The following is a 247,500-nucleotide window of genomic DNA, read 5'->3' as shown; positions in this document are numbered from 1 at the left end:
CCATTGATCTTTGGTTTTGTGGATACACATTGAATTGAAGCTTCTTCTCTGTTGCAGGCGATGATGTTGCAGCTCAGCACGGCACTGGGTGCTCTGGCAGGCACTGCCTGCTCGCTCTTGGCGGAAGGAATCGGTGAAGCGGCCACTCTGTGGATTCTGCCATTTACTGCTGGTGGATTTATCTACATCGCAACAGTCTCCGTCATCCCTGAACTGCTCCAAGACTCTCGCCCCTCTCAGTCCATTAAGGAAACCATTGGGCTGCTCCTTGGGGTTGCCATGATGGTCCTCATTGCACAGTTTGAGTAGAATCTTGGCGGTGTCATCTAGCTGGGACCTGCGCCACAGTGAATAGTGACGTAATAGAGCGCTAAGGGGTCATTGTCAGATGTTGGCGTGTCCTTGCGCTCTTGCAACACTATAGAACAAGAGTGATGTCACTTCCTTATCTCACCCCAGTGGCGTTACGTGATATCATGGTATGCCCACTTCGTTTTTATTTTTAGGCTGGATTTCCTTTTTTCTGGACCAAATTGTCTAAACATGAATTTCTAGGATATCCCCAACACTAATCGCCTTCCATTTGTGGCTCTACAGTCCACATAGAAGTCTTTTTTTTTTTGTTTGTTTTTTGTTTCTATCCGTTTTTTGTTTTTTACTTTTTATAATTTTGCTCACTCTATTCCTTTTTTTTTTATAGAATTAAATACTGTACAGGAGAGCAGACTGTATTAGAGTAATCGCCTAGTCCATAAAATGATAGAATTGACAATGGTTAAAAGGGGTTGTAAAGGCTCAGGTGTGTTAAAGGACACCACATGTAGATTGCATCATCAATGGCCATTAAAACCCTTTTCTTTGTAAAAGAGACCTAAAGTATAACTAAAGGCAAAACTATTTTTTTTTTTTTTTTTAGTTTTGGATAGTGTGCTGAGGAATTAAAATCCCTGTCAGTTTGTATTGCTGTCTGTGCCCCGTTTAAGGAGATTCCCCCTCTCTATATGTCATATTTACCTTTACCAGTGAAGGAAAACCCCACTTTTTGGGTTGTCCCCAGAAAGGTAGTAGAGGGAACACTAGTTCTGGTGAGCTGGGGGTCCCCAAGGAATTCCCTTAATTTGCAGGGATTTCCTTTCACTTCCTGTTTGGCTTTAGGACAGGAAGTGAAGAAGTTTCCACAATGGGACACAGATGGCGGAAAAAAAAAAAATCTGACAGGTTATAAGCCTCCCTAACGCTATCCAAGATGAAATACAAGTTTTTAACCTATACTTTTAAGAAACCACATGATGGTAGATTGCTCTTGACTGATCATTTGGGTGAAAGGCCATGTGGTTATACCAATCTAACTGCCTGAAAATTAAGAGGACACAGGGGGCCATGAGCACAGAATGGTAAATATATGGTGCTGTGGATATCTTTGTATCCTTAAAGTGGACCTTGCACCATGTGCAAAGTCTGCTGTTTACTTTTGCTGCCACCCCACCTTGCTGTAGCACTGTAAAAAAAACAATATAAAAGGTACCTGTAATAGGAAATAAAATACATTATACGCATCTTTCCTCTATTCTCTTTGGTGCAGAGGGTGACATCACCGTCCTCCCAGGGTTTGCTACTCCCCGGTCCGATGAGGTCCCGGGGAATGCTACTCCCCGGTCCGATGAGGTCCCGGGGAATGCTACTCCCCGGTCCGATGAGGTCCCGGGGAATGCTACTCCCCGGTCCGATGAGGTCCCGGGGAATGTTGCTCTAAGGCCTCGGGGAATGCTATTCCATGATTCGAGGGGGTCCCAAGAAATGCTACTCCAAAGTTCTAGGGAATATTACTCCAGAATTCGACAAGGTCCTAGGGAGTGCTACTACAAAGTCAGAGGAGATCCTAGGCATGCTACTATAAGGTCCTAGGGAATGCTTCTTCAAGGTCTAGTGAGGTCTCAGGGAATGCTGCTGTCTGGTCCCGAGAGGTACCAAGAGAATGCTATTACAAAGTCCAACGAGGTCCTGAGGAATGCTATTCCATGGTCCGAGGGGGTCACAGGAAATGCTCCAAGATTTGAGGGGGACCCGGGAAGCCAAGGGCTGACAAAGTTCTAGGGAATGTTACTCCAAAGTCTGACAAGGTCCTAAGGAATTCTCCAAACCTGAGCAGATCCTAGCTATGCTACTATAAGGTCCTAAGTAATGCTTCTCCATGGTCCGATGAGGTCCAAGGGAATGCTACTGCATGGTCTGAAAGGGTCCAAGGGAATACTACGTCAAGTTCAGGTAAGGTTGTAGAGAAAGCTACTCCATGGTTCAACAACCCCAGTGAATGCAACCCCATATCTACACAGTGTTGAGAGGGTCTTCTCTGCCAGATTTGGGGAGCCCTACATTCCCAAATCTCATGCCAGAAGGAAGAGATGTCATCCTTACTAGATACTGCAGGTGGAACCTGGGGAAAGGTAAGTATAATATTTTATTTTTTTTGCTGTGGTCATGCAAGGTAGAGGGGGGCAAATGTACAAAGTGGATCTTGCTTTAATGGTGGAAGGTCTGCTTTAAGTGACACACACACATTTCTTTTTTGTTTTACTGTTAAACAATATACCAGTGATTTTTACCAAAGAAGAAAATGTTATTAAAATCTGTAAGAAAAAAGAAAAATGGACAATTTTAATAATTGTTGCCTTTAACAATCTCCTGAGCCCTTTCATCTGGTAAAAGCAACAAAAGTTGAATCCAAAGACAGCCAGGGAAATAGTACTTTTAAGTAGTCAGCAATGCAACCCATTACTCAATGCAGGATTCCTTTAAAGATCAATTGAGCTTTCAGTTTAAAATGTAAGAGTTTGAGTTTGTTTTCTGGGGGGAAAGCAGCCACAGCAGGAGCAGAAAAGCCTGTCCTCTACCAGCATGCTGTGGAGAAGATTCCCTTGCTGTCTGTGTGGTCTCTCTCCAGAAGTCTGACACCTCCTCTGCTGAGTCAGTCCTATAGCTCTGCAATCAGAAAAGCTCACACTCCCTGCTGATCAGAGAGCTCTGACTGGGCAGGGGATGCATCCTCTGCAGAGAGACCGCTGCTTCCCCACAGAGAATGGGTCCCTCTCTGCAGCATGCTCAGAGAGCTCTGACTTGGCAGGGGATGCATCCTCTGCAGAGAGACCACTGCTTCCCCACAGACTTTGGGTCCTTCTCTGCAGCATGCTCAGAGAGCTCTGACTGGGCAGGGGATGCATCCTCTGCAGAGAGACCACTGCTTCTCCATAGAGAATGGGTCCTTCTCTGCAGCATGCTCAGAGAGCTCCGACTCGGCAGGGGATGCTTCCTCTTCAGAGATGCCGCTGCTTCCCCACAGAGAATGGGTCCTTCTCTGCAGCATGCTGACACAGGGACAGACTTTTCTACTCAGGCTGTGGCTGCTTTCTACATCGGACAAAGTGGAAGACTTTGTACACCTTTTGCTTTGTTGCACTTATAATGTATTAGGTCATTTAAACTGAAAGTTCAGTTGGGCTTTAATAAAATATGTCATCCGTGTGTCTTCCTTTCTTTCCTAGTTTAAAAAGTGATAAGAGTGAGCAGGAAATGTTCATTGTGTTAGAGGGTCAGGCAGCCTCTAGACACCAAACTGAGTAATTGTTACACAGAGGCTCTGCTCTGTATGGGGTTAGAGGTGATGGGATGAAATAATGTACATATGTAATGAGTGTCTCTACCAGACATGGACACCTTACGCCCGCCCAGCTGTAGAGGAACTATTAAGTCACTTGAAGGCTTGCTGAGACTTGTAGTTAAGCAACAGCTGAAGAGAAACGGGCTACTGTTTTTAAACAGTAAAGGGATGCACTAGAAGCTAGTGTCTGAACACCTGTTACAGTGTAACCTGATTTCTTTGGTTTTTTAATTTTTTTTATTTTTTATTAATGTCCTTTGTTATGAAACGTGACGGAACTCACATGTCATATGAAGAGGCGGCGCCTCCTGGCTCACAGGCAGTGACATTGCAGCTTCATATTCCAGACTGCTGTATGCACAAGCTATCTCTTTGTATCCAAGTGCTTTCCATGGGCTGCTGGAAGCTTTTCAATGTTGGTTCTGTGGAGGATTTTCTCCTTTATTTTTTTTAAGTAACTAGGACAGAAAATTGAATAAAAAGAATGAAAATTGCTTCAGTCCTTTTTGTGTATCTTTTCTACTCCAGGTACTGTTGGTAAATCCATATGGTGTTACAGTGATGGAGGGGTGTTTAAAGTTGGCTTGCGTTTAACCATTTCCTGCCCAGTCTATTTTAATAGTATGGCGGGGCAAGTTGTCTAATGTTTCGGATGGACGCCACGACATTCTCCCGCTTGCACACCTCATGCATACCCTGTGGGCCGGACATAGTGGAACACAGATCATTGTACAAGCCACTGTGCTTGGCCCTGGTACCATGTGATTGTTGTAAACAATGGCTGTCATTCATGGCCATTGTTTACTATTCTGATCTCTGTGATTGGTCACCGTGATCACGTGGTACAGGGTCAGTGAGTGATCACATCAGCCCTGTACCATGTGATAGTTGTGGTCAATCGTAGCTATCACAGTGGTAAACAATGGCACGTGAATGGATGCCAATCACAGTGCAAAAGTGTTTGCTTATGCCGCGATCAGCACTGTAGTAAGCAGTCGGTGTAAAAAAAAAAAAAAATCCTGATTAGCTGCCCTGTGACAGTATGTAGTAAAAAAAAAAAAGGGAGATGGTTAAACAAAACAAAAACATAAAAAAAAATTATTTTTTATTTTTTACTGTCACCAGATTCCCTGATCACTGCCATGCCAGTCATATGGTGACATGTAAAAGGGAAATATATATATATATATATATATATATATATATATGTGTATGTGTGTATACACGTATATGTGTGTCCCTGATCACTGCCACACCAGTTACATTGTCCCTAATTACTGCCACATCAGTCACAGCATTCCTCATCACCGCCCACTCTTTTGTTCTCCCTTTCTTTGGCCTCTTGCACTTCCTAGCCAGTGAACATGTCATTCCTGAGGGAAACGCTTACCAGCAGGCTAGGCTTGCTTGGCTTATAGCAGGGGCGGACTGACAACTCATGGGGCCCCCGGGAAATAGGGGCTCATGGGGCCCCTGTGTCCTTGCCCAAACTCAAAAAAGCCTATGAAAAAGGTACCAGAGGCATCTCATGGGACCCCCTACTGACCCCGGGCCCTCGGGCACTGCCCGAGTTTCCAAATGGTCAGTCTGCCCCTGGCTTATAGTAATGGGGACTGCTGTAGGTGATGCTGCACTAAGCTACATTCCCTGACCACTTGTATAGAGATGCCCATTACAGTACATTGTTTCTGATACAATTGGTTGATTTGTGTGATGCACAAGACATGACATCTCACACATGTGGTATCGCCATACTTGGGAGGAGTAGCAGAATGTGTTTTGGGGTGTAATTCTAATTATTCCCATGCTGTGTGTGACAACTTCATGTAAAGAAGAAAATTAATTCTGAATTTTCCAAAAACTTGTGGCAAAAAATGAAATCTTCAAAAGACTCCTTATGCCTCTTAGGAAATACCTTGAGACGTTTTCTCTCCAAAATGGGGTAATTTTTTTGTGTGTTTTCACTGTCCTGGTTCTCCAGTGTTTCCACAAATGTGATAGGTAGTCATGAAATTAGATGTGTAATTTGTCACTAGAACAGCTGAAGGTGCTTCTTGGATTTTGGCCCCCTCTATGTGGCTACGCTGTGAAAAAGGCACTCGTGGTATCCCCATACTCAGGAGGTATGTGATTTGGGGTGTAATTATAAGTGTATGCCATGTGTTTAGAAATAACTTGTTAGAATGATGACTTTGTGAAAAAAATTAAAATTTCATTTCTTAATTTTCCCAAAAATTGCGACAAGATTGTAACTTCAAAAAAACTCACCATTCCTCTTAAATATTTTGGACTGTCTGCTTTCCAAAAATGGGTCATTTAGGGGGTATTTGTATTGTCCTGGCATTTTAGGGCCTCAAGAAATGAGATAGGATGTCGTTATATCAGGATTGATCGATTTTCAGTGTTCAAATATACAGTATATACCATAGTTTGTAGACTATAAATTCCACTTAGACTAATATACACCAATTTGGGTTATTGTTACCGAAGAAATGTAGCAGAATACATTTTAGCCTAAATTGATGAAGAAAGATGATTTGCAAAATTTTATAACAAACCAATTTTTTTTTTAAGTTAGGTTTTTTTTCATTTATAGAGCAAAAAAATAAAAAAAACCCAGTTGTGATCAAATACCACCCAAAAGAAAGCTCTGTCTAAAAAAAAAAAAGTACCAAAATTGCAGGTCCCCATTGAAGTGAATAGAAAGTATGGCAAAAACGCAAATATGCTGTATTTTTGGTGCGTTTTTTGAGACAAGTCTAAATTTCACAGGCGCATGGCACTGCACAGGTCATCAGATTGGATTTTGGCTAGAGAGGAGTTCAGAGACGGCCCATATTCTTCTCTGCTAAGCAGTTCCAAGTGGTGTACGGATCACCATACACATTACATTCTGACCTTACAACCTTTGTACAATCAAATGTAGATTTACCAAACTTTGCAATACGTGGACGGACCTAACGAATCTGTCCAATCAATGTATATCCAGTCACACAAGCCACTTGCACTACATTACTGTTGGTAGATCCAAATGAGATTGTACAATCAGATTGTAGTGTGTGGGGTTAGCTTTGGGGGCCATGTTAATGGACGTTGTTTTCCAGCATTTGGAAAGTGGAACGCACATCAAATGCTGGGTAGCAAATTCTGATTCAAGTGGAGCACTACAAATGACAGCTCAGAGGATCCATTTGACTTGCTTTACATTTCTTTGGATGCAACGTTATTTATATACAGTACACACACATACTGTATATACACTATATTGCCAAAAGTATTGGGCCAGCCCTCCAAATCATTGGATTCAGGTGTTCTAATCACCTTCATGGCCACAGGACATGCAGACTGCTTCTACAAACATTTGTGAAAGAATGGGTCGCTCTCAGGAGCTCAGTGACTCCAAGCGTGGTCCCGTTATAGGTTGCCACCTGTGCAATAAGTCCATCCGTGACATTTCCTGGCTACTAAATATTCCACGCTCAACAGTTAGTGGGATTATAACAAAGTGGAAGCAACTGGGAACAACAGCAACTCAGCCACCAAGTGGTAGGCCACGTCACATGACAGAGCGGGGTCAGCGCATGCTGAAGCGCACAGTGCGCAGAAGTCACCAACTGTCTGCAGAGTCAATAGCTAAAGACCTCCAAACTTGGTGTGTCCTTCAGATTAGCACAACAACAGTGTGTAGAGAGCTTCATGGAATGGGTTTCCATGGCCGAGCAGCTGCATCCAAGCCTTACATCACTAAGTGAAATGCAAAGTGGCAGATGCAGTAGTGTAAAGCATGCCGCCACTGGACTCTACAGCAGTGGAGACGTGTTCTCTGGAGTGACCAATCACGCTTCTCTGGCAATCCGATGGACGTGTCTGGGTTTGGCGGTTTCCTGAAGCACGGTACTTGGTAAAGTTTGATGGAGGGGGATTATGGTGTGGGGTTGTTTTTCAGGGGTTGGGCTTGGCCCCCTAGTTCCAGTGAAGAGAACTATTAAGGTATCAGCATACCAAGACATTTTGGACAATTTCATGCTCCCAACTTTGTGGGAAGAGTTTGGGGATGGCCCCTTCCTGTTCCAACATGACTGCACACCAGTGCACAAAGCAAGGTCAATAAAGACATGGAGGAGCCAGTTTGGGGTGGAGGAACTTGACTGACCTGCACAGAGTCCTGACTTCAACCCCATAGAACACCTTTGGGATGAATTAGAGCGGAGACTGCAAGCCAGGCCTCCTCCCCCGACATCAGTGCCTGACCTGACAAATGTGCTTCTGGAAGAATGGTCCAACCTTCCCATAGACACCCTCCTAAACCTTGTGGACGGCCTTCCCAGAAGAGTTGAAGCTGTTATAGCTACAAAGGGCGGGGCCAACTCAATATTGAACCCTACGGACTAATGCAGGCCATAGACGGGGAGAAAAACGGCCGATTTTTCTTTTAAAAAACGAAAAATCGGTCGTTCAAGCGACCGACGTTACCAGCAATGGTAAAAAAAAATGGCTGATTTTCATCCAGTCTACAGCCGGCAAAAAGTGTCCCTGCAGAGAGCTCCGCTATTTCTTTGACAGTTCCTTGACATTTACAGCAGTTGCAACATTGTATCTATTTGTATCCATTTAGGATACAGATGATTTTATTTGGAAACAAATAGATACATTGTTGCAACTGCTGTAAATGTCAAGGAACTGTCAAAGAAATAGCGGAGCTCTCTGCAGGGACACTTTTTGCCGTACTGGAATTCCTCCTCCTCCTCCATCGGCCGATTTGCCCATCATTGCCGTGAAAATCGACCGATTTTTTTTCCTACTTTACCGATAAAAAAAATCTGCCAAAATACCGAAAAACGGCCGCACAAATAGTCCACTAACGATCCGAAAATCGGCCGATTTTATTTTCGGCCGAAAAATTGGCCGATTTTCGACCCATCTATGGCCTGCATAAGACTGGGATGCCATTAAAGTTCATGTGCGTGGAAAGGCAGGCAGGCCGGCCGACCAATACTGCGGGCAATATAGTGTATATACAAACAGGTCAGGTTCTCTATGTGAAGAGAGGGGGAAGTAGGGAATTAAAACAGAAAGAAGTGGGTGGATTTCACAACTAAATACAATTTATTCTAAGGGGTTAAATAAGGATTATGATTCACATCTGTTTTTATAAATATCAAATAAAACTAGTGTGCTGCCTACAATCTTATTAAGGTTCAAAAACTAGCAATCACCGTTATGCAGGCCATAGACGGGTCGTAAACCAGCCGTTTTTTAAAAAAAAAAACGAAAAATTGGTCTTTCAATAGGCCGACGTTACCACCAACGGTAAAAAAAAATCGGGCGATTTTCGTCCCGTCTACGGCCGGCATTTAATTACTTCTGTCCCTGCAGAGATCTCCGCTATTATATTTGACATGAAAAAGTCTTGCAGTTGCAACAATGTATCCATTTGTATCCATTTCAGATACAGATGTTTTTATTTGGATACAAATAGATACATTGTTGCAACTGCAATACTTTTCATATAAAATATAGTAGTGGACTGGAATTCTTCCTCTTCTTTTTCTTCTTCTTTTAGGTCACGGCTCATGCGCAGATTTTTTATCAGTAAAACGATCAGCTGATTTGCCCATCATTGCCGGGAAAATCAGCCAATCGGCAAAATCGGCCGATTGTTTTCCAATTTTATTGATAAAAAAAATGTGCCAAAACTCCAAAAAATGGCTGACCAATTAACCCATTAACAGTGCGAAAATCAGCCGATTTTTTTTTCGGCGGAAAAATCGGCCGATTTTTGACCCGTCTATGGCCTGCATTAGGCTGGCCATACACTATACAATTTTCTGTCCAATTTCATTTAGATTTACCTTCAACTATGTAGTGCAAGAGCCTGCCTGATTGGATACAATTGAAAGTGTTGTTATGTTTGACCTCCTATTATATGGCTTTTGGTAAATCTAAACCAAAAATCTCAAGAAAATTGTATAATGTATGGCCAGCCTAAAGGTGGGAATACATTAGAAAATCGACCGATCGGTCATCCGACAACTGAGAGGCGTTCGTTGGTTGGTTGAAATCGTGGCCCACATTAACCAATCTAAAAAAATCCTTCGTCTGGCAATACGTAGTGTTGAAGTCTTCCGTACAAATGGAAGTGATGCAGTGTGCGTGTGACCTTGTAGCCACGCCCTGCCGGCCAGAACGAGCGATATACACAACAATGACCAGCAATGAGTATATTATCGTCTATTACATTCCCTATATACATAAATAGTGATACATAAAATATAATCTGCAGAATTCTGGTTTTGTGATCTCATTCGGCCAATCGACTTTTAACATTTGGATTTTTCGTTCGTGTTTACGAAGATTCCTTGGACATAAACATCCGGGTCATCTTCTGTTTCCACTCATGCGTGATAGCGCTTGATAGATTTTTTTCGTACGACCGTCATACCACCGCATAGAAAATCGGTCGTTCGTATGCGAAACTAGAACATTTTTCACTGTTGTTCAACCGGATTTTTTCATTCACAATATCATTATTGGTTAAAACATCCTGCTCATCAACAAAGAGAAAATCATTCGATCGGTGGTTCCGGGAAATTTTTCATACAATTTTCTTATCGTGTGTATGGGGCATTAGGCTGGCCATACATTATACAATTTTCTTACAATTTTCTGTTCAATTTCTGCCCAATTTTCTTTAGATTTACCATCAACTATGTAGTGCAAGGGCCCGCTTAATTGGATACAATTGAAAGTGTTGTTTAGGTTTGACCTCCTATTATATGGTTTTGGTAAATCTAAAGCAATTTTCTGAGGCTGGCCATACACTATACATTTTTCTGTTCAATTTCTGCCCAATTTCCTTTAGATTTACCTTCAACTATGTAGCGCAAGGGCCTGTCTAATTGGATACAATTGAAAGTGTTGTTTAGGTTTGACCTCCTATTATATGGTTTTTGGTAAATCTAAACCAAAAATCTCAAGAAAATTGTATAATGTATGGCCAGCCTCCAAAAATTGCTTTAGATTTACCAAAAACCATATAATAGGAGGTCAAAGCTAAACAACACTTTCAATTGTATCCAATTAGACAGGCCCTTGCGCTACATAGTTGAAGGTAAATCTAAAGGAAATTGGGCAGAAATTGGACAGAAAATTGTATAGTGTGTGGCTAACCTTAGACCAAATAAATTCCATAAATCAAGAGGCTGCTACCAACACAAACAGGTGTCTTATTGATCATATTATTATCTCTGATGATCTGGGATAGGATCATTTTTATTTGTTTGGTTTTTGAACATTATGTTTTGTTCACATGCTTGTGTTGTTGATTTGCTGAGGATTTATTACACAGGTGCAGGGGCGGACTGACAACTCATGGGGCCCCCGGGCAATTGGGAATCATGGGGCCCCTGTGTCCTCACCCACACTCAAAACACACCCAAAAAAGCCTATAAAAGGTACCAGGGGCATCTCATGGGGCCCACTACTGACCCCGGGCCCTCGGGCAGTGCCCGAGTTTCCAAATGGTCAGTCCGCCTCAGCTTGGAACCGACGTTCCTGTGCGGGCTGCGGTTTCAGAAGTAGTGCAGGGACTTCTTCTTTGTGTGTCACGGGCACGGGAGTCCATTCAAATGAATAGGCTCCCATGGCTGAGCAAAACGTGGCCCCATAGCTGTGAACTGGGGGTTAAACCATATTACGTTTTGAGTTGAGATGATTCAGGTGTTGCTAATTTCCAGTCAATGAAAGAAACTGCTACATAATGAATGTAATTGGATTTTCAAATTTTGAATGCCTGATGAAGGATCAGGGGTCGACTGACAACTCATGCGGCCCCCGGGCAATAGGGGATCATGAGGCCCCCGGGCAATAGGGGATCATGAGGCCCCCGGGCTATAGGGGATCATGAGGCCCCTGTGTCCTTGCCCAAACTCAAAAAAGCCTATGAAAAAGGTACCAGGGGCATCTCATGGGGCCCCCTGCTGACCCCAGGCCCTTGGGCAGTGCCGGAGTTTCCAAATGGTCAGTCCGCCCCTGTGAAGGCTCTTAACAGGTCTGAAGCTTTATAGTGATATTTATGACTTTTTAACTCTCTTAATAATTTTACAAGGTGCTGCAGATTGGACTTTCTTTCTTTCTATATATATATGTGTGTGTGTATGTATGTATGTATGTATGTATGTATATATGTGTGTGTGTATATATGTGTGTGTATGTATGTATGTATGTATATATGTGTGTGTGTATGTATATATGTGTGTATGTATATGTGTGTGTATGTATATATGTGTGTGTGTGTGTATATATATATATATATATATATATATATATATATATATAATAAACTACCCATATTTTATTCTCCAGGGTCTCTACGTTCATAAATTATATACATTTTGGAGGGGGTTTACAATAATTTCTGGCAAAAATGCAGATTTTACTTTGTGTGCAAATATTGAAAAAATTGCCCTGGTACACAAGTGGTTAAAGAGAGCTGTGCTGGAATGAATGCAGGAGGGGACATGTTTCCCTGTCTGTAATGCTGTATAATGATCGCACCCTGTTCATCTCAGAGCTGCAGCCAGCTTGTGACACATTGTAAGACAATCTATATTTCTTTCCTTTCTATGGTGTCAGACGGTCTATCCTCTCTCCTCTATGGTGTCAGACAGTCTAGCCTATCTTTTCTATGGTGTGAGACGGTCTATCCTCTCTCCTCTATGGTGTCAGACGGTCTATCCTCTCTCCTCTATGGTGGAGGTCATTGGCAGGGTATCATGGCTGCCTCCAGCAGGCTGAAGTCCACATTGGCTCTGGTGACAGGTCATTGAATGACATTCTCATTGCTACTCTGTGATACATTGTTACTAATTATACTGTGTACAATCTATCTGTATCTGATCCTGCCTCTCTCCTGCACTCTTAACCCTTCCTGCCTTTCTATCTGATGCCTCTTTCAGAAGCAGGGGCAGACTGACAACTCATGGGGCCCCCGGGGCAATAGGGAATCATGGGGCCCCTGTGTCCTTGCCCACACTGAAAAAAGCCTATAAAAAGGTACCAGGGGCATCTCATGGGGCCCCCTACTGACCCCGGGCCCTCAGGCAGTGCCCGAGTGCTCGAATGGTCAGTCCGCCCCTGGTCAGAAGCCCTTGCACACAGGGCTGTTCAGCTGCAGCGCCCCCGGGAGGGATGAGTCCAGTGTCCAGCCCTGTCAAAGGTTGCAGCTGCAGAGGAATGAACGCTGTACCAAGTGGTAGTGGCATTTAGGATCCTGCCTGTTCAGGGATGAGGCTCCAAAACAGGTCTCCTGCTTTCTTTTCCATGTTTTGGGCAGACTTTATAACTCCTTTTTAAAAGAAATCTTTACTTATAAAACTGCGGAGGTCTTTGCTGGCCTCTTTCTGAAAATGCGCTTTGCCTGGCTCTACTTTCTCAGCTGCAAATCTCAAACAAGCATGCATCTAGTGAAGTCATAACTGATCTGCCTGCTCGTTCTTGGCCAATGACCCAGAAAGCTTTAAAGCCTTTGGATCAGCATGAAAAGCCAGGCAACTAGCATTTTCAGAAGGAGATTGCCTACACTTGTTTTTGTTTTCTTACAGGTTTCCCATAAACTTGGCTTCTAGCTAAGCACCCCTTTGATGTTGTTGAGGGATAGGCATGCTTCATATTTTTTATTTGTCATAACCCTGGTGATCCTGCCATGAAAGTCCTTGTTCAAGCACTTCCTGTTACAGGGTGACAACACTCTTTCCATGTCTCCAGATTGCTCTTTTGCCTTGTCACCCCCTCACCTGCTGCCTTGGTGAAGATTATAAGTGGCCATGACAATGCACATCGCGCACCTTTAACCACCTCCCGCCCGCCATATAGTCCAACGACGGACGCAAGGTGGTTCTCTCGTTCTGGGAGGACGTCACATGACGTCCTCCCATTCTAACCGCACATGCGCAGCTCAGGGAGCTTATCACCGATCTACGGAAAGAGCCGAAGATGTCGGCTCGGTCATGTGATCAGCTGTGTCCAATCACAGCTGATCGCATGTAAAGAGGGAAATGCCGGTTATCGACATTTCTCTCCTCACGAGATGTCACTCTGACAGAGGAGAGGAGAGCCTGTAGTCGGCATTCCAAAGAGGGGACATGCACACTGATCATCAGAGCACTGATGATCAGTGTGGCCCCAGAAGTGCCACCTGTCAGTGTCCATCAGTGGCAGCTGCCAGTGCTGAACAGTGTCACGTGCCAGTGCCACATCAATGCCACATATCAGTGCCTACCAATGCACATCAATGCCACATATCAGTGCCTATCTGAGCTGCCTTTCAGTGTCACCCATCAGTGCCAGTCAGTGCCACCTATCAATGCCAATCAGTGCCACCTATCAGTGCCGCCTATCAGTGCCAGACAGTGCCAGTCAGTGCCGCCTATCAGTTTCTCCTATCAGTGCCACCTAACAGTGCCGCCTATCAGTGCCATATATCAGTGCTGCCTTTCAGTGCCACCTACCAGTGCCTCCTCATCAGTGCCCATCAGTGCCACCTATCAGTGCCCATCACTGCAGCCTCATTAGCGCACATCAGTGAAGGAAAAAAAATCACTTATTTACAAAATTTTACAACAAAAACTAAGAAAAAACTTTTTTTTTCAGCGGTTTTTGGTTTAAGAAAAAATAAAAATCCCAGTGGTGATTAAATAACACCAAAAAAAAGCTCTATCTGTCACAAAAAAATGAAAAAAATTTCATATGGGTACAATGTTGCATGACCGCCCAATTGTCATTCAAAGTGCAACAGCACTGAGAGCTGGAAATTGGCCAGGACAGGAAGGGGGTATAAGTGCCCTGTAGGCGAGGGGTTAAGAAACCTTTAATAAACCACCAGTGGAAATCGATCCAACCATAGCAGTAGTACATGCAGCAGGAAGTGGCTGCAAAGAGGCTAGAGAGGATTGGCAGCACCGAGATGGAGCAAAGAATGAAAAAAAGTGAAAAGAATGTAGTTTTGGTAAAAAAAAGTCAACTGTTTAGGATACACAGTGCTTTAGTAAGTCTTAGGTGTTAGGGTTTACATCTACTTTGGGCCTGGAATCACACTCGTGCAGTGCGGTACATCGGATGTGATTTGCACAGGATCCGCACCGCATTCCTATGCAAATCACATGCGATTTGTGTGCGGTGCCATTGGAGACATATATTATGTATGGCTCTAAATCGCACCGCACCCGCACCAAAGAGGTGCAGGACCCTTTTTTGGGTCCGCACTAGAATTGGATCACATGGGTATTCACACCAATGCGATCCAATTCTGCACATCGCACCGCATTTTGTGGACCGATTTCAGGATGTTGTTAACATACACACCCGCAGTGGTTCGCATGAACGGGAGGCAATTCTGATGTGGTGCGGAATTCACACAGAAAACGCTGTGAATTCCATGAACCTGGGCTCAAGGGTAGGTTTGCTTTTACAGAAGAGGATCCGTACACTGTACTAGCATCATCATGCTCACAATGGCGCGTGGTCATGTGTCCACGCTGACCAATGAGAATATTCATATGAATCTCTTCCTTTTTCTGGGAAGCTAGTCTGGAAGAAGGCTCAGAAGAAATTTTCGTTGGTCAGTGCGGTCATGTGGCTGCGCTAATCAATCAGAATCTTTCCTTTCTTCTGAAAGCCATTCCATAGGAAGAAGGGTCAGAAGAGATTCTCATTGGTCAGCCCGGTCAGATGGACAAACTGACCATTGAGAATCTCTTCCTTCGCATTAAAAGCCATCCAGGAGAAAAAGCCTCAGAACAGATTCTCATTGGTCAACGCAGTCACGTGGCCACGCTGACCAATGAGAATATCCATATGAATCTCTTCATTTTTCTGGGAAGCTAATCTGGAAGAAGGCTCAGAAGAAATTTTCTTGCGAATTCACAGCCGGGTGCCCACTGCACATGCATGAGAAGTGCTGCGCTTTGTGAATGGCCCTGTAGTCTTCTAGGACCTGTCACATGTCCCAGAAGACTACGGGGAGGGGGGAGAGGACAACTTCCGTTTCCGATTTCCTAGGCGATAGCGGCGGAAGTGGGAGTGGGTACCTGTCACATTCTGGAAACTGGTAGATTATTGTTCGCATTATATTTTGTGTCCAGGGATACCAAGCACAGAGTATTTTGGATGGGCCTTCTACCCAGGAGCTATTTGACTACTATCTAACCTTCTGTATACTATAGCTTAGCCATGTATGATCTCGATTTGTTCGGTATGATATTCCCCATTCAAATATATACTTATAGTGTTACTAAACCCACAACAGTACAATCAGTCTGTATATGCAGTAAAGCATGCTTGTTGTACTCACTGTGGAACCTAAGGGGTTAATCCTCTGCCTTGTGTAAAAAGGCTGTTTGATACTTTCTTCTCTGTTCCTCCCCTTTTTCAAGCAACCGGCACTAATCTCCAGACTGAACCGTAGGCGTGCACATGCTCAGTTTAGTGTGTATTGCTAGAGAGGTTTTTTTTTTTTCTTGGGAGAGTGCACGTGATCAGCACAGGGCCAGTCAGCACTGTTCAGACAGAAGTCAGGGGATTTGTATCCTCCTACAGCAGAAAGAAAACTCCTCCTCCAAGCTTTAGCTAGTGCTGGGGTGGATACTGATAGAAGCCACAAGACTGCTCTAACTGCGGATGAGAAAAGGTATTTCGCAGTTTATATTTACTAAAATAATTGCATTTCCATGTTCTGTGTACTGTGGGAGACCGGATATAGTGAATGAAGGGTCCGGGGAGACTGGATATAGTGAATGCAGGGCACGGGGAGATTGGATATAGTGAATGCAGGGTCCGGGGAGACAAGATATAGTGAATGCAGGGTCCGGGGAGAGCGGATATAGTGAATGCAGGGTCCGGGGAGAGTGGATCTAGTGAATGTGGGGTCCGTGGAGACCGGATATAGTGAATGCAGGGTCCGGGGAGACCAGATATAGTGAATGCAGGGTCCGGGGAGAGTGGATATAGTGAATGTGGGGTCCGGGGAGACCGGATATAGGGAATGCGGGGTCCGGGGAGACCGGATATAGGGAATGCGGGGTCCGGGGAGACCAGATATAGTGAATGCAGGGTCCGGGGAGACCAGATATAGTGAATGCAGGGTCCGGGGAGACCAGATATAGTGAATGCAGGGTCCGGGGAGACCGGATATAGTGAATGCAGGGTCCGGGGAGAGTGGATATAGTGAATGCAGGGTCCGGGGAGACCGGATATAGGGAATGCGGGGTCCGGGGAGACCAGATATAGTGAATGCAGGGTCTGGGGAGAGTGGATATAGTGAATGCGGGGTCCGGGGAGACCGGATATAGTGAATGCAGGGTCCGGGGAGACCGGATATAGTGAATGCAGGGTCCGGGGAGAGTGGATATAGTGAATGTGGGGTTCGGGGAGACCAGATATAGTGAATGCAGGGTCCAGGGAGAGTGGATATGGTGAATGCAGGGTCCAGGGAGATCAGAAATATTGAATGCAGGGTCTGGGGAGACCAGATATAGTGAATGCAGGGTCCGAGGATAACGGCTATAGTGAATGCAGGGTCTAGGGAGAGCAGATATAGTGAATGCGGGGTCCAGGGAGAGCAGATATAGTGAATGAAGGGTCCTGGGAGAGCAGATATAGTGAATGAAGGGTCCTGGGAGACCAGATATAGTGAATGAAAGGTCCTGGGAGACCAGATATAGTGAATGAAGGGTCCTGGTAGACCGGATATAGTGAATGCAGGGTATGGGGAGATTGGATATAGTGAATGCAGGGTCTGGGGAGACCAGATAAAGTGAATTCAGGGTCCGGGGAGACCGGATATAGTGAATGAAGGGTCCGGGGAGACCGGATATAGTGAATGAAGGGTCCTGGGAGACCGGATATAGTGAATGCAGGGTCTTGGGAGACCGGATATAGTGAATGCAGGGTCTGGGGAGACCGGCTATAGTAAATGAAGGGTCCTGGGAGACCGGATATAGTGAATGAAGGGTCCTGGGAGACCGGATATAGTGAATGAAGGGTCCTGGGAGACCGGATATAGTCTGGTTGGCTGAAGGCTTTTCTACTGTTTTTCTATTTTTGTTTTTGTATTGTATGTAAAACTTCAATAAACATTACTGAAACAGAGATAGCGGGCGGGAGGGAGGGGGTAAGATCCCTGGGCTATGCCTCTAAAATAAAATGGATGAGACCCAAATAAAATGGATGTCGCCTACAGCGTTCATGTGCCTAATGCGCACAACCATGACACCGTTCTCTCCTGTATCACAGGTGGCGGCAGCGGCATTGGACGAGCGGTGTGTCAGAGACTTTCCCGGGAGGGGGCTTCAGTTGCTGTGGTTGACGTGAACATCAACTCTGCCAATGACACGCTACAGACATTATCATCCAACCTCCCTGAACAAGAGCATGCGGCATTCACGGCCGACGTCTCCCAAGCCGGCAGCGTCAGTGCGCTAATGGAACAGATACAGGTAGACGGCGAGCCGCGTCGTGTGATTGCGATGAGCCGGGCAATTCTCCAGATAACCTCTCCGTCTTGTCTCCTCAGTCTCGCTTCTCTGCCCCTCCTCGTGTTGCTGTCAGCAGCGCCGGAATCACCCGGGACGAGTTTCTGCTTCGCTTGTCAGAGGAAGCCTTCGATTCCGTGCTGAGCGTCAACCTCAAGGTAATCTGACAGGCTCCATTACACTGCTGGCGGCCTCATTGATCAAAGTGTCAGACAATGAGAATTGTGTGCAGAGAGCCCAAATCATGTTCAAGTATTATTATTATTATACAGGATTTATGGCGCCAACAGTTTGCTCAGCGCTTTACAATATAAAGGGAGACAATACATCAACAATACAGTTCAATACAAGAGGGTTAGGAGGGCCCTGATCCTGGGAGCTTACAATCTAGGAGGGAGGGGCTAGTGGTATAAAAGATAATAACTGTGGAGGACGAACTGATAAGAGGAATAGAAGATTCTGTTATTAGCTGAAGGCAGGATAGGCTTCCCTGAAGAGAGAGGTTTCCAGAGATTGCTTAAAAATGGGCAGAGTAGGCAATAGTCGGATAGATTGGGGTAGAGAGTTCCAAAGGATGGGGGAGGCTCTGGAGAAGTCCTGGAGACAAGCATGGAAGGAGGAAACAAGGGAGCTAGAGAGCAGGAGGTCGTGGGAGGAGCGGAGAGGACGGTTTGGGTGATATTTGGAGACCAGATTGGTGATGTAATTGGGGGCGGAGTTATAAATGGCTTTATATGTTATTATTAATGTTTTGAATTGTATCCGTTGGGCAATGGGAAGTCAGTGGATGGATTGGCAGAGAGGGGTGGAGGACACTGAGTGAAGGCCAGTGGAGGGATTGGCAGAGAGGGGTGGAGGACACTGAGTGGAGGCCAGTGGAGGGATTGGCAGAGAGGGATGGAGGACACTGAGTGGAGGCTAGTGGAGGGATTGGCAGAGAGGGGTGGAGGACACTGAATGGAGGTTAGTGGAGGGATTGGCAGAGAGGGGTGGAGGACACTGAGTGGAGGCCAGTGGAGGGATTGGCAGAGAGGGGTGGAGGACACTGAATGGAGGCCAGTAGAGGGATTGGCAGAGAGGGGTGGAGGACACTGAATGGAGGCCAGTGGAGGGATTGGCAGAGAGGGATGGAGGACACTGAATGGAGGCCAGTGGAGGGATTGGCAGAGAGGGGTGGAGGACACGGAATGGAGGCCAGTGGAGGGATTGGCAGAGAGGGGTGGAGGACACTGAGTGGAGGCCAGTGGAGGGATTGGCAGAGAAGGATGGCAGAGAGGGGTGGCAGATACAGAACGGTTAGTAAGGTGGATGAGTCTGGCAGCAGCATTCATGATAGACTGAAGAGGGGATAGCCTGCGATGAGGTTGGCCAATGAGGAGGGAGTTACAATAGTCAAGGCGAGATATAACAAGGGAGTGAATAAGTTGCTTAGTGGTTTCCGAGGCGTGTCTAATTTTCCAATGCAGCTTTGGTGGCTTTGAAGCAACGCAGACAGTCCTTCTTGCAGGCACTGGCAAACTACGAGTATTTTTGGTGTACAGAATCCTGCTTTTGTAGATGCACCAAATAATAGCTCAATTGAAAGGTTTGAAATGAAAGATTTGACTGGTGTGACAATTGTAAAAAAAGATATCAAGTGTGATTTGTTTTTGCACAAAAACCCTCACAATCAGTGCCAAACAAATGACAGCGCAGAAAATGAATTTGTATATCTGGCCCAATAGTGGTGTGCAGTAGTGCGCCAAGAGGATGATGTCACAAGACAGGCATTATACTATGTGCCAAATGTATATTAATTCCACTGCAACAAAATCATTTATTTGACAAGCGCACTAAGGTAAGATGTTATATGTGACAAAACGCATTTCTCAACATGGGCAGCACAGTGGCTGAATGGTTAGCACTTCCGTCTGGCAGTACTCAGGTCGCTGGTTTGAATCCCAACCGCGGCACCACCTGCCTGGAGTTTGCATGTTCTCCCTGTGCCTGCGTGGGTTTCCTCCCACACTCCAAAGACATGCTGGAAGTTTAATTGGCTCCTGTCTAAATTGGCCCTAGTATATGAATGTAAGTTAGGGACCTTAGATTGTACGCCCCTTGAGGGTTAGGGACTGATGTGAATGTACAATATATATGTAAAGCACTGCGTAAATTGACAGCATTATACAAGTACCTGAAATAAACATCCGACTTAGTTTACCTGGCTCCCCATGCTTTAGATATACTGTAAGGTGACATTCATAATTTGTCTGCCATATGATTTTTTTTTTTGAGGGATAGTGACATAAACATGCACAGTGGTATCAGCCTAGCGTGTATGTTTATACACTGAGCACAAACCCTGGGAGTTCTGTTGTCTTGGAAGGACATCCCTTTGGGACCAGTCAGGCAGAGGGTGTCTACAGAGGCTGAACGCTGTAATAAAATTTTACGAAAGCCAAAGCAAGTTCCCAGGCTTTTGTGATGATGTCACTCTCATAGGCCCCACCCTACACGTTTCGTCACAGATGGTGTCGTCAGGGGGGCAGGCCCCCTGATGATGTCATCTGTGACGAAATGCATAGGGTGGGGCCTACGAGAGCGACATCATCATGCACTCCACGTGGACAGACTTCCGCGATTGCAGAGTTTGCCCATAGGAACAACACTAAATGAGATATGCTCTGATGCTTTTTTTTTGTAAGTGCACACTTTGCTTTTTGTAACATAAAGTAGTCTATATGTTTTGCACTATGGGGTCATCTTGTATCTTCTTTCTGTGAGAGTTACTTTGGTCATATATCCTGGCATTTGGTCTGTGGAGGTGACAAGTAAACCACTGGGAGACAGTAACCCCTCATGCGCCGATTGACCATTCATATATTCACTATATTGCCAAAAGTATTGGTCAGCCGGCCTTTACACGCACATGAACTTTAATGGCCCCCCAGTCTTAGTCCGTAGGGTTCAATATTGAGTTGGCCCCGCCCTTTGCAGCTATAACAGCTTCAACTCTTCTGGGAAGGCCGCCCACAAGGTTTAGGAGGGTGTCTATGGGAAGGTTGGACCATTCTTCCAGAAGCACATTTGTGAGGTCAGGCACTGATGTCGGGGGAGAAGGCCTGGCTCACAGTCTCCGCTCTAATTCATCCCAAAGGTGTTCTATGGGGTTGAAGTCAGGACTCTGTGCAGGTCAGTCCAGTTCCTCCACCCCAAACTGGCTCCTCCATGTCTTTATGGACCTTGCTTTGTGCACTGGTGTGCAGTCATGTTGGAACAGGAAGGGGCCATCCCCAAACTCGACTGGTTTCATTTATTCATTTTCAAATTCGATTTGACTTTTCCGAATCTGGTCGAATTGAACTCCATTCGATTGAATTTAAAAGTATTGAATTAGAATGTATTCTTTTGGAATTGTATAAGATGGTTATATTCCTTCTATTTTGTTCTATTGTTTTTTTTCTATTCTATTCCTTCATTTTCTATTCTTTTCTATTCTCTTCTAATCTATTCTACTGAGAATCAAATTTATTCTACTTGCATTTCAGAAGTCAGTTATATTCATTCTATTCTTTTCTATTATTTTTTATATTCTATTTTTTTTATTTTTACAAATTTAAGTTTATTAACCTCTTCCGCGCCACCCTATAGCAGAAATACTGCTACAGGGCAGCACGGGTGTGCAGAATCACGTATATATACGTGATTTTGCAGTTCTGGGTAGGGGCGTGCGCACGCCCTACCTGCGCCGCCATCCGCGGCCTCGGCTGTCAATAACCGGGTCTCAGCCGGTGATTTCCCCGCCGGCACCCAGCGATCTCTGAGTATCACTGATGGGGGAGGGACCTGTTTGTACAGAGCCTTAAAGTGGTTGTGTGTGTTGGGGGGGGGGGGGTCCCTTTTCTCCAAGCTTTATAAATTCTGGAAAAGAAGACTGCAGATAAACTTGTACAACTTACATAGAAGGATTTGTGTAATCTCTGGGCATCACCTGAGGCCAGTCACTTCACTGGATATATATAAGGATTTACAACCACTTTAAAGAGAAAATGAATGCAGCCATCACATCTAAGGACTGGCAAGCTGCAATGTATAAAATTTAGGTTTTGGGTTTACAAACGCTTTAGGGTAACCTAACATCAACAGTTTGTAGGGAACTCAGTAGGGCACCACGATCATTTCATGTTTTTTGCAGTAGAAAGTTTGTTAATAGTAATGTAAAGAGTTAATTCTCTGTTTCCTGTAGGGTACATTTCTGATTACACAAGCCGTGGCCCGAGCTATCATAGCCACAGGGCAAAATGGAGGTTCCATCGTCAACATTGGCAGTATTGTGGGAAAGGTGAGCCCTCGAAGTATCATGTTATTTTCCACTGATGGAAAGTTATAGGAGAAAAACTAGCGATGCACCAATACCAAGTATTTTCACAAGTACTCATGAAAATACTCCCGATAGCAAAAACAGATACTTTACGATGCAATTTGCATCAGTACACATTGCACCGAAAAGATTAGCATGCGATTTTAACAGGAATGTGATTCCTGTCCAAATCGCATGTGGTTTCCCCATGCTGAGCAGAGAGTGGGCGTATGGAGATGTATACTATGGTAGCAGATGCTCCATATTCTCAGCAGTAGGAAAGGAGAGAAAGTGGTAGGGATTTGAAATCTTGCCGCTTTCTCTCCTTTCCTTGCAGGGATGACAGTTCGGGCTAAAGGGCTTTTGATTGGTCAGCACTGTCACATGGATGATGCTGACCAATCAGATGCTGTCTAGCCCGTACTGTCATCCCTGCAAGGAGAGGAGAGAAAGCGGCAGGGATTTCAAATCCCCAGACCTGTGAAGCACCTTTCTTACCTCTTCTTGCAGGGATGACAGTACGGGCTAGACAGCATCTGATTGGTCAGCACCATCCATGTGACAGTGCTGACCGATCAAAAGCCTTCTAGCCCGAACTGTCATCCCTGCAAGGAGAGCAGAGAAAGCATTAGGGATTTCAAATCCCCAGACCTGTGAAGCAGCTTTTTCTCCTCTCCTTGCAGGGATGACAGTATGGGCTAGACTAGGGGTGGGCAAACTTTTTGACTTGAGGGCCGCAATGGGTTCATATATTGGACCCGGGGCCGGACCAAGAATAGATGAATGATGTGTATGTGTCAGGAATGCACTGGCCAGCAATAGTGGGACTTGCCTGCCTTATGAGCTGCAGTACCAGGGCTGGCCAGCGGGTGCTCCCAGCAATCAGAGACTCAACCTTGCAGCCAGTCAAACACCTGGAACTAATTATACTGGTGTATTTAAGGGACATTCAGACCTGCAGACTCTGCCTTGGTGTTGTGTTTCTCCTGGGCCCTGTTTCCTGTTCCTGTCTGATTCTCTGCTGACCCTGCTCTGATCCCTGGCTTGTCTGACCATTCTCCTGCTCTGATCCCTGGCTTTGTCTGACCGTTCTCCTGCTCCTGATCCCTGGCTTGTCTGACCATTCTCCTCTGCCTGACCCTCTGTACCACGCTGCCCGCTACCTGCTGAACCTGGCCTGTGACCCCGACCATTCTCCGCTTGCTCCCCCTGTACCTACCTGCCCGATTGATATTGACCCGGCCTGCCTGACGACGCTTGCATTGTATGTACTGTTATCTGTGAGTGGTTTGGTTTGGTTTGTTTGCACTGTATTATGTTTTAGTATTGCACTGCGTTTATGTTTGTATTGTTAGTGTTAATAAATTACATTGTTTATAACATATTTGAAGTCTGAGTTTCCCTGCGTCAGTCACACACCTCTTGTCATACCTGGGAGCCCTGACATTACACCAAGGCCAATCCTGACCAGAAGTGGCTGCACAGGGAAGCCATCTTGGCTTGTTGATGGGAAGGATGGATCTTGATGAGGTTGTGTATTTATATCTGCTAGTGTTTGATGACAGGGAGTATGCTTATCAAACTCTGAAGGAGTATCCCCGGGATGAACTGCTAGAATGTATACGGCTCGCTCATGTTCTAGTAGATCAGGGCACAGAGTTCTCTGAGGTGCAGCCATTGATTGAGGTTTGTGCTGAGTTGGTTTCATCTGGTACCCCCGAATGCAGGGATGAATTTTTGCCACCATTTAGTGCAGACCAGGTAGAGTCCCTGGTGTGGTTATTAGAGGATGATGTGGGTTACTTTCTGGAGCGTTATTCCACATGTTCACCACAGACACTAAGAGATTGTATAAACGCAGTGCAGTCTTTGGTCAGACAGGCTTTGTGTAAGCTCAGCTTTGTTCAACCCATACTGCAGACATGGACAGACTTGTTGCACCCAGCCTCAGTCAGCTTACAAAAACCCAGTCCTGCTTCTAATCTATTTCCTCAAAACTCTACTCCTGTATTCCCAACAGCTCCTCCAGTTACAGCCCAGTATACTTGGCTATCTACCGCATGTCAGTCCCCTGCTCCCACTCGCTGCACCTATCCTGCCTTTAACCCTGTAAAAAAGCCCTCTGTAGCAACTGCTCCCTCTCCTGTTCCATCCTCCAGCTCTTCTCTGTCTCCAGCTGCTCCATTCGTTTGCAGACCTGCGTTTACTTGCAGTGCTCCAGTAGTTAAAACCAGAAAAAAGCAAAAATTCTTTCCAACCAATACCATCCTGCCAGTATCCAAACCGGTGAACCTGCCTTCCGTGGTTCAGCCTGAAGCCTCTACTCAGCCTGAAGCCTCTACTCAGCCTGAAGCCTCTACTCAGCCTGATGCCTGTACTCAGCCGGATGCCTCTACCCAGCATGATGAACTGATCCAGCCTGACGATCCTATTAGGCCTGGTGACCCGATGCCCGCTGTCGAGCCAGACAATCCGGTACCTGATGACCCAGTGCCCGCTGTCATGCCAGTTGACTCAGAGCCCGCTGTCGTGCCTGGTGACTCGGTGCCCACTGCCTTGCCAGATGACGCGGTGCCCGCTGGCAAGCCAAATGACCTGATGCCTGGTGACCCAGTGCCCGCTGTCATACCTGGTGACCCGATGCCCGCTGTCGAGCCAGACAATCTGGTACCTGATAACCCGGTGCCCGCAGTCTTGCCAGACGACTCGGTGCCCGCAGTCTTGCCAGACGACTCGGTGCCCGCAGTCTTGCCAGACGACTCGGTGCCCGCAGTCTTGCCAGACGACTCGGTGCCCGCAGTCTTGCCAGACGACTCGGTGCCCGCAGTCTTGCCAGACGACTCGGTGCCCGCAGTCTTGCCAGACGACTCGGTGCCCGCAGTCTTGCCAGACGACTCGGTGCCCGCAGTCTTGCCAGACGACTCGGTGCCCGCAGTCTTGCCAGACGACTCGGTGCCCGCTGTTCCGCCAGTTGGCTCGGAGCCCACTGTCGTGCCTGGTGACTCGGTGCCCACTGTCGTGCCTGGTGACTCGGTGCCCGCCGCTCCGCCTGGGGGCCCGAGACCAGTCGCTCCGCCTGGGGGTCCGGCGCCCGCCGCTCCGCCTGGGGGCCCGAGGCCCGTCGCCCCGCCTGGGGGCCCGATGCCTGTCGCCCCGCCTGGGGGCCCGGTGCCTGTCGCCCCGCCGGGGGGCCCGGTGCCTGTCGCCCCGCCGGGGGGCCCGGTGCCTGTCGCCCCGCCGGGGGGCCCGGTGCCTGTTGCTCCGCCCGGTGGCCCGCTGCCTGCTGCTTCGCCTGGTAATCTGATGTGCCTCTGCCCGGAGTCCAGCCCGATGTGCCTCTGCCCGGAGTCCAGCCCGATGTGCCTCTGCCCGGAGTCCTGCCCGATGTGCCTCTGCCCGGTGTGCCGCTGCCCGGAGTCCTGCCCGGTGTGCCAGTCTTTGATATCCCGCCAGTTACCAGACCCGGGCGGTGGAACATTTTGCCCAGCTAGGACTGTTTGGAGCGTCCTGAGGCCGCTCCTTGAGGGGGGGGGGTACTGTCAGGAATGGACTGGCCAGCAATAGTGGGACTCGCCTGCCTTATGAGCTGCAGTACCAGGGCTGGCCAGCGGGTGCTCCCAGCAATCAGAGACTCAACCTTGCAGCCAGTCAAACACCTGGAACTAATTATACTGGTGTATTTAAGGGACATTCAGACCTGCAGACTCTGCCTTGGTGTTGTGTTTCTCCTGGGCCCTGTTTCCTGTTCCTGTCTGATTCTCTGCTGACCCTGCTCTGATCCCTGGCTTGTCTGACCATTCTCCTGCTCTGATCCCTGGCTTGTCTGACCATTCTCCTGCTCCTGATCCCTGGCTTGTCTGACCATTCTCCTCTGCCTGACCCTCTACCACGCTGCCCGCTACCTGCTGAACCTGGCTTGTGACCCTGACCATTCTCCGCTTGCTCCCCCTGTACCTACCTGCCCGATTGATATTGACCCGGCCTGCCTGACGACGCTTGCATTGTATGTACTGTTATCTTAGGGTGGTTGGTTTGGTTTGTTTGCACTGTGTTATGTTTTAGTATTGCACTGCGTTTATGTTTGTATTGTTAGTGTTAATAAATTACATCGTTTATAACATATCTGAAGTCTGCGTTTCCCTGCGTCAGTCACACACCTCTTGTCATACCCGGGAGCCCTGACAGTATGTGTCATCCATAGTAAGTATAGTAATATTCCCCCATAGTAAGCATAGTAATTCATCCCCCATAGTAATTCATCCCCCATATAGTAATTCATCCCCCCTATAGTAATCCATGCCCCCATATAGTAATTCATGCCCCCATATAGTAATTCATCCCCCATAGTATTTCATCCCCCCTATAGTAATTCATTCCCCATATTAATTCATCCCCCATATTAAGTCCCCAAGTCCCCTCTGTGTCAATTTACTTACCTTTGCTCTGCGCGTTCCTCTCGCCGTGTTCCCGCGCCGTTCCGGTCTTCAGGGCGGACTGTGAGAGGAGCCTAGCTCCCCTCATGTTCGTCACGCTGCCCCGCCTACACACATCCTGACAACCATCCTGACAGTATCACGCTCCGCGGGCCGGATTAAAAGGTCCGCCGGGCCGTAGTTTGCCCATTGCTGGGCTAGACGGCTTCTGATTGGTCAGCACCATCCATGTGACAGTGCTGACCGATCAAAAGCCCTCTAGCCTGAACAGTCATCCCTGCAAGGAGAGGAGAGAAAGCATTGGAGATTTCAAATCCCTGCCACTTTCTCTCCTCTCCTACCACTGAGAATATGGAGCATCTGCCACCATAGTATACATCCCCGCATGCCCACTCTCCGCTGAGGGAAATGTGAACTCAGGCTGTGACAAGCCTGCGTTCACACAGGAGCAGTGGGGAAACCACATGCGATTTGGACAGGAATCACATTCCTGTTGAAATCGCATGCTATTCTTTGAGGTGCTATTTGCATCCATACATTTTGTTCTGATGCAAATCACACCACAAAGGATCAGTAATCGGTGTCAGCAAGTACTTGGCTGAACGTATCGGTACTCTTACCCCATAAAAAAATGTAAAAAAGGATATCGGTGCATCCCTAGAGAAAACAAATTTGGTTGTTATAACTCTGGTGAGGCCATTCCTTGATTAAGCAGATGTAAACTCTAATGAATAATATTAAAGAGTCCATTTAAAAACCAGCGGTATGGCCTATCGCGGCCTCATCACCGATGTAAAGCGGAACCCCAGCCAAAAACAGCAGAATAAAAATGAATATCTGATTCAAAGATAAAATAGCAAAACCAGCTTTTGCTGCAATGTTCAGCTTCAATCCAGAGATTTCCTCCGCATTACTTTTCCTCTGCCACAAGATGTCCTCAGTCTGATGGCCAGCATCATTTACCCACTTCTTCTGAGCCCAGGTTGTCTTGGACCCGCCCCAGCCTATCTCATGACTAGTCCATTATCAGTGGACATGTGTATCATAAACAAATGTCATTTTTTGAATGTTTTTGGATTTTTCCTTCCTTTGTTGTTTATCATCTTTCTCATGCAGTCTCTTTGCAGCCACTTCTTGTCTACATCTAGCAATGGCCGCATATCATCATGGTGGGAAAGTCATTCGTTATCATAACATATCAAACAATTATTTTGGTCTCTCACAGGTCGGCAATCTTGGTCAGGCCAACTATGCTGCATCCAAGGCCGGAGTAGAAGGTTTCACCAGGACTGCCGCCAAAGAACTGGCTAAGTGAGAAAACTCTTTTTATCTGTTAAGCAATGTGTACAATGCAATGTTCCTTCCCATCTCAAAGGCCTACAAGAACTTTAAAGCGGAGTTCCTCTCACTCTGTAAAAAAATAAAAGTCAGCAGCTACAAAAACTGTAGTTGCTGACTTTTAAAAAACAACCACTCACCTGTCCCTCGGTCCCGCGTTGCCCCCGCTGCAGCCCGTTTCAGCGGCCGTCCTGAATTCTAGGCGCCGGCATCTTCAGTGTGGGCACCCGGCTGTGACAGCTTGCGGCTTCACAGCCGGGTGCCCACTGCGCATGCGCGACTAGCGCTTTCTGAATGGCCCCGTCCTCTTCTGGGACCTGTCATGTGTCCCACAAGACTTCAGGGAGGGAGGGGGGTAGGACAATTTCCGATCGCCTAGGGATTGATCTTGTGTCCCTGCAGAGCTGGGAACATGATCCATCACTTCCTCTTGTGCCAGCGCCATCTAGTGTTACACGAGCACATAGCTAGGCACACATTTAACCCTTTGATCACCCTAGATTTTAACCCCTTCCCAACCAGTGTCAGTGCAGTAAACACTAATATATATTTTTAGCACTGATCGCTGTATTAGTGTCGCTGGTTCCCACAAAGTGTCAGTTAGTGTAAAAATGTCCACTGCAGTATCACAGTCCCGCTATAAGTCACTGATCGCCGCCATTACTAGTTTAAAAAAAAATTCTGTATATATACCATAGTTTGTAGACACTATAAGTTTTGCACAAATCAGTATACGCTTATTGGGATTTTTTGTTACCAAAAATATGTGGCAGAATACATTTTTGCCTAAATTTATGAAGAAATTTGATTAAAAAAATTTTTTTTAGTGGATACGTTTTATAGTAGAAAATTAAAAATATTGTTTTTTTTTTTTTCAAAATGGTCGGTCTTTTTTCGTTTATAAGTCCTCATGCACAAGGGATGTTGTTACAGCGGCTGTTTTTTGGCTTTTGGCGTTTTTTTCTACAGCCAGTAAACCCCCCAGCATGTTATCCTATGTGTCCATCCCCGGCATGTCATCCTATGTGTCCATCCCCGGCATGTTATCCTATGTGTCCATCCCCGGCATGTTATCCTATGTGTCCATCCCCGGCGTGTTATCCTATGTGTCCATCCCCGGCTTGTCATCCTATGTGTCCATCCCCGGCTTGTCATCCTATGTGTCCATCCCCGGCATGTCATCCTATGTGTCCATCCCCGGCATGTTCTCCTATGTGTCCATCCCCGGCTTGTCATCCTATGTGTCCATCCCCGGCTTGTCATCCTATGTGTCCATCCCCGGCATGTCATCCTATGTGTCCATCCCCGGCATGTTCTCCTATGTGTCCATCCTCGGCATGTTATCCTGTGTGTCCATCCCCGGCATATTATCCTATGTGTCCATCCCCGGCATGTCATCCTATGTGTCCATCCCCGGCATATCATCCTATGTGTCCATCCCCGGCGTGTTATCCTATGTGTCCATCCCCGGCGTGTTATCCTATGTGTCCATCCCCGGCATGTTATCCTATGTGTCCATCCCCGGCATGTCATCCTATGTGTCCATCCCCGGCATGTCATCCTATGTGTCCATCCCCGGCATGTTCTCCTATGTGTCCATCCTCGGCATGTTCTCCTATGTGTCCATCCCCGGCATGTTATCCTATGTGTCCATCCCCGGCATGTTATCCTATGTGTCCATCCCCGGCGTGTTATCCTATGTGTCCATCCCCGGCATGTTATCCTATGTGTCCATCCCCGGCATGTCATCCTATGTGTCCATCCCCGGCATGTTCTCCTATGTGTCCATCCCCGGCTTGTCATCCTATGTGTCCATCCCCGGCTTGTCATCCTATGTGTCCATCCCCGGCATGTCATCCTATGTGTCCATCCCCGGCATGTTCTCCTATGTGTCCATCCTCGGCATGTTATCCTGTGTGTCCATCCCCGGCATATTATCCTATGTGTCCATCCCCGGCATGTCATCCTATGTGTCCATCCCCGGCATATCATCCTATGTGTCCATCCCCGGCGTGTTATCCTATGTGTCCATCCCCGGCGTGTTATCCTATGTGTCCATCCCCGGCATGTTATCCTATGTGTCCATCCCCGGCATGTCATCCTATGTGTCCATCCCCGGCATGTCATCCTATGTGTCCATCCCCGGCATGTTCTCCTATGTGTCCATCCTCGGCATGTTCTCCTATGTGTCCATCCCCGGCATGTTATCCTATGTGTCCATCCCCGGCATGTTATCCTATGTGTCCATCCCCGGCGTGTTATCCTATGTGTCCATCCCCGGCGTGTTATCCTATGTGTCCATCCCCGGCATGTTATCCTATGTGTCCATACACACATAGACTGGAATCAATGATTTTTGGCTGGAAAAAACCCCAGAACTAGTGAGTTTCTAGAGGAGTTTTTTATCTGTAAAAGCGCTCTGAGACTGAAAAACGTGGCAAAATGAGGTAAAATGCTTCAAACCGGTGTTTTGGACTTTTTTTTTTACCAAAAAACTTTTTAAAAAATGCGAGAAAACGCAGCTAAATGCTAATGCAAAAACACTAAAAAAAAAAAAAAAAGCTAAAAAACTCAAGTTTTTAACGTGACTTTACACAGCTAATGTTACCAGCGTTATTAAAACATCCCGTGTGCATGAGGACTAACACAATTGTAAAAACCACAGAGGTGATCAAATAAAACCAAAAGAAAGTTCTATTTGTAGGGGGTAAAAAAACACATATTTCAATTAATTTGGGTGCAGCGTTGCATGACCGCACAATTGCCAGTTAAAATACCACAGCATCGTATCATAAAAATGATCTGGTCAGGAAGGGAAGTAAATTGTCTGGAGCTGAAGTGGTTAAAGTAAATTTGGGCTTGACTATGCATGGCAATTTTTCTTTCTGATCCTACAATTCTGAATTCTTAATGTTTGATTGGTTGCTGTGGATTATTGCACTGTTCGTATTTCCTGTCTTATCTTCTTTTCTGTTGTCACCTCACCAGGTTTGATATCCGATGTAACACCGTATTACCTGGATTTATTGCCACACCGATGACTGACAAAGTCCCACAGAAAGTCCTGGACAAAGTGAGATGATGGGAAATTTATCTGTATCTGTTTGTATTTTTCTCTGGTTTCTGACTTTGTTTTGGATCTTTGCCCGCAGTTCGCTGATCTGATTCCATTGGGAAGACTTGGTCAGCCAGAAGGTAAATGACAAACCTTCATCCTAAGTTTCTTTTTATATCCATTTTTCCTCGTTTGCTTTCATTTTTCAGTTTCAGCTCATTTTTAATAAAGTGCAAAAAGTGCAGTGCTAAAACATTAGTAGTAAAGTAAAGAGAAAGTGAGAGCTCTGTAAGTAGCAGCTGTAACACTAAAAGGTAACCAATAATACAACCTCAATAATAGTCAAATAAGAAAGTGCAGCACTTAAAATTATATATATATGTATTAGAAATAGTCCACATAAAATAAAAAGTAAATAATAAATATATTAAATGAATGCCGGCTAAACTGTATTAGTCCATAAGTGACAATCTGTGCAAGTATATGGTGAATAGCAGCAATGCTTCAGTACTGGTGCTCCAGAATAGTGGGGTAAGAATACGCACTCACCAGATGCGTAATGATAATACGCATTAAATCAATCAGTGGAGGTCCCCTTTAGAAATCGGATATGAGCCAGGCCAAGGGTAATCTTCCCTCTGGACAGTGGTGGTGCATCAGAAACTGGGTGGTAAAGGATCCAGTCAGCCAGACGTCCCCTTTAAGGGATGGGTGGGTGTAGAAGCCTGTGAAACAAGAACCCCCTCCTCTGGATACTGCGGTGGATCAGGTGGGCTCTATAAATCAATTGCTCCACATAGGGAGACATAAAAAGTGCCCATAGTGTAGTAGGTAATATAAAAAGAATTTATTCCAGAATTTGCAAATTCCATATAGAACCAATATAAAGTGACACAGTGTTTAAAAATGGACTGATCGTCCATAAGCAAGATGGCCGCCGGACCTCCACATGGCTGCGTGACGTCACGGCGTATTGGCTCCTCCATACGCATTTTGTGCGCACGCACGTCTTCATAGGGGATGCTAATGTTGGCATGTTGGCACTTTTTATCTCTCCCTATGTGGAGCAATTGATTTATAGAGCCCACCCGATCCACCGCAGTATCCAGAGGAGGGAGTTCCTGTCTCACAGGCTTCTACACCCACCCATCCCTTAAAGGGGACCTCTGGCTGACTGGATCCTTTACCACCCGGGAGTTTCTAATGCACCACCACTGTCCAGAGGGAGGATTATCCTTGGCCTGGCTCATATCCGATTCCTAAAGGGGACCTCCACTGATTGATTTAATGCGTATTATCATTACGCATCTGGTGAGTGCGTATTCTTACCCCACTATTCTGGAGCACCAGTACTGAAGCATTATATAAATAATATGCTCAGTGATAATAATGAACCTTTCCTCCCAATCTGTGAGTATAATAAAGTCCCAAAGATGAATCAAAAATACCAAAAATTTTAAAAAATCAAATGTCCCTTCAAAATATGTGTTCAGTGATTGTATGTGTCACCATCCACGGATAGTATTCTTTTTTTCCCAACATGGGATCAATAAAAATATGTGATTTTACATATGAGCTACATTGCTTGGGTGTTTATTACCTACTTTGGCAGTCTGCATTCTGCAACTACTACTCTTTTTGCTATTACCTGTGGTCACTCTGCAGCTGAACTTTTCCCCATTATTGACTTATTTTGTCTTGTTTCACACGGGAAGATTTACTAAAACTGGTGCACTCAGAATCTGGTGTGTGATAGTCAATCAGCTTCTAACTCCCTGGTCTCCTCCTCCCATGCCCGACTCCAGGACTTCTCCAGGTCTTCCCCCATCCTTTGGAACTCACTACCCCAATCCATCAGACTGTCACCTACCCTCCTCACCTTTAGGCGCTCCCTGAAAACCCATCTCTTCAGGGAAGCCTACCCCGCCCTCACCTAACAGCCGATCTCCTCCACTCCTCCTACCACTCCATCCCCCACAGCCAATTCCTCCTGTACCACTATCCCCTCCCTCCTAGATTGTAAGCTCCAAGGATCAGGGCCCTCGAACCCCTCGTGTATTGTATTGTTACTGTACTGTCTCATGTATTGTCTCCCACTATAATGTACAGCGCTGAGCAAACTTTTTGGCGCTATATAAATACTGTCTAATAATAATTTTAGCTTTCTCACTTAACATTTAAACTTTGGCAATAAAACCTGGAAGCTGATTGGTTTCTACAAAGCTACACCAGTTTTTGAACTCTTCAGTGTTAATAAATTCCCCCCCCCCTTCCCCATACTTCAGTATGGAGACGAACATCCTGGTTGGAGCAGGGCTTTGTTTCTCCATATTGAGCCTCCAGCAAGGAGAACAGTGAGCAGCACAGGAGTGACTTCACCAGATCTCCTGAGACTAGCTGTCAGAGGCAGAAGTGCCTGAGATCTTGCAGTGCAGACATACAGCTATGAGGCTGTAGGCACAGGAGTGCCTAGGCACACTCATATACCAGGAAGTGCCCTGCTATTTTTTAGGAGGTATGGTACATTTTCAGCATGCAGCTTAAGCATGATTAGCAATTCTAAATGTATGTTCAGGTCCATTTTAAAGATGGTACAATTGGGCTTTAGGACTGACGGGTTCATGTTTACAGGCATGTCACGTGTCAGTTTACATCATGTGCTCAGGGGTTTGTTCACTGCATGTGGAGTTGACTCCCATGAGGAATAATGGGGTTGTGATGAAAATGCCCCCATTTCTCTGAATTCAGCTGTTCCTGTCACTGCTTATAATACAGTGTTAAAGTTGTCCACTGCTTTTCTAGATATCGCAGATGTCTGTGCGTTCCTGGCTTCGAATGACAGTAGATATATTACGGGAACAAGTATTGAAGTGACAGGTAATAACCAATCAGAGTTTGTGATTCAAGTAATTGTTTAGCCATTTTAAACTGTTAAAACTAGTCACACCAAAGCATGGATGCCTGTCATTACCTTTAATACATAGAAAACCTTTTCCTTGTGCCCCTCTCTGAAACCAGTTTGACTATGTCAGTAGAGACTTGACTTTCCCAACATCTAGGTCAATCCATGCTCAATTTCCTGCAGCCTGTCCAATTAGAGCATGTAGATCGCACCTTACTACTTTTTTTAAATGTACTGCAACCGGATCGCATGGTACTTTTGTACCATGCAATTCAGTGCAGGTAAATGCACTGCGTTTGCGACCCGAATTTGTTGTTGTGTTGTTAACTTTTCACTGACGCCTACTGCAGATCGCAAGGGCACTGCAATTGGAATGCGGTGTGGGAAACCATATGGGAACTTAGGTTTCCCCACACAGCAATCTAGTGTGAACAGGCCCCCTAAAGTGGTTCTAAAGTTATTTATTTACTGGGCATGCCCCGTTCTACAGAGCCATATCTACAGAAATACCTAAATACCTACATGTCAGTCAATAGGTGCTCTGTCTGGGTCTTGCTGGGTTTACCCTCTTGTGCTCAGCTTTTTATCACAGCCGTGAGTGAGAGGATCATTGGATGGCTGGAGGTGTTGGCTCCTTGAACCTAGAAAACTGTCCAAGCCATCCAGCAACATACCCAATGTCCTATGCTGGGATGCTTGACTTACAGTTGCAAGAAAAAGTATGTGAACCCCTTGGGATTACGTGGAGTTTTGGAGGATGGGTGATGCAACAGGACAATGACCCAAAGCATACAAGTAATTCAACAAAACAATGGCTGCAACAGCACAGAATACGCCTTCTGGAGTGGCCCAGTCAGAGTCCTGACCTCAACCCGATTGAAATGCTGTGGCATGACCTTAAGAGAGCGATTCACACCAGACATCCCAAGAATATTGCTACACTGAAACAGTTTTGTGAAGAGGAGTGGTCCAAAATGACTCCAGATCGTTGTGCAGGTCTGATCTGCAACTACAGGAAACGTTTGGTTGAGGTTATTGCTGCCAAAGGAGGGTCAACCAGTTATTAAGTCCAAAGGTTCACATACTTTTTCCTCCCTGCACTGTGAATGTTTACATGTTCTGTGCAATTAAACCATGGCAACATCTAATGTTTGTGTAGTATTATGTTCAGCAGACTGTGTTCTTCTATTGTTGTGACTTAGATGACGTTCAGAGCACATTTTATGCCCAATTCATGCAAAACTCCACGTAATCCCAAGGGGTTCACATACTTTTTCTTACAACTGTACAATGACAATGTATTATAGCTCAATTACATGGAATAGCCAGCACACTGCCCATGTAACTATAAAATGCACTGCAGTCAAGGACAAGGCACATAGCATCCATCAATGTTTCATGGCCATGGAGGACCTCTTCCTCAAGTTGATAGCAAGCTGAGAGATAGGAGCTAGATGTCTGTGGACTTGATATCACCTTGAGAAAGGGGCCCATCATTGTCAAGAAGAGGGTCCCTTGTGGCTCCTGAAACATGCCTCAAGGCTATCGCCTTAAAGGATAAGTCCACCTTTGGAACCATGTTACGTGTTCCATTTGTTTTTAGGGTGGAACATGTAACATGTTCCCATAGCTGCAGCTGTGCCTGCCGCCCCCCCTCCCTTGATAGACAGTACGGGGAGAAGTCTCCCCGTACTATCTGTCAAATTTGAAAACAGCGCGGACGTGCGGGGCTCCGCCCACACGGCCACGTCATATGAACTTCCGTGAATGAAGGAACTGCAAGTCCCGACAGCCTTAGTGGCTGGGGGTTTGTAATTTTCAATGAATTACCACTTTAGGGGGTCTGTTCACACTAGATTGCTGTGCGGGGAAACCTGAGTTCCCATATGGTTTCCCACACCCCATTCCAATTGCAGTGCCCCTGCGATCTGCAGTAGGCGTCAGTGAAAAGTTAACAACACCCCAAATTCAGCTCGCAAACGCAGCGCAGTTCATTGGTAGTTCAGTGAAGCCTCCTGTCAGAATATCTGCTTGCTCGTACATCCCATACACACTGTACATCCTGTACGGCCAAGCAGATATTCTGACAGGTCTGCAGGAGATCTGCATGGCATCAGAGATCTACTGATCACTGGTGCAATGCTTTCCAGTCTCCTGTAGACAAAAATAAAAAATGCACATTTTTTTACCTGCCAAAAATGTGCATCTATTATTTTTGTCTAAAAGGTGCACTTATCCTTTAAGGGATGCTGTCACCCCATAAGGTGATCGCAATGTAACCGATACCTAGCTCCTGTCTGTTGCCTTGCTATCACCCTCAGAATAAGGGGTCCCCTGTGGCCCCTAAATGTCATCGGATACTTTGTGCCTTTCTATCTTTTTAATGTGAACACTTCTGCATTCAGAACTAAGTTTTATGGTATGTGGGTAGCACGCTGACTATTTCTTGTAATTGATCTTTAAACCTCAGGCCACCTTAGGTGATTGGACTGGTTCACTTTAAAGGACCACAGCCCCTTTGGTACAACTGTCATTAAATTATTTCCCCTTCCCAACCCCTCTAAATGCAAGCTACCAGCTCACAAACGTACCTTACTCCTCCATCCAGCATTCTTTGTATTGTAACCCTTACGGGCACCACACAGGCCTCCATCAAAAAATGTTCACTTGTTAGTGCACATGCACATTGTGGTCCCATTTGGCCTATGGATGAGCTGTACTTTGTTGGACCCTGAAGGCTCCCTTGAGTTTGGCTTACACGCAGGGCTTGTTTTCAGTAGGAATTTCGGGGAACACAGTTCTGGCACCTCCAGCACTGAATGTATGTAATGGCAAGGGGTGCTGGGGTGTGATGGAGTATCTATTGTTGCTGGCTACAGGGAATCTATTGTCACTGGAGGGGATCTATTTTTTGCAGGGAACTATTGTTGCTGGTGGGGGATCTGTTGTTGCTGTGGGGGAGTCTTATGTTGCTGGGGGATAGTTGTTGCTGAGAGGGATCTGTTGCTGAGGGAGAGGTCTTCTGTTGCTTGCTGCTGGAGGGTCTATTGATGCTGGCTGCTGGGGGATCTATTGTCACTGGAGGGGATCTATTTTTACAGGGAACTATTGTTGCTGATGGGGGATATAGTGTTGCTGGGGGAGTCTTATGTTGCTGGGGAGCAGTTTTTGCTGAGAGGGATCTACTGCTGAGGGAGAGGTCTTCTGTTGCTGGCTGCTGGGGGATCTATTGTCACTGAGGGAATCTATTTTCGAAGGTAACTTTTGTTGCTGGTGGGGGATCTATTGTTGCTGGGGGGTCTTATGTTGCTGGGGGTCAGTTGTTGCTGGGAGGGATCTATTGCTGAGGGAGAGGTCTTCTGTTGCTGGCTTCTGGGGGATCTATTGTCACTGAGGGAATCTATTTTTGAAGATAACTATTGTGGTGGTGGTGGATCTATTGTTGCTGGGGGAGTCTTATGTTGTTGGGGGTCAGTTGTTGCTGGGAGGGATCTATTGCTGAGGGAGAGGTCTTCTGTTGCTGGCTGCTGGAGGATCTATTGATGCTGGCTGCTGGGGTATCTATTGTCACTGAGGGAATCTACTTTTGCGGGGAACTATTGTTCCTGGTGGGGGGCCTATTCTTGCTGTGGGGAAGTCTTATGTTGCTGGGGGTCATTTGTTGCTGAGAGGGATCTACTGCTGAGGGAGAGGTCTTCTGTTGCTGGCTGCTGGGGGATCTATTGTCACTGGGGGAATCTATTTTTGAAGGTAACTATTGTTGCTGATGGGGGATCTATTGTTGCTGGGGGAGTCTTATGTTGCTGGGGGTCAGTTGTTGCTGAGAGGGATCTATTGCTGAGGGAGAGGTCTTCTGTTGCTGGCTGCTGGAGGATCTATTGATGCTTGGGTATCTATTGTCACGAAGGGAATCTATTTTTGAAGGAAACTATTGTTGCTGGTGGGGGATATATTGTTGCTGGGGGAGTCTTATGTTGCTGGGGTTCAGTTGTTGCTGAGAGGGATCTATTGCTGAGGGAGAGGTCTTCTCTTGCTGGCTGCTGGAGGGTCTATTGATGCTGGCTTCTGGGAGATCTGTTGCTGCTGCAGGGTGTCTAATGTTGCTGGGGTGGTATATTGTTGTGAATTTCAATTGTAGGGGTGAAGCCAAGGGATGGTGCTCATAAGTGCATAGGGGGCGGAGACAAGAGGTGATGTAGAACGGGGGAGTTCCTGCACCTATTCCCAGAAAAAAAAGCCCTGCTTACAAATAGGAATAAATGAAAGACCCAATAGGGGCATGTTCACTGGAAAGGTTCTACAGATTTCGACAGGACCAAACCGCTGGTCTGACGAGGAAGGAAAATATTTATGCAGCTGGAGAACAGATTAAAGGGCAATTGTGTGAATGGTAGAGTTGTCCTTTAGTTCCATTTCTCTATGTATTATTTTATTACTTCTAGAACACTTTACATTGTATACAGTATTGGTCCAGACGGATGTAGTGATGATTGTTCTTTTATTCCTGTTTTCTCCAGGCGGACTGTATTTATGATCGTCCTTGGATCGTCCTTGGTTCCTTCAGTACCCATGGAGCAGCAGTTAGACCTCTGTGTCTACCCTACAGTTCTGAAATCCTGCTCTGTGGCCTGGAGAAGCTTCTTGTAAGAAGAGAGGAACTACCGCCTATATGAAGAGAGCCTTGAAATCTTTTATGTATACTATTCAGAGAGAAGACCACATGCAAATTATATTTTTTTAGCTCTAATTTCATAACCTACAATATAAATGATGTAATTATTATGAAAATAATTGTTGCAGCACTGGAAACGGTTGACATTTGTTTTCTTTTGCCTACTTCTTGGATAGCGATACTCTGGTGTCCTTAGAAAATGCCTGCAGCGCAGATGAAAGCATGCAGGGGATGTGAAATGAATCACTGATGGACAGAGGTCTCAAAGGGTTAAAAAAAAAATCAAGATTTCCATTGAGTTTAAACAAAGATCAGAACTACGTTCCATCCCCAGAACTCTAAACCTGCATGTAAGTTTGTGACGAACTGCCTGACACCCCGGCTGGGTATCTCCTCCAAAGTACAGCTCCCTGCACTCTGGAACCAGAATATAGCACATTTATCCCAAGCATCAGACAGAACCTATGTTGGAGTAAATGAGGACTGACTTTATTAAACATAAATACGGATTTTTATACACTTCAAAAATAGGGGCAGTCCTCACATGAACAATAAAAGCAATTATTACACATTAAGGTAAACTTCCCACAATGGTTAAGTAATGAGGTAAAGTTGACACAAGACTGATCACATCCTGTAGGAACTGTCACGACCCGCGGTCGCCACCACCAACAGGCGACAATCACACAACCGCGACTAACAGTAATACGTCACGCCCACGGCGTCAGACCCCAGACCTTCTCACCAAACTCGTGACCGAAGGGCCGGCCGATCCAAAACCGCGGTGTGACGCGCATAACAAGGCCCCACCCAGCTGCACCCTACACAGCGATTGCCCAGCTAATGGTCTACAATCTGTGCCTGCAGCCTGAATGCGCTTGTTACTGGGTTGGGTTAATTACGCAACTAACCCTTCTACTGCCACCACCACTTTTGTTGGAGACTGGGAAACTCCCGTTATCAAATATACACTATAATGATTGAAATATTGATCTATATAGCACGGCCCGCGGACCTACTATACAGAGATATAACAAACAGTAGCGTCTCTTCAATGGCAGGGATTCGTGAATTGCAAGTAAGCGCTTAGAAACAGTTTAACACTTTCAGAAAGAAATATTTATTTCTAACAGGGTCAAAACAGGTGCGATAAAATATTTACAAAGAGATGTCACAAAAATATATATATATGTATATAAAGACACAGCAAAGAGATAATTAGGAAGGAAATTACAGGGTTGAGTTACTTGCCCATATGCCTGGGTTTGCAAATCCAAGATGCATAGCAGAAAGGTTCTTTGATCTCCTCTGTTACGATGTTGAAAGTCCCTCTTAAGGGGAAGGGGGGGGGGGGGCTCTGACTACACGTTTTGGGAGTGGTCATTGGGGAACTCTAAACTACCAGCTTCATATCCCATGATATGAACCATACAGTTGACCTGAGGAATGGGCATTTACTCTGGTCAGTTTGATAATGTGTGGGCTTACGCCATTTTGGGTGACAAAAGTTACACTTTTTAGTAGATGGCCTGTCTCCACTCTCATGTCTTCCTGGTTGTTCCACGCCATCTGCCAGGAGATAACGTTTGCCTCTCAGGAAGGGAGGAGGGTAGGAATGAGGCTGAGGAATGCCTCAAATAAACAGACAGAGCACGAAAAAGAAGAACTCCGCTTCCAGCTCTGATGAGCTAGTTTGTTACAGGAACCTCCAAGAGAATTAGCAAACAGACAGAAACAATAGATCACTCAAATAACAATGAGAATTCACGCCTAGGAGGCACACAGTGGGGAAGTTACACCATAGGAGAAAGACACAGTAAACACATAACACCTTAAAGAGGAGTTCCAGCTGAAAAAAAAATAAACTCAGCAGCTACAAAAACTGTAGCTGCTGACACTTAAAATACAAAAACTTACCTGTCCCTCGGTCCAGTGGTGTCCTCACCATGGCTGGTTTCACTGGCCGTCTTCTCTCCCTGGTGCTGGCATCTTCAGTCTGGGCACCTGGCTGTGACAGCTTGCAGCTTCACAGCCGGGTGCCCACTGCGCATGCTCGAGAAGCACTGTGCTTTGTGAATGGCCCCGTAGTTTTCAGAAGGCTACGGGGAGAGGAGGGGACAACTTCCACTTCCGATGGCCTAGGCGATCACAGTAGAAGTGGGAGCGGGTACCTGTCAAATTTGGGTACCCCAAAGATGCCAATCCTTAATGGGGAGTGGGGGACAAAGGCTTAAAGTGGAACTTCCCCTTTTGGGTGGAGCTCCGCTTTAAAGTGTGACTGAACCCACAACAGTACAATCAGTCTGTATATGCAGTAAAGCATGCTTGTTATACTCACTGTGGATCCTAAGGGGTTAATCCTCTGCATTGTGTAAAAAGGCTGTTTGATTTTATCTTCTCTGATCCTCCCCTGCTACTTTCCTCAATCAATCTCCTGATAGAACAGAGCCTTGGAGGCAAGCTGCACATGCTTAGTTTGGTGTGTATGGCTAGAGAGGTTTTCTTTGGGAGGATACATATGATCAGCACAGGGCAAATCAGCACTGCCTAGACAGAGGGTCAGGGGTCATGCAGCCTCATAGTACAATCAGGGGGGAAACTCCTCCTACAAGCTATAACCAGTGCTCTGTGGACACTGATGGAAGTCACAAGACTGCTATATACTGCTGATGAGAAAAGGCATTTTGCAGTTTATATTTACTAACATATTTGCATTTCCATGTTCTGTGTACTGTGGGATACCAGATATAGTGGATGCAGGGTCCAGGGAAGACTAGAAATAGTGAATGCAGGGTCCGGGGAGAGTGGATATAGTGAATGCAGGGTCCGGGGAGAGTGGATGTAGTGAATGCAGGGTCCGGGGAGAGTGGATGTAGTGAATGCAGGGTCCGGGGAGAGCGGATGTAGTGAATGCAGGGGCCGGGGAGAGCGGATGTAGTGAATGCAGGGGCCGGGGAGACCGGATATAGTGAATGCAGGGTCCGGGGGGACCAGATGTAGTGAATGCAGGGTCCGGGGAGACCGGATACAGTGAATGCAGGGTATGGGGAGACCGGATATAGTGAATGCAGGGTCCGGGGAGAGTGGATATAGTGAATGCAGGGTCCGGGGAGAGTGGATGTAGTGAATGCAGGGTCCGGGGAGAGCGGATGTAGTGAATGCAGGGTCCGGGGAGAGCGGATGTAGTGAATGCAGGGGCCGGGGAGACCGGATGTAGTGAATGCAGGGTCCGGGGGGACCAGATGTAGTGAATGCAGGGTCCGGGGAGACCGGATACAGTGAATGCAGGGTATGGGGAGACCGGATATAGTGAATGCAGGGTCCGGGGAGACCGGATATAGTGAATGCAGGGTCCGGGGAGACCGGATATAGTGAATGCAGGGTCCGGGGAGACCGGATATAGTGAATGCAGGGTCTGGGGAGACCGGATATAGTGGATGCAGGGTCCGGGGAGACCGGATATAGTGAATGCAGGGTCCGGGGAGACCGGATATAGTGAATGCCGGGTCCGGGGAGAGCAGATATAGTGAATGCAGGGTCCGGGGAGAGCAGATATAGTGAATGCAGGGTTCTGGGTTTAGTAACACTTTAATCAACAGATTACACATAACAAGAGACCACATCATCAGGTTGTTTTGAGCCAATTATAATATTGTGATTTGAGTCTCTGAGTCCAGGAGAGTGTAGGGGTCCTCCAGTTCTCAGAGTTTGTGTGTTTCGGGGGAGCATGGACTTGAACCCGAAATAAAATTACTCCAAAGGTCCCCCAGGCACACACCTCCAATAGGATAGACCCCTCAAACACCAGGGCCCATAGTCAGTAGGCTCCAGCAGCTCCTGTCTCGATTGGGTCCATCACAAAGGTAAAATTCACCCCCTTGCAATCGATCAGCATTCCCCGTGAGCTCTAGTTACATGGCCAGGCCACTCTCTGCTGAATGGAGCTCACAATAAAGTGCACTGGGCATATCTGCTTTGTATTTGTGCCAGTTGAGGGCAGGTTAATCCTTGCTGAGTCGAGAGACATGATACGTGTGTGTGCTAACTTACCGATAGCAGTCATACTTATCCTTGTGCAGGTTGGACATGTGACCAGATTCTACCAGCTCCATGTTTACAGTACCTGGATCCAGTGGCAAATGAAGAAAGGTCCATGAAGACAGACAACCTCATCCACCTTTGGGACAGTCATTGACTATGTTCTCTTCTTACAGTGCAGTTTAAACAGGTACACCACCAGGCAGACTGAAGGTTGTTCATCTACAGATGTTGGCAAATACATTCAACATGCAAAGTGTGGTAGAAGACCCGAAAACTTTGAGGCTCTTTTGTGCCATCAATAAGTTGCCAGTTTTGCTTGGTCCAGCTCCTTCTCAGTACTATTGGTCCCACTGACCAGTAGAAAGGTCCATCAGGAGAAAGGCCCAACCGTGACTTCAGGAACTGCTGTCCCTATGTGCATAATGTAAGGGAGGGTCCTGGATTTTGGGGTGTTCCACAAACTGAGTGTACATGCATGGGCCTCTAGGTTCTTGCTTTAAAGGTTTCAGGGCAAGCGTATGGATTGCAGCTCAGGTTGCTGCTGATTAGAGGGTACATTGAACCTTATGAGCAGTAGTTATACTACTTGAGCCTGTGCTTGCAAACTTCGCTGGAAGACTCAGAGACCGTAGGGATCTACTGTGCCATCAACAAGTTGCTTTTGGTTCTGCTGCTATTGGTGCAGGGGCGGACTGACCATTCGAGCACTCGGGCACTGCCTGAGGGCCCGGGGTCAGTAGGGGGCCCCATGAAATGTCCCTGGTACCTTTTTATAGGCATTTTTGGGTGTGCTTTGAGTGTGGGCAAGGACACAGGGGCCCCATGATCCCCTATTTCCCGGGGGCCCCATGAGTTGTCAGTCCGCCCCTGTATTAGTGTCACTGACCAGTAATAGGTTCCATCAGTAGACAGGCCCAGGGGCAGACTGACAACTCATGGGGCCCCCGGGCAATAGGGGATCATGGGGCCCCTGTGTCCTTGCCCAAACTCAAAAAAGCCTATGAAAAAGGTACTAGGGGCATCTCATGGGGCCCCCTACTGACCCGGGCCCTCGGGCAGTGCCCAAGTTTCCAAATGGTCAGTCCGCCCCTGGACAGGCCCAAGCTTGACTTTAGAATCTGAAGTCCCAATGTGTAGAAAAGGGTGCCCTGGTTTGTTTCCCAACTAATGCAGGCCATAGATGGTTCGAAAATCAGACGATTTTTCATCCGAAAGAAAAATCGTCCGATTTTCGGACCGTTAGTGGGTTAATTCGTCGGCAGTAAGGAATGTATACCCTTACCAATATTCCAAAAAACAGAAGCTTTTATATCTTTCAAAAAAAGTTTTTGGGAATATTGGTAAGGGTATGCATTCCTTACTGTATTTAGAAGTGTCACAGTGTTTGTTTGAGTATGAGCACTGAAGAGTGATTCACATTCACAGTTGTATTTTACTGTTTGGATTCACAGTTTTTTTTACTTTGTTCACTTTTTCACTGATTATTAATGTGATTGGGTATTCACTGGAATGAAGTCACTATAATTTATAATTGTTTAATTTAAAAAGATAATACACTATGTGATATTTTTCTTTTTTTTTTTGAGGAATATTACCGGGGATAGTTTCTGAAAGATTTTTTTGAACACATTATCACTCGAGAAGGATTTGATCTAATTTTGGACTTATAGGGTTTGGACTGCACGCAGGGGCGGACTGACAACTCCTGGGGCCCCCGGGCAATAGGGGATCATGGAGCCCCTGTGTCCTTGCCCAAACTCAAAAAAGCCTATGAAAAAGGTACCAGGGGCATCTCATGGGGCCCCCTACTGACCCCGGGCCCTCGGGCAGTGCCTGAGTTTCCAAATGGTCAGTCCGCCCCTGACTGCACGTACTTATTTATTATTGAGGACTTATAGCATCTTCTGTTTATTAATTTTTGTACATCTTTTGGGGTAAAAGTGTTGATGGTGCTGTGGGGAATTGTGTTTATATAATTTTATTTAGTGGTTTTTGATTTTATTTTTATTCATTATTTAAAATAGTTTATATATATATAAAAAAAAAAATAGTAACAGTCATATTCTTTTAAAGCAGCACTGCTTTATTGATCCATTTTGTCATTATCCAAAATAGTATACTTTTGCATTTATTTATTTATTTTTTAAGCATAGTCTCTTTTGTTTATAAAAATATTATGTTTGTTTACAATATAAAATGTGAACTTTACATTGTGTACATATATTTACAAAAAAATATTGTTAGAAAATGGTACAGACCTTCCATATAGAAGACATAATTGACCACAACATCCACAATATGTACAATCACATTGTATAATGTATGTCAAGACTATACAATTTCCTTAAGTGTTATGAGCAAGATTGACTAAAAACCATATAATAGGAGGTCACATCTTAACAGCAATTTCACTTGTATAAGTATGCTTGTCAAAGCACCCCATAGCTGATAAAATGACTTCATATTATAGTTATTTTAGTAAATGAAAATCAAAAATCCTAAAGGAAATTGTATAATGTATGGACAGCCATTAATGCAACGTTTGTTTCAGACCAGCACAAAACAGATGTTAGCATACCAAAAAAGTTAGAACAGTATGTTCTACATAACATTTTTAAAACACAAACTGTCCAGGATAATAAATGACTTGACTGAAATCAGTTTGCAAAATATTCAGAGAAAAGGTTGTGGACATGTAATGTACAAGACATCCTTTGCCCAAACCTAGAAATATATAAAAATGCAGCGCTTAAATAAATGTAATAAATATAATAAAGTGTGAGTGTGACTGAGCGCAAATTGATGTGACAGTGATAGTGTCTTAATAAAGATAAAAATTATATATTGACGTCACAGTATTAAGCACAATATATCACATAAATGCAAATGACATGAGTCCATTTAATGGATTGCAATTGCGTCAGTGATTCAGATAGGAAGATATCGATCGATCCTATTCAACTTCCATCACATAATCCGATGCTCGTGACTTCCGTGAAAAGCAATATAGGGTGTGCTTGCACTCACCAGACGTAAATCCTAAATACGCGTGTAGTAAAAGGGAACTGGTGGCCATATGGAACCCGGTGGAGATGTGGTATTCAAACACCACTCCTAACATCCAGGGATATTCTCCAGACCCTCTTGGTTAATAGGAACCAGAGGCGGACTGACCATTTGGAAACTCGGGCACTGCCCGAGGGCCCCGGGGTCAGTAGGGGGCCCCATGAGATGCCCCTGGTACCTTTTTCATAGGCTTTTTTGAGTTTGAGCAAGGACACAGGGGCCCCATGATCCCCTATTGCCCAGGGGCCCCATGAGTTGTCAGTCCGCCCCTGATAGGAACCGCTCACACGTGAAGCTAACGCTCAGCATCAGGTAAGTACAGCATCCAAATGAAATCCACCTGTTTCTTCTGCTTGCTTGTGGATCCGGAAGAGAGAAGTTCTTGCGGTTAGTGAGGTGGCTTTGTTTAAGGATTTCATTTGGATGTTGTACTTACCTGATGCTGAGCGTTAGCTTCACGTGTGAGCGGTTCCTATTAACTAAGAGGGTCCAATAAAAGGTCTGGAGAATATCCCTGGATGTTAGGAGTGTAGTTTGAATACCACATCTCCACCAGGTTCCAGATGGCCACTAGTACCAGGGGCGGACTGACCATTTGGAAACTCGGGCACTGCCCGAGGGCCCGGGGTCAGTAGGGGGCCCCATGAGATGCCCCTGGTACCTTTTTCATAGGCTTTTTTTATTTTGGGCAAGGACACAGGGGCCCCATGATCCCCTATAGCCCAGGGGCCCCATGAGTTGTCAGTCCGCACCTGACCAGTACCCTTATACTACATGCGTACAGGGGCGGACTGACCATTCGAGAACTCGGGCACTGCCCGAGCGCCCGGGGTCAGTAGGGGGCCCCATGAGATGCCCCTGGTACCTTTTTCATAGGCTTTTTTGATTTTGGGCAAGGACACAGGGGCCCCATGATCCCCTATTGCCCAGGGGCCCCATGAGTTGTCAGTCCGCCCTGACCAGTACCCTTATACTACACGCGTATTTAGGATTTATGTCTGGTGAGTGCAAGCACACCCTATATTGCTTTTCACAGAAGTCACGAGCACCGGATTATGTGATGGAAGTTGAATCGGATCGATCGATATCTTCCTATCTGAATCACTGACGCAATTGCAATCCATTAAATGGACTCATGTCATTTGCATTTATGTGATATATTGCGCTTAATACTGTGACGTCAATATATAATTTTTGTCTTTATTAAGACACTATCACTGTCACATATTAGCGCATCAACTTGCGCTCAGTCACACTCACACTTTATTATATTTATTACATTTATTTAAGTACTGCATTTTTATATATTTCTAGGTTTAAGGGTTTTAGAGGTTTCCTTATGCTAGCTGCTTATACCCAGGACTGAAAAGCGCTCGCTTTAGGTTTACATTTAGATCATTTGCCCACAGGGGCGGACTGACCATTTGGAAACTCGGGCGCTGCCCGAGGGCCCGGGGTCAGTAGGGGGCCCCATGAGATGCCCCTGGTACCTTTTTCATAGGCTTTTTTGAGTTTGGGCAAGGACACAGGGGCCCCATGATCCCCTATTGCCCGGGGGCCCCATGAGTTGTCAGTCCGCCCCTGGACTGAACGGATACATAAATGGGGACCAGGGGCGGACTGACCATTTGGAAACTCGGGCGCTGCCCGAGGGCCCGGGGTCAGTAGGGGGCCCCATGAGATGCCCCTGGTACCTTTTTCATAGGCTTTTTTTTGAGTTTGGGCAAGGACACAGGGGCCCCATGATCCCCTATAGCCCAGGGGCCCCATGAGTCAGTCCGCCCCTGTTTGCCCAAACCTAATTGCTGACATAACTGTAATCAATTTGTGACATATTCAGAGAAAAGGTTTTAGACAATCAATGTACAAGACATCCTTTGCCAAAACCTAATTGCTGACATAACTGTAATCAGTTTGTAAAAAAAAACAGAAAAGTTTGTAGATAGGCAATGCACAAAACATCATTGACCAAAACCTCAGTGCTGACCAGGGGCGGACTGACAACTCATGGAGCCCCCCGGGCAATAGGGGATCATGGGGCCCCTGTGTCCTTGCCCACACTCAAAGCACACCCAAAAAAGCCTATAAAAAGGTACCAGGGGCATCTCATGGGGCCCCTTACTGACCCTGGGCCCTCGAGCAGTGCTCGAGTTGTCAAATGGTCAGTCCGCCCCTGGTGCTGACATGAATGAAAGTTTAAAAACAATTGTCAGAGAAAAAGGTTTCAATGTACAAGACATCCTTTGCCAAAACCTAATTGCTGACATGACGTGAATCAGTTAGTGAAATATTCAGAGAAAAAGGTTAGACATTCAATGTACAAGACCTTATTAGCAAAAATAACAATGTGCACAATCGCATTGTATCTACTGGCCATACATCATGCAATTTCCTTATCGATTTAGTTTAAGATTTACTATAAACCATATAATGTGATCACTCCATTACACCATTTTTATTTATAAAATGGAAATCAGATTATAATTTATTAAATCTTAATCATAAATCCTAAGCAAAATTGTATAATGTATGGCCAGTCTGTAATGGAAAGTCCTCTTCAGATAAGCACATAGCATATCAAAAAACGTAGAACAGTAGGTTATAATTTTTACAAACCTGTTCAGGCAAATACAAGACATGATTCAAATCCGTTTGCAAAGTGTATCCAATACTGTATTGATCCTGAATTGCAAGGTGGTCAAAGCATCTCTCATGTCCCCAATCTGGGTGTTAAAAGCCATTAATTCTGCTGTAAGTTTTTGTGTGGTACACCTGTTAAGTCCTGTAGAATCCGGATTTCCTGTTAATACAATTGTGAATTATTAAAAATGTATGTATTCACACAGATGAATGTAAGTATAGATGAATGTATACAGTTGCAAGAAAAAGTATGTGAACCCCTTGGGATTACGTGGAGTTTTGCATGAATTGGGCATAGAATGTGCTCTGAACATCATCTAAGTCACAACAATAGAAGAACACAGTCTGCTGAACATAATACTACACAAACATTAGATGTTGCCATGGTTTAATTGCACATAACATGTAAACATTCACAGTGCAGGGAGGAAAAAGTATGTGAGGCCCTAGCTTAATGACTTCTCCCAGAGCTAATTGGAGCCAGGAGTGAGCCAACCTTGACTCCAATCAGTGTGATGATATTGGATGTGTTGCTGACAGCTGTCCTGCCCTTAAAAAACACACACCTGTTTTGGGTTTACTGGTTTCAAGAAGCACTGTCTGATGTGAACCATGCCTCGCAGAAAAGAGATCTCAGAAGACCTACAATCAAGAATTGTTGACTTGCATGAAGCTGGAAAGGGTTACAAAAGTATCTCCAAAAACCTTGATGTTCATGTGTCCATGGTAAGACAGACTGTCTACAAATGGAGAAAGTTTAGCACTGTTGCTACTCTCCCTAGGCGTGGTCGTCCTGTAAAAATGACTGCAAGAGCACAGCGCAGAATGCTGCATGAGGTAAAGAAGAATCCCAGAGAGTCAGCTAAAGACCTATGTCTATTATGTTCAGCAGACTGTGTTCTTCTATTGTTGTGACTTAGATGACGTTCAGAGCACATTTTATGCCCAATTCATGCAAAACTCCACGTAATCCCAAGGGGTTCACATACTTTTTCTTGCAACTGTATATATGAATACTTACCAGAACTTGTGCTATTGACTGGATCCTCCTCAGCAACAGGTATAATCAGTATTACTTCCTCTGAATCTTCAGCTGGGTCATCCATAACCTGTTTTTCTATATCCTCACAGACAGATTCCTCTTTATCAGCGTTCTTCTTGCGTTCCCCTGTGTTAAAGTATTTTAAATGAATCAATACAGCAATGAAGTTCTATTGTCTGCTTACTTTAATACTAATTAACATAATTAAATATATCATGTTTGAGGTCTCCCAGGTAAAATAATCACATCACACTTAATTTGATTACCACACCTTTTACCCACTACCTTCCTAATTAGCACCAGAAAAGCAGCACATTTCATGAAGAGGCATAGCACATGACAGGTCCCAGAAGGCTCCGGGCCATTCACAAAACGCAGCGTTTCTTGCGCATGCGCAGTGGGCACCCGGCTGTCACAGAAGCCGCCACGGGAAAAAGAAGGAAGGACAACTCCGCAGAAGTGGGAGCGGGTATCTGTCAAATTCAGGTACCCGCTCCCCCTCCCTCCCCAAAGGTCTGCAGTCTCTGGTAATCTCCTTTACTGTCTGCAGTCTCTGGTCATCCCCTGCACTGTCTGCAGTCTCTGGTCATCTGTACTATGTCCGCAGTCTCTGGTCGTTCCCTGTACTATGTCCGCAGTCTCTGGTCATCCCCTGTACTATGTCCGCAGTCTCTGGTCGTTCCCTGTACTATGTCCGCAGTCTCTGGTCATTCCCTGTACTATGTCCGCAGTCTCTGGTCATTCCCTGTACTGTGCCCGCAGTCTCTGGTCATCCCCTGTACTGTGCCCGCAGTCTCTGGTCATCCCCTGTACTGTGCCCGCAGTCTCTGGTCATCCCCTGTACTGTGCCCGCAGTCTCTGGTCATCCCCTGTACTGTGCCCGCAGTCTCTGGTCATCTCCTGTACTGTGCCCGCAGTCTCTGGTCATCTCCTGTACTGTGTCCGCAGTCTCTGGTCATCCCCTGTACTGTGTCTGCAGTCTCTGGTCATCCCCTGTGTCTGCAGTCCATTGGTTCAGAATATTTTTTTTCTTGTTTTTCTCCTCTAAAACCTAGGTGCGTCTTTATAGCGAAAAATACAGTATATATTTTTCCATTGAAGTAAATACTCACTTTTCCTGATAATTTTTCTTATATTCTTGAACTGATCAGCCTCCCTTAACTTCAGATCAGACCATCTTTTTCTCAGTTGGTCCTTTGTGCGTTTAACTCCATATTTCCTCCAAAGGACTTTAAGGATTTTGCTCATTATTGCATCCTTCCTTTGATTGGTGTTATTGTAAACTTGGAGCTTGCAGTCATAATCCTTCCTGAGCAGGATTCTCACCATCTCCACCATCTCATCCAAAGACATGTTGCTGGCCTTTCTTTTTTTGTCTCTTCCACTTTCCTGCTGCTGAGATCCTTCATGCTCACTGGATGTGCTTTTGTCCTGTTGCTCCTCCATCTTGTCCCCACAAAGAGAGGAAGGAAGGAGAGGGGAGGACTTTATAGTGTGAAAGGGCGGAAACAGTGTACTTCATTTCGTTGGTGGGAACGTTCTTTCTTCAGAACGACAGTTGCTTATGAGGGAAGTCTATACGGAATGACAATTCAACGATCTTTCTCCGGAAATACGAGCTTTTTGTAACAACATGACAAAAACAACTCATCGTTTCCTGCAGGCACTGTAGAGTGAGGGAGGGTGTCAAAGGTTACAAAATGACATTGAGAAATGTTTATAGTTATGCAGCATGTTGCAAGTTATTATTATTATTATACAGGATTTATATATTATTATTATTATACAGGATTTATATATTATTATTATTATTATACAGGATTTATATATTATTATACAGGATTTATATATTATTATTATTATTATACAGGATTTATATATTATTATTATTATTATTATACAGGATTTAAATATTATTATTATTATTATACAGGATTTATATATTATTATTATTATTATTATTATACAGGATTTATATAGCGCCAACAGTTTGCTCAGCAAAGTGTTTCCTGTCTCATGTGCTGGGCGCTGTGTATAATTTAAACCAGGGGTCCTCAAACTTTTTAAACAGGGGGCCAGTTCTCTGTCCCTCAGACCGTTGGAGGGCCGGACTATAGTTTTAAAAAACAAAACTATGGTCATCTCCTGTAGTGTGTCCGCATTTGTTCAGAGACTGCGGACATACAACAATGGCGGGAATACTGGGCCGGCCGCTCTATAAGACACACAGACATTTCCCCCCAAGTGTGTCTTATGGAGCGAAAAAGTGTCCCATCATTGGTGTCAGTGGGAGGAATAGTGTCCCTACGTTGGTGTCAGTGGGAGGAATAGTGTCCCATCGTTGGTGTCAGTGGGAGGAATAGTGTCCCATCATTGGTGTCAGTGGGAGCAATAGTGCCCCATCGTTGGTGTCAGTGGGAGGAATAGTGCCCCATCATTGGTGTCAGTGGGAGGAATAGTGCCCCATCTTTGGTGTCAGAGGGAGGAATAGTACCTCATCATTGGTGTCAGTGTGTGGAATAGTGCCCCATCGTTGGTGTCAGTGGGAGGAATAGTGCCCCATCGTTGGTGTCAGTGGGAGGAATAGTGCCCCATCGTTGGTGTCAGTGGGAGGAATAGTGCCCCATCATTGGTGTCAGTGGGAGGAATAGTGCCCCATCGTTGGTGTCAGTGGGAGGAATAGTGCCCCATCGTTGGTGTCAGTAGGAGGAATAGTGCCCCATCGTTGGTGTCAGTGGGAGGAATAGTGCCTCATCGTTGGTGTCAGTGGGAGGAATAGTGCCCCATCATTGGTATCATTGAGAGGAATAGTGCCCCATCATTGGTGTCAGTGGGAGGAATAGTGCTCCATCATTGGTGTCAGTGGGAAGAATCATGCCCCATCATTGGTATCAGTGGGAGAAATAGTGCCCCATCATTGGTGTCAGCATGAGGAATAGTGTCCCATCGTTGGTGTCAGTGGGAGGAATAGTGTCCCATCATTGGTGTCAGTGGGAGCAATAGTGCCCCATCATTGGTGTCAGTGGGAGCAATAGTGCCCCATCGTTGGTGTCAGTGGGAGGAATAGTGCCTCATCATTGGTTTCAGTGGGAGGAATAGTGCCCCATCATTGGTGTCAGTGGGAGGAATAGTGCCCCATCATTGGTGTCAGTGGGAGGAATAGTACGTCATTGGTGCCAGTGGGGGGGGGGGAATAGTGCCTCATCATTGGTGTCAGTGGGAGGAATAGTACGTCATTGGTGCCAGTGGGGGGGGGAGGAATAGTGCCCCATCGTTGGTGTCAGTGGGGGGTGGAATAGTGCCCCATCGTTGGTGTCAGTGGGGGGGGATAGTGCCCCATCGTTGGTGTCAGTGGGGGGGGGGAATAGTGCCCCATCGTTGTTGTCAGTGGGGGGGGTGGAATAGTGCCCCATCGTTGGTGTCAGTGGGGGGGGATAGTGCCCCATCGTTGGTGTCAGTGGGGGGGGGAATAGTGCCCCATCGTTGGTGTCAGTGGGGGGGGGAATAGTGCCCCATCGTTGGTGCCAGTGGGGGGGGAGGAATAGTGCCCCATCTTTGGTGTCAGTGGGGGGTGGAATAGTGCCCCATCGTTGATGTCAGTGGGGGGGGGAATAGTGCCCCATCGTTGGTGCCAGTGGGGGGGGGGAGGAATAGTTCCCCATCGTTGGTGTCAGTGGGGGGTGGAATAGTGCCCCATCGTTGATGTCAGTGGGGGGGGAATAGTGCCCCATCGTTGGTGCCAGTGGGGGGGGGAGGAATAGTTCCCCATCATTGGTGTCAGTGGGGGGTGGAATAGTGCCCCATTGTTGATGTCAGTGGGGGGGGAATAGTGCCCCATCGTTGGTGCCAGTGGGGGGGGGGAGGAATAGTTCCCCATCGTTGGTGTCAGTGGGGGGTGGAATAGTGCCCCATCGTTGATGTCAGTGGGGGGGGAATAGTGCCCCATTGTTGGTGCCAGTGGGGGGGGGGAGGATTAGTTCCCCATCGTTGGTGTCAGTGGGGGGTGGAATAGTGCCCCATCGTTGATGTCAGTGGGGGGGGAATAGTGCCCCATCATTGGTGTCAGTGGGAGGAATAATGCCCCATCATTACTATCAGTGACACCAATGATGGGGCACTATTCCTCCCACTGACAGCAATGACACTTAACTAGCCAACCCCTGTTCCAGCATGGTGCTGCTGCAGCCAGCATACCTGGTTGTAGCAGTACCATCTGCACGGCACACTTACCGGGTAGTCAGCTGTCCTCCTTCCTTCACTCTGGCCTCTCCCTCCCTTGATTTTCGCGGGGCCACTCAGCTCCGCCTCCTCGCCGGTGATTGGCCGTCTGTGTGCCTTTCCTGAGCTACAGTACTGGCGCCCAATCACCGGTGAGGAGGCAGAGCCAAGCGGCAGCGCGGACATGGAGTGAGGGAGCGGCCGGAGTGAAGGAGCAGCGCATCCTGGACTGGATCGTCGTGGGACTGGGACCGGAGCCAGGTAAGAGACAGCAGCCCCCTGCCCACCCCTGTACTTGGTGTCCCCTGCCGGCGTGCCGGATGAGTGTGCTCGGCGGGCCGTAGTTTGAGGACCCCTGATTTAAACTATTGTAACAGCATAAGCATAATGTGTTTTATTTTTTACAACATATATTTGGACATCATTTTAAAAATGTTCTCTTCTTTTTTTTACAGAAATGGCACAGAAATTCACCTCTGTTGTTTTTTTTTGCCTCAGTTTCTAAACATGTTTAGAGAAATGCCATGTGTGTGGAAGGTCAAATCAAAGGATTATTCAGATAGATTGAGGCGTGATGAGGCTATTACAAAATGAATTGAGTTATGCAAAACAGTGTGCCCACAGGCTGATGAGAATGATGTCAAAAACAAAATAGCCAACCTGCGCACAGTGTTTAAAAAAGAGCTTAATAAAATTGATAATTCAAAAAAATCTGGTGCTGGGACAGATTATTATTTATTATTATTATTATTATTATTATTATAGAGGATTTATATATTGCCAACAGCTTGCTCAGGGCTTTACATTATACTGGGAGACAATACAGTAACAAAACAGATCAATACAAGAGGGATAGGAGGGCCCTGATCCTTGGAGCTTACAATCTAGGAGGGAGGGGTTAATGGTACAATAGGTAATAACTGTGGGGGATGGAGTGGTTGGAAGAGTAGAGGATTCCAGAATTAGCAGAGGGCGGGATAGGCTTCCCTGAAGAGATAGGTTTTCAGTGATCACCTAAAAGTCAGTAGAGTAGGCGATAGTCTGATAGATTGAGGTAGGGAGTTCCAGAGGATGGGGGAAGCCCTGGAGAAGTCCTGGAGACAAGCATGGGAGGAGGAGACAAGGGAGCTAGAGAGTACTAGGTCTTGCAAGGAGCGGAGAGTACGGTTTGGGTGATATTTAGAGACAAGATCGATTATGTAATTTGGGGCAGTGTTATGAACGGCTTTATATGTCAGTGTTAGTGTTTTGAATTTTATCTGTTGGGCAATGGGAAGCCAATGGAGGGATTGGCAGAGAGGGTGGAGGACAATGAGTGGAGGCCAGTGGAGGGATTGGCAGAGAGGGGTGGAGGACACTGAGTGGAGGCCAGTGGAGGGATTGGCAGAGAGGGGTGGAGGACACTGAGTGGAGGCCAGTGGAGGGATTGGCAGAGAGGGGTGGAGGACACTGAGTGGAGGCCAGTGGAGGGATTGGCAGAGAGGGGTGGCGGACACTGAGTGGAGGCCAGCGGAGGGATTGGCAGAGAGGGGTGGCGGACACTGAGTGGAGGCCAGCGGAGGGATTGGCAGAGAGGGGTGGCGGACACTGAGTGGAGGCCAGCGGAGGGATTGGCAGAGAGGGGTGGAGGACACTGAGTGGAGGCCAGCGGAGGGATTGGCAGAGAGGGGTGGAGGACACTGAGTGGAGGCCAGCGGAGGGATTGGCAGAGAGGGGTGGAGGACACTGAGTGGAGGCCAGCGGAGGGATTGGCAGAGAAGGGTGGAGGACACTGAGTGGAGGCCAGCGGAGGGATTGGCAGAGAAGGGTGGAGGACACTGAGTGGAGGCCAGCGGAGGGATTGGCAGAGAGGGGTGGAGGACACTGAGTGGAGGCCAGCGGAGGGATTGGCAGAGAGGGGTGGAGGACACTGAGTGGAGGCCAGCGGAGGGATTGGCAGAGAGGGGTGGAGGACACTGAGTGGAGGCCAGCGGAGGGATTGGCAGAGAGGGGTGGAGGACACTGAGTGGAGGCCAGCGGAGGGATTGGCAGAGAGGGATGGAGGACACTGAGTGGAGGTCAGTGGAGGGATTGGCAGAGAGGGATGGCTGATACAGAACGGTTAGTAAGGTGGATGAGTCTGGCAGCAGCATTCAGGATAGACTGAAGAGGGGATAGCCTGCGATGAGGTCAGCCAATGAGGAGGGAGTTACAGTAGTCGAGGCGTGAAATATGAATCACGATCAAAAAGTCTTCAACTACCGGCCGTCAAGGGTAGTAAGAAGTTGGGGGATGGTTTCTAGTCATTTACATGAACTTACATTTTTGATGTCCCCAGGCCAGGAAAGGTTTCAGAATGTGGGGTGATAAAATGGTTACTGTGTTCTGTTTCACATTATATGCTGTTAGTGATTTTCACTGTAAGCACACTGTAAGGTTTTTATGGGTAAGATAAGCAGAGCCATACAAACCAGTGTGCAGGAGCTGAAAGGGGAGAGAACTGTTCCATTTAAAAAAAAGAACCAAAAAAAAAAATCGAATCTTTCAGTCATATATCTCTATTAGAGATGAGCGAATCGAACTTGGCGAAGTGGAATTCGTTTCGAATATTAGGAAAAATTTGATTCGCGCCGAATCCGAAAATTAGCAAACTTCGGATGCACGAATCGAATTTTCCCCGATCGGCCGATTTTCATCCCTTCTACAGCCGGCAAAAAGTGTCCCTGCAGAGAGCTCCGCTATTTCTGACAGTTCTCTGACAGTTCCTTCACATTTACAGAGGTTGAAACATTGTATCTATTTGTTTCCATTTAGGATACAGATGTTTTTATTCGGAAACAAATAGATACAATGTTTCAACCGCTGTAAATGTGAAGGAACTGTCAGAGAACTGTCAGAAATAGTGGAGCTCTCTGCAGGGACACTTTTTGCTGGAATGGAATTCTTCTTATTTTCATCCTACTTCTTCTTCTTCTTCTTCTTCATCCTCATCCTCTTCTTCTTCTTCTTCATCCTCACCCTCTTCTTCTTCTTCTTCTTCTTCATCATCCTCATCCTCTTCCTCTTCTTCTTCTTCATCCTCATCCTCTTCTTCATCCTCATCCTCTTCTTCATCCTCATTCTCTTCTTCTTCATCCTCATCCTCTTCTTCTTCGTCCTCATCCTCTTCTTCTTCTTCATCCTCATCTTCTTCTTCTTCATCATCCTCATCCTCCTCTTCTTCTTCTTCTTCTTCTTCTTCATCATCCTCATCCTCTTCTTCTTCCTCACCCTCATCCTCTTCTTCTTCCTCATCCTCTTCTTCTTCCTCACCCTCATCCTCTTCTTCTTCATCATCCTCTTCTTCATCATCCTCATCCTCTTCTTCTTCTTCTTCATCATCCTCTTCTTCTTCATCATCATCATCCTCTTCTTCTTCTTCCTCATCCTCATCCTCTTCTTCTTCTTCTTCTTCATCCTCATCCTCTTCTTCTTCTTCTTCTTCTTCTTCTTCTTCTTCTTCATCCTCATCTTCTTCTTCTTCATCATCATCCTCATCTTCTTCTTCTTCTTCATCATCATCCTCATCCTCTTTTTCTCTTCTTCATCCTCATCCTCTTCTTCTTCTTCTTCTTCTTCTTCTTCTTCTTCTTCTTCCTCATCCTCTTCTTCTTCTTCTTCTTCATCCTCATCTTCTTCTTCTTCTTCTTCTTCATCCTCATCCTCTTCTTCTTCCTCATCTTCTTCTTCATCCTCATCCTCTTCTTCTTCTTCATCATCCTCATCCTCTTCTTTTTCTTCTTCTTCTTCTTCCTCATCCTCATCCTCTTCTTCTTCATCATCCTCTTCTTCATCATCCTCATTTTCTTCTTCATCATCATCCTCATCCTCTTCTTCTTCTTCTTCTTCATCATCCTCATCCTCTTCTTCTTCTTCTTCTTCCTCATCCTCTTCTTCTTCTTCTTCTTCTTCCTCATCCTCTTCTTCTTCTTCTTCATCCTCTTCTTCTTCTTCATCCTCATCCTCTTCTTCTTCTTCTTCTTCATCCTCTTCTTCTTCATCATCCTCATCCTCTTCTTCTTCCTCATCCTCATCCTCTTCTTCTTCATCATCATCCTCGTCCTCTTCTTCTTCTCCTTCTTCATCCTCATCCTCTTCTTCTTCTTCATCCTCATACTCTTCTTCTTCTTCTTCCTCATCCTCCTCATCCTCTTCTTCTTCATCATCATCATCCTCATCCTCTTCTTCTTCTTCATTCTCATCTTCTTCTTCTTCATCTTCATCCTCATCCTCTTCTTCTTCTTCGTCATCCTCATCCTCTTCTTCTTCTTCATCCTCATCCTCTTCTTCTTCATCCTCTTCTTCTTCTTCATCCTCATCCTCTTCTTCTTCATCCTCATCCTCTTCTTCCTCATCCTCTTCTTCTTCATCATCCTCATCCTCTTCTTCTTCTTCTTCTTCTTCATCCTCATCCTCTTCTTCTTCTTCTTCTTCTTCATCCTCATCTTCTTCTTCTTCTTCTTCTTCTTCATCCTCATCCTCTTCTTCTTCTTCTTCATCCTCATCCTCTTCTTCTTCATCATCCTCATCCTCTTCTTCTTCTTCTTCTTCTTCTTCTTCATCCTCATCTTCTTCTTCTTCTCCTTCTTCATCCTCATCCTCTTCTTCTTCTTCTTCCTCATCCTCTTCTTCTTCATCCTCATCCTCTTCTTCTTCTTCTTCATCCTCATCTTCTTCTTCTTCATCCTCATCCTCTTCTTCTTCTTCATCCTCATGCTCTTCTTCTTCTTCCTCATCCTCACCCTCTTCTTCTTCTTCCTCATCCTCACCCTCTTCTTCTTCTTCATCATCATCATCCTCATCCTCTTCTTCATCCTCATCCTCTTCTTCTCCTTCTTCATCCTCATTCTCTTCTTCTTCTTCTTCTTCTTCTTCATCCTCATCCTCTTCTTCTTCTTCCTCATCCTCATCCTCTTCTTCTTCTTCTTCTTCATCCTCATCCTCTTCTTCTTCTTCTTCATCCTCATCTTCTTCTTCTTCCTCATCCTCTTCTTCTTCTTCTTCTTCTTCTTCTTCATCATCCTCTTCTTCTTCATCATCCTCATCCTCTTCTTCTTCTTCCTCATCCTCTTCTTCTTCTTCTTCTTCATCCTCATCCTCTTCTTCTTCTTCTTCTTCTTCCTCATCCTCTTCTTCTTCATCATCATCCTCATCCTCTTCTTCTTCATCATCCTCATCTTCTTCTTCATCCTCATCCTCTTCTTCTTCTTCATCCTCATCTTCTACTTCATCCTCATCCTCTTCTTCTTCCTCATCTTCTTCTTCCTCATCTTCTTCTTCATCCTCATCCTCTTCTTCTTCTTCTTCTTCTTCATCCTCATCCTCTTCTTCTTCTTCATCCTCATCCTCTTCTTCTTCAATTGAAGCTGCTTCTGCTCCGCCACTCTGCCATTGGACTCTTGATAGTCGTCTCCCCACACTGCTGCTGGGGGGACTTTTTAACATAGGCCTCTGTATGGCCTTCAATTTAAGCTGCTTACGCTTTGCCACTCTGCCATGGGCCCCTGTACAGCCTCCTCATGCTGCTGCCAGGTCCAGAGTCTCTCATGGGTCCCTGTACGGCCTCCCATTGCTGCTGTCTCCATCGCCACACTCTGCCATGTGCCTTCTTCCTCATCCTCATCCTCTTCTTCTTCTTCTTCATCCTCATCCTCTTCTTCTTCATCATCCTCATCTTCTTCTTCTTCTTCATCCTCATCCTCTTCTTCTTCTTCATCCTCATCCTCTTCTTCTTCTTCTTCTTCATCCTCATCCTCTTCTTCTTCCTCCTCATCCTCATCCTCTTCTTCTTCTTCTTCTTCCCCATCCTCATCCTCTTCTTCTTCTTCATCCTCATCCTCTTCTTCTTTTTCTTCTTCATCCTCATCCTCTTCTTCTGCTTCTTCTTCTTCTTCATCCTCATCCTCTTCTTCTTCTTCTTCCTCATCCTCATCTTCTTCTTCTTCTTCTTCTTCATCATCCTCATCCTCTTCTTCTTCTTCTTCTTCTTCTTCTTCTTCTTCCTCATCCTCTTCTTCTTCTTCTTCTTCTTCTTCTTCTTCATCCTCATCTTCTTCTTATTATTATTCTCCATCTTCATCCTCATCCTCTTCTTCTTCTTCTTCCTCATCCTCATCCTCTTCTTCTTCATCATCATCCTCATCCTCTTCTTCTTCTTCTTCCTCATCTTCTTCTTCTTCTTCTTCTTCTTCTTCTTCCTCATCCTCTTCTTCTTCTTCTTCTTCTTCCTCATCCTCTTCTTCTTCTTCTTCTTCTTCTTCTTCATCCTCATCCTCTTCTTCTTCTTCATCTTCTTCCTCTTCTTCTTCTTCTTCTTCTTCTTCTTCATCCTCATCCTCTTCTTCTTCTTCCTCATCCTCTTCTTCTTCTTCTTCTTCTTCATCCTCATCCTCCTCTTCTTCTTCTTCATCCTCATCTTCTTCTTCTTCATCATCCTCATCTTCTTCTTCTTCATCATCCTCATCTTCTTCTTCTTCATCATCCTCATCCTCTTCTTCTTCTTCTTCATCCTCTTCTTCATCCTCATCCTCTTCTTCTCCTTCTTTTTCTTCATCCTCATCCTCTTCTTCTTCAATTGAAGCTGCTTCTGCTCCACCACTCTGCCATTGGACTCTTGATAGTCGTCTCCCCACACTGCTGCTGGGGGGACTTTTTAACATAGGCCTCTGTATGGCCTTCAATTTAAGCTGCTTACGCTTCGCCACTCTGTCATGGGCCCCTGTACCGCCTCCTCATGCTGCTGCCAGGCCCGTAATCTGCCATGGGCCCCCGTACCGACTCCTCATGCTGCTGCCAGGTCCAGAGTGTGTCATGGGCCCCTGTACCGCCTCCTCATGCTGCTGCCAGGTCCAGAGTGTGTCATGGGTCCCTGTACGGCCTCCCATTGCTGCTGTCTCCATCGCCACACTCTGCCATGTGCCACTTTCAGGTCTCCTCACACTGCTGGTGGGTTCCATTTTGTCATAGGGTGCTGTATGGCCTCCCATTGCTGCTGCCTCCACCGCCACACTGTGGCTCCACACTCTGGTTTTGGCCCCGTGACTGCCCAAATGAGTGAGGTGTGCGGTGATTCTAAGATCGACGGCACTCATCTGCATGTCATACTGACTGACAGTATTATTTCTCTTCCCCAGCAGACTCCAAGGGCATTTAAATTAAAGGTACAGTGTTCTGCACTAATATAAAGGCTCTCTGAAGCCTAGAAACACCCTTTTATAAGTTAAATTCGCAGCGAATAAATTTGCATCGAATCGAATTTATTCCGCAAATTCGGCGAATCAGCCGAATCGAATTTTTGAATAATTCGCTCATCTCTAATCTCTATATAATAAATACCTTCAAATAGTCATCTTTCAGCACACTGGATATTGCTGCACACATTTCTGGGATTATCCGACCCAAGGACTGTGCGGATATACCCGTTGAAAACTTGAGGTCTTCATAGGATCTTCCCGTTGCTAGGTAACAGAGGGTTGCTATGAATCTTTCCTCTGCGCTGATGGATTTGCGCATGCAAGAGTCTGTCTTCTTAATGATTGGTCCAACCATGCTTAGGAGGAGCTCAGAAGACTGCTAGACATTCGTGAATAGTTTTTGAAGTCATCAGGTTTATTTTCTCTCAAATTGGAAAGCAGGTTCATGTGTGAAAACACGGCCGTTGAGGCAGCCAGTCTTTGGACCATTCTCTGCTCTTCCTTGGGGTCTTAGTTTTTTTCTCCTCCACTGATAACAAGCCAAGCACCATTATGGCCATTTTTCGTTTGGATATTTTTCTGGGCATTTTCGAAGAAGAAATACCGAATAATCGTACGTACGACACGATGCTGATGTCTCATTCCGTCAGGCTCCATAGCGTGAGGGAGGGTGCCAAAGGTCACAAAATGACATCCTGGGGGGTGATGAAGTCATGATTTTCATGACTTATGCAGGCCATAGATGGGTCAAAAATCGGCCGATATTTCGGCCAAAAATAAAATCGGCCAATTTTCGCACTGTTAGCGGGTTAATTGGGCAGCTGTTTTTCGGGATTTTGGCACTTTTTTTTTAATCGGTGAAGTTGGAAAAAATCGGCCGATTTTGCCGATCGGACGATTTTCCCAGCAATGATGGGCAAATCGGCCGATCTTTTTACTGATAAAAGATCTGCGCATGAGCCGTGACCTGCAAGAAGAAAAAGAAGTAGAAGAAAAAGAAGAATTCCAGTCGGCTAATATATTTAACATGAAAAAAGTATTGCGGTTGCAACAATGTATCTATTTGTATCCGAATAAAAACCTCTGTATCCAAAATGGATACAAATAGATACATTGTTACAACCGCAATACTTTTTCATGTCAAATATAGTAGCGGACTGGAATTCTTGTTTTTCTTCTTCTTTTTCATGTCAAATATAATAGCGGAGCTCTCTGCAGGGACAGACGTAATTAAATGCCGGCCATAGATGGGATGAAAATCAGCCAATTTTTTTTTACTGTTGGTGGTAACATCGGCCTATTGAACGACCGATTTTTCGTTTTTTTTTTAAATACGGATGGTTTTTGACCCGTCTATGGCCTGCATTAGTCGGACGATTTTTGTAATCATTGGTGGTTACGTTGGTTTAAAGACCGACCGATAGTTCATTTATCGAACGAACAATCGGCAGATTTTCGAACCATCTATGGCCTGCATAAGCATATGTACAGTTGCAAGAAAAAGTATGTGAACCCCTTGGGATTACGTGGAGTTTTGCATGAATTGGGTATAAAATGTGCTCTGAACGTCATCTAAGTCACAATAGAAGAACACAGTCTGCTGAACATAATACTACACAAACATTAGATGTTGCCATGGTTTAATTGCACATAACATGTAAACATTCACAGTGCAGGGAGGAAAAAGTATGTGAACCTTTGGACTTAATAACTGGTTGACCCTCCTTTGGCAGCAATAACCTCAACCAAACGTTTCCTGTAGTTGCAGATCAGACCTGCACGACGATCTGGAGTCATTTTGGACCACTCCTCTTCACAAAACTGTTTCAGTGTAGCAATATTCTTGGGATGTCTGGTGTGAATCGCTCTCTTAAGGTCATGCCACAGCATTTCAATCGGGTTGAGGTCAGGACTCTGACTGGGCCACTCCAGAAGGCGTATTCTGTGCTGTTGCAGCCATTGTTTTGTTGAATTACTTGTATGCTTTGGGTCATTGTCCTGTTGCATCACCCATCCTCTGCGGAGCTTCAGTTGGCGGACAGATGGTCGTACATTTTCCTGCAAAATGTCTTGATAAACTCTGGAATTCATTTTCCCATCAATGACAACAATCCGTCCAGGCCCTGAGGCAGAAAAGCAGCCCCAACCCATGATGCTCCCTCCGCCATGTTTTACAGTGGGGATGAGGTTTTGATGTTGGTGTGCTGTGCCTTTTTTTCTCCACACATAGTGTTGTGTGTTCTTCCCAAACAACTCAATCTTGGTTTCATCTGTCCACAGTATATTTTGCCAGTAGTGCTGTGGAACATCCAAGTGCTCTTTTACAAACTTCAAACGTGCTGCAATATTCTTTTTGGACAGCAATGGCTTCCTCCGTGGTGTCCTCCCATGTACTCCATTCTTGTTTAATGTTTTCCTTATTGTAGATGTGTCAACAAAAATGTTAGCTTGTGCCAGAGATTTCTGTAGGTCTTTAGCTGACACTCTGGGATTCTTCTTTACACTGTACACAATTTTGTGAAATTGGTTGTAGTCAATCTTCATAGGACCCGGTTAAAGAACTGGAAGCATAAACTACAAGAAGGCGCACCAGACTAAAACAGTAAGAGAGTCCAAAAAGCACAATGGTTCACCATAGCCAACAGCCAACGTGTTTCGAGGGTCATAACACTCTCCCTTCATCAGGACTACAAAAAAGTATAGATATAAATTAAATCTCCATGTGATTCATCTAATAACTTACAAAAAAAGTATAACTTTTATATAAACACTTGTGGATACTTTTATACAGGGTTGGGTTTTAGAATCATCACATGGAGCAGGGGCGGACTGACCATTCAGGAATTTGGGCATTGCCCGAGGGCCCAGGGTCAGTAGGGGGCCCCATGAGATGCCCCTGGTACCTTTCATAGGCTTTTTTGGGTGTGGTTTGAGTTTGGGCGAGGATACAGGGGCCCCATGATCCCCTATTTCCCGGGGGCCTCATGAGTTGTCAGTCCGCCCCTGACATGGAGATTTTTTATTATATTGTTTATATCTATACTTTTTTGTAGTCCTGATGAAGCGGCCTGTTTATCCCGAAACACACATTGACTGTTTTTATTTTATTAAACAGTTTTTATTAGGACCTTCAGGGTACAAAAATAAAGAGTAGGATGGAAAACGTCAGGATGTGTATGGAGGAATATTATGGGATGTGTATGAACGAATATTATTGGAGGATTATTGGAGAATTATTATGGAATGTGCAGGGAGGATTATTACTGGAGGATTATTAATGAAGAATTATTTATTTGAGGATTATTATTGGAGGATTCAAAAAAGGTTATAACAAAAAGTGCTATGTATCAATAACACAAACACATATTATAATAAATAAATGAAAGTCCCACACCATATAGTGTGCAAACAAGTTCTCCTGGTGCTTCCAAAAAATCTTCATGCAATTTTTCTGTGCGTTTCACCACCTTGTGCCACTAATAATGCTCTCACTGACCATCCATCACCGCTTCATTAAAAGAAGGTCATACACGCTTGTTTATATCAATAAATACCAGCGCAAACCCACATAATAAATTGCATCACCCAACCTATTAAATTAATAATTAATAAATAACAAACTTAAAAAACTGTGACACAAAACCACTTTTGTGCTAATGAAATAATAAAAAAAATATATATAAATAAATAAATAAATAATTTTTGAATTAATAAGTCCAGTGACAAAAAATCCCAAAATAACAGTCCCGTGACAAAATTAATTAAATTGTAATTATATTGTAATTTTCATTGGATTCTTCCGTGCCTTTGATCCCTTCACCATCCACCAGTGCAAAAACCAACATTAACCGCACTCACCAGATAATAGTGAGTAAAACGCCTTTCAGGGATATTAAGGGCTCCTGGACCCCCTTTACTTTATATAAGACCTCCAAATAATGCCTCCTCTCGGATATGGATACCTCTTCTGGTTACTCCTCTCACCGAATCCCCCAAGGAAAATCAGGAAGAAGAAAAAACCATAGTGTGATACCGTAGTGGTTTCTCATCAAAAGAATCTCTCCAGACCACTCACTTTTTAGCAGGATATAACCCGCATTTTATTTGAAACAACGATCTTTCCTTAAAAATGATCCATTTTCCATGTACAGCGACTTTTGCATAAAGACCCCACAGCCTAGTATACAGCAGGATGGCAGACCTCAGATGCAGACTCATCCACTATGCAAAGATGGCCCCTTGGAACGCACCGCTCGGCGTGCGTTCCACTCACCGGAAATGACGTCAGACGCCGGAACAGGCAATCGGAAGTGCATACATGCTTGTTTGCCCAGGGCTTTAAATCCTGGTGGGTTTCTCCTGTGTATTTCCAGATATCATCCCAATATGACCATTTCCCTCAGCAGCGAATCACCGTATACCAAAGGAGATACATCTCATAGTGTGGGAGTTTTATTAAAACAAAACAATATAAAACCAGGTATGTACTCCCATGATGCACTGCCCAATATCTCACTAGTACAGTCAGCCATAATGTGTCCCTGCTGCTCCGCCATGTAGAGCCGACGTGCGTTCCAATCGCCAGAACCAGAAGTGACGGATATGTCTCTACATGGAACTCCTGCCTGAGGACGCCAGTTCAGCCATACATGTAGAGGGATGTGTATGGGAGATTATGATTGGAGGATTATTATTGGAGGATTATTATGGGATGTGTATGGAGTATTATTATGGGATATGTAAGAAGGATTATTATTGGAGGATTATTATGGGATGTGTATGGAGGATTATTATGGGATATGTATGGAGGATTGTTATTGGAGGATTATTATGGGATATGTATGGAGGATTGTTATTGGAGGATTATTATGGGATGTGTATGGAGGATTATTATGGGATATGTATGGAGGATTGTTATTGGAGGATTATTATTGGGCGATTATTATGGGACGTGTATGGAGGATTATTATTGGAGGATTATTATTGGACAATAAGTATGGGATATGTATGGAGGATTATTATTGGAGGATTATTACTGGATGTGTATGAAGTATTATTATGGGATATGTAAGAAGGATTGTTATTGGAGGATTATTATTGGGCGATTATTATGGGACGTGTATGGAGGATTATTATTGGAGGATTATTATAGGATGTTTATGGAGGATTATTATTGGAGGATTAATATTGGATGTGTATGGACGATTAATATTGGAGGATTATTACTGGATATGTATGGAGTATTATTATGGGATATGTATGGAGGATTGTTATTGGAGGATTATTATTGGACAATAAGTATGGGATGTGTATGGAGGATTATTATGGGATGTGTATGGAGGATTATTATGGGATGTGTATGGAGGATTGTTATTGGAGGATTATTATTGGACAATAAGTATGGGATGTGTATGGAGGATTATTATGGGATATGTATGGAGGATTGTTATTGGAGGATTATTATGGGATATGTATGGAGGATTGTTATTGGAGGATTATTATGGGATGTGTATGGAGGATTATTATGGGATATGTATGGAGGATTGTTATTGGAGGATTATTATTGGGCGATTATTATGGGACGTGTATGGAGGATTATTATTGGAGGATTATTATTGGACAATAAGTATGGGATATATATGTAGGATTATTATTGGAGGATTATTAGTGGATGTGTATGAAGTATTATTATGGGATATATATGGAGGATTATTATTGGAGGATTATTACTGGATATGTATGGAGTATTATTATGGGATATGTATGGAGGATTGTTATTGGAGGATTATTATGGGATGTGTATGGAGGATTGTTATTGGAGGATTATTATTGGACAATAAGTATGGGATGTGTATGGAGGATTATTATTGGAGGATTATTACTGGATGTGTATGAAGTATTATTATGGGATATGTATGGAGGATTGTTATTGGAGGATTATTATAGGATGTTTATGGAGGATTGTTATTGGAGGATCATTATTGGCGGAATATTATTGGAGGATTATTACTGGGCGATTATTATGGGATGTGTATGGAGGATTATTATTGGAGGATCATTACTGAATGTGTATGAAGTATTATTATGGAATATGTATGGAGGATTGTTATTGGAGGATTATTAGGATTATTATTGGTGAGTTGTTATAGGATGTGTATGAAGTATTATTATGGGATATGTATGGAAGATTATTATTGGAGGAATATTATTGGAGGAATATTATTGGAGGATTATTATTGGATGTTTATGAAGGATTGTTATTGGAGGATTCATATTGGAGAATTATAATTAGAGGATTATTATAGGATGTGTATAGAGGATTATTATTAGATAATTATTATTAGAGGATTGTTGCTGGAAGATTATTATTATTGGAGGAATATAATTGGTTGTGTATGGAGTATTATTATTGGATGATTATAGGATGTGTCATGTGTGTTGACACATGTGATCTAGAACCTCACAGGCTTCTGTGTAAAGAATTAAGTTGAACAGTTTTGTGCATCATAGGCTCCTGCCATCATAGGAAACAGAGATTCCAAAGTCTGAGGAGTCCAAAAACATTTTTTTAAAGTATAGTCTATAAAAACTCAAAAAGAGTTAGAACAAATAGAATGTAGGGTCTAGAGTGGAGGCAACAGAAAAGAATTAGAACTTGTTGAGTATCCCAAAAAAGAATAAGCACAAAAAACACACACACAAAAAACGGACGGACTCGATACACCACTCCATCCTTTTCTGCCATCACTTTTCTATGTTTCTATAAAAAAGGAGGAAATATCCTTGAGATCAAAGAGGAATCCTTCTAGGTATCCTGGTGAACTGCTCCCTGAATCAGTAGGGTGTATGGAACAAGGTTACTCAGAGGAATTACCTTCTGAACATGTTTGAATGATACAGTATACTGCACTTATCAGTAAGCAAACAACTCAAAATGAGTGAAAAGGCCTAGCAAACCGAACTTTAACCCCTTCCAGTCCGGACACTTCATTTTATTCAGAATCTTCATAGACAGCTTTTTCAGTCTGTATTTGACCGGGTTTCTGAAGACTCAGAAATACAAACTATTGCTTCCAATCTGATTGACAGCGTACACTCTGCTGTGCATCTACAGGGTCAACCAGCAGTACCAGGTACAGAGCCTTTCAGAGCCCAGGCCACCCAAGAAACCTTCCTTATATTTGGGGGATTTGTGCCGGAGGGGAGATTTGGGGGGATTTGTGCTGGGAGACGGGGATTTGTGCTGGAGGGGAGATTTGGGGGGATTTGTGCTGGGAGACGGGGATTTGTGCTGGAGGGGAGATTTGGGGGGATTTGTGCTGGAGGGGAGATTTGGGGGAATTTGTGCTGAAGAGGAGATTTGGGGGGATTTGTGCTGGGAGATGGGGATTTGTGCTGGGAGATGGGGATTTGTGCTAGAAGAGGGGACTTGTTCTAGGAAAGGGAATTTGGAGGGATTTGTGCTGCAAAATGGGATTTGTGCTGGGAGACGAGGATTTTTGGGGGATTTGTGCTGGAAAAGGGGGTTTAGGGCTATTTGAGCTAGGAGAGGTGATTGGGGGGGGGGGGGATTTGTTCTAGGAAAGGGAATTTGGAGGGATTTGTGCTGGGAGAGGGGGATTTTGGGTGGATTTGTGCTGGGAAAGGATGGTTTGAAGTTATTTGTGCTAGGAGAGGGGATTTTTTTGGGGGGGGGGATTATGTGCTAGGAGAGGGGATGGGGGGGGGGATTATGTGCTAGGAGAGGGGATTTGTGCTGGGAGAGGGGATTTAGGCTGGGAAATAGGGATTTGGGATGAGAGGGGGCATTTGTGCTGGGAGGGGTATTTGAGATGGGAGGCGGATTGAGGGGAAGATTCGAGATGGGAGGGGTATTTGAAGGGGTGGATTTGAGATGGGAGGGGGGATTTGTCCTGGGAGGGGTATTTGGGGGGGTGGATTGAGATGGGAGGGGGGATTTGTCCTGGGAGGGGTATTGGGGGGTGGATTTGAGATGGGAGGGGGGATTTGTCCTGGGAGGGGTATTGGGGGGTGGATTTGAGATGGGAAGGGGGATTTGTCCTGGGAGGGGTATTGGGGGGTGGATTTGAGATGGGAGGGGGGATTTGTCCTGGGAGGGGTATTGGGGGGTGGATTTGAGATGGGAGGGGGGATTTGTCCTGGGAGGGGTATTGGGGGGTGGATTTGAGATGGGAGGGGGGATTGTGATGGGAGGGGGGATTTGTCCTGGGAGGGGTATTTGGGGGTGGATTTGAGATGGGAGGGGGGATTTGTGCTGGGAGGGGTATTGGGGGGTGGATTTGGGATGGGAGGGGGGATTTGTCCTGGGAGGGGTATTGGGGGGTGGATTTGGGATGGGAGGGGGGATTTATGCTGGAAGAGGAGGAATGTTTTTAGGAGAAGGTTCCCTTGCAGAGGGGATTTATACTCGGGGGGGTCAGTATGAAGATCAGGGCTGGAGTGTGTTGCTCATCCATGTTGGGATCAGGGCCTCAGCTCATCTTCCCCATGGGCACTGCTGCGGTGGATCTCTTTTCAGAGCGGTGATGGGGGGGAGGGGTAGCTGACAGGCTTTATTAAGGCGATAGTCCCGCCCTCGGAGTGCTGTAGTTTGGCAGCTGATTGGGCCTTTTCAATGGGAACCCCAGGCTGCAATGTTAGGTCATCGTCGGGGCGTGTCTACATGTGTGACAGCCCTTGCTGCTCCTTTGAAAAGTGATCTGTGGTCAACAGCTTTTCAGGTGGTATGTTACCACCTGATTGAGCCTTGTAATTACCACCCAGGTGAATGACCCCCTCAGGCTCGCAGCTGCAGCATGGCGCTACGCACCCAAATAGAGGACATTCAGTGGCGGCACTGCCTGCCAAAGGGAATATTTACATGACGTGTTAATACAATTTGCCCACCTTCACAGCATTTGAATGGCGCTCAGCTATCAATTTTTACTGCCCCCCAACCGGAAGTGTAAACTTGGCCTTGCAGAGCAGTGAATTATCTGACAGGGAAGGAGGAGGGGATCACACTTATGATTCCATATTATTACAGGTCAGTGAATTGACTTTCTATGACTGGAGGGACGGCGGACACCACTCCGCACTATTCATGTCCCTGAGGGAAACATCTCCGCTGAACGCTTCTCCTCACACTTATCCCTTCACTCAGTTCCCGCCTTTTTATGATAGGGCACGCCCTAAAGGCGGGGACGCGACGCTGAGGTAGCGGAGTGGGCGTGTCACACGTGGCTGCCCCCTGCCGACTACCGATTGGATGTTATCACCAGCGGGCGTGGCTGAACGGGCCGCTGTTGCTAACCGTGTTCTTCGCTGTCTGGCGCTGCCCGCCGGAAGTGACGTATTGCCGGAAGACGGCGAGTTTCCTGTTTTTATCGCCGTTCAGCACCGAGCACCGGGGTTCACGTGACGTAAGTGGTCCGGGGAGGGATGGGGGGTGCTGTGGTGGCCGCAGGCCCGGTGTGTGTACGGTGCCGGCGGGAGGGCCAGACCGAGAGATGTGTCTTCTTAGGGGGAGAGGAGCCAGCCGCTCCTCGGTATTACCGGAGACACCGCCGAGGTCTGCCCGTGATCAGGACTGTACAGGAGGGGAGAGCACCGTACTCAGGGGAGGGGGGAGAACCATAGAGGTGACCATATACAGTGCAATCTACACCGACCAATCTGTCTGTACAATCTGCAGAGCATACACCGAGCAATCTGTACAGAACGATCTGATTGTACAATCTGCAGAGCATACACCGAGCAATCTGTACAGAACTATCTGATTGTACAATCTGCAGAGCATACACCGACCAATCTGCAGAACAAACTGCAACTAGTCTGATGGTACAATCTGCTGAGAGTACACCGACCAATATGATGGTACAATCTGGGACTACACAACCAATCTGGTGCAGTTGGGTGCTGGCCCTGCCATCTTGAGTAAGGGAAACCGGCAGTGAAGTCAATCTGTACAATCTGCAGCGCACACACCGACCAATTTGATCATAGTAGTCTCAGCAGATTGTACAATCTGATTGCATGCTCTTCCTGTATGAACATCCACCATTGAAGTGTCGCTTATAAACCGTCCTCCAGACCTCCCCCCATGATGCCTGTCATTGGCTGTGAGGTGGGCGGTCATCCAGCAGTGCACAGACACAATGTACAGAGCGGTTCTTGGTGGCTCTGTACACCAGATGGCCAATCACAGCGTAAACAGTGCAGTGTTTACATTGGAGAGCCCGCCCCTTCCTGTCACAGCAGAGGAAGGAGGAGCCAAGGCCGGAGCCATCAGTACAGAGTGCAGGGAGCTGCAGGTTCCGGGCTGGAGGAGAATTATGATGGTGGTGAGGAGGATGATGCTGGATGCGAGGATGATGATGCTGGTGGTGATGAGGATGATGATGGTGGTGAGGATGCTGGTGGTGATGATGAGGATGATGCTGGTGGTGAGGATGAGGATGAGGATAATGCTTGATGGTGAGGATGATGATGCTGGTGGTGAGGATGATGAGGATAATGCTGGTGGTGAGAATGATGATGCTGCTTGGTGGTGAGGATTTTGGTGGTGGTGATAAGGATGATGCTTGTGGAGATAATGCTGTTGGTGATGATGAGAATGATGATGCTGGTTGGTGAGGATGATGATGCTGGATGGCAAGGATGGTGATGCCGGGGGGCGAGGAGGAGGATGATGATGGTGAGCTTGCTGATGCTGGGTGGTGAGGATGGTGGTGCTGGTGGTGATAAGAATGATGCTTATGGTGGTGATGATGGTGCTGATGATGAGGATGATGGTGGTGATGAGAATGATGCTGCTGGTGAGGATGTTGGTGGTGGCGGTGAGGAGGACGATGCTGGTGGTAATCATGATGGTGAGGAGGATGATGGTGGTGGTGAGGAGGATGATACTGGTGGTAATCATGGTGGTGAGGAGGAGGATGCTGGTGGAGAGGAGGATGATGATAGTGGTGAGGATGATGATGCTGGTGGTGAGGAGGATGAGGATGCTGGTGGTGAGAGTGCTGGTGGTAATGATGATGGTGAGGATCATGATGGTGGTGATGAGGATTGTGATGGTGGGATCGGTATATTAACCCTTCCACCTCCTCTCCTGTATATCTCCGCTCCTTCCTGTCTCCATGGTGACCTGTACATTAACCCCTTCATCTCCCTCATCCTGCCCATCTGTACAATAAGCCCTTCTGTTTCTTTTCTTTTATTCTTTTTCAAAACCCTGTGACAAAAATGATATCTGTAAAATACTCACCATACCTCTTATCAAATTCCTTGGGGTGTCTACTTTCCAAAAAGGAGTTATTTGGGGGGGCATTTTAGGGCCTCTGAAATTGTGATTGATAGTGGGAAAGGGATATGAGGAAATATGCCCTTTGAAAGCCTGGAGGTGGTCATTGGATTTTGGGGGCCTGTATGTAGCTAGGCTGCCGAAACGTTTCACATGTGGTATCCCCATACTCGGGAGAAGTAGCAGAATGTGTTGTTCCACATATAGACATGGCATGTGTGAGCAATATATCATTTAACTGACATCTTTGTGTAAAAAAAGAAAAATTGTCATTTTCAAAAAATCGGTGGCAAAAAATAAAATGTTCCATGGACTCAATATGCCTCTCAGCAAATTCCTTGTGGTTTCTACTTACTAAAAAAGGGTCATTTGGGGGGTGATTGTACTGCCCTGGCATTTTAGCACCTCAAGAAATGTGGCAGGCAATCAGAAAGTAAAAGCTCTGTAAATTCCAATATATACAGTGGGGATCGAAAGTTTGGGCACCCCAGCTAAAAATTTGTATTAATGTGCATAAAGAAGCCAAGGAAAGATGGAAAAATCTCCAAAAGGCATCAAATTACAGATTAGATATTCTTATAATATGTCAACAAAAGTTAGATTTTATTTCCATCATTTACACTTTCAAAATAACAGAAAACAAAAAAATGGCGTCTGCAAAAGTTTGGGCACCCTGCAGAGTTAATATCTTGTACTGCCCCCTTTGGCAAGTATCACAGCTTGTAAACGCTTTTTGTAGCCAGCCAAGAGTCTTTCAATTCTTGTTTGAGGTATCTTTGCCCATTCTTCCTTACAAAAGTCTTCCAGTTCTTTGAGATTTCTGGGCTGTCTGTCACGCACTGCTCTTTTAAGGTCTATCCATAGATTTTCAATTATGTTGAGGTCAGGAGATTGTGAAGGCCATGGCAAAACCTTCAGTTTACGCCTCTTGATGTAATCCCTCATGGATTTCAAGGTGTGTTTAGGATCATTATCCATTTGTAGAAGCCATCCTCTCTTTAACGTCAGCTTTTTCACAGATGGCATCAAGTTACCATCCAAAATTTGCTGAAATTTTATTGAATCCATTTTTCCTTCTATTCGTGAGATGTTTCCTGTGCCACTGGCTGCAACACAACCCCAAAGCATGATTGATCCAACCCCATGCTTAACAGTTGGACAGAGGTTCTTTTCATTAATTTCTGTGCCCCTTCTTCTCCAAACGTACCTTTGCTCATTCCGGCCAAAAAGTTCAATTTTAACCTCATCGCTCCACAGAACATGTTTCCAAAATGCATCAGGCTTGTCTATATGTTAATTTGCAAAGTTCAAACGATGATTTTTGTGGTGAGGACGTAGAAGAGGTTTTTGTTCTGATGACTCTTCCATGAAGACCATATTTGTACAAGTATCTCTTTATAGTGGAATAGTGTACCACAACTCCAGTGTCTGCCAGATCTTTCTGGAGGGATCGTGCAGTCAAACGTGGGTTTTGAATTGTTTTTCTCACAATCCTGCGAGCTGTTCTGTCTGATATTTTTCTTGGTCTTCCAGATCTTGCTTTAACTTCCACTGTTCCTGATGGCTGCCATTTCTTAATTACATTCTGAACAGAGGATATTGACATCTGAAAACTCTTTGCTATCTTCTTATAGCCTGCTCCAGCTTTGTGAGCGTCAACTATTTTCAGTTTCAGTTTTCTAGACAACTGCTTAGAAGAACCCATGGTGCTGATTGTTGGGGCAAGGTCAGATGAGTCTGGGCATTTAAAACCTTTGAGATTGACATCACCTGGTCTTCCCAGACGATGATTGAGAACAATCCATGACACTGGCAGGTCTCAGCTTGGCAAAGGGGGCAGTGCATGCTATGAATTCTGCAGGGTGCCCAAACTTTTGCAGACGCCATTTTTTTGTTTTCTGTTATTTTGAAAGTGTAAATGATGGAAATAAAATCTAAATTTTGTTGACATATTATAAGAATGTCTAATCTGTAATTTGATGCCTTTTGGAGATTTTTCCATCTTTCCTTGGCTTCTTTATGAACATTAATACAAATTTTTAGCTGGGGTGCCCAAACTTTCGATCCCCACTGTATATACCATAGTTTGTAGACGCTGTAACTTTCACACAAAGCAATTAATATACAGTTAGTGGGATTTTATTTACCAAAGACATGTAGCAGAATACATTCTGGCCTAAATGTATGACTAACTTTGAGTTCATTATATATTTTTTATAACCGAAAGTAAAAAAAAATTGTGTTTTTCCCAAAATTTTCATTTTTTTTTTTTTTTCGTTTAGATCACAAAAAATAAAAAACCCAGTGGTGATCAAAGATCGCCACAAGAAAGCTCTATTTATGTGAAAAAAAGGACATAAATTTACTGTGGGTACAGCGTTGCATGACCACACAATTACCAGTTGAAATAGCGCAGTGCCAAATAGCAAAAAAATGGTCTGGTCGTGAAGGGGGGGGGGGGTAAATCCTTCATAAGGGCAAGTGGTTAAATAGCTGTCACCCAGTCACTTGAATGACATGCTTGTGTTTGGTTTTTTTTTTTTAAAACTGTAGCTAACTGCAACCTCTGTGTAATGTGATCTCTTTCCTTTCATAGACTAGCAATGATGGCGACTCCTGTGAGCGCACAGTGCTCCAGTAAAACATGGGAGCTGAGTCTGTACGAGTTGCACCGCACCCCACAGGTATGTCAGTGTGTGCATAATAAAATGTCCAAAGATTCTTTGCTTTCCCACTCACCAGGGTCAATATCAGCACTTATCTTTTTTTTTTTACTCATAATATTTTTATTACATTTTATAAATGTATATTAACATAAAACAAAAATGTATATTTAATCATGTACTGTATATGGTATGAGCAATTGTTAGAATAACATTTTTTTTTTTTCAAAAAAAACTTTTTTATTGAGAATTTGTAGAAGTAAAAAAAGCAATAACATCTACAGTGGGGCAAAAAAGTATTTAGTCAGCCACCAATTGTGCAAGTTCTCCCACTTAAAAAGATGAGAGAGGCCTGTAATTGGCATCATAGGTAGACCTCAACTATGAGAGACAAAATGAGAAAACAAATCCAGACAATCACATTGGCTGATTTGGAAAGAATTTATTTGCAAATTATGGTGGAAAATAAGTATTTGGTCAATATCAAAAGTTCATGTCAATACTTTGTTATATATCCTTTGTTGGCAATGACAGAGGTCAAACGTTTCCTGTAAGTCTTCACAAGGTTGGCACACACTGTTGCTGGTATGTTGGCCCATCCTCCATGCAGATCTCCTCCTCCATGCAGATCTCCTCTAGAGCAGTGATGTTTTGGGGCTGTCGCTGGGCAACACGGACTTTCAACTCCCTCCAAAGGTTTTCTATGGGGTTGAGATCTGGAGACTGGCTGGCCACTCCAGGACCTTCAAATGCTTCTTACGAAGCCACTCCTTCATTGCCCGGGCGGTATGTTTGGGATCATTGTCATGTTGGAAGACCCAGCCACGTTTCATCTTCAATGCCCTTGCTGATGGAAGGAGGTTTGCACTCAAAATCTCACGATACATGGCCCCATTCATTCTGTACTGTACATGGATCAGTCGTCCTGGTCCCTTTGCGGAGAAAAAGCCCCAAAGCATGATGTTGCCACCCCCATGCTTCACAGTAGGTATGGTGTTCTTTGGATGCAACTCAGCATTCTCTCTCCTCCAAACACGACGAGTTGTGTTTCTACCAAACAGTTCTATTTTGGTTTCATCTGACCATATGACATTCTCCCAATCCTCTTCTAGATCATCCAAATGCTCTCTAGCAAACTTCAGACGGGCCCGGACATGTACTGGCTTAAGCAGGGGGACACGTCTGGCACTGCAGGATCTGAGTCCCTGGCGGCGTAGTGTGTTACTGATGGTAGCCTTTGTCACGTTGGTCCCAGCTCTCTGCAGGTCATTCACTAGGTCTCCCCGTGTGGTCCTGGGATTTTTGCTCACCGTTCTTGTGATCATTTTGACCCCACGGGGTGAGATCTTGCGTGGAGCCCCAGATCGAGGGAGATTATCAGTGGTCTTGTATGTCTTCCATTTTCTAATTATTGCTCCCACAGTTGATTTGTTCACACCAAGCTGCTTGCCTATTGCAGATTCAGCCTTCCCAGCCTGGTGCAGGTCTACAATTTTGTTTCTGGTGTCCTTTGACAGCTCTTTGGTCTTCACCATAGTGGAGTTTGGAGTGTGACTGTTTGAGGTTGTGGACAGGTGTCTTTTATACTGATAACAAGTTCAAACAGGTGCCATTGATACAGGTAATGAGTGCAGGACAGAGGAGCCTCTTAAAGAAGAAGGTACAGGTCTGTGAGAGCCAGAAATCTTGCTTGTTTGTAGGTGACCAAATACTTATTTTCCCCCATAATTTGCAAATAAATTCTTTCAAAATCAGCCAATGTGATTGTCTGGATTTGTTTTCTCATTTTGTCTCTCATAGTTGAGGTCTACCTATGATGCCAATTACAGGCCTCTCTCATCTTTTTAAGTGGGAGAACTTGCACAATTGGTGGGGACTAAATACTTTTTTGCCCCACTGTAAATTAACATATAAACAAAACCAAAGGAGAGGCGAGGTTTCCAAGGAAAGGTCAGGGGGATTAATGAGTGTGTAAATGGCCCCGTGCTGCAGATGTTTGGAATCTTGTAGAATGATGGGCAGAGAACTGGTTCTCTGTACCGTTTATCGGGGGAACTTGCGATTGTACAGAGTGTAGTGGCTTGGTCAAAACGTTCCCGTTGGCCAGATGTCTATCGTTGCCACTGCTGGGCAGAGGCTGTCAGGTTGGCATTCCTTGCCTGTAGCTCTTGTGTGTTCCTGAGGGACCTTAAGGTTAGGTTCACATCTGTGCGGGTGGTGCCGCTGCGGATCCGCACGAATATCCGTGCAGCCGCACCACCCGCACAGAGGAATGCGGACCTGCGGGCTGGTGCCATTAGTTGTAATGGCACGCCGCCTGCACTGGAAAGCGCAACCGTACTGGGAAGTGAGGTTCCCGTGCGGACTGTGTTTTCGGAAGAAGTGTAGGGACTTCTTCCCTGCTTGGCACGGGAGTCCATTCAAATGAATGGGCATTCGTGCGAAACGCAGCGCACACGGCCACATAGATGTGAATCGGGGCTAAGTGCAACAGGGGGTTTACCAGCCTCCTTAGACTGATGGTCTGACTAGTAGGAGAAAGAAAATGGAAAAGGTGGGGGGTATAGAATAGCAAGTGGGGAGCAAAGATTAGGAAGCATTGATATGTGGGGGGGGGGGCGCGATCGTTTTAGGACAGAAAAGGAAGGATAGGTCAGCACCTCCCATGTAGGAGCCCATGGTTACCCTCCTCCCTGTACACCTAGCAGGTCTGATCCCCCTTGGGTTTCTGCACCCCATCAATGACTGAGTCATGGGAGTCAGGCTCTGAGCACGTATTTTCTCTCTGTCACCCTAGGAAGCCATCATGGATGGTACGGAGATAGCCGTGTCCCCACGCAGCCTTCACAGTGAGCTCATGTGTCCCATCTGCCTGGACATGTTAAAGAACACAATGACCACCAAAGAGTGCCTCCATCGCTTCTGCTCAGACTGCATCGTCACTGCTCTACGAAGCGGGTCAGTTTCTTCACAACCACTCACGGCTCCTTCATCTCAACTTGCAGTTGAGCTCCCTTATGGCCTTGGATATTGTGTACCTTTGTGATTAAAGTGACGTTTTGGTAACACGGTTTTAGCTGTGTGTATGTTGGAAAATAGCAGAAATCGATGCGACGTCTCTATTAGTGACATGACAGAGTGTCTTTCTTCTTCAGGAACAAGGAATGCCCCACATGCAGAAAGAAGCTCGTCTCTAAACGATCCCTTCGCCCAGACCCCAACTTTGACGCTTTAATCTCCAAGATCTACCCAAGCAGAGACGAGTATGAGGCCCACCAGGATCGAGTTCTGGCAAAGCTGAGTCGGCTGCATAATCAACAGGCCCTGAGCAGCAGCATTGAAGAGGGGCTTAAAATGCAAGCAATGAACAGGTACAGGACGGCAGGAGCATTTTATGGGGAGGGGATATTTTCATTCTTTTAAGACTTTGTCCTGCTGTCAAAAAAACCATCTGAACATCTATACTATTTAATTCTATACTCTAAGCCAGTGTTTCTCAACCGGAGTTCCGCCACAACCTACCCATTCATAACAAGCAGGTGAACAGAAGATCACATCCCCACAGTGCAGAGCAAAACCGCTAAACATCCCAGTATTCTGCCCTCCGGTTCCCTCCTGCCCCCCGCACTGTTGCCTCCTGGCCCCCTACATTGTTCCGTCCACGCTGCCACCCCCCCCCTTCCCCATCACTGTTCCCTCCAAGCTGCTGCCCCCCGCACTGTTGTTCCCTCCTAGCCCCCCTAGAGATCATATCCCCCTTATGTATTATACATGGAGATCATATCCCCCCTTATGTATTATACATGGAGATCATATCCCCCTTATGTATTATACATGGTGATCATATCCCCCCTTATGTATTATACATGGTGATCATATCCCCCCTTATGTATTATACATGGAGATCCTATCCCCCCTTATGTATTATACATGGAGATCCTATCCCCCCTTATGTATTATACATGGAGATCATATCCCCCCTTATGTAATATACATGGAGATCATATCCCCCCTTATGTATTATACATGGAGATCATATCCCCCCTTATGTAATATACATGGAGATCATATCCCCCCTTATGTATTATACATGGAGATCATATCCCCCCTTATGTATTATACATGGAGATCATATCCCCCCTTATGTATTATACATGGAGATCATATCCCCCCCTTATGTATTACACATGGAGATCATATCCCCCCTTATGTATTATACATGGAGATCATATCCCCCCTTATGTATTATACATGGAGATCCTATCCCCCCTTATGTATTATACATGGAGATCATATCCCCCCTTATGTATTATACATGGAGATCATATCCCCCCCTTATGTATTATACATGGAGATCATATCCCCCCCCTTATGTATTATACATGGAGATCATATCCCCCCCCCCCCTTATGTATTATACATGGAGATCATATCCCCCCCCCCCTTATGTATTATACATGGAGATCATATCCCCCCCCCTTATGTATTATACATGGAGATCATACCCCCCCTTATGTACTATACATGGAGATCATATCCCCCCCTTATGTATTATACAGGGAGATCATATCCCCCTTATGTATTATACATGGTGATCATATCCCCCTTATGTATTATACATGGAGATCCCATCCCCCCTTATGTATTATACATGGAGATCCCATCCCCCCTTATGTATTATACATGGAGATCATATCCCCCTTATGTATTATACATGGAGATCATATCCCCCCTTATGTACTATACATGGAGATCATATCCCCCCTTATGTACTATACATGGAGATCATATCCCCCCTTATGTATTATACATGGAGATCATATCCCCCCCCCCCCTATGTATTATACATGGAGATCATATCCCCCCTTATGTATTATACATGGAGATCATATCCCCCCTTATGTATTATACATGGAGATCATATCCCCCCTTATGTATTATACATGGAGATCATATCCCCCCTTATGTATTATACATGGAGATCATATCCCCCCTTATGTATTATACATGGTGATCATATCCCCCCTTATGTATTATACATGGGATCATATCCCCCCTTATGTATTATACATGGAGATCATATCCCCCCTTATGTATTATACATGGAGATCATATCCTCCCTTATGTATTCTACATGGAGATCATATCCCCCCTTATGTATTATACATGGAGATCATATCCCCCCCTTATGTATTATACATGGAGATCATATCCCCCCTTATGTATTATACATGGAGATCATATCCCCCCTTAATCTCCTCTTCTCAAGAGAGAATAAATTCAGTTCCTCTAACGTTTCCTCATAGCTGATCTCCTCCATGCCTCATATCAGTTTGGTTTCCCTTCTCTGGGGCACAGACTCTCCTAGCTAAATGGCCTCTCCTCCGACTGCACTGCAGGTAAACAATCAGGCTTGGTCCAGGGACCACCCCAGCCTGTACACGAATAGTGATCACAGAACTATTATTCATTGCCAATTTATCATTTGCACAATGTATCCAAAACATTTTCAGTTCATATATATTGTATTTGATTCATTTTATCCCCCATTTTCTCCTCCTTTAACTTTTCATCCACTTTCTTCCTATGATCAGGGCACAGAGGGTCAGAAAACACCAACACGAGTCAGACAACACTACTTTCAGTGGTGGAGAGGATAACTGCGACAGTCGCTCTCACGTTAGTAATCCATCGGTACATAGCAACCAGGAAGCCGGGCCATCCCGCAAGAGGTCTCGAGCTTCAGAGGATTCTGGGGCAGAACCAGATCTGTCACATGAAGGTGGAGTACGAAGTCCAGACCCACAGGGAACGGGAGAGGCCGGTAGTGAAATCGAACTGGTGTTCAGGGCCCACCCATTGCTGGTGGAGAAGGACGGTTACAGCCAAACCAGGTGAGAGCTCACAAAAGCCGTCACTGTTTCCTTGCATCATCCTGACATTAACCAGCATAGATCTGAACAAGATGGGTTTTCTCTGCAGGTTTGTAAAGACCACAGCAAACGCCACAGTTGATCATCTCTCCAAGTATCTGGCTCTTCGGATTGCTCTAGAGGAACAGGCGCAGCGGGGAGGAACAGAGGCCGTGTCACTGGGGGAGGTCAGCGAGAAGCAATACACCATTTATATCTGCGCGGGGGCTGCCGGTGGACAATACACGGTAAGAATATGCTGTTGGCAGTTGAGAAATGGATCATTCCTGCAACTTTGGGATATGTACAGTGGGGGGAAATAATGATCTGATCCTCTACAGATTTAGTAAATTTTCCCACTTACAAAGAAATGAAGGGTCTTTAATTTTTATCATAGGTACATTTAGAACGATAGAGACAGAATATCAACCAAAAATCCAGAAAAAACACAATACAAATGTTATAAATATATCTCAGCGCCCCACTTTATATCATAGTGCCCCCACTTTACAATACAATATAGCCCCCTTCTACATTACATCACCCCCTTCACATCATAACACCACTTTGCATACATATTTATATAAATAATGTTTGGGGGTTCGAAGACATTTTCTGGCAAAAAATACTGATTCTAAAATATAAACATGGCTGTTCTTTTTCTTTTGATGCACATGGGGTGTGTTTAACGGATTTAAACTCTTTAACCACCTCCTGTCCGGCCGTTGTATATAAACGGACAGACGGTGGCAGTGCAGGGGAGGGTGGCCGTTTGTAAACAGCCTCCCCGCCCCCTGCTTGTGTGTGCTGTCCGGCCGCTGTATATAAACGGACAGACGGTGGCAGTGCAGGGGAGGGTGGCCGTTTGTAAACGGCCTCCTCCGCCCCCTGCGTGGGAGCGCGCAGCACCGCAATCTGGTGCCCGCTGTGTCCTCCGGAAAACAGTGAAACACCGATCGTCGGACGGAACCTCTGTGCGAGGTCCCGATCATGTGATCACTGATTGGCCAATCAGTGATCACATGCAGAGTAGTAAGCAATGATGTCACTTGTGACATCATTGCTTACTACGTGTGAATTCTGTGAATGTTCACAGAGGTCACATGGTACAAGGCTATTCACAACGGACTTGTACCATGTGACAAGCTGTGACCAATCACAGCTCACTCAGTAGTTCTTAATGGCTGCAAGAATGCAGCTAGAGAGGAGGAGAAATTATTGCCTTTATGGGTGTAACAGCAATCGGGTGTAAAAAAAAAAAAAAAAAAATCTTCATCACCCCGCACAAGTAGTACAGTGTCACCATGGTGACACTCTACTGTTAGGGTGACAGTATGTAAAAAAAAATAAATAGTAATAAAAAAAATTTTTTAAAAAAGTTTAAAAATTATAATTTTTGGTTATAAACTAATTTGGGTTTTTTTTTTTACTAAAAATAAATTTTGGCCAAGATTTTTGATGAAATAATATTTATTTGCAAAATTTTATAACAAAACACTTTTTTTTCAAAATTTTTGGACTTTTTAATTTACATAGCAAAAAAAAAATAAAAATCCCAGCGGTGAATAAATACCACCAAAATAAAGCTTTATCTGTCTCAAAAAAATGCTAAAAAATTCATATGGGTACAGTGTTGCATGACCGCGCAATTGTCATTCAAAGTGTGATAGCGCTGAAAGCTGAAAATTGGCCTGGGCAGGAAGGGGGTGAAAGTGTCCGGACTGGAAGGGGGTGAAAGTGTCCGGACTGGAAAGGGGTGAAAGTGTCCGGACTGGAAGGGGGTGAAAGTGTCCGGACTGGAAGGGGGTGAAAGTGTCCGGACTGGAAGGGGGTGAAAGTGTCCGGACTGGAAGGGGGTGAAAGTGTCCGGACTGGAAGGGGGTGGAAGTGTCCGGACTGGAAGGGGGTGAAAGTGTCCGGACTGGAAGGGGGTGAAAGTGTCCGGACTGGAAGGGGGTGAAAGTGTCCGGACTGGAAGGGGGTGAAAGTGTCCGGACTGGAAGGGGGTGAAAGTGTCCGGACTGGAAGGGGGTGAAAGTGTCCGGACTGGAAGGGGGTGAAAGTGTCCGGACTGGAAGGGGGTGAAAGTGTCCGGACTGGAAGGGGGTGAAAGTGTCCGGACTGGAAGGGGGTGAAAGTGTCCGGACTGGAAGGGGGTGAAAGTGTCCGGACTGGAAGGGGGTGAAAGTGTCCGGACTGGAAGGGGGTGAAAGTGTCCGGACTGGAAGGGGGTGAAAGTGTCCGGACTGGAAGGGGGTGAAAGTGTCCGGACTGGAAGGGGGGGAAAGTGTCCAGTATTGAAGTGGTTAATGATTGTGTATCATATACAGATTTCACAGTTTGGTAAAAGTTTCCGGACTGGAAGTGGTTAAGACTGACTAACATACATGTACGTCACCAGGTTAAAGTGGTTATACTGGGATGCAGCTGCAGGCATCATCCCAGTTATAAATTTTTTTACAGTCAGCGATGTTGTTTATAAAAGCAATCCTAGTATCTAAATAGCCAGTGGATTGCTTTTACAAGTGAAGGAAAGGGTGCCCTCTACTCCTGTCGCTCTCCGATGGTTCCTGGGCTCTCCTGTCCCATTGGGGAGCCTAGGATTGAAGCCGGAATTTTCTGCTGGCTTATCATAGAGCGGAACAGGGGCTGGAATATCCCTGATCATCTCTATGGTATAAGAGACCAGAAGCAAGAGTGTTTTGTCACTTCAGTTTCACCAGATGTAAACAAGCCATTGCATGGCTTGGGAAAGCATTTGATCACCCCTATCTCTGTTTGTTCTGATGCTTTTAAGGGCAGAGGACCCTGATATTCACAAAATACTGAAAATACTGATCTTCACATGTAAACAAAGTGTCAGAATAGGCCTGGTCTGAACCGCTTTCCTTTCAGAGGATTTATCCCCTTTCCTGACCAGGCCGTTTTTTGACATACAGCGCTGCGTTACTTTAACTGACAATTGCGCGGTCATGCAGTACTGTACATAAATTACATTTCTGTCCTTTTTTCCCCAGAAATAAAGCTTTCTTTTGGTGGTATTTGATCACTTCTGCGGTTTTTATTTTTTTGCGCCGTAAACAAAAAAAAAACCCGACTATTTTGAAAAAAAAACCAATATTTTTTAATTTTTGCTATAAAACATATCCAGTAAAAAATAAAAAAAAAAAATCAAATTTCTTCATAAATTTAGGCCAAAATGTATTCTGCTCCATGTCTTTGCTAAGGCATATCAGCGACTTATATAGCGGGACTGCGGCGGACAGTCTGACACTGGGGGGGAAAACTTACTAACTGCCACTGACATCCCAATGACACTAATACAGTGATCAGTGCTAATAAAAAGGGAAGAGGTTAACATCTGGGGTGATCAAAGGGTTAACTGTGTGCTGTATGCTGTTTAACATTATGTGCTGGGTGTGCTTTGTATTTCTCTGCACATCATGCCTCCGTAGTAAACACAGGTCTCTCTCCTGCCAGCAAGGACATGCTGCTTTATATTTCTCTGCACATCATGCCTCCGTGCATGATGTGCAGAGAAATACAAAGCAGCATGTCCTTGCTGGCAGGAGAGAGACCTGTGTTTACTAGGGAGGCATGATGTGCAGAGAAATACAAAGCAGCATGTCCTTGCTGGCAGGAGAGAGACCTGTGTTGTTTACACACAGGTGTCTCCCCTGTCAGTTTGACATGGCGATCGCCGGGTGCCGGTAGGGAATCTCCGGACGGGACCCGGTGATTGACATTCCTAGCTGCCAATGGCGGCACAGGTAGGGTGGTGTGCATGCGTGCCGCCCTACCAGGAAATGCAAATCACGTATATGTACGTGATTTTGCGCAGCCCTGTAGCAGTAGTTCTATAGGGCGGTAGGGAAAGTGGGAAATGGTTACGCTAAAGGTTCAAGTGGCCATCATTCCTTAGTTCATGAATTCTTCTGTTTATTTCTTCCTCAGACTCTGAATGGATCATTAACCCTGGAGCTCGTTAATGAGAAGTACTGGAAGGTGAGCAAGCCTCTGGAGTTGTATTACGCTCCTACGAAGGAACAGAAATAAGGGGGTGACTCCCTTGAGGTGTGAGAAGATAGACTGACTGGAAACCTTAGAGACCATGATCCTCACACAGTCGCACCGTAGAAACATTCTACAGCCAAACTTTTGTGGAGAGGCACCGAAAATGGGACCTACGGGAAAATGGCGCCACCCTTGGAGACGGTTCGCCAGCTCGCCCGTCCTTGTGTGGATTACCATTGTTGGTCAGAAGCAAGTGGTGTCCTCCTCACTCTGCATAGTCCAGGAGCACAATTAGGCAGAAGCCATTCATCGGACCCCCTGCCATAGGCTTCAAGTGCTGCTCCATAAATCATATTTAATGGGGAGTATAGTCCCATGAAGACAAACTTCTCACCTCACCCATACTTCTGTCACCCCGCAGCTCATCCATGTCGCTCCTCGGTTCTTAGTGGGATTATAATAATTTATATACCGTTCACTATATTGCGCTGGTATTTTCCTAAGCTTGTAACAGTCTTTTATACTAGAACATTTAATTTTTAGGTTTTTATTTGCCTTTTCATGCCGAGGTGGAAAAAAAAAACTGTAAACAGCAGCAATATATCTACTTTCTGTACTCAGTCTAAATATCGTGTTTCTCTATTTTTCCTACGCAGGAATGAGTCTTTTCTCGGTAGGAATCAGGGTTTTTGTGTAAGCTGTGCAGGTTACAATGCTTTGGAGTAAATACATATTTTTGTTTGACATGAACTGTTATGTAGGTCTGTGTCCGGTGAGTGTTCAGAGGGAGCAGCTAACAATTGACTCCCTCCAGCTGGGGGGGTCATCTTAAAGTAGAACTATAGGCAAAGTATTTTTTATTTCCATTTTGGATAGATTAAGGGATGGTTAGAACTCCTGTCAGTTTATTTTTTGTCATTTGCGTCCCATTGGGGAGATTTACCTTCACTTCCTGTCCCATAGCCAAAACAGGAAGTGAAAGAGAATCCCTGCAAATTAACTTCCTGTGTGTGTGTGTGTGTGTGTGTGTGTGTGTGTGTGTATATATATATATGTGTGTATATATATATGTGTGTATATATATATGTGTGTATATATATATGTGTGTATATATATATGTGTGTGTATATATATATGTGTGTGTATATATATATGTGTGTGTATATATATATGTGTGTGTATATATATATGTGTGTGTATATATATATGTGTGTGTATATATATATGTGTGTGTATATATATATGTGTGTGTGTATATATATATATATGTGTGTATATATATATATGTGTGTATATATATATGTGTGTATGTATATATATATGTGTGTATGTATATATATATGTGTGTATGTATATATATATGTGTGTATGTATATATATATGTGTGTATGTATATATATATGTGTGTATGTATATATATATGTGTGTATGTATATATATATGTGTGTATGTATATATATGTGTATGTGTATATATGTATGTGTATATATGTGTGTGTATGTATATATATATGTGTGTATGTATATATATATGTGTGTGTGTATATATGTGTATGTGTATATATGTATGTGTATATATGTGTGTGTATATATATATATGTGTGTATGTATATATATATGTGTGTATGTATATATATATATGTGTGTATGTATATATATGTGTGTATGTATATATATGTGTGTATGTATATATATGTGTGTGTGTGTATATATGTGTATGTGTATATATGTGTGTATATATGTGTGTATATATATGTATGTGTGTATATATATGTATGTACGTGTGTATGTGTGTATATATATATGTGTGTGTGTGTATGTGTGTATATATATATGTGTGTGTGTGTATGTGTGTATATATATATACACATAAATCCTACACCCACAGTTGATCCAGAGGAAGGCAAATAAAACTCAGCAAAGCACGATCCAATTTGCTCCTGCAGGGAAAAAAATTCCTTCCTGATCCCCTGAGAGGCAATCGGATATTCCCTGGATCAACTTTACCTATAAATGTTATATCCAGTTATATTCTGTGTATCCAAGAAAGAATCCACGACTTTCCTACAGCAATCCACTGAGCTGGCCAGAACCAACTCTTGAGGGAGTCTATTCCACATCCTTTTTGTTTTTACCACCCCCAACTGCCTACCTACAGATGCACATGATGGATGCTGTTGTCCATTCACATTGCCATGACTGCAATGCTTTCCATCATGGTAAATTTAAAGTGGTTGTAAACCCTTACATCATGGGTGCTCAACCTGTGGCCCTCCAGCTGTTGCGGAACTACAAGTCCCATCATGCCTGCTTTTGGGAGGTATGCTTGTAATTGTCAACCTTGTAATGCCTCATGGGATTTGTAGTTCCGAACAACCTGGAGAGCCACAGGTTGGGCACCCATGCCTTACATTTATCCAGTGATGTGTTTGACCTCAGGTGATACACAGAAATTAAACAAATCTTCCTAACGCCTGCATACGTTGTACCTGTTTATCTGCAGTCGTCCGTCCCCCAAATCTATTCAAAGTGCAGAGTTTACACAGGATCTCTTGACTCTGAAAAGCTGGGGGCAGGGACCTGAAGTCACACTTAGGCTCCATGTAGACAGGATGTTTGGAAAACTCTTCTGAACGATGGAAACTGACTGCTGGAAAACGTAGGTTAAAAAACGTCAGTTTAGCCGTTTTTGCATACCGCATTTATGTGCGTTTGCCTTTTAGAAGCGTTTTTTAAAAATAACCTCAGTTGACCCTCCCAAATGCCCAGAATGCACTGAAAAATAATAAAAAATCAACTATTTCAGACATTTTGTGAGAAATATACAGAGCAGTATGTGTGGAGATGACCTGTCTTTTCTGGTTGTATTCACTATGGATCCCATCATGAGTATAATGCGGAACGTTCTACCATTCTTTCCTTCACGTGAAACCTGGAACTGACTGCGCTGGTGTACCGGGTCCATTTGAATACATGGAAAACGCTTTGCATGCATTTCTGGTGATAAAAAAAGGCTCTGGACAGCATCTGGATATGGAACAGTTAAAAACTCTTCTAAACGCAAACGCTTATAAACGCGGTTATTTGCATTTAGAAGCATTTGGCATTTGAAACGTCGGTAAAATCTACTACTGAACGCAAGTTTGATACGTTCAAAAAAACGACTGTAAACTCAACTGCCTGTAAACAACGATGTGTACATGGACACATAGGAAAACATTAGGGAGAGTTCAGGGGCTGCTGAAAAAACGCAGAACAGCTCCTGAACGTCAGTTTATCAGCTGCAGTGTACATGGAGCCTACGTGAGGAGAACTCTTGAGAGCTGATTGGAGGGAGAGACACATCCCCCTCAACACAGCAGCAGAACTGAGGCTCTCAATCACAGGCTGTGTGCTGGCACTCCCATCACCTTTTTTTCTCTTAATGTCGGGAAAACTTGTTAGAAGTGATTCATGCTGATAGCAGAGATGAAGCAGACAGAAATGATGCTTAGTGCTTTGGATTAAGGAAAGTACACACTATAGAGGGGTATGCTTTGCTCATATTTCATGTCTGAGGTTTACATTCACTTTAACTCAGTGTCACACTGGGCAGGCATTCTGCTTGCCACATGCGCCCATTGAATTCAATGTGACAGCGCCACAAGTGCTTGCCAAATGTGAAATCTTCATCGGGATTGGATAAAGTCCACTATGTGAAAGAGGCCATAAAGTGTATTTAGTGATTGTAAAGGCTCAAGGTTTTTTATCTTCATGTATTCTATGTATGAAGGTAAAGAAAACCTCTGTGCAGCAGCCCCCCAATACTCACCTAAGCCCCCTCTCAACTCAGCGATGTGCACAGGAGTCTCGGTTATCCCGGGACTCCCTCTTCTCATTGGCTGAGACAAAAGCAGGAGCCATTGGCTCCTACTGCTGTCAATCACAGCCAATAAGAAGGGGGGGGGGAGCAAGTTTCTGCTCTGTGTGTGAATGAATACACGGAGCATTGGGTGCCCTCATAGCAAGCTGCTTGCTGTGGGGGCACCTGACAGGAGGGAGGGGCCAAGAGCGCCTGCAGGGAACCTGAGAAGAGGATGCAGGCTGCTCTGTGCAAAACCGCAGGTAAGTATAGACATGTTTGGTATTTTTTCTCCGAAATTTTTTTTTAATGCTACCGATATCCCTGTTTAGGAAATCCCGTCTTGTCCTGGCGATCGTTGTCACTGGGATTGGAAGTTGAGGGGGGAATTATTCTAATGGGAACACTGGTTTCAGTGATCGCTCACCCAGGTTCACACCTAAGCGTTTTGCATTCAGTACAGTCCATTTCACATGATTTCCTATGGGACGGGTTCACATCTTTGCGTTTTCATCTGGTGCATTTTTTCAAAAGGCTCGGGGACTTTTTTTGAATGCAAAAAGTTAAGTTTTTGGTTCTATAGACTTCAATGGAAACACTGCAGAAAAGCACGTAGTGCGTTTTTGATACGTTTTTAAATCTGCCTAGCAACAAGGAAAAAAAAAAAAAAAACTGCATTAAATGCGCAGGGGCAAAAATGCAACGCAATGCAGAAATGGCTCAACCGCAACCTGCATAGGTGTGAACCGAGCCTAAGAGGGGCTTTCCCTCCCTTGAGAGACTCTTCACCTGCCTGCTGTGTCTGCAGAAAAGTAAGTAAAAGGAAACCTCAGTTGGACACAAATGGGGAAAAAATGGGTTCTAACCGTTCATTACTGTATCCAAAAATTGGCATTAGATATTCTTTAACCTCTTGAAGCCAAGCGCACGCAAATATGCGGCCTCTCGGTGTCTGGGCCTTGACGCCAAGCGGCTGCTTATTTGCGTGCAATTAGAAAATACATATGTGCTGAGAGCGCGCGCCGAGTGCGCTCCCAGCACACATGTCCGTGACTCACAGAAAGGTGCCGATCTCCCCTTGCGAGCGCGACCTTTTCCGATCATGTGACCGCTGCAACGTCAAATCACAGTGGTCACCTGACCCTAAAACCCCACCCGCCTCCCGGCTTCGGAAACTCTTAAAGGGCCGGGAGGCGCCAGTACCAAGTGGTTAAATCACATGCTGCCGGCACCGGAGAGATGTTTCCACCGGAATTTCCGGTTCTGCATACAGTGAATGCCAACGCTGTCACATTGCCGGCTCATGGTGTCATGCTTCCTTTTATAGATTCCTGGCATTGTAAATAAGTTAGAAATGTGGGAATCCAAGCTGTGTGTGTGGATTAGTTAGTGTAGTCCAAGGATGTATTCACACAGCGATGGAGAGCTGCCACAGCGATCTATAGCCGGCTGCAGTGGGGGCAGTGTGGTGTGCGATTCAGCACATCACTCAACTCCCTTTTTTTTTTTTTGTACAAACTTTATTTGAAGTATAAAAAAATGTACACTTCATACATGGTAGTGCGATGTTGCTGTGCATGGCAGTGCGGTTCGGCATGGTGTGTTGCAATAAAATGCAGCATAGTACTAGGCTGTGTTGTAGTGTGAATGAGACACTTACCCTAGGCTCACAGCTAAGAGTTTTCTGCAGCGTTTTGCAGAAACGCACAGCAGTCCAATTAACATGATTTCTTATGGGACAGGTTCACATCACAGCGTTTACACCCTGTGCGTTTTTTGGAAAGGGTCAAAACATTGCGTTTTTGGTTCTATAGACTTCAGTGCAAACGCTGCAGAAAAGCATGTAGTGCGTTTTTGATGCATTTTAAATCTGCCTAGCAACAAGAAAAATAAAGAAAAATACGCAGGTGCATAGTAGAGCCATACAAAGCAATGTGCTGCCAATGTAAAACACACACAGCACACAGTTAACCCTTTGATCGCCCCAGATGTTAACCCCTTCCTACCCAGTGTCATTAGTACAGTGTCAGTGCTTTTTATTAGCACTGATCACTGTATTGGTGTCACTGGGGATGTCAGTGGCACCAAGTCAGTTCCCCCCCAGTGATATAATGCCCGCCGCAGTCCCGCTATAAGTTGTTGATCGCCACCATTACTAGTAAAAATAAAAACAAAAAAATCCCAGTATGTATACCGCCATTTGTAAACGCTATAACTTTCATGCAAACCAATTAATTTAGACGTATTGGGATTTTTTTTTTATCAGACATGTAGCAGAATATATTTTGGCCTAAATTTAGGATGAAATTAGATTTTTTACATTTTTCTACTGGACATGCAAAAAGTCAAAAACAGGTTTTTTTCTTAAAAATTGTAGGTCTTTTTTCTGTTTATAAATCCTTAGGAGGGCAAGTGGTTAACTATCTTTATTTTATCTGCAAATTTTTCAGTCAGCCCCTCACGGTTTTCTGATACCAACACAGAAGCAGTGTATCTGAATCTGCGCAGCCTCGGTAAAGCCCATTCTGTTGGGATGGCCTGTAATGTTGCTTCCGGTACTGTTTTCCGCACGGGCACTCACCTTGATACTTGGTGCAACACGCTGAGTCAGCCGCAAAATGCTATACAGTTCAAGGGCTGTGGTCCATGGCTATGGACCCCAGTCCCTGAAGACCCCTTTGAGGGTAGGCACACCCTGAAGGGCAAAGCCTGGACTTTCTATACGTATAAGACAGGTTCACCCTGCCTCTCCGACTTTTACTAGAAAAGGGCTACGCTGCAATTCCATTGCACAGAGCAGGTGAGTATAAACCTGTTTGTTATTTAAAAAAAAAAAAAACTTTGCATTTACAGTCACTTAAATTTTGAAATTATTTTTGGGTTTGCTAACACAGGACAGGTTTGTATCCAGGGATTCCCTGGTGAAAGCACTGGATGCTCCGGTGATTTCATGGGATCAGTGCACCCTGATCTATGGCTTTCCTCTCCAGAAACCACACATCCTAGATGGAGGGTATGCTATTGTTCCCCATTGCTGCTGCGTGGCCCAGGTGAATGTGGTTAGTCGACCTGGCGAGCAGAAGCATTATGTGCCCTGCAAGACTGCCTGATTTCCTGTGCCAAGGCTTTTATTTGCCATCCTGATTCTTGGTCGCTGGTTTTAGCAAGTCTGTTGAAACCCAGCTTCCCAACGAAGACCTCCAGTGGCGCGTTGTCACAGCTGCTAGACGCTTCCATCTTCACTCGGTTCTTCCGGGTTTGCGATCTCCAGCCGTCTGACAGGCCGGGCCACGATGACATCACTCCCGTGCATGCGCATGGGAGTCCCGGGTAGTGGAAGGCTCGGATGGAGGGCAGGGGTGTTGTTGGTCAATGTCAGGCTCTTTCTGCGGGGTGGGGCGCTGATTTTTGTGTTGCGTAGGGCAGCACAAAACCTAAATACACCACTGAAAGAGAGGATATCCTCTTTAATATTTGCGGCTTTGTGAAGTAAGGTGATTGGAGATTTGCGCGGTTTGATCCCATTTACATAATGCCAGGGAGTTCAATGAGTTGATAACCTATGGATAAAATCTCGGTGGTACAGCCCACCTCAGCCTGGGAAATCATCAAAACTGGATAGAAAGCACACAAATGGCGCAAACACATTATCCAAGGTTTATTATAAAAGACAAAAAAACATACAAAATGAATAGAATATGAAAAAGCCTGAACGCCACAATGATGACAGAGTGTCCTCGTGGTGGTACAATCGGCCTGCTGACGTTGTGGCATTCAGGCTTGTACATTCTCTTCATTTTGAATGTTTTTTGTGTTTTTTCTTTTATGATAACCCTTGGAAAATGCGCTCGGTGTTCGCACCACCTGTGTGATTCCTTTCCCCATCACCTCTGCGAATGTCTGAACTAGCTGCCTCGTCTTGCATACAGACAAGGTGTTGTTGAGGCCCAGGACTTCCTTTTTGCCTAACCCAGTCTTGGCCTTTCACCACATTGTTCTGCCATCCCTATGCCCAGCACTAGTTTACCAAAAGGAAATGACTCTCCAGAGTCCAATGTCTGAATGTGGTTCAGGATGTGGGATTCAACTTTTCAGCCACTGCTTCTGGATGACCCCAGAAGGGTGGTGTCCCAGTTTTTCATTCCACATACAGTTAGGTCCATATATATTTGGACAAAGGCGCAATTTTAGGTTTTTTCAAGTATTGAACAAAACATATTCAAGCTATAGTTCTATAATGGACTGAAAGTGCAGACTCTCAGGTTTAATTTGAGGGTATGTACATCCACATTGGAGGAAGGGTTTAGGAATTACAGCTCTTAAGAATAGCCATCCCCCCTTTTTCAAGGGACCAAAAGTAATTGGACAATTGAATCAAAAGCTGTTTTATGGCCAGGTGTGGGCTACTCCATTATTTCTTCATCAATTAACCTCCCTGGCAATCAGATTATGTCAGTATGTCTGTGCTCAATGCGGTACATTGTTTGCAATGGAAATATTATTATTATACAGTATTTATAAAGCGCCGATAGTTCGCTCAGCGCTGTACATTACAAAGGGGGACAGAACATGTGACAGAACAATACCAATACAATGCAAAACATGAGGGGATGGAGGGCCCTGCTCTTTTGAGCTTACAATCTAGGAGGGAGGGGATCTGTTGTTTTTTTTATTGTAGGCTGTAAGTTTTAGGAATCACTCACTGAAATCTGTCCGAACAAGAATCTAGTAAACATCCCGGGTATGATAAAATTTGAAACACGAAATCATAAATTATAATATAATAAATAATCATAAAAAATATAATAATAAATGGAATTCAATATTGTAATCAAACCAAAAACACTAAAACTTTAAATATAGCGCCAAGTTCACACATCACTGATCTTAGTCGCAGAATCATTTTCAGTGTCTGATGAGGAATTTCCCCCACGAATCATCACTCAATTCTGCAAGTGGTTCTGATTTACTATCGCGGTTCTCTAGCCGGTCTAAAACCGCTTTTGACCTAAAGGGACGCTTTTTGGACGCCATGGACGTTTCTCAGTTTCCAGGCAGAAAGAACAGTAAAAATGCAGGCAGGGCGCCGGACAAAGCACTCGGGACACAATGTATGTGAAATGGTTTGATACAGGAATGGAATACTATCAGATTTTAGTGTATTGAGTGAATGTCAAATTTTTACATTTTTTAAATTCCCGCCGATTCCGTCCCACGTACAATGCCGGCATCAGCCAGAGGAGATGGCCGGGGACACTGCAGGGGGGACATCGCGGGAGCGCAGGACAAGGTAAGTGCAGAAGGGATCCCGGAGCAACGCTACAGTGTATTCCTGAGTGTAGCTTGGGGTTACCGCTTCTGGTACTAAAAGTTAACCCCGAGCTACACTCAGGAATACTGCCAGGGGGGTTAAGCAGGTAAAAGGTCTGGAGATGATTCTAAGTGTTTGTGTGAAATTTACTTGTGAGCCCCTGAAGGATGCAGATATCTGTGTGTATATAAACAATATGTCGCAGGCATCCTTGCTCACCCTCATGTGGTGTGCATCAGTAAGATAGCAATAAAAGTATTGGGTGCCGCGCTCTATTTATTGTTTTAAAATTGAAAGAATTATTATTTAAACCAATGTGTGTTAATCTCTCTTAATTATCACCGTGAATAAACATTCGCCAATAAAATAAATAAAAAACAAAATAATTGTAAATAAAAATATAATAATAGTGATTACAAATAAAAAAACCAAACTATAACTTTAAATTAAGGATGAATAGTCCCATATGCACTGAGATGATATCAAATTCCTTATACGTTCAGCGGAAGAATGAATGCAGTATACTCTCCTTTGTAATGGAAAATACTGTATAGCTGCAATGGTTAACAATAGAAGCTGCACTGTGAATCACTGTGGTAAACGAGGTCTCTCCTTCCCCAGCACTCTCCTTAATCCAGTTCTCCTCCCATGGATCATAAGGGAAATAAAAAGAGGTACATAGTGTCTTATCCGGGGTAAAAGACTTTAATGTGCGCTAGTAATACACTAACATGAAATTAAAATGAAATGCGCTTTTCATATATATAACCGCGGATAGCGGTGAGACCAGCCTTGTTGGTGTGCCTGCGCACACTGTCAATACTCGCCGTGTCTGAATGCGGATGCGTGGTGACGTCACTGCCCCTCCCCTACGCGTTGCGCTACAGGGACTCGTAGCTTCCTTTGGGGGAGGGGCAGTGACGTCACCACGCATCCGCATTCAGACACGGCGAGTATTGACAGTGTGCGCAGGCACACCAACAAGGCTGGTCTCACCGCTATCCGCGGTTATATATATGAAAAGCGCATTTCATTTTAATTTCATGTTAGTGTATTACTAGCGCACATTAAAGTCTTTTACCCCGGATAAGACACTATGTACCTCTTTTTATTTCCCTTATGATCCATGGGAGGAGAACTGGATTAAGGAGAGTGCTGGGGAAGGAGAGACCTCGTTTACCACAGTGATTCACAGTGCAGCTTCTATTGTTAACCATTGCAGCTATACAGTATTTTCCATTACAAAGGAGAGTATACTGCATTCATTCTTCCGCTGAACGTATAAGGAATTTGATATCATCTCAGTGCATATGGGACTATTCATCCTTCATTTAAAGTTATAGTTTGTTTTTTTTATTTGTAATCACTATTAATTATATTTTTATTTACAATTATTTTGTTTTTTATTTATTTTATTGGCGAATGTTTATTCACGGTGATAATTAAGAGAGATTAACACACATTGGTTTAAATAATAATTCTTTCAATTTTAAAACAATAAATAGAGCGCGGCACCCAATACTTTTATTGATTCTAAGTGTGGTATTTGCATTTGTAATCTACTGAATCTAATTGCTAAACCCTTCCTCTAATGTGGATGTACATACCCTCAAATTAAACCTGAGTGCGCACTTTCAGTCCATATCCATTATGTAATTATAGCTTGAATATGTTTTGGTCAATACCTGAAAAAACTAAAATTGTGCCTGTGTCCAAATATATATGGACCGAACTGTATGTAGGTGGCTGAGACAGACCATCATTCAGGCTCATGGTCTCAAGGACGGAGGTTCCCATCCACCTCATGTACTCTAATAGCAGACAACATTTCCTAGATGTTATTTATAAGTAGTCTTTGCATTTGTTTAGTTGTCACAATTGTGTTTTCTGAACTGAAGCCAAACAAAGTAGTTTTGTCAAAGACTTTTATTGAACACGGAAAGGGATAATCTATAAATTAATTCTGAACACAAGACGAACAAGACAATCCTGACGTTTACACATAACATAGGGACGTACTCTATATTACAGGCCTTCTTCATCATGGGTGCTTCTCCAGCAGCATCGTCCATTGCCGCCTCCAGCTCAGAAGTTGGGTTTGTGTTTCTTCAGCTCAACCATTAAGTGATGAAGGTTAATTAACTCTGAACAAACCGGGAGATTCCTGAGAGGGGGCTGGGAGAGGATCTTGTGGAATCGGTGGTAGTATTGGATTAGCTGTGTCAGTGCCCCCTGTGGGAAATCAATGTGTATATTTATATATTGAGCTGGATGTGACAAACAACCTTCTGGTGATGAATAGTCACACAAATTCAACGGACATAAATCGCCTTTATTAGTCTATTATCGAATAAAATATTACATACCTTGGCGGCACCCTCTCCCGCGCAGTGACAATTGACATCGAGGTCACCTGCAGAATCGCCAAGGCAAGCTCTGCATTTGGCAGACTACTGACCAATGTGTGGGACCGCCGTGGAACAAGCCATGCCACGAAGCTCAAAGTCTGCCGAGCCGTAGTGCCAACTACCCTGATGTATGCCAGTGAGACCTGGACTTTATACAGGAGGCATGCTAGGCCAGGGCTTAAAATTCCAAGTCCTGAGCTACTAGCCAGGCCTTAGAGTTACTCGCCACCAACAAAACACACACACACAAACATGTACATACACATACACACACAGAAACATGTACACATACGTACAGAGACACATGTACACACACACACATACAGACACATGTATACACACACAGGCAAGTACAGACACGCATACACACAGATACATGTACATACACAGAAATACACACGCACAGACACGTACATACATACACAGACACATGTACGTACATACACACATGTACACGCACACAGCCACATGTACACATATATGTACATACACGCAGACACATGTACAGATACACACAGACACATGTACAATTGTGCATGCATACACAGACACACGGACAATTGTGCATGCATACACAGACACACACACACCACCACCACCCCCCATAAAAAGTTGCAGTACTTCGTTGTTCACTCACAGATCTGGGTACTGCACTCTAGGGGGAGGCAGAGAGCACAGCACACACTCCTTGCTTTGCTTTCACTTCGCTCAGCTATTGAGCAGTCTGACGGCTCCCAGTGCCAATGACAGATCCGGCCTGAGCTCCGAGCCTGCTCAGCAAGACGGCCCTGGGGGACACACTGGCCCCACCATAATTTCCACTTGCCATTGGCGAGCAGGCAAGTGGAAATTTCAAGCCCTGTGCTAGGCAATTGAACCACTTCCGGAAAGAAGAAAATGCCTGAGCTCCTGCGCTGGACAGTTCACTCCACATTATCAATGTCCCCACATGAGTAGGAAAGGAATGCAAGCCTTGCTGCCCTCAACGGACCAGGGAAATCCAAAGAGAACTGTATATAGGAAACAAAGAGGGCGCACGGGCCTAGTGCATTACCTTTAAAAATTAAGATTTATAAAAAGTAAAATACTCACAAGATAAATAAAATCAGTTGACTGGCTCTGAGGAAGAGGTACAACCTCGAAACGGGTCAGCCACCAGCTATATAGAGGTCTACAATCCCCCACCAGACCACCTTCAGGGGTTTTGGACCACATTGCATCCCTTGTGACATGCTTTCCATTTGATTTTATTCCTCGTCAGTATTTTACTTTTTATATATAAATCTCATTTTTAAAGGTAATGCACTAGACCTGTGCGCCCTCTTTTTGTTTCCTATATATAATTGAACCACTTCCCCATGACCTGCCTCCGCAGACTTCTGAGGATCTGTTGGCAGGACAAGGTGCCAGACACAGAAGTCCTCTCCAGAGCAGGCCTGCCATCACTTCACACCCAGCTGATGAAAGCCCAGACACGCTGGGCAGGATGCAAGGAGGCCAGACCACCGCATACCTAAACAGCTCCTCTATGGTGAGCTGTCTCAAGGAAAGCAATCACACGGGGGACAAAGGAAGCGATACAAAGACACATTGAAAGCCTCCTTCACGTCCCTGGATATTGACACCACCACTTGGGAAACCCTGGCACAAGATCGATCGAATGGCGCACGCTGATCCACCAAGGCTGCCAGACATTTGAGGAGAGAAGAACAACCACAGCACAAGAGAAGCGAGCACTCCGCAAAGCCAGTGCTGCAAATGCTGCAACAGTGGTGCCCACATATGTCTGCCTGACATGTGGCAGAACATACGTGCCCGTATTGGTCTTACCAGCCACCTACGGACACACCATGGACTGCCCACTACCTGTTAGATGTCAAGGTCAGCTTTGAAAATGATGGACGAACATCATCATCGTTCATTAGGGGGAAATGGCATCCCTCTATCTATACAGTATTATTTATATGCTTCTGTCTTCATCAGGTAAAGAAATCCAGTCAAAGCAGTGACTGCCAAGTGGGAACCCCTTCAGCATTTCCAGGTTTCTTGCATGGGGACTTCCCTCTTAGCCTGCCATCGTGCTATTTGGCCGCCTACTCCTGCATTCCACTCTCAGGAACCATACCTGTTTTGCGTCCCCCTACCCCCTATTCATTCTTTGGAGGTCACAGCAGCCATCTGAGAATATACTTTGCCTACCCACTTCATCCTCAAGCCAGATGGTTGATCGGGACTCCCGATGGGATGGGAGAGAAGTAGTAGCCGCTCCAATTTCTTGTACAACAGAGCTGATCACTGGCTGTAAAAAAGCAGCTGCAGGCATAACTCCGGTACAACCACCGAACGTCCAGTGATGTATGGATACACCACTGGTCTGGAAGTGGCTATAGGAGGCTTGAAAGACTGGGCTCTGTAAGTGTACCTGCTGCCCACTGCACCCCTGATGCCTCTGGGTCTAAGCCACAACCAGTGTGGGACGTAAGTGAAACAGAGGCACTTATAGGCAGGGGTGTCCCTAGGGTTGGTGTAAACCGGTGCCGGAACACTTGGTGACACCCCCTCCACAGGATGGATCGGATCTGCGGATTGAGCATAATGGATCGGAGTCCAATCCATTATCCTCCCCAATCCGCAGATCTGATCCATCCTGCGGGGATCGTCGGCTTGCAACCTATACGGGGTTAACTGATCTCTCCACGAAAAGGTAAGTTTTAAAGCAAGCCGACCATCAGCTTGCTTTAAAACTTACCTTTTCGAGGAGCTCGTGCAGAGATCAGTTAACCCCGTATAGGTTGCAAGCCGACGATCCCCGCAGGATGGATCGGATCTGCGGATTGAGGAGGATAATGGATTGGACTCCGATCCATTATGCTCAATCCGCAGATCCGATCCATCCTGTGGAGATCGTTGGAGGGGGATCGGATCTGCGGATTGAGGAGGATAATGGATCGGACTACAATCCATTATGCTCAATCCGCAAATCCGATCCATTCTGCGGGGATCATCTGCTTGCATTAAAACTTACCTTTCCGTGGAACGGGTCTGGTGTCACCCCGTGCAAATGGTGTCACCCCGTGCGGCGCGCACCTCCCACACCTGCCTAGGGACGCCCCTGCTTATAGGATACCTCCTCTCTGTGCAGCGAATCAGTGCCTCCATCCCACACAAATCCCACCTCAAACCTAGACCTGGAGGCATCAGCTGGCTGGTATACAGAGGGAATTCCTTTCCTGCCATTAGGAATTTTGGAGGTCTAACTTAGTGCAGGAAGCAGCAAGGAGGAACAGGTAAATCTGTGGTCCCTTGGCAAATTGGAGGGTGTTTGCAAAAAAAGTGTCAGCAATAGATTAGAAGGATTCAGCTGTAAATCTTTGTAAGGGCACATTAAAGGAGTGGCAGGAATCACAGATTTTTGATTCACTGTGCTCACACCCTATTAACGTAGAAGAGATTAGGGGGGTGCCGATACTAAACATTTACACAAGTACTTGCGCAAAAGCTCAGATCCCTATAACCGATATCTTTGTTGTGGAACGTGAGCCCATACAAAACAAATGCGCTCAAATCTCACTGCAAAGAATCGGATGTGATTTATACAGGAATGTGGTGCGATTCCTCTTCGAATCACATGTGGTTTCCCGCACTGCTCCTGTGTGAACTCAGGCTTGTCATAGTGACTTCAGTCTGGGTTCACACAGGAGGGGTGAGGGAAACTGCATGTGATCCCGACAGGAATCGCACCACATTCCTCTTCAAATCACATGCGATTCTCTGCAGTATGATTTGATTCTATTCATTTTTTTATGGGCTCAAATCGCAGCCAAAGGTATTGGTAACTGGTATTGGAAAGGACTTGCTCTTCACTTCCAGTCCGACACTTTCACCCCCTTCCTGTCCAGGCCAATTGTTAGCTTTTAGCGCTATCACACTTTGAATGACAATTGCTCGGTCATGCAACACTGTACCCATGTGAATTTTTTAGCATTTTTTTTTTAGACAGATAAAGCTTTATTTTGGTGGTATTTATTCACCACTGAAATTTTTATTTTTTTGCTATATAAATGAAAAAGTCCAAAAATTTTGAAAAAAAGTGTTTTTCTTATTTAATTTTGCAAATATATAATATTTCATCATAAATCTTGGCCAAAATGTATTCAGTTATCTTTTTAGTAAAAAAAAAAAAATAACCCAAATTAGTTTATAAGCAAAAATTATAATTTTTTAAAAATGTTTTTTACATTTTTTATTTTTTTATATTATTTGTTTTGTTTTTTTCTACATACTGTCACCCTAGCAGTACAGTGTCACCATGGTGACACTGTACTACTTGTGGGGGGTGATAAAGATTTTTTTCTTTTTTTTTTTTTACACTGATTGCTTTTACAACCATAAAGCCTGTAAAAGCAATCATTTCTCCTTCTCTCACTGCATTCTTGCAGCCATTGAGAACTACTGTGTGAGCTGTGATTGGTCACAGCTTGTCACATGGTACAAGGCTGTTGTGAATAGCCTTGTACCATGTGACCTCTGTGATCATTCACAGATTTCACACGTAGTAAGCAATGATTTCACAAGTAACATCTTGCTTACTACTCTGCATGTGATCACTGATTGACCAATCAGTGATCACACGATCGGGACCTCGCACAGAGATACCATCCAGCAATCGGTGTTCCGGAGGACACAGCGGGCACCGGATTGCAGTGCTGTGCGCTCCCAGGGAGCGCACACAGTCCAAAATGGCAGGCGCCGTTTATGAACGGCAACCCGCCCCTGGACTGCCACCGGCAAGTGGTTAAACGACAAGTATCGTCGCATCACTAGAGGTTATTACCTGTATGATGCTGGTTCCATTTTTAAAGTTTGTAAATGATCTCATGACATCTTGACTCAGCATCTCCACAGCCTGTTTCCATGTGGCGGAGAATCCTCGCACCAGCTGAGCCACCCGTGCTGCACAGAGAAGAGACGCGTCATTGCAACAGCCACTGTCACACAGATCAGCAGAGGCTACAGCAAAGTGGCACTGCTTCTCACCTTCCTCGCTCTTCAGACGATCCTGCTGGCCCTTCTCAATCAGAGATTCTGACTCTTTCACAAAAGCAATCATCCCACCAAATGATGGAGCCAGGATCTCCTCTATAAATTCCTAGAAGAGAGTTTAAGATGGAGGTCAGTGATGTAACGTGAATGGCATGCTGCCTGTTATACACACGCTCCACTTCCTGCTGGTAGTTCTGTTCAGTGATCGCGCTATACTGTTCCTCTGCATGCAAGTCTATCAGGCTTCTGAATAAACTGGGAAATCTGTATATGATACACAATCATTAATCACTTCAATACCGGACACTTTCACCCCCTTCCTGTCCAGGTCTATTTTCATCTTTCAGGGCTGTCGCACTTTGAATGACAATTGCGCGGTCATGCAACACTGTACCCCAAATTACATTTTTATCATTTTTTTCACACAGATAAAGCTTTATTTTGGTGGTATTTAATCACCACTGAGTTTTTTATTTTTAGCTAAATAAAACAAAAAACACCTGAAAGTTTTGCACATTTCTTTGTTTCTGTTATAACATTTTGCAAATAAATAACATTTCTCCATACATTTAGGTCAAAATGTATTCTGCTACATTTCTTTGGTGAAAATAATAATAATTGAATTTGTATTTTTTTTTTTCAAATGTTTCTATTTTTTTTATTTTTTATTAAATTTTTTCTACTATTTTATTTTTCAGCACACTGTGACCAAAGCAATACAATGTTATCATAGTAACATTGAACTACTCTGGCCAAGTGATCAGGATTTTTTTTTTAACACATTATGATTGCTAATACCAATACATTTCATTGATATTTGCAATCATTGTTACTGAATTAAACTGATTCATTCAGTCTTTTGTTGTGATTAGCTGTGATTGGGCAAAGTTCATCACGTGATACAGATGGGCTGTGATTGGCCCTGTCTGTATCATGTGACTGCCTTGACCTGGGGCAGACTGACCATTTGGAAATTCGGGCTCTGACTGAGGGCCCGGGGTCAGTAGGGGGCCCCATGAGATGCCCCTGGTAACTTTTTCATAGTCTTTTTTGAGTTTGGGCAAGGACACAGGGGCCCCATGATCCCCTATTGCCCGGGGGCCCCATGAGTTGTCAGTCCGCCCCTGGCCTTGACCAGTCACAGCTAACAACTTAATTGTATACAATTGATGGCATGACAGGAAGCCATCCATTGGATACATGTGATCTGCTGTGATTGGTCACAGCAGTCACATGACACAGGCAATGGACCACTGTAGTGATAGGTCATCGGCTGTGTCCACAACAGATCATGCCGCTACGTGGATGTCATATGACACCCAGTCACAACAGTGAGTGTCCCGCCTGGCCATCAATCTGCTATAGGCCGGACGGGAAGGTGTTAAAGGGGACTTGCACTCTCCCAATCCACTCTAGCATTTCACTCCTCCCTTCACCTGACAATGGTGTTCAGTTATTTCTTGCTAGTTTTTTTGTGGAACCCTCCCAGCACTTCCTGGTTTCTCACCTAGGTAAGAATGCCGTCTAAGTCCTCCTAGGATGTCATGCAGCTCAGGAAGCCTCAGGGGAACATTACAGTGCATTCACCAGGGCATGTCATCAGGGGCAGCTGCCCAGGTTCTTGCAGCTGACTCCCTGGCAATGATTCACGGTCTGCAGCAGCAGAGTGCCAGGCCCCCACACTACACCACTGGATTTGCTCGGGGTGTATGTTTATGTGGATACCCAGTGAAAAAAGTAAAATATTAGAAAATGGAAGAAAAAGCACGTAAAGAGGTGGCAGTCGCAATACAAAATAACTTTTGGGTAAAAGTTGCAATAATAAGTTGATTGGTTTCTACGGAGAGCTGCACCAGATTTTGCACTCTCCAGTTTTATTAAATTAAAGTGGAGCTCCACTCATCCTGTCAAAAAATAAAAGTCAGCAGCTACAAAAACTGTAGCTGCTGACTTTTAAAAAACAACCACTTACCTGTCCCACGATCCCATGGTGTGTCCCCCGCAGCCCGTTTCACCGGCCGTCCTGTATTCCAGGAGGCCGGCATCTTCAGTGTGGGCACCCGGCTGTGACAGCTTGCGTCTTCACAGCCGGGTACCCACTGCGCATGCGTGAGTATTGCTGAGCTTCATGAATGTTCCTGTAGTCTTCTGGGACCTGTCACGTGTCCCAAAAGACTACAGGGAGGGAGGGAGGACACCTTCCGCTTCCGATAGCCTAGGTCAGTGGTCGGCAAGCCGCGGCTCGCGAGCCACATGCGGCTCTTTACAAACTTAAATGCGGCTCTTCTGTGTGCCGGGCGCCCGCTCCCCTCCCTCCTCTCGGGCGGCCGCCCGCTCCCCTCCCTCCTCTCGGGCGGCCGCCCCCTCCCCTCCCTCTTCTCGGGCGGCCGCCCCCCTCCCTCCTCTCGGGCGGCCGCCCCAAAAGTCAGGACTCTGCAGCTGTCAGGATGTAGGCGGGGCAGCCAGGATGTAGGCGGGGCAGCGTGACGAACTCCTCTCCTCTCACAGTCCGCCCTGAAGACCAGAACGGCGCGGGAACACGGCGAGAGGAACGCGCGGAGCAAAGGTAAGTGAATTGACACAGGGGGGATTTACTATATGGGGGACTTACTATATGGGGGACTTACTATATGGGGGATGAATTACTATATGGGGGATGAATTACTATATGGGGGATGAATTACTATATGGGATGAATTACTATATGGGGGATGGATTACTATATGGGGGATGAATTACTATGGGGGATGAATTACTATGGGGGATGAATTGCTATGGGGGATGAATTACTATATGGGGGATGAATTACTATATGGGGGATGAATTACTATGGGGGATGAATTACTATATGGGGGATGAATTGCTATGGGGGATGAATTGCTATATGGGGGATGAATTGCTATGGGGGATGAATTACTATGGGGGATGAATTACTATATGGGGGATGAATTGCTATGGGGGATGAATTGCTATATGGGGGATGAATTGCTATGGGGGATGAATTACTATGGGGGATGAATTGCTATGGGGGATGAATTGCTATATGGGGGATGAATTGCTATGGGGGATGAATTACTATGGGGGATGAATTACTATATGGGGGATGAATTGCTATGGGGGATGAATTGCTATGGGGGATGAATTGCTATGGGGGATGAATTGCTATATGGGGGATGAATTGCTATGGGGGATGAATTACTATGGGGGATGAATTACTATATGGGGGATGTATTTTCAGTTTTAAAAATGTGGCTCTCAAAATAAATTTCAATCGTGGTTTTGGCGAGATTTGGCTCAGTTGAAAAAAAAAGGTTGCCCACCACTAGCCTAGGTGATTGGACTGGAAGTGGGTGCGGGTACCTGTCCCTTAAAGCGGAACTTCCCCTTTTGGGTGGAGCTCCGCTTTAACCTCAATCTCTGTAGCAAAAGTACCTATCAGGTCGTTTTTGCTTTCTATTTCTTGTGATTACCCTCTGCTATAATTTGCTTGGCACCATGTTAGATGTTACAAATAGGAGTACAACTTCTTAAAGGTGGAGTTAGCCTTTTAGTCTTGGCCAGGGGTGCTCAACTTTTTGAAGAGCGAGGGCCACTTATTGGACTTTTTCATTTACATAGCAAAAAAAAATAAAAATCCCAGTGGTGAATAAATACCACCAAAATAAAGCTTTATCTGCCTCAAAAAAAAGCTAAAAAATTCATATGGTTACAGTGTTGCATGACCGCGCAATTGTCATTCAAAGTGTGATAGCGCTGAAAGCTGAAAATTGGCCTGGACAGGAGGGCGGTAAAAGTGTCCGGACTGGAAGTGGTTAAATGAAGCCCTCCAGCGGCACGCTGTCAATGCTGCCAGGGCTTCCATTTTCACCTGGTCCTCCTTCCGGATATGCACGCTCCAGCTATTTGAATGACCGGGCTGTGATGCTGTCATGATCGCAGCACAGGGCTTTGAACTGAGAGCACACGCTGTGTGTGCCCTCAAAGCAGAGCACAGTATGCATAAGATGGTGACGTCACTGGCTGCTGAAATTGTGAATATCTCCTAAATGGTGCATATTTAGAAGACATTCACTGTACCTATGTATTGTAGATAGTCATTGTAGCTTACCTGCAGGTACAAGTTCAAAATGAGAGTTTACTACTGATTTAACCACTTGCCTACCGGGCACTTATACCCCCTTTCTGCCCAGGCAAATTTTCAGCTTTCAGCGCTGTCGCACTTTGAATGACAATTCTGCAGTCATGCAACACTGTACCCATATGAAATTATCATTTTTTTCACACAAATAGAGCTTTCTTTAGGTGGTATGTACTCGCCGCTGGGTGTTTTATTTTTTTGTGCTATAAACAAAAAAAGAGCAAAAATTTGTAAAAAAAAAAAGTTTTTCTTTGTTTCTATTATAAGATTTTGTAAACAGGTAATTTTTTTTTCTTTCACTGATGTGCGTTGATGAGGTTGCACTCATAGGCAGCACTGCTGGGTACAGACAGATAGGCAGCACTGATGAGGTGGCACGGATAGGCAGCACAGATGGGCACTGATAGGAGGCACTGATGGGTGACACTGCTGGGCAGCACTGCTGGGCGACACTGCTGGGCAGCACTGATGGGCGACACTGCTGGGCAGCACTGATGGGCGACACTGCTGGGCAGCACTGATGGGTGACACTGCTGGGCACTGATCATCAGTGCCCTGATGATCAGTGCTGATCACTTCTCTGACAATTGCCGGTTATCGGCAGTACTTTCCTCATGCTGTGACATCGTGAGGAAAGTGCAACTGTATTTACTTGGTGATCTGCTGTGTCATTGGACACAGCTGATCATGTGGTAAAAGGCCGCTGTGATTGGCTGTTTACTGTATCACGTGATCAGCTGTGTCCGTAGGACACAGCAATCACCAGCAGCGCTGGGGGGCGTGTTCTGGAATGACGTCCATGGACGTCATCCCAAAACTAGACAACTGCGCTGTAACGAAGAGGTTAAGTTGGTCTGGGCATTTACACTTTACAAAGGATTAACGTGAAATCCAGAGTGATGCAACAAATGGCTGTCTTGTCCTTGTAATCACTGACCTGAGTCCGCGCGGTGAGTAACTGCTGGAAGCTCTCCACCTCCTTACTGTCTGATGATGCTCGTTCCTTGAAATAAACAATGACAGTGACATTGAAGAAGAGACACACAGAGGATACATTCACAAACACTGTGCAATAGCCCAGCATCCCTCACCATCAGTACACTGAGCATCATGTCATAGTTGTTAATCAGGAAAATGAGTTGCTCCTTTCTGGAAGAAAATTCCGCTGCCATTCTCAGGACAAAATTCTCAACTTCCACCTGGAAACAAGACACTCGATTTAGATGTTTTCCAAAATAAACAAACTAATCAGATTGATTCTTTCCTTTTCTTGCCTGTAATGGTAAAATGAAAGCTGGTATTTTATTGGTTGCACCAGTAAACACAAACATTTGCATTTCAGAGCACAACCACGCATTGCTGTCCTGTTCATTGAGTTTTCTAGACTTTGTGACGTGATGCTCAGCTGTATACATATACATTTACCTGCAGCTGTCCCAGGAGGGAATTGGTCTTCTCGTTTGGGAATGTCTGATTTATGCTAACGATAGCAGATGAAAATTCAGCATAACGGCGAGTTATCTGGGAAAGCAGACGAGGTGCAGTTAGTATGGTACAGGCACAGACGCGTGTATTCAAGTTAGGGTACTTTAAATCTTACATAGTGCGGTCTCGTGTCCAGATTGCCCAGCCTCTGTGGATCGGTGTTCCGGATACTCTGAATGTTTAACTCCAGGATATATTGGAAGCGGGGCCACAGCATGTCCAACAGGGCGTCCCAGTACCTGCGGGCCAGCAACACACATAAGAGGAACCTATATTAGCTAGACAACACCATGAGGAAAAGGGGGGGGGGTTTAAATTCCAGCAAGTTACAGCATTATTGATGGTAAGGTCTGTCTTAAAGTGTACCTGTCTCCGTTACACAGTGGAGGAGGCTATTTTAAAAGCCTGACCAATATTTCAGTAAATGCAGTTTGATTACAGACTGCTGACATCACTGAATAGATATATAAGTGTAATAGTTCCTCCTGCGCTAGATGCTGCTGACACAATTTGGCGTGTATCATCCCAATTTGGGATTGGGTTTCTTTGTTTTTGCACGACATACAGGGGTTTATTTACTAAAGCTGGAGAGTCCAAAATCAGACTCCCTTCTGCATAGAAACCAATCAGCTTCTAACCTCAGCTTGTTCAATGAAGCTTTGGCAATGAAACCTGGAAGCTGATTGGTTTCTATGCAGAAGGGAGTCTGATTTTGCACTCTCCAGCTTTAGTAAATAAACCCCAAAGGGTCTGAATTTGTGACCCATCTTTAGATATTCACACAGTTGCACTTTATATATTTTTTGCACTTTATTTCAGGATCCCTTTTTGGGAATTTATAGTTTTAATTTATGTAATATTGTATCATTTTGTTATGTGTGTTTATTTTTAGCGCTGCACCATATGTACATTATCACTGAATAGATACAATTCAGTATTGGATATTCCCACATCATGCCTATCTATGAGGGACAAGGATAATATCGTCACACGTTTCCTAAAGTTGTACTAAATCCTCATTTGAGTTTCACAGGACCATATAGGACTAAGGTGTCCGTTTATGAACCAGCGGTAATAGATCGCTGCTCAGTTCTCCGGCATTCTCGGAGAACACAGTTCTCCTGTGAATGCCGTTTATGAAGCATATGTAGATCAGTTCTCCAAACGAAGGGAGAACGGTCTACAAACGCTGGAAAACGGCTGATTTTACTATAATCTCGTGAGATTACAGTAAAAGATCAGTTTACTAAACAGAGGTAAATTATCTCTGCTTAGTTTGCGGTCCCTCCGATTCTCCAGCTCTGGGCTGGAGAATCTGGAGGGAGAACACAGATCGCCAGGGAAGGGCTGAACATGTTCTCCTGAGTGTTATAAACTGTGAATGACCAGAGAAAAGCTGCGATCCTCTGAATCACAGCTATTCTCTGTGTCATAAAAGGACACCTAAATCCAGAAACTCTTACACTGGGCTACTGTTCCAGCGGCAGCCTTCTGCTTTGCTTCCCCAAAGTCACTGTTAGGGAAGCAGAGTCACATGATCGCTCTCCCATGAACTATATATCCCATCATCATCCCCCTGCACACTCATGCTCCAAGTTATCACACAATTAGGAGCCGCTTGCAATGTTGGTGCAGACAGTGTGCACATTGGCATGACGTCCTTTCCCGGAGTGCACACAAAAGGGTGGCTCCATAGGATGAGGAGCCAAGTCGAGGAGCCATCCTCGAAACCAGAAATATGGGGCCAGCAATCAGGACTGGGCGAAACTGCAGGAAAAGCATGAGCAGTGTACTATAAACAGCTATCTGTGTTTGGATTGCTTTACAGAGGGCGTTTGACAGGTGGTGAGGAGGTAAAAGGGTCACCTCCTGATTTAACCCTGTAAACACTGCACTACCACTCTGCCATCACATGCATAGACACACTGCATGTGTCTTCTGCAATACATAGCCTGCCTGCTTGCAAACTGTAATTTGTCATTTAGTTCTGCTCTTAACCTTCCTGGTGGTAATCCTGAGTGTGGCTCGGGGTTAATTTACAGTACCAAAAGCAGTAACCCCCGAGCAACACTCAGGATCACACTGTAGTGTAACTTTCCTTGTCCTGCGATCCCCCGATGTCCTCCGGCTGATGCTGGCAACTGTCTTCCGGGTTCCCTTCCCTGCGAGTGTTGCGACGCAGGGGGCAGAACCGGCGGGAGATTCAAAAAAGTAAAAATATGACACACACAATACAATGTAATCTGTTAGGATCACATTACTGTATCAAACTATTTCCCCTCAGTCTTGTCCCGAGTGCTTTGTCCTGCGCCCTGCCTGCACTTTTACCGTTCTGCCTGGAAACTCGAGAACGTTCATGGCATCCAAAAAGCGTCCCTTTAGGTCAAAAGCTGTTTAGACCGGCTAGAGAACAGCGATCGCGAATTAGAATCACTTGCAGACTTGAGCAATAATGATTAGTGGGGAAAATCGTCAATAATACACTGAAAGTGACGACAGCGATGATTCTGTGTCTGAGCTCAGTGATTTATTTATTATTTATTTATTTCAGGTACTTATATAGCGCTGTCAATTTACGCAGCACTTTACACATACATATTGTACATTCACATAAGTCCCTAACCCTCAAGGGGTGTACAATCTAAGGTCCCTAACTTACATTCATACATACACATATTAGGGACAATTTAGACAGGAGCCAATTAGCCTACCAGCATGTCTTTGGAGTGTGGGAGGAAACCGGAGCACCCGGAGGAAACCCACGCAAGCACAGGGAGAACATGCAAACTCCACGCAGGAAGCGCCATGGTCGGGAATCGAACCCATGACCCATTTACTGCAAGGCAGACGTGCTAACCACTAAGCCACTGTGCCGCCCGATGTGCGAACTTGGCGCTCTATTTCAAATTTCAGTGTTTTTGGTTTGATTACATTATTGAATTAAATGTATTACTATTTTTTATAATTATTTATTATATTATAATTTATGATTTCGTGTTTCAAACTTTATCATATCCGGGATGTTTACTAGACTCTTGTTTGGACAGATTTAAGTGAGTTATTCCTAAGAATTACAGACCTACAATATAAAACAACAAATTTCCATGCAAAACAATGTACCGCTTTGACATTCAAAAATATTGACGTAATCAGACGCCAGGGAGGTTAAAGTGGAGCTTTAAGCTAAGAAAAACCTGGGCAGACAGGCAGGATTTTTAATACAGAAGAGATATGCTTTGTCTCTTCTGCAATAAAGTTACTTACCTGCCTGTTCGTCCCGTAGAGTGAGCTGTGAATGTGCAGCTCACAGTAGAAATTCAGCAATGCCGAAGCTAACTGCACTCCTATGCATGCGCGGCAGTGACGTTACCCGCCATAGATGTCAGTAGCTGGCAGGACGCTTCAGGACACTGCTTCACTGCATCCAAGGCGAGTATTGCTCTGCTTTAACCACTTCCAGTCCAGACACTTTCACCCCTTTCCTGCCCAGGCCAATTTTCAGCTTTCAGTGCTATCACACTTTGAATGACAATTGCGCGGTTATGCAACACTGTACCCATATGAATTTTTTAACATTTCTTTTAGACAGATAAAGCTTTATTTTGGTGGTATTTATTCACCACTGGGATTTTTTTTTTTGCTATGTAAATTAAAAAGTCCAAAAATTTTGAAAAAAAAAAGTATTTTTCTTATAAAATTTTGCAAATAAATAGTATTTCATCATAAATCTTGGCCAAAATTTATTCCGTTATATTTTTAGTAAAAAAAAAATAACCCAAATTATTTTATAACCAAAATTATAATTTTGAAACATTTTTTTTTTACATTTTTTTAAATTTATTTTTACATACTGTCACCATGGTGACACTGTACTACTTGTGGGGGGTGATAAAGATTTTTTTTTTTACACTGATTGCTTTTACACCCATAAAGGATGTAAAAGCAATCATTTCTCCTTCTCTCCAGCTGCATTCTTGCAGCCATTGAGAACTACTGAATGAGCTGTGATTGGTCACAGCTTGTCACATGGTACAAGGCTGTTGTGAATAGCCCTGTACCATGTGACCTCTGTGATCATTCACAGATTTCACAAGTAGTAAGCAATGATGTCAGAAGTGACATCTTGCTTACTACTTTGCATGTGATCACTGATTGGCCAATCAGTGATCACATGATCGGGACCTCGTACAGAGGTCCCGTCCGACGATCCGTCTGGTGGACACAGCGTAACTCGGATCGCGATGCTGCGCGCTCCCAGGGAGCGCACACAAGCAGGGTGCGGGAAGGCCGACCCTGCACTGCCACCGTCCGGGCGTTTACATACAACGGCCGGATGGGAGGTGGTTAAGGCTCCATGCACACGGGGAGTTTTAATAATGCTGGTAGCGCTAGCTGTGTAAAGTCACATTAAAAGAACGAGTTTTTCAGCGTTTTTGAATTAGCGTTTAGCCACGTTTGTGTTTTTCATCGTTAGAGCATTTTTACAGCTAAGTTTACTGGCTGTAGAAAAAAAACACCAAAAGCCAAAAACAGCCGCTGTAAAAAGGACCCATGTGCATGAGGAATAAGGAAGCAGACTAATAACAGTTTCACTTACAGGATCTACAGCCAATAAAACTATTCAGAAAAACAAAACTGCTATTCTGTTGACAGACTGCATCATATACTTTACGTCATTTTATTTTTTTTACCAAAATATCCATTGTTAATACCTATCTACGTAAATAAAAAGTATCCGCTTCATTCGATATTTTCTAATTTGTCAGCTGCAGCCACCTACACTTATTACATGACACTATAGTCCATAAGGCTGTAAAGAGTAAAATGATGAGCTGTGCAGGAAGCAATAGCCAATCACAATTGAGTGTCCTAAAATCAGACCAGTGAGGGTTGCATTCAGGGCCGTGGATAAGGGGGCACCACCAGTCCTCCTGTACGGGGGCCCGGCCAGCACGGGGGCCCAGGCAGCTGGTTGAATCAGATGTGGGTAGAGAGGGTGGTATCTTCTCTTCCTCCCGTTTGCCATACAGGGGGTCGGTTCCAGTAACTGCCCTCGCCCCACCCATCACCCTCGTTTCCCCCTGCAGCCCAGGCCCCCGTGTGCCCCTACAGTGCTGCTGGCTTCTCTTCTCTCCTTTCCTTCGGCAGTTGCGAGCACACAATAGGATCCTTCAGGATGGAGAGTGGGGGAAGTGTTCGGTAAATGTCACATTTATCAGCCCCTGAGCTCCTGCCTTTCCTGAATGAACCAATGAGTGATCGGTAACAATCACTCACTGTGTTCATTCATAACTGAAGCCCTTTTTTTTTGTTGGTGGAGGGGCCCTGTCAGGTTTGCTGTATGTGGCCCCAAGTTTTCTAACAGCAGCCCTGGATGCATTCTCATTGGTTGGTCGGGGTTCCTGCACCTTGCTCATTACTCTTTGCTCTACTGAATAAGCGCAGTAAATCAGAAGTGTCACGTCACAGGGTTGTCTCACTTGTCTATAGCAGGGATGTCTCTCCTTTGAGCGATGCCTTTAAACCGTAGCACAATGTGTATAGAAAGGAAAATGGCGATGCTGTCGAAGCAGTCGGATACATAGGAGTCAATATGCTTCTGTAAAAACACAAAGACAAAAGAGGTTAGAGAAATGGAATTCAGGCTCCATATGGGGGGGGGGGGGGAATCACGGTGTAATAACTGGTCTCCTGCTTGGAGGTGTCTCACCAGGAACATGGATAAGGTTTTGCCCATCACCGTGTTGAAGAGTTCCTGAGCCGCCAAGCCGCTCGCCAGGAAGAAGTCCGATAAGAAGAGGTATTCCCGGCAGCTGTTATCAAGGAGGGCGTAGTGCTGACTGCGGAACAGAGACTCAAACGGGTACTGGGGGAAGAAGAAGGGTCGCCATTAGCACTGCATGGAAGTCTTTTGTTTAGAATACATGTAGCCATTTTATTGTATCAATCCTCCTATAAAATGCAATTCAATAACAGATTAACCATTTCCATACCGGGCAATTTTACACCTTCCTGCCCAGGCCATTTTTCAGGTTTCAGCACTCTGTTATAAAAGTTTACAAATAAATAATTGTTCTTCATAAATTTAGGCCGAGATGTATTCTGCTACATGTCTTTGGTGAAAATAACCCAAATTAGGATGTATTATTTAGTTTGTAGGAAAGTTATAGAGTTCACAAACTATGGTATAGATCTGATTATTGATCAATCCTGAAGTACTGACGGCCAATCTAATTTCTTGAGGTCCAAGAATGTCAGAACAGTACAGATATCCCCCAAATGTCAGAACAGTACAGATATCCCCCAAATGTCAGGACAGTACAGATATCCCCCAAATGTCAGAACAGTACAGATATCCCCCAAATGTCAGGACAGTACAGATATCCCCCAAATGTCAGAACAGTACATATATCCCCCAAATGTCAGAACAGTACAGATATCCCCCAAATGACCCCTTTTTGTAAAGTAGACAGTCCGACGTACTTCATAAGAGGAATGGCGAGTTTTTTGAAGCTGTATTTTTTTGGCATAATTTTTCGGAAAATGAAAAAATTATTTTCACTTTTTTTTCTTTTACATACTGTCACCAGTGCAGTACAGCGTCATCATATAACTGGCATGGCGGTGAACAGGGACACTGACTGGTGACAGTATGAAAAAAAAAAATTATATATATTTTTTTAATTATTTTTTATTAAATTTTTTTAAAGATTTTTTTTCCATATTTTACTATGACCAAAGTAGTACAAAGTTACCATAGTAACATTTTACTACTTTGGGGAAGTGATCAGTATTTTTTTTTTTTCTTTACACAATTTGCTTATAGCAAAGATTTACTTTGCTATAAGCAAGCATGTACCTGAATGACATCGATTCATTCAGTATTTTTTTTTTTTTTTTGTGCTTAGCTGTGATTTGGCCACAGCTAATCACATGACATGTGCATGTGACCTGCTGTGACCATTCACAGCTAGACACTAGTATACAATGGATGGCATGCATGAAGCCATCCATTGTATACAACTGTCATGTGACCTGCTGTGATTGGTCACAGCAGGTCACATGGTACCGGCACTCAGATCTGTCATCGGCCGTGTCCGAGGTATACGGCAGGTGACAGATCGCGCCGCTTCGCAGCTCTGCAACCACGCGAACTGCGCATGTGCGGGAGGACGCCAAATGGCATACACCCCGGAAAGGTAATGCATTTTTGCGGGCGCCAAACGGCTATAGGCCGGGCGGCAAATGGTTAAACTGGTTTTGGAGGCTCAAGGTTTTTTACCCGAATGTATTCTATGTATGAACGTAAAAAACCTTCTGGGTGCAGCTTCTCCCCCAGCCTCCCTAATACCTACCTGAGCCCAATCTCAATCCAGCAATGTGCACCATAGCAGCAGCTCCCCAGGGTCTATGTCTCCTCATTGGCTCACACAGTAGTGGGAACCACTGGTCCCTGCTGCTGGCAATCACATCCAGTGAGCCAATGAGGAAAGAGCAGGGGCAAGGCCAAGCCGCGCTGTGTGTGTGAATCAACACACAGAGAGTGGCTCAGGAGCAAGCCTGCTCGAGCGCCCCTCCCCCCTGCTGAGTGCCCCCCATAGCACGAGGATTCCTATTGGGGGCACTAGGCAGGCGGTAGGAGCCAGGACCACTAGTGGGGCACCCAAAATGAAGTTTAGGGCTTCTCTGTGCACTACCATTGCACAGAGCAGGTAAGTATGACGTTTGTTATTTTTTAATTCTTTGCTTTAGAATCACTTTAAGGCTACTTTCACACTGATCCACCGCAAAAACGCATGGGCGTTTTTACCGCACTTTTTAAAGGACACGTAAATAAAAACTACACCAAAAACATTTCTCAGAGGCGTTTTTGAGGTACTTTTCATGCATTTTCCATTGATTTCATTGAAAACTGCTTACATAGTCAATGTAACTACAAAGTGCGTTTTAAACCCTCCCACTATGTATTTTAATTTCATATTGAACATGTTGGGCAGTCATTCTTGACCGCTACACATGCAGCCTCTGCTACCTAATCATTCGTGCGGCACAGCGATTCTGTTTTACTGCTCCTCAATCTGAATTCCATCAGTCCGAGTCCATTCAGATCCATCAGGGATCTGACCTCACTCACTAACATACAGCCATTAGTAGGGTAATCTACACGCATGTATATAAAATACAACAAATCTGAAAATTTAGAACATCAAAAAACATGAAAATGAGAAAGCAGCATCAAAACTTAATACAAACTGTTCAGCAGTACTCACTGGGGTTGATGTACTAAACCTGGAGAGTGCAAAATCTGGTGCAGCTCTGCATAGAAACCAATCAGCTTTCGTTTTTTTTTTTTGCCAAAGCTTAATTGAACAAGATGAAGTTAGAAGCTGATTGGCCACCATCCACAGCTGCACCTGATTTAGTAAATCAACCCCATTATGTGCACTGCCGGACGATGTAATATAGTGCAGTTACATTATTCCAGCCCACGTTCCACTCCGCCCCTTACAGACATTTCTCACCCTGACATCACTCTTCTGTGCTGTGTGCGGCACTATGATTGGACCCTCCAGCTCCGTAGGACTGATGATGGCGGCCCGATTACCGACGGTAAACACCGTATTCTTGCTGCGCAGTGTTGGCTTGGAGAAGAAGCGTGCCCGGATTAAGGAAAAACGAGATCTGATGTTTTCACTCTGACATACACCCACAGAACAACACATAACGTGAGTGGTCCAAAATCATGTCATAAAACACTGATATTATGAAACCCACTAAAAGAACTTCAAACTCCAACTCTATAAAGAAATAAACGTACAAAAATATAAATATAACTAAACCGCAGCGCAAAAATTAATAAAACAATACAGAATACATTTCATCAGTGAAATAAATATATGTGAATATATAAAACAATTAACCACTTCCAGTCCGGACACTTTTACCCCCTTCCTGTCCAGGCCAATTTTCAGCTTTAAAGGCTATCACACTTTGAATGACAATTGCGCGGTCATGCAACACTGTACCCATATGAATTTTTTAGCATTTTCTTGAGCCAGATAAAGCTTTATTTTGGTGGCATTTATTCACAACTGGGATTTTTATTTTTTTGGCTATATAACTGAAAAAGTCCAAAAATTTTGAAAAAAAAGTGTTTTTCTTATAAAATGTTGCAAATAAATAATATTTCATCATAAATATTGGCCAACATTTATTCAGTTATCTTTTTAGTAAAAAAAAAATAACCCAAATTAGATTATAACCAAAAATTATAATTTTTAAAAAACAATTTAACATGTTTATTTCATTTTTTCATATTATTTATGTTTTTTTTTTTTACATACTGTCACCCTAGCAGTGCAGTGTAACCATGGTGACACTGTACTACTTGTGGAGGTGATGAAATTTTTTTTTCTTTACACTGATTGCTTTTACACCCAAAAAGGCTGTAAAAGCAATAATTTTTCCTTCTCTCTTGCTGCATTCTTGCAGCCATTGAGAACTACTGTGTGAGCTGTGATTGGTCACAGCTTGTCACATGGTACAAGGCTGTTGTGAATAGCCTTGTACCATGTGACCTCTATGATCATTCACAGATTTCACACGTAGTAAGCAATGATTTCAGAAGTGACATCTTGCTTACTACTCTGCATGTGATCACTGATTGGTCAATCAGTGATCACGTTCGGGACCTCGCACAGAGGTCCCGTACAATGATCAGTGTTCCACTGTGTCCGGAGGACACAGCGGGCACCGTATCACGGTGCTGCGCGCTGCCAGGGAGCGCGCACAGTCCATAATGGCGGCTGTGATTTCTGAACGGCAACCCGCCCCTGGACTGCCACCGCCCGGCCTTTTACATACAGCGGCCGGATGGCAAGTGGTTAATATCTGTGATAACTCCCTGGAGGGACGAAACGCGTTGAAGCAATTTCCGTTTCTGACAGAGGCTTCGTGACGTCACGTCCAGTGAGTGGAGCATATGCTGGCTGCAGCGCTCCAGAGCCATTTTGATGTAGAGAACACATCCCTATACACTGCTGCCAGTTCACTTTCTATGGAGCCATGATTGATGTGATCGGATACCTGCTTGAGGGGGAAAGGTTACATTTATGAGGCTTGTTACCTATTTGTAAAATGTGAGTGCATTATGTGCATTGGTTTTAACCAATTAAAGCGTTTATGCAGTATTACACTATTCGTGGTTCTGTTGTCTCTTTGCATTGTCATCTACCTGTGGGTGATGGTTTGGAGGTTGTCAAGCAACAATTTTCTGAGTGGGATTCACTTTTGGAGGATATATCCCAACTTTAAGCTTTTTTCACTCTTAAGCCCCATCAGCTAAGAGTCCATTCCATTTGGTGAGTGTGGGCCAGATTGGAAGTCACGGATGGTGTGGGCATGTTGGAGTTTTTTTCAGCACTGTTTTTTTGATTGGAGCACATTTTTTCACTATTGATTTGGGACACTGGACTTTTATTTATTAATTGTTTTATATATTCACATATATTTATTTCACTGATGAAATGTATTACGTATTATTTTATTAATTTTTGCGCTGTGGTTTAGTTATATTTACAATTGATGTTACTTTCCCCCATGAGCAGCAGCACTTATTAATTTATTAGGTTTAGGTGCAGGTTTATTTTGTATGACATATAAAAATATAAACTTCAAAAGGCATGGTCCACCTCTCACGCCATAGGGTGCAATATGAAACCTGGTCGCATTCCCTAGGATGGTGGCGATGAGGATACCAAGCTGTATAGCCTAACTGCAGGAAAGTGAAATCACTGACCTGGCTGTGCAGTCCGGTAGGGCTGTGTAAAGCTGGCCATACACAGTTTTTCTTTTTCATCCAGATTCCTCAAAGTGGATGGAGGAATCTCCCCTCTTTACCCCTTTATGATATTGTATCCGGAGAGTGGCACACACCATTGTCAGAAGACACTGGTTAGCAGCTGCAGCTTGATTGACTGAAATGTTTTCCAACATGTCCCATCAACAGACGTCGATTAAACAACTGACTTCTGTGAAGAAGGGAAAACCACACACTGATCAAAATTCAGACCAGCAAAATTTTGATCAGCGTATGGCCAGCTTAAAGGGGATAGTGTTGAAGCATGGAGGGGGGTAAGCAGTGCATTGGAGGGAAGGAATAAATTATAATAAAAAGATCATTGAAGCTTGAGATTGGCTTTAAAGTGGAATTAACCCCCCTGGCAGTATTCCCGAGTGTAGCTGGGGGTAAAGTTTCAGTACCAAAAGCGGTAACCCTGAGCTACACTCGGGAATACCCTGCAGCGTTGCTCCGGGATCCCCGTTTCACTTATCTTGTCCTGCGCTCCCGCGATGTCCCTCCTGCAGTGTCCTTGGCCATGTCCTCTGGCCGATGACGGCATCCGTGTTCCGTTCCCTGCGAGCGTCGGGACGTACGGGGGACAGAATCGGTGGGAAATTCAAAAATGTGACATTCACTAAAAACAATAAAATCACATAGTATAACATTCCTGTATCAAACCATTTCACATACATTTTGTCCCGAGTGCTTTGTCCTGTCCCCTGCCTGCATTTTTACTGTTCTTTCTGCCTGGAAACTGAGAAATGTCCATGGCGTCCAAAAAGCGTCCCTTTACACCAAAAGCAGTTTTAGACCGGCTAGAGAACAGCGATAGTAAATTAGAACTACTTGCAGAATTGAGTGATAATGATTCGTGGGGGAAATTCGTCATCAGACACTGAAAAGATTCTGCGACTTTGCTCAGTGATGTGCGAACTTGGCGCTCTATTTCACATTTCAGTGTTTTTGGTTTGATTACATTATTGAATTACATTTATTATTATTATTTTTTATGATTATTTATTATATTATAATTTATGATTTTGTGTTTCAAGTTTTATTATATTGGCCCTACTATGTATATGTATGAATGAATGTGAGTTAGGGACCTTAGATTGTACGCCCCTTGAGGGTTAGGGACTGATGTGAATGTACAATATATATGTAAAGCGCTGCACAAAATTGACAGCACTATATAAGTACCTGTAAAAATAAATAAATTATACCCGGGATGTTTACTAGACTCTTGTTCGGACAGATTTCAGTGAGTTATTCCTAAGAATCTGTAATTTCTAATAAAAAAACAACATATTTCCATGCAAAAAAATGTAAAACTTTGAGCACAGAAATACTGACATAATCAGACCGCTAGGGAGGTTAAGTGGCGGTGATGGTGGGGAATGAATACTTGCATATTATGACATCCTTACCTCTGGGTGTGAGGTCTGAGCTCCCTATGTCCACTCTCAAACTTACAATGCTTTGCCCACTTAACAGGCCCTGAACAGGTAACTCCCACTGGACTCTGCGCTGTACTGTACATAAACTGCAGTCAATGTACAATTTTTAATAAACTGCTAGCAGATAAGTGAAAGTTTGTTTTTTTTCTGCAGAAGAGACATATAAATTATTTTCTACCACAGGGAGGCAAATGGGTTCTTCATAGCATTCAATTTTTTTAGATTTTTAATTAATTTACCCCCCTTTCAGGCTTTATAGTGGTACACAGGAACAGTATACTTCCCCTGCATACCCAAAGTGGCGGTACACCACTCAGTGCCACCCACAACACACCAGCAACAAGTGATTGGAGCTTAGCATAACTAGACCTCTAACACATTTATGAAAAGTTAAAGCCCAACTCCAGGTAACTAAAAAAATGATCCCCTGCAGTGGGACTGCATCCGCTCTGCAAGGGTTAATAGCTTGTTTTGTCAAGGTGAAAGGAGAAACGGTTTTACTTACCTTACCCTCCGCTCGCCTGGCAGGTGGTGCTAACCCAGGCTCCAGCAGTGGACTGTCCTTCAGCGTCCCCATGTTCAATGTGTCCAATGCAGGGCTATTGACCCTGTTCTGGTTTTGATTACGTCAAGGCCCTAGACTGCTAGAGTGCTTGGAAGAAGAAGCTGCGAGGAGGGGCGAAAAATCAGGTAAGTAAATGTTTGTTTTTTTTTCCCCTAGACCAAAACAAGCAATTAACCCCTGAAATGGATATTTTTTTAGTTGCCCAAAGCTGGGCTTTAAGTGACCTTGGACTTATTCCACTATGGCAGCCAGGAACTGTCCTGATGTAGTCTGCGGCTCACATGAATGGTCAGTGTGTTGCAGTCAGAAAGAAAACTTGTGTTTTACATATATGTGACTGATTGGTTTAGATTCTAATAACATGATTCAAGCACACATATCAGGATATCTTTCTTAGCCGTGTCTTCAATCCCCATTAGGTCATCCTTCTCTGCAACTTCCTCGTACTGAAATAAATATGGAAAAGGCAAGATGGTAATATACAGAAGCAGCAAAAAAAGACAATGCAGAAGCAAAGAAAAAAAAAGCTTGGCAATATTGGACATCTAAAATAAAAATTCTCTGTGGCTTGTTCAGTAAGGTAGTATTAAAAACCAATGACAATGTACAAAGATTAATGACCAATCAGATTGGCCAATCCGTGAACACATGATTGGGTCCTCGCACAGAGGTCCCGTACGACGATCGGTGTTCCACTGTGTCCGGAGGACACAGCGGGCACCGGATCGTGGTGCTGCGCTCTCTCAGGGTGTGTGTTGAAAAAAATGTGCTGGCTCAAAACGCATGTACCGGAACGTGGCGGCCATCTTTATGGTTTGAAACATACCATCTATTTCTATGGTGACATACTTATTTTTTTGATGTACGTTTTATACTACGTAATGAATATTTCTGGAAATACTACACTATGAAGTTTTTTCTGCCTTTGGAATTGAATTGTCCTCTGTGAGGAGAATTCATGTTTCACAGGTTTAATTCTTCCATCTGACTTTTGAAATTCATATTTTGGGCAGCTATCAATATTCTGAGCAGGGTTTGCTGTCGGAATTAGGTCTGCGGGTGCTTATCTTTGCACAACGGGGATCCATCCTTGCTCCTTCCAAGTTAACATATATCCTGGTTCACGCCATTCTCCTGGGAATTCACATTGCGCATTTTGACCCGTCCGTAATTGGGGGTCAACTTCTTCTGGTAAGAGGCAGAGTTTTCTGGCGTTGGTGACAGTGGATCCCCTATATTTCCTTGACCAGACTGAAGCATATATGACGTTATAGATGTCCCTATGAAGAGGGGCTTATTACACTCTTATTATATACTAATTGGACTTTTATTTCCATATGTTATAGAAATCTTGAGCGCCGTACTCTTATGTCATTTATATTTCATGTAATGTTGCCTGCAATATTGAGTTGGCTGCTTTGATTCATTCCATACTATAGCGCAGTTTTTTAAAATATTTTTTTTGTATGATTTTTATATGCATTCTCCTATCATGAGCTAAAGGTTTCCAGTATTTCACTATCAGTCCTTTGGTGCTAAACATGTTTTACGCTGAGCTTCATTACCCTTTTTTGTGTTGTGAAAATACTAGTTGCCTAGTTTCCAAGGTGCGCTGGTGCTAAAAGTGGATCTCTTTTATAGTGTCTGGCCTTAAAGTGACACTAAACCATATCCTTATTCTCCAATAATTATCTATACACATCAACTACTTAAAGTGATGCTAACCACACATTATTTTACATTATCCCTTCTCTTTCTGTATGGGGATAATGGCACTGTAATTATTTTAATTAAAAAAAAAAATCTAAGTACATTTTTTCCTAATCAATATACAGCTGTCACATGACACAGATCTTTTTCCAGCCTGTCTGCAGGGAAACCATGACAGGAAGAGCTTTTAGTCCTCTGCTATTGGTCACACACATTAAAAAAAACAAAACAAAAAAAACCTGTTCTATACAAGGTAAAAATAAACAAATATTTTCAATAAACTGCTTTAAATCGTCATACAAACATATGTTTGAAATCACATCTTTATTATTTTTGGCAATAGTATGGTGTGAGCGGCTTTCTACCAGTATCAGGCTGTGTCACGCCCCTCTGGCCTGTGTCTCAGAATAACAAGAATGCGAAGCCTCCATCAGTCAAGATATAATATCCCACTGTTGTTGTGGTTAGTTGGTTAGTGGGCATTGAGAAGGAAGAGAGTGTGCTGTCATTTACCACTGTGTATACGCCCACATGTGTGACTCTATAGCCACAAGGGCTGTTCAGATGTGATAGGGAGGAAATTCTCAGGGTAGAAATACACTAAACACTAAGAATGTGCACTAGATGCCTACACTGCTCTGCAAATTCCTCAGCTGCAGTGGAGACATGAACAGGAAGGGGAGGCTGAGAACAGAAAGATCAACCAGAGTTTTTTTTTTTTTTTTTTACAGAATACAAAATGAGTACGAACAGCATGTACTGATAGTTTTTAATGATGTGGGTTTATTGACACTTTAGTGGTCTTAAAATCTATCTTTTATTAAATTGTTTCTCAGGGCCAATTCCCACTATGTGCTGTGAGGGACACACAGGAAACATTTGCTTTCTATGTGTCCCATTCACACTGCAATGCAGCCTGGGGCTACACTGCAGCAAAATCTCAGCATACCGTGCTGAATCACACTGCAATGTCAGGCAGTGCAATGAATGAAGTGTATGTTTTGTACACTTCAAATAGAGTTCATAGAAGAAAAAAAAATAAACAGGTAGCCATGTGATCCTGTATAATAAATCCTGTATAATAATGTGATGCGCTAAATAGAGCACCACATTGCCCCTGGCACAGCAATCAACGCAGAGTGGTCAGAATGGTGAATTGCTCCTGCCGCTCTGCATTACAATGTGACTTTGCCCTTACTGTGTTTTTCTTGCTCTTTGCAATGTCCTCCGTGAGCTCCCAAACCTCTTCTTTTTCCCCTCACAGATGTTTTTAAGGAATGAGCAGTGCAAGTTAATTGCAGTCTTGCGCACTACTCTACTTATACTACAAATCCCATTAAATACCTGACAGGCTTAAAAATGGAAAAAAAAGGTTTGGCGAGAGTTTTACCTAAAAGGGGGACCTAAACAAACAGATGTTTGAATGTTACCACTGCTAACTGCCTTCTGTAATATCTAACTGCCTGGCTATGTTGATGTTGATCTGCTGGCTTCAATATCATGGGTCAACAACCAGGGAGCAGTGTGCAGCCAGTATGTGTAATTGTTCAAAGTCAGCAACTCAAAATACTGAGGCCATGGATCAGCCTGAGATCCAGGAATCCAGCATTTTCAGGTCAGCAATGGCAGTCAACATATTAATCGCATGACAGATATTCCCATAATAAAAGGTAAATTCCTCCTATAACAAAAAAAAAGAAAAATCACAAAATCTTTCGTGTACTATGATTCCCCTCACTCTCACCTGCACTTTCATCAGCCGGCTAGTGTAGGACTTGAAGTAAGACAGGTAGACTTTACTCATGGTCTCCACATATTCGTCCTGAATTTCCTGAGCCACTGACCTCTCATTACCCAGCAGAAACTGGTAGAAGAACCTGCAGATACACAAGAGAACTGCCAAGGTGTATCTAACCCCATTAGGATGAATTATTGCATATAACTCCAACAATAACTGAACAAAAATCACATCCCTTCACCAAGTTCAAATACCTTTTTTAGCCTCTTTTATCTTGCAGTAATGTGATGTAGACCTTGAACCTCTGCACCTATATTATTATAGACTAGGGGTGTCAAACTCTATTTCATCGCGGGCTGTATCAGCAGTATGATTGACCTCAAAGGGCCGGTTGTATCTGTAAGACTAGATGTCCAGAGCACCCCACCCCCCCCATTACATCGGATGTCAAGAATCCCACACCCTCCCTAACATCACCGTGCACCTCCTTTGGGGGCAGAGCTGGAAAGCAGAAAGTGCAGGGTCTGGAGGAGGACCAGAGGAGTGGAGTCAGTTACCAGAGTCTGCTGAATGCGGAGACCAGAGGAGGCAGAAATGAGGGGGTGCCCTAGCTGCACTGAGAGGTGCAGGATTTGGCAGAGGAGTTCTATTCTCCTCTATGCTGCCGACTGCTGAGACAAAGTGGGGTGTGCAGACAAGGGGGTACCTTCAGGAGAGGTGCAAAGGCCACATGAAATGGCCTGGAGGACCAAATTCGGCCCAGGGGCCTTGTGTTTGACGCCTGTGCTATAGACTATAAACTATAGACTGTCACTTAAGTGACAGCTCTGAGTCTGCTGGGGCTGCTGATATCACATCCAAGATGGCGGCATCAAGCAGTAGTGTCATGGCTTTTGGAAGACTACACAATGAAGGCTTTTACAGGAAAAAAACATTCATAAAATACATCAAATGCATATATAATCTTACAGGAAAATTGCTTTGGAAATGTATGGTCTGGCAACATGGTCTCTTAAACTTTAAGTTGGCGTTAAAGAAACAAAACTGACCTATATTTGAGCAGTGCATTCTGGGGAATCTGATAATTAGTCATTGGTTTGCGGAAAGAGTAGATCTTCTGTAGAATGAACTCACGAACTTTAGCCACAGCCTGAAATAGAAGATGCGTAGGGAAGAGATTTATAATACCAGATAAAAAGAAATGTATCCGCATTATCCAGCTGCATGCATCCACCCCTCCCTTCCCACGCCTATACCTTCCTTCATAAACTTTTCCATGGCCCCCCTGGTCACCCCTCACCACAATCCCCAATACTGATACACACCTGTCCTTCCCCACCCCACTGTACCTCTGCCCATGACCCTTAATCTGCTCTCTCTCTCCAGCCCCATTTCCCCTTTATCTGCCAACCTACACACCAACCCTGATATCCCCTTCCCTTTAATCCTCCTGCACACAAACATTTTTACAGCGGCTGTTTTTGGCTTTTGGCGTTTTTTTTCTACAGCCAGTAAACTCCCCAGCATGTTATCCTATGTGTCCGTACACACATAGACTGGAAACGTTTTTTGGCTGGAAAAAAAAACCCAGGACTAGTGGGTTTCTAATGTTTTTTAGCTGTAAAAACGCTCTGACGCTGAAAAATACGGCAAAATGCTGCAAACCGGCATTTTTGGAGGTTTTTTTTTATATTTTTGTAATAACAAAAATGCTAAAAAACACAAACATGGAAAAACGTGGGAAAACGCCGCTAAACACTAATGCAAAAACACTAAAAAAAGCTGAAAAACTCACGTTTGTAACGTGGCTTTACACAGCGGACGTTACCAGCGTTATCAAAACAACCCGTGTGCGTGGAGCCTCAAAACACCCCGTGTGCATGGAGCCTCAAAACGCCCCGTGTGCATGGAGCCTCAAAACACCCCGTGTGCATGGAGCCTCAAAACGCCCCGTGTGCATGGAGCCTCAAAACGCCCCGTGTGCATGGAGCCTCAAAACGCCCCGTGTGCGTGGAGCCTCAAAACGCCCCGTGTGCGTGGAGCCTCAAAACGCCCCGTGTGCATGGAGCCTCAAAACGCCCCGTGTGCATGGAGCCTCAAAACGCCCCGTGTGCATGGAGCCTCAAAACGCCCCGTGTACATGGAGCCTCAAAACGCCCCGTGTGCGTGCAGCCTCAAAACGCCCCGTGTGCGTGCAGCCTCAAAACGCCCCGTGTGCGTGCAGCCTCAAAACGCCCCGTGTGCGTGGAGCCTCAAAACACCCCGTGTGCGTGGAGCCTCAAAACACCCCGTGTGCGTGGAGCCTCAAAACACCACGTGTGCGTGGAGCCTCAAAACACCCCGTGTGCGTGGAGCCTCAAAACACCCCGTGTGCGTGGAGCCTCAAAACACCACGTGTGCGTGGAGCCTCAAAACACCCCGTGTGCGTGGAGCCTCAAAACACCCCGTGTGTGTGGAGCCTCAAAACACCCCATGTGCATGGAGCCTTAAAACACCCCGCGTGCATGCAGCCTCAAAACACCCCGTGTGCATGCAGCCTCAAAACACCCCATGTGCATGGAGCCTTAAAACACCCCTTGTGCGTGGAGCCTCATTGAAAAATATGTCTTGGAGTGATTGCACCTCCAACTCTAATTTTACAGACACCACTCATTGGTACACATGCCATCTCCTCCTTTCATTCTTCATGTCAGGATTTGTGTATGTATGTAAAGTTTTCTGGCCCAGGGTCTTCTTCTTAGGCCTCGTTCACATGGGTCCTTAGGCCTCGTTCACATGGGTCCTTAGGCCTTGTTCACATGGGTGTATTACACCCTCATGCATGCCTCGTGCACATGGGCATACTACAGAGTACATCTGTGTGACAGCCATGTTTACCCACACAGGGATGCACAGGTATTCGATGTGCAGGAAGTCCCATGGACACAGCCACTGCTCTCAATTTGACATCCATGTGGATGGGGGTGCATGGCCCTGAACGCACATTAGAAGAGATTTACTAATACCGGAGCAATCAGAATCTGGTGCAGGTAGCCAATCAGCTTCTAACTTCAGCTTGTTCAGTTACGTTTTGGCAATAAAACCTGGAAGCCGATTGGCTTTTATGCAGAGCTGAACCAGATTTTGTGCTTTTCAGTTTTAGTAAATAATCCCCCATGTCTGCATTTGAGGCTCTGCACCCGCACAGATGTCAAATTGGGAGCAGCGACTGTATCCACGCAAGTGCTGTATTCCAATTGACACAAATGGGACTGCCTATATGGGGATGCATGGACTACCCACACATCCCCGTGTGAGTAAACACGGCCCTTGCATGGGTGTACTCTGTAGTATGCCAGTAAGTATGAAATCTTTCCTCTTTTACTATTGTCAGGCAGGGGAGGAGTGGATTATTACAAACCTTAATCTTCAGTTTATGCAGAGTATCCTGGACATCAGCACAGGCCTGCGTGTCTCTGAACGCTTGCTCCTTCACATAATTGATCTTATTGTTGAGTTCTTGTAATTGCTCCACAAACTGCTGATCGGTGACAGGAATCTCTAGGATGACACTGTAACACAAGAGGGACCAACAGGTGACAAGTCATAAGTGGTTAGCAACTCCGCCTGGGTCATTGATTTGAATCCCAACCATGGCACTACCTGCCTGGAGTCTGCATGTTCTCCCTGTGCCTGCGTGGGTTTCCTCCAGGTACTCCAGTTTCCTCCCACACTCCAAACACATGCCGTTAGGCAATTGGCTCCTATCTAAATTGTCCCTAGTATGTGTATGTATGAATGTGAGTTAGGGACCTTAGATTGTACTCTCCTTGTTTAGCTCTGAAGAAGGGGGTTTGTCTCCCGAAATGTGTCAGCTTATCCCAAATTAGGGCACAGCATTATATTGACTGCCATTGCGGACTACTTATTCTGCTTTTTATTCTCCTTTGGTTTGTGAGTATATATCTATTTGATTACACAATAAACACGTGGTGTACCACGGTAATGCACGATGAGAGTGCGCCCGTTTGCTTTTATACTGATGTGAATGTACAATATATATGTAAATCGCTGCATAAATTGATGGCTCTATAGAAGTACCTGAAATAAATAATAACACTACAGCCAGAAAGAACAGAAAAAGCAGACAGTAAGCCTGCACAAAGTTTCAAAGGACAGGGTCAGAGACTTTTTTGTTCAACAGTCACTACACAATCTTTTTGCTGCTTTTCCTTGAAAGATTATCATCTCTCCCCAACTTGCTGGGTTTTTTCTTCTTTTCTTTATTAACTAGCGGTGCCTTATTATTCTATTTTCACCAACTTCGGTTGCTTTTGATGTTTTCTATTATCACGTATTTAATTGGTGCTTCTTTAGACGTTTTACATTGGATATGGATGTATGTCTTTTTGTATCGCTTCATATCTTTTGGTTGTCTTTCACTCTGAGTCTCAGACTCGGTATATGTGTACCAATGTACTTTTTCAATTTTGCAATTTTTCATTTATTATATGTTTTTGTACAAATATGATTAAGACATTTTTGTTTGTTTGTTGGTTTAATGATATTAAAGTGTTACTAAACCCCACAACTGTAAAATCAGTCTGTATATGCATGCTTGTTATACTCACTGTAGAACCTAAGGGGTTAATACTCCTAATTGTGTAAAATGGCCGTTTGATCCTTTCTTCTCTGTTCCTCCCCTTTTTCAAGTGACCACCTGAACCGCAAGCATTTCCACATGCTCACTATAGTGTGTATTGCTAGAGAAGTTTTTTTTTCTTTTTCTTGGGAGAGTGCATGTGATTAGCACAGGGCAATCAGCACTGGTCAGACAGAGGTCAGGGGTCCTGCATCCTCCTAGAGCAGAAAGAAAACTCCTACAAGCTTTAGCTAGTGCTGGGCTGGACACAGATAGAAGCCACAAGACTGCTATATACTGCTGATGAGAAAAGGTATTTAGCAGGTTATATTTACTAAAATAATTGCCTTTCCGTGTTGTGTGTACTATGGGAGACCAGATATAGCGAATGCAGGGTCTAAGGAGACCGGATATAGTGAATGCAGGGTCCGGGGAGACCGTATATAGTGAATTCAGAGGTCCGGGGAGACCGGATATAGTGAATGCAGGGTCCGGGGTAGACCGGATATAGTGAAGGTAGGGTCCGGGGAGACCGGATATAGTGAAGGTAGGGTCCGGGGAGACCGGATATAGTGAAGGTAGGGTCCGGGGAGACCGGATATAGTGAATGCAGGGTCCGGGGAGACCGGATATAGTGAATGTAGGGTCCGGGGAGACCGGATATAGTGAATGCAGGGTCCGGGGAGACCGGATATAGTGAATGCAGGGTCCGGGGAGACCGGATATAGTGAATGCAGGGTCCGGGTAGACCGGATATAGTGAATGTAGGGTCCGGGGAGACTAGATATAGTGAATGCAGGGTTCGAGGAGACCGGATATAGTGAATGCAGGGTTCAAGGAGACCAGATATAGTGAATGCAGGGTTCGAGGAGACCGGATATAGTGAATGCAGGGTTCAAGGAGACCGGATATAGTGAATGCAGGGTTCGGGCAGAGCGGATATAGTGAATGCAGGGTCCGGGGAGACCGGATATAGTGAATGCAGGGTCCGGGGAGACCGGATATAGTGAATGCAGGGTCTGTGGGGACCGAATACAGTGAATGCAGGGTCCAGGGGGACCGGATATAGTGAATGCAGGGTCCTGCATTTACTAACACTTTAAGCATTTTTAAAGCTGAACTCCAGGCAGAAAAAACTGCTTCTCTACTTCATACAAGCAGAAAACACTTTGCTTTCATTCAGAAAATACAAAGCATTCTTTGAATGGCACTTGTGCCAAGAAGCCTCCTGTGAAGGACCCACAACCAGTTGGAGTAGCTTCAGTACTTTCCATTAGTGTCTACTTCAGTCAAATCCAGCTTCCATGGGGACCACCCAGGTATGTCATATACATAGTTACGTTGTACATTGGTCCAAGCTGGGCCAATGTAACTATGTATAACATGTCAATGTCTGGAATAATTCTTTGATCGTGCAGACCGTAAAATTACTGAAAGGTCCACTTGAAGTCATTTTGTGGTCTGTTGTATTGTTTCTTGATATTTCTAAGGACCTGTTTCATGTTGTCACTACAGACAACATCACAGCAAGACGTGACTACACACACACTGTCTTCTGCTGATTCTTCCCTCATATCTCCTTTTCTTACTTTATCATGTTGTTGGGAATGATGAGTTCATCCACCAGTTCGCTCAGCTCGCTCCTGACAGTCTGACGGTTTTTCAATTTGATGTTCATGGCCAGTGACAACTCCTGCAACGAATGGATCTCTGAGCTAATAGAACTCAGGTCCGACTGGAATCCACCCAGCATCTGGCCCATTCTCTGCAAAAACAAAAAACAGCAACATCCACAGACACCGGGACAAAGAAAACCTGTGCTATAATAAAAACTGATCACTGGAATCTGGTGGTCTGGTAAAGGAAACACAGACCATTTCTTTCCCCTCACAGATTACATGTCAGGCCAAAAGGTATCACACACATCCTCTGCCAGGCAGGAGAGTGCAGAACCTGGGAGGGTGAAGCCTACAGAATGTATGAGAGGCGAGCTTACCTCTAGGATGGCGTCACAGGCGATAATTTGATTATGGAGAGAAGCGATGTTCTGACTCTGTTCTATATCTGCAATGCATTGAGGAATACGCACATCTCTGGAGCAATCAACTACAGAGGATGAAAAACGGGTGTGTTTTTGATTGTGGAAACAAAACCGGTATGTGCAGGGGGAGTTTTTGCTACAAAACACAGGTTTGCCAAATTCAACAAGTGATTACTGGTGAGCCAGCCATAGTATGTACTTCAGGGCAGCATTTACCATAATTATGGCCATACACTAAAGCCTAGGGCAACAGAGTAAGGGGGCAGCACCAAGATTCAACATTTAGAAACTCTGTCATTTTTGGAAAAGTTATTGCTCTTATAACCATATCTGGAGAGAACCGTAGGGGGTGCAGGAGATGTTGAGAGGAGTCAGATGACTCACTATGGATCACAAAACATAAAACCTTCACTAATTCTAGGCAAGCTTTTATTTCATTTATGGTGCTCCATTGTTAGTATCAGTGGGAGGAATAGTGCCTCATGGTTTGTTTCAGTGACAGGAATAGTACCCAATTGTTGGTGGAATTGGGAGGAATAGTGCCCCAACGTAGGTGTCAATGGAAGGAATAGTGCCCCATCTTAGATATCAATGGGAGGAATAGTGCCCCATCGTAGGTGTCAATGGGAGGAATAGTGCCCCAACATAGGTGTCAATGGGAGGTATAGTGCCCCATCTTAGATATCAGTGGGAGGAATAGTGCCCAATCGTAGGTGTCAATGGGAGGAATAGTGCCCAATCGTAAGTGTCAATGGGAGGAATAGTGCCCAACCGTAGGTGTCAATGGGAGGAATAGTGCTCCATCGTAAGTGTCAATGGGAGGAATAGTGCTCCATCGTAGGTATCAATGGGAGGAATAGTGTCCAATCGTAGGTGTCAATGGGAGGAATAGTGCCCAATCGTAGGTGTCAATGGGAGGAATAGTGCCCAATCGTAGATGTCAATGGGAGGAATGGTGTCCAATCGTAAGCGTCAATGGGAGGAATAGTGTCCAATCGTAAGCGTCAATGGGAGGAATAGTGTCCAATCGTAAGCGTCAATGGGAGGAATAGTGTCCAATCGTAAGCGTCAATGGGAGGAATAGTGCTCCATCTTAGGTGTCAATGGGAGGAATACTATCCAATCGTAAGCGTCAATGGGAGGAATAGTGTCCCATCTTAGGTGTCAATGGGAGGAATAGTGCCCAATCGTAGGTGTCAATGGGAGGAATAGTGCCCCATCTTAGATATCAATGGGAGGAATAGTATCCAATCGTAAGCGTCAATGGGAGGAATAGTGTCCCATCTTAGGTGTCAATGGGAGGAATAGTGCCCAATCGTAGGTGTCAATGGGAGGAATAGAGCCCCGTCGTAGATGTCAATGGGAGGAATAGTGCCCAATCGTAGGTATCAATGGGAGGAATAGTGCCCCATCACAGGTGTCAATGGGAGGAATAGTGCCCCATCGTAGGTGTCAATGGGAAGAATAGTGCCTGTTGTTGATGTCAGTATCAGGAATTATGCCCCTTTGTTGGTGTCCGTGAGAGGAATAGTGTTTTGTATCAGTGGGAGAATAAATGCCCCAAGGGCCGGATAAGAACAAGCAAAGGGCCGCATCCGACCCCTGGGTCATAGATTGGAGACTATGGTTTTATTTATTATTTAGATGTAGATAGAGTGGGAAATTTCAGAACAGATGTCAGATTTTTACAGCTGTCCATGACCCCACTGGGGTAGATTTTCCCATACTTCCTGTGTCTGTGGCCCCCTATCACTAGAACAGCAAGTGATGAAAAATCTTTTCAGTGAGAGATGGGAAATCTTTCTAGTGGGCACACAAATACAAACAAAAATACTATTTTAGCAGAATACAAAAAGGCTAAAATGACTTTTGTTAAACCCTGCCCCCCTATCACATGAACAGGAAGGGAAGATATCCCTAGGTGAAGTGAGTGATAACAAATGTAGAACTCTTCCCCACTATATCCTAAAACAAAGAAAATGTTCTAGTTGGACTCTGGCTTTAAAATCTATGTAGGGTCAAAGCTTTTTCTAAAATTTTGAATACAGTTAGGAAGCATTAAACCCCCGTCACTGTATTTTTTGCTGTCTTTGTCCAGTTGGGAACACTTCCCTTCATTTCCTGTTCTGGGGATGCAACATGAAGTTTGAGGAATTCCCCTCCTTAATGGAATAGGTGTCCCCATTAAAAGACATCCCCTCGCCACTTGTTTTGGTAACGACTCAAAATCTTTGGGATTTCCCATCACTTTCTATGCTGGTACAACGGTCACCGGGATCACAGGTGAGGTTGAATCTCCCCAGACAGGGGTTACACGTTAAAGGTTTAACCACTTGCCTACCAGGCACTTACACCCCCTTATTTAACAGGCCAATTTTCAGCTTTCAGCACTGTCGCACTTTGATTGACAATTGTGCGGTCATGCAAGATTGTACCCATATGAAATTTTTATCATTTTTTTCCTCACAAATAGAGCTTTTTTTTTGGTGGTATTTAATCACTGCTGGGCACTTTACTTTTTGTGCTATAAGCAAAAAAAGTGCAAAAAAATTTGAAAAAAAAAAAAAGTTTTTTGTTTCTATTATAAAATTTTTCAAACAGGTAATTTTTCTCCTTCACTGATGTGCGTTGATGAGGCAGCACTGATGGGCACTGATAGGCGGCACTGATAGGCGGCACTAATGAGGTGGCACGGATAGGCGGCACTGATAGGCAGCACTAATGAGGTGTCACGGATAGGTGGCATTGATATGCGGCACTGATTGGTGGCACTGATAGGCGACACTGATAATGGGTACTGATAGGCAGCACTGAAGGGCACTGATAGGCGGCACTAATGAGGTGGCACGGATAGGCGGCACTGATAGGCAGCACTAATGAGGTGGCACGGATAGGTGGCACGGATAGGTGGCACTGATATGCGGCACTGATAGGCGACACTGATAATGGGTACTGATAGGTGGCACTGACAGGCACAACCGCTGGACACTGACTGGTAGCACTGCTGGGCTGCACTGATCGGCACTGGTGGGCACAGGTGGGTGGCACTACTGGGCACAGGTAGGTGGCACTTCTGGGCACATGTGGTGACACTGCTGGGTGACATAGGTGGGCGCACTGCTGGGCACAGGTGGGCGGAACTTGTGTGTGGCACTGCTGGGCACCGATCATCAGGGCACTGGTGATCAGTGACCCTGATGATCAGTGCCGATCCCCACTCTAACAACTGCCGGTTTTCGGCAGTACTTTCCTCACGATCTGACAGCGTGAGGAAAGTGCAGCCGAGAACCGGCATTTGCATTTTACCGGTGATCAGCGTGTCATTGGACACGGCTGATCACGTGGTAAAAGGCCGCTGTGATTGGCCTTTTACCACGTCACGTGATCAGCTGTGTCCGTAGGAGATCGCCGGGTGCGTGCCCCGGGGGGCGCACAGGAGAGCGCGTTCTGGGAGGACGTCATATGACGAACTGGCCAGCCGCAGTGCAGCCGTCATTCGGCTATCTGCGGTCGGCAATTAGTTAAAGAAACTATCACCAGAAGAAAAATAAGCCTGTTAAATCCCACAGGGATTCCTCTGCACCCAGCACTTGCCCCCATTATAATATGAACAGTGGAAATTAAACAAAATAAAATCTAAAAGGTCCAAAAAGAATGTTTTTTCATTCAGAATTCTTTAAGGGGAAGAGGAAAATCCTGACCAGTGCTGGAAGGATACAGTCTTTTATTGACACATGCTCAATCTGCTGCAGCTCCATCTCAACTTGTTTGGAGTATTGTCTGAGATCAACACCCTGCCAAAAATAATAAAAAAAGAAAGATGTCATTTTATGACAACTATGTAAAGTGGAACTCCAGGGAAAACATGCTTTAGATACAGTGACAGATATTAAATTCTGGCTTCGTCCCTATTGGGGAACATAAATTCTTATTTCTTGTCTCAGTAACAGTGGTAATCAAAACAGGAAGTGAGAGGTAATCTCTACCGTGGGAATGTAGACAGCAATGAAAAATATGAGTTTTGTACTCGCTGTTAAAGTGGTTCTAAAGGCTCCAGGATTTCAACCAATATAAATCTGCCCTTCAAAAATACAATTCGTGTCTCAACACTGCCAAACAGACCTATTTTATCCAAGTATAAATAAAGGTGCAGCGCTTATATGATCTTATAGCGTACCCCCTATGAGTATGTGCGTTAGCACGAAACGCGTCAGAGGGGGCTACAACGCTGTGACGTGACGCTGCCGAGGCCCTGTGGTGGTCCGGCAGCCATCTTGCCTATACACATGGTCAGTGTCTTTTTGATTTTATTTGCCTTACATTTGTACCTGTGACTGGATTATTAAAAATTTGAAGCAGTATCACGCTGTGTGGCCTCCTCCTTCTTTGGACTCTTTATGAGTCCAACCATCCACAGAGTTCTTTGCAAAGGAGAGAGAAGCTGCTGTCACCCACGAGCTATCTAGGGAGGAATCCATACCAGGCGGTAGAGGCCCCTTTAAGACGCTTCAGCTGACCTTCTGAGATATTGTTTTCTCAAATGCGCAATAACTTTGTGCATCTGGTGAGTGCGCAATTTATTATTTGATCACCAGAAGTTTTGGGAAGAAATCACTCCTGTATTTGATATTCTCACTACTAGACTTCACGCCCAACTGTTTATGTGGACTTTGGTTTTTGCACCCTATGCATGATTTTTCACTTCAATGAGTGATTGGTTATTTGACTTATATTAATTTCCATCAGACGATTTGATTGCATGATTCATATTTCTGATCATATAAGTGCTGCACCTTTATTTTTACTTGGATCTTGAGAGGTTGTATTGGTACCTTTTTGGTGTCCCAGCTGCTCTACAATATAGCGCTCACTTTCTTTTCTTTTTGATTAGACCTATTTTATCGCTCTCATTAACACCCTCTCACGCAATCCCCGTCAACTCTATTCTACCTTTAACTCTCTACTTCGTCCTTCTTTACCTCCACTAACTCACTCACTGCCCAGGAGATCGCTAATCACTTAAAAAATAAGATTGATACAATTCGTGATGAGATCTCCACTGTACAGATATCTCCCTCACCCTACACTCCTTGTCCACCTGCACAATCTATACTTCCCTTGTTTAACCCAGCTACTATAGAGGAGGTTGGTAAATGGTTTTCTAAAGCCCACCTAACCACCTGCCCCCTGGACCCTGTTCCCTCGCAAATACTACGGTCACCCTCTGGCTCTATCCTTCACTCTTTAACTGGTATCTTCAATCTCTCCCTTTCTACTGGCATCTTCCCCAACTCTCTAAAACATGCGCTAGTCACCCCCATACTTAAAAAGGCCTCACTGGACCCCATCAATCTTAGCAATCTAAGACCCATCTCCTTACTCCCTTTTGCCTCCAAACTCCTTGAAGGTCTAGTCTACAATTGGCTGAGCTGCCACCTCATGGAGAATAACCTTCTCGATCCCGTTCAGTCTGGATTTTGCCCACAACACTCCACAGAGACTGCTCTCCTAAAACTCACAAACGACTTACTAACCGCTAAAACCAATGGTCACTATTCCATACTCTTCCTCTTGGACCTCTCTGCTGCCTTTGACACAGTTGACCACCCCCTTTTCCTCAAAAGACTATTTACTTGGTCTCCGTGACTGTACTTTCCAATGGTTTGAATCTTACCTATCTCACCGCACCTTCAGTGTCACTTACAACTCTACTTCCTCCTCTCCTACTCCCCTTACTGTCGGGGTCCCCCAAGGTTCTGTCCTTGGACCTCTCCTGTTCTCGATCTACACTTCTTCCTTGGGTCAGCTGATAGCTTCCCATAGTTTCCAATACCATTTCTATGCTGATGACACACAAATCAATCTCTCTACTCCTCAGCTCACTCCATCAGTTTCCTCACATTTCACCTATTTACCAACAGACATATCAGACTGGATGTCACACCCTTCCTAAAACTCAATCTATCCAAAACTGAGCTCATAATATTTCCTCCCCCACGTGCCTCGTCCCCTGATTTCTCGGTCAGGATCAATAGCACCACTATCAACCCATTTCTGAATGCCAGAGTGCTAGGGGGAACCCTGGATTCTGAACTATCCTTTCAGGCCCACATCCAATCCTTGTCCAAATCATGCCGCCTCAACCTCCGCAACATCTCCAGAATAGGCCCCTTTTTAACCAATGATACCAACAAAGCTCCTAACTCACTTCCTAGTTATTTCTCACCTCGACTACTGCAACTCCCTCCTCATTGGCTTACCTTTACATAGATTATCCCCCCTCCAGTCCATCATGAATACTGCCGCCAGGTTTATCCACCTTATCAACTGTTCAGTGTCTGCTACCCCTCTCTGCCAATCCCTCCACTGGCCTCCAATCAGTGTCTTCTACCCCTCTCTGCCAATCCCTCCACTGGCCTCCAATCAGTGTCTTCTACCCCTCTCTGCCAATCCCTCCACTGGCCTCCAATCAGTGTCTGCTACCCCTCTCTGCCAATACCTCCACTGGCTTCCACTCGCTCAACGAATAAAATTCAGATACTAACAACAACTTACAAAATCATCCAATACCAAACTGTATTGTAACTGTTATGTCTCCCTTCATTTTCTAAAGCGCTGCGCAAACTGTTGGAGCTATATAAATCCTGTATAATAATGACTTCATGTATTCTATGCGTGAAGGTAAAAAACCTGTGTGCAGCAGCCCCCCTCCACCCCAATCCTTACCTGAGCCCCCTCTGATCCAGAGACATTCACAACAGCCTCTGCTGTCTGGGGACTCTTCCTCCTCATTAGCTGAGACAGCAGCGGGAGCCCATTGGCTCCCACTGCTGTCAATCACAGCCAGTGAGGCAATGAGGAGAGAGCAGGGGTGGGGGCGGTGGCCAAGCCATGGCTTATGTGTCTTATGGACGCACTGAGCAGCAGCTAGGGGGGCAAGCACACAGCGGTGCCCCCTGGGCAAGCAGATTTCCCTGAGGTTCACTGCTCAAGGGGGAGGAGTCAGGAGCACTGGCAGGGATCCAAAAAGAGAAGGATGGGGGCTGCTCTGTGCAAAACCACTGCACAGAGCAGGTAAGAATAACGTGTTGATAGATAGATAGATATATATATATATATATATATATATATATAAAAAAGAATCTTTAGTGTTTTTTTGGAGTCCATTGGGGACGCAACTTGATAATAAGCAACCAAAGTAACCCTTTCTTCCACCCAAATCCACAGAAATGCTCTGGTTTAGGGGTAGTTCAGGCATGAAAGTTGCCCATCCCCCAAAACACAGACACATATAATGTACTAGATTTTGGTAAAGGGGTCTAAAAGGAACATTTTGATGCAAGATATGAAGGTGTTGACCTTTGTTGTCAACCCTTAGCTTTGCATGCCTTGGAGTACTCTTATCCCCTCCTTGCATTATTATGGTTTTATCCAGCGAAGAGCCAAAAGGATGATCTCCCACGAAGGGCAGGTCTAAGACCTTCTTACACACGTGCTCCACCAACCAGCACTTAAAGTAGTTGTAAACCCCCTACATATTCAAAGTGAAGTGACTGGCCTCAGGTGATACAAAGAAATGAAACAAATCCTCCGACATAAGTTGGACCTGTTTATCTGCAGTCTTCTCGTCTCTACAGCCATTCAAAGTGCTGAATATATAAAGCTTGTCTGAGCTGTCAGAAAAAAAGGGAGCGGAGAGCTCAAATTACACTCTGCAGAGCTCAGTGAGGAGAGTTCTGAGAGATAATTGGAGAGGATACACCTTCCTTCACACAGCATACAGGAAATGAACTCAAACTGTCAATCTGCTGGAGGCTCCTCCCCTTCTCCATTTTTCTCTTAGTGTCAGGGAAACGTATCAGAAGTGATTCATGCAGATAGCAGTGGAAGGAGGCAGCAGACAGAAATTACACTTAGGGGGTTATTTACTAAAACTAGAGCGCGCAAAATCTGCTGCAACTCTACATAGAAACTAATCAGCTTCCAGGTTTTATTGTCAAAGCTTAACTGAACAAGCTGAAGTTAGAAGCTGATTGGCTCCCATGCACAGCTGCACCGGATTCTGAGAGCCAGAGTTTTAGTAAATCTCCCCCTTAGTGCCCTGGATTGAGGCAGGTGCACACTATAGAGGGATATGCTTTGTTATTTCATATCTGAGGTTTACAACCACTTCAAGTCAGAGCATTCTGTGGATTTTGAGAGAAAAAAGGGTTATTTTGGTTGCTTATTATCAAGCGGTGTCCCTCAAGGTTTTCGTATTGTGGAGTAAGATCCTCTGTAAGATTTTTATTGCTCTCTGCCTCACCATTAATGACATTCCTCTCACTTCATACCGTGTGACACCGGGCACTGGTGTTCAATGCTGTCCCCTCTACACTAAAATAGGTTTGATAAAGAGGTAATATGTGAGCGCTATCCAAAACTCTATAACAGATAGCAGCTAGAACAGCAAAAAGGTAACCAAGAATGAACCTTCCAACAGAGTACATACATATAAAGGTGCAGCGCTAAAATAACAAATAAAAACAGCATATTATAGCATAAAATAAAGTGAAAAATATCAGATCACACTGAGGTGAACTTGAGTGAATAAAAAGTCCCAAGATAAATGAGGGCCCAATGTGGGGATCCAGTAGATCCTAATGAGTGCGTGGGGCAGGGTTCCAGTGTACCACACGGTGAATCTAGGGTAAAAAATGCGCACTCACCAGAAGTGCGTCAAAAATACGCATGTGAAATTATCCTGTTATATCAGGTAGCGGTCATCTACTGCCAAGGTAAGGTCAGGGTCATACACCTTCCAATCGCAACTCAGGGTAGGTACTCCAAGAGTCTCAAACGTGTCACCATCTGAGGTCCCTTTTGAACAGGTTCTGCAAGTTTGGACTCTCATTGAAGAGAGCCCAATAAGGGACACCACATAGTGTGATACCGTATACACTGAGTTTATTATATCAGAAGGTAACACAACAATGAATGGTAGGGATAAAATGAAGGTAAACACTGACCAGATACTGTTCAGGATGGCCACCAGCGGTGGTCAGACGTCCGGATACTTTAGCCCCTCTGACGCGTTTTGTGCGATGCACATTATCAAAGGGTGCTGGGCTTACAGGACAGGGCTTTTCTGTAAGCCCAGCACCCTTTGATAATGTGCATCGCACGAAACGTGTCGGGGGGCTAAAGTATCCGGACGTCTGACCACCGCTTTTGGCCATCCTGAACAGTATCTGGTCAGTGTTTACCTTCATTTTATCCCTACCATTCATTGTTGTGTTACCTTCTGATATAATAAACTCAGTGTATACGGTATCACACTATGTGGTGTCCCTTATTGGGCTCTCTTCAATGAGAGTCCCCACTTGCAGAACCTGTTCAAAAGGGACCCCAGATGGTGACACGTTTGAGACTCTTGGAGTACCTACCCTGAGTTGCGATTGGAAGGTGTATGACCCTGACCTTACCTTGGCAGTAGATGACCGCTACCTGATGTAACAGGATAATTTCACATTCATATTTTTGACGCACTTCTGGTGAGTGCGCATTTTTTACCCTAGATTCACCGTGTGGTACACTGGAACCCTGCCCCACGCACTCATTAGGATCTACCGGATCCCCACGTTGGGTCCTCATTTATCTTGGGACTTTTTATTCACTCAAGTTCGCCTCAGTGTGATCTGATATTTTGCACTTTATTTTATGCTATAATATGCAGTTTTTATTTATGTTATTTTAGCGCTGCACCTTTATATGTATGTACTAAAATAGGTTTGGTTGTAATAATGGCTTATTATATCTTTGATTGCACAGCATTATCCTGCTTAGTTTTTTTTCAGCATGCCTGTTCCTTTCTGATACACACTCACCGTCTTCAAAGCTTCCTGGACAAGAGCATCTTCCAGATTCTCCTGAATGTGAACTGAAGAGAGAAAGAGACAAAGTCAGAGGGCAATAAGAGCAGGACAGACAGAAAGTGGAGAGATGAGACAATGGAAGAACAAATGGAAAGAGTGACAGGAAGTACAATGGGCCGGTTTAAAGCTGAAGTTTAGTCTGCCTATATTTTTCCTTATGTGATTCCTTCCCTCCCCATCAACATGCTAATTCATTAATTCCATCTCTTATTTTAGATGCAGTGACATCATCACTGGGTTTCTGTGCTTCTCTATGCAATGCAGAGAGATCATGGCTAGTGGAGGGGCTGGCTGGGTGCCATACATAGCTTTGGGAGACATCACTGCACCCTGCCTCAGTACTCTTCTTAAGAGCCCTCAATCCTGATGCAAGCAGTGAACTGCTTATGTAAATATCAAAATGGGTGGAAGTCAGTTTGTAGAAGTGGGAGTTTCCAGGCCGGCTTCATTTGCATAAAGACTAACCTAGGTAATGATCACATGGTGTTGAGCTTCCACGATGGACGGAACTGAAATGCAATGAATGAATGGGGTAGGCCAGGCTGAGGATGAAAGACATGTGGCAGGCTCTGTCTGACTTGCTGCAGCTTCTAATGCACACTGTGAGAAGCTTACATTGTGTGGTGAAATCAGAGGAATCCATTTCAGTCCAGCAGAGGAGCCGGTACAACGATGCAAGACTGAGGGGAAGGCTGGAGCTCTGCTGGAGACTGACACTTTCTATTCACTGGAAATGCCAATTCTGACATTTTTGCCTATTTACTAGAATCGGGTAGACAGAGAAGTGACTTCCCAGTATTTGTTGTCCTAAATGGTGTCTATTAGGAATCGTTGAGGATTTGGAAATCCTCTTCATCTTCTACTTTATTATGCTCATAAGACAATTGTACTTGATTGGACTGTTTGTAAAACACTGTAATGCTGTAATAAGAAAGTGGATTCTGAAGAAGCCCTTTTTTAGGGGCAAAATGCGTCGATCTATATTACCAAAAGTATTGGGCCAGCCCTCCAAATCATTGGATTCAGGTGTTCCAATCCCCTCCATGGCCACAGGTGTATAAAATCATCACCTAGGCATGCAGACTGCTTCTACAAACATTGGTGAAATAATGGGTCGCTCTCAGGAGCTCAGTGACTCCAAGCGTGGTCCCGTGATAGGTGGTCACCTGGGCAATAAGTCCATCCGTGACATTTCCTGGCTACTAAATATTCCACGCTCAACTGTTAGTGGGATTATAACAAAGTGGAAGCAACTGGGAACAACAGCAACTCAGCCACCAAGTGGTAGGCCACGTCACATGACAGAGCGGGGTCAGCGCATGTTGAAGCGCACAGTGCGCAGAAGTCACCAAATGTCTGCAGAGTCAATAGCTAAAGACCTCCAAACTTGGTGTGGCCTTCAGATTAGCACAACAGTGTGTAGAGAGCTTCATGGAATGGGTTTCCATGGCCGAGCAGCTGCATCCAAGCCTTACATACCAAGTGCAATGCAAAGCGTCGGATGCCGTGGTGTAAAGCATGCCGCCACTGGACTCTAGGAATCTAAAGCAATGGAGACGTGTTCTCTGGAGCGACCAACCACGCCTCTCTGTCTGGCAATCTAATGGATGTGTCTGGGTTTGGCGGTTGCCAGGAGAACGGTACTTGCCTGACTGCATTGTGCCAAGTGTAAAGTTTGGTGGAGGGGGGATTATGGTGTGGGGTTGTTTTTCAGGGGTTGGGCTTGGCCCCCTAGTTCCAGTGAAGGGAACTCTTAAGGCGTCAGCATAACAAGACATTTTGGACCCAACTTTGTGGGAAGAGTTTGGGGATGGCCCCTTCCTGTTCCAACATGACTGCACACCAGTGCACAAAGCAAGGTCCATAAAGACATGGAGGAGCCAGTTTGGGGTGGAGGAACTTGACTGGCCTGCACAGAGTCCTGACCTCAACCCCATAGAACACCTTTGGGATGAATTAGAGCGGAGACTGCGATCCAGGCCTCCTCCCCCAACATCAGTGCCTGACCTGACAAATGTGCTTCTGGAAGAATGGTCCAACCTTCCCATAGACACCCTCCTAAACCTTGTGGACGGCCTTCCCAGAAGAGTTGAAGCTGTTATAGCTGCAAAGGGCGGGGCCAACTCAATATTGAACCCTACGGACTAAGACTGGGGGGCCATTAAAGTTCATGTGTGTGGAAAGGCCGGCCGACCAATACTTTTGGCAATATAGTGTTTTTGCACTTCGATTCTTTCATCCTTTCAATCAAGCGAATATAGTTACTGTCTAATCCACAGCTTGTATAACATGTTCTCAGAATTCCAATCTTTCTTTTTTTTAAATTTGTATAAAATAAAAAGTAATTTTAAATTAGTAATTTTTTGATTTGAGCTTTGATTGCACCTAAAAAAATCCCCATTTCTCCATGGCTTTTCTTCTTCCCCCTCCCCTTTATTTCTTCTGGGTGGTGGTGAGAGTATCCATGAAGCTCATTTAGTCCCCAGTCACAATGGATACAAATTGGCATGCGATTTTCATTCCATGTGACTTGGCACATCGCATGCCAAGTCGCACTCTATTGTCCGCAATAAGAGCGGCCATATCGATCCGGGTCTGACTTAGTCGGAGTCGCACCGATTTCTAAAGTAGTACATGCACTGCTTCTGGTGCATAGACATCTGTGTCAGATGTGTTGTAAATCGCACCTGAAATCGACGGGTCCCCCCGACTTTGAAATCGTGCGACTTCACTGTAAGTCACACGATTTCAAAGTCGTGTTTGATGTGACCAGACTGTTACTCTGTACTTATTTCCTCTTTCGTGGGATGGTGCCTTCTTTATTCTTCCTTGTTTGTATTATGTTTATGACAGAGCCCTCCACCTATCTTTTGTTTAAGGATCTGTAATGAAAGCCGCTGAGGACTGCGTTATTCTATCAGCAATATCCCTACACCTTTCTCGTAATGGTCATTGGATTGTTGACATGTATTTGTATATGTCTGACTTGCTTTTTAATTAATGAAACCTAAGCAGGCCATAGACGGGTCGAAAACCAGCCATTTTTAAAAAACAAAATGAAAAATCGGTCGTTCGATCGGCCGACGTTACCATCGGCCAAATTTCGTCACGTCTATGGCCAGCATTTAACCCCATAATTACTTCTGTCCCTAAGAATTCCAGTCCGCTATTATATTTTATATGAAAAGTCTTGCGGTTGCAACAATGTATCCATTTGTTGCAACCGCATTCACCTTTCCAACCGCTCCGTCTCCGCCACCCCCCTCTGCCAATCCCTCCACTGGCTTCCGATTGCGCAACGGATCAAATTCAAAATCCTAACACTGACGTACAAAGCCGTCCACCATACTGCCCCGAACTACATCACTGACCTAATATCCAAGTACCGCCCAACACGCACACTCCGCTCCTCACAAGACCTCCTTCTCTCTAGTTCCCTGGTCTCCTCCTCCCATGCCTGCCTCCAGGACTTCTCCAGGGTGTCACCCATCCTCTGGAACTCCCTGCCCCAACCCATCAGATTATCACCTACTCTCCTCTCCTTTAGGTGCACCCTGAAAACCCATCTCTTCAGGGAAGCCTACCCCACCCCCTGCTAACCTGCCGACCTCCTTCACTCTTCCTACCACTCCATCCCCCACAGCTATCTCCTCCTGTACCACCATCCCCTCCCTCCTAGATTGTAAGCTCGAAAGAGCAGGGCCCTCGATCCCCTCATGTTTTGCATTGTATTGGTATTGTTCTGTCACATGTTCTGTCCCCCTTTGTAATGTACAGCGCTGAGCGAACTATTGGCGCTTTATAAATACTGTATAATAATAATAATAATAATTTGTATCCATTTTGGATACAGATGTTTTTATTTGGATACAAATGGATACGTTGTTGCAACCGCAAGACTTTTCATATAAAATATAATAGCGGACTGGAATTCTTATTCTTCTTCTTTTTATTCTTCTTCTTTTTCTTCTTCTTGCAGGTCACGGCTCATGCGTATTTTTTTTATCGGTAAAACAATTGGCCGATTTGCCCATCATTGCTGAGAAAATCGGCTGATCGTCAAAATCGGCCGTGAATTACCCAATAAGCCCGATAAAAAAATGTGCAAAAACCCCAAAAAATGACCGACCAATTAACCCACTAACAGTGCGAAAATCGGCCGATTTTTTTTCTGCCAAAAAATCGGCCAATTTTCGACCCATCTATGGCCGGCACTAGTCTGCAAAAAAAAAACAAAAAAAAACAAAACACAGAGGCGTGACCGCTGTCTGATCTCGGGTACCCAGGGTTAGGAAATGGACCTGGATACAGTGAACACTAGTTGTGTGTATGGTCCTCGTTTCTGTGCCTGCCTCCTTCTTATCCCCATTCTTTCACAAATACATGACAAGGGACAGACAGAAGAGGGACAGACAGTGAGAGCGTGGCCTGAGATCTCAAATATTTACTGCTGACTGTGTCCAAAGTAATGTCATCGGAGGTGAGGTCCAGGTCTCCGAGGTTCAGGGCTAGGTCATCCATCTACAATAAAGGATATAGAATAGGAATAATTATACGGATTTTATACATAGTACACACGACATACACACAGTGTACTACAGTTATATAAATACATCCCGGAGGAATATACGGAACTCCTGGAGGAATACAGGTTGCGGATTGGGCTTTCCTTCACTCCATTAAACCCAAAATCAAACATTTAAATATTTTGCAGCTCGTTAATTCTTCGATGTGATGGCTGCACAGGGTGGATAACAATCAATGATTTTTTTTATTTAAATCGGATTTTTTTTATTTAAATCGGATTTTTTAAATAAAATGCTTTTTGAGGAAAATATATTACCATCCAAAGGTTATTCCATCATGAAATAAAGATTAGTTTTTTAATTATGTAGAATAAGGCTGTATATGTTTAATTTTTTTGGTAAATAAATCCCATGAATCCATTCACAATGTCAGGCTCTTCCAGAGGTTTCTGTAAGATTATTGGGCAGTTTCTCGGCCTACAAGATATTATCACAGATGTTGGTTTACTTTTGCAGTTCTCAAAACTGAATTTGACTCAGCGGAGATCACATGCCTCTTCTTCACAGCAAAAATGTTATAACATGAACAGAGTTCAGAAAAAGCCCTTCATCCTAACTTCTACAAACCTATGAATACAGAATCAGCCCCTTCACTGCTAAGTTTCAAGAAGTTCAGTGAATAGAATAGAAACAATATTTTTCTGATTGTTTGGAGTGGAATAGATCTGCACAAGAAGAAAGTGACACTAAGTGTGAGGAGGAAGGGGCTGACAGTCTAAGTTTCTTAAAATATATATATTTTGTTTAGCCAAATTAGTTACCAAACATGGATGTTTAAGCCAATCACATATGCTGGAATGTTATTGTTTCAGTTGAATAAATCTATTTAAATTGTTATTATTAAGGTAATGATTATTTTTCTCCTTCCTAAGTACAACAGAAAAGTTGTCCAAATATGAATGATTAACCTATTAAACTGGGGATAAAAAAACTAATATGAAAAGTTGTTATTCTAAAAATCTTCATCTACTTGTATATTAAAGTTATACCGGCAAGAATTAGTCTTTATGTAGAAAACTAGGATTTAAATCAAGCCTTACTGACTAGTGATTTAAATCGTGATTTAAATCATGATTTAAATCAGTTTGATTTAAATCAAATCCACCCTGTGGCTGCATTAGTTTTCTTTTTTAGAATCTCCTATTTTCACCTGTTGATCTGGCCAGTAAGTCTGTTGTTTTTCGTTTTTTTTTTTTTAACAGGACAAGCTCTCCTGCAGATTTTTCTATTTCTTTAACAGCTTGCTGACCACATCACTTAGATGTACAGCGGCAAAGCGTCATCCCTGCGTTGGATCACTGATCTAATATGTGATCCGACTCTTCTGGGTATGGGGTGCACACGAGCATCTGACGCCCTGGCTGCGCATTAGTTAACCTCTTGGCGTCGGCCACACGCAAATGTGCGGCCTCCCGGCGTCTGGGCCTTGACGCTGAGCAGCCGCACATTTGCGTGCAATTAAGAAAAACATATGTGCTGAGAGCGCGCTCCCAGCACACATGTCCAGTACTCACGGAAAGGTCCCGATCTCTTTGAATCGGGACCTTTCCCGATCATGTGACCACCGGCGAATCACGACGGTCACATGACCCTAAAACCCCACCCCTGGCTTCTGAAACCCTTAAAGGGCCAGGAGTCTCCGGCGCCAAGGGGTTAAAGTACAAGCCAATCAGCGGGCCTGGCTAATGATTGCCAGCTGGGACCCACTAACCAATGAACCAATGAAGCGGATAACAAGACAATGCTCTGAATGTAAACAACACAGAGCTTTGTCCTGTCAGCGGGGATGTGCCGTTTTGCAAAGCAGGGAATAAAAACTGGCAAATCCCTTCGAACCACAAAGTACACAAACCAAGCACGGTTAGGCTACTTTCATACTTATAGGCGGAAAAAGCGCATATGCGTTTTTATCGCATGTTTGACTCAAAAAACGCACCAATAAATGCACAGCAGGTGCGTTTTCAATGCATTTTTGTCGCGTAGTCCATGGATTTTTTCGGGAGGTGCGTTTTTGGTGCATATTTACAATGTAACAAACCTGCACCAAATATGCAGCGAGCAGGACTTTGAAAAACACATCGGACCTGGAACGGATCAGTTTGAAGAGTTCCATAATAACACATTGCGACACGTTTTTCTGCCACTTTTTGTTATTGTAAAAGCAGAAGAAAAGCAAATCAGTGTGAAAGCAGCCTAAGGCCCACAGTTCACCCTTTGACCACCCCTAGATGTTAACCCCTTCCCAGACAGTGTCATTAGTACAATGTTATTAGCACTGATCACTGTATTAGTGTCACCAGTTAGTTCGCAAAAGTGTCAGATTGCCCACCACGCTATTACAGTCCCGCTAGTACTGTATAAAAAAAAATATTATTTACAATTTTTTTTTTTTTTAATCAAAGACATGTAGAACACATAATAGCCAAAATTTATGAACAAATCTGATTTTTTACATTTTTCTATTGGATATGTTTTATAGGAGAAAATAGGGCTTTTTTTTTTTTAATTTCTGGTCTTTTTTTTCGTTTATATCGCAAAAAAAAAAACCAGTGGTGATCAAATACCACCAAAAGAAACCACTTATCTCTGTATTGGTGTCACTCACTAGGGATGTCAGTGACACCAAGTCAGTTCCCCCCCAGTGTCAGAATGCCTGCCGCAGTCCTGCTATAAGTCACTGTTCGCCGCCATTACTAGTAAAAAAAAAAAAAAATCCCAGTATCTAAACCGCCATTTGTAAACGCTATAAACCAATTAATTTACGCATATTGGGATTTTTTTTTTTAGCAAAGACATGGAGCAGAATACATTTTGGTCTAAATTTATGCCGAAATTTGATTTTTACGATTTTTTTACTGGATATATTTTAGAGCAAAAAGTCAAAAATATTGTTTTTTTTCTCAAAACAATTTTTTTGAGCAGGAGGGGGTGGTCAACCATGTCAAAAGCCGCAGAGAGGTCGAGTAGTAGGAGTATTGAATAGTGGCTGTTGGTTTTAGCAGTTAGTAGATCATTAGTGAGTTTTAGTAGGGCAGTTTCGGTGGAGTGTAGAGGGTGAAAGCCAGACTGTAAAGGGTCGAGAAGGTTGTTGTCAGTGAGGTAGGAGCTCAGACGATTGTAGACTAAGCGTTCTAGGAGTTTAGAGGTAAATGGCAGCAGGCAGATGGTTCTTAAGTTGTTCAGGTTGGTGGGGTCCAGGGAGGGCTTTTTAAGTATGGGAGTGATGTGAGCATTCTTTAGAGGGGAGGGGAAGGCACCTGTAGAGAGGGAGAGATTGAAGATGTGAGTGAGAGAGCATAGGATGGAAGAGGAGGGTGACCGAAGGAGTTGTGAGGGGACAGGTGGTGAGGCAGGCTTCTGAGAAGACCTTAAGGACCTCTTCGGTGGTAGCGGGGTCAAAGGAGGAAAGTGTTGAGGGAGGTATGGTATGAGGAATGCTAAGTGGGGTGGGTGTCTGTGTAGTCCCTACGAATTGCATCAATCTTGTTTTGGAAGTGGTGTGCAATCTCGTGGGCAGTGAGTGAGGCGCTGGGTGGTGGTGGGGGCGGAGAAAAAAAGAGAGTTAAAGGTAGAGAAGAGCCGACGAGGACATGAAGAGAAGGTATTAATGAGAGTGACAAAGTAGGCTTGTTTGGCAGCGTGAAGGGAGGAAGTGTATGTTAGGAAGGCAGGTTAGGATGCTTCGTGTTGTTAGGGGAGCAAGTGAGTCTACAGTAGAGTGGATGAAAGCGAGTTGTTGTAGACAGCCGTGGCCAGGTGAGCGCAGGACAGGGGGTTGATGCTGTCATAGAGTTGGTCAGTGGAAGGGAGCCGGGTTTAGGTTTCGGAGATTTCTGCTGGTAATCGTCTGCTGTTTGGTGGGATAGGTGTTGGAGGACGAGGAGACTGTGAAGGTGATGAGATTGTGATCAGAGAGGGGAAAGGGGGTGTTTGAGAGGTTATAGGGAGTACAGTGGGGAGAGAAGACAAGATCTAAGCTTTAGAGCGTAAAAAATTAAAATCCAGAGGTGATCAAATACCACCGAAAGAAAGCTCTATTTGTGGGGGGAAAAAAAGGACGCAAATGTCATTTGGGTGCAGCGTTGCACGACCGCACAATTGGCAGTTAACGTATCACAAAAAATGACCTGGTCAGGAAGGGGGAATCCTCCGGAGGATTAAAGAAGAACTCTGGTCAAATAAAATGAAATGGCCGTGCTGTGATGACATCACTCCTGCACATGGGAGTCATGATCGCGGCGCGCTCTGCACTGACGGCTCACACTGAACGCAGAGCGCCATGACGTCACCAGCTGCAGCCGCAGTGAATACCTGCTAAACGGTGCAAGTGTAGAGGATATTCACCGTACCTGTAGGTCAGACTTATCACAGACTTTCCTGCAGGTACAAGTGTATAATAGGAGGGGACTTTATCAGGATGCAGCAGCAGGAGTGAGACTTGGTGGTGGAGCAGCTGGAAGAGGGGAAGCCTCACTGCTGCATGTATAAAGGGATGGCAGCAGCCAGAAGGTGGCACAGCCTGCCAGTGTCCACCTATGACTACAACAGGGGTTATTTCTTCACATGGATCAGGAGGAGCAGACACAACGCACCACATGGGATGCAGAGGCAGACACAGGCCTGCACCGTACTACCAGGACACAAGCAGCAGATATCCCCATCCCTCTCACCTCAGCCATCTCTGACACCTCTCTGGACCCCCCAAACACATCAACCACTCCGCTTCCGCCTCTATTTCCGGGTTGTGGCCTACAGCCCCCAGAATCCCCCTGTGGTATCGGAAGTGAGGTCAGGGGGCCGGCTCAGGATAAAGGTGGCCGACGTCACTTCCTCTTCCTCTCTCTTTCCCTGCAGCCGCCGCCATGGTGAGTGAATTTTCTGGATATAGTAGGGGGGAGCCGGCTATCCGCCGCCATCCGGGCCGGGGGAGAGTCTGCGGGCCGCTATGGGGCTGTCTGTGGGGTCGGGGGGCCCTGCTGAGGCGGCCGGGAGGGATATTGGGGGGAGTAGCCATGGCTGGGGAGGTGTATGGGGGTGACGGCTCCAGGGGGGGGAATCTGGACATGCCTGAGCCTTCTGTGCACTTCCTATAGGCCGGCCTGAGCCTCAGTGTGTGCGGAGTCCTCAGACTGGGCCCTCCCAGAGCCTTCCTCCCCTGCCGGTGTATGAGGTGTCCTGCCGGGGCCAGTGAGGGCTGTACAACGCCACAGTATATGTGGTGGGATCTCTTTATGTGGACCTACCATTGACCTGACTTATGGTGCCACTGCATCGCTCGCCACACCTGTACCCCCAGTCGGGGTGCCACTGCATCGCTCGCCACACCTGTACCCCCAGTCGGGGTGCCACTGCATCGCTCGCCACACCTGTACCCCCACCCTTGGCGCTACTGCATTACTACGCTCTATACCTGTACACACCCCCACCCATGGAACTACCGCGTTACTACACTTCCTTTCAGGAATGCAGCGCTTTCCTTTCTTTGTAATGGTAACAGATGGATCTGAGAAGCTGTCTGGACCCAAAGTTAATATTCCAGATACAAGTTTATTCCAGTGGAAGACAATGCAAGAAATTCATTGATTTGGTCATATCTCCCCTTCCGTCATCTGGGCTTAAAGTTGGGGAGCGACACATACAGGCTGGATTGAGCAGATAACGTAGATGTGGTTTTAACCAGCTGAGTGCCTCAGCATGTTCATTGGTAGCTGGTTAGAGATCTAATCTTCTCTTGGCTGTGGTTGGTGTGGGGCTCCTATTTGCCTGCATTGGGTAGCAGTGACCGTTCCTGTATTTCAGTTTTAACGTTTTTGGATTGCGGTTTAAATCTGTCCTCCTTTCCTCCACAGTCTCTAGTTATCCCGGAGAAGTTTCAGCACATTCTGCGTGTCTTGAACACGAACATTGATGGGCGCAGGAAGATCGCCTTTGCCATCACAGCCATTAAGGTGAGATTTCCGTTGATCACCCTGTTGGATTATTCTGCAGAGTCTTAAGGGATAAGTTCGCCTTTTGCTTAAAAAAAAAAAAAAAAAAATTTACATGCAGGTAAAAAAATGTGCCTTTTTATATTTTGTTTCAGGAGTGTAGACCATTGCAGGCCTCCTGCAGACCTATCAGAATATCTGCTTGCCATATGGGATGTGTGAGCAAGTGATATACTGACAGGAAGAACCCATTAACTACCATGGTGCTCCACAGCCCCCCCCCCCTGGTAGTTCATTGAGAACTACAAGCAGACAGCCGCTAAGGTTGTTGGGACTTGTAGTTTCTCATTCATGGAGGACTTAATGAGTGATGTGGGTGGGCAGAGGCACTGCACACTTCCTCGTGTGTGTGTGTGTGTGTGTGTGTGTGTGTGTGTTTTTGTGTGTGTGTGTGTGTTTTTGTGTGTGTGTGTTTACAGAAGAAGATCCCTCACTTGCTGTCAGAGCAGGGGGAGAGCAGTGGCTGGTCTATTGATAACATGTTACATGCTGAATATGGGTGTAACATGAAATGTGAGCTTATCCTTTAACTTCATGGCCTAACACAATTGAATGTTACGTTTTTGTATAGTGTGGAAGGTTTGACGCCCCTCAGGTTTTTATTGCATTCTGCAGGGAGACATCATGTCCTGTCAGGACAGGAAGTGATGAAAAATCTCTCCAATGGGGATAATCACATTTTCAGCTGAATGAGGAATTGTTGAAACTTCTGAAAGTGTAATTGGAAACTTTGGATTGTGGGACTGATCTGAAATACTTGTTATATTGCAGGGTGTTGGAAGGCGTTATGCTCACGTAGTCCTGCGCAAGGCTGACATTGACCTGACAAAGCGAGCAGGAGAGCTGACTGAGGATGAGGTGGGTCTCTGGGTTGTGATGTTACTGTGTTTTGGTCCTGTCTCGTCTATATCATAATTGTAATGAAATCTGTTCCCAGGTTGAGCGCGTAGTCACCATTATGCAGAATCCTCGTCAGTACAAAATCCCAGATTGGTTCCTGAACAGACAGAAAGACATCAAGGATGGCAAATACAGCCAGGTAAGACTGGGGGTTCAGACATTGGCTGTTAAAGGAGCGAGTCCCCGGTATTTCTGAATATTTTTATAGTATATACACTCATCGGTCAGGATCCTCCTGGAATGATTACCCACCTGTCTGTGTTGTCCTATATTAAAGATCTTGTCACCTTCAGGTCCTGGCCAACGGTCTGGATAACAAACTCCGTGAAGATTTGGAGAGGCTGAAGAAAATCAAGGCGCACAGAGGCCTGCGTCACTTCTGGGGGTGAGTGACAAGCTTTTTTTTTTTTTTTTTTTTTTTTTTTTTTTTTCCCCACATAGCAATTTTAGCATTGAAGTCTTGTAAGAAAACAAATACATTGGTAGTCTGTGGATATTAAAGAGCACCAGGTACATTGTCTGGTAGTTTGAAAAAAAAAGTAAATCTGGTTGTCTGGATTCTCAGACCTGCTTAAAGGTGTGTCCACAATTTACCTCTAATAAAGGGTATCCTACTTGTTTTTATACAAATCCTTTTTTCTGTTCAGCAAGATATTGTGCATAGCATTGATCTTCTGGTGTTGCAGGGATGAAGAGTGAAGGATCCCTGTTACCCTTCGTATTCCTCTTTCCTTGTCCATTCAACACCTTCCTTGTTTAACAAGATGTTCGAATAGAGGGGCAGGTAAACAGAATCTCCCTTGCACCATTTTTTAAACCAGCGTTGTGCTGTAAACGATGGTTACGCTGTGGTGCTACAGAATCATCTTTTCTCCCACTTCTCTGCCCCTGCTGTGTTTGAGGGGCTTCTATGGGTCGAAGGACATGAAAGAAAAACAGGATCTCCCCTCATCTATTCAAAGAATGCCTTTTATTCTGTGAAAACACAAGGTGATTTCTGAATGGACAAGATGAGGAAAGGGAGGGTGAACAAGATCCTTAGAGGCAGCTGCTGCCTCTCATGCCAGTTCTGGAAGATCACTGCTGTGTGTAGCATCTTTGATGGAGTAAATGGCAGCAGGGCATTAAATACTTTGAGTTAAGTTCATTGACTGGTTCTGAATCCCAAAAAAAGTAGTAAGTGGAGTTCAGTTTTAAGTGTTTTACTGGTTTACAGATATGCACCATTTTGTCAGTTTAACCCTATAACCTCTTGTCGTGTCCATCCAAAAAATGGTGAGATATATTTAATTTACCTGTGAATTTAAGGGGCGGATCTGGCATTTCATGTGTCTTTTTGGAGAAAGAGGAAGGGAACCTTTCTGTAAAAGAATACAAGATCTGCCATTGTTTCTTGAGGTGCAACTTAAGGATTTTTAGAGATCTGCACATTGATCGATCTGCATCTCAGGGACCTTTTTAGCTAAACTGAATCAATCCCTAGTACAGGAGGAGGCAGGAAAAGGCAGCATTTCAACCATCATGTTAACTCCTGAGTGACCGTAACAAGGCTGCGGTTTTGGATTTCAACATGCATGCCATGTTTGCTCAGAAGGTTAAAGAATGTAAACCCAACATTTCATATTCCTGGTATGTGCCCTCTTAGCTCCTTATGCAACTGAGAACAGGGAGCTGGTGGAGAAGAAACAGCAGGACATTGATCTTCCCAGTGAATCAGTGAATGGCTGTGCAGGGGTCAGTTCTTGGCTGTAATCTGGGTCGTTTTTTTTTTTTTTTTTTTTTTTTGTAAATGCAATACCGGGAAAGTGGTCAATTTTTAATAGGAAAGCAGAGGGACTGTAATGTAGATCGCTGACGCCATGCAGGTCTCCTGCAGACCTGTCAGAATATCCGCTTGCTTTACAGGGATATATGGCCAAGCAGATTTTCTGACAGGAGGCTTTATTGAACGAACACTGCGCTCCACAGGGCCGGGGCAGTTCATTGAAAACTACAAGCCCACAGCCTCTAAGGCTGCCGACACTTGTTGGTACTCATTCACAGAACTTTGTGAATTAGTGATGTGGCCGGAGCCCTGCACAGTCACTGGTTTCAATTCTGACAAGACAGTATGGGGAGACTTCTCCCTGTATTATCTGAAGGGGGGGTGCTGCGGCTATGGGAGGATGTTACATGTTTCACCCTAAAAATGGGTGCGACATGTTCCCAAAGGTGAACTTGTCACTTTTTTTTTAATAAAAAGGTCACATACAAAGTCAGGCTGGAGATCAGATGGGTTTTGAAAGGGTTAAAAATCCCATAACATCAATATTTGTGCAGCGCTGTACAAAATGAAGGTAGACATTAGTTACAATACAATTTGGTACAAGAGGAAGCAGAGGGCCTGGCTTGTTTGGCGCTTACAATCTAGGAGGAAGGGTTGAGGGGTACAAAGGGTAATAGCTGTGGGAGGGATGAGCTGATGGAGGAAATAAATGGCGGTTTACTAGGTGGAAGCAGGATAGGCTTCTTTTAACCACTTCCCGTAAAGTCGTTGTATATAAACGACCGGACGGTGGCAGTGCATGGTAGGGTGGCGGTTTATAAACTGCTTCCCCGCACCCTGCTTGTGTGCGCTCCCTGGGAGCGCGCAGCACTGCGATCCGGTGCCCGCTGTGTCCTCCGGACACAGTGGAACATCGATCGTCGGACGGGACCTCTGTGCGAGGTCCCGATCATGTGATCACCGATTGGCCAATCGGTGATCACATGCAGAGGTAGTAAGCATGATGTCACTTCTGACATCATTGCTTACTATGTGTGAAATCTGTGAATGATCGCAGAGGTCACATGGTACAGGGCTATTCACAACAGCCTTGTACCATGTGACAAGCTCTGACCAATCACAGCTCACACAGTAGTTCTCAATGGCTGCAAGAATGCAGTCAGAGAAGTAGAATTTATTGTTTTTACTGCCTTTATGGGTGTAAATACAATCTGTGTTCAAAAAAAAATCTTCATCACCCCCCACAAGTAGTAGTGCTAGGGTGACAGTATGTTAAAAAAAATTCATATAAAGTTTAAATTATAATTTTTGGTTATAAACTAATTTGGGTTATTAATTTTTTTTTTTTTTTTTTTTTTTTTTTTTTACTAAAAAGATAACGGAATAAATTTTGGCCAAGATTTATGATGAAATCTTTATTTGCAAAATTTTATAAACACTTTTTTTTTTCAAAATTTTTGGACTTTTGTTCATTTACATAGCAAAAAATAATCCCAGTGGTGAATACCACCAAAATAAAGCTTTATCTGTCTCAAAAAAAGCTAAAAAAATTAATATGGGTACAGTGTTGCATGATTGCGCAATTGTCATTCAAAGTGATAGCGCTGAAAATTGACCTGGACAGAAAGGGGGTAAAAGTGTCTGGACTTGAAGTGGTTAAAGAGAAGGTTTTCAGGGATAGTCTAAAGCAGCGGTTCTCAACCTGGGGGTCGCGACCCCTTTGGGGGTCGAACGACGCTTCCACAGGGGTCGCCTAAGACCATCGGAAAACACATATTTCCGATGGTCTTAGGAACCGAGACACCGCTCCTCGCCGCCACCGCCGTCTCCAGGTGTGGGCGGGATGACATGCCGCCCCTGTCATCTGGACACACCTCGAGATCAATCCTCGCCTGTGATTGGCCGCCGGCACTGTAGCTCAGGAGAGGCACACAGGCGGCCAATCACTGGCAAGGAGGTGGAGCTTGGAGAGGAGGAGCCGAGCGGCACCGCGAAGATCGAGCGAGTGAAGAGGAGGAGAGCGGCCGGAGAAGGAAGACAGCTGACAGGTAAGTGTCGGTACCATGGGAGAGGGAGGGAGCGAGCGAGCGAGCCCAGGCTGGAGCAGGGGTCTGCAAGGTAAGTATCATTGGTGTCAGTGGGAATAGTGCCCCATCATTGGTGTCACTAATACCAATAATGGGGCACTATTCCTCCCACTGACACAAACGATGGGGCACTATTCCTCCCCCAAATTACACCAACGATGGGGCACTATTCCTCCCCCAAATTACACCAACGATGGGGCACTATTCCTCCCCCAAATTACACCAACGATGGGGCACTATTCCTCCCCCCAAATTACACCAAGGATGGGGCACGATTCCTCCCCCCACTGACACCAAGGATGGGGCACGATTCCTCCCCCCACTGACACCAAGGATGGGGCACGATTCCTCCCCCCACTGACACCAAGGATGGGGCACGATTCCTCCCCCCACTGACACCAAGGATGGGGCACGATTCCTCCCCCCACTGACACCAAGGATGGGGCACGATTCCTCCCCCCACTGACACCAAGGATGGGGCACGATTCCTCCCCCCACTGACACCAAGGATGGGGCACGATTCCTCCCCCCACTGACACCAAGGATGGGGCACGATTCCTCCCCCCACTGACACCAAGGATGGGGCACGATTCCTCCCCCCACTGACACCAAGGATGGGGCACGATTCCTCCCCCCACTGACACCAAGGATGGGGCACGATTCCTCCCCCCACTGACACCAAGGATGGGGCACGATTCCTCCCCCCACTGACACCAAGGATGGGGCACGATTCCTCCCCCCACTGACACCAAGGATGGGGCACGATTCCTCCCCCCACTGACACCAAGGATGGGGCACGATTCCTCCCCCCACTGACACCAAGGATGGGGCACGATTCCTCCCCCCACTGACACCAAGGATGGGGCACGATTCCTCCCCCCACTGACACCAAGGATGGGGCACGATTCCTCCCCCCACTGACACCAAGGATGGGGCACGATTCCTCCCCCCACTGACACCAAGGATGGGGCACGATTCCTCCCCCCACTGACACCAAGGATGGGGCACGATTCCTCCCCCCACTGACACCAAGGATGGGGCACGATTCCTCCCCCCACTGACACCAAGGATGGGGCACGATTCCTCCCCCCACTGACACCAAGGATGGGGCACGATTCCTCCCCCCACTGACACCAAGGATGGGGCACGATTCCTCCCCCCACTGACACCAAGGATGGGGCACGATTCCTCCCCCCACTGACACCAAGGATGGGGCACGATTCCTCCCCCCACTGACACCAAGGATGGGGCACGATTCCTCCCCCCACTGACACCAAGGATGGGGCACGATTCCTCCCCCCACTGACACCAAGGATGGGGCACGATTCCTCCCCCCACTGACACCAAGGATGGGGCACGATTCCTCCCCCCACTGACACCAAGGATGGGGCACGATTCCTCCCCCCACTGACACCAAGGATGGGGCACGATTCCTCCTACTGCAAAATTACAGTTATGAAGTAGCAACGAAAATAATTTTATGGTTGGGGGTCACCACAACATGAGGAACTGTATTAAGGGGTCGCGGCGTTAGAAAGGTTGAGAACCACTGGTCTAAAGGGATAGATTAGGAGATAGCCGGACAGATTGGGGTAGGGAGTTCCATAGGATGGGAGAAGTCCTGGAGGCTAGCATGGGAGCAGGTGGCACGGGAACTAGAGAGCAGAAGGTCTAGGGAGGATCGAAGAGCCGTTTGGTTTATATTGAGACCGGGTTGGTGATTTAGCTGGGGGCAGAGTTGTGAATGGCTTTTAAGTTAGTATTTTGAATTTTATTTGTTGGGTGGGTGGAAGCCAGTGGAGGGATTGGCAGAGAGGGGTGGAAGCCAGTGGAGGGATTGGCAGAGAGGGGTGGAAGCCAGTGGAGGGATTTGCAGAGAGGGGTGGAGGGATTGGCAGAGAGGGGTGGAGGACACTGAACGGTTGGTAAGGTGGATGAGCCTGGCAGCAGCATTCATGATGGACTGGAGGGGGGATAGCCTATGTAAAGGTAAGCCAATGAGGAGGGAGATAACCAGGGAGTGAATTAGGAGCTTTGTGGTATCATTGGTTAGAAAGGGACATATTCTGGAGATGTTGAGGTGGAATGATTTGGACAGGGATTGGATGTGGGCCTGAAAGGATAGTTCATAATCCAGGGTCACCCCTAGCACCCTGGCATGCAGAAATGGATTGATAGTGGTGCTATTGATCCTGACCGAGAAAACGGGAAAAGGCACGTGGGGGAGGAAATATTATGAGCTCAGATTTGGATAGATTGAGTTTTAGGAAGTGATGACATCCAGTCTGATATGTCTGTTAGTAAATAGGTGAAACGTGAGGAAACTGATGGGGTGAACTGAGGAGTAGAGAGATTTGTGTCATCAGCAAGAAATGGTATTGGAAACCATGGGAAGCAATCAGCTGACCGAGGAAGAAGTGTAGATCGAGAATAGGAGAGGTCCAAGGACAGAACCTTGGGGGACCCCGACAGTAATAGGAGTAGGGGAGGAGGAGGTAGAGTTGTAAGTGACACTGAAGGTGCTGTGAGGTAAGATTCAAACCAATGCACCTCACTATAAAACCTTAATTACTAGTTCTCTGTAAGAGGAAGGAGAGGATCTCCATCGGGAACAGCATTCATTTTTTGTAATGGGTAATCTGTAGGGATGCACGAAAATTTTGACGGCCGCAACGTTTCGGCCAAAAACACCCCTTTTGATCATCGGCCAATATGAAAAACAGAACTGATACAGGTGCTGATAAAAACCCGCCTGCCGTCGCTCGTCGCGGCCGCCACTCAGTAGTTCTCAGCCTTGCCTGAAAACCATTGAACGATCCCAGCACTGGGCATAGAGATTAGTGAAGGAAAGATGGCCTCCACCTAATTTTATGCCTTTATAGGACCGGAGCGATGTCACTTCCAGTTCTGGGCAATTTTTTTTTGTTTTGTTTTTATAATGCAATAGATCAATTTTTTTTTTTTTTTTCTAATGCTGTACATTGCAGAGGAGAGATGTGGGGTCTTATTGACTCCATATCTTTCCATAAAGCGGACCTGTCACTTATTTCTATAACAAGGGATGCATGCATTCCTTGTGATAAGAATAAAAGTGATTAAACTTTTTTAAAAGGACAGTACAAAAAAAACCTAAATAATAAAAATAAGTTTAAAGTCCCCCCGTGCTCGCATGTAGTGGTGACCGCATACATAGGCCATGCCCACATATGTAAACGGTGTTCAAACCACACACATGAGGTATCTCCATGAACGTCAAAGCAAAAGCAATAATTCTCGCACTAGACCTCCTCTAACATTACACTAATCCTCTTTATCCCTGATGTGGTGTCACTTAAATGTAACCTGTCATGAGAAACATGGAAGCTGCTATTTCTGACCTTCTGAAAGTGTGTAGCATGGATGATGGGTCTATGTCCTGTAACACATGATCTGGAGCTCTGATTGTACTTGGTACTGTCACATTCCTGGTCAGTAACTCTATGTAAACCCTAGTTGACTTGACAGCCAGGCAAATATTTTCAGCTAATGGTTTGCAATATGAATCCAATTATTTTCCCAGGTTTCCTTTTATCATTCAGTTTATAAAAGTTGCTACATAGGTGTGACTGATAACAGAATGCTTGTTTCTGCTTTTGCACTGTTGGTGGAAATCTTACTTCATAATGTAATGAGCCTAAATATATATTTTATTTTCCTCTGCAGTCTGCGTGTGAGAGGACAGCACACAAAGACCACCGGCCGTCGTGGACGTACTGTGGGTGTGTCCAAGAAGAAGTAAAATGTCTGCCTGTGCTGTTTGTTAATAAAGTCTGTTGTAAAACTGATTTTTTTTCTTTCTTTTTTTATTCCATTAACCATTTGAGTGCTATCAGGATTTCTTGACCTTCAGAAAACACGGTTCATATTACCCGCTTAAGGGTCACCCTATAGCAGATATACTGCTACAGGGCAGCACCTGTGTGCAGAATCACGTGTGTATTTTTGCATTTCCGGGTAGGGGGCGCACATGCTCTACCTTCACTGCCATGGATGTCGATCACTGGATCTCGGCCGGTAATTACCCACCGGAGCCCAGTGATTACTGAACATATTTGGTGGGGAGGAAGATTGTAAACAAAACAATCTTCCTCCCTTTCTATCAGCTCAAGCACACTGCTCGGGATGGCAGTGCACAATAGTGTCAATGTCGGCTGCAGTCCTGCTAAAAGTTGCTGATCGCTACCATTCCTAGTAGAAGAGAAGAAAAAAATCCCAGTATCTATACCACCATTTGTAGACGCTATGACTTTCACGAAAACCAATTAATTTACACGTATTGGGATTTTTTTTATTTTTTTGCAAGGACATGGAGCAGATTACATTTTGGCCTATATTTATGACAACATTTTTTTTTTTTAATCTTTTCTAAGCTATTTTTATGAATGGCATTCATTCCTATTCAGTATGTACAAGGGGTGTTCAAGTCAAACTGGGGCGTTGTGTTTTTAGGTAATAAAAAATATTTAAAGGAGTGGGAACTGCATCTTTTTAAACAAACGAAAAAAAAAACACAAACCTTACTCCCAGGTACATTTGTACGCGTATCCCAGCTGTTTGCCTGGAAAACTTTGGATGGTTCCAGCATACTGATCCTTATGGCAAACACCACACACTGTTCCATGCACCCACTAAGACTCTGCCATCTTGATGAATGGTCTCTGGACTGGCCTGCAACATGTGCGCCCCCCCATTAGTACTAGGATACACTAGGAGAGAAACAGGAGACCGAGAGACAGAAAGAGGTATAGATGAAGGAAGGAAAGGGAGAAACAAAGGAGAGGGAGAGAGAAACAGGAGGCAAAGAGGAAGAAGGGAAAGAGAGAAAGGAGACCGAGAGAAGTATAAGAAAAAACAATTAGAAATGGGAGACAGAGAAAAAAATGAGAGAAACAGGAGACAGAGAACAAAAAAAGGGGAGAGAGAAGGCACAAGGCTGGCAGGGAGTGTAGATGGGGCAGACACAGGAGAGGGTGGGATGAGGGGCAGCTTTCTACATCCTCTTCTGTCTGTGAGGGGGGAAGCTGTCAGAACCAGGGACTGCATATGCTAACAAATTCCACGCAGTGCTCCAGGGGATGAGGGGGGCTGGCCGCAGGGGGGGAGCATACAGGAGCCCAGGGCATGCAGCCTGCAGGAGATGGATAGGAGAGGCGGCTGGGCGGAACATGGAGGAACTGAGAAATGCAGTCCTCTATGTGATGTCTGGCCGCCTCTCCTATCCAGGCACCCCCGGCCCACCAGGGAAATGCCCGGTGTGCCCTATGGCCAGTCCGGGCCTGCCTACATCTGTGTATCTATGGGAGCTTCATTTCCAGGTGGATGTGATGCTGTTGTTCGTTCCCCCCCCCCCCGTTATTCCAATACACAGAAGACTGTCCACTGTCAGAGAAACTCCTCACTAAGTGGACACTACTTGCATTACGTTTGGGTATCAAACTTTGATAGCTAGTTGATGGTAATTGTTCAGCTACATGGTAGGGTGTTTATTTTGTTAGGGGTATTTATTTATTTTTTTTCCTAACTCTCCTGGTTGTTGGTCGGGTAGTACACACTTCTGGGGGGATAAAATCAGGCCCAGACTGGGACAAAAAATAGGCCTGGGCATTTTAGACTGAGCAGCCAATTTTTCTGTGGGGGTGGGGTGCATTCGTGGGGCAGTTGGTGATGGAATATTTACGGAATATTCTCCGCACTGTAATGTAAAGGAGCACTGTGATATAAAAGGGCATTGTATTGATTACTGTGCCCCTTTACAGCGCAGTCCTCTTTGTATCCTAGTGCCCCTAGAGATCTAATCACAGTGCCCCCCTATATATTCAAGGAGATGGCTCAATCCAGCAAAGACATCCCAGTCCAAAAAAGAGACATCCCCATATAACAAAGAGACAGCCCAGTCCAGCAAACAGCCATCCCCATATAGCAAAGAGACAGCCCATCCAGCAATGAAACAGCTCACCCAGACCAGAGACAGCCCGTCCAGCAAAGAGACAGCCCAATCCACCGCCGAGTTGTCAGTGTGCTGGTTGGTGAAAGAGGGAGGCTGCCGTTGTCCCTTCAGTCTTTTTTTTTTTTTTTTTTTTTTATAGCACAAAAGATAAAAAACGTAGAGGCGATCAAATACCACCGAAAGAAAGCTCAAGTTGTGGGAAAAAAAAGATGTAAATTTAATTTTGGTGCAGCGTTGCATGACCGTACAATTGTCCGTTACAGAAAGGCAGCGCCGTAACTCAAAAATGGCCTGGTCAGGAAGGGGGAAATCCTCAGGAGGGCGAGGGGTTAAAGGAGAACTATAAGAATAACTATTGGTTAAACACAGAAGTAGTTTTTTTTTAAAACTGCTACTATTCCTTTATATTGGCCTCTGAAATTTGCAAATGCAGCAATTTAGAAGTTGGATTAAAGGTTTGGCACTCGGAAACACTTTTTTGAAAGATAAATAGCGTATTGTATATACAACGATACAGATCAGACAAAATGAGGAAGACAAGGTGATACATACAAACACAGAAGGGGAGGCCAAAGAATGGACTTTATAGGCACTGCAACAATAAAATAATATATTCAATAAAGTAACAATTTTAATGAATGTTGCAGTGCTTATAAAGTCCATTGTTTGGCCTCCCCTTCTTTGTTTGTATATATAACCTCTTTCTTCCTTCTTTAGGACGTGGCGCTTGGGAGCTTTGATTATATTCTCAGTCATCACTCTGTGTTGGATACTGTCATTTTTCGAGGAAGGAGGGACGGGGAATTTGTTCCAAATCAGAGACAGTTCCTTGAAATCAGGGACTGTTGGGAGCTGTGCACCACGGCTGACTCATACCTCCCAACTGTCCCTGATTTCGAGGGACTGTCTCTGATTTGGAACAAACTCCCTCTGTCCCTCCTTCCTCCATATTTGTCCCTCATTTTGGTCTGATCTGTATAGTCGTATATAAATTGCACCATTTATCTATTAAAAAAAAAAAACGATTTTTTTTTTTAGTGCTACATCTTTCATCCAATTTCTAAATTGCTGCGTTTGTAAATTTCATAATCCAATATAAAAGAATAGTAGAGGTAAAAAAAAAAACACTTGTGGGCTTAACTTTTCTTTTTTTTTTTTTTTTAATAATTCTCCTTTAATGGGGCGTGCCCTACATTTGCTAATAGGTGTCCCTCATTCCCATCTCAAAAATCTCCCATCTCCATCTCCCTCCTATGGGTGAAACATCCCCCCTTGTCCTTAACCACCTCCTGTCCGGCCATTGTATATAAACGGCTGGACGGTGGCAGTGCAGGGTCGGGTGGCCATTTATAAACGGCCTCCCCTCCCCCTGCTTGTGCGTGCTCTCTGGGAGCGCGCAGCACCGTGATCTGGTGCCCGCTGTGTCCTCTGGAACACCGATCATTGGACAGGACCTCTGTGCGAGGTCCCGATCATGTGATCACTGATTGGCCAATCAGTGATCACATGCAGAGTAGTAAGCAAGATGTCACTTCTGACATCATTGCTTACTACGTGTGAAATCTGTGAATGATCACAGAGGTCACATGGTACAGGGCTATTCACAACAGCCTTGTACCATGTGACAAGCTGTGACCAATCACAGCTCACACAGTAGTTCTCAATGGCTGCAAGAATGCACCTAGAGAGGAGAAATGATTGCTTTTATAGCCTTTATGGGTGTAAAAGCAATCAGTGTAAAAAAAAATAAAAAATCTCCATCACCCCCCCACAAGTAGTACAGTGTCACCATGGTGACACTGTACTGTTAGGGTGACAGTATGTAAAAAATAAAATAAAAATGTTTAAAAATTATAATTTTTAGTTATAAACTAATTTGGGTTATTTTTTTTTTTACTAAAAAGATAATGGAATAAATTTTAGCCAAGATTTATGATGAAATATTATTTATTTGCAAAATTTTATAATAAAAACACTTTTTCAAAATTTTTGGACTTTTCATTTATTTAGCAAAAAAAAATAAAAATCCCAGCGGTGAATAAATACCACCAAAATAAAGCTTTTATCTATCTCAAAAAATGTGAAAAAATTCATATGGGTACAGTGTTGCATGATCGCGCAATTGTCATTCAAAGTGTGATAGCACTGAAAATTGGCCTGGACAGGAAGGGGGTGAAAGTGTCCGGACTAGAAGTGGTTAATCTTCAGCCCTCTGTATACACGTGACAGGTGCTCTTTACTTCTATGGCTTTGTGTCTGAGTCCACCAATGAGAGTTTACACACCGCCCACAGTAAACATGGCTGCCCTGTCCTCACAGGAAGCTTCCTTGTTTTTTCTTTCATCACTCTTTATTAGCCGCGGACAGTCCTCCACGCGTTCCAAGCCGGCTCTTGCTGAAACTTTATTGCTCATTTCCGGTTCCATCAGAGAAGTCCAGCATGGCGTCGTTAAAGCCGCAGAAGCGGGTAAGACACACGTGGGTAGAGGGTTTTCGGGCTTTGCAGCCCCAGCCCGGCCTTTGGGGATGCCAAGCCGGGGATGGACTATAAGTTCCAGCCATCCTTGAAGGCTTTCCTTCGGTAGGACGTTCACCTGCTGGAATGGAGTGTCCCATACTGGGATCGGAGTGTTGGAATGGGGCTGTTGAGGGACTACAAGGCCCAGCATGTCCTGGGATTGGCCCTGCCTGTGTTGATCCCTCATAGAGATGACCCAGTGATGTGTATAGACCCCAGAGAAACATTGGAACTAAGTTTAACTCCTTCATTTCCAACCTGTACCCCTCCCCCCTCCATGCCTAGGCCATTTCTCTGTGTTGTGATGGTCTGACAATTACTCTGTCCTTCTAATTCATTTTATGTCGTGTTTTCAGGCCGAGCTTTCTATTGATGGTGCTTTTTTACATTTGTTTTAGTATATAAAGGGGAAAAAAGGCCGTACATTTTAAAAAAAGTGATGTCCTGACTGCCTGTGGCATTTATTGAGACCCTAACATGCTCCCAGAATTGTTTATTTTGGCCCATAGCTTCTATAGCTCAGACGTCCAGAGTGCAGGGCTCAAGCCGATGCGGTGCACACAGAAACTGCCCCATAACGGTGGGTGGTCAGTGGCAGGGCTGCTGTTAGAAACCACGGGGCCCCACACAGCCAACCTGACAGCTCCCCCCCCTTCCAAAAAAAAACCCATTGTTTACTATGCTTCAGTTATGAATGTGCACAGTGATTGGTACCGATCCGTCACTGTGTTAATTTGGGAAAGGAAGGGGCTGGTAAATGTGATGTATTTACAGGACCCTTTCCCCACTCTCCGTCCTGAGAGATCCTATTGTGTGCTTGCAGCTGCTGAAAGGAGAGGAGGGAAGTAGGCAGCACTGTGGGGGCGAGCGCAAAAAGGGGGGCCTGGGCAGCAGGGGTGGTAATTATTGGAACCAATCCCTTGTATGGCTCTCTGCAGCAGCTGAAAGCCAGCAGGAGGGAGAGGAGAAGAAGCCAGCTTTCAACTGCTGCAGAGAGTCATACAGGGGATCGGTTCCAGTAATTACCCCCTCCCACCATACCAACCACCCTCCCTGCCTACATCCAATTCACCCAGCTGCCTGGTCCCCCTGCTGGCCTGGGTCACGTACATAAGGACTGGTGGTACCCCCTTATTATTATAATACAGGATTTATATAGCGCCAACAGTTTGCTCAGCGCTGTACATTATAATGCGAGACAGTACAGTTACAATACACGAGGGGTTCGAGGGCCCTGCTCTTTCGAGCTTACAATCTAGGAGGGAGGGGATGGTGGTACAGGAGGAGATAGCTGTGGGGGATGGAGTGGTAGGAAGAGTGGAGGAGGTCGGCAATTAGCTGAGGGCGGGGTAGGCTTCTCTGAAGAGGTGGGTTTTCAGGGTGCGCCTAAAGGTGAGGAGGGTAGGTGATAGTCTGATGGATTGGGGGTAAGGAGTTCCAGAGGATGGGGGAGGCCCTGGAGAAGTCCTGGAGGCGGGCATGGGAGGAAGAGACCAGGAAACTAGAGAGTAGGAGGTCTTGTGAGGAGCGGAGAGTACGTTTTGGGTGGTATTTGGATATCAGGTCGGTGATGTAGTTTGGGGCAGTGTTTTGAACAGCTTTGTACGTCAGTGTTAATATTTAGAATTTTATCCGTTGGGCAATCGGAAGCCAGTGGAGGGATTGGCAGAGAGGGGTGGCGGAAGCAGAGCTGTTAGTAAGGTGGATGAGTCTGGCCTCAGTATTCAGGATAGACTGAAGAGGGGATAGCCTGCGGTGGGGTAAGCCGATGAGGAGGGAGTTACAATAGTCAAGGCGAGATATAACAAGGGAGTGAATGAGTTGCTTAGTGGTTTCCGGGGTCAGGAACGGATGTATTTTGGAGATGTTGCGGAGGTGAAGTCTACATGAATTTGTCAGCGATTGGATCTGGGGCTGGAAAGACAGATTGGAGTCTAGGATGACACCTAGTACTCTGGCTTGTGGGGTGGGACTGATGGTGGCATTGTTGGTCATGATAGAGAAGTCGGGGGGGGAAACTAGGAGCTCGGCTTTGGAAAGGTTTAATTTGAGTAAATGTGATGTATTTACAGGACCCTTTCCCTACTCTCCATCGTGAAAGATCCTATTGTGTGCTTGCAGCTGCTGAAAGGAGAAGAGGGAAGCTGGCAGCACTGTGGGGGTGAGCGCAAAAAGGGGGCCTGGGCAGCAGGGGTGGTAATTACTGGAACCGATCCCCTGTATGGCTCTCTCTGCAGCAGCTGAAAGCCAGCAGGAGGGAGAGGAGAAGAAGCCAACTTTCAGCTGCTGCGGAGAGAGTCATACAGGGGATCGGTTCCAGTAATTACTCCCACACACCATACCAACCACCCTCCCTGCCTACATCCAATTCACCCAGCTGCCTGGGCTCCGTACATATGGACTGGTGGTACCCCCTTATCCACGGCCCTGGTCAGAGGTGCACGACCCATAATTAAAGTATAATTGAGAGCAAAACTTTTTCTCTGTAGGACATAAAGGTGCATCTGAGTGCTGCAGTTTTGTTTTTTTTATTGTTTTTTGCACGTTCCTGGCAGCTCATTAATTTCAGTGGGATACCCAATGTGCTGGAACACACAAAAAGAACTACAGGCGCCATTTAAATCATTGCAGTGCGCTAAACCACATGGTACCACAGGCGTGTTGGTGGCCAACATACACGCCTGCGTTTGCAAGCTATGTGGGGTGCCGTTAGCCCCGGTTCATATTAAATGCAATTTGAAATCACAACTTCACTTGAAGTAGCTCAATTTCAAAGCTGCATATCAGTGCGATTTGTACCTCTGAATTCACTGCAGCTTGCAACTTCATTTAAAGGATAAGTTCACCTTTTAGAAAAAATAATAAATGCACTTTTTTTGCAGGTAAAAAAATTTCCATTTATTATTCTTGTCTTCCGGAGCCTGGAAAGCATTGCACCAGTGATCAACAGATCGTTGGTGCCATGCAGGGACGGGATGTACAGGCAAGCAGATATACCGACAGGAAGAATGAATGAACTACCATGGCGCTTCACATCGCCCTGGTAGTTACTTGAGGACTACAATGAGCTTTAATGTTGATAAATGTAAGGTTCTGCACTTGGGGGCTAAGAATATGCTTGCATCATACATACCAGAGGGGTACAACTGGGGGGGGTCAATGGTGGAGAAGAATCTGGGGGTTCTGATAGATCACAAGCTTAATAATGGCATGTAATGCCAAGCTGCGGGTTCTAAAGCGAGCAAAATCCTCTCTTGTATTAAAAGAGGTATAGACTCCAGTACAAATCATTAGTAATACCTCATCTGGAATATGCAGTTCAGTTTTGGGAACCAATTCACAAATAGAACATTGGGGAACTGGAGAAAGTACAGAGAAGGGCAACCAAACTGATTAATGGTATCTAAAATTCGTGTTGTGTAATTTCTCATCTTAGCAGAGCGTGGCAAGGTTAAACACCCCCCCTTCCCCTCCATCAAAACATAGTACATAGTTAGTCTGGCTGAAAAAAGCCAAAAGTCTAAAAAAAAATAAATAAAAAGTTATAATCCTATACCCACAGTTGATCCAGAGGAAGGCAAAAAAAACCCCCCAGTAAAGCATGACCCAATTTGCTCCTGCAGGGGAAAAATTCCTTCCTGATCCCCCGAGAGGTAATCGGATATTCCCCGGATCAACTTTACCTATAAATGTTACTATCCAGTTATATTCTGTGTATCCAAGAAAGAATCCAGGACTTTTTTAAAGTGATCCACTTTTTTAAAGTGATCAAGAGTTGGCCAGAACCAACTCTTGAGGGAGTCTATTCCACATTTTCACAGCTCTTACTGTGAAGAAACCTTTCCGTGTTTGGAGATTAAATTTCTTTTCCTCCAGATGTAAAGAGCGCCCCCTTGTCCTCTGTGATGACCTCAGGGGGAATAACTCTACACCGAGTTCACTATATGAACCACTGATGTATTTATACATGGAGATCATATCCCCCCTTATGTATTATACATGGTGATCATATCCCCCTTATGTATTATACATGGAGATCATATCCCCCCTTATGTATTATACATGGAGATCATATCCCCCCTTATGTATTATACATGGAGATCATATCCCCCCCTTATGTATTATACATGGTGATCATATCCCCCTTATGTATTATACATGGAGATCATATCCCCCCCCCTTATATATTATACATGGAGATCATATCCCTCCTTATGTACAGTTGTGGCCAAAATTATTCAACCCCCAATGCTGTAAAGGGGTTTAGGGACTATAGTGTACATTTGGAATTGTATTCAGAATCAAATCCTACAAGGACGTTGTAACTACCCAAATGCAACTAAAATGACATCAATTGTTTATGTAATACAGTAGTAAATGGTTCTTATGTGGTTTCTTCATTGCCACAATTATTCAACCCCTTAAAGACTACCACTCTGAAGAACAGAGGTTCATACAGGTGCTTTCCATCAGGTATTGAAAACACCTGTGGATGTCACCGAGCAGCAATCAAGCATAATAAGCACCAATTAGGCAGCTTTAAAATGACTGTGATACTCAGCTCCTTCTAGACATTTACTGGTGTGGTTACAAACATGGTGAAGGCAAGAGAATGGTCCAGGAAGACAAGAGAAGAGGTGATTTCTCTTCACAGGAAGGGCAATGGCTATAAGAAGATTGCAAAGATGTTAAACATACCAAGAGACACCTTAGGAAGCATCATTCGCAAATTCAAGGCAAAGGGCACTGTTGAAACGCTACCTGGTCGTGGCAGAAAGAAGATGCTGACTTCGACTGCTGTGCGCTACCTGAAGCGTAGAGTGGAGAGAAGTCCCCGTGTGACTGCTGAGGAACTGAGAAAAGATTTGTCAGATGTGGGTACAGAAGTTTCAGCCCAGACAATAAGACGCACACTGCGTAATGAAGGCCTCCGTGCCAGAACTCCCAGGCGTACCCCCTTGCTGTCTCCAAAGAATAAGAAGAGTCGACTGCAGTATGCCAAAAGCCATGTGGACAAACCACAAAAGTTGTGGGATAGTGTTCTGTGGACTGATGAAACAAAATTAGAACTGTTTGGGCCCATGGATCAACGCTATGTTTGGAGGAGGAAGAACAAGGCCTATGATGAAAAGAACACCTTGCCTACTGTGAAGCATGGTGGAGGGTCAATCATGCTTTGGGGCTGTTTTGCTTCTGCAGGTACAGGGAAGCTTCAGCGTGTGCAAGGTACCATGAATTCTCTTCAGTACCAGGAGATATTGGATGGAAACGTGATGCAGTCCGTCACACACCTGAGGCTTGGGAGACGTTGGACCTTTCAACAGGACAATGATCCCAAGCATACCTCCAAGTCCACTAGAGCATGGTTGCAGAGGAAAGGCTGGAACATTTTGGAGTGGCCATCGCAGTCACCAGACTTAAATCCGATTGAGAACCTCTGGTGGGACTTAAAGAAAGCAGTTGCAGTGCGCAAGCCTAAGAATGTGACTGAACTGGAGGCCTTTGCCCATGAAGAATGGGCGAAGATACCCGTAGATCGCTGCAAGACACTTGTGTCAAGCTATGCTTCACGTTTAAAAGCTGTTATAACTGTAAAAGGATGCTGTACTAAGTACTAAGATTGAATGTCACTTGGGGGTTGAATAAAACTGATAATGCTGTGAGCACAGAAAAGACATTTGTGGTTATTTCATTATAACTGTTATGTTATATTTGTCTGACCTACAAGTGCCTCTTTAATGTAAATGTAAGCAAGATGACTGAATGATCAAAAGCAATGTCAAACTGGCCAAAACACTCAATTTCAGTGGGGGTTGAATAATTTTGGCCACAACTGTATTATACATGGAGATCATATCCCCCCCTTATGTATTATACATGGAGATCATATCCCCCCTTATGTATTATACATGGAGATCATATCCCCCCTTATGTATTATACATGGAGATCATATCCCCCTTATGTATTATACATGGAGATCATATCCCCCCTTATGTATTATACATGGAGATCATATCCCCCCTTATGTATTATACATGGAGATTATACCCCCCCTTATGTATTATACATGGAGATCATATCCCCCCTTATGTATTATACATGGAGATCATATCCCCCCTTATGTATTATACATGGAGATCATATCCCCCCTTATGTATTATACATGGAGATCATATCCCCCCTTATGTATTATACATGGAGATTATACCCCCCCTTATGTATTATACATGGAGATCATATCCCCCCTTATGTATTATACATGGAGATCATATCCCCCCTTATGTATTATACATGGAGATCATATCCCCCCTTATGTATTATACATGGAGATCATATCCCCCCTTATGTATTATACATGGAGATCATATCCCCCTTATGTATTATACATGGAGATCATATCCCCCCCTTATGTATTATACATGGAGATTATATCCCCCCTTATGTATTATACATGGTGATCATATCCCCCCTTATGTATTTTACATGGAGATCATATCCCCCCTTATGTATTATACATGGAGATCATATCCCCCCTTGTGTATTATACATGGAGATCATATCCCCCCCCCTTAATCTTCTCAAGAGAGAGAGAATAAATTCAGTTCCTCTGATCTTTCCTCATAGCTGATCTCCTCCATGCCTCTTATCAGTTTGGTTGCCCTTCTCTGTACTTTCTCCAGTTCCCCAATGTTCTTTTTGTGAATTGGTGCCCAAAACTGAACTGCATATTCCAGATGAGGTGTTACTAATGATTTGTACCGGGGGAAATTATATCTCTCTCTCTCTGGAGTCTATACCTTACCTAATACAAGAGAAGATTTTGCTCACTTTAGAAAGGGATTAAAGTTGGATATTATACTTGCCTTTCCCTGACTTCGTTCCCCCTGGACCTAGGTGAGGGTCACATCATCCTCTTTATAGCCAGATCTCAGAGAACATGATCCTGCACTTTGATGCCACAAGATTTTGGCTAGTAGGCATTACCTGGGATCTTGTCGGCTCAGAGGAAGACATCAACTGTGTACTGCAGAGGCTGGAAAAAAGGTGAATATATTATCTATCACCCCCCCCCCCTTTCCCATGGGTACTTTATGCAGTATTTAGGGAAGGGGGCTACTATGAATAAACAGACCTTATCTGAGGGGCAAGGCCTACTTTACCGCACATGTTCAGGAGACCAGAAGCGATCTGTACTGTTGGCGGAAGTTATTCCGTTTAGGTAACTGTAGGTGGAAGATGTCCTTGATTCTCAGATTGATGAATTACAAATTCCAGATGACCTTTTCTCCTATAGAAAGCCAAGACGCACAATGAAAAGGAGGAAGAGACGTGTCCCCCGCCAGCACAGAGACTTTACCAGAAACAGGAAGGAGGGAAGCAGAAGCAAGACACTGAAAAAACACGTAAACAGAGGAAGATGGGCAAGAAAAATGTGATATCTAGGGTAAGGCAAAACTCCCTATCACTACTGTGTGTGAGGGGGGGGGGGGGTCTGCATGTTTGTCCTGGCTTCAGAAAATTAGGACCTGCAGAATCAGCCCCCCTTCCCCATGGGTACTTTATGCAGTATTCAGGGAAGGGGGCTACTATAAATAAACAGACCTTATCTGAAGGGCAAGGCCTACTTTAACTGCCGCACATGTTCAGGAGACCAGAACCGATCTGTACTGTTGGCGGACATTAGGTAACTGTGGGTGGAAGATGTCTTTGATTCTCAGATTGATGAATTACAAATACCAGATGACCTTTCTCCTGTAGAAAGCCAAGAGGTACTTTGAGAAGGAGGAAGAGGAGGAGAAGCGTCCCCCGCCAGCACAGAGACGTTACCAGAAACAGGAAGGAGGGAAGCAGAAGCAAGACTGTGGAAAAACATGGAGACAGAGGAAGATGAGCAAGAAAGATGTGATATCTGGGGTAAGGCAAAACTCCCTATCACTACTTCTGTTTGGGGGGGGGGTGTCTGCGTTTTTGTCCTGGCTTCAGAAAATTAGGACCTTCAGAATCCGCTCTGGAATTGCACAGACAACACTTACAACACTTTCTACACACTATAAAACAAAGGAATAGCAAGGCAGTGTCCTGCATTATCACTGCAGTTGTCTGTAGGCCATTTTTAGAATGTACAGCCAATAGGTAAAAATGTAATCTTGTGTTAAAACAGAGGCAACTAGATACATATTTAACCCCTGGTCGCCGACGTCACACAAATATACGGCCTCACAGAACTGGGCTTTTTTCCGTGGGGCCGCATATTTGCGTACTTGTCTTTGTTCTGGGAGCGCGCCGCTCTGTGCGCTCCCAGCGCACAGACCGCGGTGTCAATGAGAGCCCCAGGTCCCGTTCTAACAATCGGGACCCAGGACTCCCGATTCCGGGTCACATGATCGCTGTGATAGCCTCTGATTGGCTATCATAGTGATCAGTCACTGTACAGCCCGGCCCCCTTGCTTTTTTCTCTCTCTATGAATGCAGCAGAGAGATACATTGTATCTCTCTAACTCCTGACATAGAGAGAGAAAAAATGTTTAAAAATAAAAGAAGATAAAGAAATATTGAAAAATACCTAGATCAAGGTTTGATCTAGGTCAGTGCCAAGGATAGTGTTTGGGTCAAGGTCAGAGTCAAAGGTCAGGATTTAAAAAAAAAAAAATGCACACTATTGTTTCTGGACTGTACTACGGGTACAAAAAACAATATAACATACACATATATGGTATCTCTGCGATTGTCAAGAGCTGAAGAATTTATTTTGGGTTGTTCTGTGGTGGTAGGTTATGGTAGTAACAAGAAACACACTGCTAAATAATAAAAAAAGTTTTTGTTTTTTTTTACTATTTTGGGCCAGTTTTCCTTTGATAATAAAAAAAATCAGAAGCTATCCATTACCATTTACCACCAAATGAAAGCCCAATTTCTCCTGAAAAAATCAAGGTATAATCCACCTGGATGTACAAAGTAGTTGTGATGATATTGACGGTTTTACTAACACATGTCAACGTTGCAGAATTGTGCTTAGGCATTTAGATTTGTTTTACCCTTAGGCGTGAAGGGGTTAAATGACATGTATAGAAATAGTTTTGTCTGCCTTGGAATTTTGTAATTCTGCACAGCCAGTGTTGTGATCAAACAGCACAGCCAGGTTCCAAAGCTCCACTGCAGTAGCAATACAGCTTGGTCAACAACAAGTCTCAAGAATGCTGATTGGATAGTGAAGGAGTAGCAGTGTACTGAAGATATCATCTCTCTACTCATTGCAATATGTTGTCTGTTGCACGTGTGCTCTGCAGTAGAGTCTGATCCATTCATACCATTAATACCTCTTCCTCTCTGAATACTGCCTAGCAAAGGATATTGAATCAGTTAAAGGAAATCCCATGTAATTACAGAGATAATGTACGCAGCTCAAGGCAGCAAAGGAAATCTTTCCGCAAAGATGCAATAATGTAAAAGTTTTTATTTACTCTGCTTAACTCCTATTGCAGGCAGATGACCCTTTTCCTGGCTTACCCTCCGTGCCTGAAGATCAGCTGGCAAAATATGAGCGGGCGAGGAAAGAGACCCGTGTGAGTATGATGGAAAGGATACAGCCCACATCCTTTCCCTGTGTTTTATGTGATATATACACACAATGGGGAAAATAATGATTTGATTCCCTGTAGGTTTGCCCACATACGAAGAAAAGAAGGGTCTATCATTTTTATCATTGGTGTATTTTAAATGATAGAGACAGAATATCAACCAAAAATCTAGAAAAAAACACAATACAAATGTTATAAATTGAGTTGGAGTTCAGTGAATAAAATAAGTATTTGATCCCCTACCAACCAACCATAATTCTGGCTCCCACAGACTGGCTATGTGCTCATGTGGTACACGGATTAGTTCTGTCAGTTTAAGAAGGTGCTCCTAATGACAACTCATTATGTGTATAAAAGACACTTGTCAACAGAATCTTTCTTCTATTCAAACCTCATCACCTTCATAGACAAGACCAAAGAGCTGTCAAAGGACATCAGGGACAAGATTGTAGACCTGCACAAGGCTGGAATGGCCTACAAGACCATCAGCAAGGAACTTGGTGTGAAGGAGAAAACTGTTGGAGAGATTATTCGCAAATGAAAGAAATACAAAATCACCATCTAAACCATAAAATGTTGCGCTACATTCAAACTAATTAAAGTAAATGTGGAATTCAATAAAATAATAGCAATAATAATAAATATAATAGAAATTTGTGCTAGGTGATAACACAAAAATGATAGCAAAACACAAACTTAAATCAATACGCATGTGCATGAAAACCCCCATTCACTAACATGGGACGACTTTGGATTGGCTGTAGGGATTTTCTCAGCACAATTGACATTTCATCTATACCTGGAGAAGAGCTGAGTGGGAATATTATATCCTGAGAAGTGGTTTTGGAGTGATTCGGTGCCTGGAGGATCTGTGAGAGGGATCCATATTGCTCTTTGACCCGCAAGGGTCAAAGTGATGAGGTGAGAGGCTAATCCAGAAGGTGGTTGGATTCACAAGCTCTATCTACACCCAGATACCTGCACGTTTTGTTTTCACCTGTGGTCACTTTACAGCATATTGGAAACACAGTTTACCAAAATATTTTTTCACCTTTTTCCATTATTGGACCTTTTTTTCACCTTTAATATTCCATTATTGGACTTTGAGTTTGCGTGTATTATTTAGATATATTTCACTTCACATATTTGCACGTGTGATGTAATATATGTATGTGCATTTTTCATGCACATGCGTATTGATTTAAGTTTGTGTTTTGCTATCATTTTTGTGTTATCACCTAGCACAAATTTCTATTATATTTATTATTATTGCTATTATTTTATTGAATTCCACATTTACTTTAATTAGTTTGAATGTAGCGCAACATTTTATGGTTTATATTCACTTGATCATTGGTATATGATTTAATGTTAGCAGCTGTTTGGGGTTCATTTATTATTTTAATTTGTTTTAATACACATTTGGAGCGCAGGAGGGTCACACCATTATTACAAAATCACCATCAATCGCCCTTGGTCTGGAGTTCCATGCAATATTTCGCCTCATGGCGTAAGGATGATTATGAGAAAAGTGAGGGATCAGCTCAGAACTACATGGGAGAAGCTTGTGAATGATCTCAAAGCAGTTGGGACCACAGTCACCAAACAAACCATTGGTAACACAGTACACCACCATGGACTGAAATCCTGCAGCACCCGCAAGGTCCCCTTCCTCAAGAAGGCACATGAAGGCCCGTGTGAAGTTTGCCAATGAACATCTTAAATGATTCCGAAATGGATTGGGAGAAAGTGCTGTGGTTAGATGAGACAAAAATTGAGCTCTTTGGTATTAACTTGACTCGCCATGTTTGGAGGAAATAAAGTGCTGACTATGACCCTGAGAACACCATCCCTACAGTCAAGCACGAAGTTGGAAACATTATGGGGCTGTTTCTCTGCTAAAGGTACAGGCTGACTTTGCCGCATTGAGGGGGCCAATGGACGGGGCCATGTATTATAAAATCTTGGATGAGAACCTTCTGGAGATTGGTCGTGGATGGGTCTTCCAGCATGACAATCGCCCAAAACATACTGCTAAGGCAACAAGGGAGTGGCTCAAGAAGAAGCACATTAAGGTCATGGAGTGGCCTAGCCAATCTCCAGAATTTTACCATTTGCCGCCCGGCCAATAGCCGTTTGGCGGCCGGCAAAATGCTTTAGCTTTCCGGGTGGACGCCGTTTGGCATACTTCCGGGCATGTGCAGTTTTCTCGCTTGCAGAGCAGCGCATCCTGTCACCGGCCGTGTACCTCGGACACGGGCGATGACAGATCTGAGTATCAGCCCCATTGCCGGTACCATGTGACCTGCTGTGACCAATCACAGCAGGTCACATGACAGTTGTATACAATGGATGGCTTCATTCATGCCATCCATTGTATACTAGTATCTAGCTGTGAATGGTCACAGTGATCACATGCACATGTCATGTGATTAGCTGTGGCCAAATCACAGCTAAGCACAAAAAAAAAAAAACCCTGAATGAATCGATTTCATTCAGGTAAATGCTTGCTTATAGCAAAGTAATTCTTTGCTATAAGCAAATTATGTAAAAAAAAAAGAAAATACTGATCACTTCCCCAAAGTAGTACAATGTTACTATGGTAACATTGTACTACTTTGAACATAGTGAAATATGAAAAAAAAATCTTAAAAAAAGAAAAAAAATGTAAAAAAAAGTTAGAAAATAATAATAAAAAAAATATATATATATTTTTTTTTTCATACTGTCACCAGTCAGTGTCCCTGATCACCGCCATGCCAGTTATACGATGACGCTGTACTGCACTGGTGACAGTATGTGAAAAAAAAAATAGTGAAAATAATTTTTTTGATTTTCCGAAAAATTATGACAAAAAAATACAACTTCAAAAAACTCGCCATTCCTCTTATGAAGTACGTCGGACTGTCTACTCTGCAAAAAGGGGTCATTTGGGGGATATCTGTACTGTTCTGACATTTGGGGGATATCTGTACTGTTCTGACATTTGGGGGATATCTGTACTGTTCTGACATTTGGGGGATATCTGTACTGTTCTGACATTTGGGGGATATCTGTACTGCCCTGACATTTGGGGGATATCTGTACTGTCCTGACATTTGGGGGATATCTGTACTGTTCTGACATTTGGGGGATATCTGTACTGTTCTGACATTTGGGGGATATCTGTACTGTTCTGACATTTGGGGGATATCTGTACTCTTCTGACATTCTTGGCCCTCAAGAAATTAGATTGGCCGTCAGTGCTTCAGGAATGATCAATATTCAGATATATCCCATAGTTTGTGAACTCTATAACTTTCCTACAAACTAAAAAATACATGAAGAAAACGATAAAATTTTAGTTTGGGTACAATGTTGTATGACCGCGCAATTGTCATTCAAAGTGTGAGAGCGCTGAAACCTGAAAACTGGCCTGGGAAGGAAGGGGTAAAATTGCCCGGTATTGAAATGGTTAATCCTATAGAAAATATATGGAGGGAGCTGAAACTTTGAATTGCCAAATGACAGCCAAGAAACCTTAAGGATTTAGAGAAGATCTGTAAAGAAAGAGTGGACACAAATCCCTCCTGAGATGTGTGCAAACCTGGGAACCAACTACAGGAAACGTCTGACCTCTGTGATTGCCAAGAAGGGTTTCTCCACCAAGTACTAAATCATGCTTTGCTTGGGGATCAAATACTTATTTAACTCACTGAACGGCAACTCAATTTATAGCATTTGTATTCATGTGGTTTTTCTGGATTTGTGGTTGATATTCTGTCTCTGTCATTGAAAATAGACCTATGATAAAAATTGTAAAGCCTTCAATTCTTTGTACGTGGGCAAACGTACAAAATGTGCAGGGGAACAAATAATTATGTTCCCCATTGTATGTGAAAACACACACGTCATTGGATTCAGGTGTTCCATTCACCTCCATAGACTGCATGTAAAGACAGGCGATATAGTATATATACATACTGATCACACATTTATTCATTATTTTGTTACAATAACATCTGAAAGTGGGTGGGATATATTAGGCAGCAAGTGAATATGTTGCCCCTGAAGTTGATGTGTTGAATACAGAAAAAATGGGCAAGCATAAGGATTTGAGCGACTTTGACAAGGGCCAGATTGCAGTGGGTAGACAGCTGGGTCAAAGCAACTCGAAAACTGCAGCTCTTGTGGGATGTTCCTGGTCTGCAGTGGTCAGGACTGACCAAAAGTGGTCCATGAAGAAAAACCATCTAACCAGCAACAGGGTCATGGGCAGCCAAAGCTCATTCTTACACATGAGGAGCGAAGGCTGACCAGTGTAGTCCAATCCAGTTGAAGAGCTACTGGAGCTCAGATTGTTGAAAAAAATAATGCTGGTTGTGATAGGTGTCAGAACACACCTTGTTGTGTATGGGGCTGTGTAGCCCCATGCTGACTCGTGTCCACAGCCAAAAGTGCCTACAATGTGCACATGAGCATCAGAACTGGACCACGGAGCAATGGAAGAAGGTGGCCTGGTCTAATGAATCACGTCTTCTTTTACATCATGTAGATGACCGGGTGCCTGTGCATCACTTACCTGGAGAAGAGATGGCACCCAGATGCAAAGCATATTCATCATTGAACCTGCCTGTTTCCCTCACTGATGACTCTTCTTTCTAGCACATCTCCTGCTCTTGTTAGGGCACTTTCACACTAACACTTGCAATCACTCTTCAGAGAGCATTTGATAGGCAGTGAGCAAGTGTTGGATCACCGACTTCTTTAACCTCTTGAAACTCGACAACCCCATGCATTGCACGTTGTTGTAAGGCACTTGGGGATTGACCCCATTCACGTGAATGGGTTATGTTTGGTTGGCATTCCGCCTGCCAAAAGCTACAGGGGATATAATTACTGCCATTGTTACGAAGCAAAGCGTCACGACATGGCATGTGTACACCCCAGGCCACTGTCTCATCAGTTAAAGGAGGTGGCTGTTAAGGGGTGTTAAAAGTGCTTCTCAGCTGCAGGGTTTTCTTACCCCTTAACCACTAGTGTGAACAATCTTTTCCATACCTCACTATAGCCCAATGGCGCTGCAGGGCAGTCGTCCAGTTCTGGGAGGGCTCATGACGTCCTCCCAGAATGCGCTCCCAGCAGCTCGCACCCGGCGCTGTCTGTGATCAGCTGTGTCCTTTGGACACCGTTAATCACATGACATGGTAAAAGGCTGCTGTGATTGGCCCTAACCAGCGGTTAACCGCGTTTAGAAGCGTTTGAGTTTAGAAGCGTTTTTTAACTGTTCCATGTCCAGATGCTGTCCGGAGCCTTTTTTCATCAGAAATGCATGCAAAGCGTTTTCCATGTATTCAAATGGACCCGGTACACCAGCGCAGTCAGTTCCAGGTTTCGCGTGCAGGAAAGAATGGTAGAATGCGCCGCATTATGCTCATGACGGGATCCATAGTGAATACAACCAGAAAAGACCGGTCATCTCAACACATACTGCTCTCTCTGCTTCTGCTCTCTCTGTTTCTCTCAAAATGTCTGAAATAGATAATTTTTTTACTATTTTTCAGTGCATTCTGGGCATTTGGGAAGGTCTCCTGAGGTTATCTTTTCAAAACGCTTCTAAACGTAAATGCGCATAAACGCGGTATACAAACGTGGCTAAACTGACGTTTTTTAACCTACGTTTCCATCATTCAGAAGAGTTTTCCAAACGCCCCCGGTGTACATGAGCCCTAAAAAGAAAAGGGAAAGACTTAAACTTTATCACATCAATTGTATAGACGTGAATACTGTGACACTGACTGTCTGCTATTATTTTATTAGAGAATGGGCAGCATACATCGCTTAAAGGAACATCTGCAATTTGAAGAGAACAAGAAGAAGACTGCGCTGTCCCAGGCCGCCAGACATGACCTATTACTGCCAGAGGAGGCTGGGTAAGAACACTGTGACGGTGACGGCATGTCCCTCAATAGTCATGTATAATATCCCGAGTAAGGGGGAACCAAGGGATCTCTGCAACATTTCACCAACCGAGGAAGTCTCCGTTTTGCTGATTGAGCTGCTTAGGAAAAATTTCCTTGGGAAAAAATTTGAAAGAAATGAACCAATAGTAATAACTAATTTAAAGCACAGTGGCTAAACGGGCAGCACAGTGGCTAAATGGTTAGCACTTCCACCTGGCAGTACCAGGGTTGTTGGTTCGAATCCCAGCCACGGCACCACCTGCCTGGAGTTTTCATGTTCTCCCTGTGCCTGCGTGGGTTTCCTCGGGGTACTTCGGTTTCCTCCCACACTCCAAAGACATGCTGGTAGGTTAATTGGATCCTGTCTAAATTGGCCCTAATATGTGTATGTATGAATGTGAGTTAGGGACCTTAGATTGTACGCCCCTTGAGGGTTAGGGACTGGTGTGTGTGTGTGTGTGTGTGTGTGTGTGTGTGTGTGTGTGTGTGTGTGTGTGTGTAAAGAGCTGCGTAAAATTGACAGCGCTATATAAGTACCTGAAATAAATAAATCTACAGCGTATTAAACCCCAAAACAAAAATTTTATATATTGCAGCATACCAATTCTTTGAAATGATGGCCGCGTTGGTTTTCTTTTTTTAGTTTTTTTTTTCCCCCTTTTAATGTCACCTGGTGATCTGGCCAGTAAGTCTGTTAGTTTTCAACTTCCCTTAACAGACCAAGCTGTCCAGCAAACATGTCAGAGGGTTGAGACAAACCATTTACCACTGACAGGTGCTTACAATGATCAGCTTTTACCCCTGGTTCACAGATCCGCATTCCTGCGGGCCGGGTTTTGCACGGGCATGAGAGCCCATTCATTTGAATGGACTCCCGTGCCCCGGGACACGCAGGGAAGAAGTCCCTGAACTTCTGAATACGCAGCCCGCACGGGAACCTCGGTTCCTAGTACTGTTGCGATTTCCAGTGCGGGCGGCGTGCCATTAGAATTAATGGCACCCGTCCGCGGGTCCACATTCCTCTGTGCAGGTGGTGCGGCTGCACAGATTTTTGTGAAGATCTGCAGTGGCACCACCCGCACAGATGTGAACCTAGCCATAGGCTAGGTTCATACCTATGCAGTTTGCATTTGATCTGTTTCTGCAGTGATTTTGACACATGCATTTTGCAGTTTTATTTTTTGGCCAACTTGTTGCTGGGCAAAATAAAAATGCAAAAACGCATGAAAAATGCACGCAAAACACAGCACTTGCGTTTTATTTTGCGGTTCCATTGAAGTCTATTTGAGTAAAAATGCAAACTGCTGCGGAAAAGAAGTCCCTGACCTTTTACAAAAAACGTACACGCAAAAAATGCATAGATGTGAATGTGATCCATAGGAAATCATGATAAATGGCATGTACTGCGTTCCTGCAAAATGCATAAAAAAACGCACAGGTGTGAACCTGGCCTGATTCATTTTTGTAAAAACATTTTTGTTTTTTATTGATTTATTGGTATTTAAATAGGAATTATTATTAAAAATTGTCGCAATTTTTGGTTTGTCCACTGTGTTTTGTTCCTTTTATGAAAAAACAAGGGGAGTGGTTTTTTTTATTTTTTTTTTTTATTTTGGAAGAACAGGCCCCAGGAATTCTTTCCATAACCCTCAGGAGCCATTTAAAGCCCCCTGCACCCTTAAAATGTCATCTTCCCTGTTGACGTGAATGCATTTGGTCAAAATCTCAGTTTCTGTCCTTTCTAGTCCTAAATACTGTCTTTTTATTACATTGTCCAGGTACCTGGAAGGAGACGAGGGAGAAGATACCAGTACCATAACCCAGCAGGACATAGCGGACGCAGTGGACATTACCAGTGCTTCAAAGGTACAGAAAACAACCCTGGTTCTACGTGCTGAGTTCATATGGTTTTATTTCTTTCACCCTCAATTAAAGGGGCACACAATACAAAAATGCGTACAATTATGTAAATATTGCATAAATAGGTGCTTTATGATATCCAAAAATTTTAAATAAAAAAAGATAGAAATGTCGCGCTGCTAACAAAAGAACGTGATAAATAATCCCAAAAGATGATAAAACATAAATAATAAATACAATTCTTCAAATAATCCAAATGGGTGAAATATCTTCCTGCTGGTGATTGCACCCAAATTGCCAGTGCTGTAAATCTTCAAAATACGTGAATCACCACAGTGAACAAAACCTTCCAGATCTGACGGGCAGGATTTTTGCTCTCCTTTGATTTCTTTGGACGATGCTTTTTATGCTTGGCCTTATCAGTGTCAGAATGCCCGCCGCAGTCCCACAATAAGTCGCTGATCACCACCATTATTAGTGTGTGTGTGTATATATATATATAATTGTGGGAACTTGCTTCAAATGGTAGAGCTTTGTTAAATGCACACAGCAACTCGCTTTCTTTTTTAAGGCCTTTTTAGCCCACTTTTATTTAAAGAAAATGTTCCATAAAGCTTCCCACACAGGGGTATCCACCCTCAAACACATGCAAATAAAAATTCAGCTTCCTGGCTTGTACACAGTTTTATGTCTGTCTCCTACAGACTCTTTCCAAAATATGGCTCTCGCACACAGCTGGCCAATAGCACACAGCTAGTCTGGCTTCCACCTCTCCTTGGTGAAGCCCTCCTGACTCCAAGGCAGAGACCTCCTGTCTGCCAGGGTGGAGCCCTCCTGACTCCGTCTGCCGGGGTGGAGCTCAGAACCCTGGTTAGGCCTCTATGAAAAGGCCTGCACACACTTGTGCAATCAGTGTCCTGGCCATTCCCAAAACCTGGTCCCAGGATTGGAGATTTCATCCCTCCCAAATCGCTTTGAAATCTCCAGGCTCCAGATCCCAAAATGGACCTTACAAACAAATGAGGAAAGTGAAAATCCACTTTCCTCCGTATCAAACACGTACCCCGGAGCCCCTCAACCTGCCTTGTTGAGAATCCTGGGTGAAATAACCTTTCCACATCGTGACAGATCACCACACTGTCACTATCTATCATATATATATATATATATATATATATATATATATATATATATATATATATATATATAAATAAAATGTATGTATACATATATATGTGTACGTGTGTGTGTGTGTATGTATGTATATATATATATATATATATATATATATATATATATATGTATGTATTAAAAATCGCAGCATTTGTAGACGCTATAACTTTCCCATAAACCAATTAATTTACATTTATTGGGATTTTTTTTTTAGCAAAGACATGAAGCAGAATACATTTTGGCCTAAATTTATGCCGAAATTTTATTTTTAAATTTTTTTTTACTGGACATGTTTAATAGCAAAAAGTCAAAAATATATTTTTTTTTCTCAATGTTGTAATTCTTTTTTGTTTATAGAGCAAAAAATAAAAAAAATGCACAGGCAATCAAATACCACTAAAAGAAAGCTACATTTGTGGGGAAAAAAATGGCATAAATTTTATTTGAGTGCAGCATTGCATGACCGCACAATTATTAATTGAAGTAACTCAGCTCCGTATTGCGAAAAATGGCCTGGTCAGGAAGGGGGGTAAATCCTCTGGAGGGCAAGTGGTTAAGGAAAAAAAAATTAAATTCAAATAACTGCAACATAACAAAATTGAAAAAAAGTGATAAAATACTACAGATTAGTAAAAGAATGACACTTTTTTCCACTTCTTTTATTAATCGCTTCCTATAGAAAGGATGGCTTTGGGAAAACACTGACACTGTCCATTTAGCACATGATGAGCTGGTCATAACGGCTATTTATTTATTATTTGCAGCATTTTAACCTCTTCCTCAATCAGTTTGGACCATACAGAATCAACTACTCCAGAAATGGAAGGTGGGTGTGATTTAATGTCATGTCTGTTTTATTGTATTGCCTGGGGGAGTATATCAGAGAACGTTGTCTATAATTTCACTAGAAGAACCTCCAGCTGTAAGGGAGAATGTCACCAGCACACTGAGGATCACCAATATGGGTCCAAAGGTTTTAATGAACGATCACATAGTTAGAGCAAGAAGGCAACGTTTCGGAGTCTCTCAGGACCCCTTCATGGTCACATGCCTGTTGAAGGGGTCCTGCGAGACTCCGAAACGTTGCCTTGCTGTAACTATGTGATCGTTCATTAAAACTTTTGGACCCATATTAGTGATCCTCGGTGTGCTGGTGACATTCTCCCTTGCTGATTCTGTTGGTTCCAGCCGACGGTCGCTGCATCACCCATTTATACACACCGCCATTTTTATTGCAGTAACGTGTGCGTTTGGATTGTGCACTTGCACCTCCAGCTGTATCGCTGTCCCTTTCACCTAGCGAGATGGCAGGCTGAAAGATTTCTGCTGACGAGATGGGAACATTAGAGTGAAATTCCAGCTTAACCCCAACTAGCCCTAAGACTGTCCCCCAACCCCCCCACCCCCAACACCCATGCTGAATAGCCTGTGTAAAAAAAAATGATGTATGTACTTGCCTATTTTCAGCCTGCTTTGATCTGGTCAGGTGATTCAGTGGCCACTGCAGGGGGGAGGAGAGAGCACTCAACAACGGCTGGTAAAACCTGGAACGGTACCGTCACCTATAGGCTCCCATGGCCCATCTGTTTTCAGTGCTCCTTGCTCTCCCCTGCAGCAGCCGCTGACTGACACTGGGTGCCGGATCAAAGGAACGGTCCAGAGCCGGCTGAACATAGGAAAGTTTATGCATCTTTTTTTACACAGGTTAGTTGGTATAGGTGTTAGAAGGGAGAGGGGACATTTTTAGGGTTAGTTAGCTGGAATTTTACTTTAGGGGCCCATTTACATCTGTGCGGTGCGTTATCACTCATTTTGCAGTGCATTAACACTCACTAAGGTGCGTTGCATAGGCAGTGTCTCTTTAAAAAAAAAAAAAAAAAATTTCCGTCTATAGAGTCCTCTGAATACGTATCTCTGGTGGATGGTATATCTGAACTCCGGTGTCTTCAAGCACTTAATCCTCTGAATAAATCCTTACACTTACGTGTGTGTCCACAGTGCCTGGTCCCCCACTGCTCTCAATGGTCCCTCCTGTTAGCCCGTATGTCATCACCGCACCTTGTAGGGATATATGGACTGGCAGATTGAACCACAGTTTGCAGCGGGGACACAGGTACTCCCAGAGGTGCTGAATGCTGAAGATGATGCCGGAGTCCTGACTTGCTGCCGGAGTCCTGACTTGCTGCCGGAGTCCTGACTTGCTGCCGGAGTCCTGACTTGCTGCCGGAGTCCTGACTTGCTGCCCATAGGACAGATAAGCATTCAGAATATTCTTTTGCAGGACTAGTTATTTGTATTCTTTGGGGGAGCAGCAGCGTCACTTTATTGTGTCTGATATACCTAAATTATAAAATAAATCTTCACTAAGAAGGAAGTTGAGGCGCTTCCATTGATGTCTGGCTGTCTGCAGCTTTAGGTACTGTTTCAGTGGCTGGATTAAAAAAATTTTGCAGCCATGTGATGTGAGAACCCTGGATCTTTTATCATACGAGGTGCTATCGAAACGTTTTGAGATTAGTTTTCTAACACACCAACAGATGGCAGCACAAGGCTGCACGCACAGTCACAGGGAACACTGACCTTCATAAGTCTCTTAGATTGTAAGCTCCAAGGACCAGGGCCTTCCTAATCCTCTTGTATTGTTGCTGTATTATCTCCTGTTATATTGTAAAGCGCTGAGCAAATTGTTGGCGGTATATAAATCCTGTATAATAATAATAAGTAAGTGTGCCAAAAGACATCATCCTGTGTACACCGGGAGCTGTGCAACTGGTGCTGTTCTGACCATGTGCATTACCACACCTGCCATTTCATCATCAGCAGAAAGTTAGAACAAAGAGTAAATGTGAAATTCTATGTGAACCCGTACACCCAAGTTTTGTCCCCGTTAGTGATCCTCGACATGAACAAGTGCCGAATGGTTTTGACATTGTTGGAGTTGAGCTGGTTGAAGGTCTTCCTGCTCTCTCTTCGTCTTCCAGTGATGTTGTTCTGCTCTTGACACGCACATGCCACTCAAAACACCTCGAACGACTCTTTGCAGCATTGCCGTAAACTTGTGGAATTATGTCGGACATCTCTGCGACAGATTTGCCCAGTTTCACCCAGAATTTCACACTTGCTCTTTCTTCTAACTTGCTGTCCATGATGAAATGGCAGATGTGAGAGCGTACATGGTCAGAATAGCACCAGTTGCACAGCTTCCAATGCACACAGGAGGATGTCTTTTGGCACGCTGACTTATGTGCTCCCTGTGCGTGCAGCCTTGTGCTGCCATCTGTCGGCATGTTACAAAACTAGTCTCAAAATATTTTGATAACACATTGTATTGAAGCTAGAGGATTAGCATGATAGCCAGAAAATGTATATTTTTATTTGTAACTATCCCACATTATTTGTCTTCATCAGGCACCTCCTCCTGGCCGGTCAGCTTGGTCACATCGCCACTCTAGACTGGCAAACCAAGAAGCTGGGCTGTGAGATGAATGTGATGGAGACGGTCAATGATGTCAGGTTGGTTTCTCTTTTAAAACTGTAAAAAGTGTGTATTGTGTAATTTGGTTGTTTGCTGTAGGGGAAAAGATTCTCACCCAGAGAAAATTCAGCAGATAATGAATAGATCAGTGTTGTGTCCAGGGTGAGAGAAGATTCAGCTAAAAGTCCCATTCTGCTTAACTCCTTCAAAGCATATTTTGAGGGTTCCCAGGCAGAGGTAATCATCATATGGAACTTCTAAAATTTTAAGGCAATTATAACACATTTAAAGATTACATTCTACTAATAAAACACATTTTTTTATTGAATGCATTTGGAATACTGTCTTCTCCCCTTATTATACTAGTGCCCTCTGGCTTCACCTAGGCAGGGGTGTTGTGTGGTTTGCTCTCCCCCTGCCTCTGGGAAACCTACATTACATTCCAGGAATCATTACTTACTACATTCATAAATCCTGTGATATCTTGCCGGATGGCAACAAATTACTTAGTGCCAGATCTCTGCTTGCGCATGTGTAAAATGTGGTGCTCTTCTATTGGGCTGTGGCTACAAGAACCAGGAAGAGGGAGTTGGCTCCCATTGACCAGAGAGATGCAAGAGAAGAGAGCAACACTTGATACTCTGGTTTTGTAAGTACAGTTGGTCAGTAGTGGTGCACCGAAAAGAAAATTCTGATGCCGAATCCGAAACGGAAAATTCAAAATGCACTTGGCCAAAAACCGAAATGCGCAGTTTTTAAAAATGAATATATATATTTACTCTGAAAAATGAATATATATATATGTACTCTAATTAAAAAAACAATATATACCCCAATTTTTTGTAAAATATGAAAGAGGATGTTACGGCGAGTAAATAGATACCCAACATGTCACGCTTTAAAATTGCGCACGCTCGTGAAATGGTTTGAAACTGCGGTACCTAAAAATCTCCATGGGTGATTCTTTAAAAATTTCTACAGGTTAGCAGTGTGAAGTTACAGAGGAGGTCTAGTGTGAGAATTATTGCTCTTGCTTAGACGTTCGTGGCGATACCTCACGTGTGGTTTGAACACCATTTACATATGTGGGCATGGCCTATGTATGCATTCACCTCTACGTGCGAGGACGGGGGCACTTTAAACTTTATTTTTTTTTATTTAATGTTTTTATTTATTTATTTTTTTTATTTTGCACTGTTCCTTTAAAAAAAAATGTAATTGCTTTTATTCTTATCACAAGGAATGCATGCATCCCATGTAATAGAAATAATTAGTGGCAGGTTCTCTTTAAGGAGAAATATGGGGTCAATAAGACCCCACATCTCTCTTCTGCAATGTAAAGCACTGGATCAAAAAAAAAGCATTGATCTAGTGCTTTAAAAAAAAAAAAATGACCAGAACGGGAAGTGACATAGCTCCAGTCCTCCAATGGCATAGAGAGTGGCGGCCATCTTTCCTTCACTCATCTCTATGCCCAGCACTGGGATCCATGGTTTCTCAGGTAAGGCTGAGAAGTACCAATTAGCGGCGGCGAGGGGCGGGGTTTTTTCGACACCTGTATCTGTGTTTTTTTTTTCATTTAAGCCAACGGCCGAATGAGGTGGTTTCGGCCATTGAAGTTTCGGTGCATTGGTCAGCCTAAAAAAAAGCACTAAAGATAAAGCGGAAAAGGACCATTATTTTTATAGCGAGGTGGAAATTGCTCTTTAAAAACATGACAAAATTTACATTGGACAGTGCTCAGGGGTCATGAGTTAAAGTTGAACTCCAAGTAGATATAAAACACCAATTAATGCAGTCATGTAATCAGTGTAAGTAGATATATTTTTTTTAAATGCAGCCAGTGCAAGTTGCTGAAATTGGTATTGAACTCACATTTTTAAAAAAAAATCACTGACAGGTCTGGTTTTTATGAGATTTTGTCAGCTGTAATATACACTGAGCTGCACATGAGCAGTTCAGTGTACATTTATGGCATTCCTCTGTGTTGTAATGCAAGGCTGGACACAAAAACCAAGAGCAAGTCACACACACTGCACAGGTATGATCAACCAGCACTCACACCATAGTCTCTAAGCTTGTGAGAGACACACTACCAAGTGTAAAGCTGACCTGGCACATCATGCAGCATTCACTCGGCACCCCAAGAAATAACAGAATCCAACTGCAGTGTTCTTGCACTGTCAAAACCTCCACTTTTGTTATCACACAACACACAGGAGCAGGGGCGGACCGACCATTTGGAAACTCTGGCACTGCCCGAGGGCCCAGGGTCAGTAGGAGGCCCCATGAGATGCCCCTAGTACCTTTTTTTCATAGGCTTTTTTGAGTTTGGGCAAGGACACAGGGGCCCCATGATCCCCTATTGCCCGGGGGCCCCATGAGTTGTCAGTCCGCCCCTGCACAGGAGAATATATCTGCATAATAACACACACCAATAAGAATGTGAGTATTACAGCATGAAATAAACACGGCTTTTGACATCGGCACATCATAGAAATATTACATCACCAAAGCTACTGGAAGAAGGGAAGGAAAAGACCTCATCAGAACCATAGTGCACAGGAGATCGTGGAGAAGCCTGGAGCACGACCGACTAATGAGTCCATGCAGCTTTGGCAAAAAATCCAGCGTCAGGGCGTCCCCTCACGCACGGCATGGATTCTGATCTCATCGTCTCTAGGCCTCTCTTAAATATCCCACTTCAGTACCTCTGGCCATAATCCACAATTGTTTTGATTTTTAGATGCGGTGTACTACCGCTTTGTTTTTCTTGTGTGTTTTTTCAACAAGGGGTTCCAACTTTGATAGAGAGATATTTATATTTATTATTTATTTATTTTCTCATGTAGGACATCCTCTATGTGTATAAACTAGCTTTTTAAAAGATAGTGCATTGTTTAAGAACTGCACTACTGGTATGTCTAGGGCTGGCTGGGGGACATCCTATGAAGGATCACCACTCTTCTGGGTCAAAAGAGGTTTGTGTAGGAGAGTATTTAAACCTTAGTGTCATGTTGAGCCCCGTGGGACTTCCAGTACATCGACTTGAGGGGTGAGGGGAAATGGGCATCCCATTGAGTCAGGTATGAATTTTAGGGTTCAGGTCCAAAACATTTACAATGGGACAACCCATAGCTGGTGCAACAGAGAAGCTTGTGGTGCAGGACATTTAGGGTGTCTAACATTCTTCTTTAGCATATACAACCCCTTTGTGATGTTGCAGGTGCAGTTGAGGCCAACTATACTTCATTAGTTGGCTGCTTTAAAGGTTGACAAGCTTTTAGGCATTTACTGTTTGCCTTGGTGCTCCCATGTTAGAACCTACCTATCTCACCTTCTGTCTGCTTCCCCCCCCCTGTAGGTGGCTGCACACAAATACTATGTTTGCAGTGGCTCAGCGGAAGTGGCTATACATTTATGACTCGCTAGGGGTGGAGCTTCACTGCATCAAGAAGTTTAATGACGTTTTACGTATGGAATTCCTGCCGTATCACTTCATGCTAGCGACGTGTGTAAGTGTGATCATTGCAAAATTTGTCTTGTCATGTTGCGTGTGCTCCTTGTGTATCTTGTGACGCCCTGAATTGTGCTTCTCTCCAGAGTTCCACCAGTTTCCTGCAGTACTTGGACGTCTCTGTTGGAAAGGAAGTCTCAGCTATTTTTTGTAGGTCTGGAAGACTGGGTGTAATGTGTCAGAACCCGCATAATGCCATCATCCACTTGGGCCATCACAATGGTATGGAAGATGACAATTTCTCATTTGTAGAGTGGGGCTTTGACAGCCAACACATAAATGGCTGCCGCCATAATTTGCAATTCTTTTCCTTATCTTTAGACATCCCTCCACCTTAAAAGTATATAAACAAGGACCTCAAAATTGACTTCTTCAAAATTTCCATTATCATTTATACCCTGCAGACTAAATATTAACTAAAAAAGCTGGTAAAACAAGATTGTGGCTTTTTAATATGCACAATAAACTAGGGCTGAAACAACTAATCGTCATAATCGATTATGAAAATAGTTGTCAGCTATTTTCATAATCGATTAGCTGGTCAACCGTTTAGTAGGCCTGCATACAGAATGCATTATTTGTTTACATATCAGAAAATACAGTGCAGCATACATACAGCTCAGTACACCATCCATATACACTATATTGCCAAATGTATTGGGACCCCCCTCCAAATCATTGGATTCAGGGGTTCCAATCCCCTCCATGGCCACAGGTGTATAAAATCAAGCCCCTAGGCATGCAGACTGCTTCTACAAACATTTGTGGAAGAATGGGCCGCTCTCAGGAGCTCAGTGACTCCAAGCGTGGTCCCGTGATAGGTTGCCATCTGTGCAATAAGTCCATCCGTGACATTTCCTGGCTACTAAATATTCCACGCTCAACTGTTAGTGGGATTGTAACAAAGTAGAGGCAACTGGGAACAACAGCAACTCAGCCACCAAGTGGTAGGCCACGTAAAATGACAGAGCGGGGTCAGCGCATGCTGAAGCGCACAGTGCGCAGAAGTCACCAACTGTCTGCAGAGTCAATAGCTAAAGACCTCCAAACTTGGTGTGGCCTTCAGATTAGCACAACAACAGTGTGTAGAGAGCTTTATGGAATGGGTTTCCCTGGCCGAGCAGCTGCATCCAAGTCTTACATCACCAAGTGCAATGCAAAGTGTCGGATGCAGTGGTGTAAAGCACACCGCCACTGGACTCTAGAGCAGTGGAGACGTGTTCTCTGGAGTGACTCATCATGCTTCTCTGTCTGGAAATCCGATGGACATGTCCGGGTTTGGCGGTTGCCAGGAGAACGGTACTTTCCTGACTGCATTGTGCCAAGTGTAGAGTTTGGTGGAGGGGGGATTATAATGTGGGAGTGTCTTTCAGAGTTTGGGCTTGGCCCCCTAGTTCCAGTGAAGGGAACTCTTAAGGCGTCAGCATACCAAAACATTTTGGACAATTTCATGTTCCCAACTTTGTGGGAAGCATTTGGGGATGGCCCCTTCCTGTTCCAACATAACTGCACACGAGTGCACAAAGCAAGGTCCATAAAGACATGGAGGAACTTGACTGGCCTGACCTCAACCCCATAAAACACCTTTGGGATGAATTAGAGCGGAGACTGTGAGCCAGGCCTCCTCCCCCGACATCAGTGCCTGACCTCACAAATGTGCTTCTGGAAGAATGGTCCAACCTTCCCATAGACACCCTCCTAAACCTTGTGGACGGCCTTCCCAGAAGAGTTGAAGCTGTTATAGCTGCAAAGGGCCGGCCAACTCAATATTGAACCCTACGGACTAAGACTGGGAGGTCATTAAAGTAATGTGTGTGGAAAGGCCGGCCGACCAATACTTTTGGCAATATAGTGTATGTTAGTAAGTGCCTTCGAGCTTGTGTGAGGAACAATGCCTCGTGGGACATGTAGTCCTGGGCAGAAGAGGGAAGTGATTTATAGTGATTCTAAAGGCAGAGGTTTTATTTTACCTTGCTATAGGAACACTCTATACTACACAACCATTGCACAGAGCACCTATGCAAAACAGTATGCAACACATCTCTTTGTAAAAGCAGCACACATTACACATTGTTAAGCACACAGTTAACCCTTTGATTGTTCCTAGATGTTAACCCCTTCCCAATCGTTATTAGTACAGTGACCGTGTATAGTATTATCACTGAACATGACATGAACTGAGATGACAGTGTCAGTGCCCACCGCACTATCGCAGTCCCACTATAAGTCGCTGATCACCACCACTACTAGAAAAATAAATAAATAAAAATTCCACTATATATACACCATAGTTTGTAAACACTATAACTTTCACACAAACCGAACAATATACACTTATTGGGATTTTTTTTTATCAAAGACATGTAGCAGGATACATTTTGGCCTAAGTTTGTGAAGAAATTTGATTTATTATTTTTTTTTTTATTGGAAGTTTTATAGCAGAAATTAATTGGGTTTTTTTCAATATTTTCAGTCTTTTTTTTGTTTAAATAGTAAAAAATTAAAAACCCAGTAGTAATCAAATACCACCAAAAGAAAGTTCTATTTGTTTGGGGAAAAAAATGATATAAATTTCATTTCGGGTACAGCATTGCATGACCGTGCAATTGCAAGTTAAAGTAGCACAGTGCCGAATAGAAAAAATGACTTGGTCATGAAGGGAGTAAAACCTTCCAGAGCTTAAAGCGGAGCTCCACCCAAAAGGGGAAGTTCCGCTTTAAGGACTGCTCCCCCTCTCCCCATTAAGGATTGGCACCTTTGGGGAGCGGGGGAGAATTTGAGAGGTACTCAAATTTTAGAGGTGTCCTCCCTCCCTGTAGTCTTTTGGGACATGTGACAGGTCCCAGAAGACTACAGGACCATTCATGAAGCGCAGCGCTACTCGCACATGCGCATTGGGTACCGGGCTGTGAAGCCGTAAGCTGTCACAGCCGGGTGCCCACACTGAAGATGCCGGCCTCCTGGAATCGAGGACGGCCGGTGAAACGAGCTGCAGGGGACACACCACGGGACTGAGGGACAGGTAAATGGCTGTTTTTTAAAAGTCAGCAGCTACAGTTTTTGTAGCTGCTGACTTTTTTTTTTTTTTGTTTATAGGTCGAGTGGAACTCCGCTTTAAGTGGATAATATTCCAATACAGTTCTGTCTGAAAATCTGCAAAACCGCATTTTAGGTCTTTTACATTTTTTTTTTTCCTTTACATAAAAATGTGATCTCTGAGTCTTATGATATACACCAGATTCAACCTCTAATAGTATATACATTTTTTTATGTCTGCTGTTTTCAGTGTGGATTAGATATTTTCTTCCCCAAACAAATAACTGGTTATTGATATTTACCACTGCATATAGATAGTCAATAATAAATTGTATTTTTTTTAAACTTTACATATTAACTAAATTATACAGCTTTTTTGAGGTTTTTATCCAGTTAGTTGATTAATCGAAACATTAATCGGGCAACTAATCGATTATGAAAATAATTGTTAGTTTCAGCCCCACAGTAAACTATAAAAACAATATAGACCTGTAACAGTAGAAAAAGAATCATAATTGTCAATACCTCCTATTATTACACATGCTGTTCTGTGCTGGGTTCAGTGGTTCCACACAAAGCATTCTCAGCAGCAGTGAGATGATCTATCAGTAAGTGGATTAGGCAGAGTGGAAGGTGGGGGGGGGGGGGGAGGGTGGCAGTTGCCGGCCGGCATCCTTTCGGTTGTTGCTCTGGCACACAACACAGATGGCTTGCTTACATCAAACCGGCACTCTCCTACCCTGCTGATGTCACATTCTGGCTGCAAATCGAATGCATTTCGGTTATCGACGATCTTTATCTTCCTTGATCTTACTTTAGTCTTTCCCTAACTTATCATGCTTTGATTTTACCCCTTTCTTTGATACTATTCTCAGATTACTATATATTGTTTATTACATTTCCTTTGATATGCAAGTTTTGCTTTGCTCACCCTTTGCTTATGTTTGCCCTGTTTATGGATGTAATTCTATTGTCTCCCACTTCTAGGCACCGTCTCCCTCTGGAGCCCATCTGTAAGGGAGCCTCTGGTGAAGATGTTGTGCCACCGTGGAGCGGTCCGATCGGTGAGCGTGGATAAGACAGGAATGTAGGTGTATGAAGGCTTCTTTCCCATTAAAGCAGATCTATAGGCAAAACTTTTTTTTTCATTTTGGATAGAGTAAGGGAGGGTTATAACCTGTCAGATTTTTTTTTCGCTGTGCCCCTGTTTTGGAGTAGGTCACCTACAGACCATTTACCGTGATCTACCAGTGAACCAAATTAATATGAGAATTACGTGCACGTGGAAGCAAGACACTGACACTGTTGCAGTTTGCCAACTTCCTAAAACTCTGTTTTATTGAGGAACGAACAGTATCATTTATAGGGCTTATGACGCAGGCAAAGCATATACATTGATTGGGTGAAAAGTCCACTGGGTTTCTGCGTGTTCTTCCATCCGTGTTGATATCTTCCAATCATTGTCCCCAAAAAGACTCATTCCCTTTTTATGGGGGTTGTTTACATTAAAAGATACTTTTCTCCTAATGAGTCACCTAGGGTGAGACTCCGGATGAAGGCGCCATCTTAATTATCATCATTGTTCTGTCAACCTATATCTGATTGTTTACTTAAGAGAGTAAGGAATTTAAAGAGCAAGAAGCAGAAAGTAGCAAGACTATAAAATTGTCATTTTACTGATCATCTAATAGAACGTGGACTGTCTATCACAATCTACTACACCCCATTACGGAGATTACCCTTCACTTCCTGTTCCATCGCCAGACAGGAAGTGAGAGGGAATCCCTGAAAACTAGGGAATTCCGTTGGGACCCCCAGGTCACCAGAATCAGTGTCCCCATTGAAAGATTTCCCCTCTATTACTTTTCTGGGGACATCTCAAAATTTGGGATTCTCTTTCACTTTCAGTGATAATGGTAAACAAATAGAGAGGAGGAATCTCCATAACGGGGGCACAGACTGCAGGAAAAACTGACAAGTATTCTAATCCTTCACCATTCTGTAGACACGACAGAAGTAAGTGGGAATCTCTTTTAAAGTGAGGAATCCCCCCCCCCCTCCCTTAGTTGTCACAGCAACATGTGCCTCCATTGGAAGTCTTATCCTTTATTTCTGTTCCAGTGTGTAATGCCTATGAAATGTGTTGGCCTTGGACCCTTTGTTTCTTGGGTAATTTTTACAATAAAGCATTGTTTCCCAAATGCCAGGAGCATGAGAGGTGGCTGATGTCATTTCTGTAAGCCAAAGGAACAGTCACAAGATATTCTGCTGAGAGCAAGATAAAAACTTGTTTATGGAATGGAACGTGTTTATGACATCTAATAACTTCACATTAGGAGATAAGAACCTGTTTAAAGACGTCTACTTGCTTGAGAAGTTAGAAATCTTTAAGTTTAGGGTAGATGAGAAGTTTTACCATTTCCCTCCCGGCCTATGGCCGAATGGCGGCCGGCAAAAACCCTCACCTTTCCGGGTGAACACCATATGGCGTCCTTTCGGGCATGCGCAGTTTGAGCGCCTGCAGAGCCGCGCAGCGGCGCAATCTGTCACCGGCCATGTACCTCGAACACGACCGATGACAGATCTGAGTACCGGCCCCGTTGACGGTACCATATGACCTGCTGTGACCAATCTCAGCAGGTCACATGACAGTTGTATACAATAGATGGCTTCATTCATTCATTTAAAACCCTCAATGAATCGATGTCATTCAGGTAAATGCTTGCTTATAGCAAAGTAATTTTCTGCTATAAGCAAATTGTGTAAAAAAAAAAAAAAAAACCCTGTTCACTTCCCCAAAGTAGTACAATGTTACTATGGTAACATTGTACTACTCTGGTCATAGTGAAATATGAAAAAAAAAATCTTAAAAGAAAAAAAAACATAAAAAATTAGAAATAATAAAAAAATTAAAGAAAAATTATATATGTATTTTTTTCATACTGTCACCAGTCAGTGTCCCTGATCACCGCCATGCCAGTTATATGATGACGCTCTACTGCACTGGTGACCGTATGTAAAAAAAAATAGTGAAAATTATTTTTTAATTTTTTAATTTTCAAAAAAATTATGACAAAAAAAATACTTCAATAAACTCGCCATGCCTCCTATGAAGTACGTCGGACTGTCTACTTTACAAAAAGGGGTCATTTGGGGGATATCTGTACTGTTCTAACATTCTTGGACCTCAAGATATTAGATTGGCTGTCAGTACTTCAGGATTGATCAATTTTCAGATCTATCCCATAGTTTGTGAACTCTATAACTTTCCTACAAACTAAATAATACATCCTAATTTGGGTTATTTTCACCAAAGACATGTAGCAGAATACATCTTGGCCTAAATTTATGAACAATTATTTATTTGCAAACTTTTATAACAGAAACAAAGAAAAACGTGTGGGTTTTTTTCAAAATTTTCTGTCTTTTTTTGTTAAATTAGCAAAAAATAAAAACCCCAGTGGTGATTAAATACCACCAAAAGAAAGCTCTAGTTGTGTGAAGAAAATTATAAAATTTTAGTTTGGGTACAATGTTGTATGACCGCGCAATTGTCATTCAAAGTGTGAGAGCGCTGAAACCTGAAAACTGGCCTGGGCAGGAAGGGGGTAAAAGTGCCCGGTATGGAAGAGGTTAAGATAGATAAGAAGCAAAAGTGTGACTTTTCAGATAACGAATATGGTGGCTCAGCATGACTTTGTTATCCCCGCGGGACCTTTCTGCTAGCTCCTCCTGTGGTGGGTGTGGTGCCTGCCCATTATTGGAAAGCTTCCAGAAAAATGGTTTAAAAGCCGGAAGTCCAAGCGAGATCGATTAGTGGAAGCCCCCTAGTTGCTAGGGGACACTGATGCTGATATTTTTGCCAAGGCTATATGGGCTCATCGATTGGTCAGGCTTACGGCTTCCCCGTGACCCCTAGGCAGTTTGGTTCCGATGGGATCTGTTCCTTCCAGCATAGCTTTGGTAATGTATTCTATGCTGTGATGCTGTCAAATGATGTGTCTACTTCATGCTATAATGCTCACATTATTATTGGTGTGTGTTTGACTCATCTGGTTCTTAGTTTAAGTCCCAGTGCCGATGGTCAGCAGGACAAATTGAAAGATCCATCTAATTCTTCTTCTGCAGGTACATGGCTACTTCTGGTTTAGACAGGAAACTAACGATCTTTGACCTTCGAACTTACAAGCCTCTGACATCCTTCGGCATACCCTTGGGGGCAGGGAATCTATGCCACAGCCAGAGGGGTCTGCTGGCCGCATCAACTGGCAATGTTGTACAGGTAGTATAAGTTATTTATTATAACTCACATTATTGTGGTTCAGAATAAAGAGTAGAGCAAACTACAGCTCTGCTGTCTGCACTGCTTTATTGACCAAACCTGTGTATCTCAACACTTGCTTGGATTTGGCCTACTGGTTCTCGCTTTGTCCTCCCACCATGCAGCGTTGGATGGAAAAAGGTTCATGTCATTCTACCTCTAGAGGAAACAACCTCTCCGCCAAGCTGGTGCCCCCAGAAGAATGGATAATAGAACGATCCTACTCCTGGATCGACCTCAATAGTAGTGGACAGGATGCATAGTTATTCCCATTTGACACATATAGGTAACATTTGGGTTGATTACTGAAAATATACTGTGCACTTCAAGGGCATTTGCTCCAGAGCTTAGTAAATGAGGTAAAGCTTCATTTTGCAAAAAAATACCCAATCGCATGCAAGAAAAAAAAAAAAAGCAGCATTTTTGTTTGCCCATGATTGGATGATGGAAGTCAGCAGAGCTTCTCCTCGTTTTCCTAAGCTCTGTAGCAACTGCACTTGCAAAGTGCACAGTCTGCTTTTAGTAAATCAACCCCATTGTCTAGTAAGATGTATTTCCAGACAATCGGTGTATGTATAAGATGGCTAAAGACCACATTTCTTGTTGATATTTCTAATATGTAAAATTAATTGCTGCTTTGTAAATCATGGGCTACATTGGTTGCTGTCTTATTTTTATTTGTTTATTCCTCCCCTTTCTTTTTATTTTTTGTTTTGAAAAAAGAAAACTCTAATAAATCTTTTGTAATAAAAACCCTATCTGATGAAAAAAACCTGTGTGTCTTCAGAGTTACAGACATGTAATCTGCTCTCTATTTAGGTATATAAGGACACTCACATTACTGAGCCCAAAACTCCATACATGTGTCTTTCCTTGAAAGCACCAATCCATGGGCTCCAGTTCTGTCCCTATGAGGATGTCCTGGGAATCGGTCATGGTGGAGGCTTCACCAGTATGATTATACCAGGTCAGTGACATCTGCTGCTGTATTGTGCAAAAAGAATTCCATGTTTGGATATTTTATAAATCGTTACATTGCTTCAGCCTGAGCCAGTTACCATGCATATACCATATGCGGACGATGCCCCTGGAAGATGGAAATCGGTAGACACCGCGTCTCCAGTGCTATCCGCTTGCTTCTGGGTTCCCATGGTAAGCAGCTACCCTGTTGCGTGGTGAACACAGGAGGTCGCCCTTCAGAATGAATGCAAAGTGTTCTCTGATAGAATGAGGTGAAAAGATGGGGTGGTGATGTCACACTCTCCACATCCTACAATCAGAGACTGCTTTGAATTTATTTTGAAAATGCAAAGCATTCCATGAATGGCACCCATGTCGAGCAGCCGACCTCCTATGTTCAGGATGCAGAATGGCAGTTGCTTGGTATAGGACCCTGAAGCAAGTGGAGATCTCTGGGGTAGTGGTGTCTACTTCAGGGAATTTCAGCTTCAAGGGGCATTAGCAAGGTTACATAGTTTGTCTGACTGAAAAAAGACAAAAGTCCATCCAGTTCAACCATTAAAAAAAAAAAAAAAAAAGTTATAATCCTATACCCACAGTTGATCCAGAGGAAGGTTAAAAAAAAAAGCAGCAAAGCATGATCCAATTTGCTCCTGCTGGGGGAAAATATTCCTTCCTGATCCCCCCGAGAGGCAATCGGATATTCCCTGGATCAGGTATGGTATATTATTAATATTATACAGGATTTATATAGCGCCAACAGTTTGCTCAGCGCTTTACAATATAAAGGGAGACAATACAGTAACAATACAGTTCAATACAAGAGGGATAGGAGGGCCCTGATCCTGGGAGCTTACAATGTAAGATCCATAGTTACAATGGCCCAAGTTAAACCAATGTAACTATCAATATCCATACCTGGAATTCATCTTTAATGTATCGATTCTCTTCTTCCTATCTGCATCCTCTTGTTCCTTCTCTGTATTGTGTCCTTCAAAGACCTCCCCATCATGACCTGTAATCCAACTTCCCTTTTCTCCATCAGGGGCTGGCGAGGCCAACTTTGATGGTCTGGAATGCAACCCATATGAATCCAAGAAGCAGAGGCAGGAATGGGAGGTCAAAGCTTTGCTTGAAAAGGTAACACAGTTAAATAGTAAAACTTTAATATTAAGGGGTCCATTTAAAGTGCAGCAGTGTGGCTATACCGTGACCCCACTGCTGCTTCTCACGTGTGCATTGGGCTCTGCTGATTTCAGAAGTCTGAAACTGGCAGAATGCAATCAAATGAATGGGAGTAGAGACAGAGAAAAAGCAATGATGTACCGGGACCTGCATTTTAGGAATGGACTACAAACATAGGCCACGGCAAAAAGAAATATTCTAACTTATAATGGTGTCTGTTCTCTGTTCTAAATCGGACTCTTTCATACAGGTGGACTCTGCCAAGCGGATCCGCCTGCTCAGTGGGCAATCTGTCCGCTGGTCCCCGATAAACAGGCAGATGACAGGTCCATGTCCGCTCTGCTTATGCAGAGTTGTCATGGACTGCCTGCTGTCCTCTATGGGTGGATGGATGTAAATGGACTGCCTGTCCGTTTACATCCAACTATCATCCGATCTGCTAGACCAGGGGTCTTTAAACTGTTTAAAGCGGAGCTGCACCCAAAAGGGGAAGTTTCGCTTTAAGGACTGCTCCCCTGCTCCCCATTAACGATTGGCACCTTTTGGGAGGCTGGGGGGAGCGGGTAACCGAATTTGACAGGTACCCGCTCCCACTTCAGGTCCGATCGCCTAGGCAATCGGAAGAGGAAGGTGTCCTCCCTCCCTGTAGTCTTTTGGGACATGTGACAGGTCCCAGAAGACTACAGGACCATTCATGAAGCGCAGCGCTACTCGTGCATGTGCAGTGGGCACCCGGCTGCGAAGCCACAAGCTGTAACAGCCCACACTGAAGATGCTGGCCTCCTGGAATACAGGACGGCCGGTGAAACGGGCTGCAGGGACACACCACGGGACCGAGGGACAGGTAAGTGGCTGTTTTTTAAAAGTCAGCTACAGTTTTTGTAGCTGCTGACTTTTAATTTTTGACAGGTGAGTGGAGCTCCACTTTAAGCAAAGGGCCAGTTTACTGTCCTTCAGGCTTTAGGGGGGCCAAACTGTGGTCAGTGGGAGCCAAAAATGCCCCAGTATTAGTGTCACACCATTTGCTGTAACGGGAGGAATTGTTGCTATCAGTGAGAAGAATAGTACCCCATTGATGGTGTCAGTAGGGGCAATGGAGCTCTAATATTGGTGTCAGTCGGTAGAATAGTGCCCCAAGGGCCAGACCTTAGGGAACAGCAGAACTGGAAGCCAATCAGATGAGCTCATCAGTCTGCTGCTACTCTTTCACTGTCCATTTAGCAGGCTGAAAGCCAGGAGATGACACCCCTGTATTCCTTAGCTGGTGTGATCCTCCTGTGTTTGCTGTGCAGTGTATTAGGATAAAGGAGAACCACACTGTTATCTAGACGTGTATTATTTTATTCTTTACAAGTATTCATATAGCAGCACTTTACATCTCTACATACCTATTAGTCTCTGCCTCAAAGTTCTTACAATCTAATGTCCTTACCTCACATGCATACATGTACATACTAGTGCCAGTTCACACAGCAGCTAAATAACCTGCCAGCATGATGGAATGTGGGAGGAAACTGGAGTATCCAGACTAAATTCACACGACTTCAGAGAGAGCATGCAGACTCCATGCAGATTGTCTCCTGGTTGGGATTGGAATCAAGTGTTGCAGGCGCTAGTGCTAGCCACTAAGCCACTGTCCAGAAATGTGAACTACTGTTAGTATAACTGTCAGAAATCTATGTTTACATTGTTTTCCAATAATCCCCTGCACAGTAGTCTGAATCAAGGGACTGTGTGCTATGGACTTGCTGGGCTGTATTTCATTGTGCAGTCTATCAGTCTAACTTGTTTTCAGGCACTGAGGGCTGAAGGAGGTGCAATAAAAGGTAGAGTAACAAGAGCAGTCACTTTCATACTTGAGGCTAAGTGAGAAAATAGTAAAATCTGGTATAGTAGACAAGTACTGCTGTCTGTTTTAGTTCTTGTCTTGTACCCCATAGATCCAGCCTGAGCTCATCACGTTGGACCCCACTCAGTTGGGAGAGGTTGACACCATCACCATGGAGCAGAAACGCAAAGAGCAAGTGGAGAGATTGGTAATTGTAACCCGTTTTATTATTATTATGCTTTCTTCATTGTCCTTCACCATTTCCACATGTATTTTTCTATGTATTATAGCATTGTCACAATCCACAATGCTTTACAGAGAACATTTAAAGGGTTGGCCAATCCAAGAGTAATATTTTGGTCACAGTCTGGTGGGTGGAGTCAGCACCTGGCTTTCCTTTATGTCTTGAATACTTCCAACATGATCCCGCTGTCATAATCTCGGATTCTTTTCTGTTCATCTGAGATTTTTTTTTCAACCACCTTTGTGTTCCAGCTCCATCTCTTACATTTGTCTTAATATAAAATAAATATAAAATCCAGCAGGGATGGCGAGAGCGACTTTTAATAGGCACAGGAGGTGAGCAAACACAGGAATTTAGAGCAGAGATCTACAGGGACTAGGCTAGGTTTACCCTCATGCGGTGCAGTACACACCGCATTCCTGTGTAAATCACATGTGAATTGTGTGCGGTGCAATTTGAGCCATACATTATGTTTGGCTCAGATTGCACCGCGTCCGCACCAAAAAGGTGCAGGACCCTTTTTTGGGTCCGCACTAAAATTGGATCGCATGGGTATTCACACCTATGCGATCCAATTCTGAACATCACACCGCGTTTTGCGGACCGCTTTCAGGGTGTTGTTAACATGCACACCCGCATCAGTTCGCATGAACGGGGTGCGATTCTGATGTGGTGCGGAATTCGCACAGAAAACGTTGCAAATTCCACACTGCATTAGTGTGATCCCGGGCCTAAACTGAAAAACTACCAACACTCAGCACTACACTTGTTGCTTGTTACAAGGGATGATCTTAACCACTTGCCCTCCAGAGGATTTACCACCCTTCCTGACCAGGCCATGTTTTGCGTTACTTTAACTGACAATTGCGCGGTCATGCAACGCTGCACTCAAATGAAATTTACTTCCCTTTTTTCCCATGAATAGAGCTTTCTTTCGGTGGTATTTGATCGCCTGTGCAGTTTTTATTTTTTGCGCTATAGAGGCCGACACTTTGTATAAAGAAAAAAAAAATACTTTTGGCTTTTTGCTATTAAACATGTCCAGTAAAAAATCACATTTTGTCATAAATTTAGGCCAAAATATATTTTGCTCCATGTCTTTGCTAAAAAAAATCCCAATACATGTAAATTAATTGGTTTACGTGAAAGTTATAGCGTTTACAAATGACGGTATATATACTGGGAATTTTATTTTTTTTTTTTATTATTATTTTTACTAGTATTGGCAGCAATCAGACTTATTGTGGGACTGTGACAGGCATTCTGACACTGGAGGGAACTAACTTGGTGTCACTGACATCCCCAGTGACACCAATACGGTGATCAGTGCTAAAAAAAAAGCACAGTTAACATGAGAGGTGATCAAAGGGTTAACTATATGTAGGTAGTAGATAAAATAAAGTGCAGCGCTAAAACTAGGTACTAAGGCAACAAGATCAATCAAATATTAAAATATATATAGTTCATAAGTGACTGTTAGTGCAAAAAAGGAATCCTGCGATCCTCTAAGATTCAGTGCTTGAGCGATCAGGTGTGGGAGAAATGCGCACTCACCGGAACGCATAATAAAATGCGCATTGATTTATAAAATCCTGATGTCATCAAGGTCATCCAAATCTGGGCAGGAATAGGGTTAAATCCCTCACTTGACAGGTGTGGATCCTAGGGCTTCTGAAGTAAACCGGGTGCCAGAGATCCCTTTGAAGGGATGGACGGGTGAGCTCACCAGGTGTATAGGGGCTCCCTCTCTGGAGACTGGATACTGGGTTATCGTAAAGTCCTTTTCTTGGGGTTATTAGGGAGACGGGATGAGATATTCAGAGACGAGCACATTATCCTTCCCTTATACAGGAGAACCGGGCATCCTCCCCCTGGCCCGGTGCTGTACAGGAAGAAGAGGGGTCCTTGTATAGGTGTCTGCCCTCTGCCTGCCGGCTTTGGTGTGAGCTATGTGTGAGCACGGTGGGACGGGGGCACTTTAAACTTTAAAAGAAAAAAATGTATTTAATTTTTGTTTTTTAATTTTTGCACTGTTTCTTTTACAAAAAATTCTAATCGTTTTTATTCTTATCACAAGAAATGCATGCATCCCTTGTGATAAAAATAATTAGTGACAGGTCCTCCTTATGGAGATATATGGGGTCAATAAGTCCCCACATCTCTCCTCTGCAATGTAAAGCATTAGATCAAAAAAAGCATTGATCTAGTTCTTTAAGAAAAAAAAAATGGCCGGAACCAAAAGTGACATCGCTCCGGTCCTCCAAAGGCATAGAGATGTGTGGCGGCAATCTTTCCTTCTCTCATCTCTATGCCCAATGCCGGGATCGATGGTTTCTTGGGTAAGACTGAACGGACAGGCGGCTTTGAGGGGCGGGGTTTTTTTTTTACACCTGTATCGGTGCTTTTTTTTTTTCACTTCGTCCGACAGCCAAAAGGGGTGTTTTCGGCCGAAACGTTTCGGCAACTGGATTTTTGGTGCATCCCTATTTTTTTCACTACATGTAGGGGAACAAATAAACTAGAAATAAGCATTTTAGTAGAATTTATCTCTGCTGGCAAATCACTCCCAAAAAGACAACAAAAGTGTTTTTTGGGGGTTTTTTTCTGCTTCTAGAAGCTGAAGCTTCAAAAACACTTCTAGCCTACAATAGTGTGCATGGGAACACTGCTTCTAGGGGCAGAAAACAAAATGCTCAAAACTACCTGCTAGGACAGGGGTGGGCAAACTTTTTGACTTGAGGGCCGCAATGGGTTCATATATTGGACCCGGGGGCCGGACCAAGAGTAGATGAATGATGTGTATGTGTCATCCATAGTAAGTATAGTAATATTCCCCCATAGTAAGCATGGTAATTAATCCCCCATAGTAATTCATACCCCATAGTAATTCATCTCCCATATAGTAATTCATCCCCCATATAGTAATTCATCCCCCATAGTAATTCATCCCCCATATAGTAATTCATCCCCCATATAGTAATTCATCCCCCCTATAGTAATCCATCCCCCCTATAGTAATTCATCCCCCCTATAGTAATTCATCCCCCCCTATAGTAATTCATCCCCCCCTATAGTAATTCATCCCCCCCTATAGTAATTCATTCCCCATATTAATTCATCCCCCATATTAAGTCCCCAAGTCCCCCCTGTGTCAATTCACTTACCTTTGCTCCGCGCGTTCCTCTCGCCGTGTTCTCGCGCCGTTCCGGTGTAGCATGAAAATCTGTCTCCTATGAGGATCTGTCCCCCTCGACGTATCTGCGCATGTGCCAGTTTCAGGCATTAGCAGCCGATCGGCGATCTCCGGCACATGCGCAGATACGTCGAGGGGGACAGATCCTCATAGGAGACAGATTTTCATGCTACACCGGTCTTCAGGGCGTACTGTGAGAGGAGCCTAGCGGGAGCCTAGCTCCGCCGGGCCATATACGGCCCGCGGGCCGTAGTTTGCCCGTGGGCCGTAGTTTTCCCATTGCTGTGCTAGGAGCTTAACTATAAGCTAGTGTGCATGAAGTGTTAGGCTGAACTCCGGGCAAAAAAAAAGTTTCCTTGCAGTGGAGCTGTGCCTGCACTGCGAGGGTTATTTCTCTAGGAGAGAGTTGAAGGGAGATATACTTACCTGATCCTCCAGTCTTCCCAACACAAGACTGGTCCCTGCAGCTCCTGCACCCCCAAGCTCTAGCAGTCTTGAGGAGTGGACTGGTCCAGGTGTCATCAAGCCCAGAGCAGACTCCATAGATGAGGATGCCAGGAACGGTCCCGCTGGATCATAGTGGAGGGCCATTTTCCGGTGGAGCGGAGGATCAGGTGAGTATAAGGCTTTCACCTGTCCACTGGACAAAACGAGCACTTAACCACTGCTGTGTGGGCACAACCCCACTGCAAAGAAAAGCTTGTCTTTGGCTAGAGTTAGCCTTTAAGTATATAGATTTATGAGCTGTGCCTCATTCCAGGGTATAGGATGTAGGAGATTGGATGTTACAAGGTCACTGTAGGGATATCAAGGGCTGCACAAGGTGGGATGGAAAGATGTGGCACTATGGGAGGCTAAGAAAGTCCTGTGGGGGCCTCTGGGAAAGGGACAACCTTGGACGGTGTGAGCCAGGAAAGAGGTCATTATGAAGAAAGAGTCGCTTCTTGCTCATTATAAACAAAATTTCTTCTGCCAAAATATTTCTGTTTCTGACTTTCGCTTTCCCATCTCAGGGCTATGATCCCTATGAGAAGACTCGTTTTGCTCCTCGACATAAGCGGAAGGGAAGAAGTTCCACTGGGAATATCCTGAAACGCAAGAAGAAGATGGCACATGAGGAGAAGAGGGTGAGTCCGAAAGTCCAACAGCTATCGCCTATGAACTGCCATCTTTCCCTATTCCTGCTGTCAGGGGTGACATTTCTCTCCAATCATGTAGTGGTGATTTAGTTGCGGACCTAATCATCCAGTGCTTATCTGTTCCTGTCCTAATTTATGATGCTGGCCAGCTTCTGGAATGTGCGCACATGAAGAAACTCACACTGACACGTTTGGTCTGTGAAAACTTCTCTCTAATTTATTGAAATGAAACCGTGAGTTTATATATGAAAAATGATGCGAACATCACGTGATAACAGCATAAGCATTATATTAGTCTTTGATTGGTCACTTTACACGAAAACAATCTCCGTCATGGTATAGGTGTGATCTTCTTCCGTCTTATCTTAAAGAGAGAAAAACATTCCTTTGTTTCCCAAATCACACGGTGGGAGGGGGTCTATGTGTGTGAGCAGACATTTCTTAAGCAAGGATTTCTTATAGTACCACAAAGCCCAGCAGGCAGAAAATATTCACACAACATATGTATTAAAGTATGAAAGTAAATATTTATAAAACTTATAGAAATAGCGTATATATATATATATATATATATTCAATAGGAAACCAAATAGGCATTTTACCAAATCCATCACAGTGGTAGTGCAGCTTTTTTGCACCACCTACAACACCGCCAGGCAAACGGGGATGTTTTTGAATCAACACAACTCCAGCACAATGACTTTTCACAGGGTGCTTTTCTTTTTAGAACATTTTGCTATGGGCATGAATGAAAGGCTGTACTACACTTTATGTGTCGGCCTCTGTTGAGGCCTGACATTGCTGAAACTTCAAGTGAACCCTACACATTATCATAGGTTAAGAAATAAACACTTTTTTTATTTTTTGTTATCTGTGCTGCAGGTAAATGCATTTTGTGTTATGATGGAAACCCTATACTTGGCAGTGGTGGTTTTTATTTCAGTATATGTTATTTACATGTATATCGGGGCAACTACATTTTCTAGTTTCCTATGCATGCTCTGCTTTAAGTGTTTTTAAAGGCAAAACTTTCTCTTTTTAAGATAGTGAGGAAGAGTTAGAAGCTCTGTCGGGTTTTTGCAGATATTTCCCTCTCTGTGTCCCAGTGATCATAGTCATCAATACTGAAAATGAAGGAGAATTGAAACTATTGAGTTGTAACTGGAATGGAAATTGAGAGGAAATCTTCCATTGGGGGCCTGTGTCCTGATGTCAACTGTCTAAGGAGCTACCATATTTGCCTTAGATGGCCCCAGTGGGATACCAATGGCAAAAATAAATGGTCAGTGGTTTTAACCATTACCTACCCTCTCCAAACTACAAAAAAAACAGTTCTGGCTTTAGAAAAGCACAAACCACATAGCACCTGTGCTCCACTCTTCACCCCGGATGTATGTGTGTAGGGCCCTGGTACCCTAAATGTGGCTTGGGGGGGCCACATGTGACCGTTTTTAAAATGTTTTTTGTGGCTCTCCGGGACCCCTGCAGACAAGTAGTCTGTTTCCCTAATTCCATGTGATAGAGATGATCTTCATCAGTCTCTACCAGTCTATAACTGTCTCATAAAGCATGTTCTCTGTCACCAACAACTCCTGTAGAATGTTTCATTCTCTGACCATCTCCTGCAATCTTTCTGCACTCTGACCATCTCCTGCAGGCTTTCCACACCCTGACCATCTCATAGAAAATTGACGGCAGAAAAAGACCGAGTGGTCCATCAAGTCCGTCCATTTTTTTTTTTTTTCATAGATCTATGCTTGTCCCAGGCATGTTTGAATCTTTTTACTGTTGACTGTCTCGCTACCTGTTGACTGGCTCACTGTCATCTCCTGCGGCCTGCCTGCGCTCTGGCCATCTCCTGCGGCCTGCCTGCGCTCTGGCCATCTCCTGCGGCCTGCCTGCGCTCTGGCCATCTCCTGCGGCCTGCCTGCGCTCTGGCCATCTCCTGCGGCCTGCCTGCGCTCTGGCCATCTCCTGCGGCCTGCCTGCGCTCTGGCCATCTCCTGCGGCCTGCCTGCGCTCTGGCCATCTCCTGCGGCCTGCCTGCGCTCTGGCCATCTCCTGCGGCCTGCCTGCGCTCTGGCCATCTCCTGCGGCCTGCCTGCGCTCTGGCCATCTCCTGCGGCCTGCCTGCGCTCTGGCCATCTCCTGCGGCCTGCCTGCGCTCTGGCCATCTCCTGCGGCCTGCCTGCGCTCTGGCCATCTCCTGCGGCCTGCCTGCGCTCTGGCCATCTCCTGCGGCCTGCCTGCGCTCTGGCCATCTCCTGCGGCCTGCCTGCGCTCTGGCCATCTCCTGCGGCCTGCCTGCGCTCTGGCCATCTCCTGCGGCCTGCCTGCGCTCTGGCCATCTCCTGCGGCCTGCCTGCGCTCTGGCCATCTCCTGCGGCCTGCCTGCGCTCTGGCCATCTCCTGCGGCCTGCCTGCGCTCTGGCCATCTCCTGCGGCCTGCCTGCGCTCTGGCCATCTCCTGCGGCCTGCCTGCGCTCTGGCCATCTCCTGCGGCCTGCCTGCGCTCTGGCCATCTCCTGCGGCCTGCCTGCGCTCTGGCCATCTCCTGCGGCCTGCCTGCGCTCTGGCCATCTCCTGCGGCCTGCCTGCGCTCTGGCCATCTCCTGCGGCCTGCCTGCGCTCTGGCCATCTCCTGCGGCCTGCCTGCGCTCTGGCCATCTCCTGCGGCCTGCCTGCGCTCTGGCCATCTCCTGCGGCCTGCCTGCGCTCTGGCCATCTCCTGCGGCCTGCCTGCGCTCTGGCCATCTCCTGCGGCCTGCCTGCGCTCTGGCCATCTCCTGCGGCCTGCCTGCGCTCTGGCCATCTCCTGCGGCCTGCCTGCGCTCTGGCCATCTCCTGCGGCCTGCCTGCGCTCTGGCCATCTCCTGCGGCCTGCCTGCGCTCTGGCCATCTCCTGCGGCCTGCCTGCGCTCTGGCCATCTCCTGCGGCCTGCCTGCGCTCTGGCCATCTCCTGCGGCCTGCCTGCGCTCTGGCCATCTCCTGCGGCCTGCCTGCGCTCTGGCCATCTCCTGCGGCCTGCCTGCGCTCTGGCCATCTCCTGCGGCCTGCCTGCGCTCTGGCCATCTCCTGCGGCCTGCCTGCGCTCTGGCCATCTCCTGCGGCCTGCCTGCGCTCTGGCCATCTCCTGCGGCCTGCCTGCGCTCTGGCCATCTCCTGCGGCCTGCCTGCGCTCTGGCCATCTCCTGCGGCCTGCCTGCGCTCTGGCCATCTCCTGCGGCCTGCCTGCGCTCTGGCCATCTCCTGCGGCCTGCCTGCGCTCTGGCCATCTCCTGCGGCCTGCCTGCGCTCTGGCCATCTCCTGCGGCCTGCCTGCGCTCTGGCCATCTCCTGCGGCCTGCCTGCGCTCTGGCCATCTCCTGCGGCCTGCCTGCGCTCTGGCCATCTCCTGCGGCCTGCCTGCGCTCTGGCCATCTCCTGCGGCCTGCCTGCGCTCCGGCCATCTCCTGCGGCCTGCCCCACATGCTTTTCGTGCTGCCCCAGAGCTTAAATATGACATTTGGCTGCAGTTCAGTAAAGCATTTGCAGCACTTTTCTGGCAGTATGATTGCATTTGAAAGGTCTGTACCCAATTCATAAAAACCTATGACATTTTCAGTGAGTGTTTCAATGCGTACAATAAATACAGGTACTTCTTTGCAACACTTTTCTGATATGATGCAACAGCTGCGACTAATTAAGGCCTCATTCACACAAAACCTTTTAAAAACACTCCTTTTGGCAGAAAAAACGCCTGATGCTTGTCAAAGTGTCAGCGCTTACAGGCGTCAAGTGCATGGGCTTTAATTTCATTGGCCAGAATAATAATATATTCTGGCCATTGAAATGAATTAACGCCCAAGCGCTAAGCACACCAAGCGTTAACACGCGTTTAGGCGCGTTTACATGCGTCAAGTGTTTTTTCTGCCAAAATGCTGCTGCTCCTGGACGCACTGGACCTGTTTTTATATTTTCCGGCTGGTTAACACTATTGCTACAAAAAGTCTCTGAGGTTTATTTACTAAAGCTGGTTCACTCAGAATCTCGTGCACTTCTGCATAGAAACCAATCCGCTTCCAGGTTTTATTGCTAAACTGAACAAGCTGAAGTTAGAAGCTGATTGGCTACCATGAGCTAGTGCATGAGATTCTGAGCGAACCAGCTTTAGTAAATAAACCCCTATGTGTGCATGGACACATAGGATAACATGGAGGGCCGTTTGGAAGCAGTAAAAAAAGAAAAAGGCCTGACGCCCCTAAAACTGCCTGTGTGCATGAGGCCTAAGAAATACTGCCAGTTCTGAGCTTGGGAAACTATCAGTAAACCAGACCAATGTCCAAGACCATAATGTCTGGAGTAAGGAGGGCTGTGCTGTCTTCCCCTCCTGGCACTGGTTGCTAGCACGCTGCTGGTCGCACAGCACCATAACAACCAGCGACAGTATGGTGGCTCAGGGGCCTAAAGGTCCATTACACCCCTCCTCTCCCTTACCCTCAGAAAACAAATTCATGTGTTGCAAAACGCTTGACACAGTTCCCCACACACGGCTAATGTGTAAGGTAAAGTCTACAGGCTTGGAAAAATCCATATGTCAGTGTTGGGACCCTTACTTTTTAATATATTTATAAACTATATCGGGGCAAAGAATATGCATCATACATACTAGGGGGGGTACAACTGGGGGAATCAATGGTGGAGAAGGATCTGGGGGTTCTGGTAGATCACAGTCTTCATAATGGTATGCAATGCCAAGCTGCGGGTTCTAAAGCGAGCAAAATCCTCTCTTGTATTAAGAGGTATAGACTCCAGAGAGAGAGATATCATTTCCCCCGGTACAAATCATTAGTAATACCTCATCTGGAATATGCAGTTCAGTTTTGGGCACCAATTCACAAAAAGAACATTGGGGAACTGGAGAAAGTACAGAGAAGGGCAACCAAACTGATAAGAGGCATGGAGGAGATCAGCTATGAGGAAAGATTAGAGGAACTGAATTTATTCTCTCTTGAGAAGAGGAGATTAAGGGGGGATATGATCACCATGTATAATACATAAGGGGGGGGGGGGGGGGGTGATCTCCATGTATAATACATAAGGGGGGGATATGATCTCCATGTATAATACATAAGGGGGGATATGATCTCCATGTATAATACATAAGGGGGATATGATCACCATGTATAATACATAAGGGGGGATATGATCTCCATGTATAATACATAAGGGGGATATGATCTCCATGTATAAATACATCAGTGGTTCATATAGTGAACTCGGTGTAGAGCTATTCACCCTGAGGTCATCACAGAGGACAAGGGGGCACTCTTTATGTCTGGAGGAAAAGAGATTTAATCTCCAAACACGGAAAGGTTTCTTCACAGTAAGAGCTGTGAAAATGTGGAATAGACTCCCTCAAGAGTTGGTTCTGGCCAGCTCAGTGGATTGCTTTAAAAAAGTCCTGGATTCTTTCTTAGATACACAGAATATAACATTTATAGGTAAAGTTGATCCAGGGAATATCTGATTGCCTCTCGAGGGATCAGTAAGGGCTTCTTTTCCCCTGCAGGAGCAAATTGGTTTGCGGGGGGGGGGGTTTTTTGCCTTCCTCTGGATCAACTGTGGGTGTAGGATTAGAACTTTTTTTTTTTTATGGTTGAACTGGATGGACTTTTGTCTTTTTGTCAGCCAGACTATGTAACTTTGGATCAAATTATTTTCCCCACCATATATGTAAAGCGCTGCGTAAATTGACGAATTTTGGGTTTTTTTTTCAGCCAGACTATGTAACTATATACATAAAACTGTCATAAGAAATTTAAGTCTCCTTTTTACCATTATACACTTTTTTTATTTTGTGCACAAATGAATACATCAATGACCCATGAATGTTTGCTCTCACATTTTTGTTCGATGATTCTTCCATTTATATCTGCACTTTATATGAAATGGTATAGTTTATGGTATATATAGCACCCATTTTTTCACTTTGCTGTAATAATGGTCCTGTGTCACTCTGATCTTGCAGGAGGAAATCAAGAAATCCATAAATGCCCGCATGAAGAAGCAGGAAAAGGGCAAAGCTGCAGCTGCTCCTAAGAGTCATCGAACAACATTGGACAGGTTCAAAAAGTGATCTTTTGGGTGTATGATAAGGACAGCTGTCTGTCGGCCAGATACCGGCTTCCGAGATGCTAGTAATGCCAAATCCCAACTACATATGGCAATCCGCAGAGCCGAGTATAGTGTGAGTAGTCCTGTCCTCTAGGACATACACTCACCTCCCATCTGTATATATGTTTCATAATAAATGCCTTTATAATGTTTGTTTTTTTTTATTTCTAATCTTACAACTCTGATCTGATAAACTTTATTGATAAAAAAAACACACAATTTGCCTTAATGAGTTTTATTAACAACCAATGATAAAGCACAACACCTTATGGAAGTCATTATCACAGAGATATAATGGTGGTTATCCGTTTAGGTTTTTCCTTCATCCAGGTATACCGTGGGGTCTGATATGCTAACCGCATTAATGGAGGAATCTCCACTGCTGGCTGTTATATTCAGGAGGCAATTACTGCCGAACAGCGACTGCTGATTGGTTGATAATTTTACAACAGGCTTAGTCAATTTTAGATTCACATTTGTTCAGCCAGGTGGGCCTGCAGGGCCACCCATGTCTTGAATTCCATCAAGTCAGCAGGAATCATCCACAGGTGCCTGTAAGCTGACTATACAGATTCATTCCATCGTACAATCGCCTTTTAGATTTACCAAAACTAAGTAATTTGGGGACAAACCTAAACAATCTATCAAGTCAGGCAGGCAATCAGAGCTGATGGCAGAGATTGTACAAAACCGAAATGTGTAGTCAGCTTCAGAGTAAAAGCATGAGGATCTTTAGAGTCCCTTTGGGTGCGTTTTTGACCAGAGTCAGTATACAGATCTGTATTGTGAACAGAGGTGGAGTGTATGCCACTGCATCCCAGTTACCCTAAAACTTACTTGGACTGAATGTAAAATCTCTCAGGTTAAAACCCACATCCACTTGCCTGTATAGTCTAGGGGATAGTAAAAGCAGTTTTACCTACTTGTACCAGCAGTGGAGTCCAATGCAGGGTTATGGAACCTTCAGGCTCACAAGTATCGACCCTCGGTGGGTCCTAATCATAGCCATCATCAATATCAACCCTCGGTGGGTCCTAATCATAGCCATGATCAATATCGACCCTCGGTGGGTCCTAATCATAGCTATGATCAATATCGACCCTCGGTGGGTCCTAATCATAGCCATCAATATCGACCCTCGGTGGGTCCTAATCATAGGTATGATCAATATCGACCCTCGGTGGGTCCTAATCATAGGTATGATCAATATCGACCCTCGGTGGGTCCTAATCATAGGTATGATCAATATCGAGCCTCAGTGGGTCCTAATCATAGCCATCAATATCGACCCTCGGTGGGTCCTAATCATAGCCATCAATATCGACCCTCGGTGGGTCCTAATCATAGGTATGATCAATATCGACCCTCGGTGGGTCCTAATCATAGCTATGACTAATATCGACCCTCGGTAGGTCCTAATCTTAGCCATCATCAATATCGACCCTCGGTGGGTCCTAATCATAGCTATGATCAATCTCGACCCTCGGTGGGTCCTAATCATAGCTATCATTAATATCCATGCTCAGTGGGTCCTAATCATAGCCATCATCAATATCGACCCTCAGTGGGTCCTAATCATAGCTATGATCAATCTCGACCCTCGGTGGGTCCTAATCATAGCTATGATCAATCTCGACCCTCGGTGGTTCCTAATCATAGCTATCATTAATATCCACGCTCGGTGGGTCCTAATCATAGCTATCCATTAATATTGACCTTCAGTGGGTCCTAATCACAGCTATCATTCATATCGACCCTCATGGGTCCTATATATAGCTATGATTAAGACCCACTGAGGGTCGATACACGTGAGCCTGGAGGACCGTATGTTGCATTCTCTCGAGTAAATAAAGTATCACAAGACCTACAGGGGATGCCAGCTATATTCATCCATTTACATGAGTTAGAGCTGACAGGAGCTTTCGGTTGCACTGCACTTGCAGACATGGATACCGGACATATTTGAGCAACAACTTGTTGTGTACTATGGCTATGGAACCTGCATTGGTCTTGATGACGTCAGAGGACCTTAGACCTCCAAAACCCAGGGAAGAAAAGACTGCAGGCACTGCTCTACCAGCATAGAGAACTGTACAGGAGTGAAGGATCTGGTAAGTAAAACTGTTGCACCAAGTCCCCTAGACAGAAATGAGCTAACCCTGCAGGGTGGGTGCAAGGGAGGACTGGTAGGCTTTCTGGGGTTCAGTTTTAGATGCCCACCAGTAGCAGTGCTATATCTAGTAGTACTTAGTCACATTCATCTACACTTGTTGACATTTCACAGCGTCTCCAAGTCACTTTTTTTTCAGTTCTGAGTGTCCAGAATCTCCAAATCAAATGCTTTAATTCTAATGAGTGTTGTGAACATACTACAGCATATATATCCAAATAGGTGGCGCAGTCACCCAAATCCATTCACATTGGAATGGATTAAAGTATAACTAAAGGCAAAAACGTTTCTTTTTTTTTTTAGTTTTGGACGGAGAGGGACTAGAGCACCTGTCAGTTTGTATTGCTGTCTGTGCCCATTAGGGTTCCATGTACACTGCAGCTGATAAACTGACGTTTAGGAACTTTTCTGCGTTTTTTTTTCAGCAGCCCCTGAACTCTCCCTAATGTTTTCCTATGTGTCCATGTACACATCGTCGTTTACAGTCGTTTTTTTTTTGAACGCCCCAAACTTGCATTCAGGAGCTTTTATCAGCTTTTTAAACGCGGCTAACCGTGTTTATAAGCGTTTGCGTTTAGAAGCATTTTTTAACTGATCCAGATGCTGTCCAGAGCCTTTTTTCATCATCAGAAATGCATGCAAAGTGTTTTCCATGTATTCAAATGGACCCACCACACCAGCGCAGTCAGTTCCAGGTTTTGTGTAAAGGAAACAATGGTAGAACGTTCCGCATTATGCTCATGATGGGATCCATAGTGAATACAACCAGAAAAGACAGGTCATCTCAACACATACTGCTCTCTCTGCTTCTGCTCTCTCCATTTTTCAGAAAATGTCTCAATTAGTTAATTTTTTACTGTTTTTTGGGGCATTTTGGAAGGTCGGAGGTTATCTTTAAAAAACGCTTCTAAACTGACAATTTTTTACCTTTGTCTTCCATCAGTCAGTTTCCATCGTTCAGAAGTGTTTTCCAAACGTCCCGTCTACATGGAGCCTTAGGAATATTCACTCTATTTGTCCTGTTTACCGTTATGAATATAAGTGAAAGAAGAGTAATAGAGGGTCAATGGGGACCCTAGTTCTGGTGATCTGAGGGTCCCCAAGAGATTCCCTTAATTTGCAGGTATTTCCTTTCTCTTCCTGTTTTGGCGATGGGACAGGAAGTGACGGTAAATCTCCCCAATGGGACAAAGTGTGAAAAATAAACCTTACAGGGGTCATAACCCTCACTTACTCTATTCAAAATGGAAAAAAAAAAAAGTTTTTGCCTTTACTAGATACGCTATGACCTGGGTACATGGGGACATTTACATGCAATAAAATGCTAATGATGATAAACCGTTTTCAATGGGCATTTGAAATATTTTTGAATCTCCACTCTAACTGGTTGACGTGTAACATTACTGCCCAGGCCTGGAGGTTTATTATTGAAGTATTCTTACTGATAAGTGAGACTTCTGAAAGTCAGCTGAAGGCCACCCCCCCCCCCCCCCCCCCCCCCCACAGGGGCTGCCAGAATTCAGAGCTCAGTGTTATGACAGCATTCTATGGAGGGAACATTCATAAAACAATCAAATATCAAAAGGTGCCATCAGGAACAAGGTAATGCCTCATTATATGGATGTCTGTTGTAGTCTGGAGAGAAGGGTGGTAATGCTAAGCTTAGGGTTTCCACAAGGGACGTGACCCTCCCCTGATCTGGCAGATTTTGGTCAGGTGTGTCATACCATCTTATGTGTATGGGGGTTGTCAGCCACCGACTGGGGGAACAATTGATTAGGGAGGGGAGAGTAAAGTGGCACAAATCAAGTATGTTGATGTACCACTCCTAGGAGTCCAGAGGCAGGCACGCTATGAGTTAAGTCCAATGAGGTGCATAACATCTCTATTATTTACACTTGACAGGTTTATTTCTCTGCCATAGAAACACTCTGGAATCGGAGAGAAGCACACAGAGCAGCTATGCCAGCCTCTCCCCTCTGCTGCCCATTCACAGCAGCCTTTGCATTTTGGGAATGTGTTCCATAATAGCAAAGCTTCTCTTATTGGGCAGGAAGAGGGGAGGGGTAGGCATAGCACACTCTACTGTTGAAGATGCTCCAGGATCTGAGAGGGGAGTAACACACAGAGCAGCTATACCAACACCTCCCCTCTGCTGCCCATTCACAGCAGCCTTTTTATTTTGGGAATGTGTTCCATAATACCAAAGCTTCTGTTATTGGGCAGGAAGAGGGGAGGGGTAGGCATAATGCACACTACTGTTGAGGATACTCCAGGATCAAGTATGTTGTTCTTGATGTACCACACCTAGGTGTCCAGAGACAGGCACACTCTGAGTTAAGTCCAATGAGGTACATCTCCTGAACCTTTCTCTATTATTTACATCTGACAGGTTTATTTCTCTGCCATAGAAACACTCTGGAATCTGAGAGGAGAGAAGCACACAGAGCAGCTATGCCAGCCCCTCCCCTCTGCTGCCCATTCACAGCAGCCTTTGTATTTTGGGAATGTGTTCCATAATACCAAAGCTTCTGTTATTGGGCAGGAAGAGGGGAGGAGTAGGCATAGCATACTCTATTGTTGAAGATACTCCAGGATCTGACAGGAGAGCAGCTATACCTGCCCCTCCCCTTTGCTGCCCATTTACAGAACCTTTGTAGTTTGCAAATGTGCTTACATAATACCAAGACTTCTGTGATTGGGCGGGAGGACTGGGCATAGCGGACTCTACTGTTGAAGATACAGAGATCAGAAGGTTCAGGCTCCCAGAAATACAGCGATAGCAGTCTTCCGAGAGTACAGATATAAATAATAGAGATATGTCCAAGAGATGTCCTGCACCTTGTTGGACTTCACTCATAGTGTGCCTCCACTTCTTCATCTTCAAATTCCTGGAATTCAGTATTAAACTGTACATGGTGGAGGAAAGAAGGGAAAGGGTAAACATAACTGAAACCTTTAAACACATGAAAGAGGTGAATGAGGTTTAGGAAGGCAGTACTTTCAATATGAAGCCAAAATCAAGACCTCAGACTAGCAGAAGGAAAGTTCAAAACTAATCTTAGAAGTATTACTTTCCCAAAACAATAGATGTTTGAAACAGATCTCTAGCCGAGGTAGGGAGTCAATCCACAGTAAGTGAAATAAACTTTCTGGGGACAAACAGATCTACACTCAAAAAAGTTAAAAAAATAAATAAATAAAAGGCAACCTCTATGGACTACTTGGTCTTTTTCGGATGTTCCCACACTGTCAGGACCTGAAGGCAGTCATGCATGTCTGACCAGCATCGTAGGTCTACAGCCAGTCTTGAGCATGAGAAGACCACCTCTGTGTTGGCGTCTAGCCAAATTTCAGAGCAGAAGTGCCATTACCAGAGTAAGGAATATGATATATAATGGGAAAAAAAAACACCATACCTGAGCAGTAAGGCCATACTGTAAACATTTAAAATTGGCAATTCAGATGTTTGCAATGCCTTGTCCTTTATTGTCTAGTATTATGAAAAAAGGATCTTCAGCGCAGACGTTGGAGGATGTAATGACAAACGGCACTTCCCTCCATGCTTCATGTCCCCAGTTCTCCACTATCCAGTGCCACATCATGACTGATATCCACAGTGGGGGCTATTTACTAAAACTGCATAGTGCAGCTGTGTGTCGTAACCAATCAGCTTCCAGGCTCCATGCACACGGGGCGTTTTAATTACTCAGCTAATGTTACCAGTGTTAAGTCACGTTAAAAACTTGAGTTTTTCAGGGTTTTTTTAGTGTTTTTGCATTAATGTTAACCACTTCCTGGCCGGACACTTTTACCCTCTTCCTGTCCAGGGCAATTTTCAGCTTTCAACGCTATCACACTTTGAATGACAACTGCGCGGTCATGCAACACTGTACCCAAATTAATTTTTTACCATTTTTTGAGACAGATAAAGCTTTATTTTGGTGGTATTTTTTTTGCTATGTAAATGAAAAAGTCCACAAATTTTGAAAAAAAAGTTTTTTTTATAAAATTTTGCAAATAAATAATATTTCACCATGGCGACACTGTACTACTTGTGGGGGGTGATGAAGATTTTTTTTTTTTTTTTTTTTTTACACTGATTGCTTTTACACCCATATAGGATGTAAAAGCAATCATTTCTCTTTCTCTCTGTGTGCATTCTTGCACTCATTGAGAAGTACTGAGTGAGCTGTGATTGGTCACAGCTTGTCACATGGTACAAGGCTGTTGTGAATAGCCTTGTACCATGTGACCTCTGTGATCATTCACAGATTTCACACGTAGTAAGCAATGATGTCACAAGTGACATCTTGCTTACTACTTTGCATGTGATCACTGATTGGCCAATCAGTGATCACATGATCAAAACCTCGTACAGAGGTCCCGTCCGACGATCGGTGTTTCACTGTGTCCGGAGGACACAGCGGGCACCGGAACGCGGTGCTGTGCGCTCCCAAGGAGCGCGCACAAGCAGGGTGAGGGGAGGCCGTTTATAAACGGCCACCCGACCCTGCACTGCCACCGTCCGGCCGTTTATATGCAACGGCCGGTCGGGAAGTGGTTAAGCCACGTTTGCATTTTTTAGTGTTTTTTTTTTTTTTTAAAAACACCAGTTTGTGGTGTTTTACTGCATTTTTCAGCGTTAAGAGTGTTTTTACAGCTAAACAACTCCTCTATAAATCCACTAGTCCTGGGTTTTTTTCCAGCCAAAAAACACTGAATACAGTCTGTGTGTGCATGGACAGATAGGGCTCATGTACACTGCAGCTGATAAACTGACATTCAGGAGCTTTTCTGCGCTTTTTTTCCAGCAGCCCCTGAACTCTCCCTAATGTTGTCCTATGTGTCCATGTACACATCGTCGTTTACAGCTGTTTTTTTTTTTTTGAACGCACCAAACTTGCATTCCAGAGTAGAATTTACTGGCGTTTCAAACACCAAACGCTTGTAAATGCGGTTAACCGCATTTAGAAGCATTTTATTTTAACTATTCCATGTCCAGAGCCTTTTTTCATCATCATTTTTTTGAATGCACCAAACTTGCATTCAGGAGTGGATTTTATCAGCGTTTTAAACGCTTGTAAACGCGGCTAACTGCGTTTAGATGCGTTTTTTAACTGATCCAGATGCTGTCCAGAGCCTTTTTTCATCATCAGAAATGCATGCAAAGCGTTTTCTATGTATGCAAATGAACCCGGTACACCAGCGCAGTCAGTTCCAGGTTTGGCGTGAAGGAAAAAATAGTAGAATGTGCCGCACTATGCTCATGATGGGATCCATAGTGAATACAACCAGAAAAGACAGGTCATCTCAACACATACTGCTCTCTCTGCTTCTGCTCTCTCTATTCCTCTCAAAATGTCTGAAATAATTAATTTTTTACTGTTTTTCAGTGCATTTGGGAAGGTCTCCTGATGTTACCTTTTGCAAACGCACATAAACGCGGTATGCAAAGGCGGCTAAACTGACATTTTTTGACCTACATTTTCCAGCAGTCAGTTTTCATCATTCAGAAGAGTTTTCCAAATGCCCCGTGTACATGAGCCCCGCATGAAAATACGTGCAGACACAGCACCTGCACAGAGAAACCCTCAGGCGGGTGCCATTAATTCTAATGGCATATTGCCCACTCTGGAAAACGCAACCGTACTGGGAACTGAGGTTCCCGCGCAGGCTGCGTTTTCCAAAGAAGTGCAGGGACTTCTTCCCTGCGTGTCACGGGCATGGGATTCCATTCCAATGAATGGGCTCTTGTGCCCATGCAAAACACGGCCTACACGGCTGCATAGATATGAACCGGGAATTAAAATGTCCCGTGTGCATGAGGACTTATTGTCAAAGTGTAACTGAACAAGCTGAAGTTAGAAGCTGATTGGCTCCCATGCACAGCTGCACCAGATTCCGAGTGCTCCGGTTTAAGTAAATCTCCCCCATAGTATTACGTCGGGGGCCACATCTGACAAAAGCGGAGATCTTTGGAACGGCAGCACAGAGTCAAATGTGATTTACATCATTAGCCCCCCCCCCTCAATTCCAAATCTTGCAACTCCAAGTACATAATGAGAGATTTGTACACAGGATAATAGAATCAGTTACACATGCAACATCACAAAAAAATTTATAGAAATGCAGGAAGACTAAATCATTACTACTACAAAATCATAGAGGATGCGCATGAGCAAAACCATCTAACCAACACTGCAGCTGTGCTGGAACTACAAGTTCCAGAAGGCTCTGCTGGCTTTAGGGACTTGTGTTTCTATTGCAGCTGGTTTGCATTCAGTGTAAGTCCTATATTCATATAACAGTCCATTTTATCATTCCATCCTTTATAGGAAGCCATGCAGCATTATCAAAAAAGAAGCAAAGCCTGCTGAGAACATGCATTGTCAGACCGTGTAGTCAAACACGTCGATCCTTTTTCAGTGCGGTGCAGGAGAGTGTTTGGGAGGATCAACCATGGCATCACCTGCCTGGAGTTTGCATGTTCTCCCTGTGACTGTGTGGGTTTTCTCCTGGTACACTGGTTTCCACCCACATTCCAAAGACATGCCGGTAGGTGAATTGGCTCCTGTCTAAATTGTCCCTAGTATACATCCACCAGTTGTTTTCCGTGGTCTTCCGGGTCTTTTGGTGTTGCTGAGCTCACCGGTGTGTTCGTTCTTTTTAAGAATGTTCCAAACAGTTGTTTTGCCCACGCCTAATGTTTTTGCTATCTCTCTGATGGGTTTGTTTTGTTTTTTCAGCCTAATGATGGCTTGCTTCACTGATAGTGACAGCTCTTTGGATCTCATCTTGAGAGTTGACAGCAACAGATTCCAAATGCAAATAGCACACTTGAAATGAACTCTGGACCTTTTCTCTGCTCATTGTAATTGGGATAATGAGGGAATAACACACACCTGGCCATGGAACAGCTGAGAAGCCAATTGTCCCATTACTTTTGGTCCCTTGACAAGTGGGAAGCACATATGCAAACTGTTGTAATTCCTACACCGTTCACCTGATTTGGATGTAAATACCCTCAAATTAAAGCTGACAGTCTGCAGTTAAAGCACATCTTGTTCATTTCATTTCAAATCCATTGTGGTGGTGTATAGAGCCAAAAATGTTAGAATTGTGTCCATGTCCCAATATTTATGGACCTGACTGTATGTATGTATGAATGTAAGTTAGGGACCTTAGATTGTACACCCCTTGAGGGTTAGGGACTGATGTGAATGTACAATATATATGTAAAGTGCTGAGTAAATTGACGGCGCTATATAAATACCTGAAAGAAATAATCTCATAGCCATGAAAGATAATCAAGATAAATCGTAATACAGGGTCATGGCTGTAATGAAGAGAAGGATTGGGTAATATTTCAAAATGGTTCAAAAGCACCCGCCATGGCTATAATGCCTGCCATACACAGGTCGAATCCCGAACAAATTTTCTTTAGAAAATCAGAAATTTTGTAATCCGTTGATGCCACCATTGATTTCAAAATATGACCAATCAAGTCTTTGGTTTCACCTCGTGTTGCTACAGAAAAGAATGTTCGTAGCCAAGAGTTTTCTTTTCTTTCCAGGTCACAGCTCATTCCTTTTCAAAAACATTTCTCGCACGACTCTCCCATCATTGATTAGAAATTTGTTTGCTTTTCAAAAAAATTCCAACATGCCCGACCACTCACATTCGATGGTCGCTCGAAAATCAGCCATTGCTATGACCCACTAATGGTGCGAAATTCCAACGAAAATTTTTAGAAAAGATTTTCGAAAGAAAATTCTTTTGGAATTCGACCCATGTAGGCCCTGCATTTTAGCCATGGTGTGGGCAGCACAGTGGCTAAATGGTTAGCACTTCCACCTGGCAGTACTGGGGTCATTGGTTCAAAACCCAGCCACGGCACCACCTGCATGGAGTTTGCATGTTCTCCTTGTGCCTGCGTGGGTTTCCTCCGTGTACTCCGGTTTCCTCCTACACTCCAAAGACATGCTGGTAGGTGAATTGGCTCCTGTCTAAATTGGCCCTAGTATGTGTATGTATGAATGTGAGTTAGGGACCTTAGATTGTACGCCCCTTGAGGGTTAGGGACTGATGTGAATGTACAATATATATGTAAAGTGCGGTGTAAATTGATGGCACTATATAAGTACCTGAAATAAATAATAAATAAATAGACCCGTATGGCCGGCTTAAAGTTACGGCTCAACACTGATGAAGAGAGGAAATACCGCTCAGGCAAAATGTTCAACATCAAACCAAAATCTGGTGCAGACCCTGACTCGCCACTACGTACACATGCATTCAAGAAGAAGGGTTTGCCGCACACAGGAGGAATGATGAAAAGTACCGATAATTTATTAAGCCATGGAAGGACACAGACAGCACCAGGACATAGGCATGGCTAGTAGCGCGTTTCACACGATCACGTGCTTAGTCATGGGGGGGGCTCTCTCACAGATGTAAATTCAGCTCCCTGTCCCCTGCTTTTCAGAGCTGAGCGATCCTGTGTAAATTCTGCACTATGAATAGATGTGGGGAAAGATGGCCGTAGATAAACAGGTACAACTTATGTACGATGATTTGTTTCATCTCTGTGTATGACCTGAAGCCTGGGATGTAAGGGTTTACAACCACTTTAAGATCAGCCTGAAGAAATCCAACCTTTCACGCCAGCCTAAATTTTAACCAGTCTACCGACTCGAGGCTCTGAAGGGGTACATTGTTTTTTGGCGATGGGTCACCGTGCAGCATTTCATAAACCCAACACTGACAGCACTGCTTTGATGGCCTGTGTTTCAGACAGCCCGGTGATATATGAATGCAACCCCCAATTTTACAGGAGCCATGCTACTTTTAAAATACCTGCAGGCTTGATATAAATATTCTATAAATGTCGAAATATTCTAAATTGTGCCAAAGCTGCTTCTTTCCATAGAAACAAAAACCTAAAGACTGTATAAAAGTCTGAACAAGTCCCAAATCTGCTTACTAAGAGGTGCAGAAAAAAAAGAAAAAGAAAACCTTTGTTTACCTTTTCCGACTGAGTCAAATCCTTAATTCGTGTCTCACCTGCACCCCCTCCAAGACACTCACAACCCTGTAGCTCGGCGATCAGCAGCTGGTCTTGCCTAATCCTTCTCACTGCTTTCTGGATTGGCAGCACCGCCTCTGCTGCAGAAGCCCTCCCACTGTGACTCACCTGCACCCCTTCCAAGACACAACCCTGTAGCTTGTTGATCAGCAGCTGGTCTTGCCTAATCCTTCTCACTGCTTTCTGGATTGCCAGCACCACCTCTGCTGCAGAAGCCCTCCCATTGTGACTCACCTGCACCCACCACCAAAACACTGCAGCTTTTCATCATCATTTTTTTGAATGCACCAAACTTGCATTCAGGAGTAGATTTTATCAGCGTTTTAAACGCTTGTAAACGTGGCTAACTGCGTTTAGATGCGTTTTTTAACTGATCCAGATGCTGTCCAGAGCCTTTTTTCATCATCAGAAATGCATGCAAAGCGTTTTCTATGTATGCAAATGAACCCGGTACACCAGCGCAGTCAGTTCCAAGTTTTGCGTGAAGGAAAGAATAGTAGAACGTGCCGCATTATGCTCATGATGGGATCCATAGTGAATACAACCAGGAAAGACAGGTCATCTCAACACATACTGATCTCTCTGCTTCTGCTCTATTTCTCTCAAAACGTCTGAAATAGTTAATTATTTCCTATTTTTCAGTCCATTCTGGGCATTTGGAAGGTCTCCTGAGGTTATCTTTTAAAAATGCTTCTAAAACGCAAACGCGCAAAAACGCGGCTAAACTGACATTTTTTTAACCTACGTTTTCCAGCAATCAGTTTCCAACGTTCAGAAGAGTTTTCCAAAAGCCCCGTGTACAGGAGCCCTAGCAGATGCCCTTGTGTACTGTCCTCAAAGAGCCAGGGACATTGTGCTTCCAATGACCATAGTACAAACAAAGGAAAATCTGCCCAGTCTCTCTCAACCAAGGTGTCATGGAGCCCTGGGGCTGCTCCTGAGCTTCCTTGATCAATGAGCAATGGAAATTGAAAGAATATGTAAACACATTTCACATTCTTGATATGCACCTGCTGTACCATGTACTTGTATGAAAAAGTCTCCTCTTCTCTTTGTATTGCTTCTTGTGTGTAAAATCACTGGTGTTCCTGCCAGTCCCTCTGCGTTCCTATTAAAAATTGACCTTGCTAGGCATGAAAGCACAATGTGGTCAGTTTTCTAGCCGTACTGGGAACTCCAATGATCAGACTTGTCCTGACACCCCTTCCCTCCTTGCACAGCCATTCACTGTAAAGACCAGTATGCTGCTGTTTCTCCACCCCCACCTTTCTATCCAGCTGCGAAGAGAGGAAATGTGATCACTTATAAAAAAGGAGGAAATGTTTTTTTTTTTTATATCTATACACAAATGTTTTGCCTTTCTGTTCTATTTTAAACTGTATGGGTTGTTTTGCAAGGTGATCATTTACATATACTTTAATGTGCCACATGCAAGAACCACCAATGTACTACATTGATCACGAATGTTAAAGGAACACAATTTTTAGGGCTCATGCACATGGCGGCCAGTAGGCCATACAGCTTGCAATGGCATCCAAATCCTATATATCATCTTCCCAGGAGCCCCAGCTGTAGTGTACAGCCATTCCTAGAAAGCAATTACAGGAGGCAGCAGGAGATGGGTACATGTCAGTATTTGCGTACATGTGCAAGGACATACAACCCAGGGTGCAGAACGTCTGTATCTCGGGTTGTACATCCATGTGTGTGTTTGCACAAGTACAGATGTATACAGTGATGTGAAAAAGTATTTGCCCCCGTCCTGATTTTTTTCTTTGTTATTTGTCACACTTAAATGATTCAGATCATCATACAAATCTTATTGGTACACAAAGATAATCCGAGTAAATACAAAATGCAGTTGTTAAATGATGATTTCATCTATTAAGGGAAAACATCTGACAGAACCTGCCCGGCCCTATGGGAGAAAGTAATTGTTCCCCAACTCCACACTAAATAATGGCTGAACTGTGACTAACCACATTTTTTTAAATCTGAGTTATATTTCACTTACCGCACCCAGGCCAGAATACTGATAGACCCGTCAATCAAGAAATCACTTAAACAGAAGCTGTCTGACAAAATGACGCATGCTAAAAGATCTCAAAAAGCAACACATCATGCCGCGATCTAAAGAAATTCAGATGAGAAACAAAGTAACTGACTTGTATCAGTCTGGAAAGGGTTACAAAGCCATTTCTAAGGCCTCGGGACTCCAGCGAACCACGGGGAGAGCCATTATCCACAAACAAAGAAAACTTGAAACAGAGGTGATCCTTCCCAGAAGTGGCCGGCTTACCCAAATTACTCCAAGTGCACAACAACGATGCATCCAGGAGATCGTAAAATAGCCCAGAACAACATCTAAAAGAACTGCAGGCCTCACATGCCTCAGTTAAGGTCCGTGTTCATGATTCAACAATAAGAAAGACTGGGCAAAAATGGCCTCCATGGAGGAGTTCCATAGAGAAAACCACTTCTGACCAAAAGAGAACACAAAGGTTCATCTCACATTTGCCAAAAAACATCTTTATTATCCCCAAGACTTTTGGGCAAATATTCTGTAGACCGAAGAGACAAAAGTTGAACTTTTTGGAAGGTGTGCGTCCCATTACATCTGGCCTAAGACTAACACAGCAATTCCTAAAAAGAACATCCTACCAACAGTCAAACATGGTGGTGGTGGTGTGATGGTCTGGATCTGCTTTGCTTACCCAAATTACTCCAAGTGCACAACAATGATGCATCCAGGAGATCGTAAAATAGCCCAGAACAACATCTAAAAGAACTGCAGGCCTCACATGCCTCAGTTAAGGTCCGTGTTCATGATTCAACAATAAGAAAGACTGGGCAAAAATGGCCTCCATGGAGGAGTTTCAAAGAGAAAACCACTTCTGACCAAAAGAGAACACAAAGGTTCATCTCACATTTGCCAAAAAACATCTTTATTATCCCCAAGACTTTTGGGCAAATATTCTGTAGACTGAAGAGACAAAAGTTGAACTTTTTGGAAGGTGTGCGTCCCGTTACATCTGGAGTAAGACTAACACAGCAATTCCTAAAAAGAACATCCTACCAACAGTCAAACATGGTGGTGGTGGTGTGATGGTCTGGATCTGCTTTGCTTACCCAAATTACTCCAAGTGCACAACAACGATGCATCCAGGAGATCGTAAAATAGCCCAGAACAACATCTAAAAGAACTGCAGGCCTCACATGCCTCAGTTAAGGTCCGTGTTCATGATTCAACAATAAGAAAGACTGGGCAAAAATGGCCTCCATGGAGGAGTTTCAAAGAGAAAACCACTTCTGACCAAAAGAGAACACAAAGGTTCATCTCACATTTGCCAAAAAACATCTTTATTATCCCCAAGACTTTTGGGCAAATATTCTGTAGACTGAAGAGACAAAAGTTGAACTTTTTGGAAGGTGTGCGTCCCCTTACATCTGGAGTAACACAGCAATTCATAAAAAGAACATCCTACCAACAATCAAACGTGGTGGTGGTGGTGTGATGGTCTGGAGCTGCTTTGCAGCTTCAGGACCTGGACAACTTGCCGTAACCATGAATTCTGCACTCTACCAGGAAATCCCGAAGGAGAATATCCGGCCATCAGTTCCTGAGCTCAAGCTCAAGTGCACTTGGGTTATGCAGCAGGGGGTTTAGGGGGCAATTACTTTTTCACGAGGGGCTAGGCAGGTTTGGACAGCTTTTTTCCCTTAATAAATGAACTCATCATTTAAAAACTGCATTTTGTATTTACCCCGGTTATCTTTGTATAAAATTAAAATTTGTTTGATGACCTGAATTATTTAAGCATGACAAATATGCAAAAAAATAAATCAGAAAGGGGCGAAAAGTTTTTCAAAGCACCATACCTGTGGCTGCATCCTGTGGTTTCTTTGGAAGGCTCTTATTGTTCTTTTCAAGATTATTACTGAGAATGATTTTACTGTAAAGAGCAGGGGGTGTCAAAGATCATAGGTACCCCACAATATTCACATTTTTAAATGTAAAACATTCTACAACGTATTGATCATGTTAATGGACCGTGAGCTATAGACATTATCATTTTTAGCATTGGCTCCACTAGACCGAAAGTTATTTCAAAAGGACCCTCCAGGGTAGAAATGTTGATAAGCACCTGTTAAAAAAAAAAAAGAAATGTTGATAATGGCAAGCCCTAAAAAAAGAAAATGCCAAAAACCTCTCAAAAGGTATCAGAATAAATAAAATACAGATTCTTCAGAAACATGAAACCAAAGAGGGATCCGAGGTACAGCTGCTGTTGGATATCACCACAAACAAGGCTCTTTAGCTGCACAGTATTCGGGAACCCCAAAAATGTCAAGTTGTAAGTGCGTGAAGTTCATCCAAAACATAACTGATCTCCAACGTCATTTCAGTAGTTCAAGTGGTTCAGTAAAGTAACATAATATTTCAGTAGTTGGAACATCTGGAGCTGCCCAGGAGATTTCATGCAGGAAAAAAAAAAGCTCAACTTATGAAATGAGTCTGTTGCTAGCAGGAACCATATTTCTTACATCTATAGCAGAGTTTAGAAAAAAGAAAGGGAAATTGTAACTGACCCACGAATCAAGAGACCCTCATGAGATACTTTTATACATATGGAACTCAGGAGCTTGTCTGTTGAACCTAGAAGCCATCTGAAGACTTTCAAGAGGAGTGAATGTGTTTCTCATCCATAATAGAAAAAGGTTCCAAAAGATTAGATGTCAACTTTTTTATCTGTACTCTGCTTGTATAATTTCAGGAATTTAGTTGGTCCAGGTCATGTCTATCTTGGAAGGAAAAAATCACAACCCCAATTCCAAGAAGATATATTTCCAGATTGTTAACTGGCTCCATTTTCTTGATCCAATGGCTGCCCAAATGTCCTACAGAAGAGTAGGGTTAGCGGGGGGCACCAGTGTTCTGTTTCCTCTTTCAGCATATTCCAGGCCTCCTGCATACCACGGGGTGCAAGTCTGTGGGAGGTAAACATGGTCCGGTAACAGCAACTGTTGTGCGGGATTGATGCAGCACCTGCTATCTTAGCAACATGTTGGGGGGCGATACCAGCTGCCTTTGCCAAGATGCCGGTGTAAACATCCTCAACCGCAGGCCAAGGGCCATTACCAGCTTCCTGCAAAAGGTGACCAGCTGCTCCGTGAGATAAAATGTAGCTGGTGCCACTACAATACGGGGGAAAATAGTGACCGGTATAAAGCTCATGTGACACATAGTGGCGATTCTCTGGATCCCGAAAGGCAAGGACATGCCAGTGTATCCGCCCAAAATACTGTAGTCCCTGCTGCTGCTCCCTTAGAAAGGCTGACAAGGCAAGAGTGTTGACAAAGACATCATCATCGGTCTTGAGCAGAAATCGAGCACCTTGGCACTTCTGCAAGGCCCATACCAATCCGGTCAGAGTTTTTAGTGTCAGGTTCCGGTAGGAGTCAGTGAAGTTGGCTTGAATGATGTCTCCATGAGCCACTGCCTCATGCACCAGGGCTGATCTCTCTTCTGCTTTACCAGGAACCGCCAAGACGAACAGAGTTAGGGTGGAAGAAGCCGTGGCGGAAGAGAGGCTCCCCCAAGTCTGTCGGATTGCATCTCTCCTATCTCTATGGGAAGGGGCACTGGAGACCAAAATAAGGAGTAAGGGTGGTGGGGAGCAAGCATTGGCGGGAGAGAGCAGGAAAGGTGGCAATGGTATGCTGGAGAGTCGAGAAGAGGAAAGCTGAGAAGGGTTTGGGTAGAAGATGGGCAGTGCTCGAGACAAAGACTCTTCCAGATACCCGGACAGAGACAGAAATAGCAGCAACACAAGTGAAGAGAGAAGTAAAAACATGGAAGACCAGCGCCGTCTATGAATGCAGAACAAGCGCAGGCAAGCAGCAATAATTGGTCGCATGATGTGAAGAGCTGGATACTTCTCAGTTCTGTAGGCTCTGCTTTGTGGGCTCTCTCTTCCCGTACGTTCTTCAGCCTCCAACTTGTGATCAAATCCTATCAGGGCTCAGCCGTTGTGTTTGCTCAAGGAAAGACTGAGAAGTGGGGCCTGGACTTTGGTGTCTGCAGGGCAGGTTCAGTGCATGGCGATCCCAAGGTGTGTCTTCACATCGTTAGTAATTACGAGACATTATGTATTTCGTAATCCTGCCTGAGGGCTGGGCTCCAGTCAAGACAACACATGGTGAACAACGTAGAGCCGGGTTTAAAGTATCACTGAAAAAGAAGACAAAATGGAGACATAGGCTGAAGAGTAACAGAAAGAAATTTAATCTGGCCCTATATGTCAGCTGGGGGGGGGGGGGGGGGTCACAGAAAGACAAAGAGGGAGTTGTTTACTAAACCTGGAGAGTGCAAAATCTGGTCCGGCTCTGCCTAGAAACCAAATCAGCTTCCAGGTTTTATTGTCAAAGCGTAATTGAACAAGTTATGCAGCTCATACATGGTTCGAATTCCGAACTATTTTTGGGCCGAAAGTCGCAAACGTCGTTTGCCCGGTAATCCGATGGTGCCATCAATGATTTTGAAAACTGAACGACCAAATCATAAAGTTCACCCCAAATAACAGGTGAAACTTCTGTTCCTTCCAGGTCACGGCTCATGCGCATATTCTTTCCGGAAAAACGATCGTACGATTTGACCATCATTGAGTCGAAAATTGGTAGTTTTTCACAAATTTTCCAACATGCCCGATCACCGAAAAGGGGAGGAACCACAAAAATCGGCTGGTGCCATTGACCCACTAACAGAGTGAAAATCGGCCAATTATTCTTAGGTACGGGTTTCAGACAAAAAAAATCGGTCGAATTTCGACCCATGTATGGCCGGCCTTAGATGCTGATTGGCTGCCATGCACAGCTGCACCAGATTCTGAGTGCTCCACTTTAAGTAAATCTACCCCAAAGCGTCATAAGAATGTATTAAATGACTACAAGGACTTTACTCCTCATACTGGCATGGTACAATTTTTGTATTGCTGGTGTATACTGCATATTCTTCTGCTATCTAGTTCCCATTTCACCTCCTCCCATGGTCGCCTCCAGGACTTCTCGCGAGCTTCTCCCATCCTATGGAACTCCTTACCCCAATCTGTCCGACTATCTCCTAATCTATCCACCTTTAGATGATGCTGAAAACCCGTCTCTTTAAAGAAGCCTATCCGCTTTCTAACTAGTAAACTGCTTTTTATTTCCTCCATCATCTCATTCCCCCCCACCTGATTTAGCCCAATGTCACATGCCTGATGAAGGGGTCCCACGAGACTCCAAAACGTTTCCTTTCTGTAACTATGTGATCGTTCATTACAACTTTTGGACCCATATTGGTGATCCTCGGTGTGCTGGTGACATTCTCCCTTGCTGACTTAGACCAACAACACCCTTGCCCCACCCACCTAAGAAAGCCTTTCCTCCACCATTGTCCCCATGCACCTGCCACTCCCCTCCCAGCCAGAGAGAAAGAGACACTCACCTTCACAGCTTTAGACATCCCCAGGAACAAGTCAAGCAGCCTGCAGCCTCTCTCACATCCCATCTGTTCCCCAAGCCGCATTTGTCCCTTCTTCAAATCACTTCTTCCAGGGGGGCGGTGCTTCCCCCCTGAAAAATGCCGCCCTAGGCAAATGCCTTGTGATAAATATGCCCCAGCCCCCACAGCTATTACCTTTTGTATCACTCAACCCTTCCTCTTAGATTGTATTGTAACTGTAATGTCTGCCTCCATTTTGTAGAGCACTGCGCAAACTGTTAGCGCTATATACAGTGGGGCAAAAAAGTATTTAGTCAGCCACCAATTGTGCAAGTTCTCCCACTTACAAAGATGAGAGAGGCCTGTAATTGGCATCATAGGTAGACCTCAACTATGAGAGACAAAATGAGAAAAAAAATCCAGACAATCACATTGGCTGATTTGGAAAGAATTTATTTGCAAATTATGGTGGAAAATAAGTATTTGGTCAATATGAAAAGTTCATCTCAATACTTTGTTATATATCCTTTGTTGGCAATGACAGAGGTCAGACGTTTCCTGTAAGTCTTCACAAGGTTGGCACACACTGTTGCTGGTATGTTGGCCCATTTCTCCATGCAGATCTCCTCTAGAGCAGTGATGTTTTGGGGCTGTCGCTGGGCAACACAGACTTTCAACTCCCTCCAAAGGTTTTCTAGGGGGTTGAGATCTGGAGACTGGATAGGCCACTCCAGGACCTTGAAATGCTTGTTACGAAGCCACTCCTTCGTTGCCCGGGCAGTATGTTTGGGATCATTGTCATGTTGGAAGACCCAGCCACGTTTCATCTTCAATGCCCTTGCTGATGGAAGGAGGTTTGCACTCAAAATCTCATGATACATGGCCCCATTCATTCTGTCCTGTACATGGATCAGTTGTCCTGGTCCCTTTGCGGAGAAACAGCCCCAAACCATGATGTTGCCACCCCCATGCTTCACAGTAGGTATGGTGTGCTTTGGATGCAACTCAGCATTCTCTCTCCTCCAAAAACGACAAGTTGTGTTTCTACCAAACAGCTCTATTTTGGTTTCATCTGACCATATGACATTCTCCCAATCCTCTTCTGGATCATCCAAATGCTCTCTAGCAAACTTCAGACGGGCCCGGACATGTACTGGCCTAAGCAGGGGGACACGTCTGGCACTGCAGGATCTGAGTCCCTGGCGGCGTAGTGTGTTACTGATGGTAGCCTTTGTTACATTGGTCCCAGCTCTCTGCAGGTCATTCACTAGGTCCCCCCGTGTGGTCCTGGGATTTTTGCTCACCGTTCTTGAGATCATTTTGACCCCACGGGGTGAGATCTTGCGTGGAGCCCCAGATCGAGGGAGATTATCAGTGGTCTTGTATGTCTTCCATTTTCTAATTATTGCTCCCACAGTTGATTTGTTCACACCAAGCTGCTTGCCTATTGCAGATTCAGTCTTCCCAGCCTGGTGCAGGTCTACAATTTTGTTTCTGGTGTCCTTCGACAGCTCTATGGTCTTCACCATAGTGGAGTTTGGAGTGTGACTGTTTGAGGTTGTGGACAGGTGTCTTTTATACTGATAACAAGTTCAAACAGGTGCCATTGATACAGGTAATGAGTGCAGGACAGAGGAGCCTCTTAAAGAAGAAGGTACAGGTCTGTGAGAGCCAGAAATCTTCCATTTTTGATGGTGACCAAATACTTATTTTCAACCATAATTTGCAAATAAATTCTTTCCAGATCAGCCAATGTGATTGTCTGGATTTGTTTTCTCATTTTGTCTCTCATAGTTGAGGTCTACCTATGATGCCAAGTACAGGCCTCTCTCATCTTTTTAAGTGGGAGAACTTGTACAATTGGTGGTGACTAAATACTTTTTTGCCCCACTGTAGATCCCGTATAATAATAATATTGGCAGAACTGAATATAAGGCAATTGATTTTAGAGCCCTGAGTAGGTCCAGTTGTGGTTTTATGAATTGTTTGTAATAAAACTTGGTTATGTTTTTAGGTATTGTAATATGTGTTCCTTTTTGTACCATTAAAGTCCAACTAATTTTTTTCTAAAAATGTAAGATATATAGGCAAAAGGATAATAACGATATAGCTGTCAATATATCCTAGAGCCTATAACATCGCGCATCATGAATGTAGTAATCCCAATAGATGATTCAATTAGAGCTGCGATTTTAAATAAATCAAATGATCTGTAACAAATGTGTGAAAAAACCCACAAAACGAAATAGACCAATACATGTGTCATATAACGAAACTTAGAAAAATGAAAAATAAAATTAAACTTCCACCAAATAAAGTGCAACTATGTGCCCCAAAAAAATAAATGAATGTATATCAAACATATATTGTTGGAATTTATATGTTTGATATACATTCATTTATTTTTTTGGGGCACATAGTTGCACTTTATTTGGTGGAAGTTTAACCACTTGCCTACCAGGCACTTACACCCCCTTCCTTACCAGGCCAATTTTCAGCTTTCAGCGCTGCCGCACTTTGATTGACAATTGCGCGGTCATGCAAGATTGTACCCATATGAAATTTTGATCATTTTTTTCTCACAAATAGAGCTTTCTTTTGGTGGTATTTAATCGCTGCTGGGCACTTTACTTTTTGTGCTAGAAGCAAAAAAAGTGCAAAAAGTTTTTTTGTTTCTATTATAAAATTTTTCAAACAGGTAATTTTTCTCCTTCACTGATGTGTGTTGATGAGGCAGCACTGATGGGCACTGATAAGCGGCACTGATGGGCACGGATAAGCGGCACTGATGGGCACGGATAGGCACCACTGAAGGGCACGGATAGGCGGCACTAATGAGGTGGCACGGATAGGCGGCACTGATATGCGGCACTGATTGGTGGCACTGATAATGGGTACTGATAGACAGCACTGATAGGTAGCACTGACTGACATCACTGCTGGGCACTGACTGGTGGCACTGGTGGGCACTGACTGGCAGCACTGCTGGGCTGCACTGATGGGCACAGGTGGGTGGCACTGGTGGGTGGCACTGGTGGGCACAGGTGGTGACACTGCTGGGTGGCACAGGTGGGCGCACTGCTGGGCACAGGTGGGCGGGCACAGGTGGGTGGCACTACTGGGCACAGGTGGGTGGCACTTCTGGGCACAGGTGGTGACACTGCTGGGTGGCACAGGAGGGCGCACTGCTGGGCACAGGTGGGCGGAACTTGTGTGTGGCACTGCTGGGCACCGATCATCAGGGCACTGGTGATCAGTGACCCTGATGATCGGTGCCGATCCCCGCTCTGACAACTGCCGGTTTTCGGCAGTACTTTCCTCATGATCTGACAGCGTGAGGAAAGTGCAGCCGAGAGCCGGCATTTGCATTTTCCCGGTGATCAGCGTGTCATTGGACACGGCTGATCACATGGTAAAAGGCCGCTGTGATTGGCCTTTTACCACATCACGTGATCAGCTGTGTCCGTAGGACACAGCGATCACGGAGATCACCGGGTGCGCGCCAGCGCGTTCTGGGAGGACGTCATATGACGTCCACCCAGAACTGGCCGGCCACAGTGCAGCCGTCATTCGGCTATCTGCGGTCGGCAACTAGTTAATTTCATTTTTCTAAGTTTCATTATATGACACATAGATTGGTCTACATTTGTTACAGATAATTTTTTTCTAAAGTTAGTTAATTTTGGTACTTTAGTGATCTTGTTTATTTCTCCTGAGGTCAGAGGCTGGAAATATCTGAGGACATTTAAAGGGTTACAGACATAGGATGATTCCTTCCAAAAGCTAAAAACAATTTTTAACTCAATGCATTCCTTGCATTAAAGTGGTTCTAAAGGCTTAATGTTTTTTTTTTTTACCTTCATGTATTCTATACCTATGATAATGGGCACTTGTCAAGATTGATGACTATACCGGCCCTTCCCACCTTCCCCTCCTCCATTCATAGAAGCTGTACTAGAGCTTCCATCAATGAGGAGCACTCTATGAATGGAGGGCGGGTGAATGAATGAAAGGTCCACCTCCTCCTTTCACAGAGCTCTTTTCATTGCTGGAAGTTATAGTACAACTTCTATGAATGGAGGAGGGGGGCAGAAAGGACTGGTAGAGTCGGCATGCTTGATGAGCGCCTTTGTCAGGTCCAGGAGCTGTATGAACCCCCCCAGCACCGGAAGATCACTGCTGTGGTGTGTGTTGGGAAGGGAAGAGGATGAAAGGTTTCAGCTAAGCCAGACAGCAGCACAAGGACACCTCTCATTAAAAATGAATCAATGTAAAAGAAAAAAAAAAAAAAATCCTACTGGCTGCACCCCCACGCTAGCAGTATGAGGCCTTGTTCACATTGGCGATGATGCCTGTATAGCGTGAACAGACTTTTTTTTTCTGGCGTCTCAGCTTGAAGGTGCTGAGTGCAGGCAGCCCATTGAAGTCTATCAGAACGCAGCGGCTGCACAGACACAGCTGGTAATGTGACCGGGGTGCAGGCGAACGGCCCCGAAACACACACTGTATGCTGAGTGGGCCCCTCACCTGCCCTTGCCCACCTGTCACATTAGGATGAGCGGTTGTGTCCATGCAGACACGGCGTCCCTATAGACTTACTGCCGGGGCAGGAGAAGACCCCAAATACTCCATCACTAGACTTTGCTGGCTAAGCTTCCTTGTAGATCACATCCAGGATGCCATCCAACCGTACCGGGGTCATACATCCCCCTGCTGGGTGACAGCAACTACAGAAAGGGGTCATGAGGGAAGACATCGGAGCAATCACAATGTAACATCAATCATCAAATGTTATACTGATAACAGACACTCTATAATGGGACATGATGGAGGAACTGGGGGGGGGGGAGAGGACAGGGGGAAGGGGGTGTATAGGAACTGGAGGTATGGACGGAGGATGATGAGGACAGGAATGAGGCGTGGAGGGGAGAATGGTGGGGTGTCAGGAAGGGGGGAGGGGGAATGGTGGGGTGTCAGGATGAGGGAGGGGAATGGTGGGGTGTCAGCTTGGGGGGAATGTTGGGGTGTCAGCTTGGGGGAGGGGAAATGGCAGGGTGTCAGGTTGGTGGAGGGGGGGGGATAGTGGGATGTCAGGATGGGGGTAGGGGGAATAGTGGGGTGTCAAGATGGGGGGGGGGGAATGATGGGATGTCAGGATGGGGGTAGGGGGAATGTTGGGGTGTCAGGATGGGGGGATATTGGTAGGATGTCAGGTTGGGGGAGGGGGGAATGGTGGGGTGTCAGGTTGGGGAGGGGGGAATGGTGGGGTGTCAGGTTGGGGGAGGGGGGAATGGTGGGGTGTCAGGTTGGGGGAGGGGGGAATGGTGGGGTGTCAGGTTGGGGGAGGGGGGAATGGTGGGGTGTCAGGATGGGGGAGGAGGGAATGGTGGGATGTCAGGTTGTGAGAGGTGGGAATGGTGGGATGTCAGGTTGGGGGAGAGGGGAATGGTGGGATGTCGGGATGGGGGGGATAATGGTGGGATGTCAGGTAGGTGGAGGGGGGGGGGGGGAAATGGTGGGATGTCAGAATGGGGGGTAGGGGGAATGGTGGGGTGTTAGGATGGGGGGATAATGGTGGGATGTCAGGATGGGGGTGGGGGGGGCAGTGGGGTGTAAGGATGGGGGGGTAATGGTGGGATGTCAGGATGGGGGAGGGGGGAATGGTGGGGTGCCAGGTTGGGGGAGGGGGGAATGGTGGGATGTCAGGTTGGGGGAGGGGGGGAATGGTGGGATGTCAGGTTGGGGGAGGGGGGGAATGGTGGGATGTCAGGTTGGGGGAGGGGGATAATGGTGGGATGTCAGGTTGGTGGAGGGTGGGGGGCAATGGTGGGATGTCAGAATGGGGGGTAGGGGGAATGGTGGGGTGTCAGGATGGGGGGGATAATGGTGGGATGTCAGGATGGGGGTGGGGGGGAACAGTGGGGTGTAAGGATGGGGGGGGAATGGTGGGATGTCAGGATGGGGGAGGGGGGGAATGGTGGGGTGTCAGGTTGGGGGAGGGGGGAATGGCGGGGTGTCAGGTTGGGGGAGGCTGGAATGGTGGGGGATGGGATGAAGGGTAGGACACACAGGAGGTGACCTGGTGGGGGAAAGGGGAATGGTGGGGTGTCAGGTTGGGGGAGGGGGAATGGGATGAAGGGTAGGACACACAGGAGGTGACCTGGTGGGGGGAGGGGAGGGGATCTCTCTCCTCCATACAATAATATGACCATAATCCTCATCTCGGCCGCACAGCACATTTTTCTCTCACCTTCAGATCCTCTCTGCGTTCTCATCATTCTATGTCAATAAAGTTGGGCGGTTTGTGCAGAGAGGTGGGTGTGGCCAGGAAGCTGGTCGCCATAGTAGCGGCTGCGGGCGGAAGTGCGCAGTATTTCCGGGTGAGAGGTGAGCCGGTGGCACGTTTCTCGGGATTGAGCGAAGGTAGTGTGTGGGGTGTACATGTCCGGTACAGGGGCCACACCCCCCCCCCCCCGATCCCCATTGTGTATGCACGGAGGGCCCGGGGGTCTGCCTTTCTCCATAGCTGGCAGAGGGACCCCCCCATTACTCCAGACCTGGGATCACCCAGAGATCAGGAAACATACAAATAATGGGATCAAATCCGTCCATACACTCTGCCCTCCCCCATACACAGCGATCAGGGCCGGTGACCGGATCTAGCCTGTCCGATGTGGGGGTGCAATAAAAATGTCAGAGGCGGTCGGCTGTGTACAGGGGGTTGGCGATGACAGGGGGTCTGCAGGGCGGTGTACAGGCGGTCGGCTGTGTACAGGGGGTCTGCAGGGCGGTGTACAGGGGGTCGGCTGTGTACAGGGGGTTGGCAGGACAGAGGCTGAGGGGTCAGTAGGGCTGAAGATAGGCGTCAATCAAGGAGATGACGGGTCATCAGGGCAGTGGACGGGTCAGTGAAGAGTTCAGGGTCAGAACTGCCACATAGCAGCCAACTATACACTGCAGATTGAGGCTGTGTCTGTAAGGGAATCCAGTCTCATCTATGTGCTGGGGGGGAGATATATCTACTGCCTGCCCTGTGGGTGTGGTGCAGGCAGGGCAAGGTCATCTAGCTTCCAGGGTAAAGATGGCAAATGAAGTCCCCCCCCCCCCATGGTTGAGCATCCTGTTTCAGCATAAATCCCTCCCCTAAAAAAAAAAAAAAAAAAGCACTAATCAGGCCCCCCCAAGCATACATTCTGTCTGCAAGCCAAAATTCTCCCCAAACAATACAAACATTTCCCCTTCTCCCAGTATAACCCCCCCCAGCACAAATTCTTTTTCCCCCCCCAATCCCACCGCCAGTACCCCCAATTCCCTCCTCTTAGCACTAACCTCCCTTACCCAAAAAATCACCCCTTCACGCATACATCCACTTCCCCCTTGAATTTCCCATCCTAGCACTAATCTCCCAAAAATTCTTCTTGGCACAAATCTCCCCAATCCCCCCTTCTAGCACAAATCTCCCTGCTAATCCCCCCTCCTAGCACAAATCCCCCGCCTTCTAAGACAATTCGCCCTGCTAATGCCCCCTCCCAGCACAAATCCCTCCTCCCTATGACAAATTCCTCATCCTAGCACAACCACCTCCAAAGTACCCTTTCCAGCACAGATCCTTTCCCTTTCAAAAGCCCCGCCCCCTCTTAGCACAAATAGGCACTAAAATCCCCCCCCCCCCAAAGCCCCCTTTTGGCTCAAATCCCCCTATTCCTCCTAGCAGAAATATCCCCATCCTCCATTATCCTTTCCAGTACAAATAGCCCCTTCCCATCCCAAGCACAATGTCGGTTTCCCCCCAACACCCCCCCCCTTTCAATGTGTACAATAACCCTGTAAGCTCCCCCACCTTTGGAGGTTCCGGCTGTGCAGCACTCTGCCCTCTCCTCCTGTCAACAGTGCTGCTCCATATAGCTGATGACACAGGATCACTCCAACCATCGGGCTGTACACAGTTTCATTACCCGCCCCCCTACCCACATTTCCTGCTGCTGGGAGATGAGCGGTCCTTGGAGGAGATCGGGATGGGTAATGAATCTGTGTACAGCCCGATGATCAGAACGATCCTGTGCCATTAGCTATATGGAGCAGTGCTCTGCCCTCTCCTCCTGTCAGAATGGCACTGCTCCATATAGCAGATGACACAGGATTGCTCCGATCATCAGGCTGTACACAGATTCATTACCCGCCCCGATCTCCTCCAAGGACCGCTCATCTCCCGGCAGCAGGAAATGTGGTAACAATAGGCAGGTGACAGGTCCTTACTGAGAGGCCCCAGATCTCTCCTCTGTCCTTACTGAGAGGCCCCAGATCTCTCCTCTGCCCTTTCGCTGCCAGAGCCGTTTTTTCACACATGTTTAAAAAAATAATAATTTAAGACTTGAAAATTACAAAAAATCCCCTCCTGCTTGTAAAAGCAATCCAGCGACTAATCAGCCACTAGGATTGCTTTTTACAAGAAAGCCCACCGCCGGCTGAAAAAAAAAAAAAAGTACTGGGATGAGGCTGCAGGCGTCATCCTGGTATAACCACTGCAACTGGAGGCTGTACAGGGATATCCTTGGGCAGCTAAGGGTTAATACACAGCAATGTTCAGCCTGCCGGTAATTGGACCACAAGCTCTACGCTGACATCTTGTCATTCTAAGAGAGTGATACATTTTATCTCTAATCCACCATTGCCATGGTTGCAAATAGGGATGCACCAAAGATTCAGCCAAAAATACCCTCATCGGCCTCTGGACAATATAAAAATATCCACCGATACAGGTGCTAAAAATATCCACCGATACAGGTGCTAAAAATAGCCACCGATACAGGCGGTGGAAATAGCCACCGATACAGGCGGTGGAAATAGCCACCGATACAGGCGCTGGAAATAGCCACCGATACAGGCGCTGGAAATAGCCACCGATACAGGCGCTGGAAATTACCTGAGAACCCATCCAATGATCCCGGCGCTGGGCATAGAGGTCAGTAAAGGAAAAATGGACTTTACTCAACTCTATGCTCTTGGAGGACTGGAGCGACGTCATTACGTCACTTCTGGTGCCATGTGCACAAGGCCTTTTTTCTTTTCTTTTTTTCCTTCTTTTTTTTGATCTAATGCTTTACCTTGTGGAGGAGAGATGTGGGGTCTTATTGACCTCAGATCTCTCCATAAAGAGGACCTGTCACTGTTTCTATCACAGGGGATGATTGCGTTCCTTGTGATAGGAATAAAAGTGATATTTCTTTTTTAAAGAACAGTGTAAAAACATGTAATAAAAAAAGTTTTAAGTGCCCCCCCATGCTCGTGCGCAGTGGTGACCGCATACATAGGCCACGCCCACTAATGTAAACTGTTTTCAGAGTACACATGTGAGGTATCGCCACAAACGGGCGAGCAAGAGCAATAATTCTAGCACTAGACCTCCTCTGTAACTTTTTTTTAATTTAAATATTTATTTTTCAGATAAAATACATGTTCCATCATTACTCTCATATAACATACAAAACCATCATTTATATCCCTTTCTATCTTTATTCCCATTACCCCCCCACCACCTATCTAATACCCCCCCCCCCCACCTTACAAACCTACCCCTGCCCCCTCCTTAAAAACCACCCACTCTGCATTTTTCCATTATATCTTTTCTTAAGTATTTTCACATATCCCACTCTACTGCTTCATATATTTCACCTTGGACACAAAATCTTCCCATTTTCCCCACCTCCTATAATATACCCCCATCTTGTCTTCTTGCATATAATACAGTTTCTCCATCCTACATATCTGGTTCATTCTTTCCACCCAATCCTCTTCTCTCGGCACCTCTGAGCTGTGCCAAAACTTAGGTATCAGACCCTTTGCCTCATTCAGATAATACCATATACCCGAATCCTTGTATTTGTTCACTGATAGTTCTGTACTGTGTAATAGACACAACTCTGGATCCAATCCTATCTTTATCCCAGATATTATCCCAATCAAATGAACCATTGCCTCCCAAAAACCTTGAATCTTTGGGCACTCCCACCATATGTGATATAACGTACCTATCTTTCCACACCCCCGCCAACACTCCAGTGTATTCTCCCCATTCATCTCATATTCAACGTTCGGTGCAATGTGCCATCTTGTTAAACATTTATAATTTACCTCCACCTCTCTCATGCTTATGTTCTCGTGTGTTAATCTATATATTTTCCTTTGTTTATCTTCATCTATCTCTATTCCCAAATCCCTTTCCCATTTTACTATGTACATCGGCTTTGCGTGTGTGTCTAACTGTGAGAATTTTATAAACTTTTGCCGTGCCCCATTTCCCATCTCCGCGTGATTCCAACAACCTCTCAAACATCCTCTGTAACTCAAACTGGTAACCTGTAGAATTTTATAGCCTCCTTGGCGGTATTCCTGAGTGTAGCTCGGGGTAAAGTTTCAGTACCACAAGCGGTAACCCCGAGCTACACTCGGGAATACACTGCAGTGTTGCTCTGCGATCCCTCGATCACTTACCTTGTCCTGCGCTCCCGCAATGTCCCTCCTGCAGTGTCCCCGGCAATGTAATCCAGCCGATGCCGGCATCTGTCTTCCAGGTTCCGTTCCCTGCGACGTCAGGACATACGGGGGACGGAACGGCGGGAAATTTGAAAATGACAAAAAGTGACATTCACTAAAATCACATAGTATAACATTCCTGTATCAACCCATTTCACATACATTTTGTCCCGAGTGCTTTGTCCGGCGCCCTGCCTGCATTTTTACTGTTCTTTCTGCCTGGAAACTGAGAAACGTCCATGGCGTCCAAAAAGCGTCCCTTTAGGTCAAAAGCGGTTTTAGACCGGCTAGAGAACAGCGATAGTAAATCAGAACCACTTGCAGAATTGAGTGATAATGATTCGTGGGGGAAATTCCTCATCAGACACTGAAAACGATTTTGCGACTTTGCTCAGCGATGTGCGAACTTGGCGCTATATTTCAAATTTCAGTGTTTTTGGTTTGATTAGATTATTGAATTAAATTTATTATTATATTATTAATTTTTATGATTATTTATTAAATTATAATTTATGATTTTGTGTTACAAGTTTTATCATACCCGGGATGTTTAACCACTTGCCTACCAGGCACTTATACCCCCTTCCTTACCAGGCCAATTTTCAGCTTTCAGCGCTGCCGCACTTTGATTGACAATTGCGCGGTCATGCAACATTGTACCCATATGAAATTTTGATCATTTTTTTCTCACAAATAGAGCTTTCTTTTGGTGGTATTTAATCGCCACTGGGCGCTTTACTTTTTGCGCTATAAATTAAAAAAAGTGCAAAAAATTTGAAAAAAAAAAAAAAGTTTATTTGTTTCTTTTATAAAATTTTTCAAACAGGTATTTTTTCTCCTTCACTGATTTGCGTTGATGAGGCGGCACTGATGGGCACTGATGGGCACTGCTAGGCGGCACTGATGGGCACTGATAGGCAGCACTAAAGGGCACTGATAGACAGCACTAATTAGGGGTCACGGATAGGCGGCACTGATATGCAGCACTGATAGGCGGCACTGATAGGTGACACTGATGATGGGTACTGATAGACGGCACTGACTGGCATCACTTCTGGGCACTGACTGGCGGCACTGACTGGCACAACCCCTGGGCACTGACTGGTGGCACTGACTGGCAGCACTGCTGGGCTGCACAGGTGGGTGGCACTGGTGGGCACAGGTGGGTGGCACTGGTGGGCACAGGTGGGTGGCACTTCTGGGCACATGTAGGTGGCACTTCTGGGCACAGGTAGGTGGCACTGCAGAGTGGCACAGGTGGGGGCACTGCTGGGCACGGGTGGGCGGGGCTAGTGGGCGCACTGCTGGGCGGAACTTGCGGGTGTCACTGCTGGGCACCGATCATCAGGGCACTGATCATCAGTGCCCCGATGATCAGTGCCGATCCCCGCTCTGACAACTGCCGGTTCTCAGCAGTACTTTCCTCACGATCTGACAGCGTGAGGAAAGTGCAGCCGAGAACCGGCACTTGCATTTCCCTGTGATCAGCGTGTCATTGGACACGGCTGATCACGTGGTAAAAGGCCGGTGGGATCGGCCTTTCACCACATCACGTGATCAGCTGTGTCCGTAGGACACAGCGATCACGGAGATCGCCGGGTGCGCGCCCCCTGGGGCGCGCAGGAGAGCGCGTTCTGGGAGGACGTCATATGACTTCCACTCAGAACTGGCCGGCCGCGGTGAAGCCGTCATTCAGCTATGCGCGGTCGGCAAGAGGTTAATAGACTCTTGTTCAGACAGATTTCAGTGAGTTATTCCTAAGAATTACAGGCCTACAATATAAAACACCATATTTCCATGCAAAAAAATGGTACCGCTTTCAGCACCAAAAATCTGAAATAATCAGACCGCCAGGGAGGTTACAGCATTACTCATGGAGACTTTTACGTCCCGTAGTCTGGCACCAGTCTACAAGTGAACTTAATTTTAAAGCGTGAAATGTTGGGTATCTATTTACTCTGCGTAACTTCATCTTTCATATTTTACAAAAAATTGGGGTTTTTTTATTCAATAAAGTGTATTTTTTTTTCCAAAAATTTGCATTTGAAAAATATATACATTTTTAAAAACCATCCGTTTCTGTTTTCATCCGAGTGCATCCTGAATTTTTGTTTTCGGCACCAGAACTCTCATTTCGGTGCACCACTATATGAAAAGGAGAGAAGTCTCTTTTTTTGGTGGTAAATAAGAGCAGAGCTGGGTGTGGTTTGGTGATTGTACTTTGTAGTTTTCCCTGTCCCCCCCGTCAGTCAGGGCTGTAATTCCATGATAGAAGCTGATCTGTACATCATTTCCTTCCTATCAGATGGCGTCCCAATTACAGGAGAAGTTACAAGCCGAGGTGACCAAGTACCAGCAGATCCAGAAAGGTGAGACATGGAATGGAGGAGGGTTGTAGGCAGGGAGAGTCTGTTTCTGGTAAAGGAGGCCCATCATTTGACCTCCAGCCTTCCCTTGGGTCTTGCACAGCTGTATCGGCTCCTTTCCTGGTCTGAAATGGCTTCTTCTGATTTCACTGCACACTGTGAGCTTCTCATAATGTGCATTAGAAGTTGCAACAAGTCATATAGAGTTCCGCCTCATTTCCTGGCTAGAGGACAGCCAGCATCATCTAGCACTTTCCTCCCCAGTCTGACTGTCCCTGGCTCACTGCTTTCATACATCGGATTTCAGTTCTTTCAATCATGGAGACTCAGAATCATGTGTGGGTGTTTCCTATGGCGCTCTGCATGTAAAACCCGGCACGGAACACCTACTCCTCCAAGCGGACACCTGTCTTTTAAGGCATTTTGTTATTTGTATAACTACTTCCAAGAGCCAATCCGCTGCTTGCATCAGGACTGAGGGCTCTTGCAGAGTGCTGGGAGGGGCCAGCAGGGTGCTGTACATAGTTTTCTGAAATCATCACAGCAATCTGCTGGCCACTCCCACTAGACATCTGCCTGCATTGCATAGAGAAGCACAGAGATCCAGCAATAACATCAATTGGTCTAAAATATAAATAAGGTAATGAAAGTGGCAATTTTTCTATTTTTAATTAAATTCTCATTACCATGATAAGGTGGGAGGGGGAGGGACCAAAGATGCAAACATTTTGGTGGTGGGGGGTAACATGGTGCCAAGATGCAGCAGAGTGACTCATAATTTTCGATACCAGAGTTGCACCGATACCGGTGTTGGTGCCGATACTAAGCATTTTCACGAGTACTCGATGCCTGAAACCCGATACCTTTTGCGGTGCAATTTGAGCCCATACAAAATGAGTGGCCTCAGATCGCACTGCAAAGAATTGCATTTGATTTGAACAGGAATGCAGTACAATTCCTGTCTTAATCACATGCTGTTTTCCTACGGGTGCGATTTGTGCCATTCATGTTGTACGGGCTCAGATCACACCACAAAGCAATTCAGCGAGTACTTGACCTCGAAAACCGAGTGCATCCCTACTCAATGCAATTTGTAATCAGTGCACTCAATCCATCAACACTTCCAGCTCTATAACCAGATATAGTGAATGCAGGGTCCGGGGAGAGCGGATATAGTGAATGCAGGGTCCGGGGAGAGCGGATATAGTGAATGCGGGTTCCGGAGAGAGCGGATATAGTGAATGCGGGTTCCGGAGAGAGCGGATATAGTGAATGCGGGATCTGGGGAGAGCAGATACAGTGAATGCAGGGTCCGGGGAGACCGGATATAGTGAATGCGGGGTCCGGGGAGAGCGGATACAGTGAATGCGGGGTCCGGGGAGAGCGGATACAGTGAATGCGGGGTCCGGGGAGAGCGGATATAGTGAATGCGGGGTCCGGGGAGAGCGGATACAGTGAATGCGGGGTCCGGGGAGACCGGATATAGTGAATGCGGGGTCCGGGGAGACCGGATACAGTGAATGCGGGGTCCGGGGAGACCGGATATAGTGAATGCGGGGTCCGGGGAGACCGGATATAGTGAATGCGGGGTCCGGGGAGACCGGATATAGCGAATGCGGGGTCCGGGGAGACCGGATATAGCGAATGCGGGGTCCGGGGAGACCGGATATAGCGAATGCGGGGTCCGGGGAGACCGGATATAGCGAATGCGGGGTCCGGGGAGACCGGATATAGCGAATGCGGGGTCCGGGGAGACCGGATATAGCGAATGCGGGGTCCGGGGAGACCGGATATAGCGAATGCGGGGTCCGGGGAGACCGGATATAGCGAATGCGGGGTCCGGGGAGACCGGATATAGCGAATGCGGGGTCCGGGGAGACCGGATATAGCGAATGCGGGGTCCGGGGAGACCGGATATAGCGAATGCGGGGTCCGGGGAGACCGGATATAGCGAATGCGGGGTCCGGGGAGACCGGATATAGCGAATGCGGGGTCCGGGGAGACCGGATATAGCGAATGCGGGGTCCGGGGAGACCGGATATAGCGAATGCGGGGTCCGGGGAGACCGGATATAGCGAATGCGGGGTCCGGGGAGACCGGATATAGCGAATGCGGGGTCCGGGGAGACCGGATATAGCGAATGCGGGGTCCGGGGAGACCGGATATAGCGAATGCGGGGTCCGGGGAGACCGGATATAGCGAATGCGGGGTCCGGGGAGACCGGATATAGCGAATGCGGGGTCCGGGGAGACCGGATATAGCGAATGCGGGGTCCGGGGAGAGCGGATATAGCGAATGCGGGGTCCGGGGAGACCGGATATAGCGAATGCGGGGTCCGGGGAGAGCGGATATAGCGAATGCGGGGTCCGGGGAGAGCGGATATAGCGAATGCGGGGTGGTCCGGGGAGACCGGATATAGCGAATGCGGGGTGGTCCGGGGAGACCGGATATAGCGAATGCAGGGTCCGCGGAGACCGGATATAGCGAATGCAGGGTCCGGGGAGACCGGATATAGCGAATGCAGGGTCCGGGGAGACCGGATATAGCGAATGCAGGGTCCGGGGAGACCGGATATAGCGAATGCAGGGTCCGGGGAGACCGGATATAGCGAATGCAGGGTCCGGGGAGACCGGATATAGCGAATGCAGGGTCCGGGGAGACCGGATATAGCGAATGCAGGGTCCGGAGAGAGCGGATATAGCGGATGCAGGGTCCGGGGAGACCGAATATAGCGAATGCAGGGTCCGGGGAGAGCGAATATAGCGAATGCAGGGTCCGGAGAGAGCGGATATAGGGAATGCAGGGTCCGGGGAGAGCAGATATAGCGAATGCAGGGTCCGGGGTTTAGTAACACTTAAAGCTGTAGGTCAGGAATTATTAAGACTTCATTTCAGCTCCCGTTTTTCCACACCTGCCTGTTTACCTGCTTGCTGTTGTCTTGTTGCAGATATCAGCACTAGTATGTCTGCCCGGCAGAAACTAGAGGCTCAGGTCACCGAGAACAACATCGTGAAAGAGGTGAGTGTGTGCTGTGAATATCCGCAGAGCAAGACTGGGGTGGCCTGGAGAATATACAATTTTGGGTTTACATTGTACTTTAAGCCCCACCCACATAATATCAGAATCAAATATTAGCTACATTGTTGCAGATGCAAGTCCTCCTTCCTCCCCGCAATATCTCTGTGGAATGAATGTCTATCTTCTCCACAATTATCAAATCATTGAAACAGATCTGGAAGAATATGTTCTACATAAAGATACAGAGGAGGTTCGACATTTTAATATCTGGAAGGCACATAAATCCTATATGAGGGACAACATTCTAAAACGTTCATCCGAGGAGGAAGAGAGACAACTGTCTTTACTGCTCCAACGCATTCGCACCAGGGAAGCTCTTAACAATCCTCAACCTATCCTCACTTTTCAGCAGAGCTGGTTGACGACAGACAAGCCTTTAAAACGCTCCTACTTTTTGCATAGGAACATAATCTCCATTGTTTTTAAAGGCATTTTAAACCTTCCTACCTGCATCCTACCTGTTATGGGATTCATATTCTGTAACTGTGGGTCATAACAGAATGGCCCAATCATAAAACAGAACATGGTAACAAGTAAACCAATGAAATGCCCCCCTGTTCAAAAGTCTGCATCCCCTTAGTTCCTAATCCTGTGTATTGCCCCCTTTAGCATCAATGACAGCATGCCTTCTGTTGTAATAGTTGTCTATGAGGCTTCAAATTCTTGCAGGTGGTAGAGCTGCCCATTCGTCTTGGCAAATGCCTGCTTAGTCTTTGGTCCTCTTGCATCCACTGAACGTTTGAGATCTCCCCAGAGTGGCTCCATGATATTAAGGTCAGGAGACTGTGTTGGCCGCTCCATTGTCATGCTGGAAAATCCAAGTGTCGCATGAGCAGCTTTTGTGCAGAGGAATGCAAATTGTCTACCAGTATTGTCTGATAACATTCTACAGTCATCTTGCCATCAATTTTCACAAGATTCCCCATGCCTTTAGAGCTCACACACCCCCAAAACATCATTGAGCCTTCACCATGCTTCACAGTGGGGATTGTATTTTTGTTGCTATAGGCCTTGTTGACCCCTCTCCAAACATAGTGCTTATGGTTGGGACCACAAAGCTCTATTTTGGTCTTGTCGCTCCAGATTACAGTGTGATGGAAGATGTGAGGAATGTCAAGGTGTTGTCGGACATATTGTAACTTTGTTTGTGGCATTTGCATTATAAAGGCTTCTTTATGGCAACTCAACCATGCAGCTCA

The 247,500-nt window shown here is 44.8% G+C and overlaps 9 protein-coding genes across 10 annotated transcripts in view; 6 read left to right on the top strand and 3 right to left on the bottom strand.

The window, feature by feature from the left end:
* SLC39A7 (solute carrier family 39 member 7) overlaps positions 1 to 4,149 on the top strand; it is a 31,151-nt gene extending 27,002 nt beyond the window's left edge. Inside the window, exon 8 of the mRNA XM_089658955.1 lies at positions 58 to 4,149. Coding sequence (XP_089515081.1) covers positions 58 to 309 — 252 coding nt within the window. The 3' untranslated portion in view covers positions 310 to 4,149. The remainder of the gene's footprint in view (positions 1 to 57) is intronic.
* An 8,194-nt stretch (positions 4,150 to 12,343) lies between these two features.
* HSD17B8 (hydroxysteroid 17-beta dehydrogenase 8) lies at positions 12,344 to 39,059 on the top strand. The gene is made up of 9 exons (XM_089658954.1): positions 12,344 to 12,475; positions 17,945 to 18,147; positions 18,225 to 18,341; positions 22,409 to 22,504; positions 28,181 to 28,266; positions 31,282 to 31,366; positions 31,446 to 31,488; positions 34,151 to 34,225; positions 38,768 to 39,059. Exons 1-9 carry the CDS (start codon positions 12,373 to 12,375, stop codon positions 38,782 to 38,784), a joined length of 825 nt encoding a protein of 274 aa, XP_089515080.1. The 5' UTR covers positions 12,344 to 12,372; the 3' UTR covers positions 38,785 to 39,059.
* Positions 39,060 to 48,611: 9,552 nt separating this feature from the next.
* On the bottom strand, positions 48,612 to 51,283 carry LOC149440091 (uncharacterized). The gene is made up of 3 exons (XM_089658953.1): positions 50,824 to 51,283; positions 49,691 to 49,837; positions 48,612 to 48,829 (listed from the first exon to the last, which is right to left on the bottom strand). The coding sequence occupies exons 1-3, from the start codon at positions 51,155 to 51,157 to the stop codon at positions 48,672 to 48,674; spliced, it is 639 nt and encodes a 212-aa protein (XP_089515079.1). The 5' UTR covers positions 51,158 to 51,283; the 3' UTR covers positions 48,612 to 48,671.
* Positions 51,284 to 70,418: 19,135 nt separating this feature from the next.
* Positions 70,419 to 85,775, top strand: RING1 (ring finger protein 1). Its single transcript, XM_089658952.1, has 7 exons — positions 70,419 to 70,562; positions 75,039 to 75,126; positions 77,903 to 78,063; positions 78,261 to 78,476; positions 80,700 to 80,999; positions 81,088 to 81,265; positions 84,972 to 85,775. Exons 2-7 carry the CDS (start codon positions 75,046 to 75,048, stop codon positions 85,071 to 85,073), a joined length of 1,038 nt encoding a protein of 345 aa, XP_089515078.1. The 5' UTR covers positions 70,419 to 70,562; positions 75,039 to 75,045; the 3' UTR covers positions 85,074 to 85,775.
* A 10,318-nt stretch (positions 85,776 to 96,093) lies between these two features.
* Positions 96,094 to 149,519, bottom strand: VPS52 (VPS52 subunit of GARP complex). The gene is made up of 20 exons (XM_089658950.1): positions 149,402 to 149,519; positions 144,594 to 144,666; positions 140,098 to 140,150; positions 133,950 to 134,025; positions 130,187 to 130,254; positions 129,780 to 129,955; positions 126,970 to 127,120; positions 124,619 to 124,719; positions 123,576 to 123,708; positions 120,510 to 120,567; positions 115,779 to 115,912; positions 112,967 to 113,122; positions 112,737 to 112,855; positions 107,372 to 107,495; positions 107,197 to 107,292; positions 106,863 to 106,970; positions 106,709 to 106,774; positions 101,628 to 101,739; positions 101,425 to 101,543; positions 96,094 to 96,414 (listed from the first exon to the last, which is right to left on the bottom strand). Exons 1-20 carry the CDS (start codon positions 149,408 to 149,410, stop codon positions 96,268 to 96,270), a joined length of 2,079 nt encoding a protein of 692 aa, XP_089515076.1. The 5' UTR covers positions 149,411 to 149,519; the 3' UTR covers positions 96,094 to 96,267.
* Positions 149,520 to 149,538: 19 nt separating this feature from the next.
* On the top strand, positions 149,539 to 159,294 carry RPS18 (ribosomal protein S18). The gene is made up of 6 exons (XM_089658951.1): positions 149,539 to 149,596; positions 150,581 to 150,679; positions 151,490 to 151,576; positions 151,656 to 151,757; positions 151,912 to 152,003; positions 159,173 to 159,294. Exons 1-6 carry the CDS (start codon positions 149,594 to 149,596, stop codon positions 159,246 to 159,248), a joined length of 459 nt encoding a protein of 152 aa, XP_089515077.1. The 5' UTR covers positions 149,539 to 149,593; the 3' UTR covers positions 159,249 to 159,294.
* Positions 159,295 to 163,868: 4,574 nt separating this feature from the next.
* On the top strand, positions 163,869 to 211,735 carry WDR46 (WD repeat domain 46). Its single transcript, XM_089658949.1, has 17 exons — positions 163,869 to 163,923; positions 171,270 to 171,419; positions 171,734 to 171,889; positions 173,458 to 173,538; positions 179,353 to 179,465; positions 181,274 to 181,361; positions 183,293 to 183,354; positions 185,937 to 186,041; positions 189,368 to 189,518; positions 189,607 to 189,742; positions 193,544 to 193,643; positions 196,685 to 196,838; positions 197,697 to 197,844; positions 198,883 to 198,977; positions 200,963 to 201,058; positions 205,301 to 205,414; positions 211,438 to 211,735. Exons 1-17 carry the CDS (start codon positions 163,897 to 163,899, stop codon positions 211,543 to 211,545), a joined length of 1,884 nt encoding a protein of 627 aa, XP_089515075.1. The 5' UTR covers positions 163,869 to 163,896; the 3' UTR covers positions 211,546 to 211,735.
* A 15,092-nt stretch (positions 211,736 to 226,827) lies between these two features.
* On the bottom strand, positions 226,828 to 236,686 carry B3GALT4 (beta-1,3-galactosyltransferase 4). The gene is made up of 2 exons (XM_089658946.1): positions 236,575 to 236,686; positions 226,828 to 229,073 (listed from the first exon to the last, which is right to left on the bottom strand). Exon 2 carries the CDS (start codon positions 228,757 to 228,759, stop codon positions 227,698 to 227,700), a length of 1,062 nt encoding a protein of 353 aa, XP_089515072.1. The 5' UTR covers positions 228,760 to 229,073; positions 236,575 to 236,686; the 3' UTR covers positions 226,828 to 227,697.
* The window catches only part of PFDN6 (prefoldin subunit 6), a 28,267-nt gene continuing 17,418 nt past the window's right edge, over positions 236,652 to 247,500 (top strand). The window contains exons 1-3 of one of the 2 annotated variants that reach the window (XM_089658947.1): positions 236,652 to 236,747; positions 243,163 to 243,226; positions 246,171 to 246,241. In XM_089658947.1, the coding sequence (XP_089515073.1) occupies positions 243,163 to 243,226; positions 246,171 to 246,241 (135 nt within the window). In that variant the 5' untranslated portion in view covers positions 236,652 to 236,747. The remainder of the gene's footprint in view (positions 236,748 to 243,162; positions 243,227 to 246,170; positions 246,242 to 247,500) is intronic. The other variant, XM_089658948.1, reaches the window with a different exon arrangement.

Source organism: Staurois parvus, unplaced genomic scaffold, assembly GCF_062004578.1.
Source record: "Staurois parvus isolate SC_StPar_1 unplaced genomic scaffold, SC_StPar_1.0 ptg001113l, whole genome shotgun sequence".
NCBI classification, from domain to species: Eukaryota; Metazoa; Chordata; class Amphibia; order Anura; family Ranidae; genus Staurois; species Staurois parvus.
Note: the sequence above shows the minus strand (reverse complement) of the source record. Positions and strands in the feature narration are given on the sequence as shown.

Excerpts from the sequence above, each read along its gene's own strand:
- HSD17B8 (XM_089658954.1), top strand. The coding sequence starts at position 12,373 with ATGGTGTCAGACGGTCTATCCTCTCTCCTCTATGGTGGAGGTCATTGG. Across the intron at positions 12,476-17,944 it reads CACATTGGCTCTGGTGACAG|GTGGCGGCAGCGGCATTGGA; the intron begins GTCATTGAATGA and ends CCTGTATCACAG. Across the intron at positions 31,367-31,445 it reads CACAGAAAGTCCTGGACAAA|TTCGCTGATCTGATTCCATT; the intron begins GTGAGATGATGG and ends CTTTGCCCGCAG.
- LOC149440091 (XM_089658953.1), bottom strand. The coding sequence starts at position 51,157 with ATGGAGGAGCAACAGGACAAAAGCACATCCAGTGAGCATGAAGGATCT. Across the intron at positions 49,838-50,823 it reads AAGAAAAATTATCAGGAAAA|GGGAACGCAAGAAGAACGCT; the intron begins GTGAGTATTTAC and ends ACTTTAACACAG. Across the intron at positions 48,830-49,690 it reads AGTCAATAGCACAAGTTCTG|GAAATCCGGATTCTACAGGA; the intron begins GTAAGTATTCAT and ends TTGTATTAACAG.
- RING1 (XM_089658952.1), top strand. The coding sequence starts at position 75,046 with ATGATGGCGACTCCTGTGAGCGCACAGTGCTCCAGTAAAACATGGGAG. Across the intron at positions 78,064-78,260 it reads GTCACTGCTCTACGAAGCGG|GAACAAGGAATGCCCCACAT; the intron begins GTCAGTTTCTTC and ends TTTCTTCTTCAG. Across the intron at positions 81,000-81,087 it reads GACGGTTACAGCCAAACCAG|GTTTGTAAAGACCACAGCAA; the intron begins GTGAGAGCTCAC and ends TTTTCTCTGCAG.
- VPS52 (XM_089658950.1), bottom strand. Across the intron at positions 130,255-133,949 it reads GCATGTGTCAATAAAAGACT|ATATAGAACAGAGTCAGAAC; the intron begins GTATCCTTCCAG and ends AATGCATTGCAG. Across the intron at positions 120,568-123,575 it reads GCCGGCTGATGAAAGTGCAG|TACGAGGAAGTTGCAGAGAA; the intron begins GTGAGAGTGAGG and ends TATTTATTTCAG.
- RPS18 (XM_089658951.1), top strand. Across the intron at positions 150,680-151,489 it reads TTGCCATCACAGCCATTAAG|GGTGTTGGAAGGCGTTATGC; the intron begins GTGAGATTTCCG and ends GTTATATTGCAG. Across the intron at positions 151,758-151,911 it reads AGGATGGCAAATACAGCCAG|GTCCTGGCCAACGGTCTGGA; the intron begins GTAAGACTGGGG and ends TGTCACCTTCAG.
- WDR46 (XM_089658949.1), top strand. The coding sequence starts at position 163,897 with ATGGCGTCGTTAAAGCCGCAGAAGCGG. Across the intron at positions 171,420-171,733 it reads AGAAAAATGTGATATCTAGG|AAAGCCAAGAGGTACTTTGA; the intron begins GTAAGGCAAAAC and ends TTTCTCCTGTAG. Across the intron at positions 196,839-197,696 it reads CAACTGGCAATGTTGTACAG|GTATATAAGGACACTCACAT; the intron begins GTAGTATAAGTT and ends CTCTCTATTTAG.
- B3GALT4 (XM_089658946.1), bottom strand. The coding sequence starts at position 228,759 with ATGCGACCAATTATTGCTGCTTGCCTGCGCTTGTTCTGCATTCATAGA.